This window comes from Phascolarctos cinereus, unplaced genomic scaffold (assembly GCF_003287225.1).
Source record: "Phascolarctos cinereus isolate Bilbo 61053 unplaced genomic scaffold, phaCin_HiC Scaffold_3;HRSCAF=262, whole genome shotgun sequence".
NCBI lineage: Eukaryota > Metazoa > Chordata > Mammalia > Diprotodontia > Phascolarctidae > Phascolarctos > Phascolarctos cinereus.
Window position 1 is genome coordinate 224,762,796 of NW_027555736.1, and position 288,358 is coordinate 225,051,153.

Below are 288,358 nucleotides of genomic sequence, written 5' to 3' on the forward strand. Positions count from 1 at the left end.
GATTCTTGTCCAGGTATTGATTGGATTAGATAAATCAAGAGTCCTTATTATCTGCTCTTTGTGGCCTTCAGTGTCTCCATCTGTGAAATGAAAGGGTCTGACTCTGAGGCCCTTTCTTGTTCTGAATCTATGATCTTTGCAGCTATAAGTCTATATAACATATAGTCTGTAATTACAGACTATGAAAGTCTATGATTCCAAGTCGCGGAAGGTTCAAAGGCTCTGTTGGGTAGGAATGGAGCGGGCATAATTTTCAAATCTTGCCAAGGACACATAGATGTCTCATCCTGGCTCTGCTGATGTTATGCTGCTGACAAGAAGGACAGAGGAGATTAGCTTCCTTCCACTCCAGGGATTGGCTGGTTTGAGTGGGAAGGAGGTTGAGGCTGGTTGAGTGTGTGTGTGTGTGTGTGTGTGTGTGTGTGTGTGTGTTGTGTGTGTGTGTGTGCTGTGCTTTTGTCTTTTGAGTGTGGAATGAGATAAGGAATTGGCTGAGTCAGGATTTCAGCTGGGTTGGGTTAGTAGCTTCAGTCATCTGATTGATGAATTCATTTACTCTCGTGGAGGGGCAGCTAGGTGGCACAGTGGATAGAGTACTGGGCCTAGAGTCAGGAAGACTTATCTTCCTGAGTGGCCTCAGACACTTAGTAGCTGTGTGACCCTGGGCAAGTCACTTAACCCTGTTTGCCTCAATTTGTCATCTGTAAAATGAGCTGGAGAAGGAAATGGAAAACCTCTTCAGTATCTCTGCCAAGAAAACCCCAAATAGGGTCACAAAGAGTCAGAAATGATTGAAAAATGATTGAACAACAATCTCATGGAGGGACAGGGTGGTGCCCCTTGCCATCCATGACTATGCCTGGAACAGAAATTAATTTTCCTGTTCCGTGCTCTGGATTCTGTGAATCAGAAGGGGCCAGGGATTATTAGCCTCATTTTTATAGACAGTGAAACAAAGGCTTATAAAGGCAAAAATAATTTGTCCAGCATCACCCAAGGAATGGTAGCAAAGACGAGAAGATAACACTATTTCGTGGCTTGCTCTGGCGCTTTGGGTGAGACTGCCTGGGCATGATTGAGGCCAGGTGGGGGATGGAGCTTAGAAGTGAGGCTGGGGGCATACCAAGTTTGTTTCTACTTGGTACCTAGGGCACCAAATACCAGAGGATAGAAGGCACACAGCTTTGGAGCTAGAGAGGTCCTTGGAGATCAACTGGTCCAACGCTTCTATTTTAAGAGATAAGGAAAGGAAGGACCTTCGAGGTCAAGTGGATCACCCAACGTTGTATGGGTAGTAATTAGCAAAGTTGTGACTTCTACCCCATTGCTTTGTCTTCTCTGGACCAGACAGAACCAAGGTTGTGAGCTATAAACATAGAGCCTTGAAGATGGAAGACTCCTTAGCAGTTATCTAGTTTGAATGCTATCCAAAGCATCAATCCTTTGCATTTCCATGCACCATTCATGGTAGGGCCTCTCATCAATCTCCTTTTCCGTACCCTCTGCACTCCAAACTGGACCCCTTGTCGTCCCTGTATAGGTTTTGTGCTTTCCCACCTCCTTGCCCATGCCCTTCCTTTCTTTTCTTCCCCAATTCTTACTCAGAAACCTCACCTGATCCACTGGGAAATTATGTTCTTTCTCCCTCTCCCTTCTCCATCCTCTCCCTCCCTCTAATTTTATATTAGAGCTATTTATACATGTACCATTATCTTAGACTGTAAGCTCCCTGAGATCAGAGACCATGTCTTATCTAAAATTTATATTTCCCCAAGTATCCAGCCTAGTATTCTGCACACAGCAGGTCCTTAACAACACATATATTGTTGAGGTTTTCTCTAGGATCTTTAGGAGGTAAGGTGGGCTTCTGGGTCTCTCATAAGGTCCCTTGATTACAGATAAGGTTTTTTTTTTAGCATTTTCTTTCTTTTAAAAAATTTATTTTTAATTTATGGAATAAAACAAGCATTTCTATAACATAGTACAATAAAAAAAGGTGATTGCACATGAAACTGCAAATTCACTATGTATACCTTGCTATTCCTTTTAAATACAACAACAAAATTATCATATAAATTTCCTTTCTCCCCCCCATAACTTTGTATGTGTGTGTGTGTGTGTGTGTGTGTGTGTACATGCGCCAATTGAGGGTAAGTGGCTTACCCAATGTCACGTAGCCAGTGGGTGTTATGTGTCTGAGGCTGGATTTGAACTCAGGTCCTCCTGACCACAGGTTTGGTGCTCTTTCCACTGTACCACCCAGCTGCCCCTTGAAAGGTTTTTGTTGTTGTTGTTGCTGAGTCGTGTCCGACTCTCCATGACCCCATTTGGAGTTTTCTTACCAAAAATGCTGGAGTGGTTTGTCCTTTCCTTCACCAGCTCATTTTACAGATGAGGAAACTGAGACAAAGAGGGTTAAGTGACTTGCCCAGGGTCACACAGCTAGGAAGTGTCTGAGGTCACATTTGAACTCAGGTCCTCTTGGCTACAGGCCTAGCACTCTATCTACTATGCCACCTAGCTGCCCCTTCCCCATAACTTTTAAAGGAGCCTTCAGCATTCAATGGGGAGGACGTTCCCCCAGCACAGTTTGCCTCACTCTGTTGCCTCATTCTGCAAGCAACAACCACAATAATAAGTAACATTTATATACGGCTTTAAAGTTTGAAAGTGCTTTACATATATTACCTTATCTGATCCTTGCAATGACCCCGAAAAGCAGGGGCTGTTATTAGCCGCATTTTAGAGATGCGGTAACTGAGGCCAAGAGGATTAGTGATTTGCCCAGAGTCCCATAACTAGTAAGAACCTGAGGCAGGACTCATACTCAGGTCTTCCTGACTCTATATAACAATAATAATTATGGTGCTTTAAGTATGTACAATGCTATGATGAAAACTGATATCTACCTCCAAAGGAAGAACCGATGGAGTCTGAATGCAAATTGAAGCATACTTATTTTTGCTTTCTTTTTCCTTTTGTTTTTCTTTTTGGTCTGTTTTTTGGTCTATTTTTCTTTCACAACATGATTAATATGGAAATATGTTTTGCATGACTGCATATAGATAACTTATGTCAAATTGCTTGCCTTCTTAATGGCAGGGATAGGAAAGAGGGAAAAAGAGAATTTGGAGCTCAAAATTCTAAAAAAAGAATGTTAAAAATTGTTTTTACATGTAATTGGAAAAAATACTAAATCTTTTGCAAAAAAGAAGGATTGCATTTGGTTCTCACAACAACCTTGTGAGGTAGGTTATTATTTATATAATTATAAATATATAATATTACTATAAATATATAATATTGTTACAAATATTCTTATTATTATGTTATTATTCCCATTTTACAGTTGAGGAAACTGAATCTCCAGCTGGTAAGTGTCTGAAGCCAGATTGCAACTTGGATCTTCCTGATTCCAGGTCCAATACCCTATCTACTCCTTATTTAAGTTCAATGCTACGCCCACTATGCCACCTGGCTTCCCATATTAAGAAGAAAAGGTATAGACATCAGAATAAATACCTCAAGCCCTGACATCGTGAGAGTGCTTCTGTAAATCGCTCAAGGTTTATGATGGGAAACATGAATCAGCTTCTTCCTAGAAACACATTAGTCTTTTTGAAAAATGTGTGTGCTAAAGGCCAGGGAGCCATGCTGCATGAGTGTGCTAATTTTCCATGGCTGTATGAGAGACTGCACGGGAAGCACACAATGTGTTATGAAGGGAAGAACACTGAAATCGGGGTTAGGGGATTTGCATCCAAAATCCGGATCTGTCACTTACTGAAACCATGATCACATGTCACTGAAACTCTCTGAGTTCAGATTTCCTCACCTGACACAAGGAAGGGACTGGACCTGTGATTTCATTGATTTAAGGAAATTCAGGTCAGCAGCTTCTTGGCAACTTACTGTAGTCTTGGAGTGATAAACCTTGACAGAGGTTTAAGTGACTTGCTGAGAGTTTCGCAAGTAATATATGTCAGAAGCGGGACTTGAACCCAGGTCTTCCTGGATCCAAGGTCAGTTGTCTCTCTAGCCACCAGGCCAGCCAGTCTCATCTGGAAAATAGGGAAAATAATACCTGACACGGATACGCTGCATCTAGCTCAAAGTGGGAGAGCTATTGGTTCAATTTTAAACGTGAGCTTTTCCACCTTGGAAATACGCAAATGCTACAAACCAGGGCTATGTTTATTATTCTTTTGATTGTCCAGATTCAACAGAGTATCGGAGAAAATTTTGATAATTCAGATTAAACTTAAAAGTGGTTGATATGCATATCCCTGCCCCCTCCCAGGAGGGCCAGCTGCTCAACATTTATCAGCACATCCATGCCTGTATAGAATTATGGTTAAGTATAATTGAGATGGTGGGATTGTAGATTCCAAACCATTGGAATGGACCTTAGGGGTTATCTAGCCTAACATTCATTTTAACAGGTGAGTAAACTTTGTCTTAGAGGTGAAGTAACCTATCAAAGGTTATCTGAGTACTGAGTGGCTGCAGCAAAGGGATTAGAACTTGTTTTCACTGACTCCAGAACTGGAACCCTTTCAATTGAGCCTAAATCAGGGAGTCTCCTAGATAAGGTATAAGACGTGTCCTTTAAGGGCAAAGCAGTATATAAACCTGAGTTGCTATCATTATTATTATCTGCATAGGCAAGGCATGCTCGTTTGCGTCCAAGGATGTATTAGGTGGTCCATGGGTTTGCTGATGGATGGGAGCTGGTTTCACTGTTGTTTATGCTTCCATTTTTGGACTCAGCTCACGTGCAAAGTCCTTTTCCCTTCGCTGGAAGCTGGGTATAATAAACCTAAGGCTTCAGCCTGAGAAAGTTGGGTGATTTTGTCTGGTTTCTTAGGGGGAGGGATGTTTGATACAGAACAGATTCCTCTCTACTGTTTTTTTCCTTTAAGGCAGGTGCTGTGAGAGCAGCTCTTACCTATTTCCCAATTGAGGTCACATTCTCCCCCCTATTTCAAAAGATCAGAAATTTACAGCTGGAAAGGGTCAATGAGATCAGGTAGTCCAGGGGTTCTTAATCTTTGTGTCATGAATCACTTCTCAGAATAATATCTTTGAGTATATAAAATTTTAAAAAATGAATTACAAAAAAGACCGATTATATGGATTAAAAAAAAAAAGACCGGGTCTTCCTATTTTGCTCAGGCTGGAAGTACAGAACTGCGTGCATGTCCAACTACAATCTGAAGGGAAGCTTTCACTATCTTCATTTCTAACGTGGGTCAGTTCATTACTGTTTTAGGCTAACTGGTGCCCCTCTCCCCTCTTAGTATGGAGACCCATAATCCACTGTAGTTTAGAACTCCTGAGCTCAAGAGATCCTCTACCTTCAGTCCGGGATTAATATCTGGCAGTTATCAAAATATTAAAAAACAAAACCAAGTTCATGGACTTCCAGGTTCAGAAGCCCTGATCTAGTCCAACAGATGGACTTGTTTTACAGATGAAGAAACTGAGGCCCAGAGAGGTGATTTGTCCAAGGACCCACAGCTAGTAGTAAGTAGGATAGTGGGGATTCCAACCAAGGCCCTCTGCTTTCAAATCCATGATGTGAGTAACTGAAAATTAAGCCATTTAGCCTCAATATAAAAAGCTCATTCATGGTCTTTCCTCTGTTCGTTTCCCCAGCAGAACGTGCTCTGTGCTGAAGGATGAAGAAATGGTGGGGCTTTGGCTGCACTGATGAGGTAGAGGGAAAAAGCTGGCTATGAAATGCAGAGGGGTCCCAGAATCATTGGGAAGCCCAGGTTTCCCTGGAAGAAAGGAGTGTGGCTACTGGAGTGGGGGGAAGGGAAGAGGAGGGATGGGAGGGGAGAAAATCAGATGAGAAGCTCTGCATGGACCTGCAGCACACAGACAGACACATACAGACTCTCATAGTGAGGCAGGGGGAAAACAACAAAAGCCACTTTCATTTCTCATCATCCTCCAGGGCTTCAGGAGGACAGGCCTGCCCCTCTTCCTCCCCAATGCTGAGTCAGCAGCGTCTGACAAATTAGTCTGAGGGAGAGGCTGGGGTTCTGGCTTCTGGAAATTAGCATGCAGAGAGCTTGGTCTGTGCTTCGGTGAATGAATGCTTGGACTCTTTCTCTCTCTCTCTCTCTCTCTCTCTCTCTCTCTTCTGCTTATTTGCCCCCCTTTCTAGCTGCCTGGGGGTTGGGGGTGCAAGGATTGGAAGGGAAGGAAATGACTTACTTTTGACTTTGCAAACACTTTGGATTTACATTCCCAAGGTCATGCAGTCACTACTAGCTTCTGGTTGGAGTAGGGATGGCAAGCCAGGAGTAGGATTGTGACTGAGGCACTTTGCATGGAGCCCAGGAGGACAAGGGAGAGTGGGCAAGGGGGTGGAAGGAGGGGGAGCAAAGTCACTGCCAGCCATGAGAGGAGGTGATGGCCTGGGCAGAGCTCTTGGGAAAGGGAGCAGAATTGGAAGAATGGTCACCAGGGAAGGATGGCAGGGCCATAATCAGGGAGAAAACAGTTTAAGTCTCTGAACCCTTCTTTGGGGTGTGTGAGGGAGGAGAACACCGATTTCAGGGCTGTTTATTCCTATCAGAGCAATGCCTGGGATACTAAAGGACAGTCCTAAGGAAGCAGGAGGCCAGGCAAATCACTCACTGTCCTTTGCTTATTCAGAGCAGCCTTTTCTTTGAGTTCATGTTATTTATTTTTCAATTAACAAGCATTTATTTTCTCTCTCCCCACCAATTACACACACACACACACACACACACACACACACACACACTCTCACACACACACACACACTCACACACAAACACAGCCAAAACCCTTCCAACAAATATACATAATCAAACAAAGCAAATTCCCACATTGTCCGCGTTTCCAGCAGTCTTAAAGGGGAAGAGACATCCCCAAAGAGCAGCTTGCAGTGGAGGTAGGGAGAGGCCATTCCCAACCAGCCCAGGGTTTTCTTCTGTTGACCAGGGTTAGGCTTGACTGGCTGACCAGATCTGTCTTTTATAAATATCAGGTCTTCTTTAGCAGCAGATAGGGAAACCCATTTCAGTCCTATCTGCCAGCTTGAAGGCTGACTTTCTAGCCAGAAAGGGGGAAAAGTCTTTGTGCTCTCTTTGGACCTGGAATGAGCTCCCTCTTTCTTTTGTCACCTAGCATATGCCACCCCAATCTTGGTCGGAGGGAATCAAGGTGGACTCATTTTCTCCGGATAGACTATGAGGAGTGGGGATGGATCTAGCATCAATACTAGAAGTGTCCCTAGAGGCCATAGGTCCAACCCTAGCACTTTGCAGAGGAGACAATGAGGTGTCTGAGGTGAGATTTGAAACCCGGTCTCTTCCTGACTGCAAGTCCAGTGCCCCAATTACTATAACAGGCTTCCTTAGAGCCTTAAGAGTCTAGGTCAATGTTCCTTGGGATTCCTGATCGACTTTGGGCTTGTCAAGAGATATCGTGGTACCATGGGAATACCGTCATCCAAGGACTTGGTTTGATTCCTGCTTGTTATATATATCACCTTGGGCAAGTCCCTTAAATGCTCTCAGCCTTAGTTTCCTCATTTGTAAAATAAGGTAGAGGACTAACCTTTGAGGTCCTTCTAGCTCTAAATCTGTGTCTCAGTGGAAAGGGTTTCCTGGCCCAGAGGTACTTACTGTTTGGGAGTTTTATGAGGAGGCCCTTTCAATTAAGTGGGATTTGAATCGTGATTTTCCTGTTAAAATTTGCCAAAGCAGAGACAGTTAGGAGATTGCTAGGTACAAGGGAGGGCATCTGGCCAACAGAACCTTTATCCTTTGGGCACATCAGAGGGAGTGGTTTCCAAGCAACCATTTTTTGGAGAAGGAAGATTCTGCTGAGTCACATGGCCCAGGGCATCTGTCTCTGCAAAGGTGTTCCCTCTGTGACTGCAGCTTTCTCGGTATTAACCTCACCTGGGTAAACAAGGCAACTCAGGACAGACTTGGCAGCGGGAGGTAAGAGATCATCACCAGGACAGCATTGTAGAGAACTCTCAGCCCTGTTCCATTTCCTTCTCCTGGAACAAGGATAGGCTTGCTGTTGGGTTAGATCTTGTCTACCCCTCCCAACATCACTCAAACCTCCTCATGCTTCAAGCAGGACAAGTCTCCCTACCCCTAAACTCAGGATGTTTGCACAGTGAAAAATGACCCCTTCCTTATCCTTCCCCCTCCCCACCCCCCTTTGACTTTGTGCTTCTTCCCAGAATCCTTCATTAGGCTGGACCATCTCCTGATAGTGGGAGATCTGACACGGGCCTCCCTGGAAGCTTGAGGAACAGTCAGGAAATGTCTGAGCACTGCAGACAAATGCTCCAGAGAGGAAGTGACTGCTCCTCAGTCTTTTGTCCCTCAAAGAGACTTTTTCCTTCCCGGAGCTTCCAAAGCCTTGCATACATATAATCTCAACCTGGTTGGGTGGGTGGAGTTGCTGTTAGGGGAAGGGCAGGGCAGGTCAGTTGGGGGGTGTTATCCTGGTGTGATGACTTAGGGAAACTAGAGAGGCAAAGATTCTTATTCTGGACTCAGCCTTCTCTTTGGTCTTCTGTGTTACCACACTAGGGAAGCAGAGGCCTACCCTGAGGCGGAAGGAGGGAAGTATGCAGAAGGGCAGGAAAAAGAGTTAGTGGGAATTTTGGAAAAGAAAATGAGAGAGCAAAGGCTTAAGGACACCTATAGATTGGCCATAGGAGATGTCCATACTACAGAACCTCTTGCTCAGAATTTTGAAGTTGGAAGAGAAAGAAGAGGCTGTGTTACCCAACCAATTTAGCCTTTCTTCTCTCTTTATACTCTATCATTTAAAAATCTCATTTAATCCCATAATTCCAACTACTACCTCAATATAGATGACTTCCAAATCTGTATTTCCATCTTTGACCTCTATTCTGAACTTCAGACCGACATTTCCAGTTTTCTACAGGATGGCTCCACTTGGATATCCTATCGGTACTCAAACAGGTCCAAAATAGAGTTTGTCTTCTTTCCCCTAAACTTGCTGTCCTTTCTAGCTTCACTTCTTCTGTCAATGACACATCTGATCTCTTATATTTCAAACCTTGGCATTATCTTGTCAGTCAACAAATATTTTTCTAAATATTTTATTTTCTAAAAAAAGTTTTGATTTCCAAATTCTATCCCTTCCTCCCTTCCCTCTCCCTCCCTGAGATGGGTAAGCAATCCAATATAGGTTATACATGAGCAATCATGTAAAACATATCCATGTTAATCATTTTATACAAGAAGCCTCTAACAACAACAAAAAAAGAGGAATGAATGAAAGTGAAAAACAGTATGCTTCAGTTTGTACTTAGACAATATCAGTTCTTTCTCTGGAGGTGGATAGTCTTTTTTTTTTTATTGTGGTTGCTGTTTTCAATATTCACTTTGATAAGATTTTGAGTTCCAAACTTTCCCCCCTTCCTTCCTCCTCTTGCCAAGACAGCAAGTAATTTTATATAGGCTCTACATGTACAATCATATTAATCATATTTCTACATTAGTCATGTCGTGAAAGAAGAATCAGAACAAAAAGGAAAAACCATGAGAAAGAAAAAACAAGAAAGGCTAAAATAGTATGCTTTGATCTGCATTCAGACTCCATAGTTCTTTCTCTGGATATGGATATCGTTTACCATCATGAGTCTTTTGGAACTGTCTTAGATCATTGTATTGCTGAGAAGAGCCAAATCTATCATAGTTGATCATCTCACAGTGTTGCTGTCACTATGTACAATGTTCTCCTGGTTCTGCTGACTTCACTCGGCATCAGTTCATGTAAGTCTTTCCAGGTTTTTCTGAAGTCATCCTTTGTCTTTTCTTTATGGCACAGTAGTATTCCATTACATTCATGTATCAGTTTGTTGAGTCATTCCCCAATTGGTGGACATCCTCTCAATTTCCAATTCTTTGCCACCACAAAAAGAGCCACTATAAATATTTTTCTATGTGTGAGTCCTTTTCCTTTTTTATGATCTCTTTGGGGTACAGATCTAGTAGTGGTATTGGTGGATCAAAGGGTGTGCACAGTTTGTTTGTCCTTTGGGCATAGTTTCAAATGATTGGATCAGTTCACAACTTTACCAACAGTGCATTAGTATCCCTGTTTTCCCACATCCCCTCCAATATTTATTGTTTTTCCTTTTTTGTCATATTAGCCAATCTGATAGGTGTGGTGGTACCTGGGAGTTGTTTTAATTTGCATTTCTCTAATCAACAGTGATTTAGAGCTCAACAAGCATTCATTAAGCACCTACTTTTGCTAAGTGCTGGTGCTAAGTGCTGGGAATACAGAGACAGGCAAAAAATACTTCTGGCTCTCAAAGAACTCAGTCTAACAGGGAGACAACATGCAAACAACTGTGTAGGTTCAAACAACACATATACGTATATATACATATAGAAAACAAAAATTATATAGATATACTAAAATTATATATGTATATGTGGGTGCATGTATGTGTGTGTATGTATGTACATAATCTTAGAGGAAAGACACTAACTTTATAAGGGGCTTGGGAAAGACTTCTTGTAGCAGGTAGGACTTTAGCTGAGACTTAAAGAAAGCCAGGGAAGCCAGGAGCTGGAGATAAGAAGGGAGAACATTCCATGCCTGAGGGACAGCCAGTAAAAATTATTTGGAGTTGGGGAGATGGCACATCATGTTTGGGAAAGCAAAGGAGAACAGTGTCACTCATCCAAAGTGGGGAAGGGGATGAAAGGCATAAGAAGATTGGAAAGGTGGAGGGGCAGCTTATGAGGGGCTCTGAGTTCTGAACAGAAGATTTTACATTTGATCCTGGAGCTACTGGAGTTTATTGAATAGGCAAAAGGGTAGGGTTGGGAGATGGCAGGGTGTCAGACCTCTGTTTTGTGAAGATCAGTTTGATAGCTAAATGGCAAATGGACTGAATTGGGGAGAGATGAAGTAGGAAGACTAATCAGTGGGCTACTGCAGTAGGCCAGGCATAAGATTATGAGGGCCTGCACCAGGGTGGTAGATGCATCAGAGAAAAGAAAGGGATGTTTATGAGAAATTTTGCAAAGGTAGAAATGACAGAAATTGGCAACAGGTTAAATATGGGGATGGGTACAAGTGAGGAGTCAAGGATGACACCCAGTTTAGAGCTTGAGTTGACTGGAAGGATGATGATAATGCCTTTAACATTTATAGAAAAATTAAAAAGAGGAAAACAGGTCCTATCATTATTATCTCTATTTTGGAGATGAGGAAACAGGCCGAGAAAGGTTGTATTGGACTTGCCCAAAAGTCACAAAGCTAGTGTGTATGTGAGGTCAAGTTCGGCATGGCCTATGACTTCCCTATTGCTCTAGATGGGAGAGGGCCCTCTTATCTAACACCCCCCTCCCTATTCAGTTTGACAAGGACCATACCTCTCTATTTGTATATCTTTGGTCCCTGGCATAGTTTCCTCTACTAGGGTAAGTAGTCCTGGTAACTCCAGAAAGAGGGGAACTTTGAAGCCATTTTCAAACCATGCTGCCTGCACTCTGGTCATCCTTTCCTCCTCTCAGAAGACCTCAGTCTAAGCCCCTGGGGACTCTGAGCTCAGAGAGGTGAGTTTTTACCTTATCTTGCCTGAAACCAGGTCACTCCATCACTTCCCAGACATTTGACAATGGACTCAACCCTGAATCCCTTTCCAACTCAAGTTTCCCTTTAAAATTTGTCTTTCCTATCAGAATGCAGGTTTCTTGAGGATAGAGACTGTCTTTTTTGCTTGTGTCTTTATATTCCCATTGCTTCCCGCAGTTCCTGGCAACCTGTAAGTATTTAATAAATTCTTTCCCATTCATTCTTTTATTCAGATTCCTCGCTGTGGAAGATGCCAAATGGGCACGGACTACCAGCCTTGGACAGTACAGTACAACGGGAGAACACTCCAGCCTTGAGTATCCGGAACCAGATTCTTCTCCCACCCTAAGGTGGGGAAAAGAAGGAGAAATGACTCAGTATTTCTGCCTGTGGGCTTAGTGCTACCTGGCCAGCCTGGCCCCAAACTCCATCAGTATCCTGCACGAACTATAGGACATTGGTCCCTGCAGTTAGGGCTGCAAGGCCGTTCCTTCAAAAGGAGAGGGGAATTTCCATGAACCTCAATGTCATTGCCCAGCTGGGTTAACAAATCATCTTATCTTGCCCCCTTCCCAGCAGGATGCCCTGCCTGTCCAATTTCTCATGCTTTGTTCCATGGAGCTACAGATCCTAATCCTTCTTTCTGATTCACATCCCCCTGTCTTGAGTTTTCTTAGTCCAGTATTGTTAGAGCTCCCCTGTGGTACGATTTCCATCAGTTACCAAGGTCAAGGGAATTTTTGAGTTGTGACAGTAAGGGACTTCTAATTCAGTGGGAAGGTGGTTCTTCCCAGTAGTCAGAGTAAGACTGAAAGTGTGCCAACATGAGACACATCTCAGACGGTATTGTGACAGGGACAATGGTACCTCTTCATTGATGACATTGTTGGCTTTCTGAGGTGCCTTGACTTTCTTTAGTCAGTATGCTGGCATTTGAAATTTCATTAAGGAATCATACCATCCAGCAATAAAGGAAAGAAATAAATTTTTTTTTTTTGCTTTTAGGCAATTGGGGTTAAGTGACTTGCCCAGGGTCACACAGCTGAGTAAGTGTCAAGTGTTTGGTCTGAGGCCGGATTTGAACTCAGATCCTTCTGACTTCAGGGCCGGTGCTCTATCCACTGCGCCACCTCGCCGCCCCCAGAAATAAATCTTTATTAAAGGTCTGCTATGTATCCATCACTGAACTAAGCAGTTTACAAATATTATCTCGTTTAATCCTCATGATAACCCCGGGAAGTCGGTGTTATGTTATTGTTATCCCCATTTTACCATTGAGGAAAATGAGGCTGACAGAAGTTAAGTGACTTGCCCAGGGTCACATGACTAGTAAGCTGCTGAGGGTGGATTTGAACTCAGGACTTTGAGAGAAGGTATATTGAGCTACAAGTATATTAATGTTCTTTCTAGCTCTTAGATTCATTCATCTTGATTCTTAGAATCTCTGAGCTTGTTCATTCATTCATTTAATATTTATTAGGGAAACTGTGACATGAAAGGCATGACAGGGAATAGTAGTGTCAGTTGATTGTATACAGCGTGTGTTCCTGGTGCTTCCCGTTGTTTAGTGGTAATAGCAACCCACCCTGGCTCCTGGGCTGCTTTCTGGAAGCCTACGGAAAGATGGGCAGTCACAATTAATTAATTAGCCAGTGTATCTTTCTCGCACTGGATGGCAATACACCCAAGCCACCAGGCAAGGGGCTTTGTTGGAAGAGTGGCCTTGTGGGTTTCTGCAAAAGCAGTCGCATCCCCACTGCTCACCACAGGGAGCTAAGTCTACAGACTCTAAGGCCCCTCCCACTCATACCCCACCACCCCAAACCCAACCTAACCAACTCGAATGGTTCCTGGTTCAGCAGGCATGGCGGCCACTTTGGTACCAATCCGGGGGCATGAAAACGCTGCTCCGCCTCTGCCTGAGCATCGCCTGTATCTTGCCTCTTCAATTCTTTGGACCAGTCTTTTCCCCAGGTCTTAGCTTTGGTTACCACATAATGTGTCCTAGCTCTGCCTTTGCTACATCCAACTTGGGGCTACACTTGATCAGCAAATGGCTTGCTTCAGCCCGCTGCCTCTTTCCTTTCCTGCTTCTGCAAGAGTGAAAAAGGTTGGATGGAATTGTCAACCTGCAGTCTTTCCCAGGGGGAACTCTCAAAAGATAAAAGCAGGAGGGCCAAGTACTTGCCTGCATACAAAATCTCTCTTGTCTCCCATCTCCTTGAATGGTTTCATCCCTGGCCCAATCTTGTACTTAGGGGGTCTCACTTTCAATATCCTGTGGATTCAGTTCCCCTTGTGAGTGCCCAGGGTTTCTCAGGATCCCACAGAGATGAAAAGTGTTCTAGACCCCAGAGCAAGGGTGTATAATAAAAGGTCCTTTTCCTGCCTTTCTTCTTGCCTCTCGCTCCCCGCCCCCCCATCCCTACACCATATTACTAGCTAGCATTTATATTGTGCCTTGTAAGCATTTTACATAAATTGGCTCATTTGGTCCTCAAAATAACCCTCTGAGGTAGGTGTTATTATTCTTGGCATTTCACACAACAGGAAACTAAGGGGCAGAGAGGTAGGTGATTTGCCATGTAGCTAATAAGAAACTGAGGCAGGCCTCCAAGTTCATCCTGCCACCCAGCTGCCCCAACCAATCCCACCCTGGGCATCAAGTGGGCAATTTAGTTCAATTTGCCTAATCAATTCATGACTTCCACATGACTGGAGGGGACATGAAGACAAAGGGCTGGGAGTAACACTGGAGTGGGGGTGAAGGTAGGTGGAAGAGAGGAGAGTCTCAAATGTGTGGAGGGATTCTGCGACAGGATCATTTAATTTATTTCACAATGTATTAGACCTTAGAAATGTGACCTTGAGGCATCATTCATACAGATTGGACCAGTACCAAGGAGTAAAAGCTTCTGGACACACAGTCCTTCCCAAGGGGGAACCTGCAAAAGGGTAAACGCTCTGGGCAGCCTCAGGGCTCCCTCCTCAGAGTGTCACCACCCTCTCCCCTGCTTCCATTTAATCCCAGTGCTTACAAGTCATTCACCACCTGGCATTTTGCCGATGCTCCTGACAAAGACAGGGATTTTTGCCCATTCATCCTAATTCAGTTTCCTGTGTTTATGGTAATGAAACAAAAATAAAAGGGATCGCTGCCTGTGGAGGAAAAATCTGCTTAGAGCTGAGAATCTTTGCCCTTCTTTGGCAGGTCCTCTCCCTCTTTTGCTTTGGCAGGGGTGGAAGATGAGAAGGGACAGAGAGGTGGCCAAGGCCACAGAGCAGAGAGAAGAGAGGGGAAGGGGGGGGATAAGGAGGAGGAGGAGGGGGAGGGGAAGAGGGAGAGAAAGGGGGAGGGAGAGAAGGAGGAGGAGGGGGAGGAGGGAAAGGAGGAGGGGAAAGAAGGATGCTCTGGCCAAGGAGAAGAAAAGAGCAGAGTAGAAGGTGGGGTGGATGGGGGCAGACCGTGGTGGGGAGGTGGAAGGCTTTTGCTGGCCTGGGTGAATGAGACAGCGGGTTTTAGGGAGGGTGAGGAAAGCAGCCAAGAAAGCCAAGTGAGGATCCCAAGCCCAGTGTGGTGGCCTAAGCCGTTACTATGGAAACACCAGCTGCTGACTGTATTCCCTGTTCCCCCTGCACGGCCCTTTCCGCTGCATTGTTCAGAAACTCTGCAAGGAGGAAAAATCTGGATTGGTCTCCTTGGCGGGGTATTTCTCATGCTTGCATTTCCCAGGCATGCACTGAGGCCTTAAGGACACCCAGGGACATGACCCTGTATTCCTTTGAAAGGTTCTCAGCCAATCCCCCAAAAGAACCCTCAAACCAAAACAAAATAAAAAACTCACCCCCCCAAACCCCCCCCCCCCAAAACACACTTGCCAGGGCAGCTAGGCGGTGCAGTGGATAGAGCACTGGCCTTGTAGTCAGGAGGACCAAGTCCAAATCTGGCCTCAGACACTAGATATGTATCCCTGGGCAAGTCACCTAGCCCTGATTGCCAAAAGAAAGAAAGAAAGAAAGAAAGAAAGAAAGAAAGAAAGAAAGAAAGAAAGAAAGAAAGAAAGAAAGAAAGAAAGAAAGAAAGAAAGAAAGAAAGAAAGAAAGAAAGAAAGAGAAAGAAAAAAGAAAGATCCTCAGTAGCACAGGAATATGGACTGGTAAAGAGGAATGAAAGAAAAGCCAAAGGAACAATGCACATGATGGTTACAGGAACACAAACAAAAGACAGACATCTGTACTCAGGTTAAAGACAATGACCGACATTAGTTTCAGAGAACAAATGATTCATTTCCCTCCTCTTAATAGAGAGATGAGGTACTATGGGTGCCAACTGGTAGTACTCATGTCATGCTCAAAGTCTAGGTCAGTTGGCTTTGATGACCATTTTTCTTTGTTACAGGGAGAGCCTCACTGGCTGTGTGTGTTTGTGTGTAGGTGGTGGTATATCTGCAAATGACTATGATGTAAAATCAAAAGACATCAATAAAATTTAAAACAAAAAAGAAAAGGAAAATATAACCAGCATACTTCAGTACGTGATTGGATTGTGTTTGATAACTCATCCCATATCCATGTCCATAGCTGGACTCGGCAGTGATGTAGACAGTCCAAAGTGGCTTGTATGCTGCCTTCCTTAAGCCTGCAGAGAGGTTTTGTTGTTGTTCAGTTGTGTCCAAGTCTTCATGACCCCATTTGGGGTTTTCTTGGCCAAGATGCCAAGTGGTTTGCCATTTCCTTCTCTAGCTCATTTTACAGATGAGGAAACTGAGGTAAACAGGGTTAAGTGACTTACCCAGGGTCACCCAGCTGAGGCAAGTGATTTGAACTCAGGAAGATGAATCTTTCTGACTCCAGGCCCAGCATTCCATCCACTGTGCCACCTAGCTGCCCTTACAGAAAGGTAGTATGTCACTATACCAGTTATCCAGCAAGGGTATGCAATATCTGATTTGCCCATCAGGTGGCAGTCTATTTGATCCACCAACCAAGTGTTCCCACAGACTTTCTTTGGGGAATGCGTAGGATAACCTCTCAGGAACCTGCAATATTCCTTTTGGCCACCACTAGTTTTCCCCTAAAATGCCCCAGGTTGCTTCACTATCATAGCAAGTATTGAGCTATAAGTGATGGTGCTGAGTAGATTCCATGTTGGCCAGATTTGGAATTCAGCTAGGAGATGATATGGAATATTGATAAAAAATATTTAAAATAGGAAATCCATTATTCAAGGGCACCCACCTCATGTCTAGAACATCTTCTGGTCAACAACCATTTCATTCACAGACAGAGCTACTCACCATTTAGTGACAACAGTTTCAAAAATGATAACAAAACTTTGGTGCTCCTACCTGGAGCCCTCTATCTCCATCTCCTTAAATTCCTCGCATTTGGGGGGTACAATTAGGGAATTCCTGATCTGTAGGTGCCCACAGATCATGGAAGGGGAATAAAATGGGGAGAGCCGGGGTGTCTAATACTGCAGCTCTGGGCCAGAGAAGAAAGGAGAAGTTAAGGGAGGGAGATCAGTATTACTGCCCCTGGCTTTTCAACCACCATGATTAGTGATTGCTGACAACCTTGTGTACTCAGGACCTGCTCTTCTCACATTTAGGTTTTCATGAAGGCCTTTTCCTCTCTACCAGTCCTAGTTAGCGATCGGAGGCCTTTAGCTGCCACCTCCCAACAGCTCCTCCCTTCCCAAAGTCACCTTTTACCTGGACTATTGCAATCAATCACCTTCCTTATATCCTCTCCCCTCTCCAAACTGGTCCCCACACTGTAGGCAGCATGCAGTCAGGGTTAAATGACTCACCCAGGGTCACACAGCTGTCAAATGTCAAGTGCCTGGGGACAGATTTGAACTGAGGACCTCCTGACTCCAGGGCCGGTGCTCTATCTACTGCACCACTTAGCTGCCCTGGCAGCATAATATTCCTAAAGCATAGGTCTGGCTGGCTTCATTGCTCCCCTGCTTGAGTCTCCAGTGACTCACACCTCAGATCTCTGTGCTTTTACCTGGCAGTCCTCATGCCCTAAACATGGAAATCACACCTTCGTATCTGCCTCTTAGAACCCAGCCTTCCTTGTGATGGAATAATACTATGCTGTAAGAAATGATTAGCAGATTGGTTTTAGAGAAACATGGAAAGATTTGCATAGAAAAATGCAGAGTGAAATGAGCAGAACCAAGAGAATGCTGTATGCAGTAATGGCAATATTGTTTAAAGAGTAACTGAATGACTAAGCCATTCGCATCAACTGTTGAAGGACTTATGAAGGAAAATTCTATCCACCTTCAGAGAAAGAACTGATACACGGAAGTATGAATTTATGGTGTTTTTTATATGTATATGTATATATGTGTATGCGTGCGTACCCATGTACGTGTATATTTATATATGTACATATATGTGTATAGTTATACATTTGTATATTCATACATATGTATATATTTATGTATGCTTATGAATTTTACATATTTATATGTATGTATATTTATGCATGTATAGATATTTTTACTATGTATATGTTAGTATGTATTTATATACGTATCTGTGTATGTATATATATATGTGTATGTATATATATATATATATATATATATATAAAATGGTTCTATATCTATTGCATGGTTCCATGTATATACCTCCATATATCTCTCCATATATATATTTATGTATCTCTCAAATGTTGGCCTTCTCTAATGTAGAATTGGGAGAGAGGGAGGGACTCAACTAGAAACTCCAAATGTAACAAAAAATTAAATGAAATAAAAAAAAAAAAGAGAATCCAGTCTTCCTTCAAGGCTCATCTCAATTCTACTTCAAGTCTTTCCTGATTTTCCCAAACTCCTAGTACCTCCCCACCCTCCCAATGTTATTTTCCATATATTTTGCATTTTATTCATCTGTGTACGTGTCATTCTACACCGGCCCCCATCCCCACTCTGGAATGTAGTAAACTCCTCAAGGGTTGTTTTTTTTTCTTTGTGCTTAGTACCTCGTGCTCAGCCTAATGCCTGGAAAATTTTAGGGAGGAATCTAGGCCTGTGATTTCATTTGTAAAGCTGCTGAATGACAGAGATTGGACTAGAATACTTGTTTATTAAATTCTAGTCCTGTACTCTTTGGAATTTGGAGGAGGGAGGGGTCATTTTGTCATCCAAACTGGTCACCAAATTATCATTGTTATTCTTTCTTGTTTGTTCATCATGGCACAGATCCTCTTTGGGGCGGTTTCAATGTGGAGTTCCTTTTTGCTATTCCCATTAATAAATATTGATAGAGGCAACTAGCTGGCACAGTGGATAGAGGGCTGGATGCAGACTCTGGAAGACCTGAGTTCAGATCTGCCTCAGATACTTACTAACCCTGTAACCCTGGCCAACTTCCTTGGCCTCTGTTTGCCTCAGTATTTCCACCTATAGAATGAGAATAAAATAGTGCTTATTTCACAGGGTTATTTTAGGAATAAAATGAGAAGTTTGTAAAGTGTTTAGCAAATCTTTAAAATAGGGAAAGGGAGGAAGAAGTAAGGGAACAAGCATTTATTAAGCCCCTACTATGTGCAAAGCACAGTGCTAAGAGCTTTATAAATATTATCTCATTTGAGAGACAATGTTAATTCTAATGAGGGAGACATGGAAATCATTTGATAGGTATAAGATTTTAAAAACTGACATTATGATATGTTATTATTATAAGTGTACCTCCTTTTAATTAAGCAAACTGGACAGGTGACAACTAAATTTACTTAAAATACAAATTAGTGAATGACTATTTAAGAAAGATTCCAATCTGAAAAAGTATTTCCCTGTAGGATTCTTTTAATTGGTAAGATCCCCAGAATGTTAAAATATTTTTCAAGTTCCAAAAAAATGATATAGAACAACTTTATAAGAATTCATTCACTTGATTCAATTTACCATTCAGTGAGGGCCTTCTATGGGCCAGGGATGGTTGCAGGTATTACTGTATTGCACAAAGTGAGGCATATTCACATACTTTTGACAGAGAGGCAGCACACTGGAAAGAGTGATTAATTTGGTATTACATGACATCATCTGTATTGCTAGTTCTATCACTATTTGTGGGACTTTGGGTAAGTCTCTTACTCAGTTTTCTCATTTTTTAAATGAAGAGATAGATGGTCTCTACAATCCCTTTTATCTCTAAGTCCTGTGATCTTATTTATCTCAGTAGCACGCAGTTGGGGAAAGGGGTAGGGAAAAAGCATTTATTAAGCACCTATTCTATACCAGGCACTGTGCTAAGCTCTAAGCACAAGAATTATCTCATTTGATCCTCACAACAACCCTGGGATGTATGTACTATTAGCCCCAATTTACAGATGAGGAAACTGAGGCAAACAGAGGTTAAGTGGCTTGCCCATGGTCACATAGCTAGTGTGCGAAGCCAGACTTGAACTCAGGTCTTCTTGTCTCAAGGGCAGCTAGGTAGCACGGTGGAGTGTCAAGCCTAGATTTCAGGAAGACTCATCTTCCTGAGTTCAGATCTGGCCTCAGACACTTACTGGCTATGTGATCCCTGGCAAGTCACTTATTCCGGTTTGCCTCAGTTTCCTCATCTGTAAAATGAGCTGGAGAAGGAAATGGCAAACTACTCCAATATCTTTGCCAAGAAAACCCCAAATGGGTTTATGAAGAATTAGACATGATTGAAATATCCTACTTCTTTTCTCAAGGCACAGCTCTTTATTTCACTGTGTCCCCTGGGTACTATTATTATTCTTGTCTTACAGTTGAGGAAACTGAGGCAGACAGTGGTTAAATGACAGGGTCACACAGCTTCTAAATGTCTGGGGCAGAATTTGAACTCAGGTCTTCCTGACTCCAGACCCAGTGCTTGATCCACTCTACCACCTAGCTATTCACTGAAATATCTCCCTTAACTTTGTCTTAAACATATTTTTGGATATATGATCTTAATGCAGAGTAGTAAGGGTAGCAGATAAAAAGCTGGTTTCAGGGTCAGGAAGACCTGGATTCCAGTCCTGTCTCTGACACGTAATGAGTATGTGACCCTGCCTATGCCGCTGTGTAGTTGTTTTCAATTCCATGACCCCATTTGGAGTTTTCTTGGCGAGATACTGGAGTGATTTGCCATTTCCTTCTTCAGCTCATTTTATAAATGAGGAAACTGAGGCAAATAGGGTTAAGTGACTTGCCCAGGGTTGTATAGCTAGTAAGTATGTGAGGCTGGATTTGACTCCAGGCCCAGCAGTCTATCCACTGAGCCAGCTAACTGCTCTATGGTGACCCTGGGCAAAACATTAAACCTCTTAGGACCCTAAGCAACCCTCTAAGACAGAGGTTCTTAACCTTTTTGGTGTCATGGCTCCCTCTGGCAATTCAAATATTTTATTTGAAAAAAATTCATAATTGAAGGAAATGCCAAATTTCAGTTAGCAGTTAAATAAAAATGTAAAATAAAGATGCAATTTTTTTTTCATCTAAATGCAAAGATCTTCTGAAATCTAGCCATAAACCCCTTCCATGGACACCAGGTTAAGAAATTCTGCTCTAAAACTATAAGTTGGAGAATAGTTGCTGGTCTGTGTTAAAAGAAGGAATTTCCACCCCAGCCCTTCCTTACACCAATGAAAATCACAGTTGTGGACCAAGAAAAAAAAAAGTCTTTCTATGGCAAGTCATATATATCTAGGCATGCTATCTGCCTTCATCATGCTTCTGACTATACTTTATTCTTTAGTGACTGGTCAATTTTTCTGGTACCCATCCTAACTCTGAGATAATTACAAAACTTCAGAGACTGTGAGAAATCAAGTTCCCCCCAACCCATGCCATTCATACATACTGGTAAAAGGGCAAGTGGTTTAGGGAGTGTTTACAGGGCCAGAAGTCTTTTGGCAAACCTTTAAGGAGCAAGAATTGTTCTTTTCATGTATGACCTGTGTCCTTTTTCATATCCTTCTACTTGTTCTGGCTTCTGGGCTTTCACAGCAAAATTCTGGAATTTCTCAATTGATGTTGGGAAGAGTCCAACATCCATTGACAGCTCCTGTAAGTAGGGGACATAGGAAAGCTGCCCTCCTTTAAATGAGCCCTGTCCTTGACTTAAAGTTAGCTATAATTAAGCGATTCTTGTCTCCTCTGGTCAATTGTTCCAGATACTTCCATAGCTGGAAGAGACATCAGAAGCAATCTAGTCCCCTCTCATCCCCATTTTACAGATGAGGAAACTGAGGCCCAGAGAAGACAAGTGATTAATGAGGACACGTTTATCGTGGACCTACTCTAAGACAGATTTTGTTGGGGACGCCAGTAAAGATTGGTCTGCACTATCAAGTGATGAATGAAGATATTTATTGTGGACCTACTATAAGAAAGATTTTGTTGGGCACTCTACTGGTCTGCACTACACACACAGACACACATACATACACACAAATATATACACATATATGTATGTATACATACATACACATACACACACATATAGTTCTCTTCAGTCTTTATACAGGATCTGAGGACCTTTTTTATTCATATCATGGAAAGCTAGACATAAGCTATATTTGAGCTTTATTTTGAGATTTCCAAGAGGCAACTCTGGGAGGGACCAATTGCTGATTGGGGGCTTTGTCTCTGAGATTGCATTGGGTCAATATAAGACTAGAGCTGAAGGTGTTGAGCTACAGTTTACACAAAGAAATTTAAGATGTGCCCTAGCCCTCCAGAAGCTTAAAATTTAGTTGGGGAGATGAAATAGAAAACAATACAAGACAGTATGTCCCAAGTACTACATGACTGCAAGTAGTAAGTGCTACTGTTCAGAGAAGGGAGAGGTTTAGTGTTCCTGGAGAAGGTCATACTTCCATCTGGGATTTGAAGGATGAACAGAGTTTGGATATGGGGAGGAGGTAGGAGGGGGAAAGTGAATAGTTCTCAATTTTTGGCACTAAGGTTGAAAAGGTGTTGGGGGTTGGGGCTGTTGAGGTTTAGGGTTTAGGAGTGCTGGGACCCCAAAATCACAACACATGGGTCCTGCCTGAAAGAATTCGACCCAAGCCTTCTTTCAGTCAAAGACAAGGTTTATTAGAATATCCATCATATTGGGCAGACTCTTAAGGAGTCTGAACATTAGTGAGCTATTGGCTAGAATATAAGAATCTGAGCTGTGGCCAGACTGTAAGAATCTGAGCACCTTAATGGAGACAAGATGGACCTTATATACAGAAAGACTGTGGGAGGTATCTAGGAGTGCCCAAGCAGTTTGGTGTGACTGGAGGAGGGGTCTAAGGAGGATCTGGATGGGACTGGCCAGTAAACTGGAGTGAACAGAACTCATGGGACCTGGACCAAGTGGCCATGGCCAAGGGAGAATGGAACCTAGCTAGGATTGAGGGTGGGAAATGGTGGGGGATCATAGGGAGGTAAAACAATGGAGGGCTAGGCTAGGTTAAGGGTAACAGAGAATTGGGAAATTGGGTGTAGCCACAATGAAAGGCCAGTTGATGGGATTATAGCCTCAGGTGAATGCCAGAGATTTGTCCATGTGGAAAAGTCCAGGGTTTTTCCTTTTTGGGGTCTGGCTCCCATCCTCATCAGGGTGGGGTTGTTACCTAAGCAAAAAAGCAAGACTTTATCTTTTTTGAAAGATTCTCATGTCCTGTGGCAGAGGGATGTAGATATTGTCTGAAGCAAACTTCAGCTCAGTATATTTCAATTAAGCTTTATAGTCATTTCAATTTGGCACTGGACTGGGGAGACAAAAGACCTAGATTTTCACCCTGGCTATGCCACGCACTACCTGCCTGACCTGTGGTTAGTCACATAACTTTTCTGGGTCTCAATTTACTTACCTATCAAATGAGTGTGTTGGATTAGGTGACCTCTAAGATCCCATCCAGCTTTAGATCCTATGATTGATTAAGAACAAGGCTCTGTGCTGGGCATAGAGGATGAATAGGACACAAACCTTGCTCTCACGAAGCAAGATTATGTTCTAATGGGAACAACTCTATGGAGCAATACATGGAATTCTGGACCTGGAGTCAGGAAGACCTGAGTTCAAATCCAGCCTCAGATTCTTATTAGATGTGTGACCTTGGGCAAGTCACTCAACCTTTGTTTGCCTCAGTTTCCTTATCTGTAAAATAGGGATAATAATAACACCTACCTCTCAGGGTTGTTGTAAGGATCAAATGAGATAATAATTGTAAAGTGCCTAGTACATGGTAAGTGCTATATAAATGTTAACTATTAGCTATTATTATTAATGGGGGCACGCTTGTACACAAGGGACAGCTAAGTAGTGCAGTGGATAGAACACTGGCCTTGGAATCAGGAAGACTCATCTTCACGAGTTCAAATCTGGCCTTAGATTCTTATTAGCCATGTGACCCCAGTCAAGTCACTTGTCCCTGTTTGCCTCAGTTTCTTCATCTATAAAATGAGCTGGAGAAGGAAATGCAAACCACTCCAGTACCTTTGCCAAGAAAACCCCAAAACAGGGTCACAAAGAGTTGGACATGACTGAAAATGACTGAACCACTTATACACAAATAACTATGATATAAAGGTAAATGAGATAACTATAAAGTACATAGATAAGTACATAGAACATGGAGGCACTTTGGGAGGGAGAGGTGACTTCAGAGGGGCAAGGTCAATAAGGTTTCTTATAGGAGGTGGTCCCTGAATTGCGTCTTGAAGGAGGGACTGATTCAACAGACTGAGATGGAGAGAATATAGGGAGGGGGAATAATCCATTCTAGACATGAGGGAGATTGTAGGCAAGGCGCAAAGATGGGAGAAGAGAGACTGAGAATGGAAGGTCCAGTTTATCTGGATTATGAAGTAGAATCAAGGGCACTAATATGAGGTAAGACTGAAAAAAGTAGCTTGACTTTCAGGTGGTAGCATCCAGGCTAACCTATCTAAGAGGCAATTAGAAATGCAGGGATAGAGCTCCAGGGAGAGGCTGAGCATGGAGATGTAGATTTGTCAAAGTCATGACATGTAGAAAGAGAAAGAGGCAAGTGACACTCATTTTTGAGGGGTAGCAAGAGGATGAAACGATGACATAGTTAAGGGAAGGAGTTGTCATTGAAGGAGGAAGAGAAAAATCAGCTGTACACAGCATCCAGAGAGCAGAGGAGAGGAATTCAATGGTTCCACCAAAAGACATCCCTAGACCTAAGATGACAGAAGTACAAGTTATCCCTCCAACACGAGACCACTCTTTCCATTGATGTATGTCTTTATCCAAGAATAAGCCCTGTGTTTATCTGAGAAAGGTTTAATTGGTATTTTTCTTACTACACCATTTCATTAAATGCCTTTGCTTTGAACTGATTGTGTCTGTTGGTTGACTATTTAAAGGCAAATACATCAGTGGGGGCTTGTGACTCATGGAAGCCAAGGGAAGAGAGAGGCTCAAGAAGGGAAAGCTCAGCTGTGTCAGATTCTATATAGGGATCAAGAAGAATCAGTGCAGAAATAGTTCGGAAGATAAAAGGAAGAACTTTCTAGCAATTAGAACTGTCCAGCAATGGTTGCCAATCTCCTAACGCAGCAAGAATATCAGGGAAGGCTGGGCGATCATCTGTCAGGAGTGTTTCAGAAGGAATTCCTGCATTGGGAGGGAGGTTGGTCTAAATGACCTGTAAGATGTTTTCCAACTCTGAGACCCTGTGCCTTTCTGTGATCAATCTCTTTTGCTAAAATTAAAACCTGCTTACTCTGTTTTTGAGAACAGCTGTTCGCTCTCTACTGAGCAAAAACCCCCTCCACATGCTTGAAGACAGCTCTTAAGTCACCTCTAAGCTTTCCTTTCTTCGGGCTAAACAGTCTCACTGCTTCCTCTCCTCCTACGTGCTGGGGAGACAGCAAACTCCAGATTGGAGAAAAACTGGGGGCTGCCCAGGCTGATGATTTGTTGGAACTCTGAGAAGCCTTGTTGCTTTTCAGGAAGTTTTTGGGTTTTCCCTTTTCTTGCTTATTTCACTGAGTCTTTATGGATCAGAACTGGTCCCCCTCCCCCTTCCTCCCTCTCCCCCATGCCTGGATTGAATTCCAGTAGGGACAAGGTCCTCTGGTGCTCATCTTCCCTCTTTCCCCCTCCAGCCACCCCCCTCCCCATAATTGGGTGGAGCTCTGTGTGGGCAGACTTGCCAAGCAGTGTTTCCTAGGCAACATCTCAGTCTGTCTCGTGTTTTGCTAAGGGCTCCCAGTCCAGGCTCAGCTAGTCACAACCTGGCTGGGTGTCCCCTTTCCCCTTTCCCCTGCCAAGAAATACCCTAGCAAGAGCAGTAGTTGCTGCTAGATGGAAAGAAATCACCCTCTAGACTTTCAGAACAAATAGCTTGATGAGGCTGGGTGGGAGAGAATGTTTTTTTATATGTTATAAAACATAACCTAATTTTTTAAATCAATGTGTGGGGATTTTTTTTTTGGTGGGGTAGTGTTGCTTTTTTTTCTTTTTTTGGGTGGAATGGGATGGCAAAACCTTTTTCCTAAATGGAGTGTCAGTAATTTTGGCATTCAATGCTGCCTTAGAAATTGTTCCCAGCTTCTATAACTTGCCCCTCTGTGTAGGAAAAGAGGGGTGAGGTTCAAGAAACAGGCAAAGAACAGCCCTAACATCATTTCCCTCCTGCTTTGGCTGGAGGATAATGATAGCCACTGCCAGGGTAGATGCCTTCCCACCTCCCCCCTCAACCCCCCACTGCCCAGGCATCTTATTTTGAAAAATAAAATAAACTAAGAAGACATATCGCTTGTTGGGGATCCAACCAGCAGAAGGCCCGGATCTTAAAATAACTCCTCCTCTGGGGTATGGGGTGGTGGGGGGAGTCACATCTCAAAGAAGCCAATGGAAGGGTTTGAGGAGGAGGTGGGGCAGCAAGGCCCCAGAGAGGTTGGTTCCCTGAACGTCCTTTTTCTTGCGGCCGGGGCCCCCACAAACTATGGCATCCTGGTGGACTGATGTCAGGGGAGGGGAGGTGGCAGCTGGGGGCCCTGGGAGGGGAGGCAGGAGGCAACATGAATCAAGTCCTCTCAGGGACTGTTGCCCCAGCTGTGTGCTTAGGGGGAGGGGATGTGTGGGGCCAGGGTGGGGGGCAGCAGGCCAGAGAGGAGGCCTGCAGGCTCTGATTCTTTCCCAGATGACCTGGTGTTATTTTTAGCTCTGGAATGCTACCCCGGAGCCCCTCCAGGTTTATTTAGTTTCCCTTTGCTGCCTGAGCTCCCCTTAGTGGAGAAAACAAGATAGCTGAGCAGTCTGCCTGAGGCTCAAAGCAAGAGGAGAAGGAGAATGGGACATTAGGATGACCAAGGAAGGGGAAAGAACCTGGGGATAAGCAGGACTTTAATCTTAAATAATTAATTAACTGAGGCCCTTCCCAATGGACATTTGAGTCTTCATCTCTCGTATTTGCTAACTTGTGTCGTGAGGTATAGTAAGCAGAGGGCTAGATTTGAAATCAGGATGACCCAGGTTCAAATTTGTCTCTGAACCTCTTTAGCCATGTGACCATGACAAGTCACTTAACCTCTATCACCCTTAGATCTTTTACCTGTAGATAATGCCTGTAACGGCAACTTCCAAGACTTAAATGATGTAATTATGTAAAACACTTTGTAAACCTTAAAGTCTTATATAAATGTAGTATCTAGGTGCATTGACTCACAGGGCAGATCTCTCAGAGTGGGTTACCGCAGGTTGAAGGTACTGTGTAGATAAGAACTCTAATGCCGTGGCTCACAAGCCCCCACTGATGGGTTTACCTTTAATAGTCAGCCAGAGGGTACAATCAGTTCAACGTATAGGCATTTAATAAAATGGCATAGTAAGAAAAATAGCAATTAAGCATTTCTCATATTAACCTGGGACTCACTCTTCTACAAATACATGTATCAGTGGGAAGAGGGGGCACACATTGTTGGGGCAATTTATGATCTCGTGGTCATTGATGTTTTTTAGTGATACCATTGTACTCTCTTGCTAGGTCTCCTCTCTTCTGATCTCTACTGGATTCAGTCTTTGGACGCAGTCTTTGCTAGATGGCAGCCACTGCAGCCTCTGTGGCTCTCCTGGACAATTTTCTGCAGAACTAGCCTCTACTAGTTGATGCCATTGACAGATGATGCCAAGAACTGCCCCACCAGCTACCCGGCGGTGGGCTTTTCTCTCTTCTGGTCTGAGCTGAAATCTAGTTATCTCTTTCTTATTAGAAAAATAGGCTTAACTATTCTTTTTCATTTGAAAAGCAAGAGAATTTTCTTTTCTTTTCTTTAAAAAAAATAGCACTTTTAGGAAAGCAGCTTCCCTCAGACATAAGACTAGGAAATAAGCCTTCCCTATAAGGGGGAAGGACATGTAGGTGGTGTAGTGGGTAGAGTGCTAGACCTGGAGTCAGGAATATCTGAGTTCAAATCTGACCTCAGACACTTACTAGCTATGTGACCCTGGGCAAGTCACTTAACTCTGTTTGCCTCCATTTCCTCATCTTTAAAATGATCTGGAGAAGGAAAAGGTAAACCATTATAATATCTTTGCCAAGAAAACTCCAGTGGGGTCATGAAGAATCAGACATGACTGAAATGCTTGAACAACAACAAAAATAATGGGGGGGGGGAACTCCAAACCTCCTCAGCTTATTTTTTTCCCCATTTCAAAATCTTCTGTCTTGTTTCCTTCAGAATCTTGGTTATGAGAGCTCCCATCTCCCTCAGGAGATTCTCAGTCCTAGAGGCCAAGCTCTTCAGAACAAAGGACAGAGCTTCTTCACTAAATAATTAGTGCCTTTGGGCTCAAATCTGTCTTTTCTTCTGACTTAATTTCCTCTCAGGACCTTGGACAGTCTCTTCCAGAGACCTCACCTTAGTTTATGGTAAGCATTCTCTATGACTTCTGATTATGATCTCTGAAGCCTAGACCAGGGGTGGGCCTTAGGGCTGCAGGTTCCCCACCCTTGGCCTAGATCATCCCTGGTCATTACCTAGGACAAGTCTGTTTGCCCTATAACTCCAAATATCTGGGGGTACAAGGTTCTCAGGTTTCCCAGATCTAAACCTTTTCTATTTTCCATGTATAGGGCTTGGCCATATTTTTGACCTTTCATATGCATACATGTCCAGCAAAGCTTGAGGAGGCTTTGACCTCATTTTTACATAAATGTCAGTTACTTTTAAAAAATGTAGATCTGGATTTGAGAAGTTGGAAAGCTGGCTCATGGCAATGTGTGTGTTTGGGCAGAGAGGGCTGTGTTTTGTTATTCTGGACTTCTATTCTGCCCCTCACCCTCAACCTGTAGGGTCCCATATCTCTATGGGTAGGCAGTCTGAGTACTATTTGTAATTCCCATTCTTTTTTTTTTTTAATTAGGCAATTGAGGTTAAATGACTTGCCCAGGGTCACACAGCTAGTAAGTGCTAAGTGTTTGATTTGAGGCCCGATTTGAACTCAGGTCCTTCTGACTTCAGGGCCCATGCTCTATCCACTGCCACCTAGCTGCCCCCTGTAATTCCCATTCTTAAACGAAGAAACATTCCAAGATGCTTTCAACAGAGTAAATGGGAGCTTAGCATGAACCCTAGAAGACATTCCTTTGCCCTGGGAGCATTCTATGTATGGGATGGATTGTATGCCTAACAATTATACTGCTGTTGCTGCTCTCACCTTCTTCAACTAAGGGAAAGGATTCAGCTCTGGACCTAAGTATTTGGTGGCCAGGTTAAGTCCTGGGGGATGCTGGCTTCTGAGAGGCTTTATGCTCTTTTTCCTATCCTCTTTGACCCTTTGTATCCCCGACCCAGAGCCCTCAGGACAATGGTTCATGTCCAGGGTCTTATAGGAAAGGCAGGATTAGAAAGGTACTTGTACAATAAAAATCAGGTATGGGACAGGTATTTAAAACACAAAACATTCAAAAAGGTGCATTGCAGGAACTTATAATAGAATTCAGCAACTTGTAACTGTAATAGAAGCCTTCATGTGTCCAGTCAGCTGATTGGGATGAAACACCTTCCCTGAAGTGTTATGAGAGCCAGGAGGGCTCACAAATTCCCAGTTCCTGAGTTTCCCTTCTACCTTTGTCTAATCAGGAAGGGAAGGGCCTGAGACACTACTTTGATGTTTCTTGTCAAGGTTATTCTCAGCCAGGATGCCTGTGCGTAATCTTTTTCTCTCTAAATATCTGTTAGCATCGATCTGCCACAATCTCTTCATCTTTCTAGGGTTGCAGCTGTTTTGTGAGGCGCTGTTGCCCACTGGCCATAGGCCCAATGCCACGTGGAATAGACAACATGAAGCTACTTCTCTCATTGATAAGGTATTTACCTTCAGGCCTGGAGTGGAGGGTGGGAAGGTGAGGGAGAGGGCAGCTATGTGACCCAGTGGATAGACTCGTCTTCCTGAATTCAAATCTGGCCTCAGATTTGAGGCCAGCTGTGTGACCCTGACTATGTCACTTAGCCTTGTTTGCCTTGGTGTCCTCATCTGTAAAATGATCTGGGGAAGTCAATGGCAAACCACTCCAGTATCTTAGACAAGAAAGATCCAAATGAGATCATGAGGAGTTGGACACAACCAAAAAATGATTGAACAACAAAAAGATGGAGGCTCTCTAGATGGAAAGCTGTAGCAAAATGGTTCACTTTCCCCAGTTCTGGGCTAAGAGAGTTCTATGAATTTTATATAATAATAACTCACATTTATATAGTGTTTTACAGTTTAAAAAGTACTTTCCTGGTCACAACCCAGTAAGGTAGTATTATTGTTCACATTTTACATATGAGGAAATTCCATATGAGGTGAGAGGATCTAAGTGACTTGCTATGTATACCTAAGAAATGGTTATGTAGCTAGTTGGTGGCTGATTCTCGAACCCAGGACTTCTGACTCCAAAGTCAGTGACCTTTCCACTATATCTCAATCCCTCTCTCTAGGGTCACAGGATCATTAATTTAGAGCTAGAAGACATCTTAAAGATGGTTAAATCTACCTCTTTCTCCACCCTCCGCCCCTTTTATTTTATTAATGAGGCAAGTCACAGCTAGAGAGATTAAATGGCCTGGGATCAAAGAAGCAGGGAGTGAGTACCACTCCTGGTACTGAAGCCTCGGTCCTCTTGATTACAAATCCAGTGATCTTTCCATGATACTGCAGAACACAGGACAAGGGCTTGGTCTCCTAACTTATTATTCTGCCCATTAGAGAGCCCACTGAGTCATTCCACCTCAGGGGTCCAACACCAGCTTTTCTTCCTTATCCACCCCCACAGGAAGAAAGAGGATAAACAATCTCTCTGTAGATGCTTCGCTTGGGCTTAGGGAGAGGGTGGTAACACTTTGGGGGGCTGTGTCTCCCTCCCACTGCTGGTGTTGCTGTTGATGAACTCAAGGGAAAGGCCCTGGGCTCCAAGCAGACAAATGGGAGGGTGAAAATAACTGGCTCAAAATAACATGGTTGGCTCTCCCCCTCCCCACTGGCTGCTGCTTCTTAGCCTCAGAATCTCCCAGCTGTTTCTGCTTATCTGAAGCCAGTGAAACTGGTTGCCTGGATACCAGGCCTTTTGATTAGCAGCTGAATCCCCCAGGGACAGGCAGTGCTGCCTGCCTTTCTAGCCAGACCTTTCTGGCATCCCTAAGTCAGGAAAGGAAAGGAAAGGAGAAGAGAGGGGAGGAGAGGAAAGGAGAGAGGAGGAGAGAAAAAGAGAAGAAGAAAGGACAGGAGAGGAAAAGGAAAGGAGAAGAGAGGAGAAGAAAGGACAGGAGAGGAGAGGAAAGGAAAGGAGAGAAGAAGAAAGGAGAGGAGAGGGAAAAACCTGAAAAGCTTTCTATCTCGTTCCTCAGGTAGCATGAACACTGTTCTCACCTTTCTCTCTGAACATTATATCTCAGGGTGGGCAGCTAGGAGGCACAGTGGATAGAACACTGGCCCTGAAGTCAGGAGGACCTGAGTTCAAATCTGACCTCAGATCAAACACTTGACATTTACTAGCTGTGTGACCCTGGGGAAGTCACTTAACCCCAATTGCCTAAAAATTAAAACAAAACGTTATATCTCTCCTCCTCTGCCCCCGACACCCCAGCCCTTTACCCTTTCTCTTTCCAAACACAGGACTCTGTCTAGCCCATATCATCAGTGTAGGAGATGCCTCTCTTTCCCTAGCTCTAGTTTGGAGTGATGGTTGACCCCTAAGAGGAAATGCTTTGTTTCAGACTTAGAACTCTAACCTCACAGAATTAGATCCCAAAATTTGGGCAGGACTTCAGAAGTCGTCTAATCCATCGTGACCCTGAAATGGGAATCCCCTTCTACAGCTTCTGTGACAAGTGGTCAACAGCTGTAGAAGAGCAGTCTGTATCTGGCAGCCACATGGACTCTGGGGCAGTCCCCATAATGACTGGAAAGGAAAGACCAGTCACCCAACTAGACAGCATGACTTAAGCCAGCATGCTTCAAGGAGGACTGGGTGTGAAATCTGTTTAATTTAGAACAACAGCTTGAGAACAAGAATATTCTGCAAAGAGGGGAACCTCTGTGTTCTAAGAAGGAACAGAAAAAGAAGCCTACAGGGCTAGAGGGAGCGACTCACTGCTGGTGTCCCAGATCCTGGACAAGTCAATCTACTGACCTTAGAGGCTCCACTGGGTGGGGTGGGAGAGAGGGGAGGAGATGCAAACTGAAGAGAAGGAGGAAGAGGAACTCAGCTAAATAGCAGAGACGAAGGAGCCTCTGGGAAAGGCAACATGAAGAGTTCAAGATTGGACGGAGCCTGGGACAGGTCTGGAAACTAGCTATCCTGAGCACCAGCTTAGAGGCTCCCTAGCAGATCAGACTGCCAAACAACTGGAAAAGGGAATTGGAAGTAAAAGGCCAACACTTATGAAGACTCCTCCCCAACCCTCAGGGATGACATCATTTGGCTCCTCTAGTCTGAGTGTGGGAATATGAATGAGATAGGAACTGGGGGAGACTGGAATCACCAGGTGATTTCCCCATTCAATCTTTCACCTCCTCACAACTTTCCCCTAGGCCACTGCTTAAATCACTCCTTGACTGAAGAAAGGAGTACAGGATTAGGAGGTTGAGGAGAGAAAAAAGGAATAAATGAATAGATGGATGGATGGCATAAATAAATTGATGTGTGAAGGGCTGATCACCAGACCTTCTGGATCCAATATTCTACCCTTCCGGGTTCAAGGACAGAACAGAAGAAGGATGACAGAAGATTTAAAAAAAAAAAAAAGGAAGGGAGAGAAGAGAGCAAACCATTTTACAGGGACTTTTAATTTTTTTTTCTCTCTCCCTTGAATAGGGAGTGAGATCAGCCTGTGGAAGGGGAACTGAGAGGGGAAACACATGAATAATGCAGGGAGGAACACATCACAGCAAGAAAATAGTTACTGTTTCATCAAAACTGTGCACGGTCCTCGAATACAAAATCATGGGGAGATAGAAGGTTGAGGCCAGGAGAAAGGAAAGCTGTGTGTTGTCCTTGGAATCTGTGTCCAACGAATTCGTTCTCGCCCCCACCCCCACCCTAAGGCTGTTTCTCTACCACATCTCCTCTCTCCCCTTCTCTGTAACACTTTGTAATCTCCTAAAATGGAGGATCAGTCCCTGTCTTTAGTTTTTGCTTCTGACTGTTGCTTTTCTGATGTTACTTGACCAAAGCTCCCAGAGGGTCCCTGCTGATTCTGTGGAAGGGTAGGAAAAAGAAGGCGAGTTATGTAATCAGCAAGTATTGCTCCTCTCCCCTGGACGCTTTTTGCTATTTTTCAGTCTCTGATGTTAAAGGAATTTGAAAACACTTACATCAAAGGTTCTGAGAATTTCCTAGGGGGAATTGCAGAGGGGGGCTGGCTTGGTTGTCGGACCATCTTGGTACCCAAAATGCTCTCAAATGTGTTAGGACAGTGAAACACTCTCTGTCATTTTCCAGTTTCATGGATGACCGGATTTAGAGGGTGGGGGGGGGTCTGAGGGTGTGGAAAGATAGTTCTGAAAAAAATGCTTCAAAGGAAAATATCAGGACTAATATGAGTAGAAAGAACACAGGCCCTGTGTCTAGAGCTCTACAGAGTCTCATATCCGTCCTCTTCTTTCCATTCACAGTCTTTCCTGCAGCATCACCCTTTATCACTCAGATGACAGTAATAATCTTCTCTGTTGACTATAACGACAGTCTTCACCTCTCCCCAGAGCTGGTGCAGGTGTTGTAGATAGATGGCTGGCCAGAAAACCCCAGGTTCAAGCCCTGCCTCAGATGCATCCTAATTGTATACCCAGAAAAGTCAATTAACATCTCAGAGCTATATAGACAGCTCTCTAAATCTATAATGGTTGCAAAAGGTGCTGACCTAGAGGGATAGAGGGCCTTCCCTTACTCAGGGGCAGCTAGGTGGCACAGTAAATAGAGTGCCCAGGCTCAAGTCAGGAAGATTCATCTTTCTGAGTTCAAATCTAGCCTCAGACACTTACTAGCTGTGTGACCCTGGACAAGTCACTTAACACTTTTTGCCTCAGTTTCCTCATCTGTAAAATGAGCTGGAGAAGGAAATGGCAAACCATTCTGGTATCTTTATCAAGAAAACCCCAAATGGGGTCATGAAGAGTCGGACACAACTGAAAAATGACTGAACAACACCTTCCCTTAGGAGTTCCCCATATCATTGAAATCACAGGTCTACTCCTTATCTCAGGCTTACCTGCCTCCATTCTCTTTCTTTTTCAATCCATTCTTCACATAGCTGCCAAAATAATTTTCCTAATACTCTAGGTCTGACCATGTCACTTGTCTTTAAAAACTTCCAGCGGCTCACTATTAAATATAGAATACAAACAGCTTATCCAGGGGTGGGGAACCTGCATCCTCGAGGCCATATGTAGCCCTTGAGGTCCTCAAGTGCAGCCCTTTGACTGAACCCAAACTTCACAGAACATGTAGCCTCAAGGCCACAGGTTCCCAACTTCTGGCTTAGTCCAATCTTTAAGACCCATTACAATCTGGCTCCAAAGTACATTTCTAGCCTTATTTTGTTTTTTACTTCATGGAATTTTATTTTATTATTTTATTCCATACTTCATTTCATATTCCCTCTACATTCTGGATTATTGTCTTCCCTAATCTTACATTCTTCTCCCATGTATTTCTGCAAATCATCTCCTACGCTTGGAATGTCCTTCTTACTCAGACCTGACTGTTGACATCCTTGTCTTCCTTTGAGGCTCAGTTCTGGTGCCATCTGCTCCAGGAAACCTTTCCTGATGACCCCAACTAAAAGAGACCTCTCTCTCCCTTCACAAAATTTCCTAGACCATGTTGTCTGGTTTTTTCATTTGATATTCTGTGTTCTTCCTTATAGCATAGTTACTGATGTCCATTTCGCAATCGCCACTCTAAATTCCTTTGGGACAAGGTTCTTAACCTGTGGCCAAAAAGCTTTTTTTTTTTAAACCATTTTGATAACTGTGTTTTAATAGAATTGGTTTCACTTGTAATCTTACATGTCTTATTTTAGGCATCTAAAACACGTTTCTGAGAAGGGATTCATAGACTAGAACTGCCAAAGGCATTTATGACTAAGAAACCTTGTTTTAGGATAAAAGCATTGCCTTTTTTCATCTTTGTATCTACCCTTGTACCTAGGACAGTCGGTTTGCTTAGTAGTCATTTTAAAAAAAATCACTGTTCAATTGGTAGGCTGTATGGTGTGGTGGAAAGAACATTAAATTTGAAGTCATGAGACCATGATCTTATGAATTGGACTGGAATCATGAGACAGGTTTCTTTTGGCTTTGTTACTTGCTAGCTGTGTGGTCTTAGAGAAGTCATTTAGGAAGACAGGACAAGTCACCCAGTTAGACAGGGATCATGGCCAAGGCTCTGTTGGAACCAGCTCATACTGACTTCTGAGAGTAGATTGTTAAATTTTCACCAGGAACATTTTCACCTTGGAAATTGGCAAATACTGTAGATCAGGGCTTCATTTTTGGTTTTGTTGGTCATCTAGATTTAAAATTATAGAGAAAATGCAAATAATACCCACCAGAATGGGTTGTGCATACTTTTTTTTCCCCCAGAGATCCAGCTTTTAACATTTACCAGCACACTCTTGATTTTCAAAGCCAATCACTTAGCCTTTCTAGGCTTCAGTTTCCTATGTTAAAAAATGATAACATTTGTATTAATATAATAATAGACATTGATTTATACAGTACTTTATTATTATTATTATTATTATTATTATTATTATTTTTGGGCTAGGCAATGGGGTTAAGTGCCTTGCCCACGGTCACACGGCTAGTAAGTGTTATGTGTCTGAGACCGGATTTGAACTCAGGTCCTCCTGAATCCAGGGCTGGTGCTCTATTCACTGCACCACCTAGCTGCCCCCTATACAGTACTTTAAAATTTGTAAAGCACTCTGTATATATCATGCTCACTTAAGGAAGCTAAGTAGCACAGTGAATAGGCCATGGAGTAGAGAAGACCTGAGTTCAAATCCTGCCTTAGACACTTACTGTGTGACCTTGGGCAAGTCATTTAACTTCACTAAGTCTCAGTTTCCTCATCTATAAAATGAGTGTATTCATAGCACCTACTTCACAGGTTTGTTGTAAAGATCAGTGAGGATGACATGTGTAAAGCTCTTGGTAAACCTTAAAGTTCTATTTACATGCTAGCTATTATTATTTCAGAGATGATAAGAATGAGCCTCAGAAAGACAGGTAAGCAACAGACAACCAGCATTTATTAAGACCTTACCATGTGCCAAGCACTGTGCCTTTCACTGGGGATTCAAGTACAAGGAAAAAGAAAGACCATCCCTGCCTTTAAGGATTTTATCTTTTTTTAATTAAAAAAATATATTTTAAACTAGGGACCTTACATTTTAACAGGGTAAGACAATGATCCAAAGGGAGCTGAGGAGTGAAGGAGGGAAGGAAAGGTACTACATTGCAGATGGTGGTGCAGTGGATAGAATGCTGGGCTTGGCGTTAGGAAGACCTGAGTTCAAATCTGACCTTACATACTTACCAGCTGTGAGACCCTGGGCAAGCCACTTAACCATTGTTGGCCTCAATTTCTTCAACTGTAAAATGGGGATAATAATAGAATCTATCCCTTACGGTTGTTACAAGGATCAAGTGAGATAATGTTTGTAAAAAGCACTTGGCACAGTGCCTGGTATGTAGCTGGCACTATATAAACGCTTATGCCTTTCTCTTCCTTTCCCTGCAAGGCTGGGGTATGGCATCGAAGTCTGAAAGGTTAGAAGAAGAGGCAGAAGGTTGGGCAGCCTGAGCACCTTCCCAAAATGGAAGCTCCAGGAGGAGTTTACTGATGGGACACTATGGCAGGGATGTTGGGGGTGAGGAGGCCTGGGTGGAGATGATGACTGAGACACGATGGAAAGGTTGTTACTTGTCTGTAGTTACTCAGCTAGTAAATACCAAAGGTAAGATTTAAACCGGGGCCCTCCTGACTCTCGGTCCAACATTCATCAGCTGAAACAGGTACTGTCTTTCACACAGAGTTTCTGTGAGGCTCAAAGGGCGTAATGTATGCAAAGTATTTTAGACATTGTAAAGTACTGTATGATTCCTGCTGTTCAGTCATTCCGGTCTCGTTTGACATTTATAACCCCATTTGGGATTTTCTTGGCAAAGATACTGGAATGGTTTGCCATTTCATTTCCTAGCTCATTTTATAGATGAAGAATCTGAGACAAACAGGGGTAAGTGACTTTACCGGGGCCACCCAGCTAGTAGGTGTCTGAGGCAGGATTTGAACTCAGGTCCTCCTGACTCCAGGCCCGTCGCTCTGTGCCACTTAGCTATTATTACTGAGAGGAATTCTGGAGTGGAAAGAAGGTCTAACAGGAAATATGCAAAGTAGAGTGAAAGATACTAGATCCTGTGTAGGAGATAAGGAAAAGCACTGGCATAGTAAAGGGGATGGAAGGTGAGCCTGCTATCCACATGTAGATCTTACAGGTATCATGATTCCCTGAAGTACCTGCCAGGACCCTGCCATTTTGAATTTTAGGCCTTGGCTCAAACACCCTTCATTTCTCCTCTCTCTGTCAGGGTACACCAAGCCTCTACTTCGTGTTCTTCTTCTTAATACTATTCATGCACAATCCTCCATTCTCCCCACCCTTCTGTCCCTCTGTAGAGGGGCAGTGGTAGAGCCAGGGTGTGGCTGGTTTACCATCTGCTTTGACAAGTGAAAGAGCAGCTGCTGGGGGCGATAACTGAGGCAAGAATATAAAATTATCCTGGGAGGATAGCTTCACGACATGGCATGATTCAAATAGCACATGCATTGTGTGTGTGTGTGTGTGTGTGTATCTTTCTGCGCTCTTCAGCTTTGCATGCCTGAGTGCCCCACTTGCCTCAGCCTTGTTTGGAAAGAAAGACCATTTACTAAGCACTGACTACATGCCAGGTACTTTACAGATATTATTTCACTTGATTCTCACAACAACCCTGGGAGGTAGGTGCTATTATCCTTACTTGACAAGTTGAGGAAAAACTGCATTTGTTAAGCACCTACTGTGTGCCAGGCACATTAGAAATATTATTTCACTTAGTCCTCACAATAACCCTGGAAGGTTGATGCTATTATCCTCATTTTACAGCCGAGGAAACTGAGTCAGAGAAAGGTTAAGTGACTTGCCCAGGGTCACACAGCTGCTAAGTGTCTGAGGCTGGATTTGAACTCAGGTTTTCCTGACTCCAGTCCAAGTACTCTCTCCACTGGGCCACTTTGCCTGTCTTCTTCTTCTCATTTTTCTAAGGACATTGGATTAGAGGTGGATCATAGGATCAAGATCTGGAAGGGACCCTAGGAGTCATCCAGTCCAATTTAGATGAGGAAATGGAAGCCCAGAAAGGTGGACTTACCCAATGTCATTTAGTTATTAGGGCTAAGCTATGAACCTAGGGCTTATGATTGTGGATCCAGAGTTCTTTTCATCACATACTGGTGTGACAAAAGAGATCTCACATGAATCAGCTTACAGGCCTTCTAGCTCTGTTCATGGGATGAGATCTAGAGTTGGAAGGAACCTTAAAGGCCATTTAGTACAACCCATTTTACAGATGAGGAAATTGAGGCCTAAGGGAGAGTAAGTGATTTACCCGAGGAGCAGATGTCAGAGAAAGGATTTTAACCTAGGTCCTCTGATTCCAGAACCAGGGCTCTTTCCACTAGATCACTTTTTAAAAAATAAGTTTTTATTGATATTAGCTGTTTCCTACATCACCAGGAAGTCAATAAGACTTGAGTTCAAATCTGGCCTGAGATACTTACTAGCTGTGTGACCCTGGGCAAGTCACTTCATCTCTGTTTTAATCCACTGGAGAAGGAAATGGCAAACCACTCCAGTATCTTTGCCAAGAAAGCCCCATGGACAGGGTGGCCCATGGGGACACAACTGAATAACACCAACAATATCACCCTAGTATCCTACGTATCCCTCCCCTTCTCTCTCCCAAAGAGTCATTCCATATGCCAAATAGTATTTTTTTGGAGTGGAAAAGAAAAGCCAGCGCAACGGATCCATGCATTGGAAAAATTTGTTAGATCTGCAATATGTATCACCTGTGGATCTCCCACCTCTGTGAAGGGGTAGTTTGGGGGTGTCTTCTCATGTCTCTTCATTTGAGTCACACTCGATCTGCATCATTTTGTTATATTTGCTTTGGATTTTTATTGGCATGTCACTGTTCTTTCCATTCACATTGTTGTACTTCCTGAGTATATTGTTTTCTTGATTCTGCTTACTTCACTATGTATCAGTTCATGTAGCTCTTTCTGTGCTTCTCTGTATCCATCATGCATATCATTTCCTATAGCACAGTAATATTCCATGACATTCACATACCATTATTTTAGTCAATGGACACCTTTGTTTAAATTCTTCCCCAAAAGTACTACTATAAATATTTTGGAGTATATGGAGACTTTTTCCTTATCAATGGCTTCCTTGGGGGATAAGCCCATTAATGGAATCTCAGTTTCAAAGGGTATGGACATTTTAGCCCCCCCCCCTTTTTGCATAATTCCAAATTGCTTTCCAAAATAGTTGTACCACTTCATAGCCATCAACAATGTATTAATATGCCTATCTTTCCACACCTCTTCCAACACTGACTGTTGCCACTTTTTGATATATTTGCTATTTTGTAGGGTAAGAAGTGAAACCTCAGGGTTGTTTTGATTTGAATTGCTCTTTTATTAGTGATTGGGAGCATTTTTTCATGTGGTTGTGAATACTTTACAATTTCACTTTGAAAAATGTTTGTTTATATCCTTTGACCACTTATCTATCACTGAATAACTATTAGTCTTTTATGTATTTTAGATATCAAACCCTTATCAGAAATACTGACTCTTTTCACCACTCAACCATTTCCCTTTTTATCTAGATGCATTAATGTTGTCTTTGCAAAAAAAAAAATTCAGTTTTTTAAGTTGCCTCTTCTTCTGTAATCATAATATTATGTTCCTTCAGTTACTTTACCTTAGTCATCACATTGGCTGTCTCTCATCCCTGATTCCCTCTTCTCATATGATATACCTTTTCCTTTAGGATTTTATTAGTTCCTTTTGAACAGTGAGTGTAAATAGCAATTGTTTCTGTTTTGGCCAGAAACCCTGAGGGTCTTCCCCTCCTAGATTGCCTTTTTTTTTTTGACCAAGTAAAGAGGTCATTCTTTGCCTCATTTTTTACCTAGCTTTAATCACAGAATGGGTGTTGCTTCAGACAAACTGAGACCTGGGAAAGAACTTAGCTTAAAAAGGCCAAGGTCTCCCTCTGCATCCTGGGCCACCTGCAGTCATCCTGATCTCTATCTTGCCACTTGATCCAGAGGGTTCCGGAGAAAGAGTGAGGCTGGTGACTTTGAACCATCCTGCCTCGCTTAAATCCAATTCACTTGCATGTTATGACATTTCCTTTCTGATGTCATGGTCTTCTTTGAGAAAGAAAGACAAATGACAGTGGGTGTGGAATAGTGTTGTGTTATTTGAATATCCTTGCCTTTGTATTTGAACATTTTTCTCCTGACGGCATCTAGAGCTTGCTGTTTCTGAACTGAATTGTTAAATTTTACCATTAAGTGTCTTGGAGTTTGCAGCCTTGAGTTTTTTTTTTCTTTTGAGGCCATCTGTGAATTCTTTTAATTGGAATTTCATTTTTTATGTTCAGAAGTTTTGGACAATTCTCTTCTATTATTTCCTTAATTATGGTATTAAGGTTTTTTGTCCTAATAATTGAATATCACTTAGCATAATGCCTGGTACATAGTAAACTCTATATAAATGTTAGCTTTTAATTATTGCTATTACTATTGTCCTATTGTGTTTTTCTGAAAGACCTATGATCCTTAGTTTGCATCTGTGCATCCTGCCTTTGAGTTCATGTGTTTTACTTGCATAGTGAGCATTTTTGAAAATTGTTTTTTGTCTCTCTTCTTCTAGATTGTCCTTCCCTTCTGTGTATTTCCATTCCAAATCTGTTATTCTCTCTTGTTTCTTTGGTGAGAATTAACATCGCAGATTCTGGTTTTTCTATTTTGTTCATTATTTTGCTTTGCAGGACATAAATTCTGCTTTTATAATTCTCATTTCTCTTTTGAACCACTCATGGACAGCATTTTGTAATTTCATGTTCTCCTCAAATTCCACAGGGTCCTCTGTCTCGAGCATTGGACCATTTTCCTTTATTTTGTGGTATTTATTCATAGAGGCCTGAACTTGTTTACTAGAGCTGAAGACCATATTTCCTTCTGTTATTCCTGTTTTTCCTGTTGATTTATTTGTTTACGTTGAAGGTCTTTGAGTTGTTTTTTTTTCCTGAAATCTTTGGTACTTTCTGTCTCCCCCTCAACCTGTTTACCTTTCATTCACTTCCTGACTCCCTCCTCTCTGATTGTGGTTTCCTTGGGAGTTGGATCTTAAATCATCTCAGCCTCCTCCCATAGTGGGCAATTCATAGTTCACCAACCTAGATCTCTGCCCCAACTGACTTTTTGGGTGGGCAGAAATGGCACCAGGTGGATGCTATGCTCTTTGCCTCAGGCTTGGTGGAGTGCTGCACAGCCCCCCCCCCCACATATGGTATCCTGTCCTGGTGACCTCTCCCACTTCCTCTGTTGCTCAGTTCTCTGGCCCAAAATTGGCAGCTCAAAGCCTGTTTTCCCTGGCATCACTAGTTCAGAACTTTTCAGTGTTGGTGCTGCTGGGTTGTAGCCCCTGGCAGGCTTTTGCTCCAGAGCGGTTGTGGCCAAGTTGGCTGCTGAATCCTGAGCAAACTTCTGCAGTCCAGAGCCAGAGCCTCCACGGCACTGGAAAGAGGGAGGGGGGACAGGGGTGCAGGGGTGGGTTTTGATGTAAGCCTGTGCTGTGTCCTTGGGTCTGCTAGTGCAGCCTTGTAGCCAATAGCAGGGGAGGTGGTACTGAGGGTATTGAGTGGACTCAGGGTCAGTAGGCATCAGTTTTGGGGTTTGGGAGGATTTCTTTTTTAGTTTTCTTTTGGATCCTGAGCATCCTAGACCCTGGAAATTGCTAAAAAAATTTTATCCTTGGTGCACAATTTCTGTTTTGGAAAGGTTTGAGACATCACAGGGATAGGAGAAAATGTCTAGGCTGTCATTTGGTTGCTCATATGACCCAGAAGTTCCACTGTACCATGTTAACCCTGTGTGTGTGTGTGGGGGGGCTTGAGGAAGGGTGGGGAAGAGTAAAATGGGCCAGGGAAATATAGAACAACAGTTTCATCTGGATCACATCCACTGATCTCCTTCAATTCAACCTGTATGCCAGTGCTGGACAAAGCTTTCTTTTTCTTTTCTTTTCTTTCTTTCTTTCTTTTTTTTTTTGGTTAGGCAATAGGATTAAGTGACTTGCCCACAGTCACACAGTTAGTGAGTGTCAAATGTTTTGGTCTGAGGTCAGATTTGAACTCAGGTCCTCCTGATTCTAGGGCCGGCACTCTATCCACTGCGCCACCTAGCAGCCTCTGGACGAATCTTTCCAAAGCAGCTTTGATCTTACCATCCTCTCCCCTGTGGCACATCACACCCTCCCCACCCTCCTACTTCTGAAAGACCTTAGGATAAAGTCAGAATTTCTAGTTTGGTATTCAGAGCTAGACATATTTTCCCCCCAGCCTACTTATGGCACTTAGAGTGCTGGACCTGGAGTCAGGAAGACCCTGGTTCAAATTTGGCCTCAGACACTAACTGTGTCTAACAAACTTAACCCTGTTTGCCTCAGTTTTTTCATCTGCAAAATGAGCTGGAGAAAGAAATGGCAAACCACTCCAGTATCTTTGCCGAAACAGAATGAAACAAAACAAAACAAAACTCAACCAAAAACAGACCCAAATGGGGTCATAAAGAGTGGGACATGGCTGAAAAATGAGTAACCTGGGACAGCTAGGTGATACAATGGATGGAGCATGGGGCCTGGAGTCAGAAAGACATGCATCCAAATCTGCCTTCAGACACTCACTAGCAGCATGACCCTGGGAAAGTCACTTCTGCCTGCTTCAGTTTCTTCATCTGTCAAATGGGGATGATAATAATAGCATCTTCCCCAAAGGGCTGTTGTGAGGATCAAGTGAGATAATATTTGTAAAGAGCCTTACAAACCTTTAAGTACTTACATAAATGCTAGCTATCTTTATTACTTTTTTGACTTATTTCCTACCACTCCTCCACCTGAAAACTCTCCATGCCATTCAAAAACTAGTTTACTCATAGTTCCTCAGGTGCCTTATACATGGCACCTCACCCAAGTCCATGCCTCATTCTCAATGCCTAGGAAACTTCTACCCATCCTTCAAGGCCCAGATCAGGTTAACCTCTTCCATGAAGTCTTCCCAGATTGTTTCAACTCAAAACATTCACTGTGACTGCTCTATCTATAACTTACATGGCAATGAATCACTTAACTCCTCTGCTATATCTTCCTGTTGATGTTTAACTCCTGCATTGTTCTTTGACTTTGTGTGGATGTATAGCTTGTCTTCTGAACTTGTCTTGTGCACCTGATAGTTCTTGAGGACATGCAGTAGAAACAGCTCTAGATGCAGTCAGAAGTCCCATTTAAAAAACCTTATTCTGCCATTTCCTAACTGTATGATCTTGAATAAGTCCCCTTTATCTCTCTGGCCTCAGTTTTCTCAGCTATAAAATAGTTCCAGTAATAATTGCACAGCCTACAGAATTGTACAGGCCCATAGAAATGCTGCAGGGAGATTGATCTAGCAGTGAAATGTGAGATGGAATAAAAGGGACCAGACCAGTGGAAATGATCTAAACAGAGCTGCTAGTCTCCCCCTGAATCTCCAACCTGCTACGCTGAAGTTAGCATGGACAGTACCACCAAGACACATTTAACTGACAGACCTTTTCCAAGGTGCTGATCTTTTTTAAGCCTGTGGGGCCCAACCTCTCTTTGATAAGATAAGACCATATTTCTACCAAAATCTGTTTCTGCCAAAAAGCCTTATCACCTTTCAGTCAGATGACAGAATCTCTGCTTCTCCTGGTTATCACTCTCAGCAAAGAATGGAAAATGTACTCTGGGCCAGATCTTCAACAGCTTGGCATCTCACAGGCAATAACAGCCATTCAGGCTGGGGTGAGGAATAACAATGATGATGATGATATTTAGACAGCACTTTAAGTTTTGCCGGGTGCTTTACAAATATCTCATTGTAAACTCACAACAACTTCTTATTATTTCCACTTTATAGATGTGGATACTGACACAGACAGTTAAATGACTTGTTCAGGGTCACACAGCTAGTAAGCATCTGAGGTGGACTAGAGCTGGGGTCTAGTGCTGTATTCCCTGCACCACCCAGCTGCAGACTTTGTATGAGGACACGGGAATACAATAATAAACAAAACACTCCCCGCCCTCAGGGAGCATCATCTCTTGGATGACAGTTTCTTTTTATTTTGGATTCAGTAATTCAAGAAAACGACTACAGGAGGGGGTGAGGTGGGGAGGAGGAGGAGGAATTGCAATCTACGTCGGTAGATGCAATTCTGGCTCTTTTGAAGTTGAAATTTAGAAGTAACTTAATTTATTAAACGCCTGCCTTCCCACCAGGTAGCAGAATACGCTTATGGGTTCCTGGAAGCTCACCTACTAGGGAAGGAAACTATAGTCTGAAAATCCATGGGCTTCCTGAAAGGTGTGCAGTTTGCTTCCCCCAGCTGTTCCTTTTCTTCCTCTGAACAGCCCTTTGAGGAGACCTCCTCACAAGCTGTTCCTTGGCACAAGCCCAGGACAGAGCGTCTCCCCCTTTCCCACCTCCTTCTCTTTCTCTTCCTCCTCCTACAGCGGTGCCTTGGGCGGGAGGAGGTGGGTTGGCGGAGCAACTTGACAACTCTGAGAACGCTACGCTGAGCCGGCCTCTTTGCATGCACAGCGGAGGTACGCCTGGGTAATGGGGCCGGTTGCCGTCAAGTCCCGGGGTGCTTAGTAGAAAATATGGCCCTAGGGGGTTAGTGTTTACCGAAGACAGCAGCCACCTGGCTCCGAGGGAATGGCTCTCCCGCCGGCACATAGCACAACACAACTCTCTTTTGTAGTGTCTTTCCTACAAATTGCATCCCCAAACCCCGTGTGCAGTCAAATAATACAATTATAGAGGTAAATAAGAGCTCAGGGAGAGAGAGACCATAAGAGGTAAAGGCGAGGGAGAAAGGAGACGCAGTCAGCTGAGATTTGAAGAAAGAAAGAGATTTAAAGAGATAGGGAACTCTCCTTGGGAAAGGATGCTGTGAAAAGTAGCCTGACGACCAGGATATTCTTGTGTTAGCAAAAGGAGGAGGGATTCAGCTGAAGGAACCAAACAAGTAGGTTTAAAGTCTGCTATATGAGCACAGTGATGAGCTCTGGGGAGACAATGACGAAAGTGATAGTCCCTGCCCTCAGGGAGTTTACACTCTACAGATGGGAGACCAAGGGAAAAGGTCTAAGGGGCACAGGAAGGCAGGTAGGTGGTTCAGTGGGTCAGAGCGCTGGAGTCAGGAAGACCCAAGTTCAAATGCAGTCTCTGGTACTTACTAGCTGTGTGACCCTGGGCAAGACACTGAACCTTGTTGGCCTCAGTCTCTTCATCTGTTATAAACGAGCTTGAAAAAGAAATGGCAAACCATTCCGGTATCTTTACCCAGAAAACCCCATGGACAGTATTGGCATGCTATGGCCCATTGGGTCATTCAGTGGAGTTGGACTCCACTGAACAACAACAGTATAGGAAGGGACACACCCAGACTGCAAGTCAGAGTACCTGGGTTTGAATCCTGACTCCTCCCCTTAATACCTATATGACCTTGAGTAGGTACCTCTGTTTCTTTGTCCTATGCAATAAGATGGTTGGATTAGATCATGGGTTCTCAACCCGTTTTTATGTTACCTACACTTTTGGTAGTCTGGGGAAGCTTAGGGACCCTTTCTGAGAATAATGTTTTTAAATGTACAAAATAAAACATGTAAGAAGACCAACTAAATTAAATATGTATTTATCTTTTTTTTTTTAAGTTTACAGACACCAGGTTAACCCTGGACTAGATCCTAAGCTGCCAAGAGACATGATAAGAGTTCTGGACCTCAAGTTAGAAAGAGCTGAGTTCAAATCCCTCCTCATATACTTTCTAGCTGTGTGACCTTGGGTAGGAAGCTGAATAGTGCTGGGCCTGAAGTCAGGAAGACTTGTTTTCCTGAATTCAAATCTAGCCTCAGACACTTACTAGCTGTGTGATCCTGGTCACACAGCTTAACTCTGTTTGCCTCAGTTTCCTCATCTGTAAAATGAGCTGGAGAAGGAAATGGTAAACCACTCCAGTATATTTGCCAAGGAAACCCCAAATGGGGTCATGAAGAGTCAGACTGAACAATAAAAACCTTGGGTAAGTCATCTAACCTTTCTGAGCCTCAGTTTCCTTATGTTTAAATTGGGGATAATAATGACACCTCTCTCACAGGGTTTGTTGTGAGAGGCAAAGGAGATAATATATGTAAAGCACTTCGTAAACTTTGAGGTGCTGTATAAATTTGAGCTGCTATTATTATCTCCAAAGTTTCTACCAGGCCTAAATCCCAAGATAAGGGTTATAATAGGTCAGTAGCTCATATTTGTAGAACATTATGCTTACAAGGCACTTTTCATACATTATCTAGCATGATTACTTTTATATTTTAGGTAAGAGACTGAGGTTGAAATCAACCAGGGAAGGCTATGGTGAAATTTGGTAGGGCAAACAAGAACCAGCTATAGATCATAGGATTATAAGATGAATAAATGAATGAATAAATGAAAAGGTATTTATTGAATGCTTACTAAAAAGTACTCTGTAAACACTGGGGATACAGAGAGGAAAATAAGACAGTCTCTACTTTTCAAGGAGTTTACATCTTATTAAGGGAGACACCATACATAGAAGGTTTTAGCCACGTCAGATGAAAAGGTCACATGCACCTTAGGGTGCAGTGGCAAAGCAGATGATAATGTATCATCTTTAATGTCATTTCCATGGAAAAAATAATATCCTTTTCTAATGTTGAACCATTTGAAAATGCCAAGGACCTTGGTGGAAAGGACTTTGTTTTCTGGGTCTTCAGTAGCTATGGCTGCCAGCATCAGCCTAAGCTGTTTCTGTAGGGGTTGCTTCCCAAGAGGATGTCATGAAGGGCTGGAATTCGAGTTAGACTGATGGTCTGGGGCCGGGGAGAATCAGTGATCTAGAGGTCAGAGGCCATCTAGTCCAAGATGTCACGTAGTCAAACCCTTTGTCTGTTGACGTTTGACAAATAGTCAAACTCTAAGTCTGTTAACATTTACTGAATGCTGTTAGATGCTTTGAAGCAAAACAGATACTGCTGGGCCTCACAGTGTATGGGCATCTGACTAGTAGAGTTGCCAGGGTATAAGATCTGGTCCTCAGTCTGGGCATTTTCAGAACTTATCTGACGCTATTCACCCAAGGGCAGGTGGACTTTGGGAGACTGATTCAGGTTAGCTGAATTCACATGAGGCTAGTTCATAACTTAGAACAGGGGTGGGGAACCTGGGGCCTCGAGGCCACATGTGGCCCTCCAGGTCCTCAAGTTCAGCCCTCTGCCTAGGAGCATGTGGCCTTGAGGCTGCAGGTTCCCCACCCCTGGCATTGTTGATTTATTAATTTGCACAGAGAATCTTAGCTGCCAAATAGATCAGAAGACTCCTGTGGGCTAGTTAGTACATTTTCTTCCCAGAAAGAGAGCCTACTTGGGAAATTAAATTAGGATCTGGAGGTTGCTAGGAGAAAAGAGAGCACTAGATGACCTTAAGGGACAATGTCATTAAGCTATGATAACCAAATGCCCCCATTCTTCACAATAGAGCTATCCAGCATAAACAAATTGGAAGCTCTGGCCAGGGTATCTGCTCCTCTGACTAGAGTTAGAGAAATGCTGAAAAATTTTTATCCTCCAGTTTTCCTTTTTCTAGACTCGTTACCAGGCACCAGAAACTCCTGTCATTATAACATTATCTCATGACATGTTACAATTTCCAAGATTATAGCTTATTTTACATTACTTCAACATTTCAAAAGATTGGTGATTTCATCAGTATCCTCCCTCCACCAACGCAGCTCACAACCCCCAACACCTCAGGAGATGATTTCACAAGTTGCTGTGGCTAAAAGGAAATTCATCACCTCACAGCTAACCCTCTGGAAATGAATGAATCTCTGCGGCCTTAACTAGGCTGGTTTTCAGAAGATAGACGGTCTGTTGCTGAGTCTGCACCGAAAGGCTTTGCCAATTAATGCTTATGCTGTGCTGGTGAAGTGTAAAGAGCCCAGAGGTAAAGGCAGGACCTGCAGTCAAGAAGATCTGAGTTCAAATCCAGCTTCAGACACTAACTAGCTGTGTGGCTCTTGATAGGTCACTTAACACTCTGTCTGCTTCAATTTCTTCATCTGTAAAAAGAGAACAATAACCCCTACCTCCCAGCATCATTGTGAGTATAAAATAATACTTGTAATGTGCTTGCAAATCTTAAAACATTATATAGATGCTAGCTGTTATTACTATTATTAACATAGGGTCACCTCTCTCCAAGCCAGGATGAGAAATCTTTTACTAATGGTATCTTGCACAAATTGTATTTTATGGTGTTCTCATTCTAGTGACATAGAAGCAATTAGCTTATGCTTATGCCAGCTATTCCTAGATCAATATAGGATGGGTTAACAAATCCTTTCTACTGTATATATTAACCTCATTTACAGAGAAGCATAGAGAGCTAGGCCTTGGAACCATGGGTTCAAGTTTTGCTTCTGAGACATAATGACTGTCTGAGCTTGGGCCTTAACCACTCAGCGTTCTAGGAAACTCTTTATTATAAGTTGTGGTGAAGGTGTTGACCTGCCTTGGTAGGAGGAGCTTCTTTACCTTGGAGGATATGAAGTCATAGGAATAGTCCTTATAATCAACAAAATGAAAATCCAATGGAATGAAGAATGTTTTTTGAGACTGTGATGTAGTTGGAAGAGCAACCCTGAGAGCTGGTCATAATCAGTTGGATGGACAACTCATAAAGGTGGTCTCTCGGTGTATATGTCATAGACAGACACTGAAAATGGATGGTGAGCTTGGCCAAGAGTTGAATTGGAGGAAGTAACTAGGATTGCTTTTGGGAAATGGCACAATGTTTTTGATGACTCTGGAGTCAGATGTCAAGTATGGCCTCTGATACTTTCTTCTTATGTGGCTATGGGCAAATCCTCCTTAACCTCCCTTGGCCTCAGTTTCCCATCTATATAAAAAGAGGAGGGAGATTGGACTAGGATCGACATCTCTTCTAGCTTTAAGTCTTGGATCTTAAAGACCTTGATCTTTTCCATGGTGGATAGAAGTAGGCTGCAACACATTTCAAATGAAGGACTACGTTGGAGAAGTGATACAAAGGGCATCAATAGAGACATTAAGGCTGGGCTGGTTACATAGTGAAAGTGTGGGATGGATAGCCGATGGACACCCATGGTATGGCAGTTGAACTCAGGCCCTTCGTGTGTTGGTTGGATCTTCTGTGGAAGATTATAGGAAGATATGGACAAGAGTTGCATTCTTGGTTGGGCTATTGTCCCTGGTGGTGAAGGTAGCCCCCACGTGAATGAAATCACAAATCTTTCAAAGTATCATTTACAGAAAGAAGTGCTGAATCAGAAAGTGCTGGGAGGCAGATTGCCATGGCAGATAGAGGGGCTGTCCTCAGACATGGGAAAACCTGGGTTCAAGTCGTGCCTCTGACACATATCAGCTACAATTTTAGACAAGTCTCAACTTCTCAATGACTCCAGGCAACTCTCTAAGACTAAAAGTTGGAGAACCATTGCCTATTTTCATTGGTGGGGGCCTATGCCCTGTTCTACATAAGGCCTTTCATGATGAAGTGAATCAGATAGTTGAGGGGTAGTCCTTAGGGATTGAGGGGGAGGGGATTGGATCTAGAGAATCATATGTCTACTTCTCAGATGTTCCCTGACCTTCTAACTCAGAAGACTCTTAGGGTGAGGAAGTCAAAGACAATACATTAATGGAAACCCAAACCCTATGGAAGCTGAGGTACTTTAGGGACGGAATAGAACATCCCTACCAAGGTCAGTATTTGTCCAGAAGAGCTGAGTGGGAGTAGCCATAGGCATGGCTCACCCTCCTTGGGGATCTTCTAGCTATTGCCTTAGGTAACAAAATACTTACCTTACCAGGTATGACCCACCCAATGGACTGATTGCATTTCTGTTTCTGTCAGTCACTTGGCTTACTCTTTTTCATGAAGGGACTTGGTCTCAGCTGTTTTTGTCCGGAAACTCAAGTAGTCTCTGACTTTTCTTAGCTCACATCCCTTTGGTTTGATCTTCAGCTAGCCATCAGATCTGCTAATACCAATTGCAGGGCTCCGGGCTTTCCCCTTTGATTTTGATTCCCAGGAGTCCCCATATGGCCCACTATCCAACTTGGCTTATTTCAGGAAGTTTGAGGGTCTTCTAGTCTTTTTGCCACTTGGATAATATCCTACACTGAAGTCCTGCTCAAGTAGTCCATCAGAATTGTCAACTGGACTGAAACGGGCCTCTAGCCTGTGGGTGGCCAGAGACAAGCAAAGAGAGCAAGTTAGAAAGGGGAGAGTCAGGACATAAACAATAGGTTAATTAATTTCAGAGTGAGGAAAATGACATGCAAATGGAAGGAGGGCTTAACATGCTGGACTAAAGGCAGGTCTTATACATGTCCTGGGCTGGACCGTGACATAATCATTTTTAGGTCTTGAGTTACTGTTCTCATGGGCCCTATGGGAACAGTATTGTCTCAGGTCTTGGGGGTCATGCTCACCCTTTGGGGCATAGAACCAGAGTGCCATACCTATTAGTGACAAAGGAACAGGGATTGTGAATATGTGATAGATGGCCCTGGGAATTAGGGGACGCTAAATCCCTCAGTGAACATCTGGTACTGGTCCAAGCAATATGCTTTGCTAGAGGGCACAGCCTACTTTCTGGGCCTTAGCTCTGGGAAACAGGATATCTCCAAAATATTTTGCCAAAATGTGAAGGTCACTCTAGGTTCTTTGAATTTGTGCTTTAGTAGGGGAAACCATTGGGTATAGGTAATGAAGGGGACTTGGAATCAGGAAGACCTGTATTTAAATTCTCTCCCAGATACTGATTAGCTGTGTGACCTTGGGCAAATCACTTGACCTCTGTTAGCGTTAGTTTCCTCAGCCGTACAATGGGGGTGATAATATTTCACAGGCTTTGCAAACCTTATTAGTTATTATTATATTTGCTGTCATTACTAAGTGAAACATGCAGGAAACAAAATGGTCTAGCCATTGTATTTTGTGATCTGAGTGGGACATTGAAAGAGAAAACCGATTAAGGGGAACTTGGAAATTAATAACCAAAGCCCCTACTGTTGACCAACTACCGGTGAGTTAATTTAAAGTCTTCAGGGTAAGAGTATGTTGTATTGATAGCAATATACAAAGGTCGCTTGAGCACAAGAGCACACTGCCAAATTGCCAAAGACCTGGTCCTAATGCCCTCCTCTCTTTGGGCAGTGATTTGCTGACAATATAAATATTAACTCAGATTGGGGTGGGGTAGCCATAGCTGATAGATTGGAAGGGAGGTAAGATACTTTATGGACAATTAAGGTAGGTCACAATGGAGTAGGACCCGGAGAGACAGCTTCCACACCTGACTAGAGAGTACCGTAGAGGTGATGCAAAGGTTTATGAGATTGCACATTGGCAAATACTAGAAAGGACCTCTCTCCCATGTTGTATATTCAATGTCCTGAATTCATACTACTTGAATGCTTGGCATTGATTCAGGATAGCCAATTTGGTAGGATGAGAACCCCCAGAATATCTATGTGAAGTTCTTATCTGCTGCTCAGGAGGCAGTATGGCATTGTGGTTAGATTCATGGTCAGAAGACTTAAGTTCAGGTGCTGCTATTGACAGACCCTGACTATGTATCTTAGACAAGTCCCTCTTACTATCCCATGTAAAGCTGTGGGACTCTGCCATTCAGTCAACAAACGTTTAGTTTTTTGTTTTTGCTTTTTGCTTTTTGGTGAGGCAATTGGAGTTAAGTGACTTGCCCAGGGTCACACAGCTAGTAAGTGTCAAATGTCTGAGGCCAGATTTGAACTCAGGTCCTCCTGACTCCAAGGCCAGAGCTCTATCCACTGTGCCACCTAGCTGCCCCTCAATAAACATTTAGTAAGTACCTACTATGTTCCAGGTACTATGCTAAGCACAGAAAAGAAAAATATGAAAGAATTAAAGACAAGCCCTGCCCTCAAGGAACTTACAATCTAATGATTGTAAGGAAGCTAAAAAGTGGGGGAAGAAGGGGAAAGGTTGTAACAAGGGGCAGGATGAAGATCAAAGGAGTTTTGCTGTTCTTGTTCGGTCATGTCCAACTCTATGTTTTCTTGGCAAAGATACTGGAATGGTTTGCCATTTCCTACTGCAGTGTGTCCCCATTTTACAGATGAGGAACTGAGGCAAATAAGGGTTAAGTGACTTGTCCAAGGTCACACAGCTAGTAAATGTCAAGTGTCAGAGGCCGGATTTGAACTCAGGTCCTCCTAGCACCTTTCTTAAATGAAGGTTTGGGGAAGAGCTCTTTACTCCACCCTCCAAGGAGAGGGGCAGAGGGTGATGATGAGGTAAAGAGTACCAAGCTCAGTGACCTTGCAGGATCATGAGTTCTTTCACTAAACACTAATTTGCTTTAGTGGATTCCTCACCAGGAGCTTGGAATACTGATGAACTCACAGGTCCAGAAAAAACAAAACAAAACAAAACAAAACAAAAACGGTCCTCCTGTTGAAGGAAGGGAAGGCCTTTGACTTTGTACTAAGGTGGAGAAATTGCCCCAGAGGGCCATGACCAGGGGCACATTGCCTGTAAAGCATATGGACAAAGGACATAACCTGACTCATGTATTTAGAGGAACTGTACATGCTGCCATGGAATGGGTACAATGAGGGTCGTGGGAGTAGTAGGGACAATTACCTCCCAATTACTCAGAACTTATCCCCTTTATCCCCGAGATTCAGGAGGAATGGACAGACAGAGTATCCTGAGACCATCATGCATAACGCCATAGAATACCAAACAAACGAGGTTTGCAAACCTTAGTGCTCCATAAATGCTAGCTCACTGTTGATGTTGAATTGTGTCTGACTCTTTGTAAACCCATTTGGGGTCTTCTTTCAAAGATACTCTAGTGGCTTGCCATTTTCTTCTCCAGTTCATTTTCCAGATGAAGAAACTGAGGCAAGAAGGGTTAAGTGATTTGCCCAGTGTCACCCAGTTAGTAAGCGTCTGAGGTCAGATTTTGAACTCAGGTTTTCCTGATTCCAGGCCTGTCACTCTATCCACTTTGACACTTAGCTGCCCTATTGGTAAAACATATAGGAAAGAAAATGGTCCAGTCATTGTATTTTGTGATCGGTATGGAACATTCCAAGATTCCCAAAGACAAAACTGATGAAGGGAAAGCGCCCCATCAGTGACCTTCCAGTAAACTTCTCAGGGACTGGTCCCTGAAGCCCAAGTAGAAGACAGCCCTGTAGGCACAGCCCAAGCTGGGCCCAGTGCTTGTGGAACCAGTTTTCAGGAGTATTCCTTCTAGGCTAAAGGGACAAGGTGGCTTGGATTCAGAGTTCTAGCCAGCCTGCCTTAGGAACAGCCAAGGAAATTAAATTGTATTTTGCTGCCACTGTGGCTAAGATGGGCATTTGTGTACTGGGGCTGCATGAGAGGAGAATTCAACACTAGATTTCCAGGAACCAAAGTCCACTGGATTTGGATTGAGAAATGGTGAGCCAGACAACCCTTGGCTCTGAAGCATTGAATCCCTGCTCCCCTCGCCTTTCCCAAGTCCATTCTACCTACACTCGTAGAATGTGCCATGTCACAAATGTGGAATATTATAGATTGTAGCCTGAGCAGTCATTCATTTTCAGTGACACTCCTGAACAGAAGTTACTCTTGTATCCCATGGTATAAAGGGAATAACTGATGCTTATGTGTCTCATCAGGTCTGTGCCCAAGTATTCTTGACCTGTATGCTTACCACACTCTAATTAAACTGTGGAAAGAATGCTGGATTTGGAATTAGAAGCTGCTCTTGGTTCCAGCTCTGGCTCTGCTATCTGCTACCTAGGTGGTCTTAGATAAGTCACTTCACCTGTCTAGGCTTTGATTATACCACCTGGGAAATGAAGGGGTTGTACCCAGATTTAAGGTTCAGAACTGGAAGGGACCTTTTTGGTTGTTCATTTGGTTCAGTCATGTCTGATTCTCATTGACCCCATTTGGGCTTTTTTTGGTAAAGATACTAGAATGGTTTGCCATTTCCTTCTCTAGCTCATTTTACAAATGAGGAAACTGAGGCAAACAGGGTTAAATGACTTGCCCAAGGTTACACAGCTGGTAAGTGTCTGAGTGCTGATTTGAACTCAAGAAGATGAGTTTTCCTGACTCCAGACCTGACACTCTATCTACTACAACATCTAGCTCCCCTAAAGGGATCTTAGAGGTCTTCTAAGATCCTCCCTCATTTCAAGGCTCAGAGAGTTTCAGTGACTTGTCCAGGGTCATACAGCTAGTAACACAAGCAAGATTTGAATCCAGGCTTTCTGACTCAAATCTAGCATTCTTTCCATTGCTCTAGGCTGGCTCTCTAGATTCAGTGGCTTCCAGTATTCTAACTCCAGTATTCTAACTCCAAATCCAACATTCTTTCCCCAGTTTAATTAGAGTGGCTTCCAGTATTCCCTCTATTCATCTATGATCCTCTTATCTCTATCTATCTATCTATCTATCTATCTATCTATCTATCCATCATCTATCTATCTATCTATCTATCTATCTATCTATCTATCTATCTATCTATCTATCTATCCACTCCAAGCCAAGCCAAGCCTCTAGTCAAATCTATATTTGTAGTACCATTTGTGTGGTCCTTTCTCATTCTTTGTATTTAAGATGGAGAGATTCTGCATGCATGCTGTTGTGACTGAGAAGAGGGATAAACCTCTTTCCATATAGGACAAATGAGCCTTTTCATGTAGTCTATATTCAAAGAAAGAAGAAAGAAAGGGAAGGAAGAAGAAAGGAAAGAAAGAAAGAAAGAAGGGAAAAAGAAAGAAAGAAAGGAAGGTACGGAAGAAGGAAGGAAGGGAGGAAGGAAAGAAGGAAATAAAAAACAAGTGTTTATTAATCACCTACCATTTGGCAAGCATTTTATTTATTATTTCTTTTTACATTTAAAAAAAATTAATTTATTTTGCTTTATCAACAATCACTTCCATAAGCTTTTGAGTTTAAAATTTTTCTCTTGCTCCCTTCCCCCCTCATTCCCCAAGGCGGCACGCAATCTGATATAGGCTATACATATGCATTCCTATTAAACATATTTTCACATTAGTGACGTTGTAAGGAAGAATTAGAACCAATGGAGGAACCACCAGAAAGAAGAAACAAAGCACAACAGAAGAAAAAAAAATAGCAAATAGTACCAAGCATTTTATTTAGCATTTTATCTCATCTTATTGTCATAATAATCCTGGGACATAGGTGCTATTATTATCCCAATTTTACAGATGAGGAAACTGAGACAAACATAGGTTAAGTGACTTGCCTAGGGTCACATAGCTAGTAAGTTTGAGGCCAGATTTCAACTCAAAAAGGCAAGGAACCACATCTTATTCTCTTTTCTAACCCTCTAAGCACCTAGTCCGATGGTGAGCACAGTTGATGCTCAATAAATAGTGGTTGATTGCTAATAATAACTCAGATTTTTAGAGGCCTTTGCGAAGTGCCTTTCTTTTTTTAAATTTTTTTTCTTGATGCCTTTTGTTTTTGCATCGCATTCATTTCCAAATATATCTTTCTTCCCTCCCCTACCCAGCAAGCAATCACTTGGGTGCTACACTTGTAATAAAAAGTTTTTAAAAGAAAGAGAAGAAAAATAGTTCAGCAAAACCACCCGGCACACTGGTGGTGTCTGAGTGTATGTGCAATAACCATAGTCCCCCACCTCTGAAATGATGGGAGACAGGTGAATTTGCTCAACTATTCTGCAGGGTTGAGCATATTTGTTATAATTTTGTAGCAGTCAGTTTCATTTTATTGTTCTTCCCACTTATTTTTTTGCAGTCATTGTGTATATTGCTTAAGGTGCTTTTCTTAGAACCACCTGAATGGAAGGCAGGTTGGGTATTATGATAAGGAGCGTTATAGGAAAGATATTGTGGAGTAGTAGGTAGCAAATGGGCCTTGAAGCCAGGAAGCTCCTTGGTTCGAGTCTTGCCTTTGACATACTGATTGTGTGATCCTGGGCAAGTCATTTAATTTCTTAATGCTTTAGGTAACTCCGAGACTATATATACATTGCAGAAAAGGTGCTGACCTGCTTCGATAGAGTTTCCTATAACAATGAAATCATAGGTCTAGTCTCTATCCATATCATGTGATACCTGAGATTCAGAGAAGTCCAGTGACCTTTGCAAAGCCCCCAGACTAGGAAGTGGCAAAGAAACTCAGGTCAACCAGCACTTATTAAGTGCTTACTATATGCCAGAGACCTGTGCTAAGCACTGAGAATATAAATGTAAGCAAAAGGACAGTCTCTTCCCCTCAAAGAGCTCATGTTCTGATGAGGAAAGATCACACGTAAAAGAAGCCCACAAATTTGGGGTGGGGAGTGGGGAAGGGGAGCCCAGAGATTCAGAAGAGGGCTGGGAGAGGAGTGAGGAGAAATGATTTGATCCTAGATATTCAGACTTCAGAACCAACTCTCTACTTTACCAAGTTATTTTTCCAATGGATGATTGAGCCATCCATTGGACTTGGCATATAAATGAAAACCAGGGCAAGATATCTTAACTTGGGGTTCAGGAACTTTTTTTTTTTACATTTTGATAACTATTTCAATATAATTAGTTTCCTTTTTAGTCCTGTGTATTTTGTTTTAGGCATTTTAAAATATAATTCTGACGAGTCCATAGTCTTCACCAGACCGCCAAAGGGTCAATGACATAAAAAGGTTAAGAACCCCTGGTCTAGAGAGAGAGAGAGCAGCAATCATGTCCTGGGCAGAATAAATCCCTACCATGACTGATCTTAAATCAGTGTTTCTGGTAATAGAAGCTCTGACTGCTTCTTCCCAGTAATCCTTTCACACACACATTCCCATAGATCAGGGAACCTGCAGCCTTAAGGACGCATGTGTCCTTAAAAAGGGTTTGTTCTATAAAATTTGAATTCAGTCAAAAGTCCACACTTAAGGACTTAGAAGGCCATAGGTTCCCCACCCTTGCCCATAGACACAAAGACATAGATATGTGTGTGCACACATGTATGTACACATAGGTCACTGAATTAATAACCAACCATCCCCGTTCTTTACACTACAAGCAACTAGAAGCAAGGTGTAGAATTTAGAAGGAGGTAGATTTAGTCTAGTTTAGGTAAGGAAAGACATTCTAACAATTTAGATTTGCCTTAAAGAGGAATGAGCTGCATTGGAACTAGTAAGTCTCCCCTCAATGGAAGTCTGCTGGTGAAGAATGTATGACTATTTGTCATTAACCTTGCAGAGGGGTACCATGCTTAGATACTGTTTGGATTAGATAGCCTCTGAGGACTCTGAAATTTTGTGAGAGCTCCACCAAACACTACTTCCTCAGCATTCACCGGGTGCCGACAGTAGGCTTCACTCTCTACCTTTGATGTGGGGGTGGAGAAAAGGGACTTGGGAATACACCTTGGACTGCTCTTGGAGAAAAGGCATTTGCATTGTGAAAGTATGTCAGGATGGCATATGTCTGCTGCTGGGGAAGGCAGAGTCTGGTGAAATGCTCAAGTTTGGGAGTTCTGAGCTGCGGTAGATCTAAAGGGATTGGATGTCTTTCATTCCCTAGCTGTGTAGCCTTGGTTAAGTCACTTCATAGTGACTTATAGAAGTGGAAGACAACTTAGAAGTCATTGAACTCCATTCTTTCACTTTACAGATAAGGAAACTGAGCTCACACAAGGGAAATGATTTCCCAAGGTCTCACAGGTAATAAGTGACAGCTGGAATTTGAATCCAGCTACTCATTCCAAATCTAGCATCCTGGTCACTGTTTTATGATGCTTACTTCTCTGAGCCTCTGTTTTCTCCTCTGAAAAATGACTAAATATCCTCTGCTAGCTTTAAAATCCTATTAAAAATGTCCAGAGCCAATGTCCAACACTCCTCCCTCTCTTGTTTCTGGTTCTCAGGCATGCCTGTTTTGGCAAGAAGGGGATCAGTTTGAGTTTTAATTGGTACTTGAGTTAGTGTGGGATGAACATTCTCCCCTTCCCCCTTTGGAAGAGGCTGAAGGGGTAGATTTTGCTTCTGTTCTTTGACTAAAATAATGCTAAGGAATAATAATATTTGTAATACTCTATCTTTTATTCATTATCTCTCTGTGGCACTGAGATGGGTTTTATGTTCTCATTCCCATTCATCCTCATAGTTCTATGAGGAATAGAAGAGACTGTGTTGACCAACCTGTATTGCCAGTGGGGAAACTGAGGAATAAGTAGGGGAGATTTATTTGTTCACATTCATCAGGGAGCCAAGAAGTAGCTAAGCTTGGAGAAAGACCTAGATCTCTATCCACTGTTAGACTTCTTGCTGTCTTGATGCATCCCATGTGGTGTGAAAAAAGAATGTGGGGGGTGGTGGTGATGGTGAGGAGGCTGAGACAGGGAAGGAGTGGGTAGGGGGAGGGAGAAGGAAAAGGAAAAAACCAATCTGGTTTCCATGACAACCACACATGTGAACCAGCTGCTGTCACCATGGAAACAGGAGGAAACTGCTCAGAGGCAGGAGAAGCTGTCCCAGGGGAGAAACAATTTTGACAAAAATACCCTTTGATAAAAATAAAAAAGAAATAACAAAAGCCACTTTCTCTGGGACTTGGGGGCATTGCTGAGTGAGGTGACAAAATGATGGGGACCTGGGCTGGGCTATCCAGTCTGTCCCAATCTCTTTCAGCTTCTGCATGTCATTTTGAGTCTGTTTCAGAGAATTACAGACTTGTGTTATTTTAGATCTGGAAGGGACCTTAGAGTACCTAGTCAAACCCCCTGATTTTACACATGAGGAAACTGAGGCTAAGAGAGATAAAGTGACTTAGCCAGGTTCACATAGTGAGTCAGTGATAAGAGTACCTGGGTTTCTATCTAGTGATAGAAGTACCTAGTTTCCCTGTACCATGGAAGAATGGGAAGGAAAATGCTGGGTCATATTGGTTACCAGGGACAGATGATCAGATTTTGAAATTCGTACATATGCATGTTGAGAGTGAGACGGGTAGGAAGAAAGAACAAGACACAGGGTATGGAGGATGAAAGGAGAGGAGAAGTCAGATTCCAATCCAGGTTTGCCAAAGGAGCCAATGTTTAGCATTTCTTTTGACTGGTCACCTACCCAGTTGGACCTTCTAATTTCTCTTGTGAGGACTCTGGCTCTCTTTCTGTCTCTCTGTCTCTGTCTCAGTCTCTCTCGGTCTCTCTCTGTCTCTCTGTCTCTCTCTGCCTCTCTGTCTCTCTGTCTCTCTGTCTCTCAGTGTTTCTCTCTGTGACTCTGTCTCTGCCTCTCTGTCTCTCTCTGTCTCTCTCTCTCTCTCTCTCTTTCAGTGTTTCTCTCTATGACTGTCTCTGCCTCTCTGTCTCTCTTTCTCTAATGTGAGGATCACTTAGGATAGAAAATCAAGTCATCAACGAGCATTTATTAAGTGCCTACTATGGGCCGGGCACTATGCTAAGTTCTGGGAATACAAAGAAAGGCAAAAGACAATCCCTGGGGGAGACAACATACAAATAACTATATATAAACAAGCTAGATGCAGGCTGAACTGGAGATAAGCAAGAGAGAAAGGAGTAGAATTAAAGGGGATGGGAAAGGCTTCTTAAAGAAAGTGAGGTTTTAGTTGGTGCTTGAAGGAAGCTGAGAAGCCAGGAGGTAGAGATGAGGAAGGAGAGGATTTCAGGCATGAGGGACAGTCGGTGAAAATGTCAAGTTAGGACATGGAGTGCCTTGTTCAAGAAACAGCAAGGAGGTCAACGTCACTGGATCAAAGAATTTACGTATGGGGTATAAGGTCTAAGAAGACTGGAAAGGGTGGGGGGGGAGCAGGTTATGAAAGGCTTTGAACACTAGAGAGAGGATTTTATATCCTCTTTGTATCCCTTTATATCCTGGAGGTCACAGGGAGTCACTGGAGCTTACTGAGTATGAGGGTGACATGGTTAGATGTGCATTTTTAAATGTATGAAATAAAATACATGGGTTCACAAAGTAAACTAAAGGTTAGTGAAATTAAAGACATACTCTTTTTTTCACCATCCAAGTCCAAAGACTCTGAAGTCTATCCCCAGACCTGGACTTCTGGTTAAGAACACCTCTGACTAACTGGAACTTAGTACGTAACAGGATAGGGCTGCCAAGCCAGGCATAGAGGATCTGTACCTTAAGTCTTGCAGGTCTGAAGTTAGTTCTAGAGAGGGCAAGTAGGGCTAGGAGGAACAGGTGGGCACTGCAGACCTGAGGAAAGACCAAGAAGGCATCAGAAGCCCAGTCCAAGAGACTGAGAATGAAGGGAAATTAGGGGTCAGGAACTTGGGCTGGAAGATCTGGGTAACAAGAAAGCATGATCTAAGCAAGGGCTCAGTATCTGTGCAATAGGAACAGGTACCAGTAGTCAGAGGCAGCTGGGTGGTGCAGTGGGTAGAGCACTGAGCCTGGAGTCAGGCAGATCTGAGTTCAAATTCAGCCTCAGGTGCTTATTGGGTGTGTGACCCTGGGTGAGTCACTTAACCCCTATTTGCCTCAGTTCCTCATCTGTAAAATAAGGACACTCTGGAAAAGGGAATAGCAATCTGCTCCAGTATCGTTGCCAAGAAAACCCCGTGGACAAGTTTGGGGGTCATGAAGAGTCAGACACAACTAAACAACATTAACGACAACCAGCAGTAAAAATGGAACTCAGTAAAAATACTGAGCCAAAGGTGCTTACATGTCTCCTGTCCAGGCCAGGGTGTGGATGGCTAGAAAGACAGAAATGTGGTTCTTGAGAACCTCATGGCATATTTTACAGAATCTTCCCGGGGGCAGGGGTGGTGGGGGTGGAGGGGGAAAGGGTAGGGGTGGGGGAAGCGGGGCAGGAATCCAGCCTGTTAATTCTAAGGAAAAATCTTTTGCTTCCGTATGGTTCTCCCAGGGAACCAAGAAGACCGCATCAGTTTCAGTTATTGCTCACCCCATTTGTATGTACAAATAAGGAAACTGAGGCATAGAATAACAAAGTGACTTGCCTAGGATTTCCCTTTTTCTCTTCCAAAGTTCCCTGAGACTGGATGCTAAGAGAAAGAGAGAGAGTGACCTTGAAACCAAAAGGACACAGTGCTAGAGAACAGAAGATGGTACATGTAAGAGAAGGTGGGTAAGGACTGGTGTTACTGCTGCCTATTGTATCCTGGACCGGCTCACAGTATGGCACATGATAAATGTAGCAGAGAATGATGGGAGGGAGATGGTGCAAAATGGACATTTTGGAACAGGGACTGCAATGACCACGATAATGGATTTCAGGTTTCTGTCTTGGGCTCTGGGTGGCCTCAGCCTCTTTAGCATCTCCATGGGATTTTGGAGGTATGAGGCGGTGGAAGGTTAGAAATTTTCCATTAGCTTCCTCTGTTGGAGCTGGGGTGGAGGATGATGGTGGGGAGGGGGTGGGCTCGCTGGCCTGCCTGGCATTCCTCTCCTCTGTCCCCTCTCTCCATCACTCTTGTCAGCTGCCCCTTGCTGCCACTGCCTCCTCTCTCCCTTCCCCCTTCATCCTCCAAGGCAGCTAACACATGTGCGGTTACCATGGAAACTGTGAATTCCATTCTCAAGCCATCCACATTGCTATGCTAGAAGGCTGAAAGGGGTGGGAGTGGGGGATCTGAGTACAATAGGCAGCAGTAACACCTGTGTGGGGACAGCTTTTGGTACCCATCTTTCCTAAAGTGGGCAGTCTGCTGTTCTATTCTTTAGCAACAGAATCGTTTTTGTTTCCCAGACACCCTCCTTCTCTCCACCACTATCCCCAACCCCATGTAAAAATTCCCTTTTGTTTGTGGTCACAGGCAATAACCAACAGGCTGCCCCTAAATCTCTGAATCATCCACAGAGCAAGAGATTATCTCACACATACATCTCTGGGTGGTACCAAACTGTGCAGATTTGCTGGATTATACAATGTAGTAAGGGAGGGTAGTGGGGGCATCGAAGAGATGGAGATGGGGTGGGGGAAGGGAGATTTTTTGCTCTCCTCTGTAACCCAGAATGCTATGGCAGTCTTAGAAATGATGCTGATTTTTCAATAGTAGGAAGACTGGCTTTATCTTTGGCAATTTTGAATTGTTTCCAGGAACCTAGCTTGGTATATGACCAGTTGACAGTGGTGGCTGACACTGGAGAGTAAGTAAAATAAGAATTATTATTACAAACCCATGCTTTACATATCTTTTATCTTCACAAAGACACTATGAAGTAGGTACCTTTATCATACCCATTTTCCAAATGACAAAAGTGAGACTGAGCAAGGTTCCAATGACTTGCCCAGGGTCATACAGCTAGTAAGTGTATGAAGGGTGATAAGTCAGGTTTTCCTGACTTAATGTTTAAACACCATTCTATTCTCTATGATATCTACCGACCTAACTAGTGAATTTAAAACAGGAACTTGAGAACTGCCAGAAGTGCTGTCCCCCTACACATTCCCTAGGCTATCATACTCACTTTTCAGTCTTGGCCTTCTCACCACCCCAGTTTATTTCTTCTTCTTGGACACCAGGTCATATTTATTCTTGAAGCACTGAGCTCAAGCATCACTTCCCCCATAAAGTTTTCTTCAGTTGTTCTACTTACATTGATCTATACAATCATTGAGATGCTTTTTTAGTCAGAAGACTTGGGTTCAAATCCAGGAAAGTCACATTGCTCTGGGCCTCTATTTCCCCATTTATAAAAACAAGCATTTGAACTAGATCATCTCTTTCTACTACTAGCTCTTTCTCTATAATAGGCTACCTTAAATTCAAAGTCATCAAACATGTATTAAGGATACTATGCCAGCAATAACATATGTAAAGTTCTTTATAAACCTGAAAGAGCTATATAATGCTAGCTATGGTTATATTGCTTTAAAGTTTTGTTTTTTTTTACTCACAAACTCTTTAAGGTTTACAAAGTACTTTCCTCACAATCCTGTAAGGTAAGAAGCTCAAGTGTTATTATACACATTTTACAGGTGAAAAAACTGAGACTCATAAAGCTTTGTTGTTTTTTTTTTGATAAGAAAATTTTATTATGTACTGACTCCTTACAGGCATCTAATGGTCATGGTCAATACCAAAACACTTTAGAACAATGGCATAATTCTCTGTGTAAGTACAATGTAGAAACTTAATAATGTATCACTGAAGGTCAAACATCAGAGAAACATCTGTTCGGAAGAAATGTAGAGCCTTGATCTTTCTCCTGTACTCCAGTTCTGTGTCTTCAACTATTTGCTGGATGTTTCTACGTGGAAGCCCCATAGGCAGCTCAAAGTTACCATATGGTACTATACTCGATGGTACCATACTAAAACTTACCAAACTTACTTTCTCTCTCTCTGTCTCTCTCTCTCTGTCTCTCTCTGTCTCTCTCTCTCTCTTCTCTCTCTCTCTCTCTCTCTCTCTCTCTCTTTCTCTCTCCCCCTTTCACACACACACACACACACACACACACACACACACACACACACACATTCACTTTTCCTCCAAACTGTTGAGAGCACCACCACCTTCCTTCCTACAATTCTAGTGTCATCTTTGACTCTTCATTCTTCTTTACACTGCATGTATTGTTGCCAAAACTTGAACATTTCTCATATGTGTCAAATCCTCATCACCTCTCACTGAAACTACTGCAAGAGTCTCCTAGTGGCTCTTCCTGCATCCAGCTTCTTCCTCTCTACAGTTCATCTCACAGATGCCAAATCGGTGTTCCTAAGGCTCAGGTCTGCCATCTCATCCTTCCTGCTCACAACCTTTGGGTGGCTCTGTATTGCCTATAGCATCATGGCTCATTACCAAATCTTTGTGCTCACAAAGATTGGATTCAATCTTGAGGTCTTCTCACAATAGTCCAACTTTTCGGTTCATACCTTCACTGAGGATTTCCCCTGGGAACATCGATCGATCAATCAATAAATATTTATTAGGTGCCTGTTATGGGTCAGGAACTATGCTACGTGATCAAAATAGAAAAAGAGGCGAAATACAGTCTCTGCCCTCAAGGAGCTTACAATCTAATGGAAGAGACAACATGCAAGCAAACGTATACGAAGCAAGCTATAGACAGAACAAATAGGAAATAATTAACAGAGGGAAGGCACTAGAATATAAGAGGGCTTGGGGAATTTGTCTTATGTACAGAAGGGACCAGTGGTTTGGACCTATGAAATCGTAAGTCTGGATCAAGGGACTTAGACAAAACATCAGATTAACCCAACAGAAAATATAAAGGACTCATGTCTGAGTTTACAGACTGTTTAAAAACAACAACAACAGCAAGACAACTCCACTCCCCTCTCCTGTAGGTCTTTGCTGGAGACCTATATGACTTTGATCAAGGGACAGCTTTTCTGAGCCTCACTTTCCCCATCTGTAAAACGAGGAGGTTGGGCTCGATGTCCTCCAAGCTGTCTTCCAGCTTTAGGTCTGTGATCCTATGACATTAAATCCTATAACTTCTAAGTCTGTCTTCTTAAAAATATGGTCCCCTAGACTTGGAGTACCACCTTATATCCTAGTCAGTCAGTCAATCAACATGCTATGATATGCTAGATAATATGCTACGAGTGAATGCAAAGCATTTACTCGGCACGCCGGGTCAGGCACTATGCTGAATTCTGTGGATACAAATACAAGCAAGCAAGATAGCCCCTGCCCTCAAGGAGCTTACATTCTAATAGAAGAAGATAACACAGAGGAGAACATGACTCTTCTTCACACACTCTACCTTCTAGCCAAACTCAGCTGTTCCTCACACTTGACACCCATCTCTTGCTCATTTATAGAGGCTATCCTCCCTGCTTGGAATTCAATCTCTTCTCATTCCATACCCCTTAATCAGATTCAATTCATTTCAGCCAATCTTCTCAGCTCAAGGACTGCCCCCTCAACAAACCAATCAGTGATCTCTTCCCATGCCCCAATTTTTAGTTTTTTCTTTCTCTTAAAATCAGCTCGTCCTTGTTTATCTGTGTACATGTCTACCACGTGTCTTCCCCCGTACCCCTACCTCCCAACATGACAGGAGAGTATAAGCTTTCTGGAGACAGGGAATATTTTGCTTTCATCCTTCCAACTCCAGCTCTGTGGTGTGGTCCACTGAGACTTGGGGCTTGAATCAGAAAGCCCTGGTGTCACATCCTTCCTCTAATACATACTATCTGTATGATCCTGGGCAAGTCAGGCAATCTCTAAGGCTATAAATTGCAGAACAGATGTAGATGCCCAAATGCTTTGGCAGAGGAAGTTTCTTTATTGGAATTTTCCAATATTAATGAAAACACAGGTCTAGTTTAAAAAAAAATTGGTTGGGCCTCACAATAATCTTGTGAGGTAGGTACTGTTATGATTTTACAGATGAAGAAACTGAGGCTAAGAGAGTTTTCATGACTCAGCCAGAGTCTCGTTGCTAGCAAGCATTTGAGGCCAGATTTGAACTCGAGTCTTCCTGGCTTCTTGACTCCAGTTCCCTGTGACACCAGCTACTATAACAGGTACTTTAGTCCAGCTCCCTCCTATTAAGAGAGAAAAACCTCCTGGGCTCTGAACTCTTTGTCTGTACCATTCACTTGGCATATACTAGTGTTCTGCATTGTTATTTAACTGTTCCATGTGCTGGTATTCCCAGTGGACAGCATTTACCTTAGGGACAGGGAAGATTTCTTACCTCTTATCTCTGACAGCACTGAGCTCAATTCTGGACATGTAATTAGTAACTCAGATCATCTTTTGTCACCTCAGTTTCTTTATCTGTAAAATGAGGTTTGGATAGGCAAGGTGATCTACAAAGTTCTTTCCAGTCCTAAAATTCGATGATTCTATTCTTGGTATGGAGTAAATAGTGGTTGAGTTGATACCAGGTGCATCAAATAGGAGGACCATACTACATTTGCATATGATGTGCAGGTATGGTAATTTTCACACACTTACCATTTTTAGACAATTTTCCAGGATATTATTGCTGCCCTGAACCTGCTATTTCTCTCCACATCTCTCTTATCTGTTCCCTTTTTCCTAAAAGTTAGTGCTCATCTTGATTACTCACATCCAAAATTTAAAGCAAGAAGTAAAAGAGCAAGCCTTGGACAACTAGGCTTTTGGCGAAGATCCCAGGCTGGGTCACTAGTGTTCCGGGGAGTTTAGAGAAGACTAATTCTAGGAAACTAGGTCCAGGCTGTGTTTATAATCTAGAAGCTATTGCCTTAGGGTAGCCTTATAATTTTTATGAGTCAGGTTTCCATTATTAGACTAAGTTCTTTGAATTTGTGGGATAGGGTCTTCACATTTGTATCGCCCTTTAACGCAGTGCTCAGCATACGGTATTACCTTAAACATTTGTTCTGATTCATGTTTCTTAGAGGGGAGGTAAGTGGGGAAGACTGAGAGGCTATGCGGTATAGTTAGTGGAAAGAGCCTTACATCTGAAATTTGGATACAGGCTCTGTTATTTACTAGCTAGGTGACCTTGGGTGAATCATACCTAACCGGGTCTCAGTTTCCTCATTTGTAAATCGAGGGAGTTGGGTCCAGTGAGCATTTTCAACTGTGAATTCCCTGAACTCTGTGATCCAGGTCTTATCAAAGAGCTCAACTCCTCCCGATGATTCTTTGTTCTCTTTGTTTCTTTCCTCTCCGTGTGCTCCCATGGCAAGACTGCTGGATTTGGAGCTGGCAGAGTTTGGCTCAAATCTTGGCTCCATCGTTTACATCTTACATGACCTTAGACAAGTTACATAATAGTTGAATTTGAGCACTGCCACTCACTGCCTGTATGACCTTAGGCAAGGTCAAACTTTACAGACTTACTCAGCTTCTATAGATCTCATTCAATCTCTGCAGCCCTCAGTTTCCTCATCTGTAAAATCAAGGATTTGTACTAGATGGTGGATAAGGGTCCTTAAATCCTCTAAATCTGTGATCCTATCTCTGATCCTTTAAGGAAGACAGAACCAGATGGGGAGGGTTAGGAAGCTGAGCACAAACAGGTAGAATTGTCACTGAAGGATGACCTTGACCTGGTTTCTTTGCTTGCCTATGAAACCTGCATACAGTCTCAAGAGGAAAGTTGCCTCCTTCCAAGATAAAAGAAGGTGGGGAGAGGGAAGGAGAGGGAAGATTAAGCAAGGAAGAAAAAGAAAGGATGAGAGTGCAAATAAAAAGGCTTTACTGAGAGGATGAAAGAAGAAAGAGAGAGTATGTGCTGGGGGAAGGGAGGAGGAAAGGGTGGGGAGAGGCAGAAGGGAAGAGAGAAAGAGGAACACAGAGAGAGCTTCCGCAGATTCGGCAGCAGCATCTTGAGTGAAGGGATCAGTGAAAGATGAATGAATGAACAAATGAATGAACAAGTGAATGAGCTCTGGTGACTCAGCGTCTAATGCTTTCCCTTCCCCACCATTAAATCCTTTATTGCTCAGCCCAGCTTCCACATGACACCCGTGGGGGAGGGGATAGGACTAGCTGGTTGCTGGAGGACTTTAGGTTCCCCTCTCCCTATGCAACCTTCTTTTAAAGGCCCTGACCAAAACTCTCCCTAGAAGTGCCTTCTCTCCTCTCCTTCTCCGTGCTTTGGGCCTCCCTGGGGGCTAGCTCTAAGGATCTACAATTCTCTCTGCCAGAGAAGCAGTCTCTGAGTAACTGATCACTCATCTTCACCCTGACTACTAATTCCTAGCCTGTTTGATAATAATGACGATGATAATAATAATAATAATAATAATAATAATACAATCAGAACCTGTCTCTATCTTTCCCCATTGTTAGATTTTCATGCTTTGCTACATATAACCAGCCACCTCCAGACTGCAATATATAACCAAGGGCAGGAGCAAGTGTGTATTTATATACCTGACAGAAGCTTCTGCTTCTGCCTGATATAGAATGAAAGTCAGGAATCCTAGGGATAGTTGTGTGTTGAATATGAAGCAACTCTTCTGAGTGCATTCACCCAAGTCATGCCACCCTCTCCTGTTTGACAGTTCTTCCTGGATGAGGAGGCAGTTTCCTTAGTGAAGGACCCCACCCTTATTTATGGTGAACAGAGAGTTCTATTTCCCAGATTCCTTTTGGGGTCTTACACAGAATTAGTGGCTTGAGAAAAAGGTATTGGGGCCGTTTTTAGTCTGGGAGAGGCAGGGTGGTATGGCAGATAGGGGACTGGACTTAGATTCATAAGACCTGGGTTCATATCCTATCTCTGATATTTACAGACTTTGGGCAAGTCATTTTCTGTGCCTCAGTTTCCTCACCAATAAAATGAGACAAGTTAGATTTGACAGTTTCTGAGTTCTCTACCAGTTCTAAATCTGTAGTTCTATCTGTTATCTACATTTCTGATAAGACCTAAGATTTCATTGCTATAGGAAATTTGCAATAAAGAAACTCTCCCTACCAATGAAGATTGGTACCTTCTCTGCAACATAGAAATTGGTACACTGAGAAGATACCTGACCTGCCCACAGTTACACCAGCCAGTATGCATAAGAAACAAAACCAGGTCTTCCTAACTATACCATACTGTACCGCCTATCTATCTATCTATCCACTGTCTGTCTGTCTGTCTGTCTGTCTATCATCTATCTATCTATCTATCTATCTATCTATCTATCTATCTATCTATCTATCTATCATCTATCTATCTATCTATCTATCTATCTATCTATCTATCTATCCACTTATAATCTTTGTTGTTGTTGATCAGCTGTTTTTCAGTCATGCCTACCTCTTCATGACTCCTTTTGGGATTTTCTTGTCAAAGATACTAAAGTGGTTTGTCATTTCCTTCTCCAGCTCATTTTCCAGATGAGGAAACTGAGGTAAACAGGCTTAAGTGACTTGCCCAAGGTCACACAGCTAGTAAGTGTCTGAGACAGGATTCGGACACAGGCCTTCCTGACCATGCCCAGCGCTCTATCCACTGTACTACCGAGCTCTCCCATAATCTATCTACTTATCCCTTTCTTTATCTATTATATATCTACCTATCCTATCTATCATCTATCTATCTATCTATCTATCTATCTATCTATCTATCTATCTATCTATCTATCATCTATCTATCTATCATCTATCACCATCTAGCTATCTATCCCTTTATCTATCCATCAATCACCTATCTCTAGTTATATGTGTATGTATATTTATATATTGAGCAGTTAGGTGGCATAGCAGATAGAGTGCTAGGTCTGGAGTCAGGAAGACCTGAGTTCAAATTCGGCTTCAGATACTTGCTAGCTGTGTGACTCTGGTCAAGTCACTTAACCCTGTTTGTGTCAGTTTCCTCATCTGGAAAATGAGCTGGAGAAGGAAATGACAAACCACTCCAGTATTTTTGCCAAGAAAATTCCAAATGAGGTCATGAAGAGATAGACACAACTGAACATATTTATATATTACATATGCATATATATTTTTATACTTATTTTTTCTCACATTAAAACTGAGTTAAGCAAGACATTACAAATAGATGGAGAAACTAACACTTGAGGAAGCAAGTGTTTTAAAATTATAAGATTAGGGCTAGAGAGGAACTTAGACATCATCCAGGGGAACTCTCATTTTTACAGATGAGGAAACTGAGGCTTTGAGAGGTTTCAACTTGCTAGAGATCAGTCAAGTAAATAAGTATCAGAGAGAATTTGAACCTGGGAAATGTGGTACAGTGGGGAAAAAATGCTGGCTTTGGAGTCAGAGGGATTGGGTTTATAATCCTGGTTCTGCCCCTTACTTTCTGTCTGCATGACTTTGGTTGAATCACCTAGCCTGTATGGAACTTAGTTCCTCATCTTGAGGTTAAGGAGGCTGGACTAAATGACTTGAACGGTCCCTTCCAGTCATAATTGGATGGTTTTATGATCCTCTAACTTCAAAGGTAGGCCTCTTCATTACATCACACTTACCTTAGGTTACCCAGCTAGTTAGTGGAGGACCTAGACCTGGGATTCAGGTCTCCTAACACTCACTTCAGGACTTCTTCATTAAATCCCTCAGTTGGGTGGCAGGCAGAATGTGAGCTTCTGCTAAGCCAACATGAGCTTCTTTCTTCCTCTTTTCATCATAATCTCTAGAGGTACCTTATAGTTGTTCTGGTTGGGGAGAGTCTCCCCCCTCTCTCCCGAAGAAACTTATCAGCTGGGAAAGCAGTCAGGCTCCACTGGGCCAAAACTCCGCCCAGCTTAGGTCACGAGGAGTGTGGTCTCTGGGGATGTTGCCTAGATCACAAGGACTATTGTCTTGGGGGATGCTTCGAGGAGGTTTCATGGAGACTTATTTTTGTGCCTGGGGCAAGTTCATTGAAGGGGTCAAGGAAGCTCTGGGAATGAGGGAGGAGGCAATGATGGTATAGCCTCAAAACTAGCATGAATGTGCCCCAGGGGCAAGAAGGGCTAGGGACTTTACAAACTGATAATAGGAGCAATGGGTTGGCTGTGTGTATACAAGGAATGGGTAATGGGTTAGATGAAATTTCTCTGTGACTCTTCTCCTTCCCTTCTCCTCTTCCCAACCCTGCACCCCTTTCCCACCATATACAATGCTAGAGGTTCATTCTGTGTGGGGTAACCTCTGGCTTCAAAATGATTTAACTTGCTGCCCTGTTATTTTATTACCTGCTTGCCTGACCCTTCCTCCATCTTTTGGCAACAGAAAGGCTTTCTGACTTCCATGTATCAAATATGCATATGTGATTCCTGGTGCTTAGGGAAGGTCATGCAGACCCCAAGCTACATGGAAGGGCAGGCATCCACATGCCCTCTCATGTGCAAAGATTCAAAACGAGCAGTCACAACTCATACTCAAGGCCCCTGGGTCCTTGTCACCCACCACTCCTAGCCCCTGGATGTCCTGCTGAAGGTGGTACCAATGCTATCCTCTTAACCCCTGCCACCACCATTCTTTCTATTCCTTCTTCTTAATTAATGAGGAAGTGCTTCTATTTTCCTGGTACCAGGGGCTCCTGTGAATTCCCCCTGTCATCTTCGCTCTTGTCTCAGGTTACATGTGTGTATTTGGACAAGGGCTACCCTCGACCATGCTCCTACCTCCCTCTGCCTAGACGCCACTTTCATTCCTGCAAGGACCTGATGATGCTGAAGCTGAGACAGGCCCCTGGTTGCTATGGTGATGTCCCTCCCATGTGCTTCTGGGATTGTAGGACTAGGAAAGTGCTGTATATGTGTGTGTGTGTGTGTGTGTGTGTGTGTGGTGTGTGTGGTGTGTTAGGGATATGGGGATGGGGGAAGAAGTTATTGAGTGAATGAAAGGAAAAATACAGGAGAAGGAATATAGTAGTGCTGGGGATGGAGAAAGGTGGACCAGGGGAGGAACCTGTGTAAAGGTCACAGGTGAGGGACAATACCCCTCTTCACGTGGAGGGGGCCTATGGGAAGCCTCATAGGATGCCACATCTTCATAGGCTTCTAGCTAATGTCAGTTCATCTTCCCTCTGCCCAGGGTCCCTTTGGGCAGGTTCTGGAGGCTGGAAAATTCCTCTTCTTTTTCCCACCCTTGCACTTTCTCTCTGTCTCTGGTGGTGGTACTGGTAGAAGGGATGCTGGCGAAGGGAGGAGGGGGAACAGATTTATACAGAAACCCTTTTGGGTAGTTGTTTTTTCCCTAGCTCCTGGCTCTCTTTGACGGATCTGGTGGCTAAAAACATTTCTCACCTGGTAACCAACGCTTAGGTCATGTGTTCTCTGTACTTCCGTAGGCTGCCTGTCAGACAGCAGACTTGGGGTCTGTCACCAGCTCTTTCCCAGTTTTGTAGCAACCCTTTAGAGCTTGTCCTTATCTCATATGAGGATAAATTCTGAACAAAGTGAGAAGACAAACAGGTGCCAATCTTCACTGTCTGAGGGAGTGCCCTCCCCACCTCCCCCATTTAGTGAATGTTGGTTGGTTGATTGATTGGTGGGGTGAGTTCCTTTCCTGACTCCACCCTCTTCTAGGTGCTGAGGGAAAGCAGGTCATTCTTCTTAGCCCTTTAGTTCCCCTGCCTGCCAAAATCTGAGGTTCACCTTCAGTTCTCTAAAGCAGGGACCCCAGAATCAATTCCTAGTATTTTCTCAGGACATCATGATGATCATATTATTATTGAGGTCAGGGTCTATTTCAGTTTTGTCTTTGTATTCTCAGCATCTCACATAGTGCCTGGCACAGTGTAGGCACTTACAAAATGTTTGTTAAATAATTGGTTCTTCTTTCCTTCCTTGCTTCCCTTATTCCTCCCTTCCTCCCTCCCTCCCTTCTTTCCTTCCCTCCTTCCCTCCCTCCTCCCTCTCTCCTTCCTTCCTCCCTCTTTACCTCCCTTTTTCCTTTTTCTCTCCCTCTATACCTCCATCCCTCTCTCCCTTCCTTCTTCCCTCCCTCCCTCCCTCCCTCCCTCCCTCCCTCCCTCCCTCCCTCCTCCCTCCCTCCCTCCCTTCCTTCCTTCCTTCCTTCCTTCCTTCCTTCCTTCCTTCCTTCCTTCCTTCCTTCCTTCCTTTTTTTTGGACATAGCTAATGTGGGAATTTGTTTTTGCATGGCTATATGCATTTGTAATGGTTTTTGTTTTTCTAGCCTTCTCAATGGGTGAGGGTGAGGAGGTGGGACAGAATCAGAACTGAAAATAAAATAAAATTGAATTAAAAAAGCATTTTAAAATGCAGTGCTTGGTTTGGTGAGTTCTTCTGTCCTCTGGAGATGCTGCCTTTGGAAGAGTTTATTGAACAGATCTTCTCTAACTCAGATCATGGGTCTTCCCCTCATTCTGTACCATTTTTTTTTTTGCTATGTGTTCTATACTAGAATTCAGAGAATGATGATCTGGAAGGAAGCTCAGAGATCATTTGGTCCAATTCCCTGAGAAGGTAGGAATCATGCTGGTCACATGGTGAAGAGAAAAGAACAATGGATTTGTATTGAAGGACCTGGGTTTAAATCCTATTCTGCTGTATACTATTTGTGTGATCTTAGACAATCTATTATACCTTTCTGGGCCTCAGTTTCCTCATCTGTAAAAAATGAGGGGGAATGGACCATATGGCCCCTAACGTCCCTTCTGGCTCTAAATCTATGACCCTAATACAACTTACCTTTGGCATGAGGGGAGCAGAACAGCAAGGAAGATTGAGGGGGGGGTAGAACAGAGAGATGGAGACTGAAGGATTCAGAGCTGTAGGAATGGTGTTACTTGAGGGAAGACCAGAGGAGACAATAAGGGAGAAGATTTGGGGTCCAGGGATAGAATGAAGAAATCCCTGAGGAAAGGAGTGAGGCTGGTGGTGTGGGAGAGGGAGGTGGTCTAGAGCTCTGGAAAGGGAGACCCCAGGGAAGACAGGCTGCATATTTCCCAAAAATCTTCCCCAGGGCTCCTGCTGTGCTCCCTAGTCAGAGAAAAGGCCCCCTCTGCTCAATACAACATGATCTGTAATTTCCGGCAGACATTTGAGGTCCCTGACATCTGCATAATGTGTGCCAGTCTCTTAGCAACAGGGAACAGCTGTCTGGCATTTCCAAGATTAAACTGTAACTATACACGGCCCTTGCCAGGGGGATGGGGAGGGGGAGGGGGATAAACAGTGCCTCCTGGCATTTTCAAACTCATTTAGCTTTTATTCATTTCCTGCTCCCAGTAATGAGGCCAGGGATTCAGGCTGCTGCTGAGATAGCAGATTGTTCTTCAGTTAGATCTACTCAGTTCTAGCATGACTCGGTGCTGCCAGGACTAGGCGGGGGGAGGAGGAGAAGGGATGCAGGAGGGTAGCCCAGGGCAGTGTGTGTAAGGCGGAGGCGGGGGGGGGGGGGGGAGGGAAGAAGGGAGGACAAACAGGTTATGCCCTGAATGCCTGCCCCGAGAGGAAGAGTGCCGTGTAACCTTGAGCAAAACATTTAACCTCTCTTTCCTCAATGTCCTTATCCTTAAAATGATGGAGTAGGACCAGGTGGCCTTGGAAGGCCCTTCCGACTCCACATCCGTGAACCTAGGACAGCCAATGACCTTCTAAAGGAACGGTTCTTGCTTCTGAATTGTGTCCCCATCATCCCTTCTCGACTCCTTTGGCAAGCTTGCTTCAGTCTATGCATCTCTAGGGTTTGAAAATGGATTCCCTTCGAGCCATTTTCAGAACCTCCCCTAGTTCTCTGCCTGTGAGACTCCGGGCTGAAGTCCACAGTGACTTTGCCTGTCGGGGGTTAAGCAGAGATCTATGGATGCTTGAAAGCTTGTCTGCCTAGCCCTTCTGGAATGCCCAGCAATGGTTCGGGAGTGAGTCAGAGGACCTCATTGTGAATTTTGGCCCTGCTGATTAATGCCTGTCTGACCAAATTCCTTAACCTCCCTAAGCCTCCGTCTCTTCATTTTTAAAAAGAGGGGCTTGGGTTAGTTGACCTGGAGAGTCCTTTCTAATCCTAAGATTATGCTTGTATGAACTTGGTACTCTTCCCAGGTTCTCTGGGCCTGCTTGGATACAGGCAACTCCAACTTCCCAGCCCCTCTCTGCCTCCATCTCCTGCCATCTGGCTGTGGCTTCCTAACTCATGAACACGGTGTTTTGGTTTTGCAGTTAAAAGGAAAAGTATGTGTGGGAGAGGGTGGGGAGTAGGGGGGGAGTGTTGGTTAGGGCTGGGAGGGATTGGGAGGGAAAAACCCTCCGTCTTGGCCTTTGCTCCCAGTCGCCTGTTCTCGCCAAGGCCAGCATGATCCAGGAATCCATCAGCGGGTGCCAGCACCAACGCACTGACCCAGTAGAGCCAGCCAGGACTGGGGCTGGAGTCCTTCCCAGGGAGGATAGAGCAGAGGGCCCCAGGCAGCCAGCAAGCTATTGCTGCTGCTGCTGCTGCTGCTGCTGTTGTTGCTGCTGCTGCTGCTGCTGCTGCTGCTGACTCATCATCGATCCCAGCTGGTGAAAACTTTTTCTGGGGATAGCTGTTGCTAAGATTCCTTGGAGATGACTGATTGCTTCTGGAGCTGAGTGAAAACACTTTTGCATATTGCACACAAACAGGCACGAATTTATGTGCATGCCTGCATGCCCCAATGCTGCCCTTACACAGCCACACCAAAATGCAGATGTGTTTGTGGGCACGAGCACTGTCATTTTCACACACACACACACACACACACACACACACACACACACACACACACCCCTCCCAAAGAATAGCAACTGTCAGGTTTCATTCAGATCTAAGAACTCAAAGAGTTGGGGGAGATGCTGCCAGTATGTCAGGCTGTTCCAGTCTGAAGTTGAGTCTTCAGGTTGACTTGAAACATTCTTGGCCTCTTTCCCTCCTTTCCCTTTCCTCCCTCTGTTTCTCAGTTCCCTTCATTCTGTCTAATGACCTAATCTGCCCTGTCCCTCTGCCTGGCCAACTTTTTGATGTCTGGTGTTCTGACCACAGAACTGGGAACAGTTCTCTGAACTGGAAACCTGGCTCAGACTCTGACTTGCTTTAGGGGCTCATAGCCAGAGACAGACTTCAGCTCTCAGTGCCTCTGTTTCCCCATCTGTCAGAGGAGTAATAACAAAGCTGCCCACCCCTCTTGGAGAGCCCCCTCGCTGTAAGCATCCACGATTTCATGTTTGCAAAGTGCCGGGGCCTTTCTCTGATTGGAGCTGAGGGTTAGGCTGTTGACATTATTCTGGGAATGTTTGTTATTTTGCCGTCTGTGTGCCCAGAACTCTTGGCACCAGGCAAGTATGAGTGTTTAGCACTGAGGATCGGGAAGAGGGGGAAGGGCTCCTGGATACTATTGTCCTCATGGTCTATGACCTATGTCACGTCTCCCTCTTGTCACCTCAGTTTACCTATTTGTTTGGCAGGGATGAAAATCCTTGGGGGTGGGAGTACACTCAGTTATAAAGGAATAGGACTAGGAAGAGATGTGTGGACACCAGGCACTTTATTTATCGTGAGTTCTCTGGGGTGGTGGGCATGGTGCCATCATGATCCCACGCTCTTCCTCTCCCTCTGGCCCTTGTACCCAGCACTGGTTCAAGTACAGCTCCCGTCACCACCCAGGCCTCCTGGGCCAAATTCCATGGCCACTTCTCTCTGCGAATCAGGGCCCAGAATTAATACTTTTGGTCTCCTCCCATCCTCTTGACTTTGAGGGAAGGGATCTGGCCAGCCCAAATATGGCTGACTTCACTTGGCAGCTTGAGCTAGCTCCTTACCCATTATCCCTGCCTCAAAAGGCTATGGGATTCACCTAAACCAAAACCAACCAAACAAAAAAATCCAATCCGAAACACCGAGTTTGACTAGGGTCTTGATTTCTCCGTCTGTGAAACGGAAGAGTTGGATTGTAGGTCCTCTAAGATCCCTTGTGTACGATCTATGAAGAAAAAACACGTACGAGTCTTAAGAAGGTGACAGGATCATAGCTTCCTAAGAACCAGAGGCACTTAAGAGATTCTCAAACCCTTTCACTTTGCAGACAGGTCGATAAGAACTTGAGGGACTTGACCAAGGTCAGATAACAGTATGTGAGAGAGCTAGGATTTGAACTTAGATTCTCTGACTTTAACACCCAGCATCCTTTCTAAGATATCGTGTTCTTCTGTTGGTCCAGACTTGGAATGTCATTGGTAAGAAACATTCTTGGTATGGAAACTCCCTCTACTGCTACATATAGCCACTCATTTGTGGCCTATGGTATTAGAGTTGGCTGGGGGCATTGAGAGATGAAAAGAGTTTGCCCAAGGTCACATATATGACCCTGGTAAGACTTGGACCCAAGGCTTCTTGGCACTCCTGTCCACCGTCATGCTGTTTCTCATTTGACCTTGGTATGTAGGACAAGGTCATGCATCATGTCAACGTATGTCATGCTGCTTAAGACTATAAGCTCCTGGAGGGTAAGAATTGTGCTGACTGTAGAGAGCTCTGTACTCATGTACAAATGAGTGTTAACTCCAAGGTATTTAGGTCAATTGACTATATATTATACTTAGCTATCAACTGATAGGAAACATTTGAACAATGCCAGGTTAGAGCCTAAATCTCCTATTCTGATACTTATTTCTTTTTTAAATTTTTAAAAAAATTCACTATTATCATTATTATTTTTTGGTGAGGCAGTTGGGGTTAAGTGACTTGCCCAGGGTCACACAGCTAGTAAGTGTTATGTGTCTGAAGACGGATTTAAACTCAGGTCCTCCTGACTTCAGGGCTAGTGCTCTATCTACTGAGCCACCTAACTGCCCCCCTGATACTTATTTCTTTGCCAGGGCTCCTTGTTGTTGTAGTTGAGTCATTTTTCAGTTTCTGACTTTTTGTGACCATATTTGCAGTTTTCTTGGCAAAGATACTGGAGTGATTTGCCATTTCCTTCTCTAACTCATTTTATAGATTAGGAAATGGGGTGAACAGTGTTAAGTGACTTGCCCAGGGTCATATAGCTAATAAATGTCTGAGGTCGGATTTGAACTTAGGAAGATGAGTCTTCCTGACTTCAGGCCTGGTACTCCATCCACTTTGCTGCCTAGCTGCCCTCCAGGGCTCCTTACTTCCAGCCAGTGAATGGACAGTATCCTTCAGCAAAGCAACTTATCCTCATTCTATTTTTTACCACCAGCTGGTGACAAAGTCTACTGTTGCTGGCAAAGTCCAGTCTCATCCATGTTCATTGTGATGAGCTTAGATCCTTGTTAAGTGTTTTAAAGACATTAGAAAGGGAGACTGTCATTTTCCTTTGAACTTTGAGAGGAGATCTCTAGAGAGAAAGCTGGGCGAATGGATTTCCAGGAACAGGGTGCTGTAGCTTAGGCTTCTGTGAAGGGTGAGGGTGAAAGGCAGTGAATTTCTATACAGTGAATCCCAAGTGACAGGGAACAGAAATACAATGTGTCTGAAGCTGGTGCACACGCATGGAGGTTTCCTTTAATAGTGGCATTACTATTCTCCTACCTCACCAGTCATGGAGGATAGAAGACTAGGGTGCAAATACTGTAGAAACTCCATTTTAAATGGGTCTCAGTTCTTTACTATGAAGTGAGGGGGTTGATTTAGGAGGTCCTTGAGGCCCCTCCCAGCTTTAGCTCTACCATCCTTGTATCTCAGGAATCTGGCACGTTGGTGAAATCACAGCTACTATAATACATTGTAAAAATATATGGTGACTTCTCTCAGTTGCCTCATTCCTATCAAATCAGGCATTTGGACTAGATGGGCTCTGAAATACCTTATGAATCTGTGATTCTAACTATCCCCAAGCAACCACAGATTGTCACAATATTCTTAAATCCAATACCCCAAAGAATTGCATACAGACACAGACACACACACACACACACACACACACACACACACAGAGTGCAGGTTTCAGATTTGGTGCCTCAATTTTTTTAGGTCACTAATTTTTCATAGATTGGGATGGGTGGAGAGAAGACAGCAGCGTAATAGAATGAAATGTGATCTTGTATTGTTCTATAATTATTTCTTATTTCTGAATTTTATCTCTTTAAATACATTGTCAGCTCTTTGAGGTCAGGGACTGTGACCTTATACTTCTGATGCTTCTTCCACAGGGCTAGATATTGAGCACAGTTGGTGCTAAAGAAATGTGTAATATGTGAAATGGATAATTTGGACAGCTAAAACAGGTGGTCGACCGTCTCCTCAGATACATAATGTCTGGAAGCAAGGGGACAGACTAGATGACTTCTCAAGATCCCTTCTATTCCTAGAACTTCTGGAGTTAGAGGTACCACTGAGATAAGGTAGAGCAGAAAAAGGCCTCCTCATCCTCAGCGTCTCCCCTCAGCCCCACCCCTGTTCTCCTCTCTTCAGCCCCATACTCTATTCCTAGGGTTACAGTCTGAGGTAGTGAAAATAGCCTGGGCCTGGGAGTCAGGAGACCCTTGTTCTACTTTCAGCATTGCCCCTAGCTAGTTGTGTGATCTTGGGCAGGACATTTCCCCTTAATGCATTGTTTTCCTCATTTATAAAATAATAGGGCTGGGCTTCAAAGGCCTTTTCCATTCTTAACCTGTTCTGGTACTAAGTTTTTGTCTGTGATCAAATTCCATTTACAAGCAAAAGCAAAGGAGCACATAGCCTTCGATAGAGAGCTATCTAGTATTGAATTTACCCCCTTTGTATCTGGGAAAGAACAATTACAATCTAAAGAATGAACCTCACTCCTGCAGCGCACCCCTCCTCTCACATCTGAATCTTTTATCCACCATTATTACCCAAGTCAGTTCCTACATGCTTACATACATACACACACACACACACACACACACACACAGAGTCTTTCTCTCTCTCTTCTTTCTCACACTCTCTCTCTCTCTCTCTCTCTCTCTCTCACACACACACACACTCACACACATACAGGCACACATATACAGATACACAGTCTCTCTCTCTCACACACTCACAACTCTTATACTCTCTCACACACACTCTCACACACACTTTCTCTCACACACTCACACACTGTCTCTCACACACACTCTCTCTGTCATACACACACACACACACACACACACACACTCTCTCTCTCTCTTTCTCCTTACATTGCTTTCCCCAGTTGTTATGGCTGATAATATACCCAGAATATCGCCTCCTCTGTTTTCTAGCTCCTTCTGCCTCTGCCTCTCCCACTTTTTCAGCTGTTTCTCCTACATAGAGAAGTTTCTTGCCTTCCCTCCCTTCCCCACCCACTTTCTCCTTTTTTTCCTTGAGAAAGGATCTGTCACTACAACCTTAGAAAGGAAAAACCATGATCTCTAAGCAGAGACTGACCCACATCCCCATACTAGTCAGGTGAGGTGAGGGGCACTGGGGTCTCAGAATAGCCCTACATAAAGAATGGATAGACCTTCTTAATGGGCCCATTTACTAATCCTTTACATTATCTCCTCCCAGAAGCTAAAAGGATTGGGGCTTGGAGAAATCAGAAGGGCTAGAAGAGAAAGGAATGAATGAAATCAGCAGCATGAGACTCATTGGATAGGTTTCCTTGGAAGTGAGAGGACTTTAAAGATAGAAATAGATACACAACCAAGCTAGAGAAAAAAAAAACAAGCTATCAATCATTTTTTCATTTTGAATCACCTCTCCAGTACTAGGGGAAGCTCAGGGAAAGGTTTCAAGGTGAAACAATCCGAGACTGGTTGCCAGAGGAAGCATGGGGAAAAAAATTAAAATTTGCCCCTTGCACACAAGGAAGGAGAAGAAATGAGAATATGAAAATCTAAGATAGGGAAGATTTCCAACAGGTCAAACTGCTGCTGAAATCATAAGACAAGACTTCTCATCCCAGTGTTTCTGCATAGTCTGCCCTCGGGTTCTTCCCCCTAATGCAAGGCTGTGCTGCAGTTCCAACAAGAAAAGCATAAACCCTGCTCACCATAAGCTTACGTCATTAAAAAATAATTCCCTGCCTTAAAAAACAAAACAAAACAAAACAAAAAACCCCTCGTATTTATATGGTGCTTTGCAGAATGCTTTCCTCAGAACAGTTTGGGCTAATGTCACTGTGGAATGATATAGTCAGAGGACCCAAGCTGGAAAATATTTCTCCTCCCTTTCTGGATGGGCCTCAGCTTTTTTGTCCGTAAGATGGTAACATGCATCTGAAGATCTCCAAGGCTTCTTTGGGCTCTAAAATCTTATGGTCTAGGTACCAGGTAGTGAATATGTTATCTCCATTTCACAGATGAGGAGCCTGAGGCTAGTGGTTAACCGCCTTGATCACAGAGAAACATAGTTTGTAAGTGGTAGAACCAGCACTTGGATCCAAATCTGCCTTTTCTACTACATTGACCTTTTGGCAATAAGGATTGGGATAGTCTATTTTTTCTTTCTTTCTTTCTTTCTTTCTTTCTTTCTTTCTTTCTTTCTTTCTTTCTTTCTTTCTTTCTTTCTTTCTTTCTTTCTTTCTTTCTTCCTTCCTTCCTTCCTTCCTTCCTTCCTTCTTTCCTTTCTTTCTTTCTTCCTTCCTTCCTTCCTTCCTTCCTTCCTTCTTTCCTTTCTTTCTTTCTTTCTTTCCTTTCTTTCTTCCTTTCCTTCCTTCCTTCCTTCCTTCCTTCCTTCCTTCCTTCCTTCCTTCCTTCCTTCCTTCCTTCCTTTCTTTCTTTCTTTCTTTCTTTCTTTCTTTCTTTCTTTCTTTCTTTCTTTCTTTCTTTCTTTCTTTCTTTCTCTTCCTTCCTTTTTCTTTCTTTCTCTTCCTTTCCTTCCTTCATCTTCCTTCCTTCCTCCTTCTTTTTTCCTCCATGTATATCTATCTATCTACTATCTATCTATCTATCTATCTATCTATCTATCTATCTATCTATCTATCACCAATTGCACAACTGGGATTCAAATCCCATTCTCTAACTCTGTACCCAGAGTGCTTTTTTGTTCGTTTTCTGTCTCTGTCTGTCTCTCATCTGCTTTTCTATCTTCTAGCACTGGGGAGGAAATCCCACTAAAGTCTGCAGTGAAGGAGACCCCAAAGAAGGTGGGCCTTCTAAATCTCTTTATTTTCCAAGATTTCTTCTCCTCCCCATCTCCCCAGGTCTGTCTCTGCTTCCCTTGCCACTAGGCTCTGAAAGTGTTGGTATCAAATGGCTTTTAACCCCAGAGGAGATTGAAATGCTTCTCTGACTTTCAACAGCATTCACCTTCACTTCTCCAAGGAAAACACAACTCAGAAGCATTAGTAGGAGCGTCTCAAAAGACAGTGGGGTGAACAGGCCAGGGAGGGAAGGAGCAGATACTCCACTGGGGCAAAGAAGAGCAGAAGCTATAGCCTCTGAAGGGGTGACGTTGGGTGAGAGAGCTAGCTCAGGTAGCTGAGGAAGAGGAGGAGGAGGTGGGGGGGCTACATCATTTCTCACAATCTTCTACTCTCTTAAGCAAGGTGCTTTATTATGAAGTGAGGCACCCTGTCAATTTTAAAGAGGTATCTTAATGCCTAATTACTGTCCTAGAGACGCCTTTCTGCCTGGACACTTAGCCCCCAACACAAGGGGCCTTTAGGGTTTGCAGACTGAAAAGCTGCGCCCTCAGTAGCCATTCCTTCAGATTCACACTGACACCCAGTGGACATGAACAGCATCACAAGGAAACATTTCCCTTCTCACCCCACTGTCTTTTGACAATAAACTTTCATAGCTCCCTACTGACTCCACGATCAAATATTATTTCATGTTTATTTCATCCTTTTTAGTTTCCATTTTGTGCAAGTTTTAAAATGTGCATATTTACTAGTTCAAGAGTGCGTGTGTACAGTTTATAGGTGAGTAAATATACACACATATTGGAAGTTCATGCTCAAGTTTTTCTTTTAGTTGATAGTGGTGCAAATCAAAAGAAGTTTGGAGACCACTGGTCTAGTCCAATGCCTTGGAAAAGACTAAGGTGAGTTCTTATTGAACCTGGTCCTGGACCCACCTTGTTTCATTTTAGCCATCTCTAAACCATGGTGCCTGTACCCCAATTTCCTTCTTACCTTCATTCACCAGAATTCAGAATCCCTCCCCTGCATACCCTGGGCTACGATTGATAAACTTTCACCTTATCTTCTCTGGTCTAGGGTCCACCACAACACTTTTGGGTCATCTCCAGGCACATACGCCGACTTTCCAACTTTTGCTCCCATATACACATTGTCTTCCCTATTAGGATATAAGTTCCTTGAGGTCAGGGTCTGTCTTGCTTGCTTGTATTTATGTCCCCAGAGTTAAGCATAGCGTCTTGCACCTAGTAAAAGCTTAATAATTGCTCATCCATTCATCTATGTACTCCATGGTCCAGTCAACCAGCCCTTCTTGCTATTTCTGGAACACAACACTCTATTCTCTGTCTCTATATGTCTGTGTGCTGGCTTACCTCAATACCTGGAACACACTTCTTCCTCACCTCTGCCTCTTAGATCCTTTGTTTCCCTTGAGAAAGCTCAAGGGCCACCTTCTATGTGAATTCCTTCCTGATCCCCAAAGCTATTGGTGCCTTTCTCCTCTAAATTATTTTGAATGTATTCTGTGTATGTATGATATGTACTGGTGTTGGTATGAGAGGCAGTATAGCTAGAATGGATAGAAAATTGGCTTTGGAGCTAGGCAGCCCTGGGTTCAAGTCCTGTCTCTGACACATATTGCTAGGTGAGTCCCTTAACCTCTCAGTGCCCTATCAGATTCTCTAAGACTGTAATTTGCAGAGAGAGTGCCAACCTGTATTGGTAGAGGGAATATCTTCATCTGTGAATTCTCTCCATGAAATTTCAGGTGCTCTCCCTATCCCCCTGTCCCCTACACATATGTATGTTGTCTCTCTTGTCAGAAGATTAACTTTTTTGAAGGGAAGGACCATTTTCCTTTGCTTTTTGTAACCTCAGTTCCTAGAACAGTTATAGCATATTTTTGTTGATGATGGTGTTTGTATAGTAGGCTCTTAATAAATGCCTGTTGATTGACTAATTGGTAGACCCATAGATCCACATACCCCTTCACACTGAGTTGGTGTCATCCCATTGAGAGAGATAGAGGTGAGGGATATAAGGCTGCCTACTCCCTGGTGACCATAGTGAACATGAAGCTTAGTCAGCACTTCCACCCCAGAATGCCACAGGGCATTCATAGACAGGCAGAGTGAGCATGGAATTCCTCTGTGAATGGCTCTCAGTGCCATCTGGTGGTTAAAGCTGTTGAGCTCACCCTACGTATACATACTCAGGCTATGTTATTAACTGGTTGAGATCAATACTAGGTATCATTACCATGGTGCACCACTCCACTTCTAATTCCACTTTAGAAACTGATTCCATAGTGTACTAATAGCAGGTCTTGGGAATCTGTTACCATTATACTAATGGTGCCCAGTAGGGTTTTATCATCTTTGTGACAATTGAGTATTTGCCTCCGTCACAGTCTGATGCTTTGACTTTGGGACCTAAAAATGGGCATTGCAGAAGAATTGGACAAGCCACTCAATGCTGAAAGCAACATGCCTGTGTTTCATATATTTTAAGGGGAGGTGTATAACTTAGGATAGCTAGGTGGCACAGTGGATAGAGTGCTGGGCCTGGAGTCAGGCAGACTCATCTTCCTGAGTTTAAATCTGGCCTCAGACACTTAACTAGCTGTGTGATCCTACGTAAGTCACTTAACCCTGTTTGCCTTAGTTCATCATCTGTAAAATGAGCTGGAGAAGGAAATGGCAAGCCATTTAAGTATCTTTGCCAAGGAAACCTCAAATAGAGTCATGAAGACTCCATGAGGTCCAGAAGAGTTGGCCGTGACTGAAAAACGACAGAGCAACAATAAAAATACAACTTAAATGGAAACACTTATGAATGGGAGCACGCAGGGAGAAGGTCATCAGGATAGCTTTTTCTTTTTGAACTGTGGTTTCAGCTGATATCTTCAAAGTGGGCTGGGGAAGAACAAACCAAGGATGTCAGCAGAGTCTTTGGTGTGATCTTTAGATGACGGGTATTGCCTACAGTAGAGTTGCGTGGAAGGGGCTAGGCCCAGAAATCATTATCCCCAGCCATTGAGTTGTATGTCAAACTTTGGTGTGGGAAGACAGAGTATTGGAATGGGGACTAGGGACAAAGATGGTAGAAGTATGAAAAGTTTCTTATCTGACAATTCAGAAGCAAGCAAGGCTACATAATTATATATTACTAAATCTGTGGTTAATTCACTAAGTGTGACAAATGGATCAATTAGTTTAAACATTGCTATGATTTTGAATACCAATAAGTTCTTCACTGTCCTTCTCATCTTCTTCATCATCATGTGAACTTATTAGGATCATTCATTTAAAGTTAGAAGGGATTATAGACACAATTTATGCCAAGCCTCCCTTTTTTTTACAGAAGAAGAAACTGATACCAACAGAGGTTAAGTGACTTCCCCAAGTTTGTGTGGGCATACAAAGTTGAGATTTGAACCGGTTCCTCTACTTCTAGTTCCTATACAGTGGAACTCTCAGTTCCTCTGTTATGTAACACATTTTTCATGCATTTATGATATTGTATATTATAGATATCTATGTTGGTATATTATTTCCCCAATAGATTATAAGATCTTTGATTAGGATATCAATAAACCAGTCCCTTTTATCTTCTTTATAGAGGCAGCTATGTGGCACAACATGCTGGACATGGAGCTGGAAAGATCCGAGTTAAAATTCCACCTCATGTACTTACTAGCCTCAGTGATTCTGGGAAAATCATTTAAACTTCTATCTCTCAGTTTCTTCATTTGTAAAATGGGTATAATAACAGCACCTTCCTTTCAGGGCTGTTGTGAGGATAAAATGAGATAGTATTTGTGAAGTGCTTTGCATGCCTTAAAGTTATTATTTATTTTATTATTATTATTATGTATTTGTTCAATAGTGATCTCATCTGCTTCCATGAATTCAATCATTATTTCTACTTAGATAATTACTTCATCTATTTGGCTCTAACCTCTCTCCAGTACTCCAGTTCCATATCACCACCTCCCTGCAGGACGTCACAAATTCTACATGCCCCAAATGCAATTTATTATCTTCCTTTCTAAACCTGCCCTTCCTCCACACTTCATTTCTGTTGAGGTCACCAACATCCTCTCGGTCACCAGGTTTGCAACTTCTGAGCCATCCTTTGCTCTTCGTTCTGCTTTAGGGCCCAGCCGGTCAGTTGCTAAGTTCATTACTTGTACCTTGACAACATCTATCAATATGGGATAAGCTCTAGTTCTCTCTACATCTCTCAAAACCTTTCTCTCCATTCCTATTGCTACCAACCTAGTTCAGGCTGTGTTCACAACTCTCTCAGACTACTCTAATAGCCTCCTTATTGGCCTCTCTGATTCATCTCTCACACAGATATCAAAATAATCTTGCTTAGGCGTAGGTCCATCCTGGCCATTCCCTTCTTCAAAATGCTTTAATATTCTTCACCTGGCATTTGAAATCTTCCCATTTTGATTCTAATCTACCTTTCTAGTCTATTTCATATTATTCCCCTACCCACACTTCAACAAAACTAGCCTACTTGCACTTCATCAAACTCTTCCATCTCTTGTCTCTGCATTTTTTTTTTGGCTAGGCAATGGGCTTAAGTGACTTGCACAGGGTCACACAGCTAGTAAGTGTCATATGTCTGAGGTCGCATTTGAACTCAGGTCCTCCTGAATCCAGGCCCGGTGCTCTATCTACTGCGCCACCTAGCTGCCGCTGCATTTTTTTTTCAATAGCCATTCCTGATGCTTGGAATGCACTCTCTCCTCATCTCTGCCTTTCTATCTAGCTGTGTGACCCTGGGCAAGTCACTTAACCCCATTGTCTAGCCAAAAAAAAATAAAAAGGCAATGGAGATTATCATATGTTATTTTATAAATGTATCTAAATGGCTCCATCTCCCTTTCTATGAAGATTCTTTTTCCCAACTTTGTGTGACCCCAATGAACACACACTTGCAATATATTTCCAAATTTATCTACTGCCTAGAAACAGAGATAACATAGCAAAACTTCTCTAGTGGATGGAAACTCACTTCTTCTAGTGAGGTCCGGACTCTCAACTTTAAAGTGGTTGCAGTCTTTCTGGTTAAGTTCTGAGGTCTTTACTTTCTTCAACAGATTGTTCATGCCCAGAAATTATTTGCAGAGGAGAGTTAACAGGAACTCCTTCTCTTCTCCACCCCTTCCCCCCCACCCCCATCCTCCCCCTCGCATTAAAGTCATAAAGAGAGAAAAGGAATAGTTTTCCCATGTGGTGAATGGTAACCGCATTACTCCCTACTCCTGCAGTTGTTTCCTGGTCAGTACCTTGTTTAAATAAATGTCCTCTATCCCTAAAAATCCCAGGGGGAGGAGGAAGAATGTCTCTCAGGTGATTCCTACTTCACCAAGAGCTCCTCACCCAACCCCCTACCACCCCCAGGGCCTCAAAACCGAATGTAGGTAGCAATTCCTCTACCTATTTCAAGCTGGCTTCCTGGATGGCTTCACTCTCAGGTTCTCCTGTATACAATCCACTGTCTTTTTAAATTCCCCAACATAGCTTGACATTGCATAATCTTTGATCTTTCCATGAATTCCTTGAGGCTTTACAAGTCACAAATATTCCCCATTCTTTTGTTGTCTTCCAGGCTGGGAAAAGAGGAAAAGGCTAAAGAAAAGACGAGCTTAAGTAGGCATTAAATCTGTAAACTGGGAAGTTGGACCCAATGTGTGGATGGGATGCAAAGAGCCTTGGAGTTGGAGTCAGAAAAGTAAAGGGAACTGAAATATGTGTTTACACATATGTGCCAGACACTATGCTAAGTGTTTTTAAAAAAATTACAAATATTATCCCATTTTATCCTCATAACAACCCTGTGAGGTAGGCTCTCATATTATCCTATTTTACAGTTGAAGAGAGAAGGCAAACAGAGACTTGCCTAGAATCAAACAGCTAGTAAGTGTATGAGGCTGAATTTGAACTCAGGTCTGATTCCAGGCCCAGAAAACTTGCATTTGAATCCTGGCTCTGTTTTTTTTTTCTTTTTTTCTTTAAAAAATTTTAATAATATTTTTCTAATTAAATGTAAAGATAATTTTAAACATTCATTTAAAAAAAATTGAGTTCCAAATTTTTTCTCTTCCTACCTACAGTAAGCAATTTGATATAGGTTATATATGTGCAATCACGTAAACCATATTTCTGTGTTAGTCATGTTGTGAAAGAAGAAATAGATCAAAAGGAAAAAAAATGAAAAAATGAAAATAGTATGCTTCACTCTACATTCAGACTTGATCATTCATTCTCCACTCATGAATAGCATTTTTCATCATGAGTCCTTTGGAATTGTCTTGGATTATTGCATTGCTGAGAATAGCTAAGCCATTCATAATTGATCATCATACAGCATTGCTCATACTGGGAACAATGTTTTTGTGGTTTTGCTTACTCCACTTTGTATCCATTCATATAAGTTTTTCCAGGTTTTTCCTAAATCAGCCTGCTCAACATTTCTTATAGCTTAATAGTATTCCATTACATTCTTATACCACAATTTGTTCAGCCATTCCCCAGTTGCCTAGCTCTGTTTCTTAGTACCCATGTGAGCTCAGACAAATTGCTCTGCCTTCTCTGAACCTCAGTTTCCTCATCTTTAAAATGATGAGGTTGGACCGGATGTTCTCCAAGGCCCCTTTCAGCCATAAAGCCTATAATCTCTGAGGTCCCTCACAGCTTCAGCATTCTGGGCTTACTCGATTCTAGAGAGAGAAGCAAAGGGTGTACATTCACTATGTTCTTGGCACTTTGCTAATTGCCCTAATTTGATGCTTTAACTTTGTGTTGTGAGATAGCATGTGAACTGATGCAGAATGAAGCAAGTAGAACCAGGGAAACACTATACTCAGTTACTATAACAATGCAAATGGAAAGAATAAAATAGCAGAACTGAATGGTGTGTAATTATAATGGGCAAGTTTAGCCCTGGAAAAGAGATGAGAAAATCTACCTCTCTCCTGTCTCTTCTTTGCAGAGGTGGGGAACCAGGAGTAGAATGTTGCATAAATTGTCAGATGATGTGTTTGTCGGTTTTGTTGAATTGCTTTTCCCCTCCTTTCTTTTAAAATCTTTATTGTAAGGGATGGCTTGCTGAGTAGGAGAGGAAAGTGAGGAGGAATATATTTGGAAACAAAGGTGATATAAAACCAAAATATATCTATAACAATTTTTTAAAAAAAATTGACCGTATTTTGTCTTGTACAGTATGTGGACATAGGTTGCTAATTATGTCACATTTCAGGCAGTGTGTTTTGTTTTTTTAACTATTACACTCCTGAATAGGATCATTTCTTTTTCATTTCCTGTCCCCCACCCAACACTTTTCTTCTTCTAGCAGTGCTCTGTGGGTTTTCGTGGTTTGATGTTTTCAGTTGAAGAAAGAGAAAGGACTGGTTAAAGTGTGCCTTGCTGAGAAGAGCTGCCATCTTCATCTCACTGGAGTCATTCATCCTTTCACCATTCATTCAATACGTTGCATCTGCTATGTGTAAGGCATTATACTACGCTTTGGCCCCTGTCATTCAGAGTCTTTCCTGACTCTAGGGGTGGGCTCAAAGTCAAATCACAGGGAAATCCTCCATCTACTGGGAAGTGATGATGACAGTAGGTTGGCCAGAAACCATGGCAACCACTTGGGGAGGGGGAAGGCAGGTCCACCAGAAACCTTTGCTATGACGCATGGGTGACCGATCAAGATACCATGGCAACTGCTGAGTGTGCCTGGAATCATTGTGGTTGCCAGGACCCACAGTTCGCAGAGCAGACTGGGAAGAGGCTACCAGCATCCTGACCCGAGGAGAAAAAGGCCCACAGAGCCACTGGGAGTTCTTGTGAGAGATCCTTTATCCAGGGAGCCTTGGCTATAAGAAAGGATTCTTGCCTATTCTTCCCACTTAAATATTTCCTATTAAAATATTCTTTTAGGTACTGGGTTAGGTGTTGGGAATGCAAAGAAAAATAAATCCTGAATTCTGCCTTCAAGGACCTTAGAGATGTCACATGTGGCCTCACCTGGTCTCTCCAACCCAGGGATTCTAGACCCATATGGACTAGATTTGATCCTGAGAGTTGACCCTAAAGGATTAGTTTCCCTCTTTCTTTTCCTATTTCTCCCACCAGGAAAATCTCTAAAATGAAGCTTAGATATACTTTACATCAAAGTTTTCCCTAAATGTATATAACAAAGTCATAGAACTATGGAGGATCCTTAAAGGCCCTATTTTGGATCTATCCCTAACCCCCATTTTTACAGCTAAGGAAACAGACAGATAGAGATTTAATGACTTGCTGCATAGCTAGTAAGCGTCTGAGGCTACATTTGAACTCAGATCTTCCTTACTTCAGGCCCAGTGCTCTCTGTGCCACACTTTGGGCCTGCTGAAAGGTATTCTGCATTCACTTTGAACCTGCACTGCCTGCATAAGTCAGAGCAGTAGCAAATGTGGGTGGGTGGGATTTGGGGGTTGGCAGAGTTCAGATCTCATGACATGGCTTTAGTTTTCCAGCTGCCTTCTTTTCCAAGAAGCAAATTTCTGAGGAAGTCTTCTCTCTGTAGGAGGCTGATGCCTGAACACTCATCCTTTTGAAAAAAATCTGAATTAAAAATACACCCCAAATACCATAAGCATTTCTACATACAAAGTAGAACAGAAAAGGAGGATTGTACATGAAACCATGAATCTCTACTACACATAGGTTGCTTTTCCCTCTAAGGATAATGGTGATGGGGGAATAGTGGCCAATGAAGGCCCAGTTCTTAGAATACATACAATATTTTCTGCTTGGTATCAACCAGATGTGTGCTGAAGCCATCTCGTATCAATTCTCAGTTAAATTTTCAGTGTGACAGTAACAGCAATATTCTGCAATGATCAACTCGGAATCACTTAGCTATTCTCAACAATACAATGATCCAAGACAGTTCCAAAAGACTCATGATGGAAAACGCTATCCATATCTGGAGAAGGAACTGATGGACTCTGAATGCAGATCAAAGCATACTATATTTCACTTTCTTTTTTTCATGTTTTTTTTTTCCTTTTGGCCTGCAACTTCTTTCACAACATGACTGCTATGGAAATACGTTTTGTATGATTGAACACACGTAAACTACATCGAATTGCTTACTGTCTCAGGGAGGGGGGAGGTGAGGGAGGGAGAAACTTTGGAACTAAACATTTTTAAAAAAATGTTTTTACATGTAATTGGATAAAATAAAATATCTATAAAAATACGTTTTCAATATGTGCAATTACATCTCAAAACTCAGCAAACACTACAAACTGAGGCTTGATTTATTGTTTAATTGATTGTTGAGACTTTAAAAAGTGATGAACACGTTACTAATGTCGATTAAATTTAAAAGTATGTTTTGCCTATATGCGTTCCTCCACCCCCACCCCAAGACGGTTAATCGTTAAACATTTACCAGCAAACACCTGGTATCAACCTATTGGTAAAACTGCTTCTGGAGATTCATGAAGGAGAGACCCTTTCCCTCCCTGTTTCAGAGCATGAGTAGGTAACTTGTATTTCTTGTCAATTTACTATGGTAACGGAAAGCCTTTTAGTTGTCTGCCGGGTGATATCTCTTGCGTTTCCCTGGTGATGAGGGAGGTGAGAATTGCTATAGACTTCTAGGTTAAAAAGGAGATTTGGGCCCTCAATTTCACCTGGCCATCACGTGGTTGCAAATATGGAACGTCAGTGTGACTTCTCTCTATTGCATTTATTCTTCTCTGATCTTGGATGAATGAATGCCCAAGAGAGAACAGACCAGATTATAACTTTGGGAGCTTTGGAAGGCTGGAAGAACTGCCAGAGGCCCAGCAATTGGGGTTCATAGCAGTGGTGTAGCAGTAGCCAAGCCTAGGGAGGAACGAGCCCTGAGGAGAAAGCTGCTTGACCCAGCACAGCAGAGAATCAGTTGGATAGTCAATTTACCTTGTTCTTCAAGCAATAGGGGGACTCATCTATTGTGGCTATGCCACACCCAGAAGTGAACTTGGTTGGGGAAATACTTCTCCTTTAAGAATGAGGTACTCTCTGGAGACAGAAGTGTGAAAGAAAAGTGGACTTCTAGGTAAGAAGTTAATATACTTCAGTTCTTGCTATATGTTCTTAGTAAATATTCTTTTGTGAAAGCTAGTTGATGTTAACTGTTTAATTGATATTGATGAGCATTCAACTGGTCAAAATGACATTGGGGCTTTAATCCCCAGCGAGGGATATTGGAAGAGCTGGAAAGCAACCAGTAGAGCAACATTAGAAAGGGGAAACAGAGCCAACATGGCAGAATAGAAAGAAGCAATGAAGCTGAGCTCCAGCCCACGATTCCTCCAAACAGATCTATAAAATGCATCAGACAGAATCCTGATGGAGAAATCCAAAAAAAGTTACAGTGAGTCCTTTTTCTGGCTCAACTCAGCATAGGGAGACAGACAGAGAGGTCTGTTGACATAGGGGACAGGGTCAGGGCAGAAGCACAGACGCAGGAGCACTGCAGCACCCATGGAGAGGCTGTGCACCAACACTAAAGGAGGTACCAGACCTACAACAGGGCATTGCCATGGGGACAGGTGCCAACTACAGCTTTGTTGCCCACTACTCAATCCTGGGTTGCTGGTGAAGGGTAGAATGAAAAGGGGATCTGCTCTTGCTATGGGATGGCATTTCCCAGGGAGGGAGGCCCTGGGCTGCATATGGAGAAAGAAGAAGGTTTGGAAGCCAGTAGCAGCAGCAGCAAAGATAGAGCTCAGACCTCAAGCTTAGAGCAGAGTTTCACTTCAAGCCTCTAGCCTAGGCTGCAGAAGAATAACCAAAGCCAAAGGGGAACCTAAAATTCTGCCATTTTGAATCAGTTAGCTCACAGGGGTGGAATACAGAAGCATTTTATGTTAGCACAGACGCAAACCCAGGTCAAGAAATTGCAGAGCTCAGACTAGGGGGACAGTAGTCAGACTTTCACTTTTATCAGACCCCATTTGGAATACTTAAAGCTTTCAGGTCCCCAGCCTGTCCTTGGGATCCTGGAATAACACAACACTGAATACCCCAAAAGGGCAACAACAGGGCCAGCCCAGACATTTCCTCCAAAAGTGTGGCAGAGCCCAGCCTTGATATCAAGCCCAAAGTTAGAAAGTGGTCTGGAAGAATGAGTAAATCAATGAAGAATCCCACCATAATGAGCTATTATGGTGGCAGGGACTCAGAAGACTCCAAAACATATACAAGCATTGCTTCAGAGGAAAACACAGCTTGGGCACAAACTCAACTAGAATTTTTGGAAGATATGAATGAAGCAAGAGTTTAAAAAAAAAAGAGTTAAAAATGTTTTTATAAATGGAGTGAGAGTACTTGAGGAAAAAAATGGAAAAGAATGAAGAACTATGAAAGAAAGAATTGGAAAGGGAATTAACAGCTTGGCATAAGAGGTACAAAACCTTGCCCAAGCAACAAACTCTCTGAAAATTTGAATGGGCCAAGTAGAAGCCAATGATTTCATGAAGTAATAAGAAATATCAAAACAAGGAAAGATACACCCAGCCTTTCAGGTCTACCCTTAGAACCCTGAGGGGAAAAGGAGTAGTTACTTTGGGGACCTGACTTGCCAGTGTAAGTGTGAATTAGGAAGAGTAAGACTAGAATTCTTCTAGGCTACATCAATATACAGGAAATTCACCATGTAACTTTCAAAGCTGTCCTGCTTGTCTGTGTTTCCTTCTGGTTCTCTTTTAAGCATTTGGAAAAAGTGTATTCATCTGGAAGAACAAAAGATCAAGACTATCAAGAGAATTGATTAAAAAAAAAAGCAAAGGAAGGTGGCTAACTTTACCAGATCTAAAACTATATTATAAAGTGGCAATTATCACAGCTGTTTGGTGCTGGCAGAGCAAGAAGTTGTTCTTACCCTCCCTTATTAACCTCTGAAAGCCCAGAAAACATCACCTCAGGAAAAACCCTGGAACAGCTGAACCAGAAGAAAGATGGGGTGCAGCAGTCCAGCAGGCCAGGTAGCTTGAGGGATTAACAGGAAAGGCCCCTCTTGCCCTGCGGGAAAGGGAGCAGTACAGAACTGGAGCATCCCAGCAAGCTAGCGGAAAGCCCTACCTCAGCATACCAGGAGGAGATCCTGAAACCCAGGTGGTAGAGCAGGCAAACACCAGCACCTGGACGCCCAAGTGCCTCAGTGAGGGCCGGGAAACCAGTGGAAACCAGCCTGGAAAACCACCAGGAGCCTCAGCATTCTACAGCAACTGGGTCTTCCAGTGCAAAACTAAGGGAAGCAGCACTCCAAGGGGCCCCAGGCCGATAAAGATCCTGCAACATCCATCTGAAAGGAACTGAAGAGAGCAAAAGGAGCCAAAGAAAGTGAAAAGAAGGAAAGGCCAGGGTGAGCAAGAAATCTCCAGGAGCCACATTACCCAATCCTACCCCTAGAGTTCCAGTGTTGCTGATTCCAGCCTAACACCAGGTAAGCTGCCAGAACCCTACAGCCTCCAACTGCCAGCATTGGAGACCCCAGAACACAAAGCCAGTGACCAGGCCCTAGGCTCCCAACAGCTCCCCAGCAGGAGAGCTCAATTTCTTTAAAGGCCAGGAAATAACCAAACACCATGAGCAAAAAGAAATGTATGATATATTCTTATTATGGGAAGAGTGAAGATCAAGGCTTTTAGAAATTCTGAAGGGGATAACACTGTCAACAAACCCACATCTGGAATCTCAGAAGGGAATATGAACTGGTCTGAAGCCCCAAAAGCCTTAGAAGAGCTCAAGAAGGATTTTAAAAGTCAAATGAGAGAGGTAAAAGAAAAAATGGGAAAAGAAATGAGAGGTATGCAAGAGAGAGTCAATAGCTTGGAAAAGGAAGGACAAAAATTAACTATAGAAAACAAATCCTTAAAAAATACAATTGGCCAACTGGAAAAAAAGTGCACTGAAGAAAACAAGTCCCTAAAAATACAATTGGCCAAAACTATTTGGTACTGGCTAAGAAATAAAGTGATGGATCAGTGGAATAGGTTTGGTGCATAAGACACAGTAGTCAATGACTATGGCAATCTACTGTTTGATAAAACCAAAAACTCCAGCTTTTGGTATAAGAGCTCACTATTTAACAAAAACTGCTGGGAAAACTGGAAAACAGTATGGCAGAAACTAGGCATAGACCAGTGTCTCACACTGTATACCAAGATAAGGTCAAAATGAGTACATGATTTAGACGTAAAGGACGAAACCATAAGCAAATTAGGAGAGCAAAGAATAGTTTACCTGTCAGATCTATGGAGAAGGCAAGAATCTATGACCAACAAGAGATAGAGAACATTATGAAATGCAAAATGGATAATTTTGGTTACATTAAATTAAAAAGGTTTTGCACAAAGTTGTGGTATATGAATGTAATGGAATACTATTGTGCTATAAGAAATGATGAACGGGCTGACTTCAGAAAAACCTGGAAAGACTTATATGGTCTGATGCTGAGTGAAGTGAGCAGAACCAAGAGGACTTTGTACACAATAACAGCCACGTTATGCAATGACTAAGATTGTTATACTGAACCCTTCTCAGCATTACAAGGATCTAAGACATCTCCAGAGGGCTCGGGATGGAAAATGCTGTCCACATCCAAAGAAAGAACTATGGAAGTCGAATCGCTATCACTTATTTTTACCTTCTGTTGAGTTTTGTTTCATCTTTCTGATGGTTCCTCCTATTGGTTTTAATTTTTACTTACAACTTCACTAATGTGAAAATATGTTTAATGGGTATGTAAATGTAAAGCCTATGTCAGATTGTGCACTGTCTTGGGGAGGGTGGGGGGAGGAAGGGGGAGAAAAATTTTCAACTCAAAAGCATGTGGAAGTGATTGTTGATAAATCAAAATAAATTAATAAAATATATATAAAAAAGAAACAAGTTTTCCCACAAACAAAACCAGTGCAACCAATATTAGAAGGAAAGCAGAAAGGAAACATTTTTTTACAGCCAGTGTTTCTGATAAAGGCCTCATTTCTCAAATATATGGAGAACTGAGTCAAATTTATAAGAATACAAGTCATTCCTTCAATTGATAAGTGATCAAAGGACATGAATAGGCAATTTTCAAATGAAGAAATTAAAGCTCTCTATAATCATATAAAAATGCTCTAAATTTCTATTGAGTAGAGAAATGCAAATTAAAACAACTCTGGGGTACCACCTCATACCTATCAAATTGGCTAATGTGACAGAAGAGGAAAACAATAAATATTGGAGAGGATGTGGGAAAATTAGGACACAACACATTGTTGGTGGAGTTGTGAACTGATCTAAGCATTCTTTTTTTTTTTTTTTTTGGCTAGGCAGTGGGGTTAAGTGACTTGCCCAGGGTCACACAGCTAGTAAGTGTTATGAGTCTGAGGCTGGATTTGAACTCAGATCCTCCTGACTTCAGGGCCAGTGCTCTATCTACTGCACCACCTAGCTGCCCCCTGATGTAAGCATTCTGGAGATCAATTTGGAAGTATGCCCAAAGGGCAACCAAACTGTACATATTCTTTGACTCAGCAATACCACTACTAGGTCTGTATCCCAAAGAGATTGTACAAAAAGGAAAAAGACTTGTATGTATAAAAATATTCATAGCAGCCCTTTTTGTGGTGGCCAAGAATTGGAAATTGAGGGGATGCCCATTAATTGGGGAATGGCTGAGCAAGTTGTGGTATGTGAATGTAATGGAACACTATTGTGGCATAAGAAATGAGGAGCAAGTGGATTTCAGAAAAAGTGGAAAGAATTACATGAACTGATGCAAAGTGAAGTGAGCAGAATCAGGAGAATATTGTTCGCAGTAACAGCAACATTGCATGATGATCAGCTATGAATGACTTAGCTCTTTTCAGCAATGCAATGATCCAAGACAATTCCAAAAGACTCACAATGGAAAATGCTATTCTTATCCAAGGAAAGAACTATGGAGTCTGAGTGCAGATTGAAACATACTATTTTCACTTTTTTTTTGTTTTTGTTTTTTGCATTTTCCCCCCCTTTTGTTCTGTTTCTTCTTTTACAGCATGACTAATGTGGAAATATGTTCAACATAATTGCACATGTATAACCTATATCAGATTGCTTGCCATATTGGGAAGGCAGGAAAGGAGGAAGGGAGGGAGGGAGGGAGGGAGAAAGATTTGGAACTCTAAATCTTATTAAAAAAATGAATGCTGGAAACTATCTTTATATGTAATTGGAAAAATAAAACACTGTTTACCAAAAATAAGAAAAAGTCTATCAATGACTTTTTGGCAGCCCTATTGAAAAAACTCTTCTTCCCATTTTCCTCTCTCCCTACATTTAAATAAAAAAAGAAAAGAAAACCCATGTAATAAATATGCATAGTCAAGTCAAAGAAATTTCCTCATTGTACCTGAAAAATTGAACTCTGGAATTCTTTAATTTGAGAAATAGCTTCCCCAGACCTCATTTTGTCTTCACAACAGCCCTGGGAAATAGGTGCTATTATTCCCACCTACAGATTAGAAAACTGAGGCAGACAGAGGTTAAATGGCTTTCCCAGGATCACACAGCTAATAAGTATATGAGGCCATATTTGAACTCAGGACTTCCTAACTCTAGGCCAAGTTTTCTCTCCTTTGTACCACCTAGCTGCCTCAGCAGTTCTATTGAGTAGCTAAATTCAGAGAAACTCATCCCCAGGTTCTATTTTCTGTCATGGAAACTCATTCAGACTCTCTACTAAGGTATAGTAAGATTATGATCTGTATTGGTAGGAGTGCCCATACCAATGGAACCAGATTCCTGAAGAGAGTCATGTATATTCATTGCATCAGCATGGCTAGGACTTAACTCGGAAATGGCCTGTACTATCTCTACTAGATAATATGTTTTGTGAAGGAATGAAAGAGGTAACATGGTATAGTAGAGTGCTAGACTCCTAGTCAAGAAGAGCCGGGTTCAAATCCTCCCTCAGCTACTAGCTGTGTGGCCCTGGGAAAGTCACTTAACTTCTGTCTCCTACAAAATGAGGGGGGTTGGGGTTAATGATCTTCAAGATTTCCTTCCTGCTCCAAATCTATGCTCTTATGATTGGATCTTTCCTAGCACATAACATAGTGATGAATGAGCACTTACTCTGTGCCAAGCACTGGATCACAATGAAGTGACCTGTGTGATGCTGGGCTAGTCAATGAACATTTCTGGGCTTCAGTTTCCCCAACTGTAAAATGAAAGGTTAGATTAGATGATCTCTAGGGTCTTGACCAGCTCCAGCCTCCAGTGATACCTTAACATTCCCAAAGCTTGGGGAGAGAATTCCCATAGATAATGCAAGAAGGCTTTTCCAGTCCTCCTTTATCTTAGTGCCTTCCCTGTAGTGATTATCTCCAATTTATCCTGTGTATATTTTGTTTGCACATAGCTGTTTGCATGTTGTCTCCCCAACTAGATTGTGAGCTCCTTGAGAGCAGGTTTTTTGGTTTGTTTGTTTGTTTTATTTGTATCCCCAGTGCTTAGCACAGTGCCTGACACATAGTAGGTGCTTAAATGTTTATTGACTTGATTTGATTAATGGGTATCAAGTGATGAAGTATAGTGGAAAAAGCACTTGAGTTTGGTGCTAAGGACTCTAGTTAGTTCAACATCTATGACCTTGGGCAAGTCAATTCTTTCTTGTCCTCGGTTTCCTCATCTGCAAAATAAGGAGGCTGAACCAGGTTTAAATCTGTTGTTGTTCAGTCGTGTCTGACACTCTGTGACCCCATTTGGGATTTTCTTGGCAACAATACTAGAGTGGTTTGCCACTTCCTTCTCCAGCTCATTTTCTAGATGAGGAAACTGAGGCAAAAAGGGTAAAGTGATTTGCCCAGGGTCACACAGCTAGTAACTGTCTGAGGTCAGATTTGAACTCAGGTCCTCCTGACTCTGGAGAGGCCCAGCGCTCTCTCCGCTGAAGCACCTAGCTGCCCTGGTCTAAATCTACGTTCCTACTAAACTCCTATCCCACGTGGTTAAAAGTGCAGATTGTGTGGGATAGTATGGCCTTTGCCTTTTCAGAAGTCTGAAACTGGAGTTGATGAAGCTGCTCTAATCTTAGCTCTGTTATTTCCTGTCTGTGAGACTTTGGGCAAGTCTTAACCTCTCTGGGCATTAGTTCCTTCATTTATGAAGTGAAAGATTCAAGACTAACTAAGCCCTGAGATTCCTCCCAGCTCTTGTGTTTTTGATTCATAGTCTCTTGTCCAACTCTTTGGGGGTTTGTGTTCTTAGTCTGGGCTTCAAGCAGCAAAAGCAGCAGTTTTCAAACTAGCTAGGCTGGGTGTCACAGGGTCCCTACTCTCTTACTTAGCGGTTCGTGCTATTGCCATCCTGTCTTGTGTCCCCTGTACATTTGCAGACCGAACCCCCTGATCATCAGAAGCTCACCCAGCACCAAAGAGAAGCCAAAGTTATCACAAGGGGTTGATGTCATGGGGACATAAGCCAGGGGCTGGGTGGAAGAGAGTGAGGCAGGAGGAAAGATGCTGGCAAACCACTTTGCTGCAGAGAGCAGACCCAGCACTGAGCTCTGGTACCTGTCCCCACAACAGGGCAGCATGGGGGAAAAGGAATGGAGGTGGAGTGCTAGAGGAGGAGGGCGAATGCCTCCTCTCCACCAGCCCCGGGGAGACTCATTAATATGGAATGCCTCCGATGTGGCCTGGAGTGATGTCAGTCCTAGCACGAGTGAGGCCTGTAGCCACCGTCTTTCAGGCCACCTGAATTCATCTTCATCTCTTCTCCAGTGATGACTTGAACTTTGCTCCTGGATCCAATGTCTCTGATAGGTCAGTTTTTCTTTATCTTACCAAGGCCTGAATCTCCATGATCCAAAAAATGCCACTCCTTCCCCCTTTCCCTTTCCCCTGCTTTCCCTTTTCCTCCTCATCATTAGAATGTTATCTTCTTAAGGACAAGGGCTATTTTGCTTGCTTATGTATGTGTCCCCAGTACTTAGTATAGAGCCTGGTATGTAATGGGGGCAGCTAGGTGGTGCAGTGGATACAGCACTGGGTGTGGAGTCAGGAAGACCTGAATTCAAATCTGGCCTCAGACACTTACTAGTTCTGTGACACAAGGCAAGTCACTTAAACCTGTTTGCCTCAGTTTCTACATCTGTAAAATTAGCTAGAAAAGGAAATGGTAAACCACTCAGTGTCTTTGCCAAGAAAAACCAAAATGGGGTCACAAAAAGTCAGAGATGAATGACTGAAAAATGATTGAACCATTTAGATACTAAGTAGAGCTTAATAAGTACTCTACCTACCTACTTCTCTCTCTCTCTCTCTCTCTCTCTCTCTCTCTCTCTCTCTCTCTGTGTCTGTCTGTCTGTCTGTCTCTCTTATGAGTTCCTCACTGGACTTCTGTCACAACCTGATCACAGTCATTATATGTGTCTCCCTTGTCCTCTGTGCCATGATCATCTTTAGTTTTTTGAAAGCAGTAGTGTTCTGTGCCCCCTTGTACTACAGTAACACTGGTAAAATGTTAGTTGAAAAGCTGATCCTTTGTTTTCTGGGGAAGGCTGGACCATAAAAGTCCTCTCCAAGGTTCTCATCCAATGCCTCATCATGGATGCTATGGAGGCAACCCTGGGTTCTGGAAGGCTATACCAGTGGAAGACAAAATCTGGCCTATTCTGGTAAACTTGCTGTACTAGCTTACAGTGTGACTCCAGTAACAGATGGAGTCCATTTTCCAGGGACCAACTTGGCTAATAATAGAGAGGTACATCACCCATTGGCTGGCCCCCTGATGAGAAATTATTTGAGCCATTGCAACATATGAAACATAGAGAACTGTATATGAAATTGCAGGTCTCTATTAGGTATAACTTGCTCTTCTTTTTGAGTATGTAATACGATCCACCTGTAGTATCTATCTTGCTTGTCTGGCCTTCTTCCTGGCCTGCCTTCTGTTCTTTTCTCTCCATTAAAAAAAAAGATGCTTCAGTGACCCTTCTTTCTTCCCTTCCTTCTTTCCTCCTTTCCTTCCCTCTCTCTCTTTCCTTTCTTTTTCTCTCTCCTTCCTTCTTTCCCTCCTTCCTTCCTTTATTCTTTCCTCCTTCCCTTCTTTCTTTCTTTCTCTTTCCTTCTTTCTTTCCTTCTCTTTCTTTTTCTTCTTTCTTTTTTTCTTTTTTCTTTCTTCCTTCCTTCCTTCCTTCCTTCCTTCCTTCCTTCCTTCCTTCCTTCCTTCCTTCCTTCCTTTCCTTTCTTTCTTTCTTTCTTTCTTCCTTTCTTTCTTTCTTTCTTTCTTTCTTTCTTTCTTTCTTTCTTCTCTTCCCTTCCCTTTTCCTCTCTCTCTCTCTCCCCCCCCTCGTGTGGTACATAAGTGCTTAATAGATGCTTGTTGACTGTCTGACTTTTCATTGGGCACTCATTTATATAGTGCTTTTCAGTCAATAGACCACTTTATATTCACTATCTTACTTGATCTTCATGTGAACTCTGCAAGGCAGATGGTAGTTGAGAGACACTAAATCTGTGATTCTGTTGGCCTAGGGAACTCCTAGGTAAGGAAACACTACTAATTTAGGTCAATACCTTCTCTGCAGTTTGTAATATTAGAGTTACCTTGGCCATTAAGAGGACTTTTCCCAGAGTCATATAGCCAGGATGTGTAAGAGGGGAAGATTTGAACTCATATCCTCCTGGGTACTTGACCAACTTGCTGGAATAATTATTAACTGATTGTATTGATAAAGAAACAGGCTCAGAGAAGTTACTTGCTAAAATTCACACAGGTAGTGCGTGGTAGTCCAGTCCTTTGACTCCTCCTCCATTCCTTTTTCCTCCACATCATTCTGATCTACTCTCTGTGGGTTAGTACAATGCTTAGTGTGGGGGTGAAATTAGCAAGAGCAAATATTATGAAAAAGTCTACTTGATTTTTTCATGGGTTGAGAAGTGTAGGCCCGGAGACACACAGAGACAAAGTATCCTATTGCTTTCTTTGCAAGGCTCTTGCGATCGGCCTTGGACCCAGTTTTAAGCCTTGTCCTTGGGAGTTGCCCATTACTTCAGTGTATCCTATTAACTAGCCCACAACTTGTTACATGAACTCAGATGAGATTTCTTCCTTCCCTCCCCACCAAGATAAATAAAACCATCTATGTAATCTGGCTTTGAAGCCTGGAATATTTTGCATAAGTCTTTCTTAATTGACGTTGAGAATAAGAAGGATGACTCAATGCATCAAGTGTGTGTGAGGGTGGAGTTGGTGGGAGAGCTCTGGAGAAGAGAGACATTCTTCTTCATTCTTCTTTTGAGAGGACACACATGGTTCCAGATTTTCTTCAGGACTGGCTCCAGTGAGGAAAAAAGGAAAAAAAAAGTCTTTGGAAGTGGCAAACATGTAGGGGATGTTGATGCCTTAACATGTCCCTGGTTTCCAGCCTGCCTCCCTAGAGACCTTGGGAATTTCTCCTTTGGTGAGACTGGAGCCTCTCTTGGTCGAGGGAGAGCTCCTTTTTCTCATTCACTCATATATTTTCTGGTATATTCTAATCTGTAGCATTTCTTCAATTTCTGTTTATCTGCTTTGATAAATGGGTTAACTCACTATTCACTATTTGTGAAGAGCTTTTGTATAACTCACATTTGGTGGGAAAGAGCCAAGCCAGTGGGTATAAATTTGGGATACTCTCTCTCTTTAAGGTACAATGGCCAGAAAAGTATCTTGAAACTAAAATTGTGCCTTCAGACCAGCAATTTTTAGAGGAGCAGATGAATATATTTCTGGTATGGGAAGTATCTTTCTCAGAGGAGAATCAGCCTCATGGTCCCTTTTACTCCCCTTAAGGCAGGAATGATAGTCTTTCTTGGAAAGGGTTGTGCACGATTCCCTAAATATCGATCTATGCCAACCCCTCAGGCCACCTGTTTATATGTTTAGACATCCCATGTAGATATATATGGGCAACACACACCTTACCTCTACATCTGACATTCCTTGAAAAGAGTAAAAGGTGAGCTCACTTTGGGGTCACTATATGGCCCCTAGATTCAGATATTGCTGCAGGAACTTGAGAGGAGAGATTCTAAACGGCACTTGGCATCTCTTTGCAGGGAAAAAAAGGGAAAGATGACAGAGGACAGGAGGAACTGGACAGGTAAGGACAGCTTGGCTTTGGGGCAAGAGGGAAGGCAACATTTATTATTCAAAATAAATGAGGGCCTGGGAAGGGGAGAATGAATGCGGAATTTTGTTAATGAGTCCTGATCACAGACACTGGGGAACCACTACTTCAGCATTTTAATCAAAAGTGATCCTGGGGAAAATCAAAGGACATACTATGGTGTAGTGACAAGAATACTGGATTTGACTTCAGATTCCAGTCACAATACAACCTGTGTGACCTCAGAAAAAAATCACTTAATGCTCTTGTCCTCACTTTTTAATCTGTAGAATGAGTGGGTTTATAGGATGAAGAACTAGAAAAATCTTAGAAATCTCAGTCTAACCTTCTCACTTTATAGATGAAGAAAGTGTGGTCAAGCCCAAGATCATGTATAAAATAAATTTTAAAAAATGAAATGAAAAATAAACACAGGATTTGAATCAACATCCTTTGAATTTGGCATCAATTAATATTCTTTTTTACTATGCCACATTGACGCACATCGTGCTAAGTCCTACTAAGCCCTTTCAGTGGTAGGACTTATAGAACTGAGGATTAGTTTTTGCTTTGGCAGCTTTGCCCACCCTGAGGAGTACGGGACCTGTAGGAAGAGTTTTCAAAGAGAATTCCTAAGTCATTTCCTTCGTCCTGATAGTGCCATCTTGATTTCTTGGCCTCAGACTCTTTCTGCTGTATTTTCCCCAGAAAATAATTACAGAACCATGGAATTCCATGGTGATGGGTGAGATCCAATTCCTCCACACTCACTTATGGCACCAAAGGAGCAGAGAGGGAAGGAATGGGTTCCGATCCAGGAGCTGTCTCCTATCTGAATGGATGTTCTTAGCATATCTGAACATCAAGGTTCTGTTTCTGTGAACTTATAGGAAGGGAGAGGTATGGGAGGTTTGGTTAAAGAGAGCTTTGGTATACCCTCAGATAACCTTTTGGGCCTTTCCTTTTAATACTCCAGTTTTCTATATGTCTACCTGCCAGAGTCCATTGCTCAGAGACTTTGAAGTCTTAGATGAATTTGAAAGCAATAGTATTTTTTTTTAAATTTGGAGTATTGAGTGAAAGGTCTAGAAAGGAAGACTGCACAGTTTAATTGGAGACAACCAAGGAAATGAGAGATAGGGAGAACCATGGAAGGGGTACTAGGGCAGCCCAATGAAGCCCTCATACTGCGGCCATGACTGACACCTCCAAAGTAGGAGACAATCAAGTCTGGACATATAAAGGACAGGACTACCACTCCCAAAATAGAGATAAGACTCCAGAGCTGGAGGATATTGACTCTGACACACTGGGGACAGTACTACCACTCCTAGGAGAGGGAAGAGTCAGGGAAGGGATTCATATCTAACGATGATGTCTGAAAACCTCCAGCCTGACAGTTTTCAGGTCTTGGTAGAATACAGTGGTCTAGGATTCTTGAGTCCCTGCTGCCTCAAGACAACTCACTCATCTTGGAGTGGGAACTCATCATAGCAGCTCCCAAATCAGAGCTGCTTAGGTGTTTTATAGGGATTGGAGGGATCCTACTTGCATGTCTGACTGGTTTCCAACCTTCTGGTGGAACTCTCTTGGCAGGGAGGTGCCCATCAGCTAGAAAACTACAAGTTTCAAATCTGAAAGCTTGCAGGAAAAAATCCAAATATTGGGGGAAAGCGATTAGAAGAGCAGGAGGATTAAGGAAGCATCCAGAAGGAGGTGGGAGCATGACTAGGGAATAATAACAACAGCTAACATTTAAATAACACTCTAAGGTTTGCAAAAGCACTTTACAAATATATCATTTTATCCTCTCAACAACCCTGGGAGTTAGGTGCTATTATCACTCCATTTTACAGATGAAGAAACTGAGGCAGATGGCAGTTAAGTGACTCTAGGATAGAAGAAGACCAGGCCATAAAACCAGATTTCTGTCTGAACTATGACATAATTTTTATACCCCTAGTTTCTGGACTGATTTCAAGTGATTCTTCTTTTCCTCTGTTGCTATGGGCTTACATTCCTGGGCCCCTCTTTCTTATTCCCTCTAAGACTGAATTGGTATCTGTTCATTGCATTGCGTGCTATTCTTCAGGGCCTTGTGGGTCTCCTAGAGTCCAACAGGAAGCCTCTAGGTTGGGGGAGGTGGCAGGAGAATCACAGTTGTCTCGTCCCAAAGCTAGTGCCAACATCTTCGCGGGAATATAGTCTGCCCCACAGCTAATAAGTGACCACCACCTACTGGATGCACCAATACCAGAGATGCTGTCTCCATGGCAACTGGTACCTTTTTCTCATATGCTTCCTCCCTTTTTCTTTTCCAAAGCTGAGTGTTAAAGGAACAGAAACACTGAATCTGGACTTTGGAGTGGCAGATTTCCCTCCCCCAAGCTGGTGCCAGCAAGAAAGAGACAATACCACACCCTGGGTATGTTTCAAATTGAATTCACTACCAAACAGACTGAGAAAGAGATTAGACTACGAAATGACTGGAAGCTCCAGTCTCTTAGGACTCTAGAGAAGTCAGTCTTTTCTAACACCTTTGTACTAGTCACTGCTTGGGAGTGACAGGTTGTCAGAGCCTGGGGAATGATGTGGGTGAGAGACAGAAGTAAACCAATAATCAGATTGAGAGCCATAGGCACGTATGTGCGTGCGTGGGGGTGTGTGCACTCCTGCATGTGTGTTTATGTGTGTCTGTGTGTTCTTGTGCAATTAGAGCAGATTTACAAAGTGTTAGGAGTTGACTCTCACCATGAAGGTGTCTATGTGTGGGTCGTGCTTGATTTGGGCAAGAGGCTGAGAGAGCATTAAACAGTGAAAGGATCAAAGACTATGATATGGGTGGGAAAAGTACAAATTCGGAGAAGAATTCATTCATTCATGTGTCCATTTGTTTAGTGCCTACTGGGTGCAGAATATTGGAAGGAGAGTTTAGAATAAGTCACTGTCCTTGCCTTTGTGATATTTATGATCTAATAGGTGAATAAGATAGGAAACAGATGATGGGAAGCCTCATGCTGGGACTTGGAATCTGGAAGCCTGGTGGAGCCAGGTCCCAACTGAAACAGGGAAGTTTGGAAGAGAGTGAGTTTGGAGAGAGAGAAAGATAATGAGTTACAGCCAGGTGCAGCAATGGATTGAGAATTAGAGGTGGATTCAGGAAGACCTGAGTTCCAATCTTGCCTCAGGGCCTTATTAGCTGGGTGACCCTGGGAAAGTCACAGCCTCAGTTTCTTCATCTCTAAAATGGGGATAATAGTAGCTACTTTACAGGGTTGCTATAAGGAAAAAAAAGAGATAATATATAAATAATAATCTAAAATACTTTGTAAACCTTAAAGCACTGTGTAAATGCTATTATCATTCTTATTGCTATGCAAACACTAAAGTACTATATTTGTCGCTGCTCAGTCATGTCCAACTTTTCATGACCTTATTGGGGTTTTCTTGGCAAAGATACTAGAGTGGTTAGCCATTTCCTTCTCTAGCTCATTTTACAGGTGAGGAAACTGAGATAAATAGGGTTAAGTGAGTTGCCCAGGGTCACCCAGCTAGTATCTGAGGCAGGATTTGAACTCAGGTCTTCCTGACTCCAGGCTTGGCACTCACCTAGCTAGTACTATGTACATGTTAGCTATTATGATTAAATTCAAGGGATTTCAAAAATTCAAATTCAAAAGAAGTGATTTGCAAAGTTGAAAGGGCAAAGTTGTCATTGACAGGTATGGGTATGATTAAAGAAGGCTTCATGGAGGAGTTGACACTTGAATTGGGCTTTAAAGAATGGGTAGGAATTTAATAGGTAAAGAATGAGAAGGTACATGAGTGGCAGGATGCATATAGCTTGGGGGACAAAGGTAAGTAGCCCAGTGTGGTTGTTATGTAGAATGGCATGGATGGGAATAATGTAAAAAAAGTTCAGAAATGTAGTGTGGCACTAGGTTTTAGAAGGTGCTGAATGCCAAGTAAAGGAGTTTAAACATTACTTAAGATTTTTGGGTGCAGTAATGATATAACCAGAAATGGTAAGGTTAACAACAGATGCTTTTATTTCTTTCTTTTTCTTTTTTTCTTTTGCTTGTTTTAAATGATCTATTACTTGGCTATTTTAGATTCTTCAGGAATCCTTGCTGCTAAAATACTTCACTGGTTCCCTTTTACCTACAGGATGAAGTAGCATAATCACTGTAGAGCCAATCGGTTGCTGTTCAGTTGTTTCAGTCACGTCCAACTCTTTGTGCCCCCATTCTGGTGTTTTCTTGGCAAAGATCCTGGACTGGTTTGCCATTTCTTTCTCCAGCTCATTTTCCAGATGAGGAAACTGAGGTAAACAGGGTTAAGTGACTTGCTCAATGTCACACAGCTAGTAAGTGTCTAAGATCAGGATTTGAACTCATGAGGTCTTTCTGATTCCAAGCCCAGGGATCTATCCATTGTGCCACCTAGCTGCCCAGTGGGGAAATGCAACATATGAAAAGGAACTCAAAGTGCTTGAAGGAGGAGGGAGGAAACATATCAGGAACAGAGCCAGGAGAGGAATGAAAGAGTGATTTTGGTTGCCTTGGGTTCCAGGAATAACTAACCAATTAGAGGAAGGGATTGCCAATGCAGAGAGATCTTCCAGGGTAAGAAGGCTGCTGAAAGACCCAACTTTCCTCAGTGTGGCATCTATATGTTAAGGACTACTCTTTGGGTCCAGTTATTCAACCAGTTCTGAATTTGCCTAATTGTCTTATGATCTTAGTCCAGATCTCTATGAGAAGTTAGAAGGAGCTGGATGCAAGAGATATTATGGATGTGGAAATGACAAGACTGGATGTGTGAGGTCAGAGAGAATGAGGAGATGAGGATAGTACTGAGGTTACAAATCTGGGAGATTTGAAAAATGGTGGTGACCTCCCTCTCCTCCTTTCTGCCAGTCTATGATAACGTGATCATAACAGTCTGTGACCATGACCCCTCTTTGTGTGCCCTTAATTCTATTCTTTCCCATCTTCTCCAGGATATTGTCCTCTTATCATTCTCTCCTCCAATCTTTAATCTGTCTTTATCCACTGGTTCCTTCCTTCTTTACTTCAAATACCTCCAAGTTTTCTCATTCTTGTTTTGTTTTTGCTAGGCAGTTGGGTTAAGTGACTTGCCCAAGATCACACAGCTAGTAAGTGTCAAGTGTCTGAGGCCAGATTTGAACTCAGGTCCTCCTGACTCCAGGGCTGGTGCTCTATCCACCTCGCCACCTAGCTGCCCCTTCTTTTCATTCTTTTTTTTTCACTTTAAAAAAATTACTAATTTATTTTGTTTTATCAACAATCACTTCCATATGCTTTTGAGTTGAAAATTTTTCTCCCCCTTCCTCCCCCCCACCCTCCCCAAGATGGCACACAATCTGATATAGGCTTTACATTTACATTCCTATTAAACATATTTTCACATTAGTGAAGTTGTAAGTAAAAATTAAAACCAATAGGAGAAACCATCAGAAAGATGAAACAATACTCAACAGAAGGTAAAAATTAGTGGTAGCAATTTGACTTTCATAGTTCTTTCTTTGGATGTGGACAGCATTTTCCATCCCGAGGCCTCTGGAGATGTCTTAGATCCTTGTAATGCTGAGAAGGATTCAGTTGAACAATATTAGTCATCGCATAACGTGGCTGTTATTGTGTACAAAGTCCTCTTGGTTCTGCTCACTTCACTCCTGTCTTTTCATTTTAAAAAAATAGAGTCTAAACTAGATGCTACTGTCCCCGCATGCTATTATCCTTTATCTCTTCTCCCTTTTTCTGCCACATTCCTCAAAAAAGCTGTTAACTCTTTCTCTCTTCTCCCTCCATAGTCCTTTGCAATGTCTTTCAATCTGACCTCTTAATTGTAGCTGCTCTTTCCAAAGCTACCAAAGAACTCTTAACTGCCAATTCTGATCTTTTCTCCATCTTTATTCTTTTTTATTTCTCTGCTATATTGAACACTGTTGAATACTGTTTCCACCTGGATATCCTCTCCTAACTGGGTTTTCATGACAATACTGTTTCCTGGTTTTCTTCCTACCAATCTGACAACCCCTTCTCAGCCTCATTTGCTGGCTCATCAGGCATGTCACCCCTTCAGTCATGAGGGTTAACAGAAGGCTCTGTCTGGGGCTTTCTCCTTTCTCTCTCCCCTCTCTTTTGGTGACCTCATTGACTCCCATGGGTTTATTGGTCCACCTCTCTTTATTCAGACAACTACATATCCAATTCACTGCTCTCTCCTGAGCTCTGGTCCTGCATCAGCATCTGCCTGTTGGGCATTTCCAATCAGATGTTCCCGGAGACATCGCAAATTCAATGTGTCCAAGATAATAGTAGCTAACGTTTATGTAAGTTTTGCCATTTCAGTTGTGTCTAACTCTTCTTGAATCCATTTGGAGTTTTCTTGGCAAAGATACTAGAGTTGTTTGACATTTCCTTCTCCAGCTCATTTTCCAGATGAGGAAACTGAGGCAAACAGGGTTAAGTCATTTGCTCGGCAAGTAAGTGTCGGAGGCCAGATTTGAACTCAGGAAAATGAGTCTTCCTGATGATCTATCCACTTTACTGCCTAGCAGCCCACTTTAAGGTTTACAAAGTGCTTTACGTATAGTATCGTATTTGGTCCTGACAACAACCCCTTAGGGTTTTTCTCTTAAGAAAAAAAAAAACGCTATTCTTATCCCCATTTTACAGACAAAGAAACTGAGGTTTTGATAGGTGAAGTTATTTGCCCAGGATCACACAGCTCACAAGGATCTGAGACAGGATTGAAATTCAGGTCTTCTCGACTCCTCCAAACTTGATCCATTGTGCTATCTATTTAAAATTCATTATCTTTCCCCCCCAAACACAACCTCTTCTGAATTTACCTATACCTGCATGGAGTTCTACCATATTTTGACTCTCCCAGGATCTCTACCTCAGCATCATCTTGAACTTTTCCTCCTCTGTGACCACACTTACCTGATTAGTTGAAAAATCTTGCTGTTCCTACTTTTACAACATCTCATGCATCTGACCCCTTCTCCCTGCTCACACAGCCACCACTTCAATTCAGACCTAGAGTATTGTAGTGGCTTCTGAATTGGGCACCCTGACTCTAGTATATTCCGATTCCGATTCCGATTCCGATCTGACCATATCATTCTTCTATTTAACAAACTCTGTGGTTCCTTTTTTCCCCTCTAGGATAAAATATAAACTATCAAATGAAATAATAATATGTAAAATGTTTTGCAAACTTCAAAGTCCTATATAAATGTCAGCTAAATATTAACTATTATTATACATTCCCCCTGGCTTTTAAAGCCATTACTCAATCTGTCTTCAATCTATCTTTCTAACCTGGTTGGTCATTACTTCTTTTCTTGTAATCTAAGGGACTGCCAAAATTTTCTGTTTTCTTTTTCGCATATGGTATTCTGTCTCTTGCCTCCATGTTTTTGTACTGGCTGTCCCCATGCTTGGAATGCATACCCATTTCTGTCTCATAAAATCCTTCATTTCTTTTAAGAGGCAATTGACGCGCCATCTTTTATATACAGAGTAAACAGGAGATAATCTGAAAGGGAAAGGTATTGGCAGATTGGGGGTTAGGGAGGGACCACCAGGAAAGATGCAGAAAATGCAGAAAGAAGTTGGGCTCAGAGCTGGGTTTTGAAGGAAATCTGGGAAACTAAGAGGTAGAGCATTCCAGACATGGGGGACACCCAGTGTAAAGGTACAGAGATGGAAGATAGAATATCACATTGAGTAAGCAGCAAGTATGCCAGTGTGGTATGCCATGAGAGAGAGAGAAAATATAAGAAGACAGAAAAACCACAGAGTAGTTCCCAAGAAATGTTGATTGAATGAATGCTCAATGAAGCTGGATTTTTCTGATGTAAGAGTTAGTATAGGGGCAGCTAGGTGTTGCAGTGGATAGAGTGCTGGCTCTGGAGTCAAGAAGATTCATATTTGTGAGTTCAAATCCAGCCTCAGACACATACTAGCTGTGTGACCCTGGACAAGTCAGAAGGAAATGGCAAACTACCCCAGTATCTTTGACAAAAAAAACCTCAAATGGGGTCACAAAAGAGTTAGACACAACTGAACAAAAAGGGTTGGTATGATAATAGCCATATTGGACAAACTTCTTGTACCTAGCAGAATTTGAATGACTAGGGAGAACATTTTAAGATATACAAATAGAAATCTTTGAGACAGTAGTAAGCCTGGAGTTAAAGAAAGTGATGGAACTGTTTTTAATTTTCCTCTGAGAGACTCTGGGGTGGGGGGAGGTGTTGAGGGGAATTGGTGGGAAGAACTCAAAAGGAATTCTCATTTAGTCATTTAGAATGTTTAGAATTCAATGAAGGAAGATTGTGGTGTTCTGCTCTCTGAGGAGGCCGGAATGATGAGGGCAACAGTTCATATAAAGACATTCCTTAGAAAAATGAGTGGGATGCCTATGGATCAGACCACCTAAAAAGTAGAGGGCAGGACAAGGAAAGAAAATGGATGGCTTCTTGCTTCCCTCCCCTCCCCCCCTTTCCCCATGGCTGACTCTGGCCTTGCCTAATCTGCACCAGGTTTATACTTATTTATCCTATGAATCTATTAGGGTTCCTATAGATTCTGGCTCCGGCTACTCTAGAAAGCTGGTGTTTAAAAAATCCAATGTCATTTGGAAGTTTTTAAGGCAAGGGTAGTGGGAGCAAGTAGAGTAAGGGGTGCGCAGGGCAGTTTTTCAGATACCCCTCCATCTAGCTCCCACGTCTCCCCTTCGTGATATCTAATTTTTCAAAATCACATCCATCCTCACCATCCTGGGATGTATATCTCTGAAAGTTCCACTCCTAGATTCTGCGCCCAAAGGACATCTTGGTAATTCTTCTGGACTGCAGTGGTGGGATAGCCTGACCTTTTTCCTCTCTAGGGGGAGTCAACAACTACTTATAGGACCTGGAGCAAAAGGGTCTTCAGAGGCCATCTGGTTCAGTCTTCTAATTTTACCGATGAGGGAATTGAGCTCTAGGGAGGTTAAAGGATTTGCCCAAGGTCATACAGGTAATGGGCTTTAGAGTGGAAATCTGAATCAGATGCTCTGACTCTGGAGTCAATGTACTTTATACCTCAGTTTCTTTAACTGTAAAATGGGGATAATAATAGCATTTACCACCCAGGGTTGTGTGAGAATCAGATGAAATAATATTTGTAAGGCACTTAGCTCAGTGCCTGGCATATTGGAATCTCCTTTCCTTTCTCTCTCCCTTCCCTTCCCCTCTTTTCCTTCCTTCATTTTTCCTACCTTCCTCCCTCCCCTTCCTTCCTTTCTCCCTACCTCTCTCCTTCTGTACCATATTACTATCTCCTTGGTATCATTATATTTGGAGAGGATGTGGAATGGCAATAGAAAATTAGCAATAACTCTCATTGTCATGGTCTACAAAGAGCAAAGGGCCATTGTCCCTTCACTACCTGGTAAATACCATGAATAGTTAAATTCCCCTTGATTCCTCTCTACCCACCCTCTTGCAGTGCAGTCAGTGAGCAGTGGGGGTGTTGAGGGCTGACTGGGATGGTTGTAGTGACAAACTGGGGGTGTTTAGGATGAGAAAAGAAAAGACCAGAGAGCGCTCTCCAAGTGTTTGAAGGAGCATTGTGCACAAAAGGGACTAGACCTGTTCTGCTTGGCCCCAGAGGGAAAAACTGACTAGAAATAATGGGCAGAAGTTTAAGAGAGAGAGATTTCCATTGGATGAACAGAAATACTTCCTAACAAAATTTTTTTGTCCCCTTAAGTCTGAGTCAATGATTTCATCTGTAGAAAATAGGGATTCGTGACATTTTATATATCACAGACTACTCCGGAGGTCTGGTGTTTTCATCCTATGGCTGCCATCTCAGAGTGATATCTTTAAATACACTTTAAAAATATACAGGACTGCAAATTAAATATATTGAAGTACGGTTATCAAAATACATTTTAAAAAAACGTTTCCTGACCCCAAGTTAAGAACTTGCTTTAGAGTACTCCTGGTATGGATATTCCCTCCACTGACATAAATCTCTCAGCTGTAACTTAAATTCACATGGAAGGGTAGCTAGTTAGCTCAGTGGGTAGAACACTAGGCCTAGAGTCAGGAGAACCTGAGTTTAAATCCAAATTCAGACATGAGCTGTGTGATCCTGGGCAAGTCATTTAACCCCGTTTGCCTCAGCTTCCTCATCTATAAAATGAGCTGGAAAAGGAAACGATAAACCACTCCAGTATCTTTGCCAAGCAAACCCCAAAGGGGTCATGAAGAGTCTGATATAACCGAAAATGACTGAACAACAGCAGAGTGGAATGAGCTGCCTTTGCAAGTAGTCACTTCTCACTTCCTAGAGGTCATGGGACTTATATTTAGAAGGGACCTTATTGATTATCTAATCTGGCCACTCCACTTTACAGATGAGGAAACTGACATACAGAGATATTAAGTAACTTGCTCAAGGTCGAAAATGGCAGAGAAGGGGACAAAAACAGAGACAGCTGGTGGGCTTGGTGGATACAGCACTGGCCTGGAGTGAGTTCAAGCTGCATTATCTCTGGCTTTTTTTCATTGTTGGCATACAATATGAATAGGATGATGAGGCTCAAAGAGAACACAACCTTCCCCCTTTCATTCCTTCTGTGGTGTCAGGGTACAAATGAAAGAGAATTTGTTGAATTGGGTGACTTAGAGGGCCAGCTGGAGGCTGCCAAGCTCTCTTAAATCCAACCTGCCTGATCCTTCCAAAGCTTTATCCATTTTATGAATCAAAGAAAGGCAAGCAATACTGATGTCCCACTCACTGGGTAGTAGGCATGCCAGTCAGGGCATCAGCCAATAGTCTATGGAAGGTGGAGACTAATGGCAACTAGGTCTGTTTAACTAGTAAGAGAGAGCCCTCCCTTCTCCTGAGGGTTTGGTCCTTAAAATCTTGTGTGTCTAGCCTGGGAGTCAGCAACTTCCTTGACACCTAAGGGGGAGAAAATAGGGAAAGAAAATTAGCGATCTATGACATAGGTGGAAAGGAGGAAGGGAGAGGGGGATGTAGGAAGGGAAAGAGCAGGGGTTAGGGGAAAGAGGTTATGTATGGTAGAGAATGGTAGGGAGGTGACAACTATTATTTTCTCTGGTGTGACAGAGTCACAGCCAAGCCATCACTGCTAAGTCCTGATGGGGCTGATCACAGCGGTTTCAGGGTGCTGTTCTTGTTTAAGGGCTGAACACAAGGGTGTGGTGAATCCGGCTTGAACCAGCTGGACAGAGCCAATTGTTAAATTTTCAGCATGGGCATTCATGCCTCAGAAACTGACAAACGGTACAAAAGTTGGGGCTTGCTTTATCGTTTTGTTGATTGTCGAGGTTTAAAATGTTGGAAAAAATGTTAATAATGCCAATTAAACTTAAAAGTGTGTTGTGCTTACATTTTCCCCTCAGAGAACTGGTTGTTAAACCTATACCAGCCCACCATTGGCTAGACATGGATGAAGCGTTGAAGTGGTGGAGTTTTTCTTCCCTGAATAAAAGAATTCCTGATTTAGAATCAGAGGGCTTGGGTTTAAAACATGCTTATTACCTGTGCAACCTCTAACAAGCTACCTCACTTCTTTTTCCCCATCTATAAATTGAGGGATTGAATGATCACTAAGGTCCCAGTAAACTCTCAAACCTAGGATCTCTTTCCCTTCTTTTTTTTTGGGGGGGAGGGGCTGCTCCATTGTTTCCCTCAATTATCTCTCCCTTTCTATCTAGTGGGGGGAGCAGAGAAGCTTCATTCTGAGGTATCAACTAGTCTCTTTCAGGAGCCCCAAGAAATTAGACTTGGAGGTTTCTTACATATTAACATGGGACTCTGAAAGCCCCTGAATCTTCAAGTCTCTGAAGAATAGATCTCTAATGGTAGAATTTCAGGCATAGTGACAGGCAAAGAATGAGATATTTTGGGTCAGTGTGGTCTGCTTGGCGACCTCAAATATAGAATACGTTCAGCAAGCTATAGCAGCAAGAACGCCAGACTTAAGCCAGAAGACTTGGATTCTAAGTCCTTTTTTAACCACCAATTTGCTAAGTGACCTTGGGCAAAACAGTTCTCTTTGGATCTCAGATTCATTCTCTGTAAAATGAGGCAGCTGAACGAGTTTAGGGTTCTCCGAGCTCTGATAGTCTCCTTGGAGCAGGCCTGCTGGACAGAGCCTTTCTGTGCCAGAAACCCCACACAGCCAGCCGAAGAACAGCTAAGAATCCCTTACTGCCTCTATTTGCTCAGCACGCAACTTGCAACTTTCTAATCTGGCCCTGGGGCCTCTGCCCTGGCTCCCCTCCTGAAGAGCCTGTGTGAAACTGGAGCTTAGGCGAGCCCTGGCCCTGGCCCCCTCAGCCCCTTGGCCCCCCTCCCTAGCCTGCTCATTTCCCGGCATCTCCTTGCAGGGAGCTGGGCCCCTTGCCCTACTCCAGACGGCCTCTGCCCTGGGCCAAGAGAAAGAGCAGCGGGGGAGGCAGCCGCTGGAACGGGCGCAGAGAGCTGGCCCCACAGAAGGGGGATGTGGGAACAAGACAGGAGCCAGTGCTGGTCCCAGCCAAGGCAAACTGGCCCGAGCAGGAGAGGGAAAACAAAGCGAGACAAAGACCAAACATTCCTGGGGAATTTCTGAATTAAAAGCTGGAAACAGGAGGCCAGATTTAGTCTGGGGACTTTGATGCCAGATCTTCAGCCCAAGACAGAGCCTGTCTCCGTGCTCTGAGGTCTGGGACTCCTCTCCATCCTCCTCCCCTTCTGTGCCCCTCCTCCTCACCCTTCCCTCTCTCTTCCCCCCAATATTGAGGGATTGTACCTTCTCTGCCCCCCAACACACTGCAGGACATGGACTATTAGAGCTGGAAAGGGCATAAAGACTTTTTTGTCCAATTCCCCCCTCATGTTTTTGAATTGAGGAAACTGAGGCTTCTTTCACTTTTTAAAAATATCCTCTCCATCCATCACTTCCTCTATCCAGATTCCTCTCCCCTCCCTGGAAGGAGAGTGTGTCTGTTATCTTCTCCCCTCCTTCTTCAGCAATACAGGTTGTCCCGGGTCCAAAGTTGTGAGGAGTTGGCAGCTTCTCCGCCCTCTGGGGGGCCGTCATCCCCATCTTGCTCCCCAAGGAAGCAGCTTCCTTGGATCTGAAAATTATTTAGTAAACAACCCCAGAACGTCTGTTTGTCACAGGATGTGGTCATCTTTAGACTTGGCCTCCCCCTTTCCATCTCCCCCCTCACCAGGCAGTAAAATATAAATCCGTCCTTGGCTGTTGAAGGGACTTGAGCAGGCAAGCCGGTGTCCTCCGTCCTCCGGGGGTGATCCTACCTCCTCATGATTACGTCATCTTCCCTGGAAACGTGTGGCAGCTCAACTTGTTCTTTCTTTCCAGACTTTACCGGCATTTCTATATCATTTTAAGATTTGCAAAACGATTCAGCCTCGTTATATCACTTGATCCTCACAACAACCCTTTGGGGAAGAGGCTATTATTGTCCCCATTTGACAGATGAAGGAACTGAAGCAGGCAGAAGTTAAGTGACTTGCCCAAGGTCACACTGATAGTAGCATTTGAGGCAGGATTCCAACTCGGTCTTCTCCCATTCCAAGTTCAACACTGTACCCACTGCACATCACTTAGCTGCCTCTCAGAGAAACTAAGGCAGCTGTGAGCCGTTTCCCCGTTCTATCTGTGAAATATGATAGGATTATACAGTTAGAGCTGGACAGAGTCTTAGAGATGGTCTAATCCCACTTTCCCATTTGACAGGTAAAGAAACGGAGGTATAGGAAAGTAGAATGACTTGTGTAGGGTTACCTAGTTAGTATGTAGGAAAGGCAGGATTTGGATCCATATCTTTTGACTTCAAATTCATTTTCTTTTTGGTCATGACGTCACACTGCTTCTCCAAAAGGACCAGAATAATGTGAATACTGTGGGCAAGAAAGCTTTGCGTGGGGGACACTTCTGTCCCTGAATCCGGGTCCTTTTCTCTAGCCAGAAACTATCAGTGGACTGAGGGGTTCACCCAAGTCCCACATCAAAAAATCAAGTGCTACAACTGGATTTGGGGGAGGAAGAGTATGTCCAAGAAGGACGGGAGATTCCTTCAATTCTGGCCCAGAGTTCAGCCCTTTCCATCTGTTCTCCATTAGCATCCTTCCATCAGCTGAGAGAAAAGCTGGAGGGTGTGGAAGGGAATGATTGCAGACCCATGGTCCCTAAGCTTGGGGAGTTCACTCAGACTAGTTTTCCTTGAATCTAAACCAGGCCCCTCCAACAAATTAGGAGGGGGTTATTTTTCTTCTTGGCTGGGCAGCTGGCCCAACTCAGGATTAACATTAAGTTACTGTGCTTTGGAGATCTGGAGGGAGAGAAAGAGAGGAAGAGAGACAGAGAGAGATGGACAGACGGACAGGCAGAGACAGAGGGACAGAGACAGATACACAGAGACAGAGATGAAGACACAGACACAGAGACAAAAAGACAGGGAGAGAGAGAGAGAGAGAGAGAGAGAGAGAGAGAGAGAGAGAGAGAGAGAGAGAGATTAAACAGGAGTCAGACCTGGCAGGGCCAAGATACTGACTAAGGATCTTTGTCTAGTTGGAGACCTGCCCCAGTGGGCATGTTGGTAATAGGATGGAGAGGTTATGCTTAACACAATGATTGGACCCATCTCCCCTCACTTTTTATTGGCTGGGTCTCTGGACCTTTAGGGAAGGTACTTGTGAAGGGAAGCCAGGTGGGCATCTAAGTAGCAAAGGGCTGCAGTGGGAGTAAGGGAGATCCAATTTTAAATTCTGCCTCCAACATTTACTAGCTGTGTGACCCAGGGCAAGTTGCTTAATCTCTCTAAGCCTCAGTTTCTTCATCTGTAAGATGGGGATAATAATAGCATCTACCTTAAAGGGTTGTTGTGAAGATCGAATACATAGCTATATAATTTGCATATATCATTACACACACACATATATATATATATATATATATACACATATATATTATGTGTTATTATAACTAATAAGATTGTGTTTAGGCCCAACCCCTGGTGCTGGTAGGCATACTCTATGTCAAGTCAGATGCTATGAGACGTCTTCCTGAAGACAGCTTGGGTGTAGCTCCATTCTGAAGATGAGGTCCCATTCACAAACTCACAACTTCCTATTTGGAAGACTCCTCAGAGGTCATTTAATCCAGAGCTTCTTAAACTGCGGGTTGAGATCCCATATGGCTCGTGAAAAATTTGGCAACAGCAAAAGGTTTCTGAATGTGTAACAACCCAGAATTAATTCAGAATCAAACGTGTGATGAATCTGAGGTGTTTCTGGCAGCGCTTGCCCGTGTTGCGTCGAGCAACTTCACTGTAGCCTTGGTTCTGAACACAGAGCAAGTGCACTTTGCACTGCGTGTGCCGTCACACCATGGAACGCCAACTAACCTTGCCAAAACACAGAAAGGGGTTGCAAGCGGAAAAAGTTTAAGAAGCCCTGATCTAGTCCAATGCAGAGTGGAACATAAATTCTTGCTTGTTAACATCCCAGCAAACCATTCTGCTTTCGTATAGCTTTAATTGTCAGGAAGTTTTTTTCAGACATGACACCAGGTCTAAATTGATCTCTTTGCAAGTTCTACTCCCTGTTCCTGGTTCTGTTCTCGGGGACTAAGATTAGCAAGGCCAGTCTTCTTCCACGTCATAGCCTTGCACGTGCTTCAAGTCAGTCATCCTCCTGAGTCTTCTCCTGGTGAAACATCCTCAGTTTCATCAACAGGTCCTCAAATAACATGAATGGAAGTTTTCTTGTTTTGTGGAAACTGAACTCCTTTCAGCTGCCATTGATTTGAGTCTCATCCTCGCCAGGGTTCTCTGCTGCTCTGTGCTGCCATCTGTTACATTGACCACTAAGTAATGACTAGAAAGCTTCTTCCTAGCAAGGAAAAGCTAACACTCTCCTAGCTCATAGCTCAAGGCTATGAGTTAGCATAGTTAGTCAGGAAGTCAACCCAACCCATAAGAATGACCCAGATTAAGATTACATATATTTTTGGACCATTTTATTCCAGATGCTAATTTGAGGTCCCTAGCCCTAACCAATTATCTGATCTGAGGATAGGATAGTTCCTTTTTTGTTATTATTGCGTCATTTCAGTCACATCTGACTCTCTGGGACCCCGTTTGGGTTATTCTTGGCAAAGATATTGGAACAGTTTGCCATTTCCTTCTCTAGCTCATTTTGCAGCTGAAGAACTGAGGCAAACAGGGTTAAGTGACTTGCCTAGGGTCACACAGCTAGTAAGTATCTGAGGCCACATTTGAACTCAGGTCCGCTTGACTCTAGGCCTGGCGCTGTATCCATTGTGCCACCTAGCTGCCCCATAGTTCCTTTTAACTCCTGTTAAATCCGTGATTATCAGTCTGCATCCCCCAAACCCACTTTAGAGATTTCACTTGACAAAACTTAACAAGAGTGATGAGGATATTGGGGCAACAAAGGTCTCCTCAGCTCCAGTAATTTTCACTGATTGGCATGTAAATGAACCTGGGGGCAAGAACAAAAGGGTTAGGTGAAATTGGCGGGGCCACCAGACTGTACCTTCGTTTGGCTTTCTTGTCTTTATTGTACACTTCTGCCTACAACAGAATTGCTGACTTGCAAACGTTGCTGATCTCCTTACACAAGAAAAGTATGACAGTCCCTGTCCTTGAGGAAGTAATGACCTAGTTGGGAAACTGGACACATGCAACCTACACACATGATAGATAGATAGATGAACCATTTATTAAGGTTTTACTTTGTGAGGCAGCTAGGTGGCACAATGGATAGAGCACTGGTCTGGGAAGTAGGAAGACTCATTGTCATGAATTCAAATCCGGCCTCAGACAGACACTTACTAGCTTTGTGACCCTGGGCAAGTTACTTAACCCCCTTTGCCTCTGGAGAAGGAAATGGCAAACCACTCTAGTACTGTTGCCAAGAAAACCCCAAATAGGGTCATGGAAAGTTGGACATGATTGAACTTTACAGTGATCGATGTGTCAGGCACTGTGCTAAGTAATGGAAATATAAATGCAAGCAAAAAGAAAGATACTCCCTCCCCTCAAAGAGTTTCCATTCCATTCTAGTGGAGGAAGATACTGTGTGAAAGCTGAAAAGGGAGAAGGGAGTGGGGAAAGTATCCATGATGAAGTGAGGTGGAGAGATGGTCTGAGAGTTTGCATTTGAAGAGCAGGGCGGCTAGCATGAGAGCTTCCTCAAATGGAGGTTTAGAGATGAACTTGTTGCTCAGAAGAAGAGGCCACAAGCATGGGATGTTGAAGAAGGCCAGGGGGGCTGAAGTAGAGAGATGGTCTAGGATGTCATGAGCTGGTCTAGGTTTAACTAAGACAACATAGAATAAGAACCTAGTGAGCAAAGCTGTTAGTAAACCACTTGTTTTTCCTGGGTTTCAGTTTCTTCACACATAAAATTATTCCACTTTCATTCAATAAGCATTATTAATTCAATCTCTAAGGTCCCTTTCAGCTCTGACCCTCATGATCCTAAGTAAGAACTCTAGCTTGAGTTGGTTTCTGGGGACACCCACACCCTACAAAGCCTTATCTACCCTTATTCTCAAATAGGCAGAAAAAATGGATTTGGTTGAGCTCCCAGACCTGTCCAGTGAAGGAAGGGTCCCAGCTCTTCATTCTCATGCATATTCCTGGACTGAATGTAGTTGTCTCTTCAAAAGAGGGTATGATGAGGCAGCTAGGTGGCACAGTGGATAGAGCACCAGCCCTGGATTGAGGAGGACCTGAGTTCAAATTCGGCCTCAGACACATAACACTTACTTAGCTGCATGACCCTGGGCAAGTCACTTAACCCCATTGCCTAGCCAAAAAAAAAAAAAGAGAGAGAGAGAGTATGTCTGCAGAGTCTGCACTGGAGACATGCAGAAGCTGTTCAGGAAGGTCCAACATTTTGATCTGGAGTCTATTTATAGCATACACTTCCCTTGAGGGCAGGAGACCATCTCCACTGCCCAGCGCAGTGTTTGGCCCGTAGTAAGTGCTTAACAAATGTTTGTTGATTGGTTGATTTTTTGACGTTCCTTTCTGTGTCTAAAAAAATAGGTGGAAGGAAAGAAGACAGATTCTGATTCAGAAGGATGTTAGCTCTAAAGAAAAACACAGATGCTGGAGGTTCAAAGGAACCATCCTCAGTTATCTCCCTTCCTGCAGTAAGAGGCTCTTTTGAAGAGAATCAGCCTCAAGGAGTGAGTCTTTCTTAGGGATAATAAGATTTAGCATGGGAAGGGATTTTAGAGATTATCTCGAGCAATCTCTTCATTTTATTTTATTTTTTTAAAATAAATTCTATTGATGACTTTTGTTTTTATATCACTATCATATCCAGATATACTATCCAGGGATGTGTATACACACACACACACAAAGTGTTTTGGATTCAGTCAAAGGGCCACACTTGAAGACTTAGAGGGCCACATGTGGCCTCGAGGCTGCAGGTTTCCCACCCCTGTAACTGTCCCTTGCCCCTCCCTGCCCCAGCCAATGAGCCTTTCCTTGGTATAAAACAAAACAGCTAAGCAAAACCAATTGATACTGTCAGACAGTGACCGCATCTGAAAGTGTATGAAACATTCTGCACCTCCAGTAGTCCATCTCTGTGCCACAGGGAGAGAGGTTTTCCCATCTCTTTTCTGAGTCTGAGACTGGTCATTACAATTTCTCATTATTAGGCTTTGGTTTAATGCCTTTTTTGTTTACATTGTGTCATCATTGTTTGCATTGTTTTCTTGATTCTGGCTTTTTCACTGCATCAATTCATATAAATCTTTTTATATTTCTCCAATTCTTTATGCTCATAATTTCTTATAGTACATTAATATTCCATTACAGTAATGGGCACCCATTTTTAAAACCCTACTCTTTTTTGTTAACACAAAAATGCTATGGCTATTTTTGTTATACATGAGACAGCTTCCTAATTTTAAATACGAAGAAATAGAAGTTCAGAAAGACAACATTATTTGCCCGTAGTCATGCATCTAGTAAGCAATAGAATAGGGATTCAGATCTATGTTCTATCCAGTGCAATTTTGCTATGCATCGGCAGCCTTTCCAGAAGAGCTTCGTGGGCATAGTGGATAAAACATTGAACTCGGAGTCAGGAAAACCTGAGTTCAAATCCTGCCTCAGACACTTACTGTTTGTGCGACCCTGGGGAAGTCACTGAATCTCTCTGTCAGCTTCAGTTTCCTCATTTGTTGAATGAGGAGGTTAGACTCAGTGGCCTCTCAGGTTTCTTGTAGCTCTAATAATAATAGCTAGTATATAGCATTTTAAGGTGTGCAAAAAACACTTTAAAAATGTTAAGTCATTTGATTTGCATGATAACCCTGAGGGGTAGATACAATTATGATCTCCATTTTAGAGATGAGGAAACTGAGGCAGAAAGAGATTAAGTGACTTGTTCAAGATCATACAGCTAGCAAGTGTCTGAAGATGGATTTGACCTTAGGTTTTCCTGATGCTAGGTCCGGTGCACTGGCTACTCAGAAGGCTTCCTCCAAGCCTCTGAGCTGTGATAGAGCACCCTTGTCTCCCAAAGCCTGCCATTTGGGTCTGTTTTCAAGACACTTAAAAATTGTTTCAGTTGGGAGAGCTGGTTTTGGTCCTGTTTTTTTTTTTTTTAAATTCCTCTCAGACAATGGAGCCCTGGAATATCATGAGCGTATCAAGGACTCGTGAGAGCAGATCTCCCTCTGCTGGAAGAACTGGAGAAGAGGTAGGAGCAGACCAGCATAGTCTGGCAGAATCCCAGAACTGAGTTTAAGTTGGAGAGCTCCTTCATTATGGCTTTTTCTGTAAGGTTTCTTCCAACTTTAAATTCCATTGTTCTTCCTCTAGGCCTCAGTTTCCCTACCTATAAAATGCGGAGATTATTGGGCTAGATAGATGCCTTCTATGACTCTAGACATTTGCTCAGACCTGTGGAGAGACTGATGAGCTGAACGCTTGTAGATTTCAGTATTACATTATGGCGTACGGAAAGGAGTGCTGGATTTGGAATCAGAGGGCCTGGGTTCAATTCCTGACTGCCACCTGCTACTCATGTGCCCTTTAACAAATCATTGACCCTTTTTGGGTTTCAGTTTCCTATAAAAGGAGGCAGTTGCTCCAGATGATTGTTAAGATCCATTCCAACTCAATTGTTTAAAAAAAAATTTAGGCAATTGGGGTTAAGTGACTTGCCCAGGGTCACACAGCTAGTAAGTGTTAAGTGTTTGATCTGAGGCCAGATGTGAACTCAGGTCCTCCTGACTTCAGGGCCAGTGCTCTATCCACTGTGCCACTTAGCTGCCCCCCCAACTCAAATTTTTTGATAACCAATTTGAACTGTATCTATACACTTTGCATATGTATATGCAAAGATTCATTCATTCAACAAACATTTATTAATAAATTATGAGGTAGTGAGAGGTAGCATAGTGCAAATGTATCCACATTGGGAGTCCAAGTGTGGAATTGGAGTCAGCAAGACCTTAGGCACTAGCTGTATGACCATAGTTAAGTCACATAAGGTCTCAGAGCTTCAGGCAGCTCTATAGACTCGTGAGCCATCTCAATGGAAATAGTTCTCCCACCAACACAGACTTTTGACATATACTATGGGCCAAGTCAAGTTGAGAAGTATTTCTTTTTTTTGCTTTTTGGTGAGGCAATCAGGGTTAAGTGACTTGCCCAGGGTCACACAGCTAGTAAGTATCAAGTGTCTGAGGCTGGATTTGAACTCAGGTCCTCCTGACTCCAAGGCTAGAGCTCTATCCACTGCTCCACCTAACTGCCCCCAAGAAGTATTTCTTAAGTACTGGCTAGGTGCCAGGCACTATGCTAAATGAGGGAGATATAAAGAAAGGGGGGAAAAAAACAGTCCCTGCTCTCTAGAAGCTCACAGTTGAACAAGGGAGACAACATGCAAACAATTATATACAAACAAAATAGTGAAAGACTAAATTGTAGATAATAATAGAGAGAAGGCACTAACAATAAAGGAAATTAGGAAAGGTTTCCTGAAGAAGATGGATTTTAATTATCTGTTGATCCAGAACTGAATGTTTCTACAAAAAGTTTGAGCAGATGATTTCTCTCTCTCTGTAGGTCTATCTCTGTCTTTATGTCTGTCTCTGTCTCTGTCTGCCTGTATCTATGTGTTTCTCTCTCCCCTGGTGGCTTTCAAGTGAGGAGGAGGAACTGCTATGAGCGTCCAGGAGAGGGAAGGTCATTGGTCTCTAGGTCTTACCTAGCCGGCGTGTGTCCATGCATGACACCTGGGTTTCTCTTCTCTTCTGCTCATCCTTTCTTGCTCTTAAGTGAGCCTGTTCTAGAGGTAGAACAGATCAGTTTGCTGCCTGGTAAGCTTTGAAAAACCAGGAGAGTCATTGTTAAGTCTGGAGATAGCAGCAGAATTAACTTGGTGTCCATGGAAGCTGAATCTAGCTTGACTCAGGCCAGCAAGGAGCCTGTCCAGCTGAGCAAGGGAATGATTCATCTACTGGCTATACACCTCATAGAAGTGAGCTTGGTAGGGGCTCTATGAAAGGAGAAAAGGGGCCAGGAAGTATCCTACTTCCTCTCTTCATGTGGTGCTAGTAGAGAGGATTATTCCATAACAACCACTTTTATTATGAATCCACTCTTCCCAGGAACTGAGTGTATATCTCCCCAGTTTGTTATATTTTGGTCTTCACTATACTTTCTGGGTAAATATCTCTTTATAAAAGCTAATTGATGTTAATTGGTTAATTAACATGGAGGAAATGTTAACTGGTTACATGATATTGGAGAACACACTAGATGGGGGCTCCTGGTCATATGTAATACTACTGCATTAGAAGCTACAACCAATAAAACTCTGAGGGGAGAAGTAGTAGGTGCCTGCCCTCTGGGGACGCAACCTGCTAGTCCAAGTGGGAGCTGCAAAGTGAGTTCAGAAACTATAATATGCTAGGGTTGATTGAGTCTCAGTTTCTTCAACTATGATTGTGGGTTAGTCTCATTTTCTCCCAGAAGTGACTGTCTTTGACCCTGAACTTTCTCCTAGTAACTCCCTCCTCCTTTCTAGCCTAAGTCTGTGGTGAACTTTACCATTCCCTGCTGTTGTCTTCTAGGTCCCACTGATGGTCTATCCTATGTGTTGCCATCCCTTCCTACTGTTCTTGCTACACCTCGTGCATGATGCTTCATTTTCTGACTCTTTACATTTTCACTATCTGGTCTCTGTGCCTCCATGGTCCACCGTGCTGGAGGGCTCTCTTTCCTCGCTGCCAGCTTCTGGCTCCCCTGGTTTCCTTCGGGATAAACCTAAGTCCCATCTTCAAGAGGCCACTCTTGGTCCTATTCCTTGCCCCTTTCCATCTCCCAGTGCCTCTTCATTAAGATTATCTTCAATCTATTCTGTATATAGCTTTCATGTAGTTACTTGCATATTGTCTCCTGTATTAGAATTTAAGCTCTTTGATGTCAGGGAATGTGTTTTTGGCTTTCTTTATATGGCCAGCACTTTGCACAGTGTTTGCTACATAGTTAAGCACTTAATAAATGCTTCTTGACTTGACTTCCCCTTAATGGCTTTTCCAAGATCTAGTTTTCAAATCTTCAGTTCTTCAATTCTATTGCTGATATATTTTTTGCTTCTCTATTAGGGAGATCTCTAGCATCCTAGACAGGCTGGGTTGGGACAGTAGAGATCAATAGATTCTAGGTCCTAAGCATCCCAAGAAACTGTCCCAACATTCCTGGGCTTAAGTTTCATAGAAAGTGAATTTGAAGCCTTACCAACCATGGAGAATAGACTCCTAGCAACGATAGAAGTGAAAAGAAAGGAGGAAAATAGCCACCTCCCGCCTCCCCCACCCCCCACTATGGATCTCGGAAATCATTCTGACAGGAGTAAAAACTCTGGCCAAAACTGTGGAAAACTCCTAGCCCTCAGCCATGAGACTAGTCTCCCTACAGACCTTTAGCAGCCTTGAACTTTTAGAGCTGAGGTGACACCTAGTGGCCACAGTGTGGAATTAGCTGATGTTGGGTCAGAAATCCCCTGCTGTGCAGGTCTATGAGGCTTCTGTGGCATACTAATTCTGTCTACTCTGCGCACTTCGAGTGGGTTATTGTCCCCTTAGGCTTAGATGATCCTGCCAGTGGTAGGCTGGCCTACCCCACTACACCAGCAGTGGTCTGGTGGCCTGTCCAGTGACATCTGTCACATTTTTGAACAGGCTCTAGAAGGCAAATTAAGAGATCTTCCATCACAGGAATTTGGATAGTAAATGAAAATGGCCCCCTGAGAAGTCTCTCTCTCTTTATCTCTCACACTTTCTGTCTCTGTCTCTCTGTGTCTGTGTCTCTCTCTGTTTCTGTGTGTCTATCTCTCTGTCTGTCTCTGTCTCTGTCTCTCTGTCTCTCTCTCTCTGTCTCTCTCTGTCTCTCTCTCTCTCTCTCTCTCTCTCTCTCTCTCTCTCACACATACACACACACACACTCCTGCTACTAATTTTTTTCAACGTCCAATTTCATGGGCCCATTCCTTTACTTGTGATCACCATTACCATCCCATTTTAGCATGCACATCTGTGCTTTCGTCAATGTAGGCATTTCCTTTTTCTAATGCAGACCCAAACCATGTGTCATTGGTGGTTCATGTGAGTCTGAGGAAACTAAGCCAGATTTGAACTCAGGAAGATGAGTCTTCCTGACTCTGGGCTTAGCCTTCTATCCACTGTGCCACCTAGTTGCATGTTAGCTTTATGGAGGCCCAGAAGGTGACGTGACTCTCCTAAGATCACACAGCTGGTGAATGGCAGGGTTGGGACTAGATTCCTCACCTCCCAATTCCCATTCTGGTTCCCTTCCCACTGCTCTGCAGCGCCTCAAAGCCATGAGTCATGCCCTCTCTTCCCTTATACTACTCAGACAAATCAGCTCCTGTTTGTTAATCACCCTCTAAAGCCCCCTCATCCTTTTATGCTGTTGAGAATCCAACATACCACCCTCTCTCTGTAATGACCCTTTCCTCCTCCAGCTGATCTTTGACCTTCTGGCAGCAGAAGTTCACCCCCAACTTTGGGCCTAGTTCTTCCTTAAGCCACCTGCTCTTTGGCTGGCTATTTATCCCTGCGACCGTCCACGGCCGCTGAAGAGCAAACCACCAGCAGCCCAAACATAAGAGAAAACTCGATGGTTTAGTTCCTGTTTCCAAGAGCCTGCCTTTTCATTGGCTGTCCACAAAGTTATCTATAAAGCTTTAGTGTATGTTTCCTTAGTTTCTTGCTTCCTTTTCATTTCTCCTCTGTGGTATTGCTTCTCATTTCACTGGGGCTGCTTCACTTGGTTCATAGAATACGCTATTTTAAAAGGAAGAAAATAATAATGATTAGTGGGTGCCCCCAGAGTAATTGTTCAATCATATAATGCAGATAATAATTTTAAATAATCATGTTGCTCTTTGGTAAAGTTGATGATAACAGAGCAACTCTTTGAGGTAGCTACTGAAGATACTTGTCCTAAAAAAAAAATCAAACAAGTACATAGTTCTTGAAGATCTAAAGAAAATGTAGACATTAATACATGACCCAAGTCAGCTGTTAACTTAATAACTAACATTGCCTCACTCCAGAGAGATGTCCTTTGGGACACCAGTCCAGAAGGTGATATTTAAGCAGACTATAAGCTATTTGAGAGCAGGGACTGGTTCGTTTTTTATCTTTGTATCCTCAGCATTATGCATATTTGTTCTTGTTCAGTTGTTTAAGTTGTGTCTGACTTTTTGTGACCACATTTTGGTGCTTTCTTGGCAAAGATACTGGAGTGATTTGCCATTTCTTTCTCCAATTCATTTTCTAGAAATGAGGAAATCGAGGCAAACAGGGTTAAGTGACTTGCCCAATGCCACACAGCTAGTACTTGTCCGAGGCCAAATTTGAACTCAGACCTCCCTGACTCCAGGCCTGGCACTCTACTAATTGTTGGCACTCAGCAGCCACCATGCACATAGTAGGTGCTTAATAAATTCTTGTTTTTTGTTGACTTCTAGGCACTGGTCATATCACTAAGAGATTTTTTTCTCAATAATAGGTCTAGGCCAAGGCTTATACTATTACAATGAGGTTACAGCAGGTTTATATAAATTATAAACAACATAAAAGCTAGCATTTACATAGTCCTTTTTTTCCCTCTCAAGTGGGCTACAGTTATTAGCACTTTTAATCCCTGCGGGGACCCTTTAATTCTTCTATTCCTGCTACTATTTTCTGAGTATTGGGGCTCTCTCTATCTTTTCTTTTCTTTTCTTTTCTTTTCTTTTCTTTTCTTTTCTTTTCTTTTCTTTTCTTTTCTTTTCTTTTCTTTCTTCTTCTCTTCTCTTCTCTTCTCTTTTCGTTAGGCAATTGGAGTTAAGTGACTTGCCCAGGGTCACACAGCTAGTGAGTGTTATGTGTCTGAGGCCAAATTTGAACTCAGGTCCTCCTGACTTCAGGGCCGGTGCTGTAGTTACTGAGCCACTTAGCTGGCCCTTCAAGTAGATGTGTCTTAGGAGAGTTTCATGAGACCCAGAGAAATTAAATGATTTTGCCATGATCACACAGTTAGTTAAATGTCAAAGGAGAGATTTATGACTCCAAATCTAGCACTTGGGTCATTATCACTTACTGTACTGACTCTGTCTCTGCTATGTGAGGCACTAAGCTAGCCTCTGAGGATGCCAAGAGGAGCTTCTAATCCTTTCTTTCAAGGGGCTTACAATCTATATGAAGATCAGGGGCATGATTGGAATTTGTTGTCAGGTCAGGAGACATCTTCTGCTGTCCTTGTGCTTCCTCTTGGAGGTTAGAGGTAACACAGGGCAGTGGCAAGTTTTGGTACCAGCTTTGGTGTTAAAAGGCTAGGGTCCAATGATCAACTCTGTCACCTTGATAATGACAACAGCTCACATTTATACAGCACTTACTATATGCTAGGCACTGTGCTTTACAAATATTATCTCATTTGATCCTCATAATAGCTCTGGGAGGTTGTTACTATAATTATTCCCACTTTATAACCAAGGAAACTGAGGTAAACAGAGGTTAAGTGACTTGTTCAGGGTCACACAATAATAATTAACATTTATATAGCGTTCTTAGTATGTATCAAGTGCTTTACACTTATCTCATTTGATCCTCACAGAAATCTTGAGAGGTAGGTACTATGACTATCCCCATTTTATAAGGAAATTAAGGCAGAGGTTAAGTGACTCATCCAGGATCATACAGCTAGTGTATATGGACAGAATTGTACTCAGGTCTTCCTGACTCCAGGTCCTATGTTTTATCCCCTGTACCACCTAGCTGCTGATGCTTCTGCCTCTGTTACTTATAATCTATGTTACCTTAGGCAAGTCTCTTAATTTCTCTAAGGCTCACTTTTCTCAGTAGTAAAACAAAGACGTTGGATTAGGGGGCTTCTCAGGTCCTTTCCTGCTCTAAATCCATGATCTTAGGATCTCAGGGATAGCACTGTGGTGGGGCAGTTTCCCCATACTAGTGGGAAAAAGGGTTTTCAGATTTTGATTTGGTTAGAGAAGGAAATTCTAAGAAAGGGGAAAATATGAGGGATTTGGAGATATACATCGTGAAGGACAAAGGTGCATCCTCTTGGCAGGGTGTGCTGTTGAATGTTTACCAACTGACTCTCCAAAAAGACAACTTTTAAGTTTAATTATTATAGCATTCTCTGCCACTTTCTTAAGCCTAGACAATCAACAAAACAATAAACTGAGGCCTGATTTGTAGTATTTGCTGATTTTTGAGGTATAAATGTTCACACTGAAAATTTTATCCATCCACTTTGTTAAGAGCTGGCTCCAGCACACCCCTGCCTCTGGGAGCATGCTTCTGGTTCCCTGGCACCCTTGGGCACATGCAGCATGTGGTACTAAGTCAACTGTTGTGGTTAGTACATTCCCTGGTCTTGTGTAACAGGGTGACCAGATTTTTATTTTGGCAAAAGGAAAAACACTAAAAATAATTCACATATGTTTAATGTTTTAAAGTTTATCAAGTATTTTCCTTACAATTAACTTGTGAGTTATTAAGTGTGTGTATTGTTATTCCCATTTTATAAATGCTTGAGGCAATCTCAAATACTTGGTGGATAGAGATCTGTCTTCAGGATCAGGAAGACTTGGATTTAATCCTACCTTTGTTTTTTAATGACTGTGTGACCCCGGACAAATTCTGATAATTTACATTTCGATTTCAATTTCTGTAAATTTCAATTTACAGACAATTCTGTAAATTGAAGGACAGTTTCCAGTCTGCACTGGTAGAGAGAATTCCTCATTAGGAGCTCCCTCTCTCTCTCCTTCTTCTTCTTCTTCTTTAGTAGTAAAGAACAAGAATAATGTGTTTTTGTATCCATTTCTTTGTTCTTTTAAAATTAAGCTTTCCTTTTTTTAAATTAATAAGCCTTTAATTTTTTTTGTTCCCTCCTACCTTCCTTTTAACCCCTGACAAAATAATAGGTCTGGTTCTCACCCCCTTAAAAAAACCCCAAATGAAGAACCTGAGGGTCAGCTTTCCTGAGGTGAAATGGAAGTAAAATGACTTATCCATGGGTCACCCCATTGTCAATGGACCCTGAAACAATGCCAGTTCTCTGCTACTCATGGCACAGACAGGGACCTTGGAAAAGGCAGCTGGCCGCTGCAGAGTGCGTGGGGCTAATACTCCCAGGTAACAGGGAGAATAGAGTCCTCAACTCTCTTAGTTCTAATGCAAGAGGACAATTTCTTCTGAGTGGAAATGGAGAGCCCCATACAATGGGCTGTTAGTTAGAAATGGATGAAGAATGATTCTGGGCAAATGGCATCTGACTACCATAATAGTTCACAGTACAGGATTGAGGCTTACCTGTAGTCAACTATCCCTGTTCCATATGGGTCTAGTGTCTTGATTAATTCCCTGATTTGTATTCTTTTCAAAGGAACCTTTGTTTGCTGCAGAAGTGGAAGGAAGAAAAAAGCCGTGTTAGCTGAGTCCTCCAAAGCCACCCTGTGTACTATCTCAGAGTCACTTCTCACTGCTCAGGTAGGTAGACCTTCTTTGTTGAAATGGGAATGGAAGGCTTGGAGGATACTGAAATTGGCAACCAACCCAAAGCAATTATCATAGAATTGAGGGTCAAGAAGAACTTTCATTTCTTGTGTTTGATGGCCAGGTCCATGATGGAGCAGTAAAAGGGAAGGATCCAGAGGGATTAGGCGGATGAGTCCACACTAGGCAAAATTCTGGGGAAGGTCAAGTTGTTTTCCATGCCCCCCCATCTCTCTTTCAAAGTCCTTCAATCCCTTTTATTTTCCTTCTTTCCTTCCAAAAAGGGAGTCTCTCATTAGAGAAGTCTACCCCAGCTATCCTTCTCCTGACTTCTTCTGTTCAGCCTCTTCCCACGTCACCAATAAGACTTATCTTTCCTTTGGGCTATGTTCTCACTATGGTGTTAATGGTTGATAAAATTTTGTGCTTTGCCCAGATGTCATTAACATTTTAGTAGGATCTTCTCTACTTTGACCCAAAGAAGTGGTTAATAGGGAAATATCAGACATTAAGGCAAGGCTATGGGAGTGTGTGTGTGAGTGCGTGCGTGCGTGTGTGTACGTGTTATGTGTATATATACATATAGTATATATACATATACTATATGTAGTTCTACATATACTAGTACTATAGTACATATAGTACATTTTTGTTGTTCAGTGGCTTCAGTTGTGTTTGACTCTTCATGACTCCATTTGGGGTTTTCTTGGCAAAGATACTGGAGTGGTCTGCCATTTTCTTCTCCAGTTCATTTTACAGATGAGGAAACTGAGGCAAACAAGGTTAAAGGACTTGCCCAGGGTCACACATCTAGTAACAGTCTGAGGCCAAATTTGAACTCAGGAAGATGGGTCTTCCTTACTCCAGGCCTGGCACTCTATCAATCGCACCACCTAGTTGCCCTAATTTATAAACAGACATACATAGATAAATACATACATATGTGCATATGTATATATGTGTACATATGAGTACATATGTATTTATATGTATATATCACTATGCATATATATCTATAGCATATATGTGTATATGTGTGTGTGTATATCTAGATCTCTATATATCTGATAGGGCTTTATCCTTTAAAGAGCTATTTACTAGTTTACTATGAGATTTGTGTAAATGGATAAAGTGTTTGTTTTTGACTTATACACATGCACACAAATGTATGTATGAATAAGTTTGAATATACATGGGAGAAATATATGTGTATGTGTATTTGTATATATGTATATTCATGTATATATGTGTGTATGTATATACACACATACATTGTTCTATCACACTGAGACATTTGGGGCACACATACTTGCGTGTGTATTCACACACAAACATATATAGCATTCCAAATGTCTCAGTGAAGTATATGCACACACTGATACATACACACATACACACACATATATTGATGTTTGGGATACTACATACACATATATATTCTATATATGTGTATATATGTGTGTGTGTGTATATATATATGTATATATATACACACACACACACACACATACTATGTATACACACTATTACATACAGACACACCGAGACATATCTGTGTATATACACACATATGTGTGTATATTGAGATATTTGGGATGATATGTATATATACATACATACATACATACATACATACACATACATATATGTGTGTATATACTCTACACTATTATGTCTATATCTGTGTGGATATAGGGCCATCTGGTCCTACACACACACACACACACACACACACACACACACACACACACACACTCTCCAATAGCCCTTCCTTAATGTCTGAAATTTTCCCATTAATCACTTTTTTGGGTCAAGGCAGAGAAGATCCTATTAAAATGTAACTGATATCTGGGCAGGTAAAGCACAAATTTTTATCAATCATTAACAACATGGTGAGATATGGATGTGTGTGCACATGTGTGTATCTATGTGTGTATAGTCCCAAATAGCTCAGTGTAGTTTAAACCCTACATACACACACAAGTGCACCTACACATGTATACACTGATCGAGAAACGAACTCTTACAAACTCTTAGTTGCCTGGGTCAGAAAACTCAAAGGGTGGGAGACTTCCTCTAGGATGTTTGTTGGTAATACAACCTTTGGGATTTCCAGTGACATGACTTCACATTTCCCAGATTAGAATCCCATGAAGACACACAGAGGCATGCACAACACACACACACACACACACGTTGTGTAGAACCGCACCATTGTTAAGGCTTTCCGAAACTCTGCCACAGGCATCTTCGTTGTTCCAAGATGATCTATGCTCTTCAAGAATTCAAAAACTGTAGTATTCTTCCTTTTCACATAAGCCTGAGAAAAGCAAGAGAAACCAATAATGAAAACATCATACCAGGAAGCCCCATCTTAAGCTACCACTTTATCTTAGACGTATATCAACAGGCTGTAGTGATGCTGACATTTGGATTACTGAATGATGCTCCCAGGCAGTGGTTTTGTAAAAGCTTGACCTGAGATGGTAAGTTTCTGTGCTTCTCAATAAAATGAGCAACAGTTATGTAGTAGAGAAAGCACTGAAGAGTTTAGGGATCCAGGTTCTAGTCTCAGCTCTAATATGAATTAATTAGCTGTGTGACTTTGGCAGAGTCATTTCACTTCAGTTTTGTCATTTGTAAAATGCAGGGGTTGGGTCTAGATTACACCTGACGTATCTTCTAGCTCTGAAAGTTCTGTGCTTCTGTGATTCCATTGAGGGTTTATACATATCTAGCACTGTCCTAGGGACTATAAAAAGATAGAAAAGAAATATAATAATAGTCCACATTTATACAGGGCTTTGAGGTTTGCAAAGTGAATTACCTGCACTATCTTATTGAGCCTCACAATAACTCTGTGGGATGGGTGATATTATTAACTCTATTTTTCAGAAAAGGAAACTGAAACCTAGAGAGGTTTCATGATTTGCCTAGCATCATACAGCTAGTAGGGGTCACAGGTGTGTTATGAATATAGTTCAGATGAATGCTACAGATCACTTCTAGGCTAGGGATAAGTATCTGCACATTAAACAATTAAAGAATAACAATACATATTATATACATAATACATACATTCATATGTTTTTATCCATATGTAGGTGGAGAGATGTGTGTATGTGTACATACATATCTGAGAGAGAGAGAAAAGGAGAGAGACAGAGAGAGAGTTGGAGAGAGAAAGAGGACAGAGGCAGTAAGGCAGAGGACAGAGGGAGAATAAGAGAGAGCGATGGAGAGAGACAGACAGACACAGATAGAGAGATTATTACTGGCAGGTACACTTAATAAAGAAATGAATATGGAGCAGAAGCAGAGGCCTATGGCCCTGACAATTTTACCTGATTGCTGTGTTCTTGGCTCTAGGCTTATTTGCATGTCAATCAGGGAACATTATGGGAATTGAGCCTCCTCACAGCTCCCACACTAATCCTGTGGGGTATTGTTGGGTATGGGTTTTGAAATGGGTTTTGGGGAACCCCAAACTAACAATCAGGGATTTAACAGTAGTTAAAAGGATTATTAAAAAAACAACAACAATAACCCAAATCAAATAGTTGACTAGTTGTAGGCACCAGGAGAAAAATGTTCAAAAGAACAGACTTAATTTTAGTCTGGGGGCTTCTGTTGTTGGCCTTCCTGGGTCTGGCAGCTCATAGCCCTTAGCAACGTACTAAAATAATTGACAAAAGTCATCTCTATTTCTTTCTTTCTATAGTAAAGCATTAAATGCAAGGTACAGACCAGCTCCACAGAAATTAGGTGAGGGAGAAATCAAAGAAAGCTTTGTGGATTAGATGGGACTTGCGCTGGCCATTGAAGGATAGGTCAAATTTTTTTATGGGTAAAGAAGAGATAGGGAGGCTTCTCCAAACAGGGGAACATTTATTCTGAGCTTTAGGTTTCTTGGAACACAAGTGGGTATATCATGCCAGATCTGAATTCCAATCTATGAATAGATCCAAGGGAACGAAGAGACACTGACACAGATTTTTTTTTTTACAAAGTGAAAGAGCGGGCCTGCAAGCACATGCTGATTCCAACCCATGAGTACTATCTGTTGCTGATTAAAATACTTATTAAATACCCAGGATCTTAAATTTAGACTTGGAAGAGAAGGAACTTTAGAGATTGTCTATTTTTATTCTCTCTACAATTCACAAATGAGGAAACTGAAGCCCAGGGAGGTTATATGAGTTAAGTGCAAGGTCTGCTCTGCTAATAAGTTACTGAGTCAAGATTCAAATCCAACATTTAACCCACTAAAGCAGATGGCCCTGCATGGGGTATTTCAAAGACCAAACGGTCACATTCCATCTTGGTCAGTGCTGATCACCCACACTCATAGATGGGATACTCCATTTATATTTGGCTTTGAAATGCATTCTATTGGTCTTCTTTGAAAACAATTTTAGCTTCCTAAGTATATTTTCTGGATTTTTTTTTTTGTTAGGTTGTTTTTCAGGTGTGTCCGACTCTTCATGACTCCATTTGGGGTTTTCTTGGCAGAGATACTGGAGTGGTTTGCCATTTCCTTCTCTAGCTCATTTTATAGATGAGGAATTGAGGCAAACAGGGCTAAGTGACTTGCCCAGGGTCACATAGCTAGTGTCTGAGATCAAATCTGAATTCAGGAAGATGACTCTTCCTGACCCCAGGCCCATCACTTAACCCACTGTGCCACCTAGCTGTCCCATATTTTGTTTAGGGCTGATACTTAAACCAGTTTTCATTCCTTTTACATGCATCATATAATAGCAGGGGGTAATGGGCCATTACCATGGCTGAGCAGAAGTGAGCCATTGATGGTAAATTTGAACATTTTGCCTGTGTTGAACCACAAAGTGTGTGATACACACAGACAATTGCATGCATGCAGACGATAACATTAACCTTTGTATTCGATATTTGTCTTATAAATAAAGGCAGTGTAGCTTAGTGGATGATGGCAGACTTGAAATGAAGAAGATCTGGGTCCAAATCCCTCTGACATTAGCTGTGTGACTATTCATAAGTCATCTATCCTCTTGGGCTTCAGTTTCCTCCTCAATAAAATATATCTTCAGTGAAGTACCTTCCTTCTGGGATTGTTGCAAGGTTCCAGCTACATAATGTAGGTAAAGTGCTTTTCAAACGTTAGAGTTTGAGTCTTTAAGTCCCAACTACAATTCCACCTTCTACAGGAAACCTTTCCCAACCCCTTTTAATTCTAGTGCCTTCTCTCTGTAAATTGTTTCCTGTTTATCCAGTATATAGTTGGTATATATTTGCTTGCATGTTTTCTTCCTCATTAGATTATGAGCTCCTCAGGAGCATAATAAATAAATACATATCAATTACTAATTACAATTGTTACATTAATATACTATGATATATTCATATGTAAATGAATGAATGAATAAGGCATTTATTAAGCACTTATTAAGAGCAAAGTGCTGTGCTAGGTATTGGGGATACAAACAGAGAAGCAAGACATGCCCTGCTCTCAGGGAGCTCACATTCTAAGGAGAGATAAAGCATATATGGAAGGTTTCCGCTGCAAGTCAGATGGAAATGTCCCATGGTCCGTAGAGTCCTGTGGCAAAGCAGACATTAATGCTTTTTTCTTATACCGTTTTCACTGATGACATCATCTCAATTTCTAGTTTTGAATTACTTGGTAGTGCCAAGAACTGGCCCCAAATGACAGAAAGAAAGGGATGATAGTGGCGAATTATCCCTGTGTGATTTCTAACCTGTGTGCTGCAGATTGCTGGCCCCTAGTAGATGGTAAATTTCTAGCATTAGAGTGAATAAAGAAGTACAGAAAGAAAGGAGTGGAGTGATGAAAACATAGCTAACAAGGGAATATGTCTAGGATGAGAGCAGGAAAGAAAAAAAAAGCAAAAAGAAAAAGGGGGCTTATCTCTCAGTTGGCACATTAATCTTTCCCTGGTACAATGATAACTAGTATTTCTAAGGATTATGTGAGACATTGTAAGATTCTAAATTGCCATTCACCACAGAGCAAGATGACATTACGAGCAGAGTTTCTGTGCCAAAAGTGCATTTTATTCCAATTTGAAAATTGGTAATCCACGTCTGGCAACTATTTCTTCACAATGATATTTGATTGACTTGAGTATCTCATCCTCTAATCAAGCCAAATTAACAAGTCACTTTTCACATGCAGAGGGCCAAGATGTCCTTTCCTTTAAGACAGAAGGATCTTCTCCAAAATACTTGCAAATGTCTTTTGCTTTAATAACCATGAAAATCTAGTTTCATAGGTCTGAAAAGCCTGAAGGATGGTAAGAAGCTTTAGTCTGAAGCATCATGGAAACTGTCACATGGTTTTTAGGTCATTTTAGGTTTTTAGCACATAGGCTTGGTTTGGGGCATGGCTGCTATAAATTCAATTTAACTTAACAGATATTTGTTTAGCTATGGGCAAAGTGATGAAGTGTATAAAGGGTGGGCCTCAGAGCTAGGCAAAGCTGTATTCTGATGTGTATTGACTGTGTGACCCATGGCAAATCATTTAGCTCTACACCACTCACTCAGACCATAAGTTGCAGACTGCTGATCTACCCTGGTGGAGGGATTTGCTTCACCTGGGAGTTCCCCGTACCAGTGAAATCACAATCCCTATCTCTGGGGGCAAAACACTGGGCTACATGTTGGGGAAACAAAGGTAAAAAAAAAAATGAACAAACAAAACCCTAGAGTCCCTGTCCCAGAAGAGTTTACATTCTAAGTAAACGCAAAATATATACAAGGTGATACAAGGTAATTTCAAGAGGCAGTAAGCATGAACATTGAGGGATGAGGCCAAGCTTCTTGTATGGGAAATGTAAACTGTGCTTCGAAGGAATGTAGGAATTTTAAGAGCTGGAAGTGAAGAGAGGCCCAGGGGACAGATCATACAAAGACAAGACATTAAATGTCACATACCTGGAACATCTGGTAAGCCTTTTTGATTGGAATAGAGAATGCATGAAAGGGAATACTATGAAATAAAATTAGATAAGTAGGTGGGAGACAGATTATGAGAGGCTAAAGATTTTCTATTTTATCCTAGAGAAAATAAGGAGCCACAAAAGATTTTAGAATATGGAGGGAACAAGCGTTTATTAAATGACTACTACATGCTAGGCATTATGCAAAGTACTTTACAAATATTATTTTATGTCATCCTCACAATAATCAATCAATCTACATTTAATTAGGACCTACTATGTGCCAGGCACTGTGCTAAGCATTGGGGATATGAAAAAAAAGGCAAAAGACAGTCCCTGCCCTCATGGAGCTTATGCTCTAATGAGAGAGACATGCAAACAAATGTACATAAGACAAGCTTTATGCAGGGTAAATAGGAAGCAATTAACAGAGGGAAGGCATAGAATTAAGAGGGGTTAGGGAAAGGTTCCTGTAAAAGGTGAGATTTTAGTGGGACTTAAAGGAAGCCAGGGAAGTCAGTAGTTGGAACAGAGGAGGGAGAGTGTTCTAGGCATGGAGGACAGCCAGAGAAAATGTCAAGAGATGAGAGATGGTGTGTCTTATTTGTGGAATAACCAGGAGGCCAGTGTCACTGAACTAAAGAGCACTTGTTGGAGACCGAGGTGTAAGAAGCCTGGAAAGGTAGGAGGTCATTAGGTTATCAAGGGCTATGAATGCTTAACGAAGCATTTGGTATTTGATCCTGGAGGGAGTTTTACCATCTGTCCCTGGTCTTAAATGCAACTACAACTTTCTATGCAGCTGAAGAAGTATCAAAATCTACAAGTCCAAGTCTCTGCATTTATTTGTGGACTTGCCCAATATGGCCTTAATAGAAACAATCTTGCCGTATGACTGATAGAGCTTGACTAAGTCATGGTCCATGGTACTTGGTAGCATCCCGGAGATACGGAAATTGGTTCTGCTCAGTCGGTCACCTCTTCTGCCCTCACAGTTCCCACGGATGTTGCTGCTTGTATTAGGTGGTGCCATCTGTTGACCCTCCAACCACACATAAAGCTGCTTCCAATTGCCACTTATTGCTTTAATTCAAGGTCTCATGGAGCTGTTTCCCTATTCTTACAACTTCGGCAGAGACCCACTGACAAAGCATTATTATCTTCATGAGAGTGTGGGAACAAGCACAATCTTTTTCTAGTCTGTGTAATTTTCTTGATATAGCACCTATCAATCAGCGTTTGAGGAATATTTCATGATGATGAAGATCAAGCAAGTACGCATTTATTAGTCATGGACTGTGCTAGGCCCTGTGCCAGACACTAGGCCCTTGAGGAGCTTCCAATCTAGCCAATGGAGACAACTTATATGTATAGGTGTACATATATATATATATATATATATATATATATGATAAGGATGGCAAGTAATTGGAGGGGCAGGGGAGGTCTCTGTGACCTTGGAATATTTGCTTTACCTCTGTTGACACTGTTGACATTGTTCTTTCCTCATCTGTAAGATGAGAGGGTTAGACTAGATGAGTTCAAATGCCTCTTCTGGCCCTAAGTTCTTATGATACTATGAGCCATTCATCCCGTCCTTTCTATTCCTATTGCCAACATTCTTGTCATCATCTCACACTACAGTAATTCAATACTTCTCAAACTAATCTTGCCTTCACTTTTTCCTCTTTCACCCATCCTGTATATCAGTGGTGTCAAACTGAAATAGAAACAGATACCTTTGGGCCACACGTTGACTTAGAAAATCACAAATTAATCCTATGTTTTATTGTATTTTTAAAATTTTGTTAAACATTTCCTAACTACATTTTAATCTGATTCTGGACACACTCAGAAGTTTTGCAAGGCCAGGGGGCTGTGAATTTGACATCACTGCCAGATTACAATTTTCTTTCATTTTGTCACTTTCCTGATAAAAATAAAAACAAAATTTTAGGGACTCTAGACAGTCCAAAGTTAGCATGGCTTCCAGAGCTATTCTTCAATACCCTGACCCTGAAGCTGATGGGGGCAGTCACAGATAGTTGCGGTCGTGGAGATGCAGCCTACACTTTCTGAGATAAGCCTCCTAAGCAGAGACTCATCTGTGCTGGGAAGCTGATCAAGCATGGCCACAAGTAGACATCCCAGAGAGGAGAAAAATAAACATGACTCTGTTGACTTTTCTCCTACAGATCAGCCTACCTGGAGAGACAGAAACACATCTTCATCAGGGAAGTCTCTAGCAGATCATTAAAGCCACACACTTTCTTAAGCCATGGAGGCTTCTCTGGGTTGGAATAATTGTCTCAGAACAATTGAATCTGCAAAAAGCTTCACAATAGTTATCACTAAAAAAAATCCCCCAGTTATTTCTCTTCTTTAAATTTCCCAATACCTGCCCTATCTCCAATACCTACATTTGCTGTAGCCAAGGTACTTATTTACACAATCATTGCTACCTCTGGCCATGGTGCTGACTTTTGCTTTCAAGAGTTCCAAAATCTGGTTGCAAATTGCCTTTCCACTCTTATTTCCTGTAATTGCCCTACACAATTGGCTCTGTTCTAGCCTGCTCAATTTATTCACTGTACTCCAGACACATGGGACACATTCCTGATTCTTTGTCTTTGCTAATGCTATTTCTCCTGCTAGGAAGGCACCCAACCATACAGGCTCTTGATTTTCTCTAAAACAAACAAACAAATTCATTCTGTGGCCCAGTTCAAGGAACACTGGATTTGAAATCAAGTTCCCATGCACCAGTCTTGAGTTTACTATTTACTACCTGTTTGATATTGGGCATCACCTTTCTTCTCTTGGCCTAAAAAGTGCTGAGATTAGATTCAGAGGACCTGGATTCACTTTCCTAGCTTTGTCACTTACTACCTGTGTCATCTTGGGTAAGATATTTCACTTGCTATGTCCCAGTTTCCTACTCTGCGAAATGAGAGGTCTGGGCTAGATGACCTCTAAGATTCCTTCCAATTCTCCTTCCAATTCTATAATGCTGTTATCTATTTTACTTTTGGTAGGATGAAGGGGCTGGGTGATTTCTAAGATTCCTACCACTTGTAGATTCTATGACCTTATAAATCTTACCTTTTCCATGAAATCTTCCTTGATCATTGTGACCCATCACGAACTCTCCTCTGAACCCACCCTACTCCACCTCCAAATTTTGGGCCTATGGTTGCTCATCTATTACTTGTATACTGCTTTGTTTTCTTGGTTACTGTGTATATTTTCTATCCCCATCTACATTTTAAGTATTGAAGGCCAGATATAGTGTCTTACTTTTTTTTGGATCCTTCCCCTACAGCACCCTGGCACAGCATCTCACACATAGTATTTACATGATAAATTGTTTTTTAACAGGATCAAATAACAGGATACAAAATATTTGTTCAAATCCCTCCTTTGACAATTACTAGCTATATGAAAGCAGGGAAATCACTTCAGTTAGTCAACTAGCATCTATTAAATGCATACTATGGGCTAGGCACTATGCTAAGTGCTGTGAATACAAAGGTGAACAGCACCAGGAATGGTAACAGCATCAACAACAATCCCTGCTTTCAAAGAACTCACAGTCTAATGAAGGAGACACCATGCAAATAATTACATACAAAGAATATATATACATATATATGTATATATATATATATATATATATATACACACACACACACACACACACACACACACATGTGTATACACATACATACACATAAGTATATATACATACATATTTGCAGAAATCTCAGAAGGAAGACACTAAGATTAAGGAAGATTGGGAAAGGCTTCTTGTAGCATGTTAGACTTTAGATGAGATTTGAATGAAGCTGGGGGGCTAGGAGGTGGGGATAAGAATGGAAAGCCTCAGTTTCCTCATCTGCAAAATGGAGATAGTAATGCCTGTCCTACTTCCCTCAAAGTTGTGGGACTCAAATGAGATAAATAACAACAACAACAAATATTTACATAGTACTTTAAGATTTTCAAAGTATTTTACAAGTTTCATCTCATTTTATCCTTACAAAAATCCTGGCAGGTAGGTGCTATTACTATCTCCACTTTATAGATAAGGAAACTGAGGCAAACAGAGGCTAAGTGACTGTCCAGGGTCTACATGCTAGTGTCTGAGGCTAGATTTGAACTCAAGTTTCTTGATCTTAGATCCAGTCCACTATTCACTACACTATGTAACTCCTCTGTAGTTGATGAATATAAAATTCTTGGCAAACTTTAAGGCACCATATAAATGCCAATTATAACTGGTGTTATAACTGAGTATAATGGTTAGAACGTTGGACTTGGAGGTAGATAGACATGAGTTAAAATCCTGCCTCAGACATTTACTAGCTTTATGGCCCTGGGCCATGTAACCTCTCAAAACTTTTTATTCATCATTTAAAAAATGAATATTATAATGGCATTTACTTCACAGTATTCTTGGGGAATCAAATGAAATAACATATGATAAAGCCTTTATCAAAACTTGAAGCTGTATGTAAATGTCAGTTATTATTTTTATGTTTCATGTGAATTTTGTCTTATAGGACTGAGTGGGTCTTTTATAGGAAGATGCTAGCCATAGTTCATCCCACCATCATAGCATGCAATGCTGAGATTCAGGATGCAGAAATTGTAGTGTTGGGCACTACAACATGCTATAACCATTTAAGGGATTGAAAGCTTTAAGTTTCTGCTAGAGAAATGTAGAGAAATACCAGTTAGACATGGGATCCTCAAGGATGATAGTTTTAATAGGGAAGAAGAGATAGAATTAATTACCTCCTAGGCAGACCCAGTGACTCTCTCTTTTTACCCCCTTAGGCTATCTGAGGTAGTGTTTTGGGAGAGATCCAGATGGATATTTCCTTTCCCTCTTTCCTGGCTTATCATTACAGATATCTCACTTTAGGAAACTATTGTTCCAGAAAAGTAGGATGCTGTCAATATTAGTAAGGCAAAGACTGTTTTGAGGCAGTATCATATTGAGAATGGAGAACTGGCCTCCAAGCCATGAAGACCTGAGCTCTGATCCTATTTCTTACTCATATTGGCTTTGTGACCCTGAACAAGTCCCTTAACCTTTCAGGACTTCAAGACCATAAACTATAGAGAAGATGTGGACCTACATTGGTAGAAAGAGTTTCTTCATCTAGAAAACCCTATATATCAATGAAGTCACAGGTCTGGGACCTTTCCCTAAAGGCTATTTTATCATTGATTTATGTTTTCTTTTTAAAGAAGTATGTTACCCTGGGCAAGTCACTTAACCCCAATTGCCTTGCCAAAAATGCAAAAAAATAAAAAAAAATAAAGAGGTATGTTTCCCCTGAAGAAAACAAAAACAGTAGACATGAAAATGTATGGCTAAGGAAAACGTTAATTTGGTGATCAGTCCCATGGCATTCTGGGCATGCCACAGTATAAAAAAGCAAACCATTCTTATTATCAACGTCTTGCAGCAACTTCAGAGTTTTAGATCATGGTGGAACTACTCTGGTCAAAGATTTCTCTTCCACAATTCTTTTTTCTTTTCCATTCTAATCTATACCTTCTCTGAGTCATAAGAACTCCTCCTACATAGACAGATTCTTAAGTCCACATTCTTAGCTTCCAGAATTTAGTTTTTATCCCCTTTTGTCTGGATGTTTATGATCAGTATTCATTGTTCCTTCATGCCCCATTCATCCCGATCAGGAGGGACAGCACAAGAGAAGCTCTGGGAAATCATATAACTTTAATTATGTAAAGTGTTTGCCCTTAGAACCACCTGTCTCTTCTCTTAGTAAAGAGAGCTGGTCTTCTCAGCAGTGCAAAGATCTAAGACAATTCCAAAAGACCCATGATGGAAAATGCTATCAACATCCAGAGAAAGAACTATGGATTCTGCATACAGATTGAAGCATACTATTTTTCCTTTTGTTTTATTTTATTTTGTTTTTTTCTTTCTCATGGTTTTCCCCATTGGTTCTGATTCTTCTTTACAACATGACTAATGTGGAAATAAGTTTAATTATGTTTGTACATGTTTGGTCTATATCAGATTGCACACTGTCTTGGGGGGAGAGGGGAAAGAGGCAGAGAAAATTTAAAACTCAAAATCTTATAAAAGTGAATGTTGAAAACTAAAAATAAATAAATAAATAAATATTTTTTAAAAGAGGTCTGGGAGCCTTAAAAGGGGGAAATATGGAGGCCAAGGGCCTAAAGACAGCTCTAAGCAGCCAGATTCCTCTCTTTTTGGCCCCACTTTGGTCCCTCTAGATTTTTGTAGGTAAGGAATTGCCAAGTTCTTCAGATCTCCTACTTGTAGAGTCTTTTTATTTCTTTTCTCTTCCTACCACTGATCCCCATCTTCTAATCTTAAAATGCTAACACCTAAGAGAGGGAGAAGGTGTTTTCTTTTCCATTCTCCCACAAGATGGAATATTATTCTAGCTCCTAGGTTTTTTCATCTTTCTATCTTTTCTATCATCTCTATCTCTCTTTCAACACTGTAGGTCAGTCAATAAACATTTGTTAAGTGCTAACTATGTGTCAGGTCCTATCCCAAGCACTGGGGATACAGATAAAGGTGAAAGATATTACCTGCTCTCAAGAAATTTACAGTTTAGTGGGGGAGGGGGAACATCCAAACAGCTATTTACAAGCAAGCTATATACAACGATTTTTACATTTTTATGGTGGTTCCCTACTTCCACTCATTATTATGTGTCCTTGATGCTGAGACCTAAACCAGAGAAGTTGGGGGTTAATGGGAGTAGTATAGAAGGTTTGCCAGGCAGCTAGGTGGCACAGTGGATAGAGCACTGGGTCTGAAGTCAGGAAGACCTGAGTTCAAATCTGGCCCCAGATACTTACTGGCTGGGTGACTCTGGGTAAGTCACTTAACCTTGTTTGCCTCAATTTCCTTATCTGTAAAATGAGATGGAAAAGGAAATGGCAAACCACTCTAGTATCTTTTCCAAGAAAACCCCAAATAGAGTCACAGAAGAGTTGGACACAGCAGAAAAACAACTCAACAAGTAGAAGGCTTGTATTTATCATTCTCAATAGAATTGATCAAAAATACCAGGCACTGACAGTGGGTGTTGCCATCTGACCCACAATGGGAATTCCTTAGGTTCAAGCCTGATGTAAAACAAGCCATTCCTAGCTTTATCAATTACGTAAATTCGACATCCTGTATTGCCGAGCTCTAGCATGGTATGTACCTGAGGATGCCTTTTCTAGCTACCTTTTAATTTGAAGCTTGTTTTCCTCTACATTGAGCAGAACATAGTATAGCTCTTGCCCACTGGCACAATGGGCCAATGCTTCTTTGCAGGACACACTTCCTCTCATTTTCAGCTGCCCTCATCTCTCACCCACAGGAAGAAAAGGCCTCTTATCCCAGTAAGAGTCTTAACCTTACACTACCTTCTGTTCAACATTACCGGAGTGTTGAGTTTGCTTTTCCATTGTTTAGTCCTGAATACTGTGGCACAGATACAGATGAATTAGTGACAGGAGATAGCTCTAGGCAGAATGACCTTCTTTACCTGTAACTGCACCATGTCCTCACTGCTATTGACCTAAGTGTAGCTGATGCGCATATAGCAGTAGGCTTCTTACATTCATGAGTTAATTCAATAGTCTTGATCATTATTGTTTCTTACTTAGGGCACAGAGGCATCAGGTGTGCAGAGAGCTGGCCCTGGAGTCAGAGAAACCTAAGTTCAAGTCCTGCTCGTGACATGTAGTGGCTGTATAACCCTGGGAAGTCACTTAACCTATCAGTGCTCCAGGAAGCTCTTCTGAGACTATAAATAGCAGAGAGAGTGCCAACTTGCGTTGGTAGAGAAGTTTCTTCATCCCTATGCCAGTGAAACCACAGGTCCAGTTTCACTGAGTCTTGTACTGTTTAGGACAGCTGAATATTCAGTTCATCCCAGGTGTGAAAGAACAAATGCTGGGGCCAGGAGTTAGACAATCCATGATTCAATATTGACTCTTTCCATTTCTACAGCTATTTAATGAATATCCACTATTTTTAAGGTATGTTAGGGGAGCTAGACATACAAAGATGAACGTTGACACAGTCCTGTCCTCAAGGAGATAAGTATAATACAAGGCAGAGAGTGAAGGAGGAAAAGAGGAGGAACAAGGAAAGTCCTCTAGCAAGATTTGAGGAGGGAAAGAACATTTTCAGCTGTGGGCATTAGGGATCCGGGAATATTTCATGGAAAACTTAATGGACTCAATTACCACATGCACATGGATGACTTACACACACACACACACACACACACACATACACACAGATATCCATCCCTAATAATTCTCCTGAATTCTAGTTCCATATGATTAGGCTGATGGCTGGATATTTCCACCTGGATATCTCATTAACATCTCAAATTCAACACATCCAAAAAAGAATTGGCTATCCTTCTCCCCAAACCCACACATCCTCAAGACTTCTCTATTTCTGCTGAAGTTGTCACCATTTGTGAGTTACCCAGGTTCCCAAGAATGGTGTCATCTCTTGAGTCTTCCTTCTTCCTTCTTCCTCACAGCCAGTCAGTTGCTAAGTCTTGTCAATTCCACATGGACAATCTTACATATCCATCCCCTTCTCTTTACACACACACACACACACACACACACACACACACACACACACACGCACTGCTCCTATCCTAATTTAGGCCCCACTTGGATTATTACAGCACTAACTTCCTAACTGGTTTCTCTGCTTTTAGTTTCAACCCCCTCCAATACCTTTATATAACTCTTCCCGAGTAATATATCTAGCCATATCATTCCCCTGCCCAAAGATCTTCAGTGGCTTCCCACTTCCTATAGGATAAAACAAATATCCCCAGCTTAACATTTAAGGTCCTTCACAAACTGGCCCCAACTCTTGCCTTTTCACCCAACCTTATCTCATACTATTCCCTTCATACATTCTGTTTTTCACCAAAACTAGAAGTTTTTCACACTTGATACTCCATCTTCCAATCCATGCATTAGCATAAGCTATTCCCCAAGAATCCTTGCCTTCCTTCAAGACTCAGCTCAAGGGCCGTTGACTCAGTGAATATTTACCAATTCCTCCAGCAATAGTGTTCCCTCTCTCAATTTACTTTGTATTACAATTATTTTTTGGTTATCCTCTCAATAGACTGTAAGCAAATTCAGGGAAGGACCTATTTTGGTTTTTTTTACCTGGATGAAGACTGCCTGCTGTATGGACCACGGTATGTTGTTCAGTGGACAAGCTATAGTTTGTCCATCGGTATGGGTGTAAGTGGGTGTGTGTATGTATGCGCGTGTAGATATTTATTTGTTGTTGTTGTTGTTTAGTCTTTCAGTCATGTCTGACTCTTCATGATCCCATGGGCCATAGTGTGGCTGACACTTCCATGCTCTACCACCTCTTGAAGTCTGTCCAAGTTCATAGTTGTTGCTTCCATGACACTATCTATCCATCTCATCCTCTGTTGTCCCCATTTCATTTTGCCCTCAATCTTTCCCAGCATCAGGGTCTTTTCCAACAAGTCCCATCTTCTCATTGTGTGGCCAAAGTACTTAAGCTTCAGCTTCAGCATTTGACCTTCCAGTGAATAGCCTGAATTAATTTCTCTTAGTATTGACTGATTTGATCTCCTTGCTGTCCAAAAGACTCTCAAAAGTCTTCTCTGGCACCACAACTCAAAAACATCAATTCTGTGGCGCTCAGTTTTCTTATAATCCAACTCTCACAGCTATATATTGCTATTGGAAAAACCATAACTTTGACTAAATGGACCTTTGTCAGCAAGGTGATGTCTGCTTTTTCGTATGTTGTCCAGATTTGCCATAGTATATACACATTATATATAAACACAAATATATATGCATGCATACATGTATATAATTCATATATACATGCATATATGTGTGTGTGTGTGTGTGTGTGTGTGAATACACATACAAGCATATTGGACAGACACTGCAAATAGACAAGTTGGACTCAGAATTAAACAAGAAGAGGAGAGGAGACTAGATTTTTTTAATAGAACCTGTAATTTCACTGGCACAGGAACTGGTTAGTGAGGGAATTCTTTTTTACCAATGTAGATCAATACCTACTCTGCAACTTAAGATGTGCTAGGTGTTAGGCACACAAAGCCCTAGAGACACTGAGGGTCACTGAGAAGTTTTGATTGATTTTCCCAGGGTTACACAATTAGAAACGGGATTTGGACCTGTGATGTTCTAACTCTAAGGACTACTCTTTGTTTGGAATATCATGTCACTTCTCCAGGCAATTGAGGAATTGAAAAATTCTTTTAATGCCTCAAAGTTTCTCCATGAAACGAAGGCCTATCTTTTCTTAATGCTAATATTCTTCTACTGTCATTATATGGCTGCAAGCCATAGAACATTATAGTCCCTGAAGAACTGAAATTGAGGATTGCCTAAAGGGCAATAAAGATACAAATAGGTTGTGTGAGCAGGCTGCAAAACGTTGCAAATAAGAAATTATGAAGGGGAAGTAGTGCAAAGAACATTGTTTTTTATGGCCTGGTACAATAGTGAGAGAAGGCAAAACCATTAAGATAGCTCATCAGCTTCATTGGTATCCTTGTGATGTCAAGAGAAAATAAAGAAAAGCCATAAATGAACTCCCAAAGAAAAAGTTCCAGGACCAGATGGATTTATAAATGAGTTCTACTGAACATTTAAAGAACAATTAATCCCAATACTATATAAGCTATTCGGAAAAAATAGGAAAAGTTGAAGTTCTTCCACATTCTCCTTGAGATACAAATATGGTCTTGCTACCTAAACCAGGGAGAGTTAAAATAGAGAATGAAAACTATAGACCAATAACCCTAGGTAATATTGACACAAAAGTTTAAAGAAATTATTAGCAAGGAGACTGGAGCGACATATTACAAGGATCGTGCACTGGCTCTTTAACAGAAATTGTAGGGCTGGTTCAATATTAGGAAAATTATAAACATATTTGAACATTTTAATAACAAAACCCACAAAATGATTATATCAGTACATTCAGAAAATGTTTTTGACAAGCCATAATATCAACTGTTGTTAAAAATGCTGGAAAAATAGGAATAGATGTAGCCTTCCTTAAAAAATACAAGCAGTATCTAAAATGAAAAACCAGCATTAGCTATGATAAGAATAAGCAAGAAGCCTTTTCAATAAGATCAGAGGCAAAGCAAGGAGGTCCATTATCACCATCACTATTCAGTATTGTGCTAGGAATACTAGCTATAGCAATGAGACAAGGAAAAAATGAAGAAATAAGCATAGGCAATGAGGACAAAATTATCATTTTGGTTTACTTAAAGAAATGATGGTTTATTTAAAGAATACTAGAGAATTGACTAAAAAACTAAGTGAAACAAAACTTTTGACAAAGTACAAAATACACCCAAATCCAAACTTCAGCAAAACTTCAGGATATAAAAGAAGCCCCCATAAATCATCAGTATTTCTGTGTATTACCAACAAAAACCAGCAGAAAGAGATAAAAGGAAAAATTCACTTTAAAGTAAATGCAGACAGTATAAAATACTTGAGAATCTGCCTGCTAAGACACTCACAAGAACTGTATGAACATAAAATCCCATCCTTATACAAAAAAAGATAGGTCCAAATAATTGGAGAAATATTAATTTGTTCATGGGTTGCTCATGGGTAAGAGTCAGTATAATAAAAATGACAATACTATCTAAATTAATTTACTTATTCAGGCTGCACCAATTGAACTATCAAAGGGTAGCTTTATAGAGCTAGAAAAAATAGTACCAATATTCATGGAACAAAAGGTTAAGAATATAAAGGGAATTAATGAAAAAATTGGGAAGGAAAAGAGCCTAGAAGTTTCAGATCTTAAACTGTACTACAAAGCTGTAATTGTCAAAACAATTTGCTACTAGGTAAGAAGTAGAGAGGTTGATTAGGGGATCAGATTAGTTATACAATATATAGAAGCAAAAATGCACAGTAGTCTAGCATTTGATAAGCCCAAAGATCCCAGCTACTGGGGCAAGAACTTACTATTCAACAAAAACTACTGGGAAAACTTCAAAGTATCTTGGCATAAATTATATTTAGACCAAAATCTCACATGATTTACTAAGATGAACTCCAAATGGTTACATGACTTATACATAAAACATGGCATTATGAAAAAATTAGAAGAGCATACAAGAAATTAACATGTCAGATCTGTGGATAGAGGAAGAGTTCATGACTAAAAGAGAGATAAAGAAGTTCATAGGACTTGATTATATAAAGTTAAAAAGTTTTTGTAAAACAAAATCAATGCATCTAAAATTAGAAGAGAATCAGGAACTTGGGAAAAAAATTTTACAGCAAGTTTCTCTGATAAAAGTTGCATTTCCAAGATATATCAGGAAGTGATTCATATCAGTTTTCAGAAGAACAAATTTAAGCCCCTCATTGCCATATGATAAAATGCTCTAAATTACTAATAATTAGAGAAATGCAAATTAAGAAAATTCTGAGGTGTCATCTCACACTCATTTGATTGGCAAAGTTTGAAAAAAAAAGAAAAATGACAAATTCTGGAAGGATTGTGGGAAAACAGGTACATTAATGCTCTGTTGATGGAGCTGTGAATCAATCCAGTCATTCTGGAAAGCAATTTGGAACTACACCCCAAAAGCTATAAAACTGTTTATACCCTTTGATCCAGTAATACTGTTACCAGCTATATACCCAAGGAAGCAAAGAAAGAGGAAAATGACCCATATGTACAAAAATATTAATAGCAGTCCTTTTATGGTGGTAGAGAATTATAAACTGAGGGGCTGCTCATTAACTGGGGAATAGCTGAATAAGTTATGGTATATTAATGTATAGGAATACTAATTATGCTGTAAGAAATGATGGAGAGGATTTCAGAAAAAACCTAGGAAGAATTGTATGAACTGATGCAAAGCGAAGAAAGCAGAATCAGGAGAATAATTTATACAATAGTAACAACAGTATTGTAAAGATAACAACTTTGAAAGACTTAGAAACTCATATTAACACAATAATCAGCCACAGCTCCAAAGGATTCATGAGGAAACATGCTATCCACCACCAGTTAAAGAACTAGAGTCCAGTTAGAGGCTCAGAGTATAGACTGAAAGACTTTCTTTTCTTTTTCTATTTTTTGGACAGGCAATTCTAGAATTTGTTTTACTTGATACTACATATTTGTAATGGGTTTTGTTTATCTTATCTACTCAATGGGTAGAGGAGGGGGAGATGGAAGGAAGTAAATTCAGATACAACTGAATTTAGAAAACAGAGAAAATAAGGAAGGTTGGTCATGGAGGGTTGCAATTGCATCTTTGAACAGAATGTTCACAATAATGTGATCGAAGATATATTTATGTATCCCTAAAGCACAACACAGGGCCTTGCACATAGAAGGCATTTAATATATGTTTTTTAGTTGAACTAAATTGAATTGAAGAGGTGGCACTTGCCAGCATAGGCTATGGTAAGCACAGGGTAAGGTGAGACTACATCTTTAACTTCTCAAGACTTTCCAAAGTCATTCCCAATTGCTTTCCTTCTCTGGGAATGATGAGGCCTTATACAATAATTTCATAGCTAAGGAGACTATTCCATTTCCTTAAAGGAAGGCCATATTGCGTTTCTTGTAGAAGGGTAAAATGTGCAATCTTAGTGTGTCCTAAACAGCTGAATTGGGGTCGAAAGTAAGATTTTCTCTTTTGCCAGGGGGCCCAGTAGGCAAGAGAGAGAAGGAAGAGGAGTGCTTACCTTGATCACCGTTAAAGCAAGTGGTGACTTGACTGACTTACAGACAGTACCTGCCACTTCACCATAAATCACATCTAGCTCAGGATGAATAAAGAAGACTCCATCTAGCTGTTTCACAAATTCTTCAGTCACCAACACATTCTGATGGAGGAAGGAAAAGAGAGGGGACATAGATCACAGAAAAGCACTGAAAAGACACTCTCTCTTTTTCATTTATAAGTTTGCTTTTTTTGGTGAATCAATCAATGAATGAGCATATATCAAGTGTATGCTACATGTTTAGTTGTGTCTCAGCTGGGCACCAAGAATACAAAGACAAAATGAAACAGGTCCTGCCTTCAAGGGTCTTCTGTTCTAGTTAGGAGAGACCACATACACATGTATAGGTGTGTACAAAATAGATGAAAGATAATTTTGAGGAGAAGGGAACTAGCAGCTGGGGGATCAGGAAAGTCTTCATTTAGAAGGTGGCCCTGAGACCTGAAAGAAACTAAGGTTTCTAAGAAACAGAGATGAGGAAAGAACGCATTCCAAAGAAGCACAGGAGACAGGTCGGGCAAGGGCGTGAAAATGGAAGTTGGAGTATGTGAGAATTAGTGTAAGGTGGAGTATGAGAAATAGGAAGATCAGTTTGGTTGGACCACAGTATGGAGGAAGGATAATAAGTCTAAGTTTGGTCAGGTAGGTTGGGGTCTGATTGAGAAGATCTTTGAATGGCAAACAAGAATGTCTATCTGATCTTGGAGAGGAGCTCCTGGAGTTTATTGAGTAGGGCTGGGACATGGGAAAGCCTGTGCTTTAGGAAAATAATTTTGACAGTTATGTGGAAGAGTGGGGAAAAGTTTGAGTTGGGGATTCCAAATAGGAGGACACCTCAGTTGTTTATGTGAAAGGTGATAAGGTCACAAGGGTGGTGGCTGTGTGATTGGAGAGGAGGAGACAATGGGAAAGATGCTATGTAGAAAGTACAAGATTTGGCAACTGATTAGAGATGTGGAATGAGGGATTTAACTTGAAACACAGAGCTTTAAAAATATCTTTAACATACAGAGATCCAGAACAATGTAAGGGTGAGGACTTTCTCTTCTTCTTCTTCTTCTTCTTCTTCTTCTTCTTCTTCTTCTTCTTCTTCTTTTCTTCTTCTTCTTCTTCTTCTTCTTTGTCTGAGGCCGGATTTGAACCCAGGTCCTCCTGACTTCAAGGCCTGAGCTCTATCCACTGCAACACCTAGCTGTCCCAGGGTTACTTCTTTATCTGTCCTATTCCATTGTCTTTCTTTGTTTCCTCCTTCCTGTACTTGTGCATCTTTTTTTCCCCTTTGTGAAAGGCAGAATGAGTATAGTGATACTCTATTCACTGTACCACCTAACTGCCTCTATATGATCAGTGTGACCTTGGGCTAGTCATATAACCTTTCTAAATCTGTTTTCTAATTTGCAAAATAGTGGGAGTGAGCACTTGGCAACACATAATTAATGAGGAACTTCAATGAAGAACAGGAGTAAAAGATGTAATCAGGGAAATGTGTATGCTACAAAAAAACAAAGTATGGCCACATTGTGAGAGCAAAGGGTGACAGGTAAATGGTATCCTCTGGATGTTGGGAGTAAGTAAAGAAGGCCTCCAACACACTGGTTAGATTCTTTCTAGAAAACTAATGGGAGACCATACTCATGCTAGGCAGATATAGATGGGTTGCCATCTATATTGTTGGAGGGATCACAGACATGTTTAAGTATTTAAGTAAATGGGGATGGAGTAGTATCATGATGTACGGGACAAAGGGCTATCTTCAGAGTCAAGAAGGTCTGGATTCAGGCTCCACCTCTGACATGTGCTGTGTGATTCACGGAAAGTCAAATGACTTCTTAGTGCCCAAGGCAACTCTCTGAAACTGAATACATCTGCATTGGTAGAGGGAGATTCCTCACTAGTAGTTCTCCTTGCTAATGAAATCACGGGTCTGGCCTCTCCTAAACACATGGTGACATTTAAATCCAAGATGACTAGAGGATTGGATCAAGAGTCAAGAAATCTGAGTTCACACTAGCAACTTGTGGGACTTTGAGGAAATCAGTTGACCCCTCTGGGTCCCCTTTACCTTATCTGTAAATATTGATAACTACTTTGCTTACCTTACCAGACTGGCATAGGGTTCATTAAGATGATATACCTGAAATTGTTTTGGAAAAAAAGGGGGGAGCCCTGCAGTGCTCCTCAAATCCCATTATGTAGGCAACTGCCTACTCTGTCAATATGTTAACCTGGGCTGGTAGAGTCACCTACTGAGATGTTGATCTCCTCCAATCTGCTTTTGGTGTTCTTCTTGACAGACAAGACAAGTGACAGTGCCCCTTCCACAGTCATAGGATTTTGGGACATCTGCAGGAGAAATGAAACAGGAGAAGGTTGAAGTTGGGTAAAGATTCATCATTCATTCATCTAGCAAACTTTTATTACAATATAATGCAGTTTAGAATGAGAAAAGTGAATAGGAAATGTCAAACAGAATCATGAGAGACTGAAAAGTGAGAATATCATCTCAAGCTGGGGGAAATCATTGAAGACTTAATGAAGGAGGTGGCTCTTGAAAAGACTGAGATGAAAAGTGTATGAGTATCAGACATAAGACAGGGTGTCTGTGAATGGAAAGACTCAGCAGAGGGCAAGATAAAGATGGGGAACAGCTAGTAGTCCACTTTGGCTGGAGTGTAGAGTGCATGAAGGGGAAAAAATGCTGAAAAAGTGATTTTACATTGATCTGGTCTCCTTAGCTAGGAATGTCTTTTCAGGGCTAAGCTCGCTTGGTTTACCCTATGGTGTCCACTTTTTCATCAGTATGGAACTATTTTTTTTGTATATGGACATTTTGGTTGTTAAAAAAGGCAACAAAAAGAGCATTTGTGAAGGGAATACTCATAAAAATAAGCTTCACAAGAAACACAATTCCTTCATTAAAAATTCTTGAGGAGAAATAGGCTGTTCTGAAGACCTGAGAGAAAACTTCTCTTCAGATGAATGCACTTAGAGGATCTCTTTGAAGGCTGGGCACTGAGTTAAAGATGGCTGCAAGATATTATGGTCCATTGGTTCATTTTTTTTTGTTGTTCAGTCATTTTAGTTGACTCTGACTCTTTATGACCCCATTTGAGGTTTTCTTGGCAAAGATACTGGAGTAGTTTGCAATTTCTTTCTCCAGTTCATTTTATAGATGAGGAAACTGAGGCATATAGGGTTATGTGACTTTCTTAGGGTCACACAGCTAGTAAGTGTGTGAGGTGAGATTTAAATTCATCAAGATGAGTCTTCTTTGACTACAGGCCCAGTACTTTATCCACTGTGCCCTTCCATTGGCTTATTTACATATGAGCTATTTTCAAAGTTTTGAAGGCTATAACTGAGAAATTAGGGATACTGTTCTAGCATGGATTATATTATATAATTAAATAAGCATTTTTGGAGGCATATGTATCAGAAAGATGAATTTCACATCATAAGTTAGAGATGGGTCACTGCTTATGAGGAGGCCCTGATCGGAGGTATTATTAATCATTGGAGAAAAGGTAGGAAATTGCCAGATGAAGATAGAAGCAGGTGAAGAAGTTCATCACAGAAGGACTTTGGAACAGAAGACACTGAAAATGTAGATGGTAACAAGAACTGAAGTGATACACAGTCTTTGCAGTTGTTTTTTCTGGGAGCCATTCTGATTGGAAGAAAGACATTACTTTGCTGAGAGCTGACTGGCTGTAGAAAGAATGAGTTAGCTGAGAGAGCTGACTGAAGCTAAATAGGCTCTATAGCTGCTGGAATATGATTAGAGAGCTGAATCCTGCTGCAGTGTGAAAAGCTGTCTGGATTTATTGTTCTCTTGAATTGCCTACAACCTGAAAGAGGGGAAACTTATCAGGGGTGCCTGTGTTTACCTTTCCTGTCCACTACAGCTAAAGGTGGAGGGAAGAGAAAGGGAAAGAGGCTTTGTTGCTGTTTAGATTGCAGCTGATATATTTTTGCTAAAAGAACTCAACATTTTCTCAACATCCTGATAAGGGTGGCTGTATAATAAAAGTGTTTGATGCTGCTTCAAAAGCCCCAAAGTAGCAGAAAAGTAGCCTTGACCAACAGAAGAATTATGAGGAATAGAAGGAAGCAGATAGCAAAGAAGCAGTTTTGTCCCACAAGTGACACGTGGTACAAAATGTTCTCTAAAGAGATAAAGGACATTAGGGTCTGCCATCCTGAGTCATGAGTTATCTGGGCACATAGATTTCCCTGCTCATGTGCTACTCTGCCAGGTTTCATATGTGCATTTCTGGCATTGTATGCATTAGTAGGACAGTATGACCCAAATTTATGACTCTATTTTTATATTTTGACTATTCCTACTTTTGCCTTTTATCAACTAAAGGTAACAATTATTCTTGTTTTCTGCCTTCTTTTGAGTAAATGTTGTTATTATAATTGCTTTGGCCTTTTCTTGAGTAAAGGTTATATTTATTTCCCCCCTCTTGCCTTAGTAGCTATTTTATTTTGAGTCAACAGTTTTGAGTCAATGAATGGTTTTGTATAAATAAGAAGTATACCAGTGGGGGCTTAGGAGTTACAATGGTGAGTCCTGAGAATGTATCTTCCTTATGTGAAGGTTATCCCTAGGACTCTGAAAGTTTAAGTTGTAGAAGTATGGGTGAGAATGTGACCAGTCCCATCCCTCTATGGGAAAACCCTCAAATTTGTTAATGTGAAGCCAGACTGGGGGGAGTGAGCCAGCTGAGAGGGAGTGAGGAAGTGAGAGAGAGAGACAGAGACAGAGACAAAGAGAGAGACAGAGAGAGACAGAGACAGGGAGACACAGAGACAGACAGAAAAGAGAGAGAGACAGAGAGACAGAGAGAGAGAGAGAGAGAGAGAGACAAAGGGAGAGAGAAGATACCAGTGCCATGGGACATCTTTGGGGGCATTGCCTCTTCTCTCCTCCTCTCCTCTTTCCCTCTCCTTTCTTGGTTGCGCTCTGTTGATGCTCAAGGTAGAACTTGTGTTTTGGGTATGGGTTGTTATTGTTGTTGTTTTTATTGTTCATTCTTGAAGAGGACGAATGACATTGTGAGGGTGATGACTTAACTTGCACATGTGGGTAAAATAGCTCTTATCTGTACATTGATGCAGTTTCATGTTCAAGCTCAGGTAAAATTAGCCCAGTTGGGCTAATCTGCCAGCCCCAGGTCTATACTGGCTACCCAGTGTGACAGAAATTTTCTAATTCACTAAATTCTAACTTCTATTCTCTTTCTACAAAGACAATAGGGGGTCCCATTCTCCCCTCTCCTCCCCTCCCCTCTCTTTCATCTCTTTCTAGCAGTCAGAAAAGTTTCCGCATTTTTGAATTAGCATGCACAAGCTAAGCCAGAACTGCACAGATGAATTTTTTTTTGGTCTATGGCAAAGAAGTATTCACACCTTCCACAGTAAGAAACAGCCCAGCACCCAAATGTCAAAACTTGAGCCTGAGCTCTTCCTCACTACTGCTCTCTAATGAGTGGGAGGAGCCACCTCAGATGACACTCAGGGATGCATTAGCCAGCAGAGTCTGAGGTCGGATTTCCTCATAGGCATGTTGTTCTCACAGTGACTTGTCTGACTAGACCCAAGTCCTTAGTTCACTCCTGTAACGATCCCATGGATAAACAAGGAGGGGCTCCCTAGAGACCTGTGCTCTCTGGGGAACCATGGAAATGGAACCATGGAAATGCCGCAGACAGAACTTTCCCCCTTTGTGGTTGGATCCCAAACAAGGCGCCACACAAAATTCACGCAAGAGTTAGGGTACTTGATTCTACTGTTAACTGGTGTATAGAAGCTAGGCTGATTCCTTGGCTCTATCTTAGTCTGTGATCCGTGATCACAATAATGCTATAGCTGCTTGGGCATGCCTAGAAACAATGCAGCCAGTTTGACATTCCCTGGCAGTGATGAGATTCTGCCATGGCTTTCTCAGCTTTTAACACGTGTCCGTAATTACATCCCTCAGGTTGCAATTATGGACACCTGCCTAAAGGGCACTTGGCATATGCTTCCCGGCACTAATAAATGCAAGCTCTTTAGTGGCATACCACTAGGAAAGGGTGGTCAAGAGTTTGCTGGACTTGCAATCCATAAGCACCATGGAAATAACAAAGCTTACCTAGCACCTACTTGACAAGAATAATTAGTTAAAATAATAATAGCTACAATTTACCCATCGATTTAAGGTTCATAGAGTGCTTTACATATGTTATCTCATTCGATCCTCACAACAACCCTGAGTAGGAGATGGTATTATTATTCCCATTTTGCAGATGAGGAAATAGGCTGAGAGAGTGATTTGTCCAAGTCATGCAGCTAGCAAGTTATCTGGAGCAAGATTTGAAATCTGTCTTCCTGACTCAGTCTAGTAGCCCTTTATCCACTAATAGGAAGTATCAGGTAGCATGCTGGATTGATTTCCTTCCTCTCTTCCTATGACTGACCTCGCAAGGAGAAGCTTTCAGCCTATGTCTCAGGGTTTCTGTCTTGTTCGCTCCTTTCCCATCCAACTGAATGCACATTTCCCGTTATTTGTCCTGGGTGTGATCAGTGGCATTTGCCCCAAGAGCAATCATGCCTCCTTATGGCTTTGCTCCATGGATTGTGAGGCATGTCTAACCTTGCCTTTCCTGAAGTGATATCACAGATAGTGCTGACTTCTAGTTAATGACCTCAGATCCCATTTATTTGTGCCCACTGACACCCAATGATCCAGGTCCAGGTCAGACAACTTTACCTTTAAAATTCTGAGAGTTTCGTTGAGCTCTAGTCCCTTGCCCAGCTTGATGGCCCCTTCGTTGTTCAGGTGGTTGTTGCTGATATCCAGGTAGGACAGAGTAGAGTTGACTTTGAGCGCATCCCCCAGGGCCTGAGCCCCTTCATTACCAAAGGCGTTCCAAGAAACATCCAAAATCTTCAGGGTAACATTGACCTCCAGGGAAAGGGCAGAATAGCACAGCAGTCAAGGTTGTATGTGGCACGTCAGTTGATGAGTACTGATTTATACCCCCTTCTCCATAGCTATCTACCCCACTTCACTAAGATCCTATAGCAACCAGAGGGACAAAACCAGAAAGAATTTGCCTTCTCCGGATACGTCCTTCTTGTGCCCAGGCTCTTAAGCACCTGGACTTCCAACTAGGAGCTTAGCCAGGCCCTGGTGGTTGCTATGGGTTGATTTTTTGAGACTGACTCAATATCATTGCCTGGGCCTCCATCAGAGTGAGTTTCCCTACACCAGGGATGCATTTCTAATACATGAAGACTTGAACTAAATGGCGAATGTACTTAGCATTAATCTCTTTACTGTTTACCTGAGAAAGAGCATGCTGATGGAGACTGTTAGCACACCAGGGAAGGCAATGCATTGGAACGACAGAGATGGGAGGAGAGCAGATATGGCAATTTGCTTTCAGAGAATGCTGCAGGATTCTGCCCTCACAGAGGTTGCTTGCGAATATATTTAAGTGGGAGGCTTGATCCAATGCTTTGCCATTGTATGGGAGAATGGACTATTACAATTTTTCAGGGATATAGAACATTACAGTATAAAGTGAAAAGGAAAGGGGGAAAGGACCTGCCTTTTTTCTATCAGTGTATACTAGTATACATTGGTATGCTGATCTCCAACAGGAGGCAGCCAAGGGAGTGAGGGGCTTGTGGGTTTACTCCTTAGGGTACTTTGTGTTTCTGTGGCCAAACTAATCTGCTGCACCAGAGTCTGGACACAGTCAACATGGTCAGTGAGTGGTCTACAATGACTATATATTCCGATTGAGTGGAAGCTAAGCATCTGACAGAACTAGGGGTTCTATCTACTAGGGGTTAGAAGCACAACAGAGACCTAGTATTATGATAACTGTCCAGTCTCGGGTACCTGAAGAGAAGAGCAAAGAAAGTGATGATGATGATGATGATGATGATGATGATGATGATGATGATGGTGACACGGGACTGGGAGATGCATTGGGCCCCTTCCCAGGACCCTACTCACCACCATTTGAGACAGCACCTTACCCGGAGACTGTGACACAATGACAAAGCCCCCTTCAAGTTCAGTTGGTTCCAGCTGAGGTTCAATGTCTGCAGTCCTTCATTGAGGACTGAGGATGAGAAGATATTTTCACATCAAACATATCCAACAGTGTCACATATCCAAGTTACCATGCTTTATACAAAGGTATTACCCAGCATATGTCCCAACTGCTCTCCTCCCTTCTCAGAAAATTCATTGTGGCTGAGGTCCAGGACCTTGATTTGGTAATTAGACTGGGGAAAGAAATAGTGGAGGGTAGGTACTATTACTTTTTCTTTCTTTCTTTTTAACCTACTTCCACTTTTCATCTACTTAATGAAAAGGAGAGGGGATGTTACAGGGTGATCTCAGATCTTGGTCATTTCTTTTTTTAAAAACATATTTTATTTCCCCCCAATTACATGTAAAAACAATTTTAAAATTTATTTCTTAAAACTCTTCAGTTCCAATTTTTTTCCTCCCCTTTCCCCCTCCCCCCATCATTGAGAAGGTAAGCAATTTGACATAGGTTATACAAGTGCAGTCATGCAAAACACATTTCTATATTAGTCATGTTGTGAAATTGGTCATTCCTTTTCAATGAATGATGGCTGGTAGAAGAATTTAGTGCTTCTAGGAAGATACTGTGGTTTGACTTTATCCAAAGATGGAAGTGAGGGGAGATGACATAATGACTACCTTCCCTGAAACCAGGCCAGTGGGACTTACTCTTTTGCTTAGCAGTTGCCTAGCTCTGCCAATGATCTTCATGGCTTGACTTCCAGAGATTTGTCATTAAATAAACACTGGTACTATGCCCAGTGGATGCACTGTACTAGGTGCTAGGCAAGATAGAAAGATAAGCAAGATATACTCCTTGCCCTCAAGGACTTCATAATGTAATAGAACAATCAGACATGTTCACAGATAGATCAAATGATAGTTAGAAGATGCTAAGTATGTAGGAGGGCTCCAAAGGAAGATGAAATCATCTGGTAAGTAGTAGAACTAAAACTGGAACTTGTCTTCCCCTTCAAAACCAGTGCTCTTCCCACTATGCCTTGCTGTCTCTTAGTCAGCAGGGAGTGGGGATAGGTGGTAGGGTGTCTCTCAAGTGTAGGGGAAGAGGCAGAAGGGAGAATATGTTTCAGTAGCTTCCTAATTTCTTACCATAAGTGCATTGCAGAACATCTGGGCTGTATCATCATTGAAGTTATTCCCTGCAATGAAGAAGTTGCATGGATGGAATTCATTGGGCATCTAACTTCCCCCCACACTCTTCTTCTGGTCTCCCTCCCCAACACCCCTTGTGCCTCTCTTTCTCTAACACTTCCCACCACCAAGGAGATCCTACTCCTGCCAGCAGCATTTTTATTCATTGGGGATGACAGGGAATGGAGAAGAGTGATGCTGAAAAAGGAGACAGAAGCAAAAATGGATCCACATGATCAATATCGTCATTTCTCTTCTTTCTCTATCCCCACTTGGGTCATTCTGGGAGCTCTCTGGGGTAGTGTACAACACTCTACCCTTCAAAATGGCAGCATTAGTCCCACATCTGGGTCCCACCTGAAACCACCTCAGTCTTTAGCTTTTTCTCCATAACCCTTCATTGGTGTGAAGAAGTGAACTTCCAGTTATTCTGCTGCTAGGTTTGTCTCTGGGATGCCAAATAATCTTCGACTGATTCTTTTCATGACACAGATGGACTTTTGAGGGGTACCAGGTCCCCACAGCCAGGTACCTTTGTCTCTTCCCTACCTTTCCAATTTCTTTTTATGTGTTGTCTTCCTGCATTAGTAGGTAAGCTCCTTTAGAGGACACACTGTCTTCCTATTTGCATTTGTATTTCCAGCACTTAGAATATGGCTTAGCACATGGTAGGTACTTAATAAATGCTTGGTGACTAACTACTGACCAATTGCTTTGTCATGTAGAAGCACAGAGGGTTCAAGAACCTATTCTCTTATCTCATCCTTTGCTTCCCCCCTCCATACCCTGATCTTGAACTTCACCTGCAAGTTGAATTGACCAGAGTGAAGAAGTATTTTCCAAGAGAAAATCTGTGATAATTTTGGCCCCTGGAGAATCCAAGTGATTGTTGGAGATATTCTAAAAGGCAAAACAAATGAGAAAAATACAGCAGATTGCCACTATCACTAACACATGCAATGTGATAGAAAAAAGAGGGCATCAGAAGACCTGTGTTCTGAGTCTGCTGTTTAACCGTGACCATTGACCTCTCTGAGCTTCAGTTTAATCATCTGCAAAATGAGATTGGATTATATGACCTTTAAGGATCTTCCCTTCAAATCCTACAATCATATGAAGGTGGCCAGGGTATTTTTTTACCTGAGGTCTATAAGGAGGAGATGGAAGCTAAGAGAGGCCTGCAGAAATTAAAATGCTTTATTTTTCAAATGATTTGTCACTCATTGCCTTTGAAAGATTTTTCAACAAGGAAATGGACAATGAGGTCAAGATGCCCATTAATGCCGCCTGAAATCTGGGCAGGAAGAGCTTGTTAGAGCATTCCACTGGAAAATCAGACAAGAGCTCCATGGACTTCCTCCAGTACATCAGGCCCTAATATGAACGTAGCCCCAAAGGAGAGGAGCCAATGGTGGGTGGTGGTAAGGCTGGTGGCAAACTCTGGGTTTGGCCGGCACTGCCATGGCCTGATCTGCATTGGGTTTTGAAGCCTTGGCTCAGATAGAAGGAAAAACTGAAAGGAGGACAGTATACCAGTTCTTGAATGTAGTAATTCTCATGTAGCATCTGCATCAGGGCCAAGGCACCTTCTTCCAGGATCCAATTGTCTTCTAACTCCAGGCGGGTGATAGTTGTATTGGACTTGGGCCATCATGTGGGAAAGGACAAAAAAAAGAGTCAGTAGCATTACCCATTCCCCAAGCACAACCAGAACTCAACTTTACACTTGAACCTTCTGTTCACATCTGATGAAGCTTAATAAGGGCATGAACTTTTAGGGGGTAGGGGGAAGAGCTAGGGAACATGAATTCAAATCTCACACTCTCTTTCTGACCTTGGACAATTCATTTTTACTTCTCTGGGCCTCGGATTCCTCATCTGTAAAACGGGGAGGTTGGACCACGTACCTTCTGACAGCCCTCCAGCTCTGATCCTCCGAGGCAGCCAGGGAATGTGATAGAGGGTGTGCCAGACTTGGAGTCAAAAGCCCTAAGTTCAAATGCTGCCTCAGATGCTCATTCTATGACCTTTAACTCTTTTCATCTTCAAGTTTCCTCCTCTGTAAAATGGATCTAGTGATAGCATCTAACTTGAGGATTTGTTGTGAGGATGAAATGAGATAATATATTTGAAGTACTTTGCAAACTTTAAGGCATTACATAAATATTAGCTATTATTATTAACTATATAAGCTGTGAATAATATGGGAGAATCCCATGGTAGTATTTCCATATTATGGTAATAATGGCAATAATATGGTAATATTTCCACATATAGAGTATAAGTCTTGTTAGACTTACATGGGATCCTCCATTGAAAAAGATGGGAATATTTGCAGAGATGGGGGCCTATGGATACAAAACACTGCATATACCATTAGATTCTGTTGACACATTGGTTAGTTGTACTGAAGTGCTTCTCCCCTTCCCCACACATACCTTTTTATTTTTTGTGACAAGGGGTGGCTTTTAGGGAATGTGAGAGAGAAGAATATATCCAGGAAGGAAGATGAGATAAAAACAAAAGTGATCGATAACATTTTTTTAGAGAAAGGGTATGAGGAGAATTTGAAGACTGTTTGCAAGAGCCCCTAAAGTGATTAAAGGACTAGACAATAAGAACTTAGAGAAGAGACTCAAGGGATTCCTAAGTTTTAGTTTCTTCATTTGTAAAATGGGTATAATAATACTTGTACCATGTATTTCACATGGTTGTTGTGAGAATCCAGGGAAATACTGTATATAAAATCTCCATATAACTAATCATAAATTTAATCATAAAAAAGCATGAATGGACCCATGATCTCATTGATATGATCACTCTGTTGACCAGTATGGATGGTAACACATCTTCACTTATTCATACTGCCCAATCCTTGTCTATATCCTTTCATAAATTCTTCATAGAGAATCTACCCAAAGCTCTGGAGGTCTTCCTCTAGGTTTGTTTTTTTTAAACATTTTATAAGTACCATGGTAGGACTCAGGTTGTCCATGTATTATGTTTTAGATGTGTGACCAGCCCACTTCTTTTTTTGGAGAAGCATTTCTTTGTGTTACTTCTTATGTGGAAATCATCACCTACAGTAATTTGTGACAGCCTATCCATAACCACCATGTGTGTGGCTCTCCATTAACCCTTCATGATGCTCACAATTTTGATTATTCAGAGTTCATGGTATTCCAGGATTTGTAGTAATAAAAGGTTGCCAGGAGAATCTTTTTTTTGGTCCAGACCCATGATTTCATTCATGTAGGGAGCTCTACCTTTAATTAATGCTAATCAGTAAGTATTTTGCAACTTATGATCTTAGAGAACAGTCTGAATGACTTGTCCAGGCTCACCTAGCTGCTAAGTATCAGAGGTGGGATGTGAACCTAAGTCATCCGACTCCAGAGTCAATTCTCTATCCACTCCACCATGCTACCAATCTACCAGGAGAATACAGATACTTAAGTGATGGTGTTTTGACTCAGAGAATAGCTTGAGATCATTGAAAATGGGTAAAGTTTGCCATATACAATCTAGCCCACTTTCTTTCTGTTTTAATTTTGGGACCAACTCATTGTCAATCTGCAGTGACTACCTAAGATCGATCAATCGATTGATCTATCTATCTATCTATCTATCTATCTATCTATCTATCTATCTATCTATAGATATAACTATAGATAGATAGAAATAGATACACATGTACATACATACATGCATACATATATACTGATTCAATTGGCTGACCATTCAACAACTATGACCATGAAAGTCATCCCTTGATTTTTCCTGTGTGGATTGTTAGGCAATTCTCTTTTGAATGTCCATAGATCTCATTGAAGAGGTCCTGTGGTATTCGGGGCTTGATGTAATACGCAGAGTGTCATTCACAAATAAGAGTGTCTAGAGGGCCTCCCCTCTCTTTTTCCACTCGTACTCTTAGCTAGACATCTTTGGTAACCCTCTTTTTTATGCCTCATTCAGTATTGATGTAGTATAGAACAAACCTTTGCGTCCTTCCCAGGTCATGGTCCCCTGCTCTTCCATTTGAGCTCCTTGAGTGTTTTAGAAAGTAGTCTTGGGTAATTTGAATCAACTCGCCCAGCTGGCCCTGGAATGGCTCCGGAGTATGAGAGACAATTGGGAGGAGAAGCGGGGAGTCTCCCTTGCTTCTTGTGGCTTAGGGGGAAGATTCTTGAAGGACGAAGGGGGAAGGCACAGCATCTGGGTACTGGGTAAGAGAGGACAATGAACTATGCAAGTCAACCAGACCAGCTTGGTACTTGGAATGGAGACCTGCTTGGAAGGTATGAAAGGGCAGTGCATTCCTGCTCACTGAAAAGCTTTCTCTGAGGCCTGAGTTCAGAAGAAGCTCTGCTGTAAGGGAGAAGTCCAAGGGTAGGGTCCCTTGTTTGACACCACAGGAGAGTAGGATTCAGGGAACCAAGTGTCTCCAGCCAGGAAAAGGGAGCTTTGGACTATACCTAGCAACTCCAGGATAGACTTGTAGGGGGAGACTTTACGGGAGGAACTTTGAGCTGAGAGCTGCAGAAGATGCTGCTGGGCACTATTTACTGGAAGACAGCAGGCAGAGGAAAGAGTTACATTCTGCACAATAGCCAGAGTTTGTAGGCAAGGGCCATTATTTTCCATGAGCTCTGTTTTGTGAACCTTATTTGTTTTCTTTACTCTGTGTTAATGAGACTGCCTGATATCTACCCCTTCTGTTATCTAGACTGAAGCACCTTAAGTCTGTGAAGGGCTAGTATTCTTTTCACCTAGATATCTTTTCCAGTAATGGTCACTAGATCATCTAGTAGGCAGAACTCCACTGAAAAAACATGAATATGTGTGTGTGTGTGTGTGTGTGTGTGTGTGTGTGTGTGTGTATGTGTGTGTATAAGAGAGACAATGACAGAGAGACAGAGATAGAGAGAAAGAAAGATCCACAGAGAGACCGAGAGGTACAGGGAGACAGGAGGGGAGAGAGAGAGAGAGAGAGAGAGAGAGAGAGAGAGAGAGAGAGAGAGAGAGAGAGAGAGAGAGAGAGAGAGAGAGAGAAGCTAATGGGGACTACAAAGCACATAGACTATCTAGTGAAATTCCTAATTCATTTTATTTATTAAGTATATGTGCCAGGTACTGTATTGGGTGGTGGGGCTATTAAGACAAAGAAAGTCATTTTGGCTAGTTGTCACAGTGGATAGAGTGCTGGGCCTGGAATTGGGAAGAACAGAGTTTAAATCCAGCTTCAGATATTTACTAGCTGTGTAACCCTGGGCAAGTCAGTTAACCTCTGACTGCCTCAGTTTCTTCAATCACAAAACAGGGATAATTAACAGCATTTATGTCCCAGAGCTGTTATTAGGATTAAATAAGATAATTTTTTATTAATTTATTTTAAACTTAGATGCTAAAACAAATATACAATAAGGAAAGAAAAAATGTTATAAACTTAAATACTAAAACTTAAATGAGATAAAGCTTAAATTTGAAAATCACCTAGCATAATGCCTGGAACATAGTAGGTGCTATATTGATGACTATCCTCTCTTACCTCCTTCTCCATCCTAAAAATATAAGGCACATAGTTATTTCTGAATAGAAGATGGCAGTAGACAGCCCTCCAGGACGCGGTTGTGCCTATTTGTTGATTGATAGATTGGTTTTTTTTTTTTTTGACTTTGACTACCACTGTGGGAATGGGCAGAGAAAGAGTTGTCAGCATAATCAGTTCATACTCATACTTAGTTGTTCTCCTAAACATCAGTTCAATTCAATTCAGCAAACATTTATTAAGAACATACTTCGTGTAAGGCACTGTATTAGGCACTAGAGATACCAAGGCAAGGAAAACAACAACAACAAAAACCCCATAGTCCCTGATCTCAAGGAGCTTATATTATACATTTTCCTCAGGGTACATCCTGGCTACACTTGGTTCCCAATGAACTATCCTAGAACTCTTGAAAAAAAAGGACAGTGAACAGGATATCAGTCATGAATAGCATGAAGAAATCACAGTGTAAATAATCTATCATAATTATCCTCATAATACTCAGTCCTATATGTCCCATAGAACTCAGTATAAACATAACAGATGCTGGACAGGATGAGAAGCATGGATGGATTGAATCTGGCACAATTGGTGGAGAAAGTAGGGATCAGGGATCCACCAAAGTCCTTTCCTTTCCTTCTCATTCTCCTCCTCCTCTCTTCTCTTCTCCTCTCTTCCCTCTCCTCTCCTTTCCTTTCCTTCCTCAGTCTTCGAGACTGAGTCTTTCTAACTTGTCTAGGCTGGAAGCTGGGTTGGTTTATGCCTCCTTAGGTAGCCTACTTCTCTTACCCCCTCCCCCCAACCAGGGGCTTCCTGTATGAGTGCTAGACTTAGTGCAGACACCCAGTTGACTTAGTCCACTTCTGAACTCCTAAACTCAAGTGATCCACTATCCTTGACCTCATCAGTAGTAAGGATTACAGACATGCACTACCCAGGCCAAGACATCAACATATATATATATATATATATATATATATATATTATATATATTATATATATATATATATTTTAGGCAATTGGGGTTAAGTGACTTGCCCAGGGTCACACAGCTAAGTAAGTGTCAAGTGTTTGGTCTGAGGCCGGATTTGAACTCAGGTCCTCTTGACTTCAGGGCCTGTGCTCTATCCACTGCGCCATCTAGCTGCCCCGACATCAAAATATTTTTAAAATATCTAAATAAAAGAATAAATGAACAAGTAGAAAGAGTATGTTGACTCACAGTCCTCCATTCCCCCTGAACAGAAGAGCTTTAGCTATAATGTTAAGGATCTGGTATAGCTAGAAGGAGGATGTTTTTCTTACATGACATTCAAATATGGAGTACAAACACCATTTTGAACTTGCATTTGCCCACTCAGATCCAGGAGAGGTAGGAAATATATCAGGGAAAGAAACAGTAACTTTCATATTCCCTCCAGAAATGCCTTAAAGATAAGGAAGACTTTGAGCATGGGAAAGCTTTGAATGGGCTGTCTAGGGACACTGGAACTGCCTCTGGTGGCCTTAAAAATTAACAGCCTTACCCCATCTGGGTGGGTCCTGTCTGAAGGCAGAGAAATGACTTAGCTGAGTTTGTTAGTTCCCTTGCAGCCTTAAGAGGGCATATAGACAGGGGCTGGAAACCTACTTTAAATCCAACCTCCCTGGCTATACTTGGGATCATTCTGGGGGAAGATTCCACTTCCAGCTTTTTCGTTGTTGATCCATTAATCACAAACCAACAAACATCTATTAAGTACCTACTCTGTGCCAGGCCCTGTGCTAGGCTCTGGTGATACAAAGATGAAAATGAAACAGGCTTTGCCCTCTTTTTTTTTTTTTTTTTTTGTGTTTTAGGCAATTGGGGTTAAGTGACTTGCCCAGGGTCACACAGTTAGTATGTGTCAAGTGTATGGTCTGAGGCCGAATTTGAACTCAGGTCCTCCTGACTCCAGGGCCAGTGCTCTATCCACTGCACCACCTAGCTGCCCCATCATGCCTTGCCCTCAAGAAGCTTTCATTCTATTGGGAATGAAAAGTAACATGTACAAATGAGTATGTCAAACATAAATACAAGGTAATTTTGTAGGGGAAGTACTAGCAGCTGGGGGGAGGAACCGAGAAAAGCTCCCTAAGGAAAGCGTATGTAAGCAGCACTCTGAAGAACAGTAGTCATCCTAAGAGGTGGTGCATCACAGACGTGGAGGGCAGCCATGCAGAGGCACCCGAGTCTGTGCGTGAGGGATAGCAGCAAGGCCAGTTTGGCCGACTGTGGCGTGTGAGAGTCTGGAAAGGCAAGCTGTAGCCAGAATGAAGACTTTAAATATCAAACAGAAGAGGCTGCATTTAATCTTAGAGACAGAAGAAGCCACGCGAGTTTGAGGGCCCACTTTGCACGGTCGGACTTGTGTTTTAAGAATCATTCCTCTGGCATCTGTGTGAAGGACAGACTGGAGAGGGCAGGGACTTTAAGTGCAGGGTCCAATTAGGAAGCTATTGCAATAGTCCTGGTGGGAAATGATGAAGACCTGAGCTAGGGTGGTGGCGTGTGAGTGGGGAGAAGCAGGTGGATGTGAGAGATACAGACAGAACTGGTAAGACCGGTAACTTATTGATGGATTGACCCATTGTGAGGGGGCAACTCATAGTTTGATTCCCAGTCCCATCCCTTGCTGTTGGAGCTGTTGATGGGGCTGTTGCTTTGGTTTCCTGAATAAGAGGACATGGTGCCAGTACCCTGGACCCCAGTAAGCCAAAGGGTATCTTAGACTTACAGGGGAAATTTGACATGTGCAGCACAGGATGCTGCAGTAAAGCGGGAAAGGCTGATGGAGAGAGAGGGGTGTTAATCACCCCTACTATAATTAGAATGAAGACAAGATTGTGAACATTCCAGGTCCCTCCTGCCATGACCACCATTTTCACTGCCTTTGGACTTTGCTTTGGTCATACTCACCACTAAGGCTATGGCAATGGCTTTGGTACCTTTGGGTCCCAGCCCATGATGATTGAGGTTCATGTGGGTTTCCTCCATGTTTCTGATGAAGTAAGACACAGGAATCACTCCTACAAGCTTGCAGGCTTCTAGGTATACATCTTCTTGTCCTGTAGTGAAAGTCTTCTCAGAGTCAACTAGGAAAAAGTACAAAAAGCAGAGTCAGAACACTTTCTTTTCCAACCCTCCCCTTGCTCCCCTTCCTCCTGAGCCGCCCTACTTCTCAGCTATTCTTCCTTGGACACAAAGGATCTAGGTTCAAATCAGTTTTGCCACTCACTACTTGTGTGAACCTGAACAGATCAATTATCCTTTCTAGGCCTCAGTTTCCTCATCCATAAAAATAGGCAAATTGGACTAGGTGGCCTCCAAAATATGTTTGAAATTTAAATCTATGGTTTAGGACCCATAGCCATCCTTGAGGGGAGAAATCATTGTGGAGAAGAGGCCACCAGCAACTCCTGCTAACCAACTGTCCCCAAAAGGCAGGCAGACACAGAAGCATTGGGAGTGGCAGCACCTCCACGACCTCTGGTCTTACTTCCAGACTAGCCCTCATAGCCACCATCCTAGGAGGCATCTCCTACTGAGAAAGGGTCAACCACCCCCACCAACTGTCCACAAGGCAGGCAAGCCAGCCTAACAGAAGTAGCAAGAATTAGAAGCAGAGTTAGGAGGCAGAATGTGCTGGGCAAGTCAGACTACCACCACCACCTTGACTCCCATCTTCCCTCAGTCTCTGATGAAGACTGTCAAGGACCCGGACCCCAAGAGCTTTGGGAATGGCAATGCTTCCATTCCAGGACTAATAGCTAAAATTCTGGAAGAAACTCTGTGGAGATGAAACTGCTTCTGTAGATACTACAGCCACCACACATCTATCAAAGACTCAGAAAAGTTCTTATCACCAAAGTCCTTGGTACCCTCAAATGGCTCAACATCCGAAACCGAGAGGATTTTGTCAGTGGAAAAGACAATAAAGAAGAGGCATTAATATCTGCTTTGCTGCTGCACCCTAAGGACCATGGGCTATTTCCATCTAACTTGCAGCTTAAACCTTCCTCTCCCATTAGAATGTAAGCTCCTTAAGAGCAGAGACTGTCTTACTCTTCTCTTTGTACCCTCAGCACTTATCATTGTGCTTTGTACGTAAGGAACATTTTAATCAACGTTCTATCTATCTATTCATTCATTACTATGATTCTTTAGGATTTATCATTGTGAGTGGGCCTCCTCAGGGCTGCTATAGGATTATGAGAGAGAACAAACCTAAAAAGTTCCAACCTGATAAAATGCTTCTTTGGGGAATGAGGTTAGGTATTCTATTAGTAGGACTCCAAGCTTTCAAAGAAAAAAATTAGGTGGTATCCTTCAGCCAGATCAGTAATTTAGAGTGGGCACTCAAGGTTTCGAGTCTTTGTAGGACCACAAAAGCACTACAGAAGAGTCAATCAATCGATCAACAAAGCATTTGTTAATCCTGTGCTGCACTAGGCCTTTGCACAGGGCACAGTACAGGAGAGAAACACTGGCTCTGGAGTCAGAGAACTCCGATGCTCACCAGCTATGTGAGCTTGGGCAAGTCACAATTCCCATGGAACTGAGTTTTCTCAGCTTTAAGAAGAGGGAATTGGATTAGAGGTCCTCTGAGGTCCCTTTCAGCTTTGGATCCAAGATCGTATGATCCTTAGGAATAATAAGACGAAAGTGAAACAATTCCTGCCTACAAGGAGCTTTCATCTTATGGGGAAAAACAAGATGTATACATCAAAACAAATACAACATATGTACAAAGTAACTTCAGAGAATTGTGGAGGCAGTAGCAGTTTGGGGGATTAGGAAATCCTGGAAGATGGCATTTGGAATGATCTTTGACAGTGAGGGAGTTTAAGAGACAGAAGTGGGGAGGGTGTGCATTCCGTACAAAAGGGACAAGTTTGTATCTAACAGAGAAGGGAATGAATGGAATACCACGTATAAAGAAGAGCAAGTAAGTTGGTTGAGTTGGAGTGTAGCATATAATAAAGATATTAATGTGTTATAAACCTGGAAAAACAAACTGAAGCTAGATTATGAAGGGTTTTAAGTGAGAAACACATGAGTTTGCATTTTGTCCTAGAAGAAATGAGGAGACACTGAAGTTGACTAAATCCTACGGACATGGGTCGGACCTGAACTTTAGGAAAATCATTTTGGTGGCTCTGTGGAGGATGGACTGGAGAGGGGAGAGACTTGAGATGGGGAGACCAGTTGGGAAACTATTGAATAATAATCCAGAGGGTAGTGGTCCAGTAAGTGGAGAGAGAACCACTGGGATTTATTTGTAGGGCTCGCCTCATTTTTTAAAGGTTTCCCATGTATTATTTCATTTTGTCCTATGCCCTTGCCCATTTTGTAGTTGGGGAAACTGAGGCCCACAAATGTTAGACAAGTTGCCCAATCTTACAAAGAGAGATAGAGCCCAAAGTCAATATGAGGTCTCTACTTCTTAATGTAGAGAAATTTTGATTACTTTGGTTTTCTGTGTTTTAAACCGGTCCAGCCTAGCTCATGCCCGAGGGAGTCTGGCTTTTTTCAGTTCCTGAAATCTCAACAGCTGGCTCTCTTTCTGGTCATGTCAGATCTACTGGCTGAGCTCTCTGTTGTCTGGCTTGGATCTAAATTTTGCATCTGTTTTCCTTCTGATCCCAGGGATTTTGGCCAACTGAGCACAAGCATTTCCAAGAAAGACAGGGCTGCCTTTGTCAGGGAAAGGAAAACAGATCTATGGGGCAGCTTCTCCTGGGGTCATAGACACATATTGGCCTTCTCTTTCAGATCCAAACTGATAATTTTTGGATGTGAAGGATGGCATGGCATGGCTGATGAAGGATAGCCCCCTATGGGAGGTGACCTCTCCTCTCTGACTGTGCTTAAGAGCATTGCTCTTCTGATTTGGACCTCCTGCTAATGCTGCCACACCCACCAGTGTCCAGCTAGGTCCTTTCATGCCAACTGATGCTGATGCTTCCCACTTGGGACCTAGGGATGATGTTACTTGAGGCCACCAGGGAGGGGCTTTTTCTTTTATAAGCAGGGGTTCTTATCCTAGGGTCCATGGATTTGTTTTTTAGAATATTTTGACACCTGCATTCCAATATGACTGGCTTCCTTTGTAATTCTGTACACTTTATGTTATGTGTTACAAACAATATTCCGAAAAGGCTTCACCAGGCTGTCAAATGGGTCCATGATAAAAAATCAAGAACCCTTGCTTTAGAGGGGGCTTGTAGCCCCTGACATGACTGCAGGGATACAGACAAGACAGAGCAGCTGTAGGCTGGTTTATGTAACCAACCTAAGCCAAACACAGGCCCCAGAGGTTATATTCCATGTGGCTGCAACTGTCTCCTGGTTTGTCCTTGGGACAAATTCCATTCTTGTTAGAACCCTGGAAACCTGATGAGTTTGGAACCCAGGATTATTCGTAGCTCTCTTCTCTACGGCTTCATTTCAAGGCAACTTTCAGCTCAGCAGCTCCATTCCCCTGGAGAACCTCGCAGAAACCACAGGATGTGTCCTTCCCACCTCTCAACATTTGTGTCCAGGTAAAACTAGAAGCATGAAAATGAAGAACAGCACGCAACCCAAGGGCTGTATGCCTATATGGAAGAGGTAGAGTTTTTGGCTTATGTGAGGAGATTAATGGGTTGATTGTATCAATAAAAGCCTCGGGGCCTTTAAAAAAAATAAACTGGCAGAGTAAACTGCTTTCCCTCTCATTGATTGCATCCTCAAGTCAATGCTCAGATAGCAGCAAAGGAGAGTGAATGTAAGTGTGGTTGTGGAGCACCAAAACTAGGTGTCTAGGGGGATTGCTTGGTTCCTCTATGTGGGGGCCATCGCCAGCCATCCTGACCTATATCTTGCCACTGAACCTCGAATGACTCTGGAGGAGAAAGTGAGGCTGATGACTTTGTACAGCCTTACCTCACTAAAATCCAATCTACTCCCAAGTCATCACCCTTCTGAAGTCATTGGTCCTCTTTGGAAATGAAGGACAAATAACAACAATCCTTTATGTAACTCAGCCAGTGGGCCCCTGAAACCTGCTCTATAGCACTATGTGCTACCTTCTGGTAAAATCTATATATTTAATGAAAGTATACTCCTGGGAACATGTGAAATGTCTCCAGGAGTAGATCTATAAAGAGACAGCATGGTGCAGTAGAAAGATTGCTGGGTCTGGAGTCTGAGGCCTGGGTTTGAAATAACTGTCATTTACTAATTGGGTGACCTTGGGCAAGCCTCTTAACCTCTGTGGCTTTCATTTTTCTCATCAGCAAAATGAAGAGGTTGGATAAGATGACCTCTAAGGTCCTTTCTGTCTCTAAGCCAATTACCCTTACTTGTTCTACTTGGCAGGTCAAGGCCTTTAATTATGAGGTTTGAGACATTAGCCCACAAAGTCAGGCTCTTACTAATGCTTTTTCCTTCAGATTTTGAGGCTTGTTTTGTTTATAACCAGTGTATTCCATTGGAATGTAAACTCCCTGAGGCAGGATCCTATTTGTCTTTTGTTTTTATATGTCTGGTGTAGAGCAAAACACATCACATAGTAAGTAGGTGTTTAATAAATGCTTTTTGATTAATTGATTTTTTTTGCTGGTACAGGGGGAAAGTGTTGGAAAAAAAGGTAAAGTGGGTCCTTTCTGAAATTTTGGCAATGAGAACCAGAATTTGAACTCATCACACTGAACTCCTCCAGCTCTGTGGAGAGGAGGGGCTTGCTGGCCACTCCAGTATCTCCTTACCCCTCCCCCTTGTTTCCCGCCCGGCCGCGCCCCAAATACTTTGCAAGTTGTTTGTATCATTAACTAGTTAGACCATGAAGCCAGTCAACAGCTGATGAGCACTCACTATGCTTGGCCCTTTTTAACTCATGCTTCACTGAATCTTTGTCCTAGCTCCAGCCTGAACTCCCATTTAGGTCAAACCCAGGGTTTTTTGGGCCAAGGTGTGTGTGTGTGTGTGTGTGGTGTGCGTGTGCCTCTGAAAGTCCACTTTGTACCCACACTGGCTCCATATCTAGAGCACTCTTGGGGATCTCATTTGCATCAAGCATCTCCCCGTGCATTCAGATTTATTCAGGAAATCACTGGGGGATCCAGAATCTAGCTAGTATCTAAATCCCCCCAAAGGCCCAAGACCTGACCTGGCCTCCTGCAGCTCTTTGGAACAAGGCCAGTTTAGAATTGGACCAGATTGCTTTGGGGCCTCCCATTCTCTCTTCTTGGTTTATCCCTTACTCTGCCCCTTTCTGGATGCAGACTCACACACAAAGAGCTCTCAAAGCTCTCAGACACCCTAAACTCTTGGGTATAGGTAGACAACTTCCACAAAACTGGATGGAAAAATTCACATGATCCTGGGAGACTAAGCAGAGTTTCCAGAAGAGAATGCCCAGTCCTTAGCATAGTGCCTGGCACATAGTAGGCATTTAATAAATGCTTGTTGATTTAACTTAACTATATTTTGGTGCTAACTTTCCCAACATTGTCCTTATTCTTCCCCCTCATCTCCCAAAATGTAAACCAACAGATGGATAAATTTTAAAATTGCAGGTTTCTTAGGCCTCTGAGAAAATGTCCAATTGGCCCACTGGGGTACTGTGATTTTGTTGGAGAAGGCCAGCTGGTCGGTTGGATTAGATAATGTTAAGAGACGTAGCTAGGCAAATTCCCCCAAAGCCAGGCCAACAAGCAAGGCTTTCCAGTGGCAATGGGTTTCCACCCCACCCCAACCCTCATCATCGTGCCAATACATATTTAATAGACCTGGATCCTGCTGAGCTATAGGGGGCACCTTCATGTTTCACACTTTTCAGTTTAGTATTTATCTAGAGAAGAAGCTGATGGTCAGGGCACCACCTATTAACAGTATAAAAATATAGATTTAGTGGAAGAAGGCTTCAGGGCTCTTTAAACAAACAGACAAACTTTGAAGACCCTCCCAGACTTTCCCGAGATTTTTCATGGGAAAATAAAGATGTTCAGCCACCCAGGTCTTATTTGTCAGGTGAGTGGAAGGTGGCTGTCACTGTGCCTGGACCAGATAGGTGTTTAACAACTGCTGGTTGATTGAATGATTGGTTGACACTAGGTTTTCATGTGAAACTTTTCAAACCATCTATTCTGAAGCTGTATAAACTTATTTTTGATAATTGTGATAGAAGTATGTTGATAGAGAAAGCTTACTATGAGCCAGGTGCTGTGCTAATGTTGGGGATAACAAATGCAAACAAAAATAAATATAGCCCCTACCCACAAGGAGCTTATATTCTAATAGTGGAAGATAACTCACAGGATAACATTTGATGAACTACATGGCAGCCCCAAACCCGCAGCAGCTGCAGTTTGCTATCGATGGGTCTGTTGGGACAGACAATTGGGACAGACATTCGGACATCAATGAGACAGACTAAATCGTCAGCTCCTTGTGGCCAAGCCCCTGCTCATTTTTGTGTCTTCCACAGTACATGGCCTATGTAGAGCAGCTATAGGACTCAATGGTTGAAGCACTGGGCCTGGAGTCAGGAAGAACTGACTTTAAATCCAGCCTTAGGCACTTACTAGCTATGTGACCTGGGCAAGTCACTTAACTTCTTTGCCTCAGTTTCCTCATCTGTAAAATGGGGACCATAATAGCATCGACTTCGTGGGATCTTGTGAGGATCAGCTAAGGTAATACTTGTCAAGTGTTTAGCACAGCACATGGCACACAGTAAGCACTAGGTGAATGTTAGCCATCGTTATTATTATTATTGAGTGATCTCTATAGCAGAGACCACAGGACCCACCCTACCAATGAAGACACACAGGCATCTTTTAACTGTGTGGAAGCAATCATATCCCCTTGCCACTCCACCCCTCACCCCTGTAAATAAAATAATGGAGAGAGGTCTGTTAGGATGCATTATGCTTTTTGGTCCCACCCCAACATGTGCATGTTCACCTTCAATCTCCAGGTCTGTTTCATAGCTCTCAGGCTGGACTTTATCTTTTTCAATGACAGCAGGAGGTTCTACTACACAGATGATATCTTCATCAGAATCACTTTTCTCAGCCTGTTGGTCACCCTCATCTAGGAAGAAAAAAAAAGAGGGGAAAAAAGCCCATCTTGCTCAACTCTGTGTACATAACTTGCACTTTTCTCCAGCCCAACTGGAAATCATCCAACTTCACTTCTTTGCCAAGGGCTCCTTCTTGGAAATAAATCCAGATCATTATGTCTAGTCACCCAGGGTTCCCATCCTCCCCTCACCCTCTTTCCTTTTTTCCCTTTATATATATATTTTCCTGTTTATTAATTTATAGTTTTCAACATTCACTTCCACAGGATTTTGAGTTCCAAATTTTCTCACCATCTTGTATCTCCCCCACCCCAAGATGGCATGCATTCTGAATCCCCCTTCCCCTAATCTGCCCTCCCTTCTATCTCCCCCCCCTTCTCTTATCCTCTTCCCCTTCTATTTCCCTGTAGGGCAGGATAGATTTCTATACTTCATTTCCTGTATATCTCATTTCCCAGTTGTATGCCTCACCCTCTTTCTTGACTCTGGGTTTTCATTTACCTTGATGATAAAGTAACCTGACTGTCATTAAGGGAGAGGGTTTTTGGACCTCTTACAGGTTATCTGTAAACAAAGGGATTGGACTGGAATATTTCTAAGGTACCTTTGATCTCTAACACTTTGATTCAATGACAGTCCCTGTCAAACTATTTCTCCTCTCCTCACCAGTGCCCCTCACCCCCATTTGTCTGCCAGCAGTTTATTCAATTTGATTCAATTAGTATTAAATGCAAAACTATCCTTTGATCTATGCTAAACTTGTCTGGGAAGACCTGATGCTTCTTGGAAAATCTCCTAACGGTCCTGCTCTGCCTTTAACTGTCCCTACACATGACTTGACCAATTGTGTCCTTCCTTCCATCCCATGACACTAGCTTGGTGATTTGCTTAACCTACAGTTTTTCTTTTGGATAAAGAAAAAGGAAAGGCAGGATGGTGCAGTGGATATATAGGCCTTGCTTTGGAGTCAGGAAGACCTGGGTTTAAGTCCTACCTTCAACATACATTAGCTGTGTGACTGTAGGCATGTCATGTAACTTCTCACTGTCCCAGTGAACTCCTTAAAGGTATAAGCTACAGATCAACAGCTATGTGAGGATTTCCCCAAGTTTATTGCAATATTTAGCCCTCTCTAGTGTCAGTCATGGACCAAAAAGCTGGCTTGAATGACAAATGCAATTGGAGAGGAATGAGAAGTTTAATTTGGCTTCCAAAGAATAACAGCCTGCATTTATAAAGCACTTAAAGGTTTATAAAGCACATGCTAGATCATTTGATCCTCATAATAAACTTGTGAGGTAGTTGCTATTACCATCCTCATTTTATAATGATTAAGTGACTTGCCCAGAGTCACACAGCTAATAAGGGTTTGAGGAAGAATTTGAACTCAGGTCTTCTTGACTCTAAGTTCAGCAGTCTAGCCACTGTGTTGCCAAGCTGCCTAACTAAATAGTATTAACTCCTTTCCTTTCCAGTCTTTAACTAATATTATTAGGGGGAATGAGAAGATGGAGAAAAATCTCCTTCCACTTGAAATTAAATGCTAAAATATCATGGTTACATGCTTCTTTTACTGTTCCCCTTTTCTGGATGAAGAATACATAAAAGTAAGGGGATTTTTCCTTATATTCTATGCTCTCTTATGTCTTTTAAGTAATAATTTGTCATTCTTGAATCTGTTTAACTATGGGATTTTTTTTTTTTGTAATACAAAAGTCAAATGCTGAATTCTTAGCTGCTAGCATTAGAAGGAATCACTGGATGGTATATGGAAGCCACACTGTTGGCACTTCAGAAGCATGATGTTATTTGGAGTCAAAGGACTTGGGTTCAAATCCTTAACTGCTCTTAACCTGTGTGACCTTGGCAAATCATTTAAGCCTCAGGATCCTCATCTATAAAATGAAGAGCTTGTATTACGTGACCTTCAAGGTCTCTTTTCTATCTTGTAATGTATGACACCCTGATCCTAGCCTATATGTGGAGATACACCTATAGTAGGCTAGGAGATCAGTAGGCTCTGGAGGAGCAGGGCTTCTTGCAGTCCCACAGCTCTCATTTGAAATGAAGTCAGGGAGCTCTCTTATTCCTTGCACGAAAGTTATAGATTCTTGGAGTATCACACCAGTCTATGAGACATGATAGCTCAGTGTAACATAAAGAAAACTGGCTTGGGGGACAGTGGATCTGAGTTTGACCACTAATTCTCTGTGAATTATCAGGCAAGTGAGCTTACCTTTTCTGGGCCTTAGATCCTTACTGGAAATTGGATTGTGTCTAATATCCTGTCCAGCTCTAAAATCCTACAGTTCTAATTCCCTGTTGGCCAGTTCCTGACCTACCCTCAATGTGCTTACAAATCCTGTTCTAGAGGAAGATCAGACAAGAAGAGAAGAGAAGCTAGTCTCCAGGGCACATGTGATCAACCACTGCGTTTTCAGCTGAGGCAGAGCCAAAGGGAACTAAATGCTGATAATTGTTATGATTTTTCACCTTGCTTACGTTCAGCTACATCATCATCATCATCATCATAGTCCATGTTGCCAATGCCCTTCCCAGGGTTGCTGCTAGCTGCTCACCACCACCTTACTTCTCTTTCCCCCAGAAACACACTGGTACATTCACTTTTGTTTCAAATTTTGTTCAGCTTCCCACAAACAAATCCTGCTGGCCTGTTGTAATCTTTCTATCATAGCAGGCCCCAGAAAGAGCTGATTCCTGAGGTGACCTGACATGCGTGAATATTATCTCAGTTCCGTCAATTAGGATAAGCCTGGCTTCCCCTGGTCATCAGGGGCAAGGAAATTTGCTTTACCCCTGAGAAGTTTTCCTAGGACCCTGTTTAAATGGGACCCTCCCATGCCTCTTACCCCCACCCCCTCCCTCCCTCCACTTTTCATTTCATCTCCAACATTCCATGACCTCACCTAGTCATTGTGATCTAGGAGGGTGAACCTGGCAACAGCAGGCCTCGCAACCTCCCATCGGCTGAGGCAGTCATCTTTTCTCCTATGTTCATCGGGATCAAGCCAAGGGTTGGCTGGGAGCACCCAAGTGGTGTGGGTGGGTCACTCACAGGTGGTATATTTCCCTCTGAATTAGGACTGAACCAGAGCCTCTTAATCAGGTGACTGTCAAGAGCTGCCATCATGTTCTACTCTAGAGATGGTGGCTGTACTTCAAGTACAAAATATTTCAGTGGAGGTTGAGTTCAGTTTCCTCCTGTACAGGTTTTTTGGGTTTTTTTTTGTTTGTTTTTGTTTTTATTTTTATTTTTTGTTTTTAAATTTTGGAAAGCTTCCTGAAGCTTAGAGCAGAAGATCTGTATCAGACAAATATATACATTCTATCAACACAGCTGACAGCAGCCAAAGCATTATCTAAGCAAGAGCTGCTTCTTGCTAACTTAAATTGAAGTTGCCCAGAGATCATCCCCATCCTAGGCTGTATTTCATTCTTGGAGTTGAAGTTCAGTTAGAGTTTACTGGTTGGTGAATCCAGAGACATTTTTGTTCTGTTTTTATTATTACTTCTTGACAAGTTCTTCGAGCACCTCAACAGGTCAGGTCAGTAATTTGGTGGTTGATTTCAAATGACTCAATTTCCATAGATCTGTGATCTTCTCCATGTGGTTATTCCAACAGTGCAGACTGAAATCTCATCCTGTAAGACTTTTTTTGTCCGTGAACTCCAACAAACCTTCCAAAGAGTATTTATGGCCTTCTAGGAATCAACGTTTTGTGGGTACCACTGTAAGCTTTGGGCTATGCATTCTCACTGTATGTGATTGGTCCACTGTCACTTCTGATCATTTATTTCCTGGATATCTCTTAGATCCTTCTGTGTAGGTCCTCCAAGTCAAGTTTAGCACCAAAGACCGAAGGTCTTAGCTACTTAGGCCCATAATGTAAGTTCTGCCATTGACTTTTGGGTTACCTGCTGTTTTAATTATCAGGAGAGTCATGGTATTCCACCATGCACAGCCACATAAATTAAATAATTTAGTGAAATAGGGACAAAAGAAATGGAGAGCAAAGATACCAAGCCAGAAAGAAGACAGGATGCAATAGAAAAAGAATCAGACAATTCCCTTGAAAAATGTTCGGTGTGTCCATTCTTTAGAAGAAATGCTTTTAATTAAATGGAATAATTCCTGAAATGCAATCTCTTGGTCCTGGGTTCAGTGACTTCTCAGAACACTAGATCATCATTACAAAAGATAAGAGTTTAGGACTGACAGGTAAGAGGTGCTGTCAGAGGTGAGGAGAACATGTATTCATAGGCATTCATTATGTTAGCCAGAAGCCTTCACATCTCTTCTCTGTTGCACAAGAGAACACAAACACACTTTATTTGACTTCATCTCCAGCTGCTGGATCATTTCTTGTGAGCTGAAAGGGTCCATTTCTTTACTAATGAGGGTGAGGAGGTATTTAAAGGGGCCTTTAAAAAAAGTCCATCTTAGACAATAGGTTACTTGTACAAAGTAGCTGGAGTTGGAAACATCTCCTTGAAGGGAAAAAATGTTATAGGCAATTATTTTGGCATGCTGATATTTTCCCCTTGACCAACTGAGGCAAGCAGTCACTTTCACTTTGGTTCCTAGGTCAATTTAAAACCAACATAGTTATTTGAGACTGGAGTCACTTCAAAGGGGATTTTTGCTCTAGGAAAACCACTAGCCTTAGCTTCCCTGACCTACTTCAGGGCCAATGGAGTTATAAATGAGGTGCTTTGATGTGGAAAACAGTATGGCCTAGTAGAAAGGGCCCTAGGCTTGAAATCAAGTTTTGTAGGTTAAAATCTCAGCACTGACATTTCCTAGCTATGCTCTGGGGAGATGACCTATCTAAAAGTCTATAACCTGGGTCATAAGTTTTACAAATTATTGGGAGTAACTCATTTAACTTGTCATCCATATAGTATCCTCAAAATTATATTAAAATCATCATAATGCTGATGGTTGTTAGTTATCATCTACCTTTATTATTGATTACTCTTGGATTGATATGAGGTAATTCACACAGGGGATCTCACTGGAGAATTTCTTACTGTTAAGATATGGAAGAATAAGTGGATTTTTCCCCACTTGGAGGATGGGGATGTCCCTGTATATGCTATCCTGCTTAGAGTGGGGCAGTTGGTCATGTGGACCACCTCCCAGTTGGCCAACTGTATTTGGAATCTGTAAAGATCTGAGCCCCACCTAGGGCAGAGAGACCAGGGATTTACCTTAGGGCTCACAACTTAGAGGGTGCCAAATTTAAATGCTGACAACACTTGTCCTTCCACCTTACAGAAACAACAGAGCTTGTAACCTAATTAAGGGGGAAAAACCCAAGCAAAAAAATCCCAACTAATTAAAATAGGCTGGAGTAAATTCCTTCACCCTGCTCCCTATCACCATACAGTGCTGCGGTGATATCCTACCATGACCCTGACCCTCCCACTCCCTTTTCATCTGAGGATACTCCTTCATTTCACTTGCCCCACATTCTTTATGACACTTGTATCAAGTGCAAAATGACTCTGGCACAGATGTCTAAACACAACTTCTATCAGCTAATCAAATAATGCCAGATTCAGGACTGGAGAATATACGTCATATTCAAACCAGAGGGAAGGGGTCAAGTGGAAGAAAGATGTATGCCAATAGTAGGCAAAGGCTATGTTAAAACATTTCAATACAGGGGTATTAAACTCTCTATAAAATGAAAGGGTTGCACTAAGTGGCTTCATTGCTCCTTGCCAGCTCTAAAAGTCTGAGACATATATAGTTAGATAGAGGCTATAGTTGGAAATGGAAAAGGGCAATAGAATTTGAAAAGTCCCATGAATACCAGATGTTTGGCCACCATAAGTGAACCATGAACAGAAAATTCTGGGGAAGTGAAATTAGGGCATCTAAGTGGTACAGTGGATAGACCACTGCCCCTGGAGTCAAGAGGACCTGAGTTCAAGTTTGACCTCAGACACCTGACATGTACTAGCTGTGTGACCCTGGGCAAGTCATTTAACCCCAATTCTCTTGCCAAAATGATAATAAAATAAGAAAACCACCACTAAAAAAGAAAGAAAAAATGGTCTCTAAAATACTATCTTATGAAGGTGGCCCTCTATATTCTTCCCATTAGGTGGCAGTGGAGTATATAAATGTTCACTCTACCAAAAAAGCATATCAGTAGAGAGGGAAAATTTGGCTAGATTACCTGATTCATTTCCAGAGTGCTGTCTCAGGGTCTTGAGATTTTTAGCATTTTGACCAGTGCCTCACAGAGGGACCTGAAATGATTGGAATAATGGTATTCTGTGTACACATTTTTTTGTCATTCAAGGATCCCAACACGCTACTAAATTTTTTCTTTCATCCTTTCAGTACCTTGGGGAAGAAAATAAGGAAAGGGCTAATTCTTAATTGGCTATTGTTTTACAGACTTGGAAAAGGAAATAAATAGAGGCTAAAGCAGCTGACAAATTAGTACCTGGTGGGTGTTTATAGGATCATAGATCATGAACTCAAAGGAAACTTTTAATCCCACCTCCTTTTACAGATGAGGAAACTGAAACCCAAGAGGAATAAGTGACTTGCCCAAAGTCACAATAAAAATAATAATAACTATCATTTCTGTAATGCTTTAAGGTTTGCAAAGAGCCTTTCAACTATCACTTCCTCAACTCTGAGAAGTAGGTGTTATTATTACTTCCATCTTCTAGATTAGGAAAGTGAGACAAACAGAGGTTAAGTGACTTGACCACAGTCACACAGCTAGTAGGGGCTGGATTTGAGCTGAGGTCTTCGTGACTCTAGGTTCTGTACTCTCTACTGTACCATCTAGCTGTCATCATTCTTGGTGAAGCCAGAGTTTGAACCCAGATCCTTTTTCCTCCTAAAGTCGGGATTTTTTTTTTTGGTCCAGCTGTATCATGCTACTTCTCTAATGTGAGGAGCAAGGCCCAGAACACTCAGCAAGACCGTGTTCCCTCTCTCCATGTTCCCTTTCTCATAACTCCTTTTCAGGATTAACCAACACCATACTACAGCAAAAACAGCCATTTGTAGGGTTAAGGGCAGGAAATTTCCAAAATTTAAAAAGAAATAATTTGAAAAGGGGCTGAGGGATAACACACAAGTTGGGAAGGTATAAAGTTGAACCTTCTCTAAATCCCAAAGAATCCCAAACACACAAAGTTGTGCTGAAAACGTCATCTCCCTTGTTTTTCCTCTCCCTTTCCCCTCTGAATCTCACCTCTTTATGCACAAATCATGAAGAAGAGGCTTTCTGGCTAGGATCCGGATAAATATTCTAAGTTAGGACCAGTTTTAGAACTTGAACCTCTGGGAGCTAGAACGGAGGAAAGAGAGAGAGAGTCTCTCAAAATTAAGCTTCTGTCTAAGATGGTGGCCTTCCTTTGAAGCCTTTCTCTGACACAGTCTGGCTAAACTGTTGATTCCAGAGAAAAAAAATGTATTAAGTAAAAGTGCATAATGGGAAGTAGTTACACACGAGCAATGTGTTTTCTTGTGACCCTGTGGAGGGTTTGGTTATAATGTGTTGATGATTTTCTAGCAAAGCAAAATGATGGGGCAGAATCAAGCCTGTATTTAAAAAATGACTATTATTGACTATTTTCACCCAACAAACCTCTCAGCACTTCAGATGGCACCTGCAGCCTCCTGTTGAAAGGGCACAAAGACACTTGTTACCTAAGATTTGCACTAGTTTCAGGCACCGGAAACAGACAACTATGTAATGTACATAACGTGGTTTGTTTTTTACACAGAAAGTGGTAACTAAATGTGGCATAATCCCTACTACTGGGGAGGTTGAGGCTTGGTGGATTGTTTGAACAGCTCTGAGCTATCTCGAGCTAAAGCCCATTAGGTGTCTGCATTAAGAATGGCGAAAGTACATCAAACCCCTGAGAGCAAGGAGCCACCAGGCTGTATAAGGAGGAGCAAATGGCTAGAACAGATCAAATTTGGCTAATTTGCCAATTAGCATTGCAGTTTATGAATGGTTACTGTACTTCCATCCTGGGCAAGAGAGAGAGAAAGACCCAGTCTCAAAACAGCGTATTACAGAAATATTGGTGTTGTTATTATTATTATCACCATTGTTATTACCTATATCTCTGTTTCTTTTTCTAGCTTTTCTGTGTCATGATGTACCCAGCCGGTCCTGGGTCGGGAGATTCCCCAGAGGGCTTTCCTGAACATCAGAGACTCCAGCCACAAATTGGAGACTGCACAGCCCGGACACTGGGTACAGAAATAGGGAACATAACAGAACTTTCTGGCTTCAAATCATGAGGTGGGAGAAGGGAGGGAAGAGAAAAGAACGTGTGTAAGATGAGATTGAAGAGCAACTGAAAAATAAGGTGTCAGAACAGCATACACATTGAACTTAAATAGCTTTTAGTTAATGTTAAGAGCCTCTCATTTATGGTATTATAGAGTTATGGAGTTTTACATATAAAAAGGTACACTTCTCAATTTTTTTTTGATAGAGTAAGGCTCTAAGTTTAGCTCTGTTAAATTTCAATCTTATACAATTCAGTTCAAGGTTCTAACCTGCCTTTGATATTTTGGAACCTGACACTCCCATACAAACTAATCTGTTCTTTCTAGCTCCATATAATTGGCAAATTGGATAAGTATAACACTTATGTCTTTGTTCAAAATTTTTTTTAATGTCACACAAGTAACAAAGCAGGATTTCATCCTAGACCCTTTTGCTCCAAATTCAGCAATCTTTTTTATTACACTATAACATTTAGTATGTTGCCCCATTCTCATTCTTTCGAAAATGACTTGTCCATTTTCCCCAGACCCTAACCCCAAATTCCTCTGACTCTAACCCTAACCCTCCAGGGGTAGGGAACCTTTGGCCTCAAGGCCACAGGTAGCCCTCTAGGTCCTCAAGTTCAGGCCTTTGACCGAATCTAAACTTCACAGAACAAATCCCCTTAATAAAAGGATTTGTTCTGACCTGTAAAACCTGGACTCGGTTAAAAGGCCACACCCAAGGACCTAGAAGGCCACATGTGGCCATGCTAAACCCTAATCCAGGTGGAAGGAGGGTTGGTGGTTGGGGGGGAGGAGAAAATCTAGGGGTTTTGGGAGGAGGAAAAAGAGGTGAGTGAAAAGTTCATTTCTGTTAGGTGGTGCATTGGATAGGACACTGGACCTGGAGTCAGTAAGACCTGAGTTCAAGTCTCAGCCTAAGGCGTTTACTAGCTGTGTGACCCTGAGCAGCTACCCTAGCTTCAGTTTTTCCTCCTTTGTAAAATGGGGATTAGTAACAGAACCTGCCTCCCAGGGTTCCAAGGACAAAATGAGATATTTGCAAAGCACTTTGTGAACCTTAAAGTGATACATGAATGCTAGCTAGTATTACTCTGTCGATTAACTACGCTTGCGGCCTTGGACAAATCCCCGCCCCTCTCTGGGCTTGGCTTTCTCTCATCTGTCAAAGGTTTTTTGAGGGTAAAAATGAGGTATTTGAAAAGTACTTCACGAACTTCAAAGTGCCACGTAAATGCCAGTTACTGTTATTTGTCCTCTCTCTGGGCCTCGGTTTCCTTATCTGTAAAACATGCGCGCGCTGCACTAGGGGTTCTCTAGGTTCCCTGGCAGGGGCGGGAGGGGATGGGGCGCGTGTGGAGGCTCCAAGCTGACGAGGCAAAAGGGAGGGGCGGGGCCTGCGCTGGGAGGAGGGCGGAGCCGCGGGTCGGCGGTTGATTGATTGGGCACCGCAGCGCCCCAGCGAGGGGGAGCCGGGTCTATGGTAGGGAAGGGAGCGTGCTCCCAGAGGGCGCCGGGAAAGGGCTGGGGGAGGGGCTGGTTGCCGCCGGTTGTTTTGGGAACGTGGGCGCAACCGTGGTCTCCTCGCGCCGGGCGCGCACACTCCCAATAAAGTTGTTGTTGAAGGGGGAGCGGCGGGAGTGGCCGGCGGCGGCACCACGTGGGCGCGGCGGCTGCGGGGAGCCCCGGTGGAAGGGCGGGCAGCCCGGTCCCGCAGCCGGGGATGATCGGGTCGTGCCTGTGCTACCTGCTGCTACCCGCGGCGCGCCTCTGCCGCGCTCTCTCAGGTACCCGGGACCCCCCGCCCCCGGCGCCGCCCATGCAGACCCCTCCCCTCCGTCCCGGAAGCCCGCCTCCGCCCCCGCCCCGCCGGCGCCCCGGGAGCTGTCCGCCGGGGCAGGAGGGCTGTGGCCGCAGCCTCCTCTCCTCTGGCCCGTGGCGGGAGGGATCGTCGCAGCTGGAACAGCTGCTTCTGCAGGGTCGCGGCGGGGGGCCTCCGCCCGGGGGCACCGGGGTCTGGGGCCTGGGGCCTGGGAGAGGTGTCCTGGTGTGGGTGGTGGTGGGGGCTCCCGGCCAGTACTGCGGGGTTGGAGCTGCCTGGTTCTAACATCCCGCCCCCCAAGAAAAAAGCAGGTCTGCATGAGCAGCCAGTGACTGAGGGGTTGTGATTAGCACCGTCACTTATTATTACCGGATGGAAAGAACGCCGAACCTATCCCAGGCAAATTGACTCCGAGACATTTAGCAAGGATTTTGAGATGTGATTTATTGAAGAAGGCAAAGCACAGTGTGCAGGGTAGACCAAAAGTCTTGAGTGCTTTAATAAAGCTTTAAGTTTTAAAAGTGAGCTTTGATAGATTTAAACTGCATGCAGACCTTGGGAGCGTCTTTTATCTTAGAAGAATTTTCCAAAACTTTAAGAGAGCTTTTATAGATTTAAATTGGATAGATTTAAACTGGAAGCAGACTTCTGGGGGCATCCTATATCTTAGAAAATTTTGCTAAGCTTTAAGAGTGAACTTTTATAGACTTAAACTGGATAGATTTAAACTGCATGTAGAGTTTTGGGGGCACCCCTGGCTCTTGGAAACTTTACAAAGCTTTAAGCTTTAAAAATGAGCTTTTCTAGATTTAAACCGGGAGCGTATTTTTGGTGGCACCTTGTATCTTGGAAAATTTTCCAAAGCTTTAAGAGTGAGCTTTAATAGACTTAAACTGCATGCAGACTTTTCAGGGCACCCTCTTATCTTAGGAAATTTACCTTCCATGATGACTGAAATTTTTTAAGAATTTGGGCACCTAATGGGGTTTAAGGCTGTGTTCTGGAAAATTCACAAATGTGAAAACAGCGCCTTCCTTGATGACACCATTGTATTTTATTGTATTGCAGGCTGTCTTGTGAACTTAAAAAAAAACATAAAAAGTATCTCAATATAATTGATTTCTTTCGTAATCTTGTGTATTTTATTCATGTAAAAGCATTATTCTGAGAAGGGGTCCATAGGCTTCACCTGCCAGAGGGACTCATGACACAAAAAAGATTAACCCCCTTCATCGTAGTAAGTGATTAATAAACGTTGCTTCTGTTCACATGGCCTCAAGTCAACCTTAACTCTAGCAGACCAGGCTGTCTACCTTCTTCCCCAGCAGGTTTTCTTGCCTCTTTTTTCCAGGCTAGAAGGGAGAGAGGAAGAAAGAAGCATTTATTGAGGGCCTACTGTGTGCTGGGCACTATGCTAAGGGATTAGAAATATCTCCCTCTCTTAGAGGGGAAGGGCGTAATAAGGGGGAGATAGGAGCCGAGTTTGGAGCCTGCTTGCCATTCTCTTTACTTAGGTGGAGACAGCTAGCTGTCTAGCCTAGTGATTATCTAGCAGAACCATAAACCTGAACACAACTCAGACCCTTGTGTTTATTTTGGTGTTTAGTAGTATGAATGAATTAATAAAAAGGCATTTACTGAACACTGATTATGTGCAAAGCCTTTGCTAAGTAAGCACTGGGGATTCATAGAGAAAAGTAATCACTGGTTGCTTCTAAGGTGCTTACATTCTGATGGGTGAGACAATTCTATCTGCCCCTTGGGGCAGAGGTTTTTAGCTGCAAGTCAGAAGGAAAGGCCATCTGGTCCTTAAGGTCCAGCAGCAAAACAGATAGTAATGCATCTTTCTGAATGTCATTTCCACTGATAAAATCACATCCGTTTGACAGTACACTATAAGCTGTACAGTTTCCTTATCTGTCTCTGGCCCTTGGCCCTCATTTTCAGGGGATGGAAACATTTGGGGTCATAGACTGTCAGCTGCAAAGGACCCTGGAGATTATCTGGGCTAACCAGCTCCATTTACAGGTTGTAGCGGCTAGGGAGGCCAAGGGGTTTGCCCAATATCATCACAGCCAGTTAGTAGCTTGTGCTAAATTGAACTCACAGGTTCAGACTGAATCTTTGTGACTATTTTAGCCACTCTCAGCCTCCTACAGACTAGGATGGGAGATCCCTATCTGCTTATTCTTAGGAGCATTACTTAGAAAAACTGATAGTGGAAACTGGAGTGCTTGTTTTTTGGTCATTCCCTCATCCCCTCAGGTTTCATTTGCACTGCCTATCTCCACTTTGCCAGATCTCAGAGCCTTGCACAGTTTGAGACTGCCCCTCCCTCCCTTCAGAGTTTTTTGTGGAGCTCCTATGGTGGTGGTGTTTAGTCATGTCCAACTCTTTGTGACCCCATACTAGAGTGGTTTGCCATTTCCTTCTCCAGATGAGGAACTGAGACAAATAGGATGTATTGACTTGCCCAGGGTCACGTAGCTAGAAGATGAGTCTTCCTGAGTCTAAGTCCAGTGCTCTATCTACTTTGCCATCCAGCTATCCCAGAGCATCTTAACTTTAAAACAAAATCTTATTTTTGTTGATAGTTTTTCTTCACCTACACAGCTGAATATATCTTCCCCCCTCCACTCCCTAACTAGCTATTCCTTTTTTAAAAGATTTTAAAAATAGGAAACAAAAGCAGTTCCACAAAACCAATGAACACACCAATCTTGTCTTTATGTGCAATATTCTACACCCATAGAGCCCCACCTCTGCAAATTGAGGAGGGAACAATTCTAAGGTACTTTGGTGCGAAATAGTAAATTCATGAATAAGCCAATGTTTATGGAGCGAGTGCTCTACCATAATGTCTCATTTGTCTGGGCATTGGTGTCATCAGGGAAGGAGCTGTTCCCACATAAGTGAGTTTTCCAGATAATCGGCTTACCCCATGAGGTAACAAGATGTTTAAAATTTTGGTCATTATGGAAGAAAAGCTTTCTAAAACATATACTGCGCTTTCCTGCTTTCTTAAATAGAACACGTTATAATACCCTTGCTTGAGGATTCAAGGTCACGATTATGAATGTAACTTTATTGTACCAGATTAAAATACAGTAATGCTGTCATAGACTGACCCATCAGACTAATTTGTTCCAGACTATGTGATTTTAGTTCTCTCGTCTACTTTGATTCATGTCTTTTCTCAGGCTGTCTACTGTCACTTCTTGCTTCTAATCGGTTGTAGGCTGAGAAACCAGATAACCAAGCTTGTTAGACTTGTGTGTAATTATAATAAATAGGTGCTGAGTGAAGGCCTGAGGGCATTTTCTGTGAAATAAAACATGTAAGTTCTAGTTAATAGGCTTCATGATACCTATTCTGACTTTTTAGAGGCCTTTTCCTCATGGATTGTGTTTATTTAAATTCTATAATTTATTTATTTGTTTCAAATAATTATACTTTATTTTAATATTCATCTTCTTAAAAATTTTGAGTTCCAAATTCTGTCCTGTTCTCCAGCTCCTGCCCTACCCATTGAGAAGACAAGCAACCTGCCAATTATATGTTCAAAGGCATACAGAACACAAAATCATAGAATTTAGAGTCAAAAAGGAACCTTAGGGATCATCTAGGCCAAACCCCGCATTGTACAAAAGAGAAATGTGCAGCCCAGAAAAGGACTTGACATTCCCAAAGTCATATGGATAAGTGGCAGCATATTAGGACTGAAACCCAGGTCGTATCATGGTGCCAGCAGAAAGAACACTGTCAGAGGACTCTGGTCTTGGTCAGGCTGTGCTACTTTCTACTGTTTTACCTTAAACCTCTAGCTGGGCCTCAGTTTCTTCATCTGGAAAATTAGAAGGTTGGACTAGATGAGCACTAAGGAACCTCCTGGCTCTAAATCTATGATGCTGTGATCTGCACTCCTCTTCTGGAGTTCTTTCTGCTCTCCCACACCCTACCTTTCAGAGGCTGAAGTGTCCAGAAACCTCCCTGGTCTCTGGATAAGTGGACTGTTAGTATTTGTGCTTAGGACTTCATAAAGAACCCTAGGCAATACTAGGAATGTTTTTATAAGTACATTTTTATTAATCTATTCTGGTTTTGTTTTTATATCATTTATATCATTCCCACATGCTGTATCCCTCCTCCTACATTTTCCTAGTGAACCAATCCTTTATAATAAAGAATAAAAAATAGGAAGGAAGAAAATAAAATCCTGTAAAACTAACCAGCACGTCCAAAAAAGGGAGCAGCTAGGTGGTGCAGTGGATGGAGCACCAGCCCTGAAATCAGGAGGACCTGAGTTCAAATCTGGCCTCAAACACTTGACACTTACTAGCTGCGTGACCCTGGGCAAGTCACTTAACCCCATTGCCTAGCCAAAAACAAACAAACAAACAAACAAACAAACAAACATATCCAAAAAAGTCTGACATTGTATGCAATGTTCCATACTCATGGGTCTGTGAACCTTTTTTAAAACAATGTTTTGATACCTATTCCAGTACAATTAGTTTTCTTTGTAATTTCTGTGTACTTTATTCATTTAAAAGCATTACTCTGAGAAGGGGTCCATAGGCTTCATCTGCCAAAGGGTCCATGACATGAAAGAAGGATAAGAACCTCTTCCATAGCAAGTGATAAATGCTGATTGTATTATTTTAAACTTGTATTTAAAACTGGTTTTAACCTGAAACTCTTTGCAAGCTACTGTACTATTTTATCATCTTTGGAGAATGCACGAGGAGGATGCCTTAGGTTGGCCAGACGGCCTACCTTCTTCCTTCGTAGGCTTTCTTGCTTCCTCACTGGGGACCCATGACTCTACACTGGCAGCAATGGAGGAATAATGGATGTGTCTTCTCACGTCTCTTCACTGGGGCCAATTTCGTCACTATAATTTCACAGCATTCTTTTTCAATTGTTTTATTGCTAGCAAGTAAAATGTTATAAATTATTCTTGTCCTTTAGGAATTTAGCGTCCATCTGGGGAGAAGAACATAGTAGAGCAGTGATAATTACCCTGTAACCTAACGTGTTGACTTCTCTAACAGATGCTTTCTTCACGTGTCGGAAAAATGCTCTCCTGGCAAAGAGCTCGTCCCCCCAAGTGGAGGGCGGCTTTGCTATGGCCCCTCGGGGTCTAGACCAGGAGGAGCGGGAAGGCTTGCTGCATCAGTGGCGAGAGGAAGGGGCCAGCAGGTTGCCCGCATCTATCAATGAGGGGCCTCCTCTGGAGAAGGGACTGGCTTCAGGCAGCTTGGCTCTCTTGATGGCAAGCCCCGAAGAGCAGCGGGATGCTGCTTCAGAGGACAAGTGGTCCAACGTTCAACTGAGTGACTTGCGGGCCACAGAGACCCTGGAGGAGCCCTTCTCTGACTTGGCTGGGATCGCAGGAGAGGAGCAGCTGGAGGGTGTGGATGGCACGGTGTGGACTGCTGTCCCTATGCAGGCAGGACCCCAGTTTGCAGATTGTGCTGTCCTGCCAGTGGGCACCCTCGCCACAGAACGGTGGGAAGAGGACCCTGCAGTAGTGGCTTGGAGCATAGCACCAGAGTCACTGCCAGAGGAAGAGGCACCAGTCTGGCCCTTTGAGGGTCTTGGTCAATTGCAGCCTCCTCCAGTTGAAATACCTTACCATGGTGAGTGTTGGCTGAAACAAAGGATGGAGGCGGGGAAGGGGTAGGTTGGAAGGCAATCTTACTGTGGGACAGAGCGCAAGCTACAAAGTTTTTAGGATGGCGAGGGATTCCCCTGCCTCTGACATTTGTTGTTTATAGAATCATGGAATGTTAGAACTGGAAGGAAACTCTAGAATTTATCTTGCCCAATCCCTCTCATCTTATAAAGTAGAGAAGGTGAGTTGCCAGTTGTCTTGGCTAGTTAATGAAAGAGCTGGGAGTAGAATCTGAGTCTCTTCAATCCAGAGCTTTTTCCATTAGACTATGTTGCACAAGAAAGTTGAGGAGAATAGATGAGTCATGGAGTCCAACCCTCCTTTTTCTTCAGTGCTGAGCTGCCAATTTTAAACAAAGGGGAATGAGCCAAGCCTGGGGCTGAGGTCATAACAGAAAGACCTTTAGCATCAGCTTGGCTTGACCTCAGCAATATGTGCATATATCCAATCAGTAAGCATTTATTAAGTGCCTCCTCTCTAGAAGGTACCATGCCAATGAAAATAGATATCTATGAGCAGTACCCTCATAAAGATGCCTTACATTGACCAGAGGTGGTTATTCAATTCAACATTTATTAGATACCCACTGTGTGTAAGGCATAGTGATGGCAGGCCATGGGGATACAAAGAAGATGACCTTCCCTACCTTGAAGGAACTTAAATTTAATAGTAGGAAATTTCTGTGCAAGAATTTTAGATTACCAGGTGGAGGATTGGGGTCCCAGGAAAAGGGAATAAAAGTAAGGCCATGAAACAACTGGATGGGCTTGGAAGTAGGGATTACTGGGGAGGCAAGGTGGGAAGCCGTGAGGGGAAGCAGGAGTCCTCCCTTCCCTCAGTGCCTGATGACACGTAATTTCCTTGGGTCTGTCTCCTGTCTGTAGAAATCTTGTGGCGAGAATGGGAAGATCTCTCTGTCCAGTCAGATCCTCAGGGTCTGGACTCGGGGGAGGCTCCTCAGTTCCAGTTTACTGTCATGTCATATAATATCCTGGCCCAAGACCTGGTCCAGCAGAGCTCTGAGCTCTACCTGCACTGCCATCCGGACATTCTGAATTGGAATTATCGATTCTCCAACCTTGTTCAGGAATTCCAGCACTGGGACCCTGATGTGAGTTGGGACTTGTGCCCCACTGCACTGGGCTTCCTCCCGTTGGGACTTTTCCATGACCATAATACAGTTGCATTTATTCTATCCCTGCAAGGCAGTTGGGATCACATTGGAGGTCAGATCCCTCCCTGAAGTTAGTTAGGCAGAATCCTGAGAGAAACCCTCTTGAAAATTCCAGAGCCCACAAAGTCTTTGTATGGTTACGAGTGAGCATGGAGTTTGGGGCTATTAAGGGAGTAGGAAAACCCATACTATGGGCGTTGGGTGACTTCTGTTTTAGGCCGGGGTTCACTCCTAGAGATTTAGGGGAAATGGTCAGTGATTGTGGGAATTTTGTTGCTTTCCAGTGCACCCCCCTTACACCCGTGGCATCTTCCACATTGGTCTCAGTGCCACATCCTAGAGTGGATGTGTCCCCAGCACTCTGCCTGCCCGCAGGAGGTGGGGGCCCCTTCTTTTCTGCATGTACCTGTGTCCTCTGAGTGACTGATCTCTTCATCGATTTCCCAGATTCTTTGCCTCCAGGAGGTTCAGGAAGACCACTACTGGGAACAGCTAGAGCCAACTCTGCGCATGATGGGTAATGTAGTCCTGTGGGGGCTGTTGGATGCAGATGTCTCTGAAGTTCTGCCCTCTTCCCTCTGTCAGGAGGGACTCCCTCATTTTCTCTCAACCTTAGTGCAGCCTGGATTCCTTTGCTCTCCTGAAAGTGAGCAAGCTCCCTCCTCCTGTGGGTAAGCCTTTCATTCCCAGTGAAGGAGGGCTTCCCATTCTCTACCCATTCTCATACCCATCTGCCTTCCTGCCCTTTCCTATAATTCATTCATCTGAATATAGCTATAGAGAGAGCCTTGCAGAAGTAAGAAATTGGCAAGGGCTACAAACCCCAGAGGTGAGTAGTAGAAGTGTGGTGGTGCTTTAGTTAGACCAATTTCATTAGCCAGAGGACCCTGGCCTTTGACATCTGTGACCCCTCTCACTGGTTGTGGTTTCCCTCACAGGCTTTATTTGTTTCTACAAGAGGAGGACTGGGTGTAAGACGGATGGCTGTGCTGTTTGCTACAAGCATACCCGGTTCCGACTGCTTTGTGCCAGTCCTGTGGAGTATTTCCGGCCTGGCCTGGAACTCCTTAACCGGGATAATGTGGGATTGGTCCTGCTGCTACAGCCACTGGTCCCAGAGAGCTTGGGGCAGATCACCGTGGGTCCCCTGTGTGTGGCCAACACGCATGTGCTGTACAACCCCCGCAGGGGTGATGTCAAGCTGGCTCAGGTGGCCATCCTCCTGGCTGAAGTGGATAAGGTGGCAAGGTTGGCAGATGGTAGCTACTGCCCCATCATCTTGTGCGGGGACCTGAACTCTGTCCCTGACTCACCCCTCTACAACTTCATCAGGAGTGGACAGCTCCAGTACCAAGGCATGCCAGCTTGGAAGGTAAAGTGCTTATTGGCCTGGGGAAAAGAGTGGTGTTTTAGGATACAGGGCAGGAGGGAGGAAGGGGCAGGTTACTTATGGGGTGGCTCCATCACTGCCATCAAAGTTGTAAAGGGTTTTTATATGGAGGCTGCTTGAGTTTTGCCCCTGAAGGGCAGAATATGAGGAAACTGGCTTTGGTTAAAATGGGGGTGATTTCCGTTGTGCTCAGGGAAGAACTTCCTGACCACCTGGGTCTGAAACATTGGACTGAGATGACTGAGGCAGGCCCCAGAGATTGAATGGAAGGAAATGTTGTGTTGGTCAGGTCACTTCCAGAACATCGTATTAAATTTTATCTCATTTGTCTCAGAACATTTTATCTCAGAACATTTATCTCAGAACTTTATCTCAGAACATCTCATTTTATGAGAGATTCATTCAATTAACAATCATTTCCTAAGCACCTTTTGTGTTCCACTCATTGTGCTAGGCCCTGGAAAGTCATAGACAGCAAAGTTAACAGTTCCTGCCTTCAAGGAGCTTACATTCTGTCAGGGAAACAGTATGTACACATATAGGTATTTATGATAACATATATAGACAAGGTAAATTCAAGGTAATTTTGGTGGGACAAGCTAGAGGGTTAATAGGTTGATGAAGGTCTGGGAATCATGTCATATGAGGAATGGTTTCAAGGAGCCTGGAGGAGTCTAGAGAAGAGAAAGCTATAGGGAGGAGGCATGATGGCTGTCATCAGCTATTTCAAGGGGAGTGTGGTATCTCTTGTACAAGGAGGAGTTGACTCATTCCATATTAGTTCTGAGGTACCAATTCAGAACTAATGTGTAGAAGTTACAGAAAGGCAAACTTTGGCTCAAGATAATTATTGGGCTCCAGCCATGAAATTAGACAGTGAGCTTCATCCCAGAGATATACATGTCTGGATTATGATAAATATCGAAGATATGTTGTATAAAGGATTCATGCCTGCATTGGGCGGGAGGTTTGACTAGATGCTTCTAAAGTTCCTTCCAATTCTAAAGTTCTTTAAGAAGAAACAGTCACCCACCTTGGATGATTTAAATAGTCACTAGCTAGAAGGTGCGACGATGGGGCAGGATTAGGTGATTCTTGCATTTCTTTTTGATTCTTATCCTAAAATTTGTGCTTAGCTCTTAGCATTGTTATTATGACTACTCTGGAAAAGATACTTTCTCATAATCATAGAGTCAAAAGACTAGAAAGGGTCCTGAGAAGTTAACTAGTTTAGCCCTCTTTATTTGAGCAAGACCAGCCTTAAACAGGTCTCAGGTATTACCTTCAGAAGAAAATAGCTCTCAGCTTTTACCTTGGGAGCTTTACCCCATGGGGGTCAAAACCCTTCACTGTCAGGAAATGCTTCCTGAGATACATAGAACTGTCATAGCTAGAAAGGACCTGAGAAATCATGTGTTGTAGTGGTTCTTACCCTGGGGTCTGTGGACTTGCTTTTAAAAGATGTTTTAATAATTGAATTTCTATATAATATATATATATATATATATATTCCTATTCCAGTTCCTATTCCATTTTGCTATTATATATTCCTGTATATTCTGTGCATTTAAAAATATGATTCTGAGAAGTGGCCCACAGGATTTACCAGATTGCCAAAGGGGATCCATGACAGAATGTAGGTTAAGCACTCCTGCTTACAGATGAGCAGACTGAGGCCTAGACAGGTGGAGTGGCGTGTTGATGGTCACACAGCCAGACAGTAGCAACATCGAAACAAAGAAACCTGGACTTTTATTTTAGGATTCTTTCTACTATGTGAGACTGTCTCCATAGTGTGACCTAAATCCTTCTTGCTGTAGCTTTCTTGTTCTGCTCTGAGAGAGCTGGTCACTCTTTGAAAAGAGCCCTTGCCTTGCTTTAGCAAGCTTTGTGCCTTCATTCCATTCATCGAAGCTCTTTGCCTTGTCTGACCCCTCCAGAAAGTGAACCAGAAGGAATGCCAGTGAGGCTGTCTGAGTGGTACATGCCTAGGAGGGCAGCGTGAAGTGACCTCTCTGGTGATGCTGGCTCGTTGCAGTCCTAGGCAGGACACTTCAGCTTTCTCTGTCTCTTCTGATTGAACATAATGGGTGCCTTTGGCAGAGCAGAGTGGGAGTAAGGAGAAGAGAATTCATAGTGTTCACAGAGTTTACTGAGCTGTTATTGTAATTAGGTTACTTAATTTTTTATTAAGTGACAACATTGAGCTAGCTGATGAACTTCCTTCTGAGAATTAATATTTTGAGGAGTTTGTTGTCTTAAGCTAAGTCAGTACGTACAGAGGCATCAAGGGACATTTGTCACATCTGCTGCATTTATTGGAAATGTGAGGCTGATTAAAGTAAGGAAATGGTTCCCATGTAGTGCTCTGTTTATTCTGGTTCCATTCCCTAAAGGATGTTTTGATAACCATTACCTAGACCAGGTAATAGACACAGAGCCCTTCCTTCCTTCTACAGTCGGTCAGTGGGGTAGCTTCTTGGTCCTTTCAGTTGTTCATAATTATTGGAAATAAAAATCTGTGGGAATAAGACACGGTGGAATCAAGTATACAGGGCTTTAGCTGCAGGAAGGTATAGCATTGCTACGGATTCCTTGTTTCATCTGGTATGTGGTTCTCTAGCAGTAGGCCTAGGTGACCATAGGACCATGATCTGGGATAAAAACAGGTTGCTGATCAGGGCCTTGCTTTTAGATAATCTTTTGGTGCTGCAAGTTAAAGTGGCCAGACCAAGGCCCTGTGGAGCATTGCAACTCCTTGTGAAGTTGGGTGAGAGTTTATCCAGAGGTGAAACTTCAGAGGCTGTGTGACCTCAAGTTCAGGCTTTGTCTTCCCTTCCTTCCTGTCTCCTGGACACAAGCAGATGTTTCCAGGGGAAGAATGGTGTGTTTAATTAGCTCAATTAGAGCTGTATTTTTCAGTCTCACAAGGAGGCTTATGCAATACCCACAGCATGTATGGGTTTGTGTGCATTCACCAGCTGTCATTTTAGCCTTTCCCTTTTCCGTCTCTGTTTCTTTACCTCTGCCCTGCTGTTTCCCTGCAGGTGTCTGGGCAGGAAGACTTCTCCCATCAGCTTTACCAGCGGAAGCTGCTGACCCCGCTGTGGCCTAGCTCCTTGGGCATCACTGACAGCTGTCAGTACATTACTCCATGTCAACCCAAGAGGTCAGGTGAGCCACCCTCCTGGTCTGCTGGATCTGTGGCTTGTAGCCTTTTTTTTTTTTTAACAGCACAGGAGAAAGCTCTGCCTCTTCAGGAAGATGGGGAGAATATCATGCCATGGGGTCTCCTGGCATCTTCCTTGATTTCTTGTACTCCTCTCTGCATTCTCAGTGCTTCCAAATTGACAGATGTAAAATACGTGCCTCAGAAGAGCCCTTTGTCCTCTGAGTCAAGCCTTCCATCTTCCCTCTTTCCCTGGGCTGGATGCTGCCCTATCATTCTGGGGTTTTTGCTTCTTCCTATCACCCAGTGCTTGTTCTGTATCTATAGAGAGACGCAGGTATGGCCGGGACTTCCTGCTTCGTTTCCGCTTCTGTGACAGTGCCTGCCAGCGGCCAGTGGGGCTGGTCCTGATTGAAGGAGTGACAGATGCTAGACCAGGTGAGTGACACAGAGCTTTGCCTTTCTTCTCAGATCTGTCACTGGCACAGCTTCCTGGGCCTTTCAGTTCATTGGTCATAATTCTTGGAGACAAAAATCTATGGGAATAAGTGCGAGGTGATCATCAAGTCCCCGCGAGACTTTTAGCTTTAATCACTTTCAGTGTAAACATGATAGAAGCACCCTGTAAGCTATACAAGGTGAATTCTTAAAGGGTTTTATGTACTTGTGGGGTTAGTTTTTGTTTCTTTTCACAAATGCAATTCATGAAATTTCTGAGCACCGACTGAAAATTGATCGAAGAATGTGCCACAAATGATGGTGGTTATGTTGAAGGCTAAAAAACAAGACAAAACAACACAACACAACAAAATTCAGCTTTAAAACTGAAACAGCTGAACACTGGGATATTCTGAGGATAAAGTGAATGGAGAGGCAGTGTTGTCTAGAGTCGGGAGAGCCCAGATTCGTGCCTCGTCTCTGACCCAAACTAACTGACCTTTGGCAAGTCACTTCTCAGGCAACTTTCCTAAGTTACCGAAGAGTTGCTGATCTGTATTGAAGGAGGGAATGTCTCGAATTCCCTAAATGAAATGAAAGGTCTATAGCATCTCAAAAGGTGGAATAGTACATATGATGGTACTTTGCCCCTTCTTTCAGGTGTTCTCTAAAGGCAAGGTGGCATTCTTATATGGATGATAATAGTGACAGTGAGGCAGCTTGGTCTCTAAGAAAGGGAGGGAGGCCGGGCATCCTGCCTCCAACACAGGCTGGCTTTGTGACTCTGGGCAAATCACTTAATCCCTTGGGTGCCCCCAGCAATGCTCTCAGTTCATAAATTGCAGAATCATTGTCAGCATATATTGGTGGAGGAAGGTTCCTCGCTGGGAGTTCCCTATACCAATGAAGTTATAGAGCTGAGCTTAAAAAAAATAAAAGGTAGTAATGAGAATTATCATAACTGAGAGGGTCAGCCTCTGCTTGTGAAGGCCCCCTCCCGTACCCCTTCTGACTTTTTCCTTACTCCTTTCCCTATGCTCCCCAATGCTATCTGCTCTTCCTCCTTCGTTTCTGAGAAAACCAAATGAGGTTTTCAGAGGAATTTTAGGACAGGAGGCTGGAGCTGTGCCCCCTGCCCTGGGGATTCTCAACCCTGTGTCTTGTCTCCTTCATAGAGCGTCCTGTTGGCTGGTCCCAGTCTGTCCCTGAAGCGGATATCCCTGATCCAGAACCCTTCTTCCCCAGGTAGCCTTCTCCAGCCTTAGCCTTCTGTGTCTTGCTCCCTGGCTTCTCCCTGTCTTCCCTATGCATGAGATTTGCCCTTCTCCAAAGAGCTGGTTGATGCCAGCCCTTAGGGCAGGCTGCTTTTCCATTTGTTCTCCCCTGCACTCTCGTGCTGGTTATAAACTTGTATCAAGCCAGAAGCCACTCCCATCAGCATGTCTGTGGGTGCTCCTTACTGTGGAATCTGAAGGAAGCTTTACACCTTTGGTTGGGTCAAGGACCAAGACATATTCTCAACTCTTCTCCATCACTGCAAGCAGGTGGAGCTGAAATGCCATCCATCCTTCTCCTCTTGGTTCAATAATCATTGAGTTATCAGCCTCATGTTTTTCTGTGTGCAGATTTACCAAGGATGAGGCAAAGCTGAATCCCCCGAGGCTTTCTTAAAGTTAGTGGGGGTGGGTAGGATTGCCAACGTCATGTCTTAGCCTGCTTTGCCCTTCCTTGTCCTCCTGTCCCCCCAGGTCTTCAGGCACCATCCAGCACAGCCTCAACCTGACCTCAGTTTACAGCCACTTCCTACCCCAGCAAGGCCGCCCAGAGGTCACCACAATGCCCTTGGGCCTTGGAGCAACAGTGGATTACATTTTCTTCTCGGCTGAACCCTGCGAAAATGGACACAGAGCGAGTGAGTCTGGTGGGTTATGGGGGCCCCGAGGTGGATTGGAGGTCAGCCGCTTGTCACACTAGTCTGGAATCAGAACTGGCAGCAGGGTTCTTATTGAGAGAGTTCTTATACTCACCTTCCTGGGTAATGCTGTGGAAACAAAAACTGAGGGGATTTTGAATCAGAAGACTCAGATTTGAGACCTGGCTCGTGATACTCTGTAGCAGGGGGACTTTTGACAAGTCACCTGACTGCTATGAGCCTTAGTATTCCCATTTGGAAAATGGGAATAATAATGATAATGATAATACTTAAACTGCCTACCTCATTGGATTTGTAAACCTTACAATGATATAGAAGTGTGAATTTATTATCATCATTATCATCATTATTATTTTGCCTTCTGTTTCTTTAGAGTTATAATTTTGAAGGTATGCTTAGATGCATCCTATCGCTTGATCCTCCTGACATAAAATGAAGGAGTTAGACTGGATGGTTTCTCAGGTAGCATAGCTGCTATTAACAGCATTGAAGTGAGGAGACAGAGACCCAAGCGAGTGAAGTGATTTTGCTGCAGCCTAGATCTCTTTGCCTTACCCTATATTTTCCTCCACCATCTGCTTTGGGTAGCTTCAGATGGGGGAGCCCCCTTCTGTCTTGTGAGCCAGAAATAGGAGAAAGTGAAGAAGGGGATGAGGATGGGAGTGTAAGTAATCTGTGAAAGATACTCTACCCCCTTTAAGTTTAATATGTTCCCAGAAAAGATGCATGGCTCTGTCACCATTTGTGTGACCATGAATGGTAAGTACTTTCTTGCACCCTACCATGCCCACACTGGCTTTGGGGGCCGGCAGATGCATGTAGATTTTATTTTCAGGTGCCAAGCTGCCTTACACTTGCTCCCTTTCACAACCCAGGTCGCAGGCTATACCGGGATGGAGCCCTCAAGCTGCTTGGCCGTCTCTCCCTCCTCTCTGAAGACGTCCTTTGGGCTGCCAATGGCCTACCCAACCCTTTCTGTTCTTCAGACCACCTCTGCCTGTTGGCCAGCTTTGGGATGGAGGTCACCGCCCCATGATGGGGCTCTTAGGGGACGGGGGGCTTATCCTCCAGAAGAGCTCATTGGATCAGAGACTGTGGAAATCCCAAGCTTCTGGAAACTTACACCCCAGGAATTTCCCTCCCCCACCCCTCCTTTCACCCTTCCCTTCTCCTTCTTGGTTGGATTTCCTCTCTCCCTTCCCCCCCCCCCATTATGCCCCTGCTCCTGCCCCTGCTTCCTAGTCCTGTGCCTCACACGCAGTGGCCCTGGGAGAGGCAGGAGGGGGGCTCCCCTTCCTACCATGTATCCAGCGCCTCCCCCTTGATTTTTAATTACCAGGGTTGCGGGAGTTTTTGATCTCATTGATTATTTGCTTTCAGGCTGCAGCTTGTTGACTCCCCATTGCAGCCACTGCTGCCTGCAGTCCCCTCTCCTGTCAAGCAGATTGCCCACTAGCTTCCTCTCCCCTACCCTGTGCCCATCTGGTCTGTCCTTTATACAGCTACTGTATATAATGTATAGTTATTTTTTTCCTTGGTGTTCTGGTAAGCTGCAAGAGTGAGTGCAGCATTGATTGCCCCTCCTAAGGTGGGTCAGATATGAGCAGGTGAAGTTAGCAGACTTCTAAGTGACCTGCTTCTCCCCTTCCCTCTCCTCCTTCCCCCTCTCCCCAGCTACCTTACGTGTAGGTTGCCACAGAATTGTGTTCATCCACCTTGGCCCTTGTGAACAAAGTGGACCCCTCAGCCTGGAACAACACGATCAAGAGGGCCTGATGATCCAAGATGATCTGACTTGCCCTACTCCACAGCCCCACTCTTGAAGCCAAGACATGGCCCTAGTATATTTCTCTTGGGTTCAACCCTACACCCTTGCATAAGAGAAGATGGCCTTTTTGAATGTCAGGTTGGGGAAGGTGGAAGCTGTGGGAGTGGGGGAGGTGGTGTCAGAGGAGCTGAGTATCTTATAAGATGAAGAAATTGGGTCTGAAGGAAATGTTCTTCTGGCCTGATAGTATCTGAAGCTGGCCCAGGGTGGTGGTTTCAGTGGGAAACAGTATATGAATTGCTGTCGTCCTTCGCTTGAGGGTTCTCTTCTGAAGCTTAAAATCCTGAGGAAGGAGCTTCTCCTTTCTCGTTACTCCCAAGTTGCTCATTCCTGCTTTTCTGACTTCCCAGGCCCTCCTTGATAAACTGTGGTGTTGGGGAGGCATTATCTGGGAAGCATCTCTTGTATTCTCAGTGGAATGATTTGGTTGGAGAACTGAGGGATGGCAGTGAAGCCGGTTGGGTGGGAATGAATTGTAGAGAACGCTAATCCCCTGGCCAGGCCGCATCCAACATCCAACATAAAGCCCCTACTTGACTCTCGTGGTGAGGGGGAATGGGGAGGGATAGGTGTGCATGGAGAGAATCTCCCTGGAATCTTCATGTTCTTGGCCTGCCCTGACTCCTGTGTGCCTTAATCTCTCACTTTAGTAATGTGCCCCCAGGGTCTTCCTTCTGGCAAGCCTTCCCCTTATACTTCCCCTAACCTTAAGGCAGATTCTGAAGACACTTCTGTCCCCATTGGGTCTGAGTTTCCAAGCCACCTCAGGTTGGCCTGAAGAGTCGCCGATGAATCTCCTCATGCCCAGCAGAAGAATTTTTTTATATTAAAGGAAAGCCAAAGACCCTGTCTGAACTGTGCTGTTTGCTTTTTCTCCCCCCAAGCACAATAGACCCTTTAGTTCTGCTTCCTTTATGTAAACAGTGGCTTGCCTCAGGTTTGGGGGCCTCTGTCTGCCTGATTCCCTCCACCTGCTCGGTAGCACCCCCTTTCTACTGTGTTTGCTTCTCCCGGGTCCATCCTCACAGGGCTTCAGGATGTCAACTCGTTTGTTCTGCAGCTGCCTGTTGACCTGTTCTCCCTTGATGGGAAGTGCTATGGCCCCACCCTGGGAAGGTTTATTAGGGAATCTTTTGGTCTCTGGCTTGTTTCTGTTTTGAAAAGTGAAGTAGGAAATTTTTCATGCTAATTTAATTTTTTTTCTGAAATAAAGGTTTGTCTTTTTTTTTCCCTGCTCTTTCTTATTTCACTGGGATTCTGGAGGGCCTAGCACAGCCAGGCCAATTTTTGGCTGGATTGGCTCAGAACTCACTTGTATACTTGGGGGTGGGGTTAGGAATAAAAGGAATCTTGAGAAGAGACTAGGGAAGGAAGGCCATTAGCATTTATTAAGCACCTACTATGTGCCAGGCACTGTGATAAATGCTTTCAAAATATTTGATCCTCATGACAGCCTTTGGAAGTAGGGTGTTATCACCATTTTACAGTTGGGGAAGCAGGTTAAAGTGACTTGCCCAAGGTCACACAGCTAGCAAATGTTGCACTGTATTTGAACTCAGATTTTCCTGGCTTCAGGCCCACCGCTGTATCCACTGTCTCACACAGCTACCTCTAGGGATAGAGAAGGTATTGGAGCCCGAGACTGTGGAGTCTCAAGCAATAGAACTGAGCCTTAAGGGAAAAACCCAAGACTGGGAAGGTCTCTGTGGAGCAGCTGATCAGCAACTCTGTTGCCCTTGTATCCTACAAAAGCCAATCTGGTCCCTCTAGTCATGCAAACTATTCTCCACCCTAACATTTTTCTGTTTTACTCATGGCTTTGAGGATGGTGTGAGAGTGTTGGGCTGAGGGGAGTCCTCATTTATGGGGGGACGGCCTCTTTCTCATTTCTGTTACAACCAGTGGGGAATCAGACTATTCTCAAGCCACCTAGTCCTTCACCCCTGGCATGCAGAGGCAGGCTGTGTGGGAGTGTTTCCCTGGATGAAGCCTAGGCTGATGCCTCCCCACTCTGTTGTCTATTTTTTGATAATCTGTTTTGCATTCCTGAGCTAGAGCTGATCTGTGGGCCATCTGTTGCTGGGGCTGATCCCCTCCCTCCCTCCCTATGTCTGGTTCTGTTGTACTATAATCTTCCCTTCCCCTAGCATAGAGTTTAATAGAATTAGGAATCAGAAGAGCTGGAGTTTGAATTCCAGCTTTGCTGTGTGGCCTTGGGCAAATAATTTGACTTCTCTGGGTCTCAGATGTCTCATCTTTAAGAAGAGGAAGAGGAATTGGTTGATGTCACAATCCCCTTCCAGCTTCACATTCTTTGAAACCTGACACTGACATAATCAATCTTGATGATACCCAAGCTGGAGGCTAGAGTTTCCAACCCATGGCAAACCACAACAAAATGGGGAGCCCCTTCCCCCCAAAAAACAACCATTAATGTCATATAGCCTATTGAATAAATGGATTAGAAAGCATTTATCAAGCATTATTGTGTGCTAAGTTATATGATAAGTTCTGGGGACACAAATAGATAAGGCAAGACCATCCCTGTGCTCAAGAAGCTCTTATATTCGTGGAGATAACACATAAAACACCGTCAGCCACATAGCAGATGGGGAGGCCTGGAAGTCTTAAGGTTTCTGTGGTGGAAGGAATGGCAAGGCCCAGGAAAGCTTTACGGTCTATTAGACATTACTTCCAGAATTCATTGGCTTAGCGGGGCAGCTAGGTGGTGCTGTGGATAACATACCAGCCCTGGATTCAGGAGGACCTGAGTTCAAATCCTGCCTCAGCCACATAACACTCACTAGCAGTGTGACCCTGGGCAAGTCACTTAACCCCATTGCCTAGCCAAAAAACAACAACAGAATTCATTGGCTTGGCTTTGTTTACTTTTATATTTGTACCCATAGCACATAGCACTGTGCTTGAACATAGTAAATATTTAATAAATACTTCATTTTCCTTTCCTTCCCTGGATCTTTCCTTCCCTCCTTTCCTTCCCCTCCCTCCTGCCTTCCCTTTTTACCTTCCTACCTTCCTACTTTCCTCATTCAAAATGATTTCAAAGAAGTCACAGCCTTCCTAAGATTCCAAGCATTTGGAGAGAGACAATTAAGTGGACAGATTGTTGATATAACTGCAAAGGACTTTAGAGGGCATCTAATCCCATCCTCTCAGATAAGGTAACTTCAGATAAGGCAACTGAGTCCCAGAGAGATTCGAAGTGACTTGTCCCAGGTCAGATATGCAGTCTGAAGCAGAGGTTCATCTTAAACCCTGACTACAGAGGCAGTACTCTCCCCATTATACCATTTTACCCTGCTACTGGAAATGTTTTGAGACTTGGGAGAAAGATGCTCTTTCAAATCCCAAGAACCATTTTTATAAAGAATACTAGTCGGAGACAATTTCATCTCCATCAGTCGATTTCTTGGAGATCAATGCCTTATGGGCAGACTACCCTTACAACTCCTGAAGCTGTGAAGGTGCCAAGCATGTCCACATCAGAAGGCCCCTTCCTGCAACACAGAATTATTGGGGTGCTGATGATTAGGGACAAAGTAGCTGGGGTCTGATTCCTAACTACCAAACTGCCAAGCAGCCATCTGATTTATGCTCTTCCCCAGGGCTAACCCTATTATTTTTCTTGATGGCTGTTAATCTTTACTGGAAAGCTGTGTTGGATTTTGTGACAAAATTCCCCACTGATTTAAAATTAGACACCTTCCTCTACTTGCCCCTCCCCCTGGCTCCCAGATGACTTTTCCTTCCCCAAAAGGCAACTTTCATGGACTGGGTGTCTGATTATCAGCATTACATTGGTGGGCAACTACTTAAGGTCAGTGCCATCTGGGAAGATGAATTTCCAGAGTGATGGTAGCAGTGAGCTAAAAGCAAGGTTTACCTCGGTGGTAAAGCATTGGGAACCTCCAATTCTCTCATTACAAATATCCTATCAGACACAGAAGAATTTCTTTGACTAACACCTAGTTTTCTTCCCACCCCTAGGATCAGAGCCATTGTGGGTTAAACCTCCCTTTCCCCAAAGGTCTCTCCTGGAGTTTGGCATCCTTTCCATTAGGAGGACGTGGTTCCCAATGTTGCACCAATGGGAGGTCAAGCTTACATGTGATATTGTGGCCAAGAGGTTATGATAGTTACCACTTGCACAGGGTAAATCATAGAATGTCAAGGCCCTTCCCAGCTCATAGGTTCAACCTCCTCATTTTGCATGTGACGAAATCAAGGCCCACAGGGGAGAAAGAATATTTTCTTTTGTCATCCACCTCTCAAAAGCACAAGAGCCTCCTCTCTTAGCTTAAGGGAGCTCCATCAGTTGGACAACATTGGACTATTTCGGGTGTCAGGAGAGCAAGCAGCAATGGGGTCCATCTGCCTCGTTTGTAAAATGAACTGAAGCTGGAAGAGGTAGATGAAACCATCAGCCTACTTAGTCCTAGGGCTGAGAAAGGCACTGAGGGATAGTGACTTTTTGCCTGAGGTCACACAGTGAATTAATGGCAAAGTCAAGACTTAGACCTACATCTTCTGATTCCAGGTTCAGGTCTTTTTCTACAACATCAAACTACCTTTCTATAAGATCTCTTAAACTGTAGTTTTAGAATTTGTTTACTGATCATGTAATGAAAATATGGCTTGTCCTTACTGATAATAAATTGTTCCTGCCAGAGAAGATCGAGCTGCTCTGGGTTTTTCTTATGACTAAGAGTTGCAGGAATGGGACCTACAGTCTCATGTTTCTAGCGACAGCCTGATTTCTTTCCTTCCTTCCTTCCTTCCTTCCTTCCTTCCTTCCTTCCTTCCTTCCTTCCTTCCTTCCTTCCATCCTCCTCCCCCCTCTCCAAGTGATCCCTCTCCCTGGCTCCTTCTTCCTTCTTTCTAACTTGACTTTGCTGGAAAACAAATGGATGTATCTTCAATCAGAAGGCGTCCAAGTGGTAGGAGGGCATCTAAGTGGTCCTAGAGTCAGAGTTTAACAATTCCAAAGAAAAGAATGTTGGTTTAGTACATGAGAGAGAGAGAGAGAGACCTTCTGGTCATCTACCCCACCCCCAACAGAAACTGTGTAAGTTTAATAAAGCCTGTGGGTTCCAGAAGCTGTATTCCAGAAAGAACATAAGCAGAAGGGTCATTGCACTCAAGTCCCAGCATTCCTTGCCTTTCCATACCAGCTCATTGTTCTTAACACTCTCCAGCTGGGAGCTAGATGAAAGTCCAGATATGTGTTCCCCGGGTTTGTTTAGGGATGGTCTTGGAAAGTTATTCCTCCAGCTGCTCTGGGGTGACCTGTCACCATAACCTGCCAGGTACTGTCTTCAGGGATTCCAGCTCTGGGCACTCCCCTACATGGTAAGTATTGAGGGAGTCTGGGATATCATGGTTATGGCCCCATTCAGAGGTTTCCTCTGTGTCTGTCATTATCCTAGGCCTCTTTGTCACCACTGTTCTTCATTTGATAACAATGTTTTGCTTGGAACAAGAGAGGGAAAGATGCTGCCTGGCTTAGCCAATGTTAAACAAGGGCAGGGAGTGAGTATTAGGTTGAGGGAGGAGGTTGAGGTAAGTGTGCCAGCCTATTCTATCATAAAACAGGAAATGTACCCCCCACCCCCATCTAAAAAGGCAGCACAACTCAGTAATGTAAATGAGTGATTGATAAAATATTGATCTGAACCAAAAAAGTCCTGGTATGGAGTTTAAGAGGAATCTGGATACTCCAGTAATTTATAATCTATGATAATCCCAAGGGGTTAGACCAAAATTTATCTTTGCATCACTGGTGAAGAAAGTCCTGCCAAACAAACTCATGGAATAAACAAGATAGTAAGGGGAATGATTAACCTGTTTGAGCAATTAAGATGTCTTCAAGTACTTGAGCAGTATTCATTTACATGTAAATAATTAATGTGCCAATTACACACGTCTTATCTTTGTATGAAAACATTCTCAGTAGGACCTTTATTTACTTAATAAGTGCTTAGAAGTTATCTGGAATCATTGTGTGTACCTGAAAGTAATAAAACAATTTCTCTAAAAATTATCTTTTGAATTCAGCCTGTTTTCTTAATTCAAGTCGGTCCTTAATCTCCATCTTCCCCTTCCCCCCAATAAACACATCATAATTAATGAGGTCTAAACTATTTCCCTTTTCTCATAGTAATTCATGAAAATCATGGTGTGTGAGGGCTATCTTTTTTTCTCTTACAGGCAAGTTGTATTCTTTTCAACTGGGATTTGTACAGCACAGAGAGGTTTTTATCTGACGGGATAAGGCTGATACATAACTTGAAGGCTGGCAAATATTTTCACAGGCCAACTCCCTCTCTCTTTTAAAAAATCAATCTGATGCTGGGCATGGTGATGTACACCTGTAATTCCTGCTCCTGAGTAGGCTGAGGCTAGCAATTCACTTGACCTCAGGAGTTCTGGGATGCAGCAGATCTAATCAATTCATAGGGTGTATGCACTAAGTCTGGCACCTATATCATAAGTCCCTGGGAGTAGGGGTGTCACCAGACTGCCCAAGGAAGAGAGAACAGGTCCAGATTGGAAAACAGAGTGGGTCAAAGTTCCTATGCCAACCATAGTGGGGTTGTGCCTTTGGGTGGCTGCTTCAGCAGTCTGGGTAAAATAAGGAGTTGCAGGCTTAAAAATTTTTTTAAGCCAATGTGGAAGCCTTATTTAAATGGCTTTGTGATTTAGTTTTGCATGTTTTGTGATGGCATAGATTGGATGAGGGTAATAATGAAGTGAGATGAGAGAATGGCTGGGGGGGGACAAGTCGGGGACAACAATTCTGTTATTTCTAAAGTCTATTATTGACATTGTCTCCCTGAAGGCTTCCTTTGACCCTCTTTCACCATTACAGATTTATTTGGAGATTCACGTGTAATGGCCCACAAATGCAGCTCACCTCAGAGAGAAAAGCTTCCTTTCTCTCCTGTGGAAGACAGAAACTGTTGTTTAATGGGATAGGAAAAATGGGTTCTAGAATATATCCCAGAGAAGAGGCCTAGCGGACAAACCCTTGGCCTCCCTCAACTCTGCCCTTTCCTACTTGGGCATGGGAAGGTTCAGCAGAATGCTCCAGGCTGTGCACGGGACAGAAAGAGAAGCATTTCTGGGTGGAATAGCAGACCTGTTAACATATGAGGGTTGAAAAATACAGACTATCTGAGGAGGGGTGAAGGACATTGAACTGAAATGGAAACTTTCAGCATCCCAGAGACAGAAGATTTTAATCCTATACCACGGCTTTTCCCCCTCTCCCCCTTCTTCTTTCTTCATTTCCATAGACAGCTGCCTTCCCTCCCACCCTCTCCCCAGAGACAGAGCTGATGGGGGGAGTGGTGAAGTGTTGATAGCTAAGGGTGGAGACTCAGAAAATTCTGAAAGAAAAGACTGGCAAGGTTGTTAGGTCCTGGTTTCTGCCCAGTCCAGACAATAGGAGCTGGGTAGACTTTATTAATCATGTAAAAGTGAAGACAAGAGTGAGGTAAAAGCATAAAAGTGAGAGGGGTTTGAATACTGATATGAAGGGATGGAAATACAGGGAATCAGAGAGAACTAATTCTATATACGGTACATAGCTGGATATAAAACACAAGGGGGAGAGAGAGAGATTCCATCATTTTGTCCACATGTGCCAGGCATGCCTGAGCTCCTCTTCCATCCTTTTCAAACTTCATGATTAAGGGAAACTTATGTGGCTCCAGAGCACCAGGAAGTAACTTAGAAGGGACCGATACTGATTGGCATGGGGCTAGCACCAGGTCAGGCCTACCCTACAAATGAAATGGTAGGATGGAGATAGAGAACCAGATGGCACCACAGAGAGGCAAGGTGATGGGGTCAGGTGGATTCTAGGCCAGGGGATTTGGGGGCCGGGTTCTCTCTATCCAATGCTTGATACTTCCAGAATAGGCCAGGCCATTCTCCCTCTGACCTTGGCTTTTCAGCGGGCCTAAGGAAGATGGGGATGGAGAGGCAAGGGCTTCTACTGCCATAGGCTATGGCACACCGTGGAATTCACAGGCTATCAGGGATGGAAGGAGGCCAATCCCTGCTCCCTCTGCCCCCTCCAAGCACACGTTACTGCTGGCAGCCGTTTCGTATGGGGGCTGAAGCAACTGTGGGGTGTACTCAGGCTCTGGCTGCCGCTAATCGAGAAGACAAGAACAAAAGCCCACAGATGCCTGACTGTGCATCCAGCCAGAGCGACAACGGTAAGAGCATGGGAGCAAATGCATAGGTGCTCCAAAGTATAGGTACACAGCAGCTAGGATTTAGCTGCAGTCACTGAAGGAGTTGGGTCTGCAGCAGGAGAATTCGAAACTACAGGATGCCCTCTAGATTAGCAGCTAACTACTCCATGACTCTTTCTGCCCCTGAGAACCCATGAATATAAGGCCTCTGTTACACCATCAGTACAGCTTGACAGGGTCTCTGGTGATTTATATCATCCCCTTCATTCTCAATTATGATTGATCTCACCTAATTGTAACCCCATGGGGCTGCTAGCAAAGACGGCTGAGGTAAACAGACTGGGTGATGCTGATGCCCTTTTATGCCCATAGTTTTCCTTATTATATCCTGATGGAGTCATAGGAGGTAATGTTATGGTTAAAAAAATCAAAGTGGCGACGGGCAGATAGATTGATGACTGGCAGGGGAAGGAGGAGTGTGCCATGAATCCCTATCTGTTCCATAGGACTGGGACCAGGACAGCTTGAGACCAGGAGCTTCCAGAGACAGTAGAGTCAGAGAGAAACTCAATTAAATTGATACTGGAAGGAAAAGGCAATAGGGTCGACACTGTCTCTCCTCCCACTAGCTCCAAGCAAACATTGGGTTGGGGTAGATGCCTTCCCCCAACTGGGAAGCAAAAAACCAAAGCTTCCTGCTTTCCCCTTAGTCCTCTCCCACCCTCCCCGAGGAACAAAATGTAAACATAGTGGGGGAGAGAAGGGAGGTGGGATTGCTACATATAAAAAAAACACTTTAAAAAAATAAATAAAAAGCACCAGTGAGGTTTTTTTTTTGTTTTGTTTTTTACACGATTTTTCTTACATTGCCCCGAGCCCCAGAGAATAGTCTGGGGAAATCACCAACAGGAAAGGCTAAGCAGCTGCTTGGCTCTTAGTTTTAATAGGAAGAGGTTGGGGGAACCTGCTATCCTCAAGGTACCACCTCTTTACTAGAGGGGTGTGTGTCCCAAACTGGGGCAAAATTTAAGGGGCCACACTGTACCAATGAATCACTCATTTTCAGCCTTATGGCTCATTTTGCCAAAGGCAGTTATTTTTTTTCAGTAATTATAAACATATCATGACCATCATTACCTAACTGTTTGGGAAACCACTGTGGAATGGTGGGTAGTGGTGGGGGGTGGGGAAGATTAGGTTCTTTCCCAGTGTTGTGAAATAAGATTCCTGTTCAAGTTAGTACAGACACATCCTCAGGTTCCCTCCTTGGGAGGGCTGGGTGCAGGGCTGCCACAGGAAGGGAGTAGGGCTGCCTATTAGCTCCAAGGGTGAGTTAGTGAGACTAGAGTCTGACTAGCCACCTTCCTCCCCACCTTCTATCCCAGCTCCTGGGGCTGCATTTGGCTGTAAGTGGTGAAGCAGATGGCTGGCCCTTTGGTCTGGTAAGGCCAAGCCTGGGGTTGCTGTCTCCAAGTCAGATAGAGCAGCTGTCACCCCAAAGCCTCTTGGCAATCTTTGGGGTTTGACAGCTGCTGAGAAAGGCAACTGTTCCCTCTTGAGCCTAATAACTCCCTCCTATGCCCACAGATCAACAACAGCTGTTATCAGGTACAACTTGCCCTCACTGGGAGCCGGGAAAGGTAGCTCCTGTTCTTCCCACTTCTCCAGACTCAGTCGAATGCTGGACTCTGTAGTCTCTACATCCCCCTGTGGGAGCACCCAAATCGGGGCCTGCTGACAGAGGTCAGTCCTTATTCCACAAGATCTGGACATCTATGCCAAGCCCTGAGGCCCAGGGTGGTCTCTCCTTTTGATGCCTTCCCCCATCGGTGGAATGACTAGGAGACGGAGTCCTGGTCAGCACCAAGCTTGTTTTCTCTGTCCTCACCCTCTTTCTGGGCCTGAGGCTTGTCTTCTTTTCTAGGCCCTATCAGTGCTTCTACTGCTGAACTCTGCCCTACATCCACTTCTGTTCTATTCCCTTCCCCCACTCAGTGACACAGCAATCACTTGGAGCAGGATAAACAACTCCAGGGTCACTGCAATGCTCTGTGTCTGTTCCTATGCTCCCATCCACACCTCTCGGCTGACCATCCATTTCCTTTTGAATTCAATAGCATGGATGATGTTTCCTCTTTCCTTTTGTTCTTTCTGAAATTTGTGAATTTCATGTTTTCTCTTTGTCTCCCCCAAAGCATCACCTCCTACTTGCTCTACCTTGATTTTCCTTCTCCCATTGGCCCAGGCTTATTCTACGTCCTTTATCTGCTATATTCGGAGTATAACTATCACCCCCATACAACCCTCCTTCAACATACCCATTCTGCTACATCCGTCAGTCCTTCCTTGTAGCCTTACAATGACTCCCGAAACTTTGCCACTGAGCCTTCTAGATTGGCCCCCTCATCTCTCCCTGACTCTGTTGCTGTAATGGGGCCTTACCCTGCCTCCTGGCTATATGAGTCTTGGGTTCCTTCTCCTGGGCCTATCACCATCATTCTTTCTGTCTTCTGCCACTATGCCCTAGCCTGCTCAATGTCCTACTGCCTGCTTCCACTAACCCTTGACTTTTCAGCATCTTTCTGCCTCCTGCCACTATGTCCTGGCCTTCTCAGTGTCCCACTGCCTTCTCCCATTAACCTCCAACCTTCTGAACTACTCTGCCTCTTCCTGTTCACCCCTGGGTTTCACTCAACTGAAACACCTCTCTCCATCCTGCCACATGTCTGGTTGCTCTTTCATGGCCTCTCTCTCTGGCTCTTCATTCACGTCGTACCCGCTCACTATGGATGCCCCCCACCCAAGGGCATTCTGATCCTTTCAGAGTCTATTTGTGTCTTCCTCTTGTCTCAGACTTGGGTTAGTACTTCCTATTACAAATGCACTCAATGCCTAATGGGCCTGACTATTCCAACAGAGATCTTTCTAACTGGGACTGGGGAGCTGCTGAAAATCCCATCTGACGGCAGGAAGTTCCTTCCTATTATACACAGCTAGGATCATCGTCACCCAAATCACTAAATTTAGCTGGTGAAAGAGGGAAGAGTGATCAACCCCAGGCATCATCATTCCCAATCCCTAATTCTCTGCCTGAGGAAAAAGACCAAAAATTGTACTGATGCTCTGGGAGAGGGGAGAGGAGGAGAATTCAACTCCTGCCTAAAGAAAGGGAGGAGAACCAGAGCTGATGCAAGACTCTTCACCTTCCATGGTGTCCCGTCTATCATGAGTTATGGTGCTGGCCTCTTTCTTCTTGGCCTGTGCTACCCTGGATGCTCACCTATGGCCAACCCAACATGACTCCAAAACCTGGTCCCTGGAGCTCCAGAGAAGTCCAAACCCTGCTGCAGAGAGACCTATGGGCTTGAGGCTGAGCCCTGCAGCTGGTGCTTCTCGAAGTCTGGGAGGCAAGAGCTGCCAGTGCTATGTATGGGGGATGCCTTCTCCTTATCTCTGGCGGCATCATGGTTCTCTGGTACATTGCCTAAGGAGTAGCTCCAGTCTTTATGCTGGGCTTCTAGGCACTGTCTGGTCCTGGCAGTGCTTCCCATCAGGACTACGTGGTCATAGCCAGTTATCTCTAGGACACCACTTGCCCCGAGACAGGTGTGACCTGTTCAACATGTTGCTTTATGGGATGTAGTAAACAAATCTCTGGGTTCATACTGACTCCTCTTCCTCTTCCCTTTAGGGTCAACGTGTCTCTTCCACAAATGCTGGGTGAGACCTGTGTTCTGCCTGAGGGAAGCAGTGTTGTCAGATGAAGAGGAACTCTGGGCTCCTCCTACTGTCCCCTCAACCCACACCTCCCCTCCATCAAGGCTCACGGTGGGCAGCTCTTGGTCCTGTGGTGGAAGGAGTGGTGGTAAGTCTGTGGAGCAAGTGGTATCATCACCACTCACCTCACACCCGGATTTGGTACCCATTGAGGTCTGGCATGGCTTTGGGTTCAGCAGGCTTCTTTTCACCAGATGGTCTGCAGGGAAGAAAGAAGAGAAGAAACAGGAGGTGAAATGGATGAGTCAGATAGGTCGGAGAGAACTAAAGAACAGTTACTATTGGGAGGAAGCCATGTCAATTTCTTATCATCTCACTCCATTCCTTAAAGGAAGGGCCCTAGAGAGGAATGGACCTGGCATTTTTTGCTCACCCTGATTTATGCCCATTCTCTCTCTCTTCTTTTCCCTCCTCCTTACGCCCACTCAAGTGGCTGTTCTGTGTCCTGTTAATAGAATAGGGCATTTTCTAAAATAATTTGGCTATGTAACCTTTTTAAGGCAGCTAGGTGGTACAACAGATAGAATGCTGGGCCTGGAGTCAGGAAGATTCATCTTCTTGAGTTCAAATCTGGCCTCAGACACTTATAAGCTGTGTGACCCTGGGCACATCACTTAACCCTGTTTGCCTCAGTTTCCTCATCTGTAAAATGAGCTGGAGAAGGAAACAATAAACCACTCCAGTATTTTTTTCAAGAAAATCTCAAGTGGAGTCATGAAGAGTTGGACATGACTGGAAAACGACTAAACAACAACATATAAACTTTTTGAACTTGAAATATAATTATGGAACCCCTAAATGCTGACTTGGGGGCATAAAGGGAAATTGGGAAAGTTTTAGAACAAAAGAGGAACCTGGCTAATTTTTCTAAAGAAAAAAAAGCTGTTCCTTGTAACTATTATGCTGTATTTCGCTCCTTATTGAAGCTATTCCAAATCTTCTCTTCTCTCTTTAAGCCTTCCACACCTCCTCCTCCCTATGCTCCTTCAGAAGAGTGCCTTACATCTTACTTTACTGAAAACAAAACAAAAACTGAGGCCATTCTCCATTAGATCTTTTTCTCTTTCTCTTGATCTCAAAACCGCTTGATATCAGTCTTCACTCTTTCAGTTTTTACCCCAGTATCTGACAAAGAAATGGCCTTTTCTCTTACAAGGACTCACCCCTCTACATGTGCCCTTGATTTCATCCCCTTCCATATACTTCACAAAATTGCAACCTCAATCATTCCCACCTTCTAATTTTCAACTTTTCCCCATCTACTAGTTCCCTCTCTATTGCCTTCAAATATGCCCTGTCTTCCTCCATGCATTAAAAAAACCAAACAAACCTTTCACTATGCCCTACCACCCCCTCAAGTTATTGTCTCTTATCTCTCCTCCCCTTTCTAAACTCCTTGGAAATGTCCACAATCAGCACCTTCACTTTTCTTCTCATTCATTTCTAAACTCTTCTAACCTTGTCTCTTAACAGAATTTGCTCTCTCTTGGTCTTCTTCCTATATATCAGGCTTATCCTTCTCTATTTTGCTGGGTCTTCACTTATGTCACACCTACTAACTGTGTGTACCCCGTACCCGAAGGATTGGTCATCATTTGGATCACCCTGCATAAAAGCTGTCAAATCTTGCGATTTCTCCATTTACAACATGTCTCCCAGAAGTCCCCTTCTCTCCACATCCCAGCCCTTCCCTAGTCTCTTACCTGGACTATATTACAATAGCTTGCTAATTGGTCATCCTGTCTCAAGTCTCTCTGTCCATTTCCATCCATCCTCCACACAAAATGACTAAGTGAGAGGAGAGAGGCACTTGCCGCTCCTCTGCTCAGTAAACTCCGGTGGCTCCCTATTACCTCTAGGGTTAAATAGAAAATCTTTTGACATTTAAAGCTCTCTACCATCTGGGCCCTTCCTGCCTTGCCCATCTTCTTTCATTCCATTTCCCTCCATGAATTCGATGATCTTGTAATACTAGACTACTTGCTGTTCCTCTGTCTCTGAGCTTTTATATTGGATGTTTCCCGTGACTGGAATGCTCTCTTTCCCAACCTCTGATTCTTAGAATTGTTAGGTTTTCTTAGGACTCTGCTCAAGAGCTATTTCTCAGGCCTTTTCGTAGCCCCTACTCCCAAGTATCCCCCTTTCCAAGGCACTAGTGTCTTCCTCTCTAGGCTGCCTTCCTTCTACTCTGTACTTATTTTGTTTCCTGTTTTAATTTATGTATATTGTTGTCCCCATTAGAAAGTAAACTCCTTGAGGGCAGGGATTGCTTTTGCTTTTTATTTATATCCCCACCACTCAGCAGAGTGCCTGGCATATAGCAAGCACTTGATAAATGCTTATTGATTGATTTTGGGTTGGGTACCTCCAACTTCCCCACTCCCAATCCTGCTGGATGTGAGTGGACATGGTTGTTCATACCACTTAAATGATTATAGAGTCACCAATTACAACCCTTCGATAAGATGGAAGACCACTGGACCTTACCATCTGCCTTATTGCTAACTCTCCAAACCTCTAGCTATTACTCTCTGACCCCTTAATGTTCCCTAAGGAACTTGTCATCTACTTAGTAACTGTACCTTGAATATCACTGGCCCTGAAGCTGAATCATCCTTGAAGTCTTGGCTCTTCCAATTACAATGTGAGTTCCTTGAGGGCAGAGACTGTCTTGGTTTTCTATACGTATCCCTAGCATTCAGCGTGGTGCTTGGCAAAAAGGAAGTACTATGTAAATGTTTTCATCTATCTATCCCTTTATTCATTCCTCCCAAAAATTCGCCATAGGAGGACCACCTAAAGTGCTGGGGACCTTATAATACAAAATTTAATATTTTATCACCAACATCACAACTTTCCATACTAAACATTGTATTGGACTACAGGGGTTCCATGGGACAGAGTTTGGGAAATGTTGAAATAGAATGTTAAATCTTAAATCTGGAACGGACCTAAGAGATCATCTAGTTCAAATATTTCATATTCCAGATGAGGAAACTGAGCCCCAGATAGTGGCAAGGCCAGAATTAGAACTCAGGTCTCCTAGTCACTCTTTTTAAAAATAATTCATTTATTTTTAGTTCTCAACATTCACTTCCATAAGATCTTAAGTTCCAAATTTTCTCCCTATCACTCCCCTCCCCCTCCCCCAAGATAGCGTGCAATTTGATATAGGCTTTACATATGCGTTCATATTAAACCTATTTTCATATTAGTCATGTTGTAAAGAATAATTAGAACCAATGTGAGGAACCACAAGAAAGAAGAAACAAAAAAAGAGCAAATCTGCATTCAGACTCCATAGTTCTTTTTCTGGATGTGGATAACATTTTCCATCATGAGTTTTTGGGAGCTGTCTTAGACCCTTGCAGTGCTAAGAAGAGATGAGTCTATCAAAGTTAGCCATCACACAATGTGGCTGTTACCTAGTCACTCTTTCTACTACACAAGGCTGCCTAAAATAATATGCTGGCTGAAAGAAGGGTAGAGAGAGGAGATATATAAAGAGTATATTTCCTCTTAACCTATTTTGAGGTAGCTAGACGTGGCACTGGATAAAGCACTGGACCTGGAATCAGGAAGACCTGAGTTCAAACCTAGCCTCAGACAAGTAACCCTGGACAAGTCCCTTAACTTCGTCTGCTTCAGTTTCCTCATCTATAAAATGAGGATAATAATAGTACTTCCCCAGGTTGTTGTGAAGATCAAATGACATCATATCTGTAAAATGTTTTACAAATCTTAAAGAACTACATAAATGATAGCTATTATTTTTACTCTCTAAAAATTATTCCTAAATTTTGCTTTGACAGTATAGAAATTTCCCCAAACACTTATAAAGTTCACTTTCAGCTAGCTGTCAACTAATCTTTGCCAAGGTATTAAATGATGACTAAGATGTTAATTAACACTATCTTAGGGGACATGGGCCTTATCCCAGGGGCACTGGCATTTTAAATAGTGAGGGGAAGGTTCTTAAAGACAAAAAGCCTTCAAAACAGAGGGGTGAAGGTGAAATGATGAAATGACAGGTACACCAGCAAGAAGCAGATGAAATCACAGAACATTAGAGCAGGAAGGGACCTTTGAGATCATCTGCTCCAAGAATTAATTTACAGATGAGGAAACCAAGGCTCATCTGGGTAAAGTGACTTGCCTGAGGACACAGTATTAAGTAGCAGAGCTGGAAACTGAACTCAATTCTTCTGGGTAGAATGTAATGTTCTTTCAGGCTGGGTCTATCTTGCTTTTGCATTTTTTATCTCCAGTGACTAACATCATCCATGTCATGCCCCCTAACTTGGGGTGAACTCCAAGGCTCTGTTTGTGTCTCTTTTCTCTTCTATCTCTCATTTGGTGCTCTCATCAGTTCCCATGGATCTAATGATCTCTATGCAGAGGAATCTCTGCTCTATACAGCAAGCCCTAGACTCTACCCTTAGCTTCATCTTATATCACCAACTGCCTTTTGGACATTTCAAAATGGAAGCATCTCAAACTCAGCATGTCCAAAACAGAACTCATTATCTTACCCATAAAACTCACCTCTCTTCTGAACTTCTCTATTACTTTCAAAGGTATAATCATCTTTCCAGTCATACAGGTTTGCAATTTTGGTGTCATCCTTACTTTCTCATTCTCTTTCACTCCACATATCCAACCAGTTACCAAATCTTTTCATTTCTGTTTCCATAACATCTCTCAACATGTCTGTCTGTCTATCTGTCTGTCTGTCTGTCTGTCTGTCTCTCTCTCTCTCACACACACACACACACACACACACGTTTATTAAGTGCTTACTATGTGCCTGGCACTCTGTTAAGCACTTTACAAATGTTATTTTCGTCAATTCTTATACTACCTTTGGAAGGCAGGTGCTATTATTATCGTCTTTATTTTACACTTGAGAAACCAGACAGAGGTGAAATGGTTTGCCTAGGGTCATACAACTAATATGTCTCTGACACTGGATTTGAACTCAGGTTTTCCTGACTCCAGGACCAATGCTCTCGTAACATCTCACCTGGACTACTATTATAGACTCTTAATCAGTCTCCCTACTTTTAATCTGCCCCTCTCCACACACCCCCATTCCACTATATCCTCTATTCATCCACCAAAGAGATTTTCCTAAAATTCCAGTCTACGTTACTTCTAAATTCAACAGCTCTCTATTACCTCTAAGATCAAATAAAATTGCCTCTTTGGCATATTTAAAGCTCTTTACAATTTGGACCCATCCTGCCTTTTTTAAAATAAGAATAGCCAGTGCAAAGGTATGGAAATGAGATGAGGATTGCTGTGTGTGAGGAATAGCAAATAGACCAGTTTATCTGGATAATATAGAGTATGTATATATGTGTGTGTATGTGTATTCATACTCATACTCCCCTGTTAGAATGTAAGCTCCCTTAACAGCAACACTGTGAGATGATCAACTATGACTGACTTAGATTTTCTCAGCAACACGATGATTTAAGACAATTCCAAAAGACTCAGGATGGAAAATGCTATCCACATTCAGAGAAAGAACTGATGGAGTCTTTTTTGTAGATCGAAGAAAACTATTTTCACTTTTTTTTTGTGGGGGGGGGTTCGGTGTGTGTTTTTTTTTCCTTTTGTTCTATTTCTTCTTTCACAATATGACTAATTTGGAAATATGTTTTACATAATGGCACATATATAACCTATATCAGATTGCTCGCTGTCTTGGGGAGGAGGGTGGGGGGAGGGGAAAGAGGAAGGGAGAATAATTTAGAACTCAAAATCTTTCAAAAATGGGTGTTGAAAACTGTCTTTACATGGAATTGGGAAAAAAATACTATTAAAAACAAACAAACAAACAAAGAAGAATATAAGTTCCCTGAAGGTAGAGACTGTTTCGATTTTGTCCTTGACTCTCTGGTACCTATTACCTAGTTTTTGCTTAATAAATGCTTGTTGTTTGAGCTAACTCATCTTATAGTCCCCTCCATATTTTTGGTTTGTTTTTAAATTTTATGTGTGTGTGTGCATGTGTGTCTGTCTGTCTGTCTCTCTCTATATATATTTCAATCAGCAAAATTCTACCTTCTTCCTACCCTCCCTCGCCATTGAGTATGAAGGAAAGATGTAACAGGCATAATTTTAAAGGCATCGCTGGTTCCTGGCCCTGGGGAGATGCAACCAGTCTTAGAATTATTTTTTTGTTCTATTAATTGCCAAGTCTTTTCCTCCAAAGCACAGGGGAAACTCAGCCACAACAGGGAGTAGCTAGGGTCTTATTTTCTTTAAGGAGCTATGACAGGCATAAGCAGGGGTCTTAAGAAAAGGGAGATTGCAAGGTCTTGTGAATACCAACAATTTTGAAATTGTTAGTATTCACAAGACCTTGCAATCACTTTTTTTAAGGATGCTGGATTAGGATTCATGAGATAACTGTCCAAATCATGCCTCTGGTACTGACTAGCTATATGACCATAGAATATAATTCCAACCTACACCTGAATATGAATTCCTTCTATAGCACATGTGAGATTCAGTAATCTAGCCTTTGCCTGGAGACCTCTAGTAATTGGGAACCCTCTACCTTTGGAGGTCGCTCACTCTATTGTTGGACAATGCTAATTGTTAGGAAGGTTTTTTCCTTCCCCCTTGACATTAAGTCTAAATTTTTCTCTTTAAAACTTCTACCCACTAATCCTAGTTTGACTTCTAGTCTTTTTCCACATGATGGACCTTTAAACACTTGAAGAGTACACATCCCCCATAAGTCTTCTATTCTCCAGGACAAACATCCCTAAGTTCCTCCAATTAATCCTCATATGGTATGAACCCTCTGGTTGCCCTTTTCTGGATGGTCTGTAGCTTAATAACTGAAATGTGCTTCAGTACTCCAGATGTGGCCTGATCAAGGCAGAGAATGGTGAGACTATCACCTTATTCCTAGAAAATACGCTTTTCTTAATGCAGCCTAAGATAATACACTAACTTCCTCAGCTGCTGTTCTCGACTTACATATATTAAAAAGAAACTGGGAAGCCTTTCAGAGCAAAGAAACCAACCTTTACTAAGAGAAACAAAATTGGGGGTCTGCAGTACTACCAGTATGGTCTGAGACCCTGAGCTACAGAGTTCACAGCTATTTACAGTTCTCTTGATTCAGGTTTGATTTAAGCTGGTCAACCCATGGCACCAATGCATAGGTCACTCTATGGCTCAAGTAGGTCTTTTACTCAAGCATAAGGATATTTCGTTTACAGGTCTTATATTTGCAGGTCTATCTTTTACATCATAGGTCAGATCACCTTTCACCCAGTGTATTTTAATATAAAGATGATTGTAGCTACATTTCTCAGATTAGCTGACGCATTAGCTGGGATTGCATCAGAGTTTCAGTTACACACAGGTTTTAACCCGGGACTATATTCTTACTATAAATCACACAGTTACTTCTTATGATTACAGCTGATAGATGATTAGCAAAATGATACAAAGCTAAGTACTCAAGGAATTAGTTATTGATTTTTTTCCCATTACACATAGGCAGTGAGGACAGAACATTGGGCCGGGAGTCAGGAGACCTGAGATTCAATCTAGTTTCAATCACTCACTAGCTGTGTAATCTTGAGCAAATCTCTTAACCTCTGTTTGCCTCAGTTTCCTTGACTCTAAAATGGGGATAACAATAGTACCGACCTCACAGGGGTTGTTGTGAGGATTAAATACTGCGTGGCACGTAGTAGGCGCCATATAAATGCTAGGTGCTATTATTATTATATTGAGCTTCGAGTCTACTAAAATCCCCCTAATCTTTTTCAGATGAACTATTACCCAGACATGTCTTTCTCAACTTATAATGGTGAAGTTTATTTAATCCTTTAATTTCTCTGAGCCTCAGCTTCTTAAACTATAAAATGGGGAAAATAATGTTTACATTACCTACCTGACAGTAGTTGCAAGGATCAAACCCTGGTGCTCTGATGCAATGTTCTAAGTATTTGCAAATCTTTAAGCACTATACATGATTATTATCGAGGCAGGATAAAAGAATAGAGGGGGGAGGAAAAGCAATTTGAAAAATCCCTTGTCTCTGCTCCACTTTGTTACCAATTACCCATTTCCTTACCGTCTCTCTCCTCGGCTATTGCGGCGGTGTGGACTGGACTGGCTCCTCTGTGGGGAGGATACATCCTTTTTCCTATCCTTGGTAGGAGAGGGTGGGCCGGTCCCTTTGCCGATCTGTAAACATCAGGAGAAAGGAGATGAAGGAAGTTCAGGACTTCACCTTAGGATCTTAGAGCACACAGCCCAAATGAACACCAAAAGGTCAAAGGAATTCAAGGAGGCTTGGGACACAGAAAAGCCCTGAGAATCCCTAATTCATCCTCTACTCAGGGCCCTTCCAGCCATTCCTGATGCTTATACCACAAAGGACCTGGTAAAGTCTGGCTCCAGTCTCAGCACCACCCACCTCTGCTATTGTGAGAGTCTCCACAGCAATCATACTCATTCTAAGGGGTAAGCATGGACTAGACTTCCAGCTTTGAGGGGGGACTTTATACCCAAAGATGACTAACATCATTGTTTGGGCTTGTCTGTCCCTGATCTGCAGCACTTCCCTTCGCCATCCCCAAATTTCCCCCATCATCATGTCAGGCAGGAAAAATAGTTTGCCCACTAAAGACCACACATTCTGAAGTTGCCCAATCCTCTCTCTCCAGTGGAAAAGTATTGGCTAATCCACATGCCTCTGGACTAACGTGACCAGAGACCCTGGTTTGCTTACTATAGTTCCTAGAACTGTAGTGACATGGTATATGTTGAGAGAATAATTATAAAGTACTTCTGCGGGCAATTATAATTAAACTAAACTGGTTTATTAGGAACAGCTTGTACCATTTCAGCTTTTGTAGAAATTGACAGTGGAGGATTAGAATTCAAGACCCTTTTCTGGAAGCTCAAAGGTGGCCAGAAGGAAAGGCACCCTTTAGCTCTGAGGCCCAGGGCACCATGGGGGGACTTTGGGGCTCAGCTTGGAGGTTATAGAGAAAGAAGAGGAAGGGGTCCTCTCCTCATTTCATTTTATCCCAACCTCCCTGGATTGTCCTCATGACCTAATCCTTGGAGGACTGCTCTCTGCTTGTCAAGTCAATGGTCATCTTGATCTACAGTACCTCAAAGAATCACACCCACACACCCACACACACAAATCTCAGAGTTTAAAGGATGTCAACAGCCATTTAGAGGTAGCCAGGAGACACTGTGGATAAAGCACTGGGCCTGGATTCAGGAAGACCCGGGTTCAAATTTGGCTGTAGACACTTAGGAGATGTGTGACTCTGAGCAAGTTACTTAACCTCCTCCTGCCTCAATTTCCTCAACTGTAAAATGGGGATAATAATGGCAGGGTTGTTGTGAAGATAAAATGAGATAATTCTAAAGCATTTAGCACAGTTTCTGGCACTTAATAAATTTTTCCTTCCTTCATTCCTTCCTTCTTCCTCTCCTTTTCTTCTTTTCTTTCCTCCCTTCCTTCTCCATCCTGCCCTCCTTCCCTTCCCTCTTTCCTCTCCTTCCCTCTCTCTCTTCCTCCCTCCCTCCTTTCCTTCTTTCTTCCCTTTCTCCCTTTATTCCTTCTTTCCAAAAATACACCTGACAAGTGGTCATTCAATTCCACTTGAAAGCCCACCAGCAAAAGGTGAACTCACTACTTCTTGAAATTGCCCGTTTCACTTTGGGATAGCCTTAATTAAAGGAACTTTGCATTATAGTAAGCTAAAATCTGCTTCTTTGCAAGCTGTAGCCATTGTTTCTAGTTCTGACCACTAGGGCTGATTCATAATCCCTCTTCCAGCTGGATAGTCTGACTGTAAATGTTTGAAGCAATCAATTAATAAACATTTATTAAGCGCTTACTATGTATCCGGAACTATGCTGAACGCTTTGAAGACCATAAACAATTTCTTGTTCAACCCCTGACCCTCAAGTTTCCTCTTTTCCAGGCTAAACATTCACGGTTCCATCTGATCCTCAGATGTCATGGTTTCCAGTTCTTTTACTATCTTGGTTATCCTCCTTTGGACATGTTATACTTTATTAATGTTCTTCCTGACATATGGTAACCAGACTTTAACATCGTGCCCCAGATATGATATGATTTAGAGTGTAATGGGAGTCATCTTCCTAATTCTAGACCTATTGCTTGACTAAGGGGTATTGCATTTGTCTTATAGCACAGTGTCTGGCACACAGCAAGTGCTAAATAAATGTTTATTCACTGATACCACATTGCTAGCTCACATAGAGTTTGTAAGACTCCCAAACTCCCTAGATCCCCAGGTACTGTGGCCTAGTTATATCTCTGCCATCCTGTATTTCTATGGTTGATTTGGTATAGAACTTCACATTTATCTCTATTAAATTCCATATGAATAGTTTGGGACCCTCTGTGGCTCAACCTATTGACTAACTCTCTCTGTGCAGGCAGGTTTTCAGACTCATACACTATTAGAACTGGAAGGGACTTTTAATATCATGTGGGCCAATTCCTTCATCTGATAAATGAAGAAACCAAGGCCCGGAGATTTTAAAATTTTTAAAATGGCTTCTGCAGGTAATGACATAATTTAGGTATTTTAGTTTCCCAGGCTAATTGTCTTTCCACAATAGCACACTACCTTCTCTTCCTCTCCCAACATCCCTAATCCCCTCTTTTCCATAACTAACCTTTAGCCTCATGTCTCTGGCATGCCTCTCTAGCTCCTTCCGGAAGTCCTCTCGCCCCAGCTTCTCCACGTCCAAGATGGAATGTTTCCACTCAATCTGCTCCACGCTATGGGGGTCATGAGAAACACACTGGCCAAGCTTCACCTTCTTCAGGACATGCCAGCAGCGCTGGTAGGCAGCCTCATAATCCAGGACCAGCTCACTGAGCGTGCGGAAAGTGGGAGGCTTGTACATGAGGTCCTCACGGCGGCTCATGCCTAGTGCTCCATAGCGACCCCCAAAGTTCACCCCCAGCACGATGTGTCGGAAGTAATTCCCTGAGAAGTGGGTTTTGAAGCTGATGGGGAAGCGCTCCAGTGTGGGCATGCTGTTGGTGAGGTAACTGGTCACGCCAATCTTGCTTAGGAAAATAACCAAAGAGAAGCCAACTGGGGTAGATTTCCCAAGATGCTACTGCTACTTAATGGAACCTCTTCAGATACGGCTCTCAGTAACTGATGACAGTTAAGTCCCAGATCCTTCTGGGGTAACAACGCCTCTGTTTTTGCTGCCTTGTCTCTGAGGTAAGGCATTGGTGGCAGTAAAGGTGGAGGGATCCTAGCCCTGCTGATCTAGGGTATGGGCCTACTAAAATGGTCTGGAGCTCAGCTCTTACTCTTCCTTTTTCATCTAGAGTGTTTCTTTGCAAGTAGTAGGATGGAGGGGGCAACTAGGTGGCACAGTAGATAGAGTGCTGGGCTTGGAGTCAGGAAGACTCATCTTCCTGAGTTCAAATCTGAAGTTGGACACTTAGCTGTGTAACCCTGGGCAAGTCACTTAACTTCATTTGCCTCAGTTTCCTCATCTATAAAATGAGCTGGAGAAGGAAATGGCAAATCACTTCAGTATCTCTGCCAAGAAAACCCCAAATGGGGGCACAAAGAGTCAGATACAATTGAAAACAAATGAACAACAAGAAGTAAGATGGAATTGGAAATTTCCATCTAATACAAAGTGTCCCACAAACTCCTCAGGAATGCCTAAATGCCCTGTAAGGTAGTCTAATGACTACATATAATAGTAGCACTGTTGCTTTGATCAGATTCAAATCCCAAAGTGGAAGCTTATCCCATAAATGAGGGTCAAGCCCTTTGTCCTTGGCACCAACCTTTACACTTTCTGGGGAAGTGAACCTGATACCTGGTGGCAGCTGTCAGTCCTGGGCCTAACGTTTTCAGAGTTACTTCATTTCTCACTATTCTCAATATGCAGAGGTAGCATGACTCAGAGAAGAGGATTCTGGAGTTGGGGTCAGGAAGACCTGGGTTCAAATCCTGCCTCTGGTGCTAGCTAGTCCTATAACTCTGGCCTTAATCTGCATACACTTGATATGCAGCTCAAGTGACTCCTGAAGACGGTTGGTAGAAGGAGTCCCCATAACGATGAAATCATGGAGTTTTCTCATTGTCATACAAAGCCTTCAGTCAGGGGCAGCCCATCTGATACAGTTCCCTAGGATATAGTTTTTAGACATTTTTGGGAAAAGGCTTCATGGTGAATGAGCACATGTTTACATCCCTGGGGTGGAGAGTGACAATTTCTAACCCTATTTTATAAATTAAAATAAGCAGAGAGACAGCATAGCATAGAACAGTAGGGTTAACATGCGACGCAGGGGTGCCTGTGGCCCACAACATTTCTGAGGACAGTCCAAACCAGATTAAAGTGTAGATCCTATCTAATTTTAACATGTTGATGTATTAATAAAAAATAAATATATAAATATGTATGGTTTTCTAAGTCAATATGTGGCCTGCAAAGATCCTTGCATTTATTTAGAGATCCCCCCTTTCTATTTGTTTGATACCACTGGTATGGTGGATAGAATAGTGCACTTGGAGTCAGGAAGACTGCCTCAAACACTTGTTATGTATGCAATGAATCACTTAATGTCTCTGGGCCTCAGTTATCTCATCTGTAAAATGGGAGGTGAGAGATTTAAACTTGACAACTTCTAAGTCTTTTTCTACTTTAAATCTATGATCCCATAAGAGCTAGAGAGGAAGAAAATATGACTGGCCCGAAAAGGAGATAAAACTAAAACTCATAAACTCTTGATTTCCTGCTTTTTTCCCTTCAATTCTTTGAATCACCCAGAGTCTGTGATTCCCACCTCTGACCAAGACAAATTCTTCCCAGATCCTGCTCCTACAAGGATAAACTGGGTTTTTTTGCGTTTATTTGTTTGTTTGTTTTGTATCCAGAGAGTGTTACAAGAGCATGGTTCACCTTCTGGCCCTGAGGATGACTTATCTTCTCTTTAATCTTTTTCTCTGTTACAGGGAGTATTATTCTTCTATCTTCCAACCCTCTTCTAAATGGTGAATAATTAGAGTGAAGATGAATTTCTGGGTCAAGTGATGTACTACATACACACACACACAAACACACACACCCCACTCACAAGCATGCACACATGTACACTCATGCTCATATGCACAATACATACACACATGCACACTCATGCACATACAGACATGCACTCACCCCCCCTTTGGGCTGTGGCTGGTACAGTTCATTCACCCCTGTACATCCATACAGTTCATTCCTGTTTATTCATCTTACAGTTGCTTTTTCCTAAAGGCCCCTTGTAGTTTATAATTCAATGGTAAAGTGCCAAGGGTTAGCCTATGATGTAAGAGATGCAGGTTTCACTCAGTAGTAGTCTACAGACCCAGAGATCATTTTACTGTTGGGCCAAAAATACATGGGACAAGAGGCTGAACAGAAGCACAGAATTTTTGGAAATGAAAAACTCTTTTTTTTTTTTGGTTTGTTTTGTGTTGTTTTTTTTTTAGGCAATTGGGGTTAAGTGACTTGCCCAGGATCACACAGCTAGAAAGTGTCAAGTGTTTGGTCAGAGGCCATATTTGAACTCAGGTCTTCCTGACTTCAGGGCCGGCGCTCTATCCACTGTGCCACCTAGCTGCCCTGGAAATGAAAAACTCTTTAGAGATCTGGCACAAGCCCCTTATTTTACAGATAAGGAAACAGATCCAGAGAGGAAAGAAACTTGCCTAAAGTCCCATAGATTGGGGGTGGGGGGCAGAGCCAAGACTAGTACCTGGCATTTCTGATTTATAATTGTGCTCTTTTCAGCATGCCAAAAGTAGGCTTGGGTAGAAGAAAAGGCAGAGTGGTGATAGAAGAGAAGGGCATGGAGTGAGCAGAAAGGATACATTCCCAGGATCACAGCTTCCAGGCATTTGATTGGCAGAGCCTCTTTGGTCATCTCCTTAGCAAGGTCCATCAGCCTGTGTGGAAAGAGGGAGGGTCAGGCCAGGGAAGAAAGCTTCATCAATTGTCTTTGGACCCAGAGGAGGCCACCCCTGAGGGGGCAGGCAGAATGGAGGGAGGCTGAAATGGGCAAGAAATGGAAAGGAGGGCAAGCAACAAGCAAGACAAATTAAAACAGACAGCTATCACTTTCTTGGCGGATTCTGCTGTGCCTTGGCGTGTCTCATTTACGTGTCCTCTCTCTCCCTTGTGAAAGTGGAGAAAGGGCTGCTCTTTGGAGATGGATGGGGAATGAGAGAAAACAAGAAAAGGGGGAAGCTTTCAGCGTGATGATAAAGAAGGGGAGAAATTGTTCCTTCTGTATTACACATCCGCTATAATACAAAGTCATTTCTCCCTGCCCTCCCACCCAGGTCTCCCAAACCCTGGACTCCTGGTCTAAGAGACCTCCTGAGGAAGGAAAAGGGCAATGGCAGGTAGGCCAGTGAGCAGTGTGCTTCTTTATATCCCTTTACTCCCCCTCATGCATCTGATGGTCATTAGCAGAGGGTGAAAGCCCCCACCTTAGATGGGTAGTCATTTGGGGAGGCTAGGGGAAGAGAGGAAAAACCTATTATGCTTTCCCCAAGGCCTCAGAGTTGACTTCTCCTCTTTTAATAACTGTTCCCCAAAGGGACCAAACCAGCTGGTTTACCCTAGGGAGAGAAGGGGTGGAGGCAGGAACATGTAAGCCCTAGGGATCCAATGATGGTTTGTCCAAGAAGCCCGTAACTGGGAGCAATCACTAGTCTGTAACCGACTCAATGCTCTATTGTCCTTCAATAATAACTGTAGACAGTCTAAACTCAGTTAACTCTAAGCCCTGTTGTTTCTAGGCTCTTGTGTTTGGAAATCCATGGGGCTTTATTCGATTTTACTTCCAAAGACACTTGGATCCCTTCCTCCAGTTGATCAGACCTATCTCATCATACCAGGCCCCTGGGAACTCAGACTCAGACTGTTCCCTTCACAAGAGAAGGGAACAGGGCATTCTTCAGCTCTTATCAGTTAATTCACTGAGAAATGGCAAATGAGTCTACTCATAATAGGTACCAATCTTGAAATCTTCTCCAGGGTGTCCTCACTGGGTACCAGCTCCCATTAGGTATTGGTAGTCTTGGAGGTGAGGAGGGAGGGGAGAGGAGGAAAAGACAGGCAGGCATAGACTCTGTCAAATAGATTCTAATTCCTTCTGGAGCAGGAGTCCTTACCCCCTTTTTTGGGATATGGACCCTTTTCGACAGTCTAGTGAAGCCCTTCTCAAAACAATGTTTTCAAAAGCTAAAATAAAGCAAAAGAGGATTTTTGCAAAAGGATTACAAAGACAATTATATTAAAATTTAATCATCAAAATGTTAAAAAAAAGTTCACAGATTATAGATTAAGAATCCCTATTTTAGAACTTCTGCTAAAGTAACACAGTCTTCCCTAGGGCAGAGGAGGACTGTTCCTTGCCCCTCCATTTAAGGTCTGGATAGTGATTCTAGGAGGAAGACTAGAGGAGGTACCTTCTTCATTGAATGACTTAAAAAAAAAGATCTGTGTATAGATGTGTGTGTGTATGCACTCCTAAAGCATGTGTTGATTTCCACTGCCTAACAATAAAATATAATCTTCTTATCCTGGTATTACAGGGTCTTCATAATCTTCCTCCAATCTACCTTTCCAGCTACATTACATGCTTCTCCCTTTTATCTACTCTAAATTCTAGCCATAATGGATTTCTCATTCCTTACTTATCTAATTCTTCCCTCTCCCACCTCTGCCCCACCTACCTGGAATGGATTCTGGACACCATTCCACTCCTTCAAGGTCCTACTCAGGTGCTGTCTCCTCCATGAAATCTCACTTGAACCTCTCAGTTAGAAGTCACATATCCTTCTTCCAACTTTTCAGGCCACTCTCTATCTCTTACTTGCTTAACTATTTTTATCTTGTAAATTATAAACCCTTTGAGGGTAGAGACTGTGTAATTTTTTCATCTTTATATCTTCATCACCTGATAAATTTAATTAGCTCCCATCCTCCTGTGCCCCATCTTCCAAACTACCAAAACAAGAAGGTAAGATGGCTTCACTCTAGGCTTCACATTACCCTTCTGTGGATCCATTTTCTCTTCAAGGCTGCCCTTGACTTTCATTTAACCTAATTCCATTTGTATGAAGACCCTGCCCCCACCATGGATGACCTTCCATTCTTCCAGGAATGTCCTGATACATCTCTACTGAAAAGCATAGCTGCCGAGGAATGAAGGAGGCATGTTGAGTTCCTGTCTTGTTCAGTTGGGAACAGTTCTAATTAGAACAGTGGAAGGAGGCACTTACCCAGTTAGAGGTCTGCTCTTCTTAATTTCAAAGAACTGTGTCCCTGTATGATTGTACCTGGAGGTAAAAGGTTAAGGGCCATTTGGCTTCCCCTAGAAGGAAAGAGAAATCAAGGATGGGAATGCCAGCTTGCCATTTAGACACATCAGCTCTTCTGCCATAGGCATAACTCATTTTTTAAACCTCTTTTTCAAATCAATGTTATTGCCTTTGCTATTGTAAAGGGCTCAACAATCTACTACTCTATGGCTCTGCTCAAGAGTGCCTGTGATGCTCAATGGTAGTCCGTGAAATCAAAGCTCCTTTCTCTGACCACCACTCCCTACTCTCTCACAATCATCCACACCAACAACCCCCCTCCATTGTCCCTCTCCTACTGTTTCCTATCCTTCCATTTTGCTATTTGGAGCCTGCATTTTATCGTTAAACTCCTTTTCCTATTAGGTCTGCGCTTTATTCCTCAAAGTTACTTTGTGTATATTTGATACACAAAGTTTCTATAACATAATGTGTATATGTTGTTTCTCTTCAATAGAATGTAAGCTCATTGAAGGTACGAATTGTTTTGCTTTGTCATTATATCCAGGGGTGTGCTGGGAGACAGCTCAAACCAGCAGAGCTGATTGTTAAATGTTGTGTTAGCATTTACACCTCAGAAATCTACCAATGCTACGGATCAGGGCTTGATAAACTGTTTTGTTTTTTGTTTGGACTAGAGAAAGTGATGGAAAAATGTTAATAATGCAGATTCAACTTAAAAATGTATCATGCAAGCATACAGCTCTTTGGATCCCCAGAGCCTAGCACAATGATTGGAAAACAGTAGGAGCTTAATAAATTCTTCTTAAATTGAACTGAATTAGGAATTCCCCTGTATGGTCAGTTTTCTCCCTAACACTGGGGAATCTGGAGTTACAAGGTATCTCAAGAGACATCCAAAATTCCAATTCTCCCATTGGTGGGGGAAGGGAAGAAGCATTTATAGGGCCTACTGTGTGCCAGGCACTGTGCTAAGTGCTAAGACAAATAAGACAGGCAAACAGAGTTTAGGGGACTTGCCCAGGGTCCCACAGCTAGTAAATGTCTAAGGCTGGTTTGAACTCAGGACTTCTGATTCCAACACTTTATCCACTGGACCCACAAGGTGAAGGGGAAGGGAACAAACACTTACTAAGCACCTGCCAGACGTGATACTAAATGCTTGACAATTATTATCTCATTTAATGCACAACAAAATGGGATGAAAACAAACTGCTTTCCAATGTCCTCCTTGACCAGGGCTCAGCTTCCATCTCAGGGCAATGCAATAGGTAGTGGGGCCTTCCTCTGGATAGGCTTGGGTGGTCCCAGGGAAAGAACATGAGAAATACTACTCAGTGTGGCAAAGGATACTGCAGCTCCCTGATATAACGCTGTATGGCTTCCAGGCGCTCAGGGATAGATGTGGACGGCTGGAATGTAGGCACACTTGGTATGGGAGTCTGGGGAAACAAAAGAAATAGAATCCTGGTCATAAGGAGAGAGGAAACTTAGTTCTTGAACCTTCCAGTCAAGCCAGGCTTGATTTCAGGAGAAGGTACAAAATGAATGAAATTGATCTCTTCCATCCCACCACTCAATCTCCTCTTTCAGTGTGTCCTTATTTTCCTTCCTTCCTTCTTTCCTTTCTCTTTCTTTTTCTTTCTTTCTTTCTTTCTTTCTTTCTTTCTTTCTTTCTTTCTTTCTTTCTTTCTTTCTCTCTCTCTCTCTCTTCTCTTCTTTCTCTCTTCTCTTCTCTTCTCTTCTCTCTTTCTTTCTTTCTTTCTTTCTTTCTTTCTTTCTTTCTTTTCTTTCTTTTCTTTCTTACTTTTTTCTCAGTCCATGTTGATTGGCCAACCATAGATCCCAGGCCAAGGCTCACTTGGTCATTGTTTGAGCCCAGATTGGCTCAGAGTGAATGCAAATACCAATTGTTTCTGTTTTGGCCAGAAACTCTAAGGGACTTTCCCTCCCACATTGATTTTTTTTTTTACTATGTAAAGACATTCTCTGCCTCATTTCTTACCTAGCCTTAATCACTGAATGGGCATCGATTCAGTCAAACTGAAACCTGTTAAAGACCTTGGCTTAAAAAAGCCCAAGGTCTCCCACTGCACCCAGAGCCATCTCCAGTTGTCCTGATCTATATCTTGCCATGGGACCCAAATGGCTCTGGAGGAAAATCGAGGCTGGTGACTTTGCACAGCTCTGCCTCACTTAAATCCAATTCACTTGCATGTCTTGGCATCACTTCCCTGATGTCCTGGTCCCCTTTGAGAATGAAGAACAAACAACAACCTTTCCTTTGGTGCTGTCTCCTGATCCCGCTTGCCCCCTCCTCTCCTCTCCTACCAGGTAGGTACTCTCCCCCCCTCTCCTCTCCCATAGCATCACCATCCAGACTTACCTACCATGGGCAGAGCCTCTTTTCCCAGACCTCAGCTATCAACAACTGAGACTCATGTGGAACAAAACACTGACCTGGTTTGAATATTTGAATTTCAGTTTTGTTTTGATTAAATAGTTTTAGAAATGAACATGCTTGGGTACAACTCAAACTGGTTCACTGGGATTAAAAAAACCCCTTTTATTGGATTCATGCTATTTTGTAGAAATTTAATATCTGAATTCAGAAACACAAGAGAAACAACACAGCAGAGAGAATTAGAGAGATGGTCTTGGAGTTATAAACACTTAACATCAAATCCCACCCCTGACCCAGACTAGCTATGGCACCATAGGCCAGTCACTTAGCCTCAGTGCCTTAGGCAACTCTGAAGCTGTGGCTGCCTTTGCATTGTTAGGTGGAGTTTTTTTCCTTAACTGGGTTCATCTTCCTCCTTTCTCACCCTCTGGGGACCAAAACAGTGAAATTTGTTCTGTGTTTGAGTTTAGCTACATTAAAACATATTTGCTCTCTGTAGCATGCTATCTGGGACCTGCCCTGTGCCAGATGACAGTCTGCTCATCTGTCTGATGAACAAATTCATGCTCTTGTGTGAGTGTGTATGAATTAATATGTTATCCCCTCCCAGGTAACATGGGTAAATTATATCAGTGGTTTTCTGGAAGTATGATACATCAATCTAAAACAATAACTAATGATGAGAATATTTGATATCCTAGTACACTGAGAGATGGTGAAAAGGGAGGGAGATGTATTTTGGTCAGAGAGGTCTTCCTGTGGCCTCAAAAGACGAATATATAGATTATCCCTGCTTTTCACATTGTCTTTTGACAAGACTTCTTATTATACCACTGATGTGGTTCATGGCATCCATAAGGCACAGAGACCACCACCAGGAAAATGAATCACCTGGCTCTATCAATGACTGCATCTATTTCTCTCCAGTGTCTTGGTTCCATCACTAAGGGTTATGGGGAATAGGGAAAGAACCTTTGTCAGAAGGGGCATCCTAGGCTACTCTAGCCCTGGAATCTCTCCTAGGAAGGATCTTGAGAATAGGCAGACGCTGGATTTAAGACAGGAAGAATAGTATAGGAGTCCTTTTGATGGGTGGAAGAATCTCACTGGAAGCTCGGGACTGACTCAGTGTGAGTCACAGGAAAATACTGTGTAGCAGACACAATAGGCGAGGTTAAAGTTGGGTCAGTTTGGCCACCAAATTTCCTTGGATTCTATCCTTTTCACATTTCATGCTGAAGTCTCTCGGGGGGGGGCAGGAAATGAAAGTCTTAGCCTTCCTACTAGAGGCTATTTTCAGTCAATGCCTTCTCTCTGAGATTCCCCTCCTTCCCCTCCAAATCCTTAAGACCCACAATTTGTCTGGGAAAAAAAATAAATCAGAAGATGGGAAGGTCTCACATAACCCAAGTATTATAGCTAACCCAAAAAGACAAGTATGACACAGGATATAGGCTAGCTAGACAGACCCCTTCCCATTTAAAGAATCCAAATTCCAACTATAGCTTACACTGGGAACAAAGTCCATCCCACTTTGGGTTTCCCTGCACTAATATAAGGGTCATTCCCTACCATCCCACATATCCCTGGCTCCTCTATTGCCAGATGATGCCACAGCAGTCTTGGGCATCTCCTCTATCATGCAGTCTTTGCCCAGATCCAAGACTGTGGACCAGCAAATTCCCTGGATTTTCAACCCCAGATCTAGTGGCTACCCAGAAGAAGAGCTAGTGACTGTGGAGTGATGCAGTCCAACATATCTAGAATAAAGGGAAGTGTAAGAAGAAACCTGAAGTAGAGAGAGACAGAGAAGGACCTAGACCACCCCATAGTGGTGAGGTTTTATTATTCTCTTCCTCAAAACCTTTAAATAACTGGGGTTGCCTGGAGAGAGGCTGGACTTTAGCAGAGAAAGGGAAGTAAGCTATGACAGTCACAGAGGTTAGTAGATTAATGCTCTCCCTTCAACCTCTGATAGATACACATGGAAAAGCTTTGAAATGTAGGAGGGCAGGGGCTCCATAGCTATTGTTGCAATACTGGCCTTCTGTCCTGTTCCCTCCCTGTGGCAGCAGCTCCTGCCTGGGTTGTCCCTAGCAACAGATTTGGCTCCCCTAACAGATGACATCTCTGCTGGGGAGAAGCAGCTTCTGCTTTCTTTTTCCCTTTCTCTACTGACATGGCTGCTGTCATAAGTCAACAGAACTGAAGGTCTGAGGCCTTCCTTTCCCCATGCCAAGTGATCTAAGGACCACTGTAGATCTACCTTTTGTCACTCCAAATGAATACAACCTACACAGATTGGTGGAGTGCAAGGTGATAGCTACTACCACCACCACCACCATTCCCATCAACACCTTATGTTTATGTTGCGTTTTACAGCTGTCAAAATGCTTTCATACGCATCATTTCATTTAATTCTTAAAACACATCTGTGAGTCAGGCCAGGCAAAAGGATTTGGTGCTGGAATAGATCTTAGATGTTGCCTGGTCTAATCCTCTAATTTTATAGATAATGAGACCAGAGTTTAGGCTTGGGTTCTAGTTTTTTCTCCTTTGTGAAACTTATTTCCTTGTCTTGAAAATGAAAGATTAGAAGAGGGGATGATTGGACTAGAATCAGGGGTGGGGAACCTTCAGCCTTGAGGCCACATGTGGCTTTCTAGGTCCTTGTGTGTGGCCTTTTGACTGAGTCCAAGTTTTACAGAACAAATCTTTTTATTAAAGGGATTTGTTCTGTGAAGTTTGGATTCAGTCAAAGGGCTGCACTTGAGGACCTAGAGGGCCACATGTGGCCTTGAGGCCTCAGGTTCTCCAGCCCTGGACTAGATCATCACTAGAGTCCCTTCCAGTTCTATGAATGGAACTCTACATAAGATTGTAGGTTGATTCCTCAAGTATTCCTAAGGGGAAACAAGAACGATTCACAAACCTTTCTGTAAAGGCAGGCAGGTAGCCAGGCTCAAGAGCACACAATACACACACAATACACACAGACACACACACACACACATATCACATAGTAAAGAGGTCCAGAAGTCTGTCTGTGAATGATGCTGAAACAGGAAAGATTCCCACCAGTACTGTCTCACCGACTCAGGCAAACGTTTTCTTATAGCTGATGAAGATCAGGAAGTCTACCTTACTTCTGATTCTTACTAGATGTGTGACCATGGACAAGTCACTTAACTCTCAGACCCTCAGTTTCATCCTCTGTAAAATGGAGATAATACCTCTTGTGCCTACCTCTGAAAGCTGTTCTGAGGTTCAAATGAGATAATCAGAAGTCCTTCGCAAACTTCAACATGTTATGTAAATGTCAGTTATGATTTTATTTTCCTTTCTATTTCTGACACCATCAATGATGTTCAAGAAATAAGACAGAAGTGGAGAGGGGAAGGAGAACTATCACAAGGGAAAGAGTGAAAATCAACCTCAAGGACTGATGGAGTCACAATATGGAGAACTGTCTACCATTAACCACTTCCCCCACAATTTGATAGGGCTGTCCCTGATAATGTCTGGATGGTGAAAGCAGACCCAGGCTTCTCCAGGACTAGAAGGTGATGAGGGTGAAGAAGCATCAACCTTGACCCTGCTAAACAGCCTCTAATTGAGTGCTTGGCTGTTGGAGGTGCCAGAGATTCTTGGTAGGCTTAGGGATTTCCAAAAGATTATATTCATTTAAAGATAAAACTGGAGTTAGTAGTTAAAGCACTGTTTACACATTGTTACCCTTTCTAATTTAGTTTAAATCTATACACTTAAGTGCTATTTATTAATAATTTATTTGGTTTTAATATTAAGTCATTTGCACTTATTAGCACTTTTAAAATCCCTTGAACACAGAACAAATGAATAAGGGCACCAAGATTAGGCATATAGTAGGGGAAAGAAAGAAGAATGTTACTAAAGCCATCTCCTGTACCTCTTGGGACTTGGGCAAATTTCTTCACCTTTCTGGACTTCAGTTGCCTCATTTATCAAATGAGCTTACTGTACTATGGGAACTCTAAGGTCCCTTCCAGCCCTAGTGCACATGGATTCTTTGATAGTTCATTGCTCTTTTTTAGATTAAGGCATTTGGGTTTCATGCTTAATGGACTATTGTTTGAGCACTGCACAGAGTTAGGTATTCTAGTCCCAGCTTCGTCACTAATTAGCTGTGTGACTTTGGTTGAATTATTCAACTTATTTGCGCTTCATTTTCCTTATTTGGAAAAAGAAGAAGAGGAAGAAGAGGAAGGGAAGGGAAGGGAAGGGAAGGGGGGGAGGTGGAGGAGGAGGAGGGAGAAGGAAAAATGAAGGAGGAGAAGGGGGAGGGGGATGGGAAAGGGGGAGGAGGAGAAAGAAGAAGATAGGGAAGGGTGATGGAGAAAGGAAGGGGGAGAAGGAGGAAAAGAAGAAGAGAAGGAGGAGGAGAAGAATTACAAAATGAAGAAGATGAATATGAAGAAAAAGGAGGAGGAGGAAAAGGAGGAGGGGAAGAGGGGGAGGAAGAGAAGGAAATTGGACTAAAAGATCCCTAAAGTCCCTTGCAGTTTTATCATTCTGTGATTTTAATCTCATTCTAAGTGGAAAGTCTATAAAGCTACCACTTTAAGCATCCCCGCCCCCACCACCAATGATTTCAACAAGAAAATTCCTTCTACCAATGCAGATCAGCATTGGCATCTCTTCTCTAACTTGTCTTTGAGAGTTGCCTAGGACACTAAAAAGTTAAATGACTTGCCCATGGTTCCATAACTAGCATGTTCTAAGAGGTAGGATTTGAACCTAGATCTTCCAGAGCCCTTGATTCACTTACAGCAGGCTGCTTTTCTACCACTATTAGCATCAACCCCCCTAAGCTGACATTTTCCCTTTCAAACTTTCCCTAGACAGCTAATATTTATATAGTGCTTCCTGTGTACCAGGTACTGTGCTAAGTGCTTTATAAATATCACACTTGATCCTTACAACAACCCTGGGAAGTAGGTGCTATTATTTTCTCCATTTTACAGATGAAGAAACTGAGGCAGACAGAGCTTAAGTGACTTGCCCAGGTCACGAAGCCAGTAAGTATTGAGGCTGGATTTGAAGTTCCTGACTCCAGGCCTAGCACTTTAACACTGTGCTACCTAGATCACTGGTTCCCTTTGGCCTAGGAGATGGAGCAGGAGATATCTATTTCCAGTACAGGGAAGTGTGGATGCCAAAACCAGACCTGAGGCAATTTTACTTTGGTCTCCAGGCTGTGCTACTTTTCTGTGCTCAAAAGTTGTTGGTGGAGGAGATTCAAATCCTTCTGACCCTCTCCAAAACTCCTTCTAATCCTCCATCTTCACCTCTCACCCCAAAACCAAAATAAGAACACACCAACGAACTCAACATTAACTCCAGTAATCCAGTGTGCTGCCCTTCTTATATTTGAAGCCAACTACCTGTGGAATAGACAAGCTCCTTAAGGGTAGGGCCTGTTTCATCGTAATTTTTGAATCACCAGACTAACACAATGCCTTGCACGAAGCATGTGCTTTAGCGCCTGCTGAACTGAAGTGCTGGTAACAACTATTTTTTTCCAATGATGGTGTTAGGTTTGTGCCTAGATGTTCATGTTCCATTCCCCAGTACCCTTTGCAACTAACTTTATACCTCTGTTTAACAGCTGGCTAGGGCCTGGATACAGCCTGGAGTTATCTGTTCAAAACTCACATGAGTCACATGAGTCACTCACATGAGAATAGAATCAGTGGTTCCATTCCTAAAGCACAGGTCTGATGATCAGACCTTCTCTCCTCTCAATAAACTCCAATGGCTCCCTATTATCTCCAGGATCAAAGAGAAGGTCCTTTGGCTCTTAAAGCTCTTTATAACCTGCATCCTTCTTACCTTGCTTGTCTTCTTCATGCCCTCTGTGATCTAGCCATTCTAACCCACTTGTCATTTCTCACACATGACACTCTACATCCTATCGACATGCCTTTGCACCAGCTATTTCCCATGTTTGGAATGCACTTCCTCCCTCAACACCTGGCTTTCCTTAAGACTCACCCTGAGCACTACCTCCTCCAGAAGGCCTTTCCTGGTCCCCTTCAGGTGATAATGCCATCCCTTCTAAGATTACTTGCATTTATCTTTTATGTTCTCATGTATATATGTTGTCTCCTCCATTAAAATGTAAGCTTCTTGAGAATAGGGAACGTTTTCGATTTTTCTTTGTATCCTTAGCACATTGCTGCATAGTAAACACTTAATAAATGCTTGTTAGTTGATTGACTGAGGCATGCTAAAAAACCATAGAATGTTAGAACCATACTAGTTATTAGAGGTCATCTAACATAAGCCCTTCATTTCCCAGATGAGGAAACTGAAGCTCAGAGAGGTATGATATTGCAAAAGTCACTTCATGACACATTAGTGATAAAATCGGGACTAGAACCCAGGTCTCCCAGTCTAGAGTGCTTTCTAATACATCAGGATGGTTTTTACCTCATTAGAATCATGCTCTGGCCAGATGTGGGCCTCTTTCTGATGAAAGACACCTGAGAAAAAATGTCACCAATCCACCAACACCTCTCCATCAAAGAGCCATGTCTCAGTTTAAAACCTCTTTCAGAGTTTACAACCAACCTTACTTAGAAGGAATATCTGATGCCCTGGAATCCCAAATCTTTGATCACTGTTCCTCACAGGTAAATTGACACCACTTGGTGGGTGATTTTCCATGGTGGCCCTGCCTCAATCCTCATTTGAAAAAAGAAGAAAAATCTTCTTGACCCAAAGCATTTACCCCAAAACTAGGCCCCCAATCAGCAGACTTGGGGTGGCAAGTCTCTTTAGATACTTATGCTACACCTATGTAAGGATGAGAAGCCCCAACCTCAGATACTTCTGATAATGCCAGCTGTCCTTTTAGACATGAGGCTCTGTTATCCTATTCAATGCTAAGCATTCAGCTATGACCTTTTCCTAACCAGTTTTCCATATCAGGTCTTCTATCCTCTGTGTGTGTGTGTGTGTGTGTGTGTGTGTATGTGTGTAATGGAGAGTGGTCTTCCTAGGTCTCACAATAACTCTATCATCAAAGAATATTTATCCAGAACTCATTTGATGTTAGGCACTTAGTGGGTGGCAAAGTGGATAGAACTTGGAGTCAAGAAGACCTGAGTTCAAATCTGGCCTCAGACACTTACTAGCTGTGTGACCCTGGGTAAGTCGATTAACCCTATTTGCCTCAGTTTTCTCATCTGTAAAATGAGCTGGAGAAGGAAATGGCAAACTGTTCCAGTATCTAGCCAAGAAAACCCCAAATGGGGTCATGAAAAATAAGACACCATGACTGAAAAATGAATGAACAAGGCAAGGCATTTTGTACAATACAATCTAGACACAATGCTATCTGCTTTTGTAAGGTGTCATAATCTGTGGATATCTATCTGATGGAGGCTGTATCTCCCACCAATTTACCCTGGCCAAACAGGTGTAATTTATGTTTAGTGTCTGTTTGTTCTTCCTTCCACTCTTGGACTCTTCCTTTCCCCCTTTATTCCTCTTTTAGTAATCCAAACCCTGGTGATCAGGACACTTATTCAGTTCTCTAGCTACCTTTCCCAACTTCTGCTCACTCCCAAAAGGACTTGCCTGTATCTTATTCTGCAGGGACCTGGGCTAAAGAACCTAAAGAAATTCTAACACTGCCTGCTCCCCCCCACTCCCGGGTCATTTAGTCCAATCAAAGCATGACAACTCTCTATACCTCTCATCTCTACACTTTTCTATCTCCCCTTTATACCATTCTAAATCCCCTGTGGACCTCTAGACAAGAAGTCATCCAAACTAAACTTATATGACAGGAAACTCTCTCTTCCCTCTTGTCCAACCTCTCCCCACCATTCCCACCCCAGTTTGGCTTAATTCATGCTTGGTGGATGAGTTATAGGGCTTAATGTCTTATCACTCCCAATTCACATAGGTGTATTTTAATAGGCCCTTTTGGAGACATAGTGCCTGAAACTCAAAGAAGATCTAAATTGTAAACATTTCAGACACTGGTGCTGGTGGAGAAGATATTCCCGACAGGTGGGACCTCTCTCTGTCACTCAAATCACCAGTTACTCCTTTTATGCATGCATTTGGCTCAGGTTTCATAGCGTTTGGGTCTGTTTAGTTCAAGAACCCCACATGACCCTTTAGCTTTAACTCAGAAAGAGTTCCACACTGACTCACCTTGGGAAGGTCTGTGGCCCCTCGGATCCTCTGTGCCACCTTCTCTCCATCAGGGTGAATCTTGGCCACGTGTTTCCACATCCTTTCCCAAGTGGCCTCATCCACAGGCAGCCCACCCCGGTTAACAAAGAAGGGGGACACCTCCATCTCGGAGGTCTTCATCCCCTTCTTCCTCTTGCTCTTCTTCCCTCTGTGCTGAGGCCCCTTCACTGGTTTCAGATCTCCTGACCCCAGAGGCAGCAATGGCACCACTAGGGCCCACCTTTTTCCCCCCAGGCATCCCAAACTCTTAAAAAAAATGTTTCCAGAAAAGGAAAATTAGGTAGTTCACAGGAAACTATGAACTGAATTGACTCACTCACTGCCAGAGAGACAACACATGACCCACCAGAGTGTAGGGCCCCTTTAAGAAATCAGGGTGTGGTTCATTTATAATAAAACAATAATTTTTTAAAAAGATAGAATCAGTGAAGTATCAGGGTACACTCCAGGGCAGAAAGGTTCTTGGTGGTCTGGGATCAACCTTGCAGTAATACTTGGATTTGTTAAAAAGAAAACAGAGGCGGCTAAAAAAAACATAGCCTAAGAGGCCTGCACATAAGCACAGACAGTCTGTACAGCCCAAAGCTCTCTGGAAGAACAATGACACAAGCCTGAGCTTAAAGAAAAGTCTAACGGACCAGAAGCCTGACAGCTCAGATCAGCTTCAAAAGGACAGGGCAAGTCAGTGAGCACTGACTTAGTGCCCCTCAGTTCCGGCTTCAGGAAGAATAAATTCCTCCACAAGGCACACAAGACGACATTAGCCCGAGGGACCAAGGCTCTCATGGACCAGTCGGCTTCAGGAACAGACTATCTGCTGGCAGCTTTTTTTCCGAGAGAGACGGGACTGGGCGGAGGGGGGAGGGGGGAGGGAGGGCCGAGAGATGGGGGGGAGGGTGGGGGGACTGGCTATTTCCCTCTGGGGATGGATAGCAAAGAGAGGATACACGGCTGTACCGTACAGGGAAGTGGGCACCACAAGGAGCGAGGGACAGGCAAACACGCATCCCACCCGGTCCAACTACCTTTACAAAGTGGTCTTTGTCTCCGGTACGACCGCTCGCTGCCTCTTCACCCCTCCCAAGACAGCAACAAAACCCGCAGCGGTGGGAATTATGATTTTTTTTTTAAGAGGAAGGAGGGAAGTAATGGGGGAGGGCGATAGGGCAGAGAGGAACATAAGGCAATATAAAGAAGACCCTTCGTGTTTCCACCCTTCCTTTGCTAGCGGGAGGTTGGTGACTTCACTGTGCCAGGCTCCCCCACTGATGCCATTCTAGAGCTTCCCCTGTACAAGTCCCTTGCCCCAACTCAACTGGTAGGGCTTAAGCAGGGTGAAAGGGGCCAGACGGAGAGCCCGGCTGAGGTCACCAAGCTCCGAGCTGCGGCCACTGGGGCGCCGCCCGGGATTGGATGCAGCATGGGAGGCAGCGGGAGGCGATGCCCGCGGTTACCCGGAGAGTGGAAAGGAGAGGAAAGAGAGGGAAGGATGCTTCGGGTGCAGGGCAGGGTGGCGGACGCGCAGGAGGGGCTCAGGCTCCTACTTGCTGGGCAAAGGGGTGGAGAGAGAAGGACAGAGGGGAAGAAGGAGGATGGGGGTAGGGTTGCAAAGAGAGACTCAGGCTCCAGCTGCGGCAGCCAGCGGATGTTGCCAGAGGCGAGCCACAAAGCCCCGGGAGGGAGCGACGCTGCTCCCGGGTCCCTGGCAGTCCATGGGGTGCAGCGGAAGGGGATGGGAGCTCATATGCCCATTGCGTCCTCTATGGCCTGAATGCTGCTGCCACTGCCACTGCTGTCGCCGCCTCTGGGAACAAGGGCAAAGCTGCCGCGGCGTACCCCAGCTGCTCCACCCCCCCACCCCGCTCCAGACTCCAGACTCCGCCCGGTGTCTCTGTCTCCAGCCCTGGCACTCCGCGCGCATGCGTTCCCTGTCCCCCCCCTTTAAAGGGCCAGCAGACTCCCCCATTCTGGCCCCCTTCAGCCCCAAAGTTGTTTCGGAACAGCAGATGCTTCCCTTTTTTCTTACCACCCACGCCCTGACGTCGCAGATCTGGGAATTTACCTGGGACTTCCAGACAAAGCAGAGGAGGAAGCTGGCCACGGACAATACCAAGTGGGAAGAACGAGGAGAGCATCTTGGTGTTATAAGGGGGTTAGGTTAGTCATCTTTTTATGAATGAGGAAACTGAGGCCCAGAGAAGCCACGTGACTTACCCGCAGTCAAATAACTGGTTAGTGACAGAACTGGGACTGGAATTTAGATTTTCTTACTCCCCAGAGGCTCTTCCTTCCCTAATAATATGCTTCCCAGACCCGAGCCATATAAGAGAGAAGAAATTTTTTGTTACTCAGTCCCGTCCGACTCCTCGGGACCCCATTTCCTTCTCCAGCTTATTTTCCAAATGAGGAACGGAGGCGAACAAGGTTAAATGAATTACCCAGGGTTACACAGGTAGTAAGTGTTTGAGGCCAGATTTGAACTCAGGAAGGTGAGTCTTTCTGACTCGGGGCCAGACACGCTGCTCTTTTCGCCATCTAGCAGCTCAGAATTTGAGTCCCACTTCTATTATTAACTGTATGAGCTTGAGTAAGTCACTTGGTTTCTCTGGGTCTCAGTTTTCTCATCCATAAAAAGAGGATGACTTCTAAGGATCTTTCCTGCTCTAACATTCTGAATGACGAAGGGGTCAGTGGATGTAAATAGTAACAGCACTTCTCCCTCTTCTGCTTTCTACAACTGACACTCCGAATTGAGGGGTTAAATGGTAACGCATGGTAACTCATGCCCTAGAGGGAGTTAATCAGTCAATAAACATTTATTCGGTGCTTACTAAATGTCAGGCACTGTGCTAAATGCTGGGAATTGCACAAAGAGGCAAGGCAGTCCCTTCAAGGAGCTTACAATCTAATGGTGACGCAGCATGTTATATACAAAGCTAGCTATGTACAGGATAAATAGGAAATAATACAGAGAAGGAACTGAAATTAAGAGGGTTTGGGCAAGTTTCCTGGTGAAGGTGGATTTTAGTTGGGACTTAAAGGAAGCCAGGGAGGTCAGCAGTCAGAGAGGACGAGGGAGAGTGTTTCAGCCTTGGTGGACAGCTGGGAAAATGCCTGGAGTCTAGAGATTGTGTGTCTTGTTGGTGGACTATCCAGGAGGCCAGTATCACCAGGTTGAAAAATACAAGACTAGAAAGGGAGGAGGGGCCTAGGTTATGAAGGATTTTGACTGCCAAAAGAACATTTTGTATTTGATCCTGGAGGCAATAGGGAGCCACTGGAATTTATTGAATAGCCAGGTGATTGACTGCTGAAGGCACCTACCTATGGATTACCCTTCTGATCCAGTCCCCTAGTATCCCTTCTCCCAGGGAAACTCACCTGGAGGGTCCAGAAGGATCAGTCAAGGCCAAAGGAATGAGGCACATGAGGACAGTGCCCTAGCCTGCCTCCTATGAGGCTATGACTTTTCAGAAAGGCAACTTTTAGGAACTCAGCTTTAATATATGTGTGTCTGTTGGCAAAGTGACTTGAACTCTTGAGTTCTTCAAACAGTAGGTATGGGAGGACACTAGGGGGATGTGAGAAGGGAGGTCAGCCAGTGCAGAATGAAGGCAATAACTGTTGTACCTCCTGGTTTTGCAGGGATAATGCTTTTCTGAAACCTAATCTCTAGGATTGGAGGACAGGACACATGACTTGTTTAAATTCTGTAGAAAGGGGTGTGTGTGTGTGTGTGTGTGTGTGTGTGTGTGTGTGTGTGTGTGTACTTTAAAGAACTATATTTCTGATACCATTCTAGTTTCTACCAAGCTTAGAACAGAAAACTGTTTCAGATCTGTAAAATGAGGGGTCTACTCTAGACTGTATTATTTTCTTCTAGCTTGAAAGAGAAATGTGAAACTAAGTATCTTAAGGAATCTGACAGTACATACTAGATCCTTCCTGAGGGAGAACTCTGTGTATGTGTGTATTTTAAAGAACTATATTTTTGATTCCATTCTAGTTTTAAAGAACTATATTTTTTTTTTAAAAAAAACCTGTATTTTTTGACACCATTCTAGTTTCTACCAAGCTTAGAATAGAAAAGAAAACTCTGTTTCTGATCAGTAAGAGGAGGGGTCCAGACCAGGGATGGAGAACCTGGGTCCTTGAGGCCATATGTGGCCCTCTAGGTCCTCAAATTGTCCAAACTTCACAGAACAAATCCCCTTAATAAAAGGATTTGTTCTGTAAAACTTGGACTCAAACGGCCACACCCAAGGATCTAGAGGGCCACATGTGGTCTCAAGGCCGAAGGCTACTAACTGCAGGTATAGACTGTATGATTTTCTTCTAGCTTGAAAGAACAATGTGAAACTAAGATCTTAAGGAGTTTGACAGTATATACTAGATACTTCCGGGGGTGGTGGTGACTCCTCTACCTGAAGTGTGTGTGTGTGTGTGTGTTAACAGAATCATTATGAAGGTTTCAAAGGACTCTAACCATTAAGGAACTGAGGAGTATTGTCTACTTTACTCCCCAGGGTTTGACTATTATAAGAAAAGTCATTTTAGGTCTTGGCAGAATATTGGAGGATGGTACTTGGAATGGCTCAAGTTGTCTCTGAAAGACATAAAGTTTCCATCAGATCCAAGAAGGAGCTGAAGTACAATTTCACAATTGGCTGTAGAAAGACACCCAGTCGTCTGCCTTCTAGTCCAGTGTTCTTTCTACCACACCATGCTAAACTCTTGAGGCATAGAGGAAGGCTCAGAATACATTAGTGAACAAAAACTTGCAGTGACAAGGGGAAAGAAGGAATAATTTTCTTGAAGACCATCCTTCAGAGTGAGATAGTGTAAACAATGCAGAAAGGCATTGTTTAATTTTGTGGGGACAATGGAGTGACTGCCTTCCCCTTGGTAGGTCCCAATATGACATCTCTCTTGGAGTCAATACCATATACTATAGTCAAATCAGTTCAACAACAAATTTTCATTAGATCAGAGGTGTCAAACACACACCCCTTGGGCCTGCAACACTCCCTGGTGTGGCCTAAGCAGATTAAAATGTATTTGGGAAATATTTAACAAAATAATTAAAAATACAATAGCATATATGTCATGTTAATATGTGGTTTTCTAAGTCAATATGCTGCCAGTAGGTATCCTTATGTATGGTTTAATGGTCCCTGTTTCTATTTGAGTTTGATACCACTGCATTAGATATCTGTTGCGTTCCAGGCAGGGACATAATGTGGTAGGCACTGCGGATACAAAGACAAAAATGAAACAATCCCTGCCCTCAGAGAGCTTACATTCTAACGGATGGATACAATATGCACACTGCATGGTGTAGTAGAGAGTATTGGGTTTAAACTTAGGGTTTAAATCCCAGTTCTGCTGCTTATGACTTGGAGGATCTTGGGCAATTTAATTCAATTCCTGATCTCAGTTTCCTTATCTGCAAAATGAGGAGACTGGATTAGATGAATTTGGAAGTCAGTTATGAGTCTATGGTTTTATGAAGCATATATCAAGAAATTCCAGGAGGGGGAGAGAACTAACACTTTGGGAGAGGGGGAAGATGTGGGAGAGGCAGGGAAGTATTCCAGTAGAAGAAAACTAGCATATGAGCTAAAGCTTGGTAGAAGCAGAGGGTTCTAAGAGGTGACAATGGAGCGGAAGGTGGGGAGGAATTGCATTTCAGGCCTGTTTCTCAAGTGCATCACTTACAGGTGGCAGTTAACAGATGATAGGTTATCCTGATTCCTAGGACTGAGTTCCCATCTGAAGTTGTGCCCACGCAGGAGCCAGAATCTTGGCTGTTTCAGAAAGAATCAGGAATCAAATGTGACCCTGGCGATCAGCAAGTGTCCACAGCAAGTCAAAACTGCATGTGATTCTTCTCCAGCCACACTGGACTATTTGCTGACCCTGAACTCAGCAATGCATCTCTGTCTGGTGGTCAAATCCTGGGCTTCCTTCACAGCTCAGCTCAAGTATGACACAAGGCCTATCCTGATTCCCCTGGGGTGCCACTGTCTTTTACTTTTCACATACTTTATGTATATAAAATTACTTTACTAAATTTTTTTAACTAAAATTATATTACTTATTATATACTTTATGTACTTTTACATTTATTTATCTGTGGATATATTGCTTTTCTCCAACAGAATGTAAACTCCTTAAAAGCAGGAAATATTTTGTCTCTAGTACTTAGCACCATTCCTGGCACATTTAATAAATGCTTGAATAAAATCAGTGAAACAGGAAGTGAGATGCTAGTATACCAAGAAAAGTAACTTCATTAACTTCTTAGAAGTTTAGTCCTGGATTCAGGAGGATCTGAGTTCAAATCTGGCCTCAGACACATAACACTACTAGCTATGTGACCCTGGGCAAGTCACTTAACCCCATTGCCCAACTTAAAAAAAAAAAGAAGTTTAGTCCTAGAAGGAACCTTAAATATAATTTAATACATCCTCTTTGTTTTATATAGAGTAATAATTCACATTTATATAACACTGAAGTTTATAAAGTATTTTATTTAAAACAGTCCTGTGAGGTCAGTGGTACAAATATTATTTCCGTTTTACAGTTGGGAAAACTGAGGTTCATAGAGATAAACTAATTCATCTATCCATAGTCACATTGCTAGTTAAGTGTTAGAGTGAGAAATCAAACCCACTTCCAACCAAGTATAACTCTGCTATATACTACATCCCTACTATAGTGTCTCATGATGGAAAAAAATGAGGCCTGGAGAAGCGAAATGATTTCTTTAAAGTCACATAGCAAGGTAATGCCAGAGCTGGGACTACCAGGTCTCCATTGAATTATGATTAGTTAACTAGCTACAGGTCTTGGATTTAGGAGGTAAAACAGGTCTATTTTCTTGAATCATTCAATTTGACTCAATTTATTAAGTACTTAGCCTGTGCAAGGTATTGGCGGTACAAAGACAAAATATAAAATAGGTCTACTTATGTTCTCCTGGGTCACCAGGTAGGTTTAGGACTTGGAGTCAACATATCATCATGGCTCTGTAAGGTCACAGCTTTAATGATTAGGGTTTCTAACTCAAGGATGTATCCATGTAGACTCATTGGTTCAGTTACCAGCTCTTTCAGGCCTCTCCTTCCTAATTCCCTCTTGTCCAATCCTCACTTAAGCTCTTTTATTGCCTGTTTTTCATCCTCTCCACCCCTGGCTCCACCAAGTTTCTTTGAGGCTTTGTTCCAAGACAGTTCCTCCATTCAATTCTGTCCATTCTGGATGCTTAGCACATTGCAGAATGACTTTTCAGAGGAGCCTCTGAGCAACAGCTGGTCACAGCTGGCTGTGAGGGAGACTGAGATGCCCCTTCCCTTCACTCTGATGGAGCCCTGGGAAACAAGACAGAGTTTTAGATTTTTTTTCCCTCCAGTGGCCTGGGGATAATAATGAGTCTCACATAGCATTCAACAGACAGTGAGAGCCCCATGCCCATGTGAACAGGGCAAGGTGCCCATTCGGGCTGCAAAATAAACAGGCGACATATGTGCTCCAGACCCGTCCACAATGACTCCATTATCTTGGCTTTGACAGAAGTGAAATAGCACTCTATTACTGAAGGCATCAAACAACCAAGTAAACAAAATGTTTTCCTTCACTCCCCTTGTACCCTTCTTTCTCAGTGTTCTAGGACCTTTAGAGATTTTAATCCTGAAGATTTACTGTGATTTCACTTCCAAAGGAAGCCAGACCAACAAACACCAATAGAACAAGTTATGGCTGAACTCCTTTGAGGGAATCCTGATGTTTGTGTTCTGTTCAGATAGCAATGAGCCCTTTTCCGTCCCTTTGGGCGTGGGACAAAGAGAAACACGGATGGGGAGGAAAGGAGGGCATCGAGAATATGGGTCAGCTATGGGTCAGCTATGGGTCAGCGCTTGGTTCCCTAGTAATGAGTGGAGGAAGAAGGGGTTGGTTGAGTGGCCCCTTGTCCTCATTAACCACAACAGGACTATGTTTTAGTCCAATACAGAGATAATTGCAAAAGCTGTAACTTATTTGGCAATTAAATGAGTGTTTCATAAATATTTCTTGAATGAGTGAATGAATGAATTATGACAGCCTGAAATGACATGAGAAGCTCCTGTTCTTCTAATGGCAATACAGACTACTTTGGAGACTGAAAAGTTTTTGAAGTCTTTGGAGTTTGATGGTTACTGATATAGGGCAATTAATAGAAAGAACAATGAACAAGAAGTCAGGAGATACCTAGCTAGGTTCAGAACCTGCCTTTGTGTGACCATAGGTAAGTGACTTAACCTTTCTTAGTCTCAGTGTTTTCATCTGTAAAGTGGGGATATGGATATTTATCTCATAAGGCTATTGTGAGAATCTTTTCTCAAGAAATTTAATATTCCTCTCTACCCCCAAATCCACTTTTTTTTGGGGGGGGCCAGGCAATGGGGTTAAGTGACTTGCCCAGGGTCACACAGCTAGTAAGTGTTAATGTATCTGAGGCTGGATTTGAACTCAGGTCCTCCTGAATCCAGGGTCGGTGCTCTTTGCACTGAAAACCCACTTTTATACTTGGAGAATTTGAGCTACATGTTGACACCTCCTCAATCATGTTGGCCTCCAATTCATCAATCTCCCTAACTCCTATGACCTAGTTCTTCAATATATCTCAGCCTCACACAGGGTTAATTATACCCTTGATCTCATTAACACCTCTACACCTCCTTGATCAAGAACTCAGATATTCTTCTTTATGACCATCACCTCCTATCTCACCTTCTGCCTCAATCTTCTGAAAACTAATTGTTGTCTTTATGGTATCCTTTAGTTATTCTTCTTAGTGCTCTCCATGTCACCACCTTTACACTGGTTCCTCTTTCCTCCTTTCCCAATGTTGACACTGTCATTGATTGTTCAGTTATATACTTTCCTGATCTCTCAAAACTTCTCTCCTCTTGTCCCATCACTGCTCGTGCCTTATTGCACTTTGACCCTGGCTTCCTCCTGTCACTTCCCTTCTCCATTGCTACTCACATGCTGCTAAGCAGTTCTGGCAATGAATACAACAGATCTGACCATGTTACTATGCCTGGCAAATGATAAGCACCTAATTTTTATTGACTGACTGACATGTCCAAAACAAATTTCAGTGTCTTTCTTCCTACTTCTACCCTTCCTCCTAACTTTACTATATCTCTTGAGGACACCATGATTCTTATAGTCACCAAGGTTCTTAATCTATAGCTCAAATATGATCATGTCACTCCCTTAAGAAGCTTCATTGGCTCCCCATTGCCTCAAGGATAAACTATAAACTCTTTACTTTGTCATTTGAAGCCTTTCATTCACTTTCCAGTCATGTTTAACTCTTCTTGGCAAAGATACTGGAGTGGTTTGCCATTTCCTTCTCTATCTCATTTTATAGATGAGGAACTGAGGCAAATAGGGTTGAGTGACTAGCCCAGAGTCACACAACTAGTAAGTGTCTGAGGTCAGATTTGAACTCAGGAAGATGAGTTTTCCTAACTCTGGGTCAGGCATCCTATCGACTGCCGCAGTCAGTCTTCCTAGGTTTATTGTATGTCACTCTCTTACACACACTCTATGTTCCCATTACATTGTATTCCTTCTGCTGATTTCATGCCTTTGCTCATGACTGGAATGCACTTCCTCCTCTTCTCTGCCACATGGAACCCTGGCAGTAGTCTGTATTAGTCACACATCCGGCAGATCATCATCTGGTGGGGATGTATCTAACAGAAACCTTCAGGAAGCAGGCCTGGTAACACCTTAAGGAAAGCCCTAGAAGACATCAGCATCCCTGAATTGTCTAAGGTAAGAATTGCCTCTATACTTGTCCACGGTGGTCATATGTGTCTACATCTCCATATATACACCCTGGCCACACATATTCCCTATGTTGGGGCCTTTCCACTCTCATTGCCTACATGTCTGCATTCTTCCCATGGCTGATATGTATATATGTGGGGGAATGTGTTCCAAGATTTTCCTGTAAACAACACATTGTAGGTTTTTAATCTATTCTGCTATCCGCTTACATTTTATGGGACAGTTCATTCCATTCACATTCACAGTTATGATTACTATCTGTGACTTTCTCTCCATCCTATTTCATCGCTGTTTATGTTTTTCTTTCTCCTTTCTCCCTTTCCCTCCTCACTAGTGTTTTGCTTTTGACCACCACCTCCTTCAGTCCTGCTTCCCTTCTATTAGCCCCCTCCCCCTTTTCTTCCCCTTTACCCTTACTACTTCTTCCCTCCCTTCTATCACTCCTCCCTTTTCTTTCTCCTTTTTCCTCCTACTGCCTATAGGACAAGTTAGATTTCTGTACCTAATTGATTACGTTATTCCCTCCTTGAGCCAAATCTGATGAAATTACTAAGGTTCAAACAATGCTCCCTTCTTTCCCTCTACTGTAATAAGTTTTTGTGCCTCTTCCTGTAATAATTTACCCTTGTCTGCCTCCTCCTTTCCTTTTCTCCCAGTACATTCCCTTAGTTAGATCAGGTTAATCCACTTAGATCCATTTAACCCACTTGATTAGATTTTTTAAAATCATTACATCAAAGTTAACTTACACCCATCCCCTCTGTGCATACCCCTTTAAAATGGTGCAATAATAATACAGTTCTCAAGAGCTACAAGTGTCTCTTCCCTTGTAGGGATGTAACAGTTTGCCCTTATTAATAACACGTTGTTGTTGTTTTCTGTCTGTTTACCTTTTTATGTCTCTCCTGAGTCTTGTATTTGAAGATCAAATTTTCTGTTGAGCTCTGGTCTTTTTTATCAAGAAGGTTTGGAAGTCCCCTATTTCGTGGAATGTCTATTTCCTCACCTGAAAGATTATGCTCATTTTCGCTGTGTAGTTGATCCTTGGTTGTAATCCAAGATCCTTTGCCTTATGGAATATCATATTCCAGGGCCCTACGATCTTTGAATGTAGAAGCTGCAAGGTCCTGTGTAATCCTAACTGTGGTTACATGATATTTAAATTGTTTCTTTCTGGCTGCTTGCACTATCTTCTCTTTGACCTGGTAATTTTGGAATTTGGCTACTATATTCCTTGGCATTTTCAATTTGGGATCTCTTTTAGGAGGTGATTGGTCGATTCCTTCTATAGCTGTCATACCCTCTGGTTCTAGGACCTCAGGGCAGTTTTCCTTGATGATTTCCTCAAGATGCTGTCCAGCTCTTTTTTCATCATGATTTTCAGGTAGACCAGTAATTTAAAATTGTCTCTCCTGGATCTGTTTTCCAGGTTGGGTTGTTTTACCAATAAGATATTTTATGCCTTCATCTATTTTTTTCATTTTTTTTTGTTTCTGTTTGACTGATCCTCACTCTCTCATAGAGTCATTAGCTTCCATTTGCCCAATTCTAATTTTTAACAAATTGTTTTCTTCTGTTAGATTTTGTACTTGCTTTTCCTTTTGGCCCATTTTATTTTTTAAGGAATTCTTCTCAGTGAGTTTTTGTGTCTGCTTTTCTGTTTGGCCAATTCTGCTTTTTAAGGAGTTGTTTTCTTCAGTTACTTTTTGTCCTTCCTCTTCCAAGCTGTTGATTCTCTCTTGCATACCTCTCATTTCTTTTTCTAATTTTTCTTCTACCTTTGTCATTTGACTTTTAAAATCCTTCTTGAGCTCTTCCAAGAAGGCTTTTTGGGCTTCAGACCAGTTCATATTCCTTTTGATGTTCCAGATGTGGGTTTGTTGACAATGTTGTCCTCTTCAGAATTTCTGCCTCGATCTTCACTGTTCCCATAATAAGAATCTGTACTACATTTTCTTTTGCTCATGGTGTTTGCTTATTTCCTGGCCTTTAAAAAGACTGAGCTCTCCTACTGGGGAGCAGGGGGCACTGACCCAAGCTTCTTGTGTTGGGAGCCTGGGGCCTGGTCACTGGCTTTGTGTGCTGGGGCCTCCGATGCTCACAATTGGAGGCTGTAGGGTTCTGGCAGCTTACCTGGTGTTGGGCTGGAATCAACAACACTGGAACTCTAGAGGTAGGGTTGGGTAGTCTGGCCCCTGGAGGTTGCCTACTTAACGGGGCCTTTCCTTTCACTTTCTTCAGCTCCTTCCAGATGGATGTTTTGCTGCTGTGGGATGTTTCTCTGCCTGGGGCTTTCCCCCTTTGGAGCTGTGCTTCCCAGAGTTTTGCTGAGGCACTGGGAGACATAGAATGCCATGGCATGTGGTGGTTTTCCTAGCCGATTTCCACTAGTTCCCCACCCTCACTGAGGCACTTGGGGGTCCAGGTGTTGGTGCTTGTCTGCTCCACTACCTAGGGTTTAGGATCTCCCCCTGGTATGCTGAGGTGGGGCTTCCCACTATCTTGCTGGGATGCCTCCTGTTTCTGTACTGCTCCCCTTCCCCCAGGGCAAAAGGGGCCTTTTCTGTTAATCCCTCAAGCTTCCTGGGTTACTAGACTGGAGCACCTGGTCTTTCTACTGGTTCAGCTGTTCCAGAGTTTTTCCTGAGGCCATATTTTCTGCACTTTCAGAGGTTAATAAGGGATGGTGAAAGCGACTTACTTCTTACTCTGCCATCTTGGCTCCTGGAAGCGGAACTTGTGTCCCAAGATTTTGAGGCTAATTTTTTATTTCTACTTTTCACATTAGATAATTTTATTTAATGCCTTTTCTTTGTACTAATTACTGTTAAGTAATTAGTTACTGTTAAAGGTAACTTACTTACTGTTAAAGGTAAACACATTAGTAGGGGCTCATGAATGATAGTTTTAGTGGTTGTACACCCAGAGTACCTTGAACCTGGAGTAGCCTTTTCTGGGGGACCTATTCTGCCAATTGAAATTGTACACCCAGCTGTTACACGTGTATTGCCTCCCCAGTATCATGCATCTTCCTTGAGGGAAGGGTTTGTTTTTCATTTTGACTTTGTATCTCTAGCACCTAGCACAGTTCCATGTACATAATAAGAGCTTAATATATCCTTTTTCAAATTGTCTCATATTGGATAATGTAGAAAAAGCACTTTGTATACCTTAAATCACTATGTAAAAGCTGGTTATCATCATTATTATTATTACTGAGACTAGAAAGAGGGCGACAGGCAGAAATTTAAATGAGTTGGCTACAAGTGACTCTTTCTCCTTTGTACTTTAGGAATAATCTTAGGGCTGGTGATACTTTGGTACCATGTATTCTCTGGCTTGTTCTGCTCAAGAAGTTTAAAGTGTGAAAGTCGGCAAGAGCACCAGCTGTCTTTTGGAGATGATGCTGGAAGTGTGGGGAAGATTCTCATACAGACTCAGCCTTGATGGAGAATTTGGATTCTCTATCAATCCTGGACTGCAAGGTTGTTGGGAGACTAGATCAGGTGTGGAAGGGGCAAGTGGATTGACATTTCGGAAGGCTATTCTCAGGAAGAACCTGAAAAAAACAATCACAGATATGGTTTGTTTTACAATAAGGAATAGTCTGAGAAGATGAAGAAGGAATATGAACTAATGACAGATCACAGCCCCTGGATTTAGGTAGTTGAAGGCTGCAAGGGTGGTTCAGGTGCTCAGATGCTTAATTACTTGATAAAATACAAAGGAGATAAAATATACAGTTGACCTATGTCTGAGCTGTAGCAGTTAGTCCTTGACAAAGAACTTTTCGATGCTTCTTTGAGTGCCATCTAGTGGCCACTGCTTTTTTTTTTTTAATGCATTCTAAGACACTAATTCTCTTAAACTAATAGGATCACTGACTCAGATCTGGAAGGGACCTCAGAAGCCATTTAGAACAAGCCCCTAATTTTACAAATAAGAAGAATGAGGCCTAAGGCCCCAAAACTGAAACAGTAGGCCCAAGGTCAGGAAAGTAGTGAGTAGCCGACCTAGGATTTTGAAGCCAGGTCCTCTGAATTCAAATCCACCTAATTCTTTTCTAGTTCCAAACTGCTTCTCTGAAACTACTTGGGTTTCTTTTGCCTTGCAAGTTAGCAGTCTCATTCAATAATATCTGGGGGAAATGTCATCAGATAAAAATTATTTGTGTGTTTGTTTGTGAGGAGACTTAAGTAACAAAAACAACTCACATTTGTGTGTGTTATAGTTATGAGCTATCCACCTCCTCACAGTGAGATTCATGTAGCTATCTCTAGGCCTCATTTTCATGTAACAGTAGCTAGTGCTTACATAGTACTTTATTGTTTCATGTTATTGTATTTATTTTTTCTTCTCCCTACCCCCATTTAAAAGATAAAAAACAAACAAACTTGTAACAAATATACATAGTTAAGCAAAGCAAATTCCCACATTGTGTGTGTCCAAAAATGTATGTTTTATTCTGAATTTCAAGTCCATCACCTCTATGTCAGGAGGTGGGTAGCATGTTTCTTCATCTGTCCTCTGGAATTATGGCTGATCATTGCATTAATCAGAAATCCTGTCTTTCCATTGTTGTTATTGTATAAATTATTCTGGTTCTGCTCACTCCACTCTGTTTTTGTTTTTATTTTATTTTATTTTTTTGCAAGGCAGTGGGGTTAATTGACTTGACCAGGGTCACACAGCTGGTTAGTCTTATGTGTCTGAGGCCAGATTTGAACTCGGGTCCTTCTGAATCCAGGGCCGGTGCTCTATCCACTGAATCACTTAGCTGCCCTAGCTCACTCCACTCTGCATCAGTTCATACAAATCTTCCCAGGTATCTCTGAATCTGTTCCTTTGCTCGTTTCTTATGGTGTGCTAATATTCTACTACAGTCATACATTGTGATTTGTTCAGCCATTCCCTCAACTGATGGTCCTCCCTCTCCCTTAGTTTCCAATTCTTTGCCACTGCAAAAAAGAGTTGCTATGCATATTTATGTAAAACTTTACAAAACATTTATGGACACTGTCTCATCTGATTCTTTCATGTGTGAGTTTCTTTCTACATGTGGGTACACAGTGCAAACATTATTAGCCCCATTTTATAGATAATGATTGAAGGATTCAGAGCTAGAAGAGATCTTAGAGATCATTTAATCTAGTGGTGTCAAACTCAGAAAGAAAAAGGGCCCACTAACCCACACATAAGGATTCCTGAGGACCACATCTTGTCTCAGAAAATCACTTATTAATTTCCCATATATTCCATTGTATTTTTATTTATTTTGTTAAATATTTCCCAATTACATTTGGATCTGGTTTGGCTCTGCTAGGGAGTGTTGCAGGTAATATCTGATACCTCAGGACTAGATTCCAGTTCAACCCCTTTTATACATGAGATAACTGAGGCACAGAGATATGAATTAGCTTGGTTAATTGTTAATTATCTATTACATAGGTAATAAGATCATAGGATTTAGGAATGGATATTAGAGGTCCTCTGGTCTAACCACCTTATATTTTATAAGCCTAGAATGGTTAAGTAATTTGTCCAAGGTTACATAAAACCTGGGATTTGGACTCTAAATCCAGTACTTTCTCTCCTACTTAGAGTAAGTAACTTATCCAAGCTCATACAGCTAATTAGTGGCAGAACCAGGCCACCAACCCTTGCTGTTTGACTTTGTCTAGTGCTTTTTTCCAATACAGTAGAGCAGAGAGTTCTTAATAATTTTTTTGTGTCCTGGACCTTATTTTAATTTTTAATTTTTTGGCAGTCTGGTGAACCCTGTGGGCCCTTTATCAGAATAATTTTGTTGCCTATATTTGTGACTGGTGAAAATGCCAAATTGCTGTTAGAGGTTAATAAAAATACAGGTAAAGTTCCCTTTCCCCCATCCAAGTTCTGAGATCCCCCTGAAATCTATCCTTAGGTTAATACATCCTGCACTAGGATACTTTTGGATGTTTGGGGAGAAGGGAATGGAATTTCACTAACTTTTAAATTATTCAGATCAGCACTGACTTTATTTCCCTGGTATACGCTTGGCTAGGGTGAACAAGATCTGATTGATAAATTGCTATTGTGACTTCTCCCATATCTCTTCCTGGGTGAGATTTGGAACTTTCACTTTTTGTCCAATTAGTATTGTTTCTAGACTTTTGTTGACCTTTCAGGCTGTCCTCCTGAAGTTTAAGATAACCTTCATTTTTTCCAGTTTTAAGAGCCATAAATGTACACATTTATATTTCTTTGGAAATAAATGGGTCACTGTTGCCTGGAACTTTGAGAAGATGAATCTTTCCTGTCAGAGAGTCTATGTAACCTTGTCTTAGGCTTTGGCTGTACACACTCAGTGTGTCCTGTGCCCTGGCAGTCTGGCAGATGCTGAGATACCATTGGTTTTGTTTCTTAGGCTTCCAATTTGTAAATCAGCCAAACTCAACTACTGCTGGGTCACCTTCTAAAGTTATGAAAAGTTCCTGAAAGTATATCTTGCAGTTTCCTCCAAGGTGGTTACAGTTAAAGCATCCCAAGGGAAACATCCTATGGCCAGAAATATGGGAGTCAGTGCTTTGCCTACAGCAGTAGTTCAGGCAAACTTAATCGACAAATATTTATTAGGTTTCTGCTGACAGACAAGGTGTTATGCTAAGTGTTAGGGACACAAAGACAAAAAAAAGAATATTCCCTGATTTCAAGAAATTTTCCTTCTATTAGATTGGTATGAATTATTGTTAAAGAACTACCAATTTGGTTTAATTCAGTTCAGAAAGGACCTTAGATGCCATATAGTTCAGTTCTCACCTCCCAGTTTTATTTTATAGATGAAACGAAAACAGTGGCATCTCTGCTTCTACTAAGATGTAGGGAGCATCAGGTATAGGCAGTGTGTGCACATTTCCTATATATATATATATACACACATACACACATACATGACAAGATTCCATAGACTATAGATATGAGTATATGCAATACATACATATGAGAAAATTTGCATATATTATACACAATATTTTTGTTGTTGAGTTGTTTCAGTTGTATCTGACTCTCTGTGACCCCATTTGGAGTTTTCTTGGCAAAGATATTGAACTGGTTTGCCATTGCCTTCTCTAGCTCATTTTATAGATGAGGAAACGGAGGCAAACAGGGTGAAGTGACTTACCGAGGGTCACACAGCTAGAAAGTGTCTGAGGCAAGATCTGAACTCAGGTCCTCCTGACTTCAGGGTCAGCGCTTTATCCACTGTGCCACCTAGTTTGCTATATACAGTATGTGTGTATATGTATATATGTGTATATAATGGATATATATGTGTGTGTGTGTGTGTGTGTATATACCCAGCATATTATATTATGTGTGTGTGTATGTGTGTGTATATTCTAGGCTTTTGTCCAGAAAATCTCTCTTTCAATATATATGTATGTGTATATACACACACACACACACACACACACACACACACACACACATATACATATATACCTAGACATACATGTGTGTGTATATATATATACACACACATATACATATACATATACATATACATATACATATACATATACATATACATATACATATACATATACACCTATACATACATGTGTGTGTGTATATATATTTGTATATGGCAACTGTGCTAGGTGCTGGAAATACAAAGACTAAATCTAAACAATCTGTACCCTTAAGGAGCTTATATTCTACTGAAGGAATAATAATACACATATAAATAAATACAAAGTAATGTCAGGGCCTGAGATAATAACTACTGGGAGTGGCAGGAAAGGTCTCTTGTAGGTGGAGGCAATTTAAGAGAGAACCTTGAAGGGAGTTTTAGTTATAAGTGTATATTGGGCTATAGGGAGGTTAGGGGAGACTGTGATAATGTTCCCTGCCCCCCCACCATCAAACTGATGAAATTATAGGGGTGGATCTTTGCCAAAAGGGTACTTCCCACATAGGAAAGCATAAGCACCCTATCAGCCTTTTGCTGAGCCAACACCCGGAACTCTTCTGATTGATTCCCAGTGACTGATTTCCTCCAAAATGATTGGTTGTGGGGGTGGGGATGGATTTAGATTGTAAAAGCCATTCTTCCCCCATGGGTTATAAAAGTGAGAGTGGTTAATTCTTTTTCTTTTTGTACATTTTCTCTACCTTAGAATATCTAGACTAGAGTATAGCAGCAGGAGGAGGGGAGGTAATTTTTCCTTTCTCCACTTTTGGAGCAGAAAATGACAGGAGAACCAAAGGTAAGCTGCCTCTGTTTGCCTGGATGACATGAGAAGGAAATTCGTAAGACCCTGAGTTTTTGGTTTTCTTTTGCCTTTCTGCTTCCTTTTCTAAGCACAAGTCAGAGACTAGTTCAGTATAGTGGCTAGAAGTTGGCAGCCTGAGCCAGATTTTGTTGTGGTTTGCCCAGGTTCAACTCTTGGGAGTCTGACCTCTCCTCAGATGATTTGGATCCCCACTCTTACATTCATTGGCTCATTACCCCCAACCCTGCTATGCTCAGAACAATTTTGTTTTTATCTCTCATCTAGGATTTCCCCAAAAGAAGGAAAGTAAAAGAGGCATTCAATGTACAAATACGAATTGGATATAGAACAGATACTTTATTCTTACTTGAAGAAAGCCTTAACAAGAACAAGAGGATGTAGCAGGCATTACAGAATGACCAGAACAGAATTCAGTATTTTACTCTTTATAACTAGCAGTTAGCTGGGAGGCCAATATTCAAGCCTCTTTGGGACACAGAATAGTTCTGGAAAGGCTGCTAATTAGCCACTTCACATTTCCCCTCTGTGCTGATGTCATTCAATCAAAAGACAACCTTGATCTTTCTGGGGGCCCTTCTTTTATGCTGACCCTCGGTGCCAACCCACTCCTGTAGTTTCTTAGACACACTGTCTTGACAATGGCCAAACTGAGGGGTAATGGATTTGGACCTTTCCAAGAATATTCTTACTATGAATTGCTGGGATGGTGTAGGTCTAAAGTAAATGAGAAGTATTTGTTCATTTGTATTCCAAGTGTTTTTACCTTAAGGTGGTAGGGCTATTTGAATGCATTATGTTTCTGTTTGTTCATGGGCTCTGGGGATCTTTGCTTGTATTTATGGTGGGTGAAATAAAGGTTTTCTATATTTGACACCCATTAAGTACCAATGAAGGAGTGGAGATCCTGTTATCCACAACTGGAGAAACTAGACCAAGCCATACCTTATCTTTATTTAGAAGGTTTTCCTTAAATCAAGAGTGGAGAGGAAATCTTCTGGAATGGCAGCATGAATCAAAGACAAAAAACTGACCCCAGGATTGGAGGAAGAGAAGGGAAGGTTTTATTTGTTTATTAAGTGTCTACTATGTGGCAAGCACTGTGCTATGCACTTTACAAATATTATTTCATTTGAACTCAGCTCATGTGAGCCCAGAGTCCTTGAGGGGGCCCTGGATTATGAGTCACATTTATCCATGATCTGTGGATGGTTAATTCAAGTTGTTTAGAGCAAGAGTTGCTTAAGAGGCTGTGGTCATGTGTCAAATTCCTGCTTTCTCCAAATTTTACATGCAAGGAGTAAGCCTTGCTGTTGACTAAATACAACTGCTCCATATGAGTAGGAGCAGGGCTGCTGGGATGTGGTGGTGTTGGTTTTAAATGATGCCAATGATTTCAACTAAATTGGATCCCAGTGGGAGATGTCATACCGAAGCGATCCCTCTGTAAGAAAGCTGTGTGTGTGTGTGTGTGTGTGTGTGTGTGTGTGTGTGTGTATGTGTATGTGTAGAGGCTGAAGAACTGAAGCCAAGGAACCAGACATGGAGAGATCATGGTAGTCACCCTGTATTCTGCTCTACTCAGACAACATCTGGAGCATTGTGTTCAGTACTAGGCACCACAATTTAAGGAGGATGTTGATAAGCTGAAGACCATCCTGAAGAGACCAGCCAGGATGGTAAAGGGCTTTGAGTCCATGTCATACAAGGATGACATGGGAAGAATGATAGCTATACTCAAATATCTGACATGTTGTCATGTGGAAAAGAGGTTAGATATGCTCTATTTGATCCCAGGGAGAAGAACCTGGAGCAATTAGTGGAAATTATAAAGAGGCGGGTTTTGATTGGAATGAAGGAAGAACTTCCCAATAATTAGAGCTGTGTAAAAGTTGCCTGCCCCAGAAGGTAGTGGGCATCCCCCAACCAGAAGTCTTCAGGCAGAAGCTGGATGTCTACTTTTGGGGTCTGTTGCAGTGGGAGGTTCCTTTGGTGTATTGTTTGGATGAGATTGCTTCTGAGGTCTCTTCCAACACACATTCTGTGATTCTGTGAGAAATCAAATTATGCAGGAAACCAGGCCCATGTTCAGAATAGTCACAGCTAGAATCTTCCTCTCTAAGGTTACCCACAGTCTACTGTTGGTATCTTGTATGGACCGATTCATTTATATGCTGTCTCCCAGTATGGAAGCAATAGCAGGGATTGTTTTTGCCTTTCTTTGTATCCTCAGACCTTAGCAAGGTGCCTAGTGTACAGGCAGTTCTGGATGTTCCCTGGTAACAGGGGTTCTGAAATAACTATACCACATGTTAGAATTTCCCTTCTTCACAAAGGAGCAGAACAACGGAGTTACACAACAACCAGCCAATTAGAAGGATTTCTGAGGCTCAGAGCTGCTTGACATACAAGTGATCTTTTGTGAGTGAACTCTAGCCAAATTGGAGATGCCTATAGCTGCCAGAAACCACAGAACCAGCCTTGATCAGCTCAAGGGAAACCTTGAGCAGAAGCTGCAGACTTGAGACCTTGCTTGGGAGTTTTTAAACATCCTGCTGCCTGGCTTATTGTACCTACAGATGCCTTTTCCCTTAACACCCTTCCCTCACTCCATCCCCTCCTGAAAGCCTCTATAAACTATAATATCTTACCCTTCTCCCACTCCCCTTTGAACGGCTGAGAACTCTCCATCTCTGCTCCCTTATGGGATCTTCTCTCCCCTGAAAGCCTTTTCTCAAACAATAAATGTTTTGTAATCTGTGATTAGACTCTGTTTCATTTCAAGTCCTTTTATTGGCCTGTTTTTTTTTAATAGCCCTGAGGTTTTGTTCTAGGCTCTTTTCTCTCTCTATGCCCTTTTATTGGTAACTTCATCCGCTTGCATGGGTTGGACTATCATTTCTATACTGACGATTTGCCAATCTATATATCCAGCCCAATCTCTCCCCTGAGCTTCAGTTCTACATCATGAATTGCTTATTGAACATTTCAAATTGAATATCCCAGAGACATCTCGAACTCAGCACATGAGTGCCTTCTCCATGAAGATAGCCGAAGCAGGTGCTGTGGAGCGTGTAGAGCCTGGTCAGGTGTTGAAGACGCCAAGGTGGTCCGCTGCATCCTGGAGCATTGCCAGTTGTCCTGACTTTGTTCAATGACTCAGGAAGAGAGAATGAAACTGATGACTTTTTGCAGCTGCCTCACTTAAATTTAATTCACTAGCAAGTTAAGATGTCATCTGTGATGGCTTTGGTCCTCTTCTAAATGAAGGATGAATAAATTTTCCTCAAGGCTCTCACTACACCAGTTCATTCTCCTCATTGTTGCCAAAGTGATTTCTCTTAAACTCAGATCTGACTATCGACTCCCCTATTCAATCAACTTCAATGACTCTGAATTGTCTGGAAGGATAAGACGTGAACTCCTCTGTTTTAACTTTTAAAATCCTTCAAAACCTGCTTATCTTTCCAGCCTAATTCGACATTGCTCCCCCTTCTACATTTTGTGATCCAGCCAACCTGGCCTTTTTTTTGTTCCTCACATGTGACACCCCATATCCCACCTTTGCCTTGTAGTGGTCATCCCTTGTGCCTGGAATGCACTCCCTCCTTACCTCTGCTTCATATGGAGCCCTTCTTTTCCCTTAGGATGCAAAAAAGATGTTCTACGTGACACCTCTCCTCATTCACCTAAGTGCTAATGCCCTTTCTTGGAAATGATCTTATATTTAGGTGACTCATTGAACAGAACACTAGGCCTGGAATCAGGAAGACCTGAGTTCAAAACTGCCTATGTGACATTGGGCAAGTCACTTAATCCTTGTTTGACTCAATTTCCTCATTTAAAAATGGGAATAATAATAGCACTTACCTCCAGGGTTGTTGTGAGGATCAAATGAAATGAAAATTATAGAGCATTTAGCACAATGCTAGTCACATAGTAAACAATATTATTTATATTTATTAATTTTTATATTTATTATATTTATTTTGGGCATACTTACATATGTATTTATTATCTTCCCCATTAAAATGTATTAGTTGTAAGTCGGGATTATTGTATTCTTTGTACTGGTATTCCTAGTAGCTCATTCAGTGCCTGCAAATAGTAAGTGTTTAATAAATGCTTTGGTCAATTAAAGCACTCATTTATGTCACACAGGCTATGTATAGGCATTGCCCTCTGTCCTCATGTTCCTCAATGAATACCCTGTAGCAGTAGTAGCAGCAGCTAGGTGTTGCTGTGGATATAGAGCACCAGGCCTAGGGTCAGCAAGATCCGAGTTCAAAACTGGCTTCAGATACTTACTATTTGTGTGACTTGGGGTAAGTCACTTAACTCTGTTTGCCTCATTTTCCTCATCTGTAAAATGATCTGGAGAAGGAAATGGCAAACCATTCTGGTATTTTTGTCAAGAAAACCCCAAATGGGTTCACAAAGAGTTGGATATAACTGAAATGAGTAAACAGCAGCAAGTAATAATAATAATAATTAGTAACTAGTCACATTTCTATAGTGCTTCATGTAACAAAGCATTTTTCTTACAACAACTATTTTATAGAAAAGGTTGATGTAACCTGTATTAATCTCTATTTTATAGATGAGAAATTTTGGCTTAGAAAAGTAAGGCAGTTTGCTGACATGGGTCCACATAGCTAATAAGTCTGGAAGCTGAGATGCAAATTAAGATCTCCTGACTTCAGTGTTATTTGTGCTACACCACTGTCCAGCTGTGTCAGGGCTAAAACCTAAATAGACACCACTCAACCTGGGATAGTTACTGGAGTTATGGGTACAATGACAAAGAGGAAATACTCAGCTTCTACCCACAATACTCAGAAAAGTCCATGACAGCAAATGTCAGTGTTAAAAAGACTAGAGTCTCTGGTAAGCTAACCCTATGCATGTAAACTATTTTTTCTCTGCTCTACTGACAAAGACTGTGGTTCTTGCCCAGCCAGATGTTTTGGGAAAGGAGGGCCAGAGCAGACAAGAGAAGGTGGCTAGACAGGTACTCATCTATCAGCACAGCTGGAAAAACAACCCACCCACTTCCAAAAGAGACTGAATAGCATTTTCCTTGTCTATGAAGGACAAAATGTGTTTGTTTTACTGTGATGGATCAGCCAATTAGTATGTTGGTTTGAGTATAATGTGCTAAAGTGATTTACATGAGAGACTGACAAAGTTATAGAGGTTTTTGATGATTAATAGGATCAAAGAGAAGCCAGCAATTCCTGAGAAATTCCTGTAACTCCATCAGGTGTAGCCAGATCTCTGTTTCAGCTGCCTGCACTGATTTTATCTTAGCATGGTATCTAACATATCGTAAATGCTCAATAAAAGCTTATTGACTGATTGCACTCAAAGTGATTTTTGTTGTTGTCATTCAATCCTGTCTGACTCTTCATGACCCCATTTGGGTTTTTTTTTGGCAAAGACACTGGAGTGGTTTGTCATTTCCTTCTCCAGCTCATTTTACAGATGAGGAAACTGAGGCAAACAGGGTAAAGTGACTTGCCCAGGGCAATGAATCTTGTTTGATAGGGACTGCTGTGTATTGCCAGGGTTGACTTGAGCATGAGAAGTAACATGAAAGGCATTATTTAAGAAAGGGAAAAGAAATTGGGCTAGTTATTAAACCATTTTGGGCTTGGAGAAAGCTGCTCAAACTGACACAGTCTCTCATGCCATCTGACATGACTCTGCCCCAAGAAGATTTCTGGAAACATTTATGGGTATCTTGAATAATGAAAATATATCTTAAAGCAAAGCCTAGGTTAATATTCCACAACTGAGCAACCATCTCAGTGTTCCATTCCTTCTGGACCATTACCTTACCCTGAGAGTTAAAGGCCCCTCCTCCCTTCCAACAATATGTCCCTTTGAACAATATTGCTGTTATTGTATCCAATGTTCTCTTGGTTCTGCTTATTTCATTTTTCATTATTTCATGTAAATCTTTCCATGTTTTTCTAAAATCAACCTTTTCATCGTTTCTTACAGCACAGTAGTATTCCATCATAATCATATGTTACAACTTGTTTAGCCGTTCCCTAATTGATGGGCATCCCCTCAATTTCCAGTTCTTTGCCACCACAAAGAGAGCTGCTATACATTTTTTAGAACATATAAGTTCTTTCTCTTGTTTTCTGATCACCTTGGGGAATAAACCTAATAGTGATATTGCGGGGTCAAAGGGTGTACATAGTTTTATAACTCTTTGGATATAATTTCATATTGCTCTCCCAAATGGTTGGATCAGTTCACAGCTCCAGCAACAGTGTATTAGTGTTCCAATTTTTTCCACATCCCCTCCAACATTTGTGGTTTTCCCCTTCTATCATTTTAGCAGATCTGATAGGCATGAGATGATATCTCAAAGTTGTTTTAATTTGCATTTCTCTAATCAATAATGATTTGAAAAATTTTTTTCATATGATTATATAAAGCTTTGATTTCTTTGTTGAAAAACTACCTGTTCATATCCATTGATCATTTATCAACTGGGGAATGACTCATATTCCTATAAATTTGACAAAGTTCTTTATATGTTTGAGATATGAGACCTTTATTGAGAAACTATCTACAAATTCCCTCCCTAATTTTCTGCTTTCCTCCTAACCTTGGCTGCATTAGTTTTATTTGTGCAAACCCTTTTTAATTTAATGTAATCAAAATTATCCATTTTACATCTCACAATATTCTCTATCTCTTGTTTATTCATAAATTCTTCTCTTTATAAGTCTGATAGGCAATATGTCTAATGATCTACTGATTTACTTGTGATATCTCCCTTTATGTCCAGATCATGTATCCATTTTGACCTTATCTCGGTAAGTGGTATAAGATATTAGTTTGCAGCTAGTTTCTGGTAAACTGACTTCCAGTTTTCCCAGCAGTTTTTACCAAATAGTGAATTCTTTTCCCCAAAGCTTGAATCTTTACATTGCTCAAACACAAAGTTAATATAATTATTTACTACTGTATATTGTATGTTGCTTCTGTTCTGCTGATCTGCCTTTGTATTTCTTAGCCAGTACCAGGTAGTTTTGATGATTACTGCCTTATGCAGCTAGATGGTACAGTGGATAGAGTGGCTGGGCCTGAAGTCAGGAAGACTCACCTTCATGGGTTCGCATCTGGCCTCAGACACTTCCTAGCTGTGTGACCTTGAGCAAGTTACTTAACCCTGTTTGCCTCAGTTTCCTCATCTGTAAAATGAGCTGGAGAAGGAAATGGCAAACCACTCTAGTATTTTTGCCAAGAAGACCCCAAATGGGGTCATGAAGAGTCAGACAAGACTGGAAAACAACTGAACAATAACAACAAAAAGTGTTAAACTTTCTTCCTTTATATTTTTTCATTAATTATTTTGATAATCTTCACCTTTTGTTCTTCCAACGAATTTTGTTATTATTTTCTCTAGCTCAGTAAAATAATTTTTTGGTAATATAATTGGGATATCGTTAAATAAGATTAGTTTAGGTAGAATTGTCATTTTTATTATATTGGCTCTGTCCACACATGAACAATGACTGTTTCCTCAATTATTTAAACCTGACTTTATTTATATAAAAATGTTTTATAATTATGCTCCTGTAGTTTCTGAGTTTGTCTTGGCAGTTATACTCCCAGGTATTTTATGCTGTCTATGGTTATTTTATTTGCTTGTTTTGGTTAGGCAATGGGGTTAAGGGACTTGCCCAAGGTCACAAAGCTAGTAAGTGTTATGTGTCTGAGGCCAGATTTGAACTCAGGTCCTCCTGAATCCAAGGCTGGTGCTCTATCCACTGTGCCACCTAGCTGCCCCTGTCTATGGCTATTTTAAATGGGATATCTCTTACTATCTCTTCTTGCAGGATTTTTTTGGTGATATATAAAAATGCTGATGATTTATGTGGATTTATTTTATATCCTGCTACTATGCTAAAATTATTGTTTCAATTAGCTTTTTAGTTGAATCTCAAGGACTTTCCAAATATATCATCATGTCATCTGCAAAAAGAGATAGATTTATTACCTCATTGCCCATTCTGATTCCTTCAGTATCTTTTTTCTTCTCTTATTGTGATTGCTAGCATTTTGTAATATAGTATTGAATAATATTGGTGATAATGGGCATCTTTGTTTCACTTCTGATCTTATTGAGAAGGCTTCTAGCTTATCCCCATTACAAATGATGCTTGTTGATGGTTGTAGGTAGATGCTTCTTATCATTTTAAGGAAAAATCCACTTATACCCATGCTTTCAAGTATTTTAAATAGGAATGAGTGTGGTATTTTGTGAAAAAGATTTTTCTGTATCTATGGATACAATCATATGGCTTTTGTTACTTTTATTATTGATATTATCAATTATATTACTAGTTTTTCTTATATTAAACCATCCCTGCATTGCTGGTATAAATCCCACCTGGTCTTTGTGATATACTGTTGTAGTGTCCTACCTAGTATCTTATCTAGGATTTTTGCATCCATATTCATTAGTGAAATTGGTGTATAATTTTCTTTCTCTGTTTTTGGTCTTCCTGGTTGAGGTATTAGCACCATATTTATTTCATAAAAGGAGGTTGGCAGAACTCCTTCTTTGCCTATTATTCTAAATAATTTATTTAATATTGGAATTAGTTGATCTCTAAATGTTTGGTAAAATTCACTTGTAAATCCATTTGGTTCTGATGCTTTTTTTTCTTAGGAAGCTCACTTTCTGCCTGCTCAATTTCTTTGTCTAAAATAGGTTTATTTAGATAGTCTATTTTCTCTTCTATTATCTAGGCAATTTATATTATTATTCTTCCATTTTACTTAAATTTTTAAATTTATTGGCATATAATTAGGCAAAAAACTCCTAATAATTGCTTTGATTTTATCTTCATTAATTAATTCACCCTTTTTATTTTTGATACTAATATGGTTTTCCTCTCTCTTTAAAAAAATCATGTTAACCAATGGTTTATCTATTTTATTGTTTTTTTTTCATAAAACCAGCTCCTAGTTTAATTTATTAATTCAATGGTTTTCTTAATTCAGTTTTATTAATATCACCTTTAATTTTTAGGATTTCCAATTTGGTGTTTAATTGGAGCTTTTAAATGTGTTCTTTTTCTAGTTTTTTCAATTGCATACCCAATTGATTGATGTACTCTTTCTCTGTTTTATTGATATAAGTGTTTAGAGATAGAAAATTTCCTCTCATTACTGCTTTTGCTGCATTCCATAGGTTTTGGTGTGTTGTCTCATTATTACCATTATTTTTAATAAAATTATTTATTGTTTCTATAACTTATTCTTCAACTCATTCAGTCTTTAAGATTAAGTTATTTAGTGTTCAATAAATTCTTATTCTGTGTTTCCATGGTCCTTTATTAAACATAATTTTATTGCATTATGATCTGAAAAGGATATGTTTAATATTTCTGCTTTTCTGCATTTAACTATAAAGTTTTTATGCCCTAATATATGGTCAGTTTGTGTAAAGGTACCATATATCACTGAGAAAAAGGCATATTCCTTTGTATTCCCATTCAGTTCTCTCCAGATATATCTTAATCCTTTAAGGATTTTATCCTTTATCCTTAATCCTTTAAGGAGGAAGGTGAATGCTAGGACAATAACTTCAGATGGGTGAGGAGGCAATGAGATGAACAAGACAAGTTAAATTTGGCTGTCACCCTTAATTCATTCATCTGATGAAAGGCCTTCACCTACCATTTTTTGTTTTGACCTTTCACCTACCTTCCCAAGGGTCTTTTTGCAAGTGTCTGGAAAAGGTTTTAGAAACAAATATTATTTCTTAATATTTTCAATTTTATTAGATGTGAGATTTTAAATATGCTTCCACAATAGTTACATGATACTAATCATAATTATTTCTGATATTTGCTTAGGATCTGGAAAGGACTTCAGAGTCTAACTCCCTTATTTTATAGATAAGGAAACTGAGGCCCAAGGAGGTTAAGTGATTTGCTTGAGGTCACACAGGTATTAAGCATTAGAGACAGGATAGACCCTAGGTTTTCTGGCACCCAAGCCAGTGCTAGGGGTGGAATTTGAATTCCTCTGACTCCAAGGTCAGTGCTCTTTTCCCTGTACCATGCTACCTTCATAAAGGTTTTGAAGTTTACAAAGTGCATTCACATTCATTATCTCCTTAGGTCCTCACAACGACCCTTGAAGGAGGGAACACAAGTATTATTACACTCATTTTACAGATGAGTACTCAGAAAGATTGCATGATTTACTCAAGGTCAGACAACTACTGAGTGCTGGATCTAGTTTCTCCTGATTCCTTTTCCATTGCTCCTTATGCTATATCACTTGGCTCCTGAGTAAGAGCAGCCCCAGGGAGTGCCAAGGGGCTTTCAAAAGGACAGCTTTTAAATGGGCCAGTCCCTGCAGGTTACTGCATGTGATGTTTGCAGCACTGTCTGCAGAGAGTATTTCGGGACTGGTGTTTTATCATATGGATCATTTCTGCTGACGACTGTGGAAATAAACTATGTGGGGAACCCAACATTATCTTGTGGCCTTGCCTCCCCTGTAAACCACACAGCAGATACAGGCAGTCTTTGATGGACTGAAAAGGGAAGTGCAGCCTGTATAATCATAAAATGCCAGAATTAGATGTTCAGGCTTCAAGTAGAAAAGACTAGAGGTACAAAACAGTTTAACAAAAGTTCTCATTTTAAGATTACCAAGGCTTCCTATGCGCCATGTCCTACCAGGTCTTGGCAGGTTGAGTAGAGAGAAGGGTACCAACATTCTCCTAGTTTGTGACTTTACTGACTCCTGACTTTCCCTCATCATATTTATCTACTCAATTGTCATCTCTGTCTCCCCAACATGCCCTTTTCTCCAGTCGCATAGGTATCACCCTGAGTTAGGTCCTTATAACTTCTTGCAATAGATTGCTATTTGGTCTCCCTGTCTCAAGCCTCTCCCCACACCAGTCCATAGTCCAGTGGAAAGAACACTACCTAAGACTTGGATACAAGTTCTGTACCTCTGATTCTCACTTTGTACATGAGCTTGGGCAACTCACTTAACTTTCCTGAGCTTCGTTTTCCTTATCTGTGAAATGGTGGTTTATGAGCTCCCCTCTGGCTCTAAAATTTATAATCCAACAATCCAGTTGCCAAAGTGATTTTCCTAAAGCAGAAGTCTGACCATGTCACTCCTTTCTTTACTTAATAAACTTCATTATCTCTGTATTATTTCTAGAGTCAAATATAAATTCTTCTGTTTGGTAGTCATTTGCAACCTGACCCAACTTGCCTTTCCAACTTTATTACATATTTTTTTCTCCTCCATGCACACTATAGTCCAGTTGAACTATTCTTTTTATGGTTCTTCACACATGACGTTCTATCCCCAACCTCTCTGCCTTTGCACTGACTGTCTCCTAATCCTGAAATGAGCTCCTTTTTTCATATCTGTTTCTTAGAATGCCTAGTTTCTTCAAGACTCAGCTCAAATGCCATGTTTTACATGAAGTCTTTTCTTACCCTCATTTACTCCCACCCCCAGCTGCTAATGCATTCCCTAAATTTGTCTTTTTAAAAAATCTATTTATCAAAATTATCTTTTATTTATTTTGTATGTACTACCTGTATATGTACATATTGTCTTCCCTGACTATTTAATAACAGGAGCTATTTCACTTTTGTCCTTGTACTTCTGGTGCCTGATACAGTGCCTGGCACATAGTAGGCACTTAATACATATTCATTGATCAGTTGATTTATTCCTCTTCTTCTTCTTCCTCCTCCTCCTCCTCCTTCTTCTTCTTCCTCCTCCTCTTCCTTCTCCTCCTCCTCCTCTTCCTCTTTTTCTCCTTCTCCTCCATCTCCTCATCATGCTGGGATCTCTGACTTTATCCACTCAAGAAACTTCCAGAAAGAAGTCCATTACTAATCAGCATCATTTGTAACTTATTGTCTTAGAGAGCAGTTGAAGGCACTGAGAGTTCAAGTACCTTGCCAAAAGTGCATATAGTCAGTCAACAAGCATTTATTAAGTACTAACTATGTGCCAGACAAACTACTAAACCAATATGATTAATAGCAGCTACATTAAATGCCATGTGTCCGAGATGGGACTCAAAGCCAAATTTCCTAACTCCAAGCACTCCAAGTCTTTATGAATTAACTGATCAATGAATATGTATTGAGTGTTTACTATGTGTCAAGACTGACCCTCCAGTCACTATCCCCTGCTTTCTCTTTTTGCATATAGTAGATGTTTAATAAATGTTTAATTGAGATATAAAAACTATTGTTATGCAAAGAGGTGGTTTTCTACTTTACTTCTCATTTTTCTATTTCCATGCACAAGCCATTAGCACTTCCTGATTAGAACCAAAAATCTGAATCTTAACTTTAAACTAATTTTTTTATCTAGTTTAAATATTCTTAAAAGACTGCACCAATTCTAAAGAATTGGAATATTTAGATTATAGGATTAAAGTTAGATGATTCATAGATTTAGAGCTGACAGTGATTTTAGAAGTCACTTAGTCTAAACCCTGAACATTCACAATATCCTTTTAACTTTTTCAGGGGAAGGTTGTGGGAGAAGGATCAGGAGAAGAGGGAAGGACTTGAGATAAATAAGGAGAAGAAAATTTCATAGGTGATTTGAAGGGGCTTGGACCTATGAAGAAGGCCAGGGGTTAATTTGGGGGAGGGGATATTTGGGAGAAATTGAGGAAATTTTTATGGAAAATAATCTTCAGGTCTAAATTTTTCTTGTAGTTTCTATGAGAGAAGGTAGAAAGAGGAAGAGCAAGATCAAGGGGGATTAGAGTAAAGCCTTGAAAAGAGGGACACAAGGAGAAAGAATGATAAAGACAGAAAAGGGGAATAAGTAATGCAAACAAATTAAGAAGAGATAAGCAGAACAAGTTGGAAAGTAAAACAGATTGATAGAGTGGAGTGCTTGGCACTACAAATTGTTGAAACTGAAAGAAGAGTAACCAGAACCCCAAAGCCCATTGGTATGGGACTATCTCTTCATTAACAGAGATCAATGTCCCACACCTGAATGACGGGCAGGGCAGAATTGGCAAGAACAGGAGAGAATAGAGATCCACTGTCTTCAGTGTCTCTGAGTTTTTCTAGGTTTCAGCTTTGAGAGAGAAGATATGTGATGTCAACCTCTTTTCAGGCTGATAAAGGGAGAGAAAGACTGAGAAGAAGCTGACATGAGAGGAACTGGAAATCTTTATCATGTCTCCATCTTCAGCTTGCTTTACTAAAGAATTCAAAGAATTTTCCCCTTGAGTGAGATTTGGGACTCTCTTGATTGAGCTATCTCTCTCCCAACTTTTTTTTTTTAAGATTCATTAATTTATTTATTTTTAGTTTTCAACATTCATATCCACAAGATTTTGAGTTCCAAATTTTCTCCCCATCTTGTCCCTCCCCCAACCCCAAGACAGCATGCATTCTGAAACTCTTTCCCCTAATCTACCCTCCCTTCTATCTCCCCCTCCCCTTCTCTTATTCCCTTCTTCTATTTTCCTATAGGGAATGATAGATTTCTATACCCCATTGCCTGTATATCTTATTTCCCAGTTGCATGTGAAAACAATTTTTTAACATTTGTTTTTAAAACTTTGGGTCCCTAATTTTCTTTCTTCCTTCCTCCCCACCCACCCTCATTGAGAAGAAAAGCAACTCAATACAGGTTATACTTGTGTAGTCCTGCAAAACACTTTCATAGTGGTCATGCTGTGGAAATATATATTTTCCTTCGTCTTATCCCACCCTTCCGTTTATTCTATTTTCTCTTTTGACCTTGTCATTCCTCAGAACTGTTTGCTTCTGATTACCCCCTCCCCCAACCTGCCCTCCTCTCTATCATCCCCCTGCTCTCTTATTCCCTTTCCCCCATTTTCCTGTTGGGTAAGATAGCTTTCATTAACCAATTGAGTGTGTATGTTATTCCCTCCTTAAACCAAATCCTATGAGAATAAGATTCACTCATTCCCTCTCACCTTTCCCCACTTCCCCTGTGCTGTAAAAACCTTTTCTTGTCTGTTTTATGTGCGATAATTTACCCCATTCTACCTCTCCCTTTCTCCTTCTCCCAGTATAATTCTCTCTCACCCCTTAATTTTATTCTCCAGATATCACCCATTCGTCTTCAACTCACCCTATGCCTTCTATCTGTCAATCTATCTATACATATAATTTTTTCCCCTCCAACTACCCTAATACTGACAAAGGTCTCATGAGTTACAAGTATCATCTTTCCATGTAGGAAGGTAAACAGTTCAACCTTAATAAGTTCCTTGTGATTTCTCTTTCCTGTTTACCTCTTCATGTTTCTCTTGAGTCTTGTATTTGAAAGTCAAATTTTCTATTCAGCTCTGGTCTTTTCATCAAGAATGCTTGAAAGTCCTCTATTTCACTGAATGTCCATTTTTCCCCTGGAGGATTATACTCAGTTTTGCTAGGTGGGTGATTCTTGGCTGTCATCCTATCTCCTTTGCCCTCTGGAATATCATATTCCAAGCCCTGCAGTCCCTTAATGTAGAAGCTGCTAAATCCTTTGTTATCCTGATTGTGTTTCCACAATACTTGAATTGTTTCTTTCTGGCTGCTTGCAATATTTTCTCCTTGACCTGGGAACTCTGGAATTTGGCTACAATATTCCTAGGAGTTTTCCTTTGAGGGATATCTTTCAGGAAGTGATTCATGGATTCTTTCGATTTCTATTTTCATGGTTCTAGAATATCAGGGCAGTTTTCCTTGATAATTTCTTGAAAGATGATGTCTAGGCTCTTTTTTTGATCATGGCTTTCAGATAGTCCAATAATTTTTAAATTCTCTCTCCTGGATCTATTTTCCAGGTCAGTTGTTTTTCCAATGAGATATTTCACATTATCTTCTATTTTTTCATTCTTTTTGTTTTTTTTACAATGTCTTGATTTCCCATAAACTCACTAGCTTCCAATTGCTCCAGTCTAATTTTTAAGGAAGTATTTTCTTCAGTGAGCTTTTGGACTTCCTTTTCCATTTGGCCAATTCTGCTTTTTAAGGCATTCTTCTCCTCATTGGCTTTTTGGACCTCTTTTGCCATTTGGGTTAGGCTATTTTTTAAGGTGTTATTTTCTTCAGTATTTTTTTTTGGATCTCCTTTAGCAAGCTGTTGACTTGTTTTTCATGATTTTGTTGCATCACTATCATTTCTCTTCCCAGTTTTTTCTCTACTTCTCTTATTTGTTTCTCAAAATCCTTTTTGAGCTATTTCACGGCTTGGGACATTCATATTTTTCTTGGAGACTTTAGATATCGGAGCTTTGACTTTGTTGTCTTCTTCTGGTTGTATGTTTTAATCTTCTTTGTCATGAAAGAAAGATTCTGTGGTCTGACTTTTTTGGCACCTTTGTTTGTTCCTGATCCCAGCCAATTACTTGAGTTATAAACTCTTTGTTAAGGTAGGGATCTGCTCCCAGTGTGGAGAATGTACTGTCCCAAGCTTCGGAGGTTTTGTGCAGCTGTTTTCGGAGATACTTCTAGGGACCTCTAAGTTTTCAGTTCTTCCAAGGTGGTATGATCAAGGGCCAGGTGTTTACTCCTTTCCTGTCCTGGTCTATGAGTGACCACAAGCACTCTTTTGTGCCTTGGAACTGTGAGGAATATTCTCTCTGTATCACCACCACAAGCTTCACCACACCAGCACTCCTACTTTCCCCAGGACCGCCACCCAGAACTGTGACCCAGATCCAAGCACAGACAAAGCAAGAGAGTCCTGCCTCAGCACCAGCAAAGAGATCCCTGAAATCCCCCTCTGATCAGCCACTCAATTCCCCCTCAGTCTGTGGGCTGGAAGCTCCAGAAGCAGCCGCAGCCTGGGGGCTGCATGGGGACTGGGGCTGGGACCAAGATTCTTTCTCACCATGGTCGCAAACTTTTCCTACCGACATTCTAAGTTGTCTTTGGCATTTGTGGGTTGAGAAGTCTGGAAAGCACCATAGCTGCCTGTGATTCAGTCCCCTGAGGCCTGCTTCAGCTTCACTGAGGCCTGCATGCCCACGTGGAACTATGTTTCTCTCCCAGCATGATAGACCTTTCTAATCAACCATCCAGGTTGTCTTGGGCTGGAAATTTGTTTCACTCTGTCTTTTTGTGGGTTCTGCTGCTCTAGAATTTGTTTAGAGCCATTTTTACAGGTATTTTGAGGGGTTTGGGGTGGAGCTCAAGCAATTTACTGCTTTTACTCCACCATCTTGGCTCCACCCCCTCTCTCCCAACATCTATAATATATATCATCTATTATATATTCTCATATGTATACTTTCTCTGATTTCAGTTTTGCTATTGGCATGGATGAATAGGTTTATTTGCCATTTGTTACATGTATGTCATTGTGAAACTGGTATTTGGTGGGAAGGGAGTCAAGCCTTGGGTATAAATCTTGGGTCCTCCCTTTTCCTTTTAAGAAAGAGTGATCAATGTTTAGCATCCCCTAGACTAATAATATTTAAGGGAGCAGATAGATATGATTCTAGCCTATTACAGTCTTTCAAGAGAATGTAGTGGTTATCTTCTGTCCCCAGTCTCCTGCTTTCTCTCCTGAGAAGAATCAAAATTTCTTGAAGAAGGATGGGGGAGAGGAAACTAGAGATGTTTATTCTTGCCTCCTTCTGAGCTGCACCAGTCAAAAACACCCCTTATTACAGGAATTTGGGGCAGGGGCAGGGGCAAGGTGTGGCTATGGAGTAGTTGAGACTTAGCAAAGGAAGTTAGGTGAGACTACAAAATTTTTAAGAGGTGGTAATTACCTATAAGGTCTTAATGAGCTGCTTAGAGGTGAGATGTAAAGCACTGACAAAGACTTAAAAAATAAGGTTGAAAATCAACAGGGTAAACAGGGTGAAATTTTCTGTGACTCACATTGACTGTATGATGTTGATATTTCTGCCATGGCCAAGTGACTGCTATCTGTGTTTCAAGTACGGAATGTTTTTCCCCCTGGCAGAGATGTGAAGGTGCTTGAGTATTATATCTCCTCATGGAGATAACTTTTCTCCACACTCCATGTTGATTAAGGCCAAAGATGACTTCCTAAAAAATACATAAACAGGGCTTCATTGCCTTCATTGCCCTTCCAGCCCTAAACACAGTGTCTGGCCCATAGTACACCCTTTATAAATGCTTCTTGACAGGTTAACTTCATTTCAATGTGGAAAAAAGGGATCTAAGATGGAGGAAAGGAACTTGTATTTTATCATGAGGTTGCAGAATGGAAGAATGTCCCACAGAAGATGAAGGAAAATAGCTAGACCATTGTATACATCAAGAGTTGAAAAAGAGACTTGAGGTTCCGTTTGAAGAGGAGAAAGCTGGATGCTCCAAGGAAGAAGCAACTGCTTTTTCTCCAAGTAATGATGGAGTTGAGCCACTGAAATCTTCAGGTAAGAGCTCACTCAGTAAGCACCAAAGGGAGAAGAAAGGCATAATGGCAATTAATGATCCCATGCTCTGGAATACCTAGGGAGCTATTTCAGACCTGATAACAACAATAGAGGAGTCCAGGACATATGTCCCAGACACAACTGAGCACCTTCCAAGACTCATCAAAATGGAATCACTTGTGATTCTCCTGGGCATAAATCATACTGCAAAAGTGAATCTAAAAAACATTCCAAAGGTTGCAAAACCTTGGGCAAGAAACTTAAGAGAATAGTATTATAGGGACTCTTAAAGTAGGACAGTCACAATTCATTTCATAGCATCTGATTTCTGATTTCTGTGATCTTATGATGGCATAAAGATGCATTTGCTTCTTAGAATTTTGTTTCCTCCCATTAGTTCTAATTGTTCTTTGCATCATGAGTAATGGGAAAATATGCTTAACATGAATGTATAAATAGAGTGTATATCAGACTGCATGCTGTCTTGAGTGGGGAGAGGAGTAGGAGGGGGAGAAAATTTAAAACTCCACATCTTATGAAGTGAATGTTGAAAACTAAAAATAGATAAATTAATTATCAAGAAAAAAAAGGCCAAGTTCTCCCACTGCATCTGGGGCCATCTCTGGTTGTCCTGATATATATCTCGCCACTGGACCCAGATGGCTCTGGAAGAGAAAGTGAGTCACACAAATAACATCAGATCTAAATAACTGGAAAAATACCAGTTGCTCATGGGTAGGCCAAGCTGACATAATAAAAATGACAATTCTACCTAACAAAAAAAAAAGAATTTTGTAACTACAGGAAGTATTTTGGGAGGAGAGGGCAGGAATACAAAATGAATTTATATTGCTTCCTAAAGGATACATACTTAGGGAGGAAGAGTTCACCAGTAAATCACAGATGGATTGATTCTCTCATATTAATCATTGATATCTTTTTTTATCATATTAATATCTTACATGCCTATGTAGTTTTAAGTGCTTCTCACTTTCTTTTGATTTCATCCCCCAAACCAGCTGAGAAGGTTCTCCCCTATCTCCCTAATTATGAGTTCATAAATAGTGTCCTACAGGGTCCAAGTGACTCCTGGGATCATACAGAAGATCCTTCACATGTGTCTCTCTTGTTAGCTGGCCTCAAGTAAATAGGAAAATATGAACCTAAGCCTTTAATTCTTATCAGCCACCTATACCATTCAAAGATTCTGAAGTATAGATCTGAAATCAGACAGAATAGAAAGTACCTTTCTCCCCATCAATTGCCATCCTGGAACTCCTGAAAATGAGGGAGTATCTATAAATATATATCAGGGATGTGTTTTTTTGTACAAAAGTGGAAATATGGGAAACAAACTTGGAATCACCATACTACCACACCAGTCTGGATGCAGATTTGGAGCACCAAAGCACCAGAGAGACTATTTTTAGTCCTCCTGAGGTGTCAGTCAACTGTATAGAATATAATTTAATAGATTGCATTTGGACAATTAAGTCTTGTGCATAATTTTTCCCCCTTTTTTCTTCTCTAGCACAGATGACGAGGTGCCACATAATAATTCATTTGGAAATGCCAAATGCAAATATTAAAGGAGAATGAGAAATTGATCAAATATTCTCATTTCAAAACTCCTAGAATTCACAGAGAATCCTCACTGAAATTGCTGCAGTAAGTGGCACTAATTTAGAGACACAATTTGTTTTTATTATGGCCCATTGAAGGAAAGTGAAAGAGAAGAAAGAAAAATTAATTTGGAAATGAATAGTTGGCTAAGAGGTGGTTTGAGAATAGAAATTGGACATCTGGATTATGTCTTAAAATATAAGAAAAACATACTTCTAGTCAGGGGGAGAATAGACGTAAGGTCCTATTAGGAATATTTGCTGAGTGTTTTACAAATCTGGTGAAAAGAGCTTTAAACTAAAAAGGATGGGAGAGGAAGAAAACTTGTCTATGTGTATCCACCAAGCCAGACATAATAGACTGTAGCTATAATGAAGAAAGGAGAATGGCAGTTGATATATTCAGAAGTTTACAAGAGACAAAATCTAAAAGAAAGGAGCCAATAGTAAATACTTCAAATGTCCATGCAGAAATGCCTAAAGTTTAGACAACAAAAAAGAAGACCTAGAGACTTTAACACAAGAAGGCAAATCATACTTCTTAGATATCACTGAAACTTGGTAGGACAGAAGCCATGTCTGGAATATGGCTCTACACCTAACTCAGAAAAGAATAAGAAATGTAAAAGAGTCAAGGTGGTAGTATATTGTATTGTATTAATATTCTTTATTCAGAAGGTATACTCATGTGAAAAAATCCAGGAATCTGAAGAAGAATGTAGAATATTTGGGTAATGTCCAATGGATGGAGGAACAGCAATGATTTTGTCATTGGAGTATATTATAGACCATGTGAACAGAAAGGAGAACCAGATGAAGAATTTGATAAACAAATGATAAGCCTGGAATAGTACTAGAAGACTTCACTAATCCAGACATCTGTTGGATTTCTCTCCCTCTCTCTCTCTCTCTCACTCTCTCTGTCTCTCAACAGCAAAGCATTTCATAGCATCTTGACTTCCCTTGATGATAATTTTATCCTTTAGAAGTTAAAGAAACTAACATGGGGAAATTCTATACTGTATTTGATTTTTTACTAACAGGGAGGAATTGCTTGCTGGTGTGGAAATGATAGGGAAATTGGAGAAAAATGACCTCTAAGAGTTTGTGATGGAGAAAGGAAATCTGGGCAGAGTCTGAGACATACCTAGATTTGGGTTAAAGCAGATTTCAAAGGGTTGAAAGGGAGGTTAGGTAGGCCCCCTTGGACTAAAAGTCTGCAGGGAAAATCATCCCAAGAGGGATGAGAAACTCTTAGGAATGAAATTCTGAGGATACAAAACTCAGAAAACAATACCAGTCAGGAAAGGGGAATTATCTGAAGAAAGCAGTGCGAATATATAAGGGACTGCTAAGTTAGATTTTTTAAAAGGGATTCACAGAAGATGGAAGCAAGGGCAGTTAACAAAGGATGAATCCAAGAGCATGACACTGTTCTATACAATTAATGTCAGGAGTACTGAAGCTCAGAGTGAGCCGAAAGTGACAAGTGACAAAGGACAATTTTTTTTGTTTTCATTTTTTCAAGCTATATGTTGAAATACTTAACAAATTGCTGTCCTTTCTCTGCTCACATCTGGGCTAAGTTGGGTATTCATGGGATGCATTTTCACTTCCCATGCTTTTTGCCTTCCTACTCCTGCCTGAGTGGCTTCCTGCTGTAAAAATTTTCCTGCTTCTTCTGCCCCTCACCTGAAAGAGCTACCCTTTGCTATTATAGGTAGGCTATCAGTGTTTCCTACCTCTGTCTTTCCCTTGCTGATCCCAACAAGGGGGCAGGGTACTTGGATTCCCAAGCACTCTAGAGACTAAGGGAAGGAATAGGGATTCCCTGAATTGCCTCCCGTAGTTAGGACAGTAGAGAATATCTCCACTGGTTTCCAGAGAGGTGGAATAGGTGAGGTCACAGAAAGAGCACCAAATCTGGGAGCCATAAGACCCAGAGTTGGGTCCTGGCTTTAACGTTTCCCTAGCTGTGTGACATTAGATAAGTCACTTAACAAACTGTTCTGGGCCTCCATTTCCTAATTTGTAAATGAAGGGATTGGGCTACATGAACCCTAAAGTCCTTTCACAAGATTATAAACACATCTCTCCCACTTTTATATTCCCTTTATGTGTTGTCTTCCTCTTTAGAATGTGAATTCCATTCATCCATCTCTCCATCCATCTGTCTGTCTGGTCCAGTGTGATATATCTTTGATAAAGGATTCTGCAGGTGGGCCCTTTCCTGATTTGATTCACTCTCTAGATTTCTCCACTTCCTTGACAACTGTCTTGACCCTATCCAGGTATCCTTCCCCACCTTCCATTTCCCCTTTATTTGTTGTTTTCTCCCATTAGACTGTATATTCCTGGAGGGCAGGGACTGTCTTATTTATTTGTATTTGTATCCCCAGTGCTTTGCATGGCACTTGGCACATAATAAATGCTCTATAGCTATCTATTTATATCTTTATCATCTATTTCTATCATCTGTCTATCTAACTTTCTCTCTCTCCCTTTCATCTCTCTCTCTCCATCATCTCTCTCTTATCAGTCTATCTATCTATCTATCTATCTATCTATCTATCTATCTATCTATCTATCTATCTATCTATCTATCTACCTATCTATCTATCTACCTATCTGTTTTCCAGCTTTAGCATTCTATGGGACTACTAACTAAATTAACTCTGTGATTCATTTTTGTCTTGCTTTCTTATTCTTTGTTCCTTTTTCACTCTTCTCCCTTCTGTATGCCTTCCTTTTAAAGTCTTATATTAGTAAGATGCTAGAATGAGGCCAGCAGGTTGTAGAAAAAGCAAGTTCCAGTAAAGTTATTGGGTATTAGCCAATATTAGCCACCAATAGAGTGGAACAAAGCCAGCTCTCCCCATCCCTTTTCTCTAATAGCCCATGTCCTCTCTCAGAGACTGGAAAAAGAGACTCTGGCCCTCTTCTCTTTGTTCGGTTTGAAGACTTACGGGGTTGTTTGTTTTTCAACATTTATCACATCTGCTTTGCAGGATAGTTCTTTGCTAGCCAGTTCCCCAAATTCAAAGGGAAGAGGAAGCATTTTTCTTTTTTCTTTCCTCAGCCAGAGCCAGAGCCAGATACTTGTGCCAGAGAGAAACTGTTGGTGCACTTTCCCATCCTGTTGTACTGGCCTTATGAAAAGACTTGTGTCTCCTAAGGGTAATTAGTTAGTTTTGGAGATCAAGGGAGAAGGCTTGCTTCCTTGCCAGCTTTATTGGGAAAAAGTAAAAAAAAAAAACAAAACCTCAAACCTTTGCAAATGGTTCCCCTAGGTCTCAAGACAACAAAATGACTTTTGTAGAGGTCAGTTGCAGGCACAAGATCTATATAGGCAAAATTAAGTGGCGAATTGAGCAAATATCTGGTGATTTGAATCAGTGTATATAGAACTCAGAGATAATTCATAACCCCCTCATCTTCTCTGTCATCCTTTCCTCTGTAGTATGTCCTCCCCAAGATAATTTTGGCTTGTTGACTGGTTGAATAGTGAAGACTTAAATAAATTGTAGCAACAATAACTCACATTCCTTTAAGATTTTATGATTTACAGAGTACTTTCCTCACAACAGCTCTGTAAAGGAGGTAGTGTAAGTATGATCCACATTTTACAAATGCAGAAACTACAGGGGCAGCTAGGTGGCATAGTGGATGGAGTTCCAGATCTGAAGTCAGGAAGACTCTGCTTCCTGAGTTCAAATCTGGCCTCAGACACTTACTAGTTGTAGGACCCTAAGCAAGTCATTTAACCCTGTTTGCTTCAGTTTCCTCATCTGTAAATTGAGTTGGGGAAGGAAATGGCAAAGCTTGAGCATTTTTGCCAAGAAAAACCCAGAGAGGCCACTTCTGGGAGCCAAGATGGTGGATTAAGCAGTATATCACTGTCTCTCTCCCATAGTCACCTCCAAATAACCAACCTACCATAAAATAACACTCCAGAACAAATCCTGGAGCAGTGGAGCCAGTGGGAAGATGGGGTAGAGAGGTCTTTTAGCCTGGGAGAATTGGAGGATTGGCAAAAAAGGTCCATCTCACTCAGGTAAAAGGAGGAGTGAGTCAAGGACAGGAAGTGTCCCAACAAGCCAGCAGAAAGCCCCACCTCAGCAAACTAGTGGAAGATCCTGAGCACCCCAGAGTGGTGGAGCAGATAAATACCTCAGCATAGCCAAGGGAATGGACAGACTCCAGCTCTGAGAACCACCACAAGGTTCAGCACAGCCCCGAGCTGATGTCCTACTGCAACTGGACCTTGAAGTGCTTTGTTGTGGCTCCAGGCAAACAGACATCCTCCAGGGGCCAGAACTCCTCATGCTTCAGCATAGCCCCAGGCAAACACAGAAAAAACCCCACGTGCCCTCAGCACATGCCAGATACCACCTCTAGGTCCCTAGCTCAGCACCAGGTAAGCTGTCAGTCCCCTACAGCCTCCAGCAGCACCAGCCAACTCCTACCCCACCTCTACAGGACAGCAACAGACATGAGAGTCCCCCACAGGCCTCAGGGCAATATCAGTACAGCACCAGGTAAACAACCAGGGCCTGCAGCCCTAGCAGAAGAAGCCAGAGATAGTTCCCCATCCACCCTAGAAGCAGAGCTAAAATTTAAAAGAAAGGGAAAAGGCCAAAAAAAAAAAAGGAGGGGGGAATGAGAAGAAAACAAGAAGAAAAGAATCTGACCACAGAAAATTATTATAGTGACAGGGAAGACCAAGACACAAATTCAGAAGAGGACAACAGTATCAAAACATCTATGGACAAAACACCAAAGAATAAATGGGGAATTATCTCAAGCCCAGAAAGAACTAATGGAAGAGCTCAAAAATGAGCTTAAAAATCATATAAGAGAGGTAGAAGAAAAATGGGGAAAAAATGAGAGTGATGCAAGAGAATTATGAAAAAAAGACTCAACAGCTTGGAAAACTGCTTAAAAAGTAGAATTGGAAGTTGGAAAATTGGGAAAAATCCACTGAAGAAAACAACCCCTTAAAGAGTACAACTGGCCAAATGGAAAAGAAAGTACAAAAACTAATTGAGGAAAACAATACCTTAAAAGTTAGAATTGAGCAAGTGGAAGCTAATGACTCTATGAGACATCATGAATTGATCAAACAAATTCAAAAGAAAGAAGAAATGGAAGAAAATATAAAATACCTCATGGGAAAAACAACTGTCCTGGAAAATAGATCTAGGAGAGGTAATATCAGAATCATTGGACTACCTGAAAACCATAATCAAGAGGAGGACCTAGACAGCATCTTTCAAAAAATTATCAAGGAAAACTGCCCCGATGTCCTGGAGCCAGAAGGCAAAATAGGCATTGAACGAATCCACTGATCACTTCAGGAAAGAGATCCCAAAATAAAAACCCCAAGGAACATTATAGCCAAATTTTAGAACTATCAGGTCAAGAGAAAAATTGCTGCCCCTGTCATTTCTGCAAACGGTCAGAAAGAAACAATTCAAATGTTGGGGGGTCACAGTCAGAATCACACAGCTGCAACATCAAAGGATCAGAGGTCATGGAACATGATATTCTGGAGGGCAAACGAGCTAGGACTACAACCAAGAATCACTTTACTGGTGAAATTAAGCTTAATAATCAAGGGGGAAATGGTCGTTCAACTAAACAGAAGGATTTGAAGCCTCCATAAGAAGAAGATCAGAACTAAACCAAAAATTTGACCTCCAATATCAAGACCCAAGAGAAGAATAAACAGGTAAAAAATTAAAAGAAAACAGAAAGGATTCATTGGAGCTAAACTGTTTACATCCCTACATGGGAAGGTGATACTTGTAACTGTTAAAAATTGTGTCACTAGCAGTACAGGTAGAAGGAATAAACACAGACAGAGGGAATGGGTAAAAGGTGTATTTGAGAAAATGACATAAGCAAAAATAAAGGATGAGAAAGAGGAGTCAAACAGGTGCAGAATGAAGGAAGAAGTAGAATGGGGTAAAATATCTCCCACGAAGAGTCGAATAGGCAAAAGACCTGTTATAGTGGAGGGGAAGATGCGGAGAGGGGGGTGATTGGCATTGCTTGAACCTTCCTCTCATCAATATTGTCTCGAAGAGGGAATAATATACACAATTAGATGAATATAGAAATATATCTTATCTGACAGGGAAGTGGGAGGGGAAGAGATTAAATAAAGGGGGGGGACTAATAGAAGGGAGGGCAGATCAGGGGAGGTGGTAGACAAAAGCAAAATATTGGTGATATGGGAAAGGGTGAAAGGAGAGAGAGGACAAACAACAGGAAGAATAGGATGGAGAGAAATACACAAGTAGTAATCATAATGGTGAATATAAGTGGGATGAACACTCCAAAATGGAAGCAAATAGCAGAGTGGATCAAAAGGCAGTATCTTACAATATATTGCTTACAAGAAACACACTTGAAGCAGAGAGACACACTCAGAGTAAAGGAAAACCTGGAAAGACTTGTACAAATTGATGCAAAGTGAAATGAGCAGAACCAGGAAAACACTGTATCAGTGTTTTCAGCATCAACAACACGTGATGTGATCATGTGATGATAAAGTATGAATGACTTGGCTTTTCTCAGCAACACAATGATCCAAGATAAGTACAAAGGACTCATGAAGGAAAATGCTATCCACATCCAGATAAAAAAACGATGGACTCTGAATGTGGATCGAAGCATATTTTCTTCACTTACTTTATTCTTTCATGTGTTTTTTTGGTTACTTTTGATCTGTTTCTTCTTCCGCAACCATGATGAATATGCAAATATGTTTTACATGATGGCATATGGATAAACTATATCAAACTGCTTACCGTTTTCAGAAGAGGGGAGGGAGAAAAATTTGGAACGCAAAATCTCGTAAATATGAATGCTAAAAATGTAATTCATAATTGTGGGAAAAATGAAATGCTATTTAAAGTGAAAAAAATAAAATCAAACCAAAGGGAAAAAAAAGAAAACCCCAAATGGGGTCATGCAGAGTCATATATGATTGAAACAACTGAATGGCAGCAAGAATATTCCAGAAGAGGAAGAAGCTGTTTAGCGTGGGTTTCAATGGAGCCGTATTCACGTCATCCTTGTATGTTTAGTAGTGAAGAAGGTGCTTTGGTGCAACTCTTTTTTTTTTTAATTTGGAAGCCATACCTAGTTGTCCTTAGGAGAGAGAGCAGAAGAGTCAGATACTACTGAAATGACTCTACAGCAACAAACTGAAGTTTAGAGAGGTCAAGAGGCTTGACCAAAGGCAGAAAACGAGAAAGTGTCAAAGCTGGGAGTTGAACTCACATCTGCCAGAGCCACATCCAGAGCTCACTCCACTGCTACAGAACAATGTCCTTCAATTTAATTGTTCATTTAATCAACAAGTGTTTACTAAGCACCTACTGCGTGCCAGGCAGGTGATAGCTACAAGTGCAAAGAATGTACTAATTCTTCCTCTCTACAAGTTTAAATTCTGATGGGAAGGCAACAAGGCCATAAAAATGTTTACAGCGTAAATGTAGATCAGTAAATACACATACACACACACATATGTGCATATATGTATACACACACATATATAGTATGTATACACACACATATATAGTATGTATACACACAATATATGTATACACACACATATATAGTATGTATACACACACATATATAGTATGTATACACACACATATATAGTATGTATACACACATATATTGTATGTACACACACATATATTGTATGTATATACACACATACACACATATATAGTATGTATACACACATATATAGTATGTATATACACACATATATAGTATGTATACACACAGATATAGTATGTATACACACCCATATATAGTATGTATACACACATATATTGTATGTATATACACACATACACAACACACACATATATAGTATGTATACGCACACATATAGTATGTGTACACACACATATAGTATGTATATACACACACACACATATATAGTATGTATACACACACTGTATATAGTATGTATACACACACATATATAGTATGTATACACACATATATTGTATATATATACACACATACACAACACACATATATAGTATGTATACACACACATATAGTATGTATACACACACATATATAGTATGTATATACACACACATATATAGTATGTATACACACACTATATATAGTATGTATACACACATATATAGTATCTATACACATATATATTGTATGTATATACACATATACACACACATATATAGTATGTATACACACTATATATAGTATGTATATACACACATACACACCCATATATAGTATGTATACACACCCATATATAGTATGTATACACACACTATATATAGTATGTACACACACATATAGTATGTATACACACACATACATTGTATGTATATACACACATATACACACGCATATATAGTATGTATATACACACACATATAGTATGTATGCACACACATATATAGTATGTATACACACACATATATTGTATGTATACACACATATATTGTATGTATATACGCACATATACACCCATGTATAGTATGTATACACACCCATATATTGTATGTATATACACACATACACACATATATAGTAGGTATACACACACATATATTGTGTGTATACACACCCATATATAGTATGTATACACACACATATATTGTATGTATATACACACATACACAACACACACACATATATAGTATGTATATATACACATATATAGTATGTATACACACACATATATGGTATGTATACACACCCATATATAGTATGTATACACACACATATATTGTATGTATATACACACATACACAGCACACACATAGTATGTATATACACACATACATAGTATGTATACACACATATATAGTATGTATACACACACTATGTATAGTATGTATACACACACATATATTGTATGTATATACACACATACACACACATATATAGTATGTATACAACCCATATATAGTATGTATACACACATATATTGTATGTATATACACACATACACACACATATATAGTATGTATACACACCCATATATAGTATGTATACACACACATATATAGTATGTACACACACACTATATATAGTATGTATACACACATACACACACACACACACACACACATATATATATATAGTATGTATACACACACACATATACACACACACACACATATATATAATTAAATACAAGGCAGTTTGGGATAGAAGGTACTAACAAGTGAGGAGGATCAAAAAAGTTTTCCTATGGAAGATGGTGTCTGAGTGGCATCTTAGGAAAAGAGGAAGTCTATGATGTGGAAGTAAAGAAGGATTGCATTTCATATGTGGGGGGTAGCCAGGGCAA

At 42.2% G+C, this 288,358-nt stretch overlaps 3 protein-coding genes across 8 annotated transcripts; 1 reads left to right on the forward strand and 2 right to left on the reverse strand.

The window, feature by feature from the left end:
* The first annotated feature begins 105,549 nt into the window (after positions 1 to 105,549).
* Positions 105,550 to 204,023, forward strand: ANGEL1 (angel homolog 1). 6 transcript variants are annotated; one of them, XM_020986213.2, is made up of 12 exons: positions 105,550 to 105,637; positions 131,273 to 131,376; positions 185,207 to 185,321; positions 192,239 to 192,826; positions 193,746 to 193,972; positions 194,483 to 194,552; positions 194,974 to 195,407; positions 198,473 to 198,599; positions 198,922 to 199,032; positions 200,208 to 200,277; positions 200,781 to 200,953; positions 201,841 to 204,023. In XM_020986213.2, exons 3-12 carry the CDS (start codon positions 185,219 to 185,221, stop codon positions 201,999 to 202,001), a joined length of 2,064 nt encoding a protein of 687 aa, XP_020841872.1. In that variant the 5' UTR covers positions 105,550 to 105,637; positions 131,273 to 131,376; positions 185,207 to 185,218; the 3' UTR covers positions 202,002 to 204,023. The 6 variants fall into 6 exon arrangements, with proteins under 6 accessions (XP_020841872.1, XP_020841871.1, XP_078007582.1 ...); XM_020986212.2 differs by lacking the exons at positions 105,550 to 105,637; positions 131,273 to 131,376 and adding an exon at positions 180,031 to 180,623; XM_078151456.1 differs by lacking the exons at positions 105,550 to 105,637; positions 131,273 to 131,376 and adding an exon at positions 180,034 to 180,623 and having other exon boundaries at positions 200,781 to 200,944.
* Positions 127,496 to 179,928, reverse strand: LRRC74A (leucine rich repeat containing 74A). Its single transcript, XM_020986218.2, has 14 exons — positions 179,551 to 179,928; positions 176,940 to 177,068; positions 169,908 to 170,083; positions 162,955 to 163,062; positions 162,225 to 162,321; positions 161,380 to 161,429; positions 160,382 to 160,463; positions 160,212 to 160,297; positions 158,932 to 159,126; positions 154,422 to 154,517; positions 152,136 to 152,276; positions 133,595 to 133,702; positions 131,200 to 131,285; positions 127,496 to 127,656 (listed from the first exon to the last, which is right to left on the reverse strand). Exons 1-14 carry the CDS (start codon positions 179,594 to 179,596, stop codon positions 127,617 to 127,619), a joined length of 1,440 nt encoding a protein of 479 aa, XP_020841877.1. The 5' UTR covers positions 179,597 to 179,928; the 3' UTR covers positions 127,496 to 127,616.
* VASH1 (vasohibin 1) lies at positions 197,157 to 242,700 on the reverse strand. The gene is given in 9 exon segments (XM_078151457.1): positions 197,157 to 199,369; positions 214,921 to 214,994; positions 222,903 to 223,015; positions 225,503 to 225,884; positions 228,721 to 228,795; positions 231,142 to 231,198; positions 232,534 to 232,622; positions 241,793 to 241,927; positions 241,929 to 242,700. Coding segments are annotated over 8 exon segments (1,068 nt in total). The 5' UTR covers positions 242,073 to 242,700; the 3' UTR covers positions 197,157 to 199,369; position 214,921.
* Positions 242,701 to 288,358: the final 45,658 nt, after the last annotated feature.

Excerpts from the sequence above, each read along its gene's own strand:
- ANGEL1 (XM_020986213.2), top strand. The coding sequence starts at position 185,219 with ATGATGTACCCAGCCGGTCCTGGGTCGGGAGATTCCCCAGAGGGCTTT. Across the intron at positions 192,827-193,745 it reads AGTTGAAATACCTTACCATG|AAATCTTGTGGCGAGAATGG; the intron begins GTGAGTGTTGGC and ends TCCTGTCTGTAG. Across the intron at positions 193,973-194,482 it reads TCCAGCACTGGGACCCTGAT|ATTCTTTGCCTCCAGGAGGT; the intron begins GTGAGTTGGGAC and ends TCGATTTCCCAG.
- LRRC74A (XM_020986218.2), bottom strand. The coding sequence starts at position 179,596 with ATGGACTATGATGATGATGATGATGATGTAGCTGAACGTAAGCAAG. Across the intron at positions 162,322-162,954 it reads ATTACTACATTCAAGAACTG|AATATCTCCAACAATCACTT; the intron begins GTATACTGTCCT and ends TTTGCCTTTTAG. Across the intron at positions 161,430-162,224 it reads CTGGTCAATTCAACTTGCAG|GGAATAACTTCAATGATGAT; the intron begins GTGAAGTTCAAG and ends TCTTCATTGCAG.